Here is a 277,500-nt window from a genome sequence, read left to right on the forward strand (position 1 = left end):
GAACAATGCCGATATTGTTTAAATTGACAGAAACATTTCCAATGTAGCCTATTCGCCTGGGTTTCCTTTGTATTTTTTGGGACTTTGTGACTTTCAAAATAACTAATTCAAATGTTAAATAATGTTAAATAATTTGTAAATAGCCCAGACTATGGATTCGTTAAATTCAAAACCAATAAACTAATCGTTTTTTTTTTATTTAATTTGAAAAAATCAATTAGCATATGTTTTAACCCTTTTCCACACACCTACGTTATATTAAGTATTACTGAATTAATGATTGATGATTTATTGACAAATTAATTAACAAATTAATTAACATGTTTTTTTTTACTCGCTTGCCTGTTGGTTAATTCAAATTGCCTATCTAAAATGTGGCTTTAATTTAAGCCAGAGTTAAAAGGGATTTATTCCGGGAAGTGAAAGGCACTGAAAAGGGAGCTCCTTCTCTCAAAACAAAACACAACTGTTGACATGAGTGAGTTAAATGAAATTGGAGCTGCAATTATCAGCTTAACAGAGTTTCCTGTCATGTTGGAAAATTAGACCTGGTACAAGTGCGCTGGGGTTAGCCCCCATCAAAATCATTACGCATTTCCTCAGAGGGCCACCTCCACAAATATGCAATCATGGCCAGCTTTTACAGTTCTCCATTCGGTAAACACGCCTCAGGCATGTAGATCGAGATATTTGGATTAGGGAAATTATTTTTGAATAAACTCAACAAACCAATAAGCCACCAAACAAACCCATAAACAAACAAAAACAACAATTTAAATAGGCTACTGCGCTACCTGCAGGGAGGGGGCGCCATATTATTATCAACGTCATGACAATATTATATGAGGATACAACTCGACTTAAAATATAAGTCTTGAAATTATCATGTAAGTTGCTATGGGTTTTTAGCAAGTGACAATAAGTGTGTTTGGCTACGCTGCTCACTAGTCATGTTACTGCGTTGCTCCTATTACAAAGTCCTGTTTTTCTCTCTGGGAAATACCATTTGACCACTGTGGTGTGGACATGATGCAGCCTCCCAGCTGGTGCCTCTCTCTCCTATCCCATTTCAACCAACTGTGTTTGTGAGTGTGCGCCCCCCCCTTCTTCCCCCCCATCTCTCTCTCTCTCTCTCTCACACACACACACACACACACACACACACACACACACACACACACACACACACACACACACACACACACACACACACACACACACACACACACACACACAAATGTGGTAAAACCTGTGTGAGGGTCACTCCACCACTACAGGTTTAGCCCACAATATGGCAGATGTTGTCCTTGTTGTCCATCCAACCAGTGAGTCACACCGGGCCGCATCTCCCTCTTCCCCAATTGGATAACGGACTGGACATGTGCACATTATTCCCCCCCCCTGCCAAGCAACAAGTCAATTATTTCAAGTAGAAAAGAAAAAAAATGCACACAAGTTTTGTAGACAGTTATTTGGTGACTGTAGTTTCATGTAAACACCATTGCCCATTTTCCACCCATAGAGCACTGTGTTTATGCAAAAAGACCCAGAATATGGCTCTTGCTCGGGTAGTAGTGGTGGGTCTGTGTGAGCGGGCTGGTACCCTGTGACCCCTGGCCTCTCATTAGTGGGACGTGGAGCAGTGGAGTACCATGCTCCCCAGGTCATGTTACATATGGCTTGCAGTCTGCTGCGCCGCATTAAATGTCAGCTTTGAAACCATCTGAAAGATCAGAGGTCAGCGTTTTTAATAAGGCCTGGGTTGTGGGGGGGTTCCCTCCTTTTACTGCACGCCCAACTATGTTTTACGTCGCACTTTTGAAATTGTGGACAAAATGATACATCTGCTCGTTCTGCTACTTAGATATGGATATGTCCTGTCTGTTTTATTTGCCAAGGAGACACATGTTGATGTGCCATTCCGCATTAGGTAGTCCAGTAGATATACTTTAATTATCGCTAAGTAATGTTGCTCATACAAATGTACTACATAGCCTGCTTCGAGGCAACAATCCTGCTGCTTTCCTGTGTAATTTACAGGCACAATACAAAGGTGGAATTTGGAGTTTTCTGTGGCCCCCTCCCCGTGAGACCCATAGATCATGGGCTCCTGTTGCGAATGGGACATTGTCCTGGGTCTCCAACAAAGCCGTTTTCACCCTCTTCAATATTACAGGAGGAGTTACCTGATACCTAACAATCAGCTAATCCAATGCCCATGGCGACGAGGTCACCTGTGCACAGGTAACTTTATCCCGTTTGCCTGCCTCTCCCTCTCTTTCTCGCCAGTCTCTCCTTTTTTTTGCTCTCTCTCTGTGCCTCAACAGTGAGCACAGACAAACAGCCTCTGTTTATTTAGGTCACCAGTTAGATCATATAAGTCCTCTGAGCAGGGTCCGCTGAGAGGACAACTCCATGCACTACTCCACTAACTAGAGAGATTTTGTGCATAAAATCCACCGCTGTTCATCCAATTGTGCAACTTGCTCTCCATCTTATCTCTCTTTCCTGGTTTTGTTGGGAGCCCACTGAGTGAACAAGTATTGGGTGGAACTTTATGAATTCATGGACAATCCCCCAAAGCCATGAGAGGAGTTCAGACCCTTTCTAGACAGAGACCCAGTATCTGAGTGACAGCACCTCAGATTCAGGGTGTGTGTGTGTGGAGGGGGGGGGGGGGGGGGGGGTTGTTGAGCATTTAGCCCAGGAAAAAAGGCCGTCGGGTTGGACTGGACTGTGGGGAGCTGCAGACCCCCCACCCGAAAGAGCTTTACCTCTGGAAATCTCATTGCTGTTTATTTGAATTACAGGGGCTGAGATGAGAAAAGGAGGGCTAATGAACTCCAGGTTGCTAGGCATGTGCAAACGATCACTGCAGGTTTGCAGAGAGCAGCACTCGGCTCGCCGGATTACTGCATGCCAGTTTTTCCCCATCCTCGCAAAGTTTGGCTACATAGGCCTCTTAAATGTTGGGGAGACATATGCTTTTTGTATGTCATAAATTTAGATGTGTTACAGACATGCTGTGTGCCTGAAACTTCAGACATCATTCCATAATTTTATCACAGTCATCATGTGCATTCAAATGGTAACCTTGTTAGAAAGAATAAAACATGCCAGTTTTATGTTTTTATAAATATAAACTTTTATTGCAGTATGGAGATTTAGAAAAATACATTCACATAATTCCAGATAACAAACATACAATTCAAACTAAGATAAAAAAAACAAAAACAAAAAACAAAACGACCATCAGTTTTACTATTTGCCCATGGCTCATTTTTGGTATATGATGTTCGAGCACTCAGGATACTTTCTCTGTAATGTCCATTCAAATATAGGTGGGATTATGTCATGAAGCCTGACAAAGCAAAATCTTACTAGTCACTCTGTGATGATCCGTGATGCACTGGTGGATGTGCGTGGTGAATGTTGGCCATGAAATGCATTGTTATGGTCATGTATGTATGTCGGCGTGGAATTAGGCTTCTGTGGTGAAAAGCACCAGACACACTTGACAAACGGGCCCTATGTTTCCTTCTGTCCCTCGTCTGTCTGTGAGATATGTTGCGTCTCCGAGGCTGTGATGTCAAGAGTTATGACATAAGGACAGAACTTATATTCAGCGTTATTTGGAAAAACAACAAACATAAAAAGGCACTAGTGTCCAAAACATTGTGATGCCATGCAAAGGGAAATTATTCCCTCTCCATTTTAAAAAGTGGGACCATGAAAATACATGCTGCATGTAGGTCTGTCTCCTCAATCGCTGCTACACTAACGGCCCTTGTTCCTTATACATTTCAAAAGCATACCAGCTGTCGATATGTTTGCATTTGACTTTATAGAAAAATATCCTTTGATTATTGACATTTTGAGAGACACATCAAAATGAAACACGATATAGTATAGCATTGTCATATCTAGTTAACATACTATGAGTTGCAGCATTATAAACAATATGAACGACATGTGACCTTTTGATCATCTCCCATAACTTGGTATCACAAGTTGTTGTGGCTTGAAATGGGATTCATTAGTGAAATAGTGTATGTTTGCTGAGGTGCGTCATCCTGACAAACCCTCCAAAATGAAGGTAACGTACAGTCTCCTGTTGTAATGACATTATGGTAGTGCAAATACCAAAACAGACCGATGCAATCTGATATTTTAGGTAGCAGAAAGGCACATTCATTTCAGCTCCATTAACAACACCCACTCCTAGCTCATTTGGTATGACAGAAAGTGTGAATGCAGAGATTAGCAGTGAATTTCAGCTGCTTACTGAAGGACAAATTTGCCTAAACCAGCAACTTCATGTGCATAACGAGAGACCTATTTGCTGCATGTGTGTGCAGTCCTTCAGTAAAGCCATCGTGGTCTAAGTAACCATTTTCCCAGAGGCACTGTCCCTCTTCCCCCTACCAAATGACCTTTTTGGTTTGACCCACATGACGCATTTAGTTTGGAGGAACATCCTGGTCACATGACTTGGGGCATTCCAACACCTGCTTCTGCAGATCAAATCCACTCAACAGGAAGTAGCAGGTGTTGTCTATAAAAATGCACATTTGAACATGGCTCCAACACATACAGAGGCATCTTCTATTTGCAACTAACAGTTGTAAAGTTCTGTCTTATGTTCGGTGGGTTTTAAAAGATGTCATAGATTTTTTTTTATGATAAATTCATAGCACCCACCAAAGGGGCTCGTATCTGAATAGAGTGCATTGTAAAAGTCAAATGAACACAATGTCTGCAAATAATTTAACATTTAGAGGAAATGAATGGTAAAAAAACACACACACACACACGCACACGCACACACACACACAAGTAAAAAGATTCACCGTATCACTGCTTTGGGCGGACGCGAGTGCTTCTGCAAGGAGACAGGTCTGAGGTTAGAGGTCGGCCATGTCCTCATCCATCCGCACTGTCTGTAGTTTGGCGAGCTCCTTTCCCTCCGCTGCCTCCATCTCCCCGCACATGGCCCGCACCATCTGGTTCACCCCGCTCGGGCCCGAGCCGCCCGCCTTCTCCTCTGACAGGTTCATATAGCTGCTGTTCAGGTGCGCAGAGGGGGCCTGCTGCACCAGGTACTCTGCGGGCTGGAGGTGGTGTCTGCTCGGGTCCGTGTGGGCCATCAGGGGCGTGCTGACGGTGAGGGTGGTGTAGACCTCCGGCTCAGGGCTGGACGAGCTGACCGCTCGGCTGGATGGCACCTCCTCCGAGCTGGGGGCGGTGTAGCTGATGTGGCCACTGGGGTCCAGGTGGAGGTGGTACGAGGAGTAGATGCCTCCCTCCAGTGGCTCCTTCTTGATGGAGGTCTGGCCGCTACTGCCCATGCTGTAGAGCACTGTGCTGTGGTGCAGGGGCACCATGCTCAGCTTGTCCTGCGGCTGGAAGGAGTCCTCACTAGAAGAGCTCGCTGCTACATTGTTCAATGGCATTGTACCTGGAGGAAGGAAACGACAGGTCAACCTAACGCCATTTCAGATAGATGAACATTTGACATCCCCACAGTTCAATCCCATTCCATCCAATTTCTCACAATACTATGTGCTGAGCTCACGGCAGGACTCAGCCTCCAAATGGCTGCTGTGTGTCTCAGACACTTCATGCTCTTTATGCCTGACCCTGTGGCACCCCAGAGACTGCAGGACTAATGCAAAAGCCTGCCAGGAGCCAACTGAAAGCTCTACTTTTCCCTTTTTTCCCTATTCTTCAGTGTGGTGTTGATTCTCTGCTTTCTGTCAAAGTAAGTGGTGTAATGGCTCATTCCCTGTTAGTGCGTTTCATGGCCCTCTGATTGTCTGAAGCATGTTCCCCTCCTCCCTGGTCTGGAGATCAAGAATGTAGTGATGATGAGTGATGGTGATTTCAGAACCTATGTTATATTCATCTCTAGGGTTTTCAAAGGACCACCATTTGTGTGTGTGTGTGTGTGTGTGTGTGTGTGTGTGTGTGTGTGTGTGTGTGTGTGTGTGTGTGTGTGTGTGTGTGTGTGTGTGTGTGTGGCCCTTCTCCATTTCTTCTGCTCTGTGTTATGTGTAGTATCAGCCCATGGGCTCAGGTCCAAACACATACAAGCCAAGAATAAAGCAGCTCAGATGTATTGGATGTAGTAAAGGCCTGTGGACAAACCGCTAGGGAAGTGCAACTTTGCACTGGAACGTTTCACGGAGGGCAAAGGGCATCATCGGCCGAGTGTATTCTAAATGTAACTTCAAGGTAAACAGTGCAGCAACAGAAGAAGTAAGAGAGAAGCTTGGGAGTTTGCAGCGCAGCATTTTGAGAACCCACCGTGTGTGATTGTTGAAGAAGAGGTGGCAGACGAGAGCTGCAGTTGAGGAAGACCCACATTGCTGTTGAGTAACGAGCTGCCATCGCTGTCGGACACCCCGCTCGGGACCTGGACCAGGCTGTAGCCGCCCAGCTGCAGTGCGCCCGACGACGAGCTGAACGTCAACACGGACGAGCCCCCGTTCATGCTGTGGCCCCCCTCCAGCTTCACCTCGGCCCCGTTCACGCAGCCAGCGTAGGAGGCATACTGCAGGGCCGAGTCCTCCGCAGAGCTGCCCAGTCCCTTCTCCTGTCCCTGCATCTGCATGTCCACCCCGGAGCCCCCCAGCAGCACCCCTCCAGAGGGCCTCAGAGGGTTGAAGGCCAAGGGCTGGATGCCCAAATTCAGCCCATTGAAGAGGATGTTACTGGGGGTGTGGAGGTAAGATGAGCCGCCATTGTGAAACACAGTGGAGGAGGTGTTACTGGTCACTAGATTTCCGTTGTAGAGCCCCCCACTGCTGGATCCAGGGGGCATCTTGATGTCCCCAATCTGTTGGATGACCACCCCACTGTCCAGAGGCCCCGTTTGAAGGGAGAGGGTCCCATGGGTGATTGTCCCATCTGAGGAGTTGGAGAGGGGCCGAGGAGACAGCTCCTCCTGTCCTTTGCTAGACTCGTCCTCTGTGCTGTGGTTTCCATCAGATTCACTGTGAAAACCAAATGTAGACAAATGAGAGGCTGTGTGGCACAAAACAAGACAAGGAATAGTTTGTGACATCTTATTTTTTATTTATTTTCTACTTTTCTGTGAAAGCAGAAGCTCCCTAATAAAATATATTCACAACCATGAAGTAGACTAAATAGCCAATAAAATTTGAATTTGGTAAACGGAAATTCAATTTCCTTTGCCATACACTTTGACCATGAAGAGGACATTTGTTAGTGTGTTATTACAGAGCTGTGAAGAGCAGGCTGTCCTGTGAGTGTGTGGATCTGTTACCCCATGGAGAGCTGCACTGACAACAGCCACCATCAACGACCATGCAGCCATTTGTCGCAATAAATTCTGGTGTGACAAGCAGTGGGGGCGTGATGAGACAAATGGCAAAAACGTTTTTATTTGCAGTTGTTTTTTTTACTTTCTTTTGCTATTGTAATTTATAATTCCCATAGGCTATATATTTATGCAAGATGCTATAGTATAAAAAAAACTATATCAACATCGCTATTACAGCTTATTAATTAACCTCGTTTTCAAGAGTGATTCAAACAGCTGCACTCCCCCCTCACACACTCACTCACTCTCTCTCTCTCACACACACACACACACACACACACACACACACACACACACACACACACACACACACACACACACACACACACACACACACACACACACAGACACACACACACACACACACACACACACACACAACTTCGATTAAATATAGACATTAAATATCTAGATTATATACCGCTTAGTTGGCTATTGACTGTCAAGAGTTCCCCCCCAAACAATCCACAAGTTTTGACTAATCTTTATTTTTATAGCATGTTATAGGAAGCTAATGTGTTGCTGCGAGAGAGAGAGAGAGAGAGAGAGAGAGAGAGAGAGAGAGAGAGAGAGAGAGAGAGAGAGAGAGAGAGAGAGAGAGAGAGAGAGAGAGAGAGAGGTCACCTCCACCAGGTGCGCGTCAGCTTTGTTCAGCTTTGTAAGAAAACATGAAAGAAGACAACATTCTGTCTGTCTGTGTGTGGATTATGAAATGAAACGCTGAAGCTTTATATCCTTTTTGGTCTAAAAGGGAAAAAGTAATAATGAAAGTGATTTATGTGCCAAGCTGGGGACACACACAACCACACGCACACACTGCTGCGTTTGTACTTGTGCGTGTGTGCGCGCACACACACACACACACACACGCACGCACGCACGCACGCACACACACGCACGCACGCACGCACGCACGCGCACACACACACACACACACACACACACACGCGCACACACACACACACACACACACGCGCACACACACACACACACACACACACACACACACACACACAAAGAAAATGTTTGATTATTTTTTCTGCTCATCTGGATGTAGCCTATTGTTTAGGCTAATTGAAGTGACACAATTTAGTAGTGAAGGAGTAAGATATGTTGTAAGTTTTTGTTGCTTAGTCTCCATGCACCAACACACTTGAAACCGGATCTGAATGGTAACCGCTTCATATTTCAAAACATTAAAAGCGTGCCCCTAACCCTTTTACGCACACATTTTTGTTTCTAAATTATCAACTGTTAATCATTAACGCTGTCAAGTCCTAAGTAAGCTCGACGGGTGATTATGAAATACTGAGTGTGTCTCTGAGTGTGAATGGTTGTAAACCAAGCACCAAGCCAGCTTCGTCCTTGCACGCAAAAGCTTTCAAATGACTTTGTTAAAATTAGCCCAGGTCTAAATTTCAACGCGCCTTTTACGCACAGCACACTCAGTTGGATATTTTTAATAGTTTTATTCATATGATTGTGTGTCTTATTCCTTGTATTGTCTCTCACCTTTTTGATTGCGCCTCGGACGGATTTCTGTCCCTCTGTCTCCTGTTTTTGAACCAGTTGCTGACCTGGGTCAAGGAGAGTCCTGTAATCTTGGCGAGGTTTCTTTTCTCGGCAGGAGAAGGATACCTATTCTGCTTATACAGATCCTTCAGCGCGTTCCGGGACCTCTCTTTGAAGCAATACACCGTCTCCTCGCCGTCCCAGATAGTCCTGGGGAGAGGGTACTTTCTCCGGAGACGGTACTTGTCCACGGCGCCCAGGGGTCTCCCCCGCGCCTTCTCCGCCTCGGTGTACCTCGCCTTGTACCACAGGTCTTGCAACGAGGGGTGGTTGGACGGACTGAAACTGTGGTTCTCCAAAATACTGTACAGCTCCTGGTAGCGAGCCTGGTGGAAAGCGACGAGGGCTTGGGCTTTCAGGATGCTTTCGTTGCCGCGTAGCAGGTCGCTCTGTGGCAGGGACCACAGGAACCTGGCCAGCCGGTCCACATTGCCTCCCTGCTGTAAAGCCTCGCACACGCAGGCCACTTGCTCCGGAGAGAAAGCCAGAGAGGAAGCGGCGCTCACCAGCAGCTCCGTGCGCACCGCGTCGGTGTTGGGAGTCGTGCGCTCCATGGACAACTCCGCCGCGTCCAGCGCCACAAGCTTGATGCACTCCCGCTTATCCGCCTCCTTCACATTTTCCCTCTTGATGTCATCTGCTGTTGTGACTTCTCCGGCAGAAGAAGAAGACATTTTTTTTGTTCGAGCCTTCCCTGGTAAAGTCACTCCTCCCAGCTCGATCAGGTTACCTCCTCGCCATGCGAATGCGATCGGATATCTGACAGCAGCTGTAAGTAGATATCTTTCTCCCCTTTTCCTTCCAACGTGACTTTTACTCTGCGGGGACTGGGGCTGGAAGGAGACACACTGGGGTCTATCTGCAGGAGAGCCACGCTATTGGCCGCCCAGGGCCCCATAAGGGAGGAGCGAGCGGGATTCAGACACCGATGTTTGGTTTCGAGCTGTCAATCATACAGCTTGCTGTGTATTCCAGCGGCTCACCTGTGCACGGTGAATGCTTTTGGGATCGTGGGAACGGGATATCCTTGTTGTCTCTATATTGTGAGGAGCTGCCTGCAAATGTGCGGTCATTAGGGGCCCTGATATCGAGGTAATCCCGAACAGGACTGGGGTATTAAAAGAAAAGAAAACAAAATCTATCCATGCTTTCCCTGATTTTAAAATGAAGCGGGCAATTTAAAAGATAAAATATCCTTTAAGAATTTCGAAGATTCAATAACTCATATCTTTCATCTGAGCTTGTGGCTGAAAACAGTGTGCTCTCAGTAGAGTCTTATGCACACACACACACACACACACACACACACACACACACACACACACACACACACACACACACACACACACACACACACACACACACACACACACACACACACACACACACACACACACACACACACACACACACACACACTACTGCCTATTTTAGCCTATACTTCCCAAACTTATTAACCACTACTCTTTCTCAGATTTGACCTCCAGGAAAGCAACAATGCAAACAAAAGCAAAAATCCAACTCTGGTTGACAGACAGAGCAAATTCCACTCTAATTTTTTTTACTTTCAATATTCTAGGTAGGCCTGTTGATGGTCATTGAAATAGGCTGTGAATTTTATTTCTCCCATCATGATCCCAAGAATCAGTAGCCTACAAGATCAAATCAGAGACTGCTGGAGTATTTGAGAGACAACATAACAAAAAATATCAACATCCCATCGGGAGCAGGACATTTTCAGCATGTTGAGTGCAAGTTCAGGCAATCTCTTCAGTGAAATGTTTGCTATTGATATTGCAATGCTGCAAAAAAGTAGCTGTAGTGTTATTTTCTGATAGCCAATCTTGCTTGGACCAAAAAGCCACACAATTTTATTTGACACAGTCTGCAATATAATAACTCAGCCTTTCTTGGTGATACACATAACATCTTATTGGCGTTACAGCCTCTTTTACATTAGTCACCACTCACTGGTACAAAACACATTTTTGAAATGGGTAAAATCCTTTGCAATTTGCAAATGATTGTTATAAAATGGCAATCGAGTCTAATTTTGAGTACCACAATTTTGTCTAAACCATGTGTTTTCAAAGTATGAGACTGTGGGCATCCCCCCAGACAAAGCTTGGAAAAGGCGGCAAAGGCGCGTTCCTCACTCAATTCCTGGATGCCTATGGGATTGTTATTTGATCCCATAAATACTCAACAATATTGTGCCAATATAGCCTGATATTGCTGTTTGACATACTTCAGACTACACCAATACAGTACATAAAAAAAGTGTTTGTCTTAAGGCATTTATTAGTTTCTGACTCTGGGAAAGTGGTAAAAACAGTAAAATTCCACAAAACTACTGTATCTCTGATCTATTTAACCAAATCACACACTAGGCTATATTTAGGCTATTCTATGTGATCTTTTGATAACTAATGTAATATTTTTTCACTTCCATTCACAGAGCCTCCCCTGAAACTCCTTGGAGCCCCCCTGGGAGGCCCGCCTCCCACTTTGAAAACCTCTGGTCTAAACAATGCTTTAATTAACAATGTTAACATTGTTACATTGTCAGTAATTCAATGAAATATGTATTAGTGATTGTGGTAGAATTACTGTGGCATAAATAATGCCATTGGCAAATCTATAGAGCAGCCTATAGAAATGGCTGTGGTTGAAATTAAGTAACCTGTCCTAAAGTTAGGATGTGTTATCATAATCATTATATTATTGCCATACATATTTGTCTGTCTTCATCATACCTTCTTCATCATACCCAAATCTCAGGAACCTTTTCCCTGCATGGGGAACATCATGTGGGAAGATTTTGTTTTTTAATTAGGTTTTACATCAATTAGGCTAGGTGTTACATCATAGAATATCATATTACTTTACCTTATTATAGATCCTATAGAGTAGGCTACTGGGGATTGGGAAATGACGCAGACTGTGGAACCTATCAAAACAGCCATTTTTATAGCCTACATTATCTATAAAGAAATATAAATAAATTAGGCTATTATGGAAAATAAATTGGTCCGCATTTTACAGTGGCCCTCCTTGGACTCCCTCAACCCTTGGGTGCGCATGCACCACAGTTACCACTCGCTTCACATGTGTTAATAAACTAGGAACTATTCTCATTAGCCGAGTTTTCCTTCGGACCACATTCTGTGTAACGCAGGCGGTACACCCGCTTGAGAAGCTTGAGAAGTGAGAAGGAATTCCTTGTTGTTGACATTTTTCTCCAGCATATATTTGTGTTTTAGAGACCGAGATGGATGACTTAGGATGTCCGAGGTGCAAAACAACCAAGTACAGGAATCCGTCGTTGAAACTGATGGTGAACGTCTGCGGACACACGCTGTAAGTAACTTGTTTTAAAACACATTTGACAGCTCAAATTATGACAGAGCGGTAACGTCACATGTACCCCCAAACACGACAACGCTTTAACTTAAACGGTGAAATGCTTAAAATCTATCTACCAAAACGATGTATTCCGCGACGACAAACACCGGCTTTATTGATGTGCAGTTAGTTGTTTGTGAGAGATGTCCGTTGTGTTCAGTCAGTTAAACGCCAGAAAGATGTATGTCAGCCTATGACGGAGTAAACAGTTTAGGTGGGTTTACCCTCCACTGCATAACGTTACATGATGATGCTGCTGCTGCTGCATGACAGTAGAGTAAGCTAAACCTGCTTGAGCAGAACAGCACACATAACCTAGTGTACCCTTGGCCATTAACATAACATTAGTAACATTCGTTACATTCACCCAGTTGATAATATTAACACAGTAAACACACCATATTAGCCTTTGTTTACACCACCTGACCAGCCTCCTCAAATGTTTGCCCTTCTTCACAAAATTTAGTAGATAGTAATAGATGGTAATGTTATAGCCTGTGTGTGTGTGTGTGTGTGTGTGTGTGTGTGTGTGTGTGTGTGTGTGTGTACTGTAGTTTGTTCCACTGCATGGCAGAGTTACATGACTACAGAGTAAAACCAGATGTGCAATAATGGCACAGCTTCTAAAGAAACTGGGCAAACCCCGTATTTATATGGTCACAGACGACACACCACACACAGCAGCCAGTACACACACACATGCAATTGGAGGCGTTGTGAAATTTGTCCTCTGCGTTTGACCCATCCTGGCTCGTCCTCCTCCATGGTTCAGGCCCGGAGCGGTGGGCTTCTTCTTCCAACCACCGCTGGTCAGACGACGATCTTCTGCATGTTTTTAGTGGGGGTCCATATTGATGTTATATGGAGGAAACCCCAGGGGAGCACGGGGAGAACATGCAAACTCCACACAGAAAGGCCCGACATAGCCCACCTGGGCACCAGGCACCGAAGGCATGTGCAGACCATTGATAGTACATATAGATCATACCGCCAGTGTCAACAGCGTCCCCGGCGGGAATCAAACCCAGGAACTTCTTGCTGTGAGGCGAGAGTGCGAGCCGAGGCAAGAATGCTACCACTGCGCCACCATGCCCCCTACTTATGATCCAGTCTTCATATTTTCTTAACTTTGTTTTTATGGTTGTGTTAACTACGTTTTTTCTCTCCCCCATGATTTAGGTTTATACAAACACCCCCTTCTTTTAATTATTAGCCTACAATTTTGATTAACATTGTCCCCATGTCACTAACAGAAAGTGCTTGCCACAAATAGTCCATATTTATCCTTGTCAACACTTTAGAAAGCCGATTCAAATCAAAAGGATAGGCTGGTTTTTATGACTGTTGTGCAGTCAGTGATGGAGTGCATATTTTTGACCCTGTCTGTTTATTGACCGCACCATCAGGAAGTGGCTGTGCTTCGTCATCAGGTCAGCGAGCTCATAACTCACTGCCTCTATCTGGATGCAGTGTTACACGCAGAGAAAATTAAAATGATTTTGCAATGAAGCAATTTAAAGAGATGTCCTAGCCTAGGTCACCTTGGCTGTGTTCCTCAGAGCCGGTCTGTGGGTGAATCTATGTACTACTTCAAAACTGCTGCACCCTCATATTGTATTAGTGCTATCATCACTGGAGTCATCCAGCTTTTTGTTTGTAGCTAGGCTACTTCAAGGCTTGATGGAATTGTATAGTTATAACTATTATAACAGTGTCTTTCAAATTCACCGGTGTTGATTTCCCATTTGGTATTAACTCTATGCTAAATAGTGAATAAGTAGTAGTGTTTCTTACACATTGTGTTGTCTATTCATCACATCTAATTGCCTGATCTGCATTGGTTGAATCCCTTGAATTGCTTCTATACTTTGGTCCAATGCCTTCCTGACAGCTGACAACACTGACCACCACCACTAGGCTGACTACTAGGCTTCCTTCCTGGACGATGCAATATGGAACTGCTCCACCTCTAGCCTGCATCTAAATTTAAACCCCACCACAGCACATTTCATATCCCTGTCACCGGGGGTGTTTGCTGTCTGTTATTTATTACCATCGCACAATGACGCAGGGCCTGTGTCCTTTGGCATTTGACACAGGGCAAACGAATTACAGTAGGCCGGTCTCAGGGTGGTAATTAGGGGTTGGACATGGAGAGGCTGACAGGATTCGCACACCTCATTAAGTGGAAGGTAGTTTCCTATACCTGATAGCCACGATTTCCAGTGATATTAACTGCAATCTAAGACATGTTTTTTTAGGTCACACAAGCCTGATGCTAGCTGCCAGTGTAAGTGACCATGCTCTTGGGCCTGAGCATTTCCTGGCTGTGCTGCTGCAGGTACTGGGATGCACGGCAGGACAGAGCATGTTAACATTTGACAGAAGCCAGCACCTGTCTGTGTGGACTTAGTCATGATTCCTTCCTGCGAGAGTCCAGAGCAGCTAGACAGTTTTGTTGCAGAAACGGGTGATTCCAGCCACTGTCTGCATTGTTCCTGCTGTCTATTGCTTAGGAAGAAGCAGGCAAAGAGGAAGGCAATGTCACAAGAGAGTGGGGGTTCTCTTTGCTGAGCCAGGCCCCTGTTTACCCTCCTCTTGCCACCCCCTTCCCTGACCTGCTGACAGCTGCAGATGGGAGAGATATGAGCCAGGAGCTCTGAGCAGGACAGGTGAGAGAGGGAGGAGTCAGGAGTACTCACTCAGCGACAACTGCCCCGGGACACAGAGATGGCAAGCTGGTAGAGCTCAGCCTGCTCGCTTACTCAAGTAAATGTGTGTGCTGTTTGCCAAACAATGTGGTGTAGCCTCAGCAAGCGATTTCTGTGTGACCCGTTTATTGCAAATGGCAACAGGGACTCAGTCAGAAAGCTGTCCCACAGAGAAGGCACACTTCAGAAGAAAGATGGCAAGTAAGTACACTCCCAACAGTCTCCTCCCTCCAATCCTTTTTCGACGTTCACCTCTCTGCTCTAGAATTACACAGGATTTCCCTTATGGAGAGTTCTGTTGTGTGGTCCATTTATGGGGCAGGGGGCAAGCTACGCCCCACTCCTGGCCCTGTAGTGATGAATGGGCTCTTTGTGGGCCTGTGGAAACAAGCCGAATCCCCCATCCACCTCCATATGGCCAGGCCTATACATCTCCTGTAGCCCGGGGCCACAGTGAACATCTGCCCCTTCTAGGATGCACTTGAACGGGGGCTCCTCCTCATGCTCCCTCCAACCAACTGGACATCGCAGATGTTTTTGTCTTTGGTTCAGTTTTCATTTTCATTTAGTTGCGAAATCTAGGCTTAGCTGGACCAAGATGCTTGTAAGGGAGCCCTCTGTAATGCTTTATCCATTTCTATTTGTGCGTGGTGTATTTCTGTCAAAGGTTGTGTGTTCATACTTGGCAGCTTGTGCTTGTTTGACCCATATCGGAGACGCTATGCATAAACAGCCAAACTCCATGGCTCTGCAGTTTCTCCTGTAACTGCTTTTTGTTTTTTGTTTTTTCAATTGAATCCTGCTGATGAGGTGAAACGCCTTGCATGTCTCTTTCATGATTGCTCTAATAAGCTCCCTCCCCAGAGAGCTTTTGACTAGGCACCGATGTCTCAAGCCCAGTCTTTGACTTTGGAAAGAAATGATTCAACCATCCCACCAATGACGTACAGTGAAATATCTGTCTTTTTCCCTCAACATTGCGATATTTTTAGATGAAAAACTGCCGGTGGTGGTGCTCAAACGCAGATAGTGACATTTGGAAACCAGATGTTGTCCGTTTCTGTGAAGGTGGTCGACTGCAGGAAGGTGAATTCCTGTGGAATAAAGCTCCACAGAGACTTAATTAAAAGAGTGGACTGTGCAAACGTTTATCCAGCCCCTCCACCCCTCCAGTTGCCTGCTTGTCTTAGGGGAGACTTAAGACCATTCCCATTGTCTTCAGCGTCCACTCCTCACTGGAGTGACTGATGGGTCAACGCCTACCTGCTTAAAGGTGTGTGATTGATGGCTAAGCTCAGGGTTGTGCCCTCAGGTGGGTCTGGTCGGTTGCCATGGTACCGTCTCATGATGGCCCATGGAGGGAACTTTTCTGTTTGAACCTTGGCTTTGCCGTACATTCCCAAACATTAGTTTGAGACTTTATGTCTTTCTCTCCCAAGTCTGTCACTGACTCACTGATGGTCAGGGGCGCTCTCGCTGAAGAGAAACTGAGATTCCTGGATGCTTATTTCAAGAACCAGAGGTTCTCTGAAAAAGTCATCATGACTGTGAATGATCTACTACTATGCATTTTGTCTTGGGGAAAGTAATATTGTCCATTCGACAGATTTATAGTAGATGTTTTGACTGCCTAGATTTCCACTGTATTTAGAAATGTTCCTTAAACTTCTCCATAACACAGCTTCTCAACTCCCCCCTCCCTCTCCTCCCCCCCTCAAAACAAGAGATTGGTTAGAATGGTATATGGTAATATTATATTGGTGGGTTTTCAACGTGTTTGAGTTAAATTTTCGGATACTGGAAACCTGATAAGTTGTCTTTTTTGTCATGGAAAATCTGCTAAGCAATATCAGGCTAGCTAAGCAATGATCTGAGGAATGAAATAGGAGGCTATTGTTCATCAGCAGCAGCATTTCTTAGGCTTTCCTGAATGAAGGCCTAGCTCACTGCAGGAGGAGAGAAGAGCGCGTGTATTACTGAGCTGGATTTGATCTTCATATGCAACGTGGCACATTGACTGCATGAGATCTATTGAAATAACAAAGAAGCAAGCGTTTTTCCAGTGCGGACAGACACTGCACTGATGGAGTGTCAGACTAATTTCCTCTTGTCTGAGTGTGGGAGTTAGCCTAATCGACGTTCCAATCATAATCCAGCCTTCTTTGAGCACTCAGGAAATATTTATATGCCCCATTATCACCCACTGGGCTCGATGATAACTCGCAGACAAAAAAACTGAAATTTGCCTTCCTGTGAGCGGAAAAATGGGTTTCAGCAGCCACATACGCCTACACACAGCCAGCACACAGGCCACTGACTTTCAGGCTTGCAATTTAAGGAAAGGGGTCACCTGTGGAGGTATAGAGCTCAACAGTCACATGACATGTTTTGCCCCCCGGAAGAGAGTTCCCCATTCATTTTCTCCATAGACATTTAGAAAAATCCTTATATAACGAGTTGTAAGGCTGGAACCAAGCCAACCTGTGACCTACTGAATCGTTTACTGACCATAAAACATTTCAGTTGGAGCAAAAATAAAAAATAACATGGGGGGAAAACACAAACCTTCGATTCCGTCCCCCCCTGTCTTTATTTTGGGTTTTTGCTCCAAGTGAAATGTTTTATGGTCACTCATGATTCAGTAGGTCACGGGGGGGTGACTTGGTTCCAGCCTTAGAACTCATTATATAAGGGTTTTGAATGTCTATGGAGAAAATGAATGGGAAACTCACTACCGGGGGCAAGAAATGTCACGTGACTGTTGAGCTCCATACGACTCAATTTGGCTGTGTTCTGTTTTGTTGTCTTCCCCGGCAGATGTGAGAACTGCGTGGACATGCTGTTTGTGCGCGGCTCAGGCAACTGTGTGCAGTGTGACACGCCCCTGAGGAAGAGCAACTTCCGCGTACAGTTCTTCGAAGACCCCGCCGTGGACAAGGAGGTGGAGATCCGCAAGAAGGTGCTCAAGATGTGAGTGAGGGCAGACCACCGCGAGGCAGAGGGGTGTGTCTCCGTGTGTTTACGCGTGATCCCGGGCCCTCCTCCCACTCCTTAAGCCACCTTTGTCTTTCTCATTACACTGTTTGTTTTGCAGACAATGAGTCTCCCCGGGGAAGGGTGGGGTGGGGGGGGGGGGGGGGGGTCTCAAATGGGAAGGCTCTTTCCCTGCCAGGTTTTTACTTCTCAGCCCCTCCCTGCTATCTCTCCCCCTCTCATCTGTTCTTTAATAGCCCCTTAATTGACATCTAATGTGTGTCTATTAGGCAGTGTATTATAAATGGTTGCTTTAATGGACTATGGCTGTTATTAATGTCAGTGCATATTTGCTTTCATCAGATTTGACTCTTTGTTTCCTCCGTGTTGTTCTCCCACTGCAGCTACAACAAGAGAGACGGTGACTTCCCCAGCCTGAGAGCCTATAATGATTACCTGGAGCAAGTGGAGGACATAGGTAGGAGAATGGGCTTGGAGGAAGGCCTCAGGGCGGGGCGGAGGGATGCTTACTCCTGCTGTATTGATTCCTCCCTGACTCTGGCTGCACAGGGGGGATGTTTTACAGGCATCAGTGCCAGCCGGGGTCGTGGGTCAGGGAGTAGCTCTGCCAACACTAACACGTCTTTCACCCACTCCTTCCCATGGGTTTTGAGCCCTGACAATGGGGCTAGACTGCGGCTGTGGCCAAGGCCATGCCAATGTGTCAGAGCTGGAGTTCTCACTGATAGTATTATGTGTACGCTCAAGGTTGAGTTTGAGTTTTTGAATGCTGGGCTGTGTCTCCTCCTGTGTGCGTGTGTGTGTGTGTGTGTGTGTGTGTGTGTGGTGTGTTTACGTTTGTGTGTGTTGTGTGTGTACAGTGTATAACTTGACCAACAACAACAATGTGGAGAACACCAAGCAGATGATGGAGCAGTACCAGAGGGAGAACAAAGATGTCATCCAGAAGAATAAGGCTAAGCTTGTACGTACTGTGCACATTTACCCACACACTTATCATGTCTTCACTCATAATAATGATTTGACACTAATCTTTCTTTGGCTTGAAAACAGGGCCTGGAGCTGCTGTTCTGTAGCTGACCCTGAGTCAAACATGCTACTGCATGGTGGTTGATGGTCTGGTTCACTGGTTCCCAAGCTTTTTTGTCTTATGTACCCCTTGAGCTGTTTTGCCATGGCTATAGTACCCCCCAGTCACGCGTGATCTTTGCGCCGCAGAGAAAACACTGTGCTTGCGGTGGATCTGCAAACGTACAAGTAAATAGAAAATAGATTTGTCACAGAAGACTGAAGTCACTGAACTGCCGTTTCTTTTCTTCTTCTTTTTTTCCTTTTGTCACTGCGCTCCCCTAAACCTGAATCCGGAGTGACAGCTGTACGTTTGAGCCATCCATGTTTGCTAGCCTGTTGGATGGCACACAATTTTGACATGCGTGAATGTGACCTCTTCACAGAGTAGACTAGAGTAACAGTTGACACCTGCCAATCATGGTGCGCACGTAGCATGTTAACAATCGGCTTATGAAATTAATATAAATGACATTTATAAATTAATAAAGTTGTACATTTTTAATCATTTTGGAAATAAATTGTAATCCCCAAGCTTTCCATGTAGCCCCTTGCAAGCTGCTCAAGCACCCCTAGGGGTACACGACGTACCCCTGTTTTGGAATGACTGTTCTGGTTGAAGGTGTCCCTGCCATCCTCTTGCTTAGCATGTATGTTTTCAACGTCCTTGTTCTCTCGCTCCCCTCTCTCTCTTTCTCTTTCTCTTGTCCCTCAGTCGCGAGAGCAGGAAGACTTGGAGGAGCTGCTGCTCAGGGAGCAGCACGGGAACGAGCAGCGCAGGCTGGACGTGCTGCAGGAGGAGCAGAGACAGCTACAGGCCAAGAGGAAGAACAAGCAGACTCTGCTGGATGAACTGGTGAGAGACACGCATGTGGCATGTGCGCGTACCACCACAGAACGGCAAGTCCAATGGAGCAAAAAGCCCAGTGAAGAACAGTCACCATATAACAGATGTTGCATGTCTGCCGTGAGCGCGACCACACACACACACGCACACACGCACACACACACACGCACACACGCACACACACGCACACACACACACACACGCACACACACGCACACACACACACACACACACACACACACGCTCACGCTCACCGCCTCAGGGTTCATGGCTGTGAGATCATTAAGAGCTTATTACCAGTCATTGTGCTGCGGGCTGTGCTGTCTCGTTGCCACTGCATTGTTGTCACTCTGTGACTCCATAGCCTCTTGGCTCCATTGTGTTGAGCTGTGGGCTTTGGAAGTGATTGTTCCTGCAGAGGGGGCTGCTGAAGGACCATCACAGATAGCGGGCTAAGCTGTGTGTTTGTTTGTTTAAGGCACAGGGCCTGTTGACTGTAGGCAGATCAGATCAACTCTCACCCCCCCCCCCTAGGGGAACTCTCCTGGGTGCTGACATCTGTAGATCCCTGTGGTCCGAAACTCACTGTTCTCACACACACACACACACACACACACACACACACACACACACACACACACACACACACACACACACACACACACACACACACACACCAATTCCAAACACGCATCTCTCGAAAATCAACCTTGTGAAAACCCCTTAGGTCACAATTTGCACTGTGTAATAGTCTAATATAATGTTACAATGAAACAAGACATAGACTGAAGACAGTAGCATCTTGGCTTTACTTTCCCCACTTTATAGCGTCTTTGGAGTCTGTAGAAAGGCTTGAGTGGTCTAGATAATTGCCATTAGATCAGGTTGGTTTTATTTTCCCTATGCATGCTAAGAACACCTCCAGACTGTCCTACCATCGGCATCCACCCCATCAAAAACGTCCTGCCTCCTCCGTGAACGCCGTGTCCAGGCTTGTGTTTTTAGACCTCTGCACGCGGCTTGGCAACACTCCACTGAAGAAATTGAAACGTCCGACCTTGCGTTTAATGGAGGTGAAGGCGGCGCAGTGCACTTGAAGCAGCGTCCCCCGCACTGCCACAGTTTTGTTAACATGGCTTGCATCAGTAATGTGGCAGCTAGCCTGAAAGCACCCCGTGCCGATGTTGATCCAGTTAGACAGACAGAGGTGTCTGAAGCTGCTTCTGTCTCAACTCTTCTCTACATTCCACAGTTACTGTACATAGATCAAGATCCAATTAGGCAGATCAAGTAAGGGCCTCATTATGCAAGTGTCAACTATTTTTGCTGAGCAGAAAAGTTCCAAATTTAGTTCTTTGTTGTGAAAGCATATTAGTCATCATAGTCATGTGTGATGTAAATTCCCATTCACTTAAAATCTCAAATTCTGTCTCTGCAGGAACGCTCTCAACTTCCCGCCACCATCTTGCTTGCCCAACACAAGGACCGCGCAGCCCAGCTGGAGACCCAGATAGAGAAGCAGAAGCAGTCGGTCAAACCTGCCACCCTATTCTCCACCGGCATCCTTATGGTGAGGGCCATGTTGTCCCTGTAAGAGTACTGCATTGTCAGCATTCAATGTCTGAAAAAGCCAGTTGCCAGAGTCATGATGCTGTTCATTTGGCACAGCTGGGCTTGTTTCAGGTGCTAGCAGGATGAGCTCATTGAAACAGGAGAGCTTGCATAACTTGGCTCATCGCTAACACATGGTTAGTTACAGGGAGCCCATGCAGGTTAGGGTCACATGGTTAGTTAGTTACAGGGAGCCCATGCAGGTTAGGGTCACATGGTTAGTTAGTTACAGGGAGCCCATGCAGGTTAGGATCACATGGTTAGTTAGTTACAGGGAGCCCATGCAGGTTAGGGTCACATGGTTAGTTAGTTACAGGGAGCCCATGCAGGTTAGGGTCACATGGTTAGTTAGTTACAGGGAGCCCATGCAGGTTAGGATCACATGGTTAGTTAGTTACAGGGAGCCCATGCAGGTTAGGGTCACATGGTTAGTTAGTTACAGGGAGCCCATGCAGGTTAGGATCACATGGTTAGTTACAGGGAGCCCATGCAGGTTAGGGTCACATGGTTAGTTACAGGGAGCCCATGCAGGTTAGGGTCACATGGTTAGTTAGTTACAGGGAGCCCATGCAGGTTAGGGTCACATGGTTAGTTACAGGGAGCCCATGCAGGTTAGGGTCACATGGTTAGTTAGTTACAGGGAGCCCATGCAGGTTAGGGTCACATGGTTAGTTACAGGGAGCCCATGCAGGTTAGGGTCACATGGTTAGTTACAGGGAGCCCATGCAGGTTAGGGTCACATGGTTAGTTACAGGGAGCCCATGCAGGTTAGGGTCACATGGTTAGTTACAGGGAGCCCATGCAGGTTAGGGTCACATGGTTAGTTACAGGGAGCCCATGCAGGTTAGGGTCACATGGTGAGTTAGTTACAGGGAGCCCATGCAGGTTAGGGCCACATGGTTAGTTAGTTACAGGGAGCCCATGCAGGTTAGGGTCACATGGTTAGTTAGTTACAGGGAGCCCATGCAGGTTAGGATCACATGGTTAGTTACAGGGAGCCCATGCAGGTTAAGGTCACATGGTTAGTTACAGGGAGCCCATGCAGGTTAGGGTCACATGGTTAGTTAGTTACAGGGAGCCCATGCAGGTTAGGGTCACATGGTTAGTTACAGGAAGCCCATGCAGGTTAGGGTCACATGGTTAGTTAGTTACAGGGAGCCCATGCAGGTTAGGGTCACATGGTTAGTTACAGGGAGCCCATGCAGGTTAGGGTCACATGGTTAGTTACAGGGAGCCCATGCAGGTTAGGGTCACATGGTTAGTTACAGGGAGCCCATGCAGGTTAGGGTCACATGGTTAGTTAGTTACAGGGAGCCCATGCAGGTTAGGGCCACATGGTTAGTTACAGGGAGCCCATGCAGGTTAGGGTCACATGGTTAGTTAGTTACAGGGAGCCCATGCAGGTTAGGGTCACATGGTTAGTTACAGGGAGCCCATGCAGGTTAGGGTCACATGGTTAGTTACAGGGAGCCCATGGAGGTTAGGGTCACATGGTTAGTTACAGGGAGCCCATGCAGGTTAGGGTCACATGGTTAGTTACAGGGAGCCCATGCAGGTTAGGGTCACATGGTTAGTTAGTTACAGGGAGCCCATGCAGGTTAGGGTCACATGGTTAGTTACAGGGAGCCCATGCAGGTTAGGGTCACATGGTTAGTTACAGGGAGCCCATGCAGGTTAGGGTCACATGGTTAGTTACAGGGAGCCCATGCAGGTTAGGGTCACATGGTTAGTTACAGGGAGCCCATGGAGGTTAGGGTCACATGGTTAGTTACAGGGAGCCCATGCAGGTTAGGGTCACATGGTTAGTTAGAGGGAGCCCATGCAGGTTAGGGTCACATGGTTAGTTAGTTACAGGGAGCCCATGCAGGTTAGGGTCACATGGTTAGTTACAGGGAGCCCATGCAGGTTAGGGTCACATGGTTAGTTAGTTACAGGGAGACCATGGAGGTTAGGGTCACATGGTTAGTTAGTTACAGGGAGCCCATGCAGGTTAGGATCACATGGTTAGTTACAGGGAGCCCATGCAGGTTAGGGTCACATGGTTAGTTAGTTACAGGGAGCCCATGCAGGTTAGGATCACATGGTTAGTTACAGGGAGCCCATGCAGGTTAGGGTCACATGGTTAGTTAGTTACAGGGAGACCATGGAGGTTAGGGTCACATGGTTAGTTAGTTACAGGGAGCCCATGCAGGTTAGGATCACATGGTTAGTTACAGGGAGCCCATGCAGGTTAGGGTCACATGGTTAGTTAGTTACAGGGAGCCCATGCAGGTTAGGGTCACATGGTTAGTTAGTTACAGGGAGCCCATGCAGGTTAGGATCACATGGTTAGTTACAGGGAGCCCATGCAGGTTAGGATCACATGGTTAGTTACAGGGAGCCCATGCAGGTTAGGGTCACATGGTTAGTTAGTTACAGGGAGCCCATGCAGGTTAGGATCACATGGTTAGTTACAGGGAGCCCATGCAGGTTAGGGTCACATGGTTAGTTAGTTACAGGGAGCCCATGCAGGTTAGGGTCACATGGTTAGTTAGTTACAGGGAGCCCATGCAGGTTAGGATCACATGGTTAGTTACAGGGAGCCCATGCAGGTTAGGGTCACATGGTTAGTTAGTTACAGGGAGCCCATGCAGGTTAGGATCACATGGTTAGTTACAGGGAGCCCATGCAGGTTAGGGTCACATGGTTAGTTAGTTACAGGGAGCCCATGCAGGTTAGGATCACATGGTTAGTTACAGGGAGCCCATGCAGGTTAGGGTCACATGGTTAGTTACAGGGAGCCCATGCAGGTTAGGGTCACATGGTTAGTTACAGGGAGCCCATGCAGGTTAGGGTCACATGGTTAGTTACAGGGAGCCCATGCAGGTTAGGGTCACATGGTTAGTTAGTTACAGGGAGCCCATGCAGGTTAGGGTCACATGGTTAGTTAGTTACAGGGAGCCCATGCAGGTTAGGGTCACATGGTTAGTTAGTTACAGGGAGCCCATGCAGGTTAGGGTCACATGGTTAGTTAGTTACAGGGAGCCCATGCAGGTTAGGGTCACATGGTTAGTTAGTTACAGGGAGCCCATGCAGGTTAGGATCACATGGTTAGTTACAGGGAGCCCATGCAGGTTAGGGTCACATGGTTAGTTACAGGGAGCCCATGCAGGTTAGGGTCACATCGTTAGTTACAGGGAGCCCATGCAGGTTAGGGTCACATGGTTAGTTACAGGGAGCCCATGCAGGTTAGGATCACATGGTTAGTTACAGGGAGCCCATGCAGGTTAGGATCACATGGTTAGTTACAGGGAGCCCATGCAGGTTAGGATCACATGGTTAGTTACAGGGAGCCCATGCAGGTTAGGATCACATGGTTAGTTACAGGGAGCCCATGCAGGTTAGGATCACATGGTTAGTTACAGGGAGCCCATGCAGGTTAGGATCACATGGTTATTCACTTAGTATATCCTCTCGGCGGCTCCCGGCCGGGTGAGTCTGTGCTGGTTTAGGTTATGGGGCAATTTTAGTTCAATGCTAATTTGGATTGAACCTAGACCGCTTGTTGACAGTAGGGTGATGGTAATACTTCAGAGCTTCAAAGGGAAGATGTTCCTCACTGTCTGGGGCTTCCTCCATGTGGGAACAGACCCCCTCACCAGTCCTGTCATCACATTCCTCCAGGCAAGCGGTGGGACCCACAGAGAGAGCATGTGGGCTTGGGGCTCTGGCTGCTCCCTGTGTTGGGCTCACGGTGTCTGGAGAGACCTTCCATTTGGCTGTCGTTCTCCTTTTCACTCGTTTATTTTCATTTTATTGTGATGAGATAAGCTGTGTCACAACCACCCCCCCACACTCCCTCCAACCCTCATGAGGTATGCTTGTCTTCCCACAGTTCAGTGATGCGTGGGAGAGATCTCTGCTTAGCACTCACCTAAGGCTCAACTTGGAGGCAATAGAAGCCAGGTTATTCACTCATGTATAACCCAACTCTCATTTTTACCATCTATATTGTTTTAACCTCTCCACTGAAAGTGATTACTCTAAAAGTTAAAGACTCTCATGCACTGATGATTAGTGTGACTTAAACCAGTGGTTCTCAGCCCAAGGACCCCTAAACGGACACAAATTAAACCACGGACCCCCTTTTTGACCAGATTTTGTCTCGGGGTCCGCCATCTGATAAGATTTTTGCTTTTAGATGTTTTATTACAGAAAGTGTATGAAACCCATGATCGAAATTGTCATACATACAATATGTCATTGTGTTAATTATGGATGGAATTATAGTAAAAATAAATGATTCCACCTATTTGCTGGGAACCCCCTAAAGGACCCCTGGGTGTCCCCGGATTCCACTTGGAGAACCACTGACTTAAACAACCACTAATTACTGTACAGTACTAGCCAGGCTAGTACAGTACTCCTGAATCCCAAAGAAGAGACAGCAGGCCCATCCACCACCAGTGGAAAAGCAATGGTTCCAGCATGGATTGATCCAAGCGGAGGATGTGGTTCTCTGGCTTGATATGCAGCGTGAAGTTAAACTTGCTGATGGAGAATGAAACAGCATGATTATGTTGCTGTTGGCTCCTTGCAGGGCTGTTTTTCCTCACTTCTCCCCACCCGTTCCTCCTCGTCCTCCCGTCCCCCGGCTCCTCAGGGCGGAGTTAGAGCTCTCACCACGTCCCCCAGCTCCTCAGGGCGGAGTTAGAGCTCTCACCACGCATCTACCAGGCTCGACTGAGAAGCTTGAGTCAGGGGAACGTGTGTGGGTTTGGATTTCCCTCCACCTCAGAGTCCATAAGAATCACTTGTGTTTGACTTGGTGGCGTTTCAGCACAGAGCGCTGGATTCTGTTTGACTTGGTGGGGTTTCAGCACAGAGCGCTGGATTCCTGCACATCACTGGAATTCATTTATCTGTTAGTTTGCGGTTCTCCTGTTCCGAGCTGGGCTTCACTTTTTCTTCTGCCGAAATGATGGGAGGCAAAGGTAGAAGCTTATTTGTAAAGCTGGGCCACATATTTCCATGATCTGTTTATTCAAAGTTAAGCTGATTTGTGAACCCCTCTTCAATGAGGGACATTAGATGAATAGTATTGATACTCAACTCTTGGGGCGTCTGGGTAGTGTAGAGGTAAAAGTACTCGCCTACCCCGCAGAGACCCTGGTTCAGTTCCCAGCAGCAGTACTTCTGGCTTGGTCAGATGTTTCTACAGACACAATTGGCCGTGTCTGTGGGTGGGAAGCCAGTTGTGGTATGTGTCCTGGTTGCTGCACTAATGCCGCATTTCCACCGCTGGTATTGGTGCGGCTCTGCCCGGCTTGACTCGCTTTTTTGTAGCTTTCCACCGGTCAAACACCGGGACAACTCGGGTCGAGTCGTACTATTTCTAGTACCACCTCTGTCGAGGTTCCAGGACTGTGGACCCGGTACCACACGGTGATGTGAAAACACTGCAGACAACTGATTGGTCAGGCAGAACCATGTTTACGGTGTCTCTGGATGCTGTCAATGCTGGATACCAGTTTAGTGGTGCTTACCTTCTCTTGTGTGTAACGTTATTTCCCAAACTCTCCTGTTATTTCCAGCAGTCTTTGTCTTGCTGCCTTCAGCTCTGGTGAAATAAAATCCATCTCCTTGCTCAGCCTTAACATGACGGTTGTTTTCAATTGATTTGAGAGAGAAAAGTCCGTGGCTCCACAAGGCCGGAGCCGCGGGTTTTCCTGGCAACTGTAGCGTACCCCCCGTCATGTAAATGACAACAAAGAACGATTCAATCTCCTAGCCGATGGTCTCATCAATAGGTGGCAATATGCACCTAGTTGGCTTGCGATCCGCCAATAAACACAAAAAAGAAGAAGAGTAGGCTAACGTTACATTTCAGTATTTGCCAAGTGGATTATGTGAATAGTATTAGAGTGGACGACCAGTTAATCCTATGGTTTGGACTTTTGTTTCTATGATCTACTACAAAGCTAAATACAAGTTTGTGTATTGTTTGTTTTCTATACAGTGACGAACGTGCGTCAGGTTCCCAGGCTAACAAAAGTCCAACCGATAACTGGTCGTCACAGACACACAGTAAAGAAGTGTTTCAGTGTTTGGATATGCTTGTGTTCACTAGGGATGCAGGGGTTAACCGGTTTGACTATTAACCGCGATTTAAAACGTCACGGTTATATAACCGCAGAGGCTCCGCTACACCGAGTGTTTTGTTTCACAACAGTCCGTCAGTTTAAACTCCCATGCGGCGCAGACGGCGCTGGAAGGAGAGGAACCTGTCTCTCTCGCTTCGTTTCCGCACGGACTATTTAGCGGAGGCACCAAACACAGGCAGCTGCCATGTCTCCCAGTAGTAGCCAGTCTGTAGCCTAGCCAGTAGCCATGGATGCCAGCCCAACATAAATGTTGCAATACATGTCCCGCAAGGTTTCTGAGATTAGGGGAAAGTCTGAGCTGGTGTTACGTTAAACCAAACGTGGGGAAGAGGCAGCGGATTTGTTTAGCGTTAACATACAGTCATTGACGTTAACGTTAGCTGTTGTGGCTAATGTTAGCTAGCTGGCCATAGCCTAGCGTACATAGTTCCTCAAGCTCGTTGTGACCAAACATCCCCGCATTTAAAGCACTTCATGCTCCCAGCGCTGGCCTAAACCATAGAGAACCTCATGCTTTACACGAAAAGAAACATCAAGGGTTTGTGTCAACTCCAAAAGCAACCCGCTAACGTTACATGTAGGCCTAATAACGTGAAGCTAACGTAGCTAGCTGCTTGGCAGTCATGATCTGACTGAGACAAGGAAAACAAATGCGCACATTTACATAACAAACACCAGTCAACACCACAGAGTGTCCTTTCTTTAATCCAGAGGGAGCATTTTCCAGTAAAAAGTGAAACGACACATGATGGCTTATAGTGAGGCTTTCCATGCCTGCCCCATCATCACTTCAATAGAACTGACCCCAATGCAAAATTCATTTCAGACGGCACATTTAGTTGCCAGTAACATGCCAATAAGAGTCTAAGTTACTATGCCTTTTGTGTTTTTTTCTGCAGACTAAGCAGCTATAGGCTTTCGCTTCTATAAAATAATAAAATATTTTTTGTATTATATATATATATATTATATATATTATATCAGAAATGTTGTTTGTTTTATGTTCACAATAGTGATGTCAGTTAGATTTGATTAGGTCAGAGCCATGGAATATTAAATCATCCATCTTTGCTAACTACATCTGCCCTTTCTTCTTTTTTTAATCCCAGGTGTGCATAAAATACAGGTTAAGAACTTATTTTTTTAAATACAAAAATGTGAAAAAAGTAACAATAGTACGGTATGTTTAACGTATCGGTTATTGGCCAGGAGAATATTTATCGGTTAGCGTAGGCCTATACTATCGGCTGTAAAAATCCATATCGTGCATTAGTATTCCGGAAGGCAGCAACTGTTAAGATTGTGGGGGAAATACAATAAAACCTCTATTTAGAGAATGCTCATGTGATTTTTATACGTCCATAACAATAATCGTGAAACCGTGATAATCGTGGTTTTTTCTCAGACTATAATCGTGGATCAAAAAAAATAATCGTTGCATCCCTAGTGTTCACACACATGTGTAACGGGCCCGGGAACGCTTCAAGTGGACCCGAGGCCGAGACCACCATTTAAATTGGACATGGGCACAGTTCACTGTTCCGTCCGTGCCCGAGCACGGAACCCAACGTTCACACTGACCAAACAAACCGGACCTGGGGTCAGTTTGGGGACAGTTTGGGGACAAGTGTGCTGCTCGGTCCCTGCATGGTCCCCAGTGTGAAACCACCCTAAGAGCCTCCTCTGGTCGGTCAGGATGCCTGTTCAGGGGGGCAGGGCAAGTGAGGGGAATAGTGTTATCGTCCCACGCACTACGTCCTGCCGGTGAAACTCCTTGGTGTCAGGTGAAAAGAAGCGGCTGGCGACTGCACATGTATTGGAGGAAGCATGTGCTACTCTACAACACTCCCCAGATCGGCAGAGGAGGTGGAGCAATGACCGGGACCGCATGGGGAATGTGCCTTTTTCACATCATCCATTTTGTGTCTAAAAGGCTGGGTGAACACAGGTGCAACCAAAACATTAATGATGGCCCCAGCACTGGAACACCTACATGGATTGGAAATTGGAAATCCTCATTAATGTTTCGGTTGCACCTGTGTTTACCCTACCTTTTAGACAAAAAATGGGTGCTGTGAAAAAGGTCAATTGGCAAAAAGTACAATTGGGAAGAAAATGGGAGAAGAAGACTTGATAAAAGAAAAGAAAAAAGACTCTGCTCTCTTGTGAAGCACAAACACAAAGGACAGACAGGATGTGACAATGATGAATGGAGGGTGGACTGATTCATCACCTCTTGTCTTTCATCTGGATGAGTTGGTGAAGTGCAAGCTAGCTGGTAGTAGAAATGCCCCCATCCACCCCACCACCCCCACCCACCCACCCCTGGCACTCCAGCCAGCTGCCTCTCCCCAGGCCAAGGTGAGCCGTTACTGGTGGAATGACATATCTGCATATCTGCCCTGTTTTTTTGAGCCGTACGGACGAGCCGAACGTGGGGATGCCAATTCTTCCTGGGCTTTGCGATGGCTTCAGTCTTTATTTAAAGAATGATCTAATGTAGCATCTAGCTGTGTCATGTTGTTTACTGGGAACATGCGGGGGGACATCTCAGCCATGCTGGCGCTTCACTTTAGCCCTGGTGATTTTCCAGCAGTGAGGAGCGACAGGGGATCCCAACATGAGGTCAACATGAGTATCCTGGCCGGCTGTTGAAATGCTGTAGGGATGGATGCTCGAGCAGGTTAGCCCATCCTGAGGGAAAGTAGTCGTGGTCCAGATGGGATGTGAGGCGAGGTGGGATGGGCCTGGTCTTGCCTCAGGAATGGTCTGGAATCACTCACTAATCCTTCACTTTGTAGACACTCTATTGAGCAAAGTCACACGCATTACCCGTGTGCGGGCGCGCACACAGACACAAAGTCGAGTGCACACACACACACACACACACACACACACACACACACACACACACACACAGGTGTGTGTGTGTGTGTGTGTGTGTGTGTGTGTGTGTGTGTGTGTGTGCACCTGGTAAACATCCTTTGAAGACTAAAGTAAAGTGTCTTTTTAAAATAGACGTCCGCTGAAATCAAAAGAGGCACTCTGTGTGGGAGGGAGGTAACTATTCACTGTTGAAACAGGCTGTTTGTTGTCTGACACACTAGACTGAGCCTCAGTGCCAAGCATGATGACAAGACACCTCTTAATTTACTTCCTCAGAGCCAAAAATATGGAGGCGAGTTGACGATTATCGGCATGTAAGCCACATCTGGTTTAAATGTTGCACGAGCAATTGTGTGTTGTTGTTTTTGATTGTAATTGAGCGCGTTGTCTTCGTCTGTGTAAGTAACGTTATTGTGTTTTCCAGTCACAAAGTGTATGTGTGTGAGCCTGGGGATTTCCCACAGCTGCCACAGTGTCCCGTGCCTGAAAGCGGTTGACCGGTGGGGAATCTCTCCACCTTGGGGCAGCTTTCAGCACCATCTTAAATGAAAGGTCCCAGGTTCCAGCGCTGCCGGGAGCCCAATGCGCTCCTCATAGGAGGCAGAGCAGCTGACATACCTGATGAGGCCGACATGGGCAGCTATTGAAAGCAAGAGACACACACACACACACATAAACAAAGCGCAGCTCACACACACGTTGAGCCAAATGCGGGTGGAAAGTTTATCCCTAAACATAGATGCGTAGCTGGCTGAAATAACCCTGGGTTCTCTTTGGCTTGATTCCATTCTACACTTAGGCAATGGAATTTAACTGCCATAGAAAACACACACGCATGCACGCACGCGCACACACACGCATGCACGCACGCTAGCACGCGCACACACACACACACACACACACACACACACACACACACACACACACACACACACACTCTCACACACACACACTCACACACACACACACACACACACACACACACACACACACACACACACACACACACACACACACAGAGGCTGTGAGCATGTTTGCTCAGGCCTGTTTCACTTGGTTGAGCTGTCCTCTACAGTGACCTCTGTTCGGTAGACACTGCAGGCTAGGCTCTGCTCTGCTCTCCAGACTGGCCCAACCTGTTCTTCCTGGGAGGCTGTTCACCACACACAGCACCCCCCCTCCTCTTCTCCCCATTCACTCTTTCTCTTTCACTATCTTCTATTCTCTCTTCTCTTCATTTCTCTCATTCCCACACTCTTGCTTTGACTCCACTTCTGCTCACACATATTTCCTCCAATCATGACATCTATATTCACGAGTGAGTGAGACAACGATTTGGAAAGGTGTGTGTGTTTCCGTTTATTATACCCAAACGTAATTGACATGCACGTCATTCACAGACAGGGCTGTTTTATGTGGGAGAGTGCATAACCCTTGCCCTTTGGCCTTTACTTTTTTATTGGCTTGCTGGCACGCAGGTCGATAGCTGCAGGGGCTTGAGGAGGAGGAGGAGGGGGTGGGTTCAGGGGCCCTGATTGGCACCAGCACATGTGGGCATTCACACCTCTGCCCCTGGCTTTGGCCCCGTTGAGGTTGGCCTCAGCAGCCCCTCTGGCCCGCGGGCCGGCCGGCCGAGCCCGGCCCCGCGGAAAAGGGAGTTGTCAGCTTTAGGGGCTTTGCGCTGGGGCAGCTGCCACCGGTCAGACGGTTATATTTAAACGTGTCAGGGAAAGGGAGGGAGGCGCTGTGTGGACGGCAGCTTTTACACTTGCTACTTGCTGCTCAGCGGGCCAGTCGAGGGGCACAAAGCTCTTTATCCATACAGAAGCACTGGCAGTGCCAGGCAGGAGGTGCAGGGAGGGCCGAGGATGGGATGATGGCACTAGGCTGGCTCCTAACTAGACTCATTAAATGTATCCCCTATACAATGCTGCCCACTGTCCACTCCACTGCTGCAATTATCACTCGCTCCATTAGGGAGGAGAGCCTCACCGCCTCTGTGTGTGTGTGTGTGTGTGTGTGTGTGTGTGTGTGTGTTGTGTGTGTGTGTGTGTGTGTGTGTGATGTGTGTGTTTTGCTGGAGGTGCAGATAGAGAGGATTGTCTCTAGCGACCTTGGTGCGTCCTGCTGAGCTGCAGAGTCAGGGGTGAGACGGGGCCCTCAGGAGTGCCAGTTGTGTGTGTGTGTGTGTGTGTGTGTGTGTGTGTGTGTGTGTGTGTGTGTGTGTGTGTGTGTGTGTGTGTGTGTGTGTGTGTGTGTGTGTGTACTAAATGGAACAGTAGTGAGTGAACTCCCAGCCAATGATCAGAGCTGTTGATCAATGAGATGTTGATCAGGAGTGTCTCTTTGAACACTGGATGAGACATTTCCTTGTTGGACCAGTAGACTCTCCTGTCCAACCCTCAGCATCTCCTTTCTCTAGTCTAGAGGAGCAGGACAGGGCAGTGTAAATACCAGATGCAGGAGTGTTTTTATAGTAATAATATAGTGATAATCATTTGTGTAGCACTTTTCAAAACACAGCTCCAAATGGAAGATTTTTCTTTTACGCAAAGGTACAAACTATTAAAGCCTACAAATCTCAAAAGCAGTGTAAGCAAACCCCAAAAGCATAAAAGTAAAATATAGTAAGGGAGCTCAAGGACAGTTAATCAAAGGTCAGTGCATGAAAACAAGTCAGTAAAAGCGAGTTTAGAAGTGATTTGAAAAGCTCCTCCAACAGGTTGTTCCAAAATCTAGGAAGGAAGGCTCTGCTCAATCACCTCATGTTTTCATCTAGATTGTGGCACAGTCTTGGCACAGCTTTGTGATAAAACGATCTTGTGATAAGCGATTATGCCTTAAAATGATCAGTTAAAGGGGGACTTACCCCCCCAGATTTCTGGCAAAACCGTATTCTACTTGATTTGAAAATTCTGCAGGCAAGATGGCCGCCTATAGTCCCTTGTACCCTGGCAGAATTTCTAGCCCATGAACTAACTAATAACTTGGTCAATAAGTATGTAACATACAAAATAAAACAAACAGTAATGTCTTCATTTGATGTAGAATGCAGAGGACATGTAACTGGTTCGTTAAACTCGCATGACAGGAATATTGTTTTTTCCGCACTGCGCGCGCCTCCGAGAGCCTGGTTGTCCCAGAACCCACTCGCTTAGCGCCAGAACACACTCGATTTGGGGGCGGAACATGCCAGGATTGGCCAACGCCAACTCCAGTGCCCAGAACTGTCAAATCAAATCATCGACAGAGACACTATGGCCCGCCTCCCAATCCCTCTTTCTTTTTTTGTATGACAGGCAGTATTTTCTGCATCAGAGATAGAGTATGTTATAAATATAGCCACGTTATAAACAACTAACCTAAACTGGTGGTCCGTATGGAAACAGTGTTACTCGAAATGGTTAAAAGTTATATCAATTTGGTTATTCAGTGGCATTTTACTGCCATGTAAAGTAACGAACGTTAGCCGCTAGCATTAGCCACAGTAGCCAATTACCCATAATGCCTTATGTTATCCCAGCACCCAGGAGCACCTCGCGCTTCATTTAATGCATAAAATAAAGCTGATAATATACGCTTGATTCACAATGAAGTACACCATGCGCAAACACCACCGTGATGTAACGATGTACCAAATCGGCCATTTATTTGAGGCCCCCCCCCCCCACAAGTTTGGGGTGAAGCCTTTTCTTGGAAGTTGGTGCTTTCCCGCAACTGTAACTTCTTTTTGACTTTTTGGACAAGCACACCTGTCCCATAAAAAACTATATTTCCTGGTCTGCCTTACCACTCTGTTAGATGGACTAATCCCAGAAAGCTCTGTTAAGACAGACAGCAAAGATAAGAGAGAGCGAGAAATGTGAAAGCATGTCATGAGACAAATGAAAATAAACCCCCCCAGCGTAGAGTGCTTAAAGGGCATGGTGCAGGTTGGAGACCACATTGCATGTAGCAATGGGATTTTTCTTGGGGAAACATACGTAGCTGCATCTAGACTCATTTTTGTAAAGCAGCTGGCCACTGTTCCTGAAATGGAACTGCCTCCTGTGATGTCAGAACGTCCAGCAACAAGTGATGTCACAAGAGGAGAACACCCATTTAGAATGCCACCCCCCTTTATTTTTTATTTTATTTATTTGTTTGTTTGTTTATTTTTATTTTATTTTATTTATTTTGTATTTATTTTAGTATTATTTATATTAGTATTTTCATACTAATCATTATCCCAAAATGTAAATTCATTAAAAAATACAACCTGCACCACACCAGCGAGGCACCCCCGTGCACTTTTACTTGACCTTTTGAAGCAGTTGCTCTTCCACTAGGATATTGAGGCTGGTGTCGGTGCTATTCTAACCCTATCTGGAGCTGAGCTGGGTGTGTAAGGAGGATCAAGGAGAGCGGGAGAAGGAGGAGTACTCCCTCCGGCTCAATGTGATTTCCTCAACTTATCCTCCCCTACGGTTTTATTAAGATTGATGGATCCCCAGAGTTTGGTTTTAGTGTCACAGGGGTATTATAAGAGTCTTAAACACCAGTAATATACAAACTCGGAAGCATCATGAGCACACACACAATGTTGTATAGGTAGTGAGATGGGCCTCCGTAATGTTGAAAGCAGATGTTTGTGTTGGCTGTTTTAGTAGTGCCGTTCCAATGGTCCATAATCCCCTAGCTGCTTTCTGCTCTGCTGGACCTAGCTGGGGGTCTCCTCTCTCTCTCTCTCTCTCTCTCACCCCCTCTCTCTTTTTCTGTTGCTCTCTTTCACCGGAGCATTTGGAAAACAACAGCCATATCCAGTAAATCACACAGGCTTTTAATAGGAGGTGATGAGAGTGGTACATGATTGAAGGTTTTAGCAGCGTTGGTTTGAGGGGGGCCGGTTGGGCCAAAGTGGGCACAGTTCCTCTCACAGAAAGCGCAGTAGACGCATAGTCGGCCAACCGGTCTTGTTTCAGAGCAGTTTCTGGGAAAGTTCTCTTCTTTATCTGCGGACTAAGCAGCCTTTGGTTCTAGCCTTTATTTTTGTATTGAGTGATGCTCTTTACTATTAACAACCTGTATTTAATACATTGACATGTCTGATTTGACAGATGCAGTATGTTTGTGAAGTTTTTTGATGGTACTTTACTAGAAAAAAGAAATAAACTTTTGAAGAGTCAAATCATTTGTTATCTTATTATCGGCATCGGCCATGAGAAGCAGGTAATTATCGGTTATCGATTCGGTATCAGCTAAAATAAATCCGTATCGTGCATCGCTATTAAATTCTTTTTAAAATTATAATTATTTTTTCTGATTTCCCCCCATTTTCTCACCAATTGTACTTGGTTAACTTTCCCCGCCTACTCCCCCCGGTCGTTGCTTCACCCTCTGCTGATCTTGGGAGAGCCGTAGACTAGCACCATGCTTCCTCCGACACATGTGCAGTTGCCAGCCGCTTCTTTTCACCTGACAGCGGAGAGCTTCACCGGCAGGACGTAGCACGTGGGAGGATCACGCTATTCCCACCAGTTCCCTTCCACCCCGAACAGGCCCCCCGACCGACCAGAGGAGGTGCTAGTGCAACGACCAGGAACCATACCCCTAATCCAGCTTCCCACCCGCAGACACAGCCAATTGTGCCTGTATGGACGCCCGACCAAGCCGGAGGTAACACGGGGGTGTGAACCCGCGACCCTCATGTTGGTAGGCAGGGAATCTACCGCTACAATACCCGGACGCCCTTGCATCCATATTAAATTCTACGCAAAAAAAACTATTTGTGAGTGTGTGTGTGTGTGTGTGTGTGTGTGTGTGTGTGTGTGTGCATGCATGCGTTTGTGTGTGTGACTGTGCGTGCGTCCGTCCGTGCGTGTCTTAGATTTTATGCCGTGTTTGTTTGCGCTGATGTGTCTCTGCCAGTTTTCAAGGTGCCTTTGGAGTGGAATGCAACAGAAATTTCCCTAGACTGGCTCTGCTCTGCTCTGTCTGTCACTTAAAAATCTGATTTACTGCCCTTTAGCCATGTGTAACTCCCACTCTGGCCCTCTCTCTCTCTCTCTCTCTCTTCACTCTCCCTCTCTCTCTCTCTACCATCTTAGTGTGTCTCTTTGATTGGCGCAGTAGGGGAGTTCTCCAGTGCTGAAAGTCTGAAAGAAGATGGATGGAGAGAGTGAGGGAGTGTGAAAGAGAGGGAGAGTGACTGTGCTGGGGTCGGTCTGGCTTTCATTACCTTGTGGTGGGGCTCCACTGTGTTGGATGAATGGATGGGACAGGAGAAGGGGTCATTGGCACCTCCAGGTTAAAGGTTGAGTGAAAGCAGTAGAGAAGTGTGTGTACTGTTATTTAAAGGGAGAAAAAATCAACCCTCAAACACTTAAACACTGTTTAAAAACCTTTGCAGCTACTGGAGACGTACCCATAGACGGCTATAGTGGAATTTAATAGCGATTTTTTGTAACTATCCAAAACCTCGACGGTGAATGTCAGGATTTCGTGTCAGTACCTCAGAATCAAAGAGCAAGGGCTTCTTTCTAGGCTCAACATTTTGCACCGATGTTCAGAAATCGTACATTTAGAAAGGAAGAGCTGCCATTTCCCACACCGACAGCAGCCTCAATTGACCATAGACTAGGGCTGTGAATCTTCACTGGCCTCACGATTAGATTACGATTCATCTGTCAATGATTCGATTCGATTCCACGATGCATCTCGATACAGCTCAAAGTATTGCAGCTCCAAGTATCAAATCCTCAATTTTCTGTATTATTACTGCACATGGCTACTTTTTCATCAATTAATACAAGCAGTCAGATAAATATCAAGGCCCTTTTTTTACTTAGAAACTGCTTTAAAATATGAATGTCAACAGAAATTTAAACATAAACTATTCAACGATTCATCTGTCAACGATTCGATTCGAGTCGATTCACACGTCCGCATCGCAATGCAGACACACAAGACATGTTGCATTTTGAGTAAGTGGCATAACTTTATCTCAACTGTAAAAGCTTGCTCTGATGCTATTGCTATTGCTCTCTCTACCTAAGCAGAACAACCCACAGCTGAATGCAACTCCTTCAGACACATGCTCTGGTTGTCTGGTTGTCGAAAGTCATTCAGGGAAGTGCAGGAAATCAATATGTGAGGTAGACGAGACAGGCTGAGGGGAAGTGGGTACGCCGAAATGTAAATTACACGCGCCTTCATCAGAAAATAATTCCTGGAATGTACTGAACATCATAGATGCATGAATGCAACAGTGTATGAGTATCTAAGGGTGGAATTTTCCTTGTGCCATTTCTTTGTGTTGTGATTGTGTAATTATCCTACATGTTGGCCTAGTTTTTTTTTAGCATCATGGCTAAAGAAAGCTGCATCCAGCTTTGCTTGATTTACGTGTGTGTGTGTGTGTGTGTGTGTGTGTGTGTGTGTGTGTGTGTGTGTGTGTGTGTGTGTGTGTGTGCGTGCGTGCGCGCGCGCGCGCGCGCTCTCGTACGGACCAGTGGGCAAGCTTAGACCTTCCCACCTGAAGTCCAGGAAGTGTTCCTGAAAGCTGTAGTTCCTTGAATGGCCACTTGGGGCTGAGTGCAGTAGGCATTCACCCCATGTTAAAAATTGACTTTGTAACAGGAGGAAACATGTTTCCAGTATGGGGCAAAACATGGTTTTGGTCTATATGGCTGATTTCACCTTTTCATAACAACTGTAGGTGGGTAATTCTTTATATAACTCGCCCACTTGGAGTAAAATAGTAAACAGACAATAGAAAAGGGGGTGATTGACAGGTTGACTGTCCAGTGATCGCACAGCTTGCCGATCACGGGCCAATAGCAGGCGGAGCTGCAGCTCTGGGAAACCCCCATCTCACGTGAGCTCCGCAAGGACCCCACGATGGCGACAGACAACACTTTGCTGCAAAACACGAGTCCAAAAGATAGTGGGTGGCTTTGTCCATATTATGTAGGTCAGTGGTACGAGCCAAAGCATGCGTGAGGCCGTGGGTGCACATGTTACTCGTTTAGCTTGGTTTTCATCAGCTCCCCTCTGCGTTCTGTTGTTTATACTCTCCTAAGTTCTCTTTCCTTTGCTTTCTCTTCCATCTTTTTAGCTCTCATTTGTCTCTCAATTCCCTTTCTGCTCTCTCAAATAGTCAGTGTTTGTTTAGACATCATCTTTTTTACTACAGCTTTATCTCATTGTCATCTAGACTCTAGGGGTGTCTTCTGAGTCTGATTATTTTAAAGTTTGAGAGAACATGTTCATCTGACCTCGAGTGGAAATTCCCCCTTTGATGGCACGGCCCCAAATTGAACAATTCTGCAATGTCCTAAAGAAGCATCATATTTCTCACTCAATAACCACGGTCAAGGGCACGAGAAACTGGACTCTGTATTTCCACTGATTGGCAGACCGATTGAAACCACAGCCTTCAATAATTATAGATCGGGCTTTTTATAAAAATGTCCGGTTTTATATTTTCAGCATAATTTGTACGGACTTAAAAAAAACTAGAAGTTCAGGTGATGCTCAGTGTAAACCTAATATATATATATTTAGCAGAATAATGCGTGTAGGTTGACCATTATTTGTTAATATATATTAATATATAATATATTAATTATTAATATCAGTGACATTCAGCGAATGTGTTGGCCACCCATGTTGGATTGACAACGTTTTAGGTGCATCAGTGGAAGAGCAGTGTTAGTGAGCAAATGAAAAACAAACCGCTGAAAAACAAAGCACTGTCAAGACGCACACGCACACGCACACACACACGCACACGCACACACACACACACACGCACGTGTATATAGTCTAGTTAGTAGTTACTCTCTGTTCTCCATCTATACATCATTAATTACTCTTGTCTTTTAGTGGATTTATCAAAACGGTTTATAAAAGCATTTTTTGGTTCTCAAGTACAGCAGGGATGCCAGGGATTGTTCTTCCATTGTGTTTGTAGGAATGCAGTGTAATTCACACCACAATTCTCCAATGTGATCTTATGTACTTTTTCTTCATCAGATTGATCACATTTTCATCTGGAATATTGTTGTTGAGTTGTCAACAGTCAACACTCTGTATTAGACCACTAAAAGAATGCTCACTTACTGTCCTAGTTAGGTCTCTCCCCAAAACCAGCAATGCTTGGGCAAAGTGAAAAATGTTGTCAGACTAAACGCCTATTTCCAAACCAGTCAGTCAAGATCTCGCGGTTGTCAACTCGAGGTTTGATTGACATTAAGCCTATTTCTTCCAAATTGTTTTTCCGTTGCTGTGTCATCCTATTGTGCTGTAGCCATAGTTTCCAGTGCTGAAGTGCATGCGAAACTGAGACAATGAAGATGATTGTCCTGTGCTGAATGTTTTCTCTCTCTGCTGTGGTTTCTGCAGGGTCAGACGGTGTCTCTCCAGCCCGTGGCCAGGGTAGAAGAAGCCCTTTACCAATACCGGCCCCTTCAAATCCATACCTATGGACCTCCGGTGCCGGAACTGGACCAGCTGGGCCGACTCGGGTACAGACTCGTTCACACACTTATGTTCACACTTCTGCCATGGCCAGGGATGGGGTCATTTTCAATTCCTTCAATTCATAGACTAACTAGGAGTTTTGGTTCTATTTAGAGACTCACACAGTGGTCAGGTTGAATGATGGAACAATAAACTGAAATCATGGGCTCGATGGATTTTTTTAATGGAGCTGGCTCAAATCAAAGCTGTGCACATAGCGAGTGTATTTCAAAGGCTTCAGTCGTGGAGCAGAGAGCTTCTAGAGTGTTAGGGGAAGCCTGGCTCCTCTCAATTGACTCTCCTCTGATTAACTGGGAGAGTGAAAGCAGAGGAGGAGAGGGAGAGAGGAACAGCCATTGCCCGGCCACAAGCCGCCACAGTGCCTCTGCAGGAGCGTCCATTAACACACACAGGAAGTGCTTTTCCCCGACGGCCCCTTTGGGCCAATCAATCCACGACGCCATTGGTCCAGTCCTCACCCAATACAAGCCCATCCATCAGACAGCCCAGCGCCCAGCCGTCTGCACTGCAACTGGCTGCCACTAAAGCCTGCCCACACATGGAGAAAGTCCTGTTTTTATTGGGTGAGAGAAGCGAAATGGGGTGATTTTCTTTTTGGGCAAGCTGGTTGGTGGAAAGTGACTTTCAGCAATGCTTCACCCTTACAGTAACCTTCATCTAGCTGAGATACCTTACCTTACAGTAACCTTCATCTAGCTGGGATACCTTACCTTACAGTAACCTTAATCTAGCTGAGATACCTTACCTTAAAGTAACCTTCATCTAGCTGAGATACCTTACCTTACAGTAACCTTCATCTAGCTGGGATACCTTACCTTACAGTAACCTTCATCTAGCTGGGATACCTTACCTTACAGTAACCTTAATCTAGCTGAGATACCTTACCTTAAAGTAACCTTCATCTAGCTGAGATACCTTACCTTACAGTAACCTTCATCTAGCTGGGATACCTTACCTTACAGTAACCTTCATCTAGCTGAGATACCTTACCTTACAGTAACCTTCATCTAGCTGGGATACCTTACCTTACAGTAACCTTCATCTAGCTGAGATACCTTACCTTACAGTAACCTTCATCTAGCTGGGATACCTTACCTTACAGTAACCTTCATCTAGCTGAGATACCTTACCTTACAGTAACCTTCATCTAGCTGAGATACCTTACCTTACAGTAACCTTCATCTAGCTGGGATACCTTACCTTACAGTAACCTTCATCTAGCTGGGATACCTTACCTTACAGTAACCTTCATCTAGCTGGGATACCTTACCTTACAGTAACCTTCATCTAGCTGAGATACCTTACCTTACAGTAACCTTCATCTAGCTGAGATACCTTACCTTACAGTAACCTTCATCTAGCTGGGATACCTTACCTTACAGTAACCTTCATCTAGCTGGGATACCTTACCTTACAGTAACCTTCATCTAGCTGAGATACCTTACCTTACAGTAACCTTCATCTAGCTGAGATACCTTACCTTACAGTAACCTTCATCTAGCTGAGATACCTTACCTTACAGTAACCTTCATCTAGCTGAGATACCTTACCTTACAGTAACCTTCATCTAGCTGAGATACCTTACCTTACAGTAACCTTCATCTAGCTGAGATACCTTACCTTACAGTAACCTTCATCTAGCTGGGATACCTTACCTTACAGTAACCTTCATCTAGCTGGGATACCTTACCTTACAGTAACCTTCATCTAGCTGGGATACCTTACCTTACAGTAACCTTCATCTAGCTGGGATACCTTACCTTAAAGTAACCTTCATCTAGCTGGGATACCTTACCTTAAAGTAACCTTCATCTAGCTGGGATACCTTACCTTACAGTAACCTTCATCTAGCTGAGATACCTTACCTTACAGTAACCTTCATCTAGCTGGGATACCTTACCTTACAGTAACCTTCATCTAGCTGAGATACCTTACCTTACAGTAACCTTCATCTAGCTGGGATACCTTACCTTAAAGTAACCTTCATCTAGCTGGGATACCTTACCTTAAAGTAACCTTCATCTAGCTGGGATACCTTACCTTACAGTAACCTTCATCTAGCTGGGATACCTTACCTTAAAGTAACCTTCATCTAGCTGGGATACCTTACCTTAAAGTAACCTTCATCTAGCTGGGATACCTTACCTTACAGTAACCTTCATCTAGCTGAGATACCTTACCTTACAGTAACCTTCATCTAGCTGGGATACCTTACCTTACAGTAACCTTCATCTAGCTGAGATACCTTACCTTACAGTAACCTTCATCTAGCTGGGATACCTTACCTTAAAGTAACCTTCATCTAGCTGGGATACCTTACCTTACAGTAACCTTCATCTAGCTGGGATACCTTACCTTACAGTAACCTTCATCTAGCTGGGATACCTTACCTTACAGTAACCTTCATCTAGCTGGGATACCTTACCTTACAGTAACCTTCATCTAGCTGAGATACCTTACCTTACAGTAACCTTCATCTAGCTGAGATACCTTACCTTACCTTACAGTAACCTTCATCTAGCTGAGATGTGCACATTCAAATATATTTGCAGTGTGTGACCAACCCCCCCATCCCTTCCAGCAGCTTTGTACTTTGACTTTTGTTGCACAATCGCATTTACCTAATTAACTGGAGAAGGACCTAATTAAGGTGAAACTTTTCCCCTTAAAGGATTGCAGGAGAGTTTAAGCAGAATAACTGGCACTTATTTCCATTATGTATTCAGTGAAATGCTGAGGTGCTGCTTCTTTTGGCCAGCCTGATCAATATGCAGATGAAACACATCTCACAATGTTTGCCGCATGCTGGAGCTCAGAGGAGGGAGGGAGGGAGAGGAGGAGGGGGGTCCGGTGTCAGCAGTTCAGAGGTCCTGGAGGACCGGCTCTGGAGAGGAAGGGCTCTGCCACAGAGATAAATGAGGCTCAGTTCAATGAGGAGCGTCGGTCCCTCCGGTGTAGGCCGCAGGCAGCGACAGAGTCAGGCCCCCTCTGACAAACCACAACTCCCAAGATGCAATGTGCTCCGTTAAGTAAACACAAGGAATACTGCTGACACTTCTGCGCAGTTAGCAGTTTGCGATTCAGCTAGGTTTGGGGTTTAGTGCAGGCACGTGACGATGTACACGACGAACACATACTGAAGCAGAGTCCCGTAAAGCGGGTATACATGTCATTATCACTCACACTCACCCCCATTATTTTGATCCCAGCTTTTTGGCCACAATAGAGCTTGTGTGATGTGGTTAAAAATTGGAAAGCGTGTGTGTGGAGAGAGAGAATACCGACAGAGTTGAGAGGGTGACGAGTGAGTCCCCTGTGTGGAGCTGTGAAGGAGCCTCAGTCAGTCCTATGACCTGTGAAGGAGCCTCAGTCAGTCCTGTGACCTGTGAAGGGAATATGCATGAATGTGTGAGGGGATATGGATGTGCCCAGAGTCGTTTATATAGAAGAGTCGCGACATCTCCATTCACTCCAATGGACCAGTTTTTTACTCTCAAGAGTTCCCGGAATTGAGGTTCTGGATTAAGCAACGCTGTCGAGTTGCAGCAAAATGGACAGTTTGTGATGTACTTTGAAATAATCAATTTGATGACATTTAAAGAATCAAATTGTACATGATCAGCTTTATTTTAGCATTCAAAAGCAGCGCGAGACCCCTTCTTGGCTATTCATTGGCTACGGAGTCACACACTTTGGTCCTCCGCTGACGCCACTCTCTTACTAGATTGCTCTGGGTGTGCCAAAGTGTGGCTGAGGTGAAAGGGCTGTGAGGGGCCAGGTACTGATTTGAAACAGGGCTGTTTGTCTTGGTCAGGGCCCACGGTGACAGCAGCACCGCTCGTGATTTGTCTTGGACGCGGCCATCAAGCGATACCGGAGTGGAGCTCAGCTCGCCTCGCACACCCCCTCCCTCCCTGGTGGCCCCGGGGCCTGTGGGGCTGGACTCTTGCACAGGATGTCCAGTCAACACAGGACTGAACTGGAGCCATGCTTTCTTACACCACTCTCGCTTTCCCCCCTCTGTGTCTCGGTGTCTGTGTCTTTTTCGCCTTGTCCCTTTGCCCCCCAAAGAACCGCAGGAGTGCTGCACGGCTGCCAGGAAAAAGAAGGGGCCACGCCTCTTTCACTGTCTCTGCCTCTCTGTCAGCTGTACCTGAATAAATATGGGCTGAGCTGGGCTCTTATTAAAGACAGCTGCCTCAATACTGGAGCAGAGTAAAGGCTGCATGTTCAGGCAACAGGGGCCTCCCAGAGTGCCCGTTCAGCTTCCACCTCAACCCCTAACGCCCCACCACCCCACCCCCCCCACTACCACGCATATCCACGCAGCCTCCCCTCAATGTGCATAGGTGTCTATAGGTGTGAGGTTTCTATGATGGCAGCATCATGCTGTCCATCTCATAATGACTGGCACACACCCAGCAGCGTGCGTGAGTACAGTATGAATAAGTCACTCTGCTTGTCACAGCGCTCTGCCCTGGCTGCTCATGTTGAACAGTCAAAGCCTTTAATAAACAAAATCAAAGTGGAAGTAAATAGTGCTTACGAGACACAAATGGAGACATATGAGGTTTACACTGACATGGCTGTGATGTGAATCTCAGTGGGCAGCAGCCAACAACTGAAGCGGTAGCTGTTGTGAACCCCCCCCCCACCCCACCACCCCCCACCCCCACCCCGCTGTGCCTGGTGATGGACACAACCTGAATGGAAGCACTTGCATTCTTCTGAATACATGGTACTAATTCAAGTCATCATGTTAGCATGCTAGTTAAAAGAGGTCTGTGTTTGTATGAGCTTGAGTATACATATGTTTGAGATCTGAGAGAGACATTTACTTTCTATTTTTGTTTTTGTTTGTGTGCGCAGATGAGCATCTGCGTTTGTTTTCTGCGAGACTCCTTCAGATCTGGCTGTGCTGCGTAGGCGATGAAAGACTTACTGGGATCTTGGACAAGGACAAATCATATGGGGGAGAAAATAGGGGAAAGAGAAATTGGCTGCGGAGCATTCAAAAATTCAACTCAAACCTCAAGTGCTGACAATGAGAGCTCGCCAGAACAGTTGTTTGTGTTGGCACAGGTCGCCCTGAAATTAGTCCATCTCTCTCTGACAGAGGTTGCTCAACGCACTTCGCCAAATGCCAGTGCGGATAATATTTTGAAGTTTTGCCTCCTCCCCCACTCCGCGTGGCTCTCTATAATTGGTGGAAAAAGTGAGGTTTTCTGTTGGGAGCGCTTGTCAAGCATCCGTCTCTTGTCGGTAGGGTGAAGGGGAGCAGCTGAACGAGCCGCGTGTTTAGTCTGGAGCTCCTCTCCCGGGGATGCACTTCTCTGCACCAGGAAGTAGTCCTCGCTGTGCTGCCCCACACTGGAGACTTGCTGAAGGGTTCAAGGTGTAGAGAGGATGGGAAGTTTACTGTGGCCTTCATACCCAAACACAGAACACAACCACTCTTTTACAACCTTTGGCAACTGTCCCCAAGTCTATGACTTCTTAATTAATGGACACATGCCCATCACATACAGTACATATACACATACGCGTGCACACATACAGTACATAAATACATATACACACAAGCACACACACACACACACACACACACACACACACACACACACACACACACACACACACACACACACACGCACATGCACACACACACACACACACACACACACACACACACACACACACACACAGCTATGTCTAAAGTCTACATAAATGAGGCCTGCTTACTGTTCTGGTTGAGAGCCAGGGGTTAATGGGTTTCTGAGTGATGTTCTCCTCCTGCCTGTGTTCAGCAGCTTTCCACTCATCCCTCGGGGCTCCAGCGTGTTGATGTGATTGGTGTGTGTATTTGTTTGTGTGTTTGTCTGCTTGTACAGTATGTTAAGTGCCTAGGAAGGAGGACAGTATCCAGAATAGTTGCTGGTGCTGCTCTCACAGTCTTGGGTTCCTGCTGCTAGCTAGCTTTGCTAGCCTCTCCCTCCCCTGTTGGCCTGACTCCAGGTCGAGCTGTACATTTCTACAGCTCTGGGCCAAGCTGGCCAGGAGAAGTACCAGCAGCCCCGGATTTGAGTCACCAGGCCAACTAAAGATGGTCCTTAGAGAGCTTCTGCCATCACTATATGAGGTTTAAGTTGCATATAAATCATTCCTTTCTTTCCCTGTTTTCCCCACTCAATCTCTGTTGAGGGTGTAAGTCAGCCATTATATGGCGCTTTTTTGTCTCCAGAGAGATTGTTTTCAATGTATTTTTTCTTTAGAAATGACCCTCAATAGCTTTTCCATGTATGCCAGGTTCTCTGATCCCTGCAGGGAGCATATCCATCTGATGGTCCAGGGGCCTGGCAGGGTTAGGGGGTCCAGAGGCCTGGCAGGGTTAGGGGGTCCAGAGGCCTGGCAGGGTTAGGGGCGAGGGCGCAGAGGTCACTGACCGTGGAGGACCAGAAGTGCAGCACTGGGACAGCAGTGTTGGGAAAGGGAGACTGACGGGAGCAGAGTGATGGCACCTTGGAGAGAGGGGTCTCGTACACTGGGCCTCAAATAGTCATGCACTCGGCTCGCACACAGGCTCTCACACAAACACAGCTTTGATGCTTAAGTTATGAGCTGGATGAAGGAGGCTGAGGCGCCAGCTAGCATGACCTCAGATGAACTCCCCCAACAGCAGTGGTCTTTGATCTAGTTTGACTGCTATTAGATAATGTCTCAAGACACTCATTTTGCTTTCACTCAGTCAATTAAAATATTCTATCCCATTGCCAAATACGATTTTTGTTTTATTATGGTTTGGGATAACTCTATGTGGCTTTTGCGTAACGATAGGGCTTTCCCCCAAATACTTTCGGGTTGCCACCATAACCAAGACCTACAGCTGAACTAGGTTTCTTTCTCAGATATCTGATATCCTCCATTCTTCCCCACTTCACACTCATTGCGTGTGCCAGTGTCTTGTGTTACTAGATCAAGCATAACCAGTAACTATAGACATCAAGGCAGCGCTTCTCTGACCATTTAAGTGCTTCCATAGCTTAGATCAAACAGCTTGGCTGCAGCCATGTAGCCTCACAGATTTGAAATTTGCATAGCCAAAAGAGACTGCAGGCACCATCAAAGTGTGGGAGCTTAGAAACTCGGCTATTTGACTTGCAAACCTGTCTGTGTCAACAGCCTGTCTGTGCCCCAGCTTCACTCTCTGCACACGCCAGCGCTGTGCTGTGATACTAGCTTGTTATAGGTGCTTACTCTCCTCATGACTAAGTAGAGCAGAAACAGAGTGGGAGTGTAGCCACCATACAGTACTACACCAGCCCCCACCCAAGCCATTATCCTGTCTGTCTCAGTAAACAGACCATTAACAGACAGAACTGGTGGAGGCCAGATCACTATTGTTTCCCCGCCCATAGATCTGTGCAAATATTGATCTTGTCTTGGAGTATGAGTCATAATAAGCAACATACTGTAGTTGACCGTAGCCCTGACTCTGTCAGGAGGGTTTTTGCTGCTGGATGAGTCATTTCTGACCTAGAGAACAAGCTAAAGACCAAGAGGAAACCAGAGGGAGCAATAGAGGAGGGCAGAAAGGAGCCACAGACCTCTGCTGTGTAGATAGAGGAGGGCAGAGAGGAGCCCCAGACCTCTGCTGTGTAGATAGAGGAGGGTAGAGAGGAGCCACAGACCTCTGCTGTGTAGATAGAGGAGGGCAGAGAGGAGTCACAGACCTCTGCTGTGTAGATAGAGGAGGGTAGAGAGGAGCCACAGACCTCTGCTGTGTAGATAGAGGAGGGCAGAGAGGAGCCACAGACCTCTGCTGTGTAGATAGAGGAGGGCAGAGAGGAGCCACAGACCTCTGCTGTGTAGATAGAGGAGGGCAGAGGAGCCACAGACCTCTGCTGTGTAGATAGAGGAGGGTAGAGAGGAGCCACAGACCTCTGCTGTGTAGAGGAGGACAGAGAGGAGCCTCAGACCTCTGCTGTGTAGATAGAGGAGGGCAGAGAGGAGCCTCAGACCTCTGCTGTGTAGAGGAGGACAGAGAGGAGCCTCAGACCTCTGCTGTGTAGATAGAGGAGGGCAGAGAGGAGCCACAGACCTCTGCTGTGTAGATAGAGGAGGGCAGAGAGGAGCCACAGACCTCTGCTGTGTAGATAGAGGAGGGCAGAGGAGCCACAGACCTCTGCTGTGTAGATAGAGGAGGGCAGAGAGGAGCCACAGACCTCTGCTGTGTAGATAGAGGAGGGCAGAGGAGCCACAGACCTCTGCTGTGTAGATAGAGGAGGGTAGAGAGGAGCCTCAGACCTCTGCTGTGTAGATAGAGGAGGGTAGAGAGGAGCCTCAGACCTCTGCTGTGTAGATAGAGGAGGGTAGAGAGGAGCCACAGACCTCTGCTGTGTAGATAGAGGAGGGTAGAGAGGAGCCTCAGACCTCTGCTGTGTAGATAGAGGAGGGCAGAGAGGAGTCACAGACCTCTGCTGTGTATGCTGGCCATCTAAAGGCGGTCTGCTTTTACTGTTATTGTTGTTCCTCTGTGGGCTGTGTGCCAGACAGGGCCAGCGCTCCCCTCCCAACACGAGGCCAGGCCAAAGCAGGCCAGTGAAGGAGACACCAGTGTGCAGGGAACTCCGGGCATAGCAGCCTGTCCTGCCACCAGGTTTATTTGTGTCACGGCCTACAGGCGACAGGGTCAACACGCAGCGGAGAGTGAGGCGACGTCTCCTGACTATTAATACCTTAACACACACTGACCTACGCAGAGGTTTGTAAAGCGATCACACTCAGGCTAGGGTTGCATGCTTTGATTTGGTGTTCATAACTACGCCGGTGTATGTGCACTGCACACACACTGCGCCTGTGTCTGTGTCACACACACAAACAGCAGCTCACTGCACACACACTGCGCCTGTGTCTCTGTGTCACACACACAAACAGCAGCTCACTGCACACGCACTGCACCTGTGTCTGTGTCACACACACAAACAGCAGCTCACTGCACACGCACTGCACCTGTGTCTGTGTCACACACACAAACAGCAGCTCACTGCATACGCACTGCGCCTGTGTCTCTGTGTCACACACACAAACAGCAGCTCACTGCACACGCACTGCGCCTGTGTCTGTGTCACACACACAACCAGCAGCTCACTGCACACGCACTGCGCCTGTGTCTCTGTGTCACACACACAAACAGCAGCTCACTGCACACGCACTGCGCCTGTGTCTGTGTCACACACACAAACAGCAGCTCACTGCACACGCACTGCGCCTGTGTCTGTGTCACACACACAACCAGCAGCTCACTGCACACGCACTGCGCCTGTGTCTCTGTGTCACACACACAACCAGCAGCTCACTGCACACGCACTGCACCTGTGTCTCTGTGTCACACACACAAACAGCAGCTCACTGCACACGCACTGCGCCTGTGTCTCTGTGTCACACACACAAACAGCAGCTCACTGCACACGCACTGCACCTGTGTCTGTGTCACACACACAACCAGCAGCTCACTGCACACGCACTGCACCTGTGTCTCTGTGTCACACACACAAACAGCAGCTCACTGCACACGCACTGCGCCTGTGTCTGTGTCACACACACAACCAGCAGCTCACTGCACACGCACTGCGCCTGTGTCTGTGTCACACACACAAACAGCAGCTCACTGCACACGCACTGCGCCTGTGTCTCTGTGTCACACACACAACCAGCAGCTCACTGCACACGCACTGCGCCTGTGTCTCTGTGTCACACACACAAACAGCAGCTCACTGGAGCCACTGTCCCCTCCTCCTTGCCCCTGGGGCAGAGGGCTCATTGATGTACAGGGGGATTAGCTGGCTCATTTTCCCCTCTTAAGAGCTGGGGAAAGAAAACAAACTCCCGTCATTTGGGGCTGGGCTGTGGGGCCAGGCACAATTCCTGGTAGGAGGTACCTCATCTCTATGATGTATGAATTATCAACCCCCCCCCCGCCCGCTCTACCTTTCCCTGCCTTTGTGTTTGTTTTTCTTTCTCTCTTTTTCCTTCATCCCCCCTTTCTTTGCTCTCTTCCTAATTGAAATCCTCTTTGCCTCTCCCCAGTGCTTGAGGTGATCTGGTAACTGATACCTGTGGAGGTGAATCCTCCTGGGAAAACTATTCTTCCACAGTGTACTGCTGCTCTATTCGCAGCATGTTACATCTAGCCATCAAGGCTCCCTCGAGGTGTGTGTGTGTGTGTGTGTGTGTGTGTGTGTGTGTGTGTGTTATGGGTGTGCCTTGTGCTCGCAGCCATTCACTGGACAGCATATGTCCTTCCATTGTTTATGGCCCCATTTGGTTAAGGATGACACTGATGTCATGTCACTCCCCCCTCTCCCTCCCTCTCCAGTCCACTTTATTCTCCCCTCTCTCCAGGGGGGCAGAGTCATCAAGTGGCAGCTCCGGAGACAAGAGAGAGATGCTCCCTGTATCAAGTGGCCAGCGGGGTGTGATGGCTCTCCAAGCCTATGGCTGTGGTTAGGTGTTAAGCAGTGGCCCAATCAGTTGACCAGCCTCTACTGCCCCCATCAGGTCAGACAGGGGAGGTGCAGGGCCAAGACGACAGAGCCCTGGATGAGTAGTGACAGGTGATGCTTGCACCAGGAAGTGAAGTTGCATTTGGGGGCATTTAGTACAATAGGCCTTTATCGTAAGCACCTCTACAATGCAGTCTTTCATAGACACAAAACAAGCGTAGCTCTCAGTCATTATCACTGATACCAACAAGCTGGCTTCTTGAGGACAGCTTGCAGATTGTCAATCACTCTAAATGAGTATGCATTTCTATAAGTGTCAATGTCAAGTGTCACCCAATGCTTCTGTTAACACTCTAAACATATTCCCCCTTTAACTAAGTGTTACTCGTACCCTCCTCCCTCTCGTCCTCCTCTCTTTGGGATGTGGGGAAGCAAACCCTGCCTGTCAGCGGTGATGATAAGACACATGATAATGGATAAAGGGTCTATGGGCTCATGAGGATATGATGTCACTGCATTGAGTGCCCCCCTCTGCACACACACACACACACATAACGTACATACACACGCGCACACACACACACACACACACACACACACACACACACACACACACACACACACACACACACAGACAGTACAACTTGAGATAATCTGGTGGACAGTGTGTAGGCTAATGGCTGAGGATCTGTCTCACACACTCTCATGTCCCAGAGGAAGCCGCATTCAATGGAAAACAGTGTGACCTACGACCCCTGGTGCTGAAAGACTGCTGTTGACAGATATAGTATACCTGTGAGAGTCCTCTGTGTTTGGCTTGACTGCGGGGGTTTTGTTTCTGGACCGAGGCCTGGACCAATTCACACATTCTCCGCTGGTAAAATTCGGGCCCATCGTTTTGCTCTTGGTACAGGTACAAACCGCGTTGCCCTTAGATAAACATGTACTCGCATGCATGTGAGTTGTGTAGACACATGCATGTGGGGTGTAAACACACACGCAGATCTCCACACAATACAGTCAGTGTGCCGCGTCTCACAGTTTCCTCTCAGGGCAGAGTGTAGGAAGGAGGGGCAGATGGGGTAGCAGCGCTGCGAATGTAACTGGAGCCGCCTGAGGAATGCAGGGGGTGTTTTTGGAGGAGCGGAGTGGAGTCGGGGGGCGACTCGAGGGGGTGGGATGGGTGATTAGGGGGTGACAGCTGAGTGCTGACCCCTCTATAATGACAAATCATCTGGCAGGTGTGTGGCTCTGCGCCCCCCTCCAGCCCCCTCATTCCCAGGCCAGGAATCCTCAACCGCTGCCGGAGCGGAGCGCTAAAGGAAGACTTCCGGACATTCAGACTCTGCCATCCAGCAGGCTCATGATGACTGGCCTTTCAGAAGAATGGAACAGCCTCTGTGCGGATATAGCTTGCTCTGTGTGTGTCACCTGCCCTTGTTTAGATCAGTGGTTCTCAAACTTTTTCACGTCAAGGACCCCTAAACTGACATAAATTAGACCACAACTTTGCCTCACCATGGTGAGGCAAAGTTGACGTCACTTCCTGCTTCAGCATGCACACCAAGAGATTTCATCTGCCATTTATTTTCCCATAGACATTTTGTAAAATGCTTATAAAAATAGTTTTACTTAGTCAAACCAAACGATTCAGCTATATTTAGAATCAGGAGAGACCAGAACATTTCACTCAGACGGAAAAAAAAAAAGAAAAATCTTTTTTTTAACCCACTATTTAATTATTTTTACGTTTTGGTCTGAATTAAAGGTTCTATGCTCTCTCCTGTTTCATAAATATAGCTGATTAATTTGGTTTGACAAAGTCAAACTATTTTTTATAAGCATTTTATGAAATGTCTATAGAAAATAAATGGCAGATGAAATATCTTGGTGCGTATGCCTAACCCGGAAGTGCAAGCAAGCTGGATTCTCTTGCGAGATCTGGTTTTTGAAAACAATACCGGCCCCTATCTGGCAGTGTCAGGTTAGAAATATACCGGTAGTCTCTTAAAATAGACGCGTTGGCTCCTGCAATTTTCAAATGTCTCCGCCTACCCATCTGTACTTCGTAGAGGAGAAAGTTGGTCAAAACGGAAAGAGAAACTAATGAGCGATGATAGGGGGGGATGTCCCGCCTTTAGCCAAAAGGCAGGACACCTGCTCATATTTCTTCAATCACCTGCATCAGTTTGTTTACATGTGTCGTGATTAGTCGGTCTGAAGCGTTTTCACGCCCAACTTCCTTTGTGGGCGTGAAGTACAGATGGTGCATTCAAAGAATGTAGAGGAGAGAGTCTGACTTGAGAGACTACATGAAATAAGGTCTGTGGTCAACAAAAGTTTATGAAACAGTGAAGCTTGTGTTCAACAAGATCATCTTCATAAACGAGGACCACTTTCATGACTTTTGAAGCGTAAATGCGTTTTTCTTTTTTCTTACACGATTTTCAGAAAGCGCTAAAAAAGTAATACGAACCAGCAGCGCATGGCCTTCCGGGGTAAGCCTACAAAAATATGTCATCCCTGTGGTACTAAGATTTTGTCCCAGGGTCCTCCATCTAATAGGATTTTAGCTTTTAGATCTTTCATTACTCAACGTGTATGGAAACCCATGACCACAATAGTCATACATTCTGTCATTGTGTTACTTATGGATGGTATTATAGTGAAAATAATTATCCTCCTTTTTGCTGGGGACCCCCTGGAGCCCCCTCAAGGACCTCTGGGGGTCCCTGGAGTCCACTTTGAGAACCACTGTTTTAGATGCATTCAACACAACAGTCTAAGCTTCTTTTGGTTGAATAAACATAGCTAATGAGGCTTCAGTCCTTGGAGCAATCTCAGGTAGGGGAGAGTTTATTGATTTATCTATGTAGACATAATTTTTCCTTCCAGCCTGTGTCGATTCAACAGAATACAGAGTTTGCTTCTGCACCAGCCCGAAAGTCAACATACCCTGTTCGAGTTGTGAGTCATGCTCATGATGAGCTGAACTGGGAAAGCCCTCTGATCCTTTGTGCTGTGAAAACAATTGCTGACCCTGGATCAGAGAGGGTGCTGTGAAAGTGGACAGGTGCGGAGCTGAGGCCTGGTCTCAAGTCAGTGCTGAGACATTTGTGGAGTTAGAGGAGTGTAAGAGCAGCTGGCCATCCATTAGACTCCATACTCGCCCATTCATACAGATAGCCCCTTTACAATTCTATCCCGCAATAGAACAGGGGTCTTCAACCTTTTTCGGCCCAAAGACCTCTGGGTTGATAGAGAAACAGAGCAGGGACCACTACGATTATAAAATAAAATTGTGTTGCATTTCAAACGTGGCCTGTAATAACATTTATAATCCAGTGCACATCAGGATATCATGATTGACACTTCTTTTTGGCCAGCGCAAGCAGGCCCTATATCTGGCTTTGTCCAGTCCAATTTGCTCGTGAACGCTTTATCGCGCTGGCCATAATTATGCTATCTTCCAACCTAGCCTTGTTATCAATAGATTACATTTAAAAAGCAAAAAGCGAACAATGTGTTTCACATATTGCTTCATCAGATTCGCTTTATAAAAAAAGAATTTTCATCAAAAGAAGCTTATTATTGCCTATTAATGCTTTACTCAATATTATTATTTTTGTCTAAAATAAAATTTAAAAATGTTCACAAACATTGGCAAACTGCCTGCAGTACCTCTGTGGACCCCATGTTGAAGACCACTGCCATAGAAAGCTATGCGAACCTGCTGTATGGTACAAAAGTCTGTATGTGTGAATGCAGCCAAACCACATCATTGTACAGTGAGCGTTGTTTAATACAGATTCAGATTGCTCCTTTGTCTGCCCTGTGCTTTGTATATTGATGAAGTGTCTGCTCTCTCAAGTAGCCATTGTAACATTAATATGCCTCTTTTATTTTCCATCATCATGGCTGGGCTTCCGCAGCTCTTCTTAATCCAATTCTGGCCAACACATGGAGTCTAGACAAGGGGCCCAGCGCCGCCTTCTGCTATCGGCTACACACCCAGGCTGCTTTCCCTCTGGAGTCCCAAGCTCACAGCTATTTCCCTGAAGAAGCCAGACTCCCCCCGCTGGCCCGCTCCACGGCTGATCCAAACACAACGAGGAGCCACACGTTCTCAGCTGGAAATCACGCGGAACCCGCCGGAACATTTCGCCACTTATCTTTTCACTTTGAATTAGAGACGGGGCTCCACGCTCTTTTCCAGGCAACGGGAGTAGGGAACACTTTGAGGTCCCGTCGGGAAAATCTCTGATGATTATTAGCATTAACAGGAGACATTGCCCAGGTATTCAGAGTTCCAGACCCAAGTGGAAAAATGGTGTCGGCTCTGAGCAGTCATGAGCCTTCTTGGCTATTTGAAAGAGAGGGACGACAGCACAGATATTGGGAGTAGAATTTCAAGAATAACATGATCACTCCATCATCCATTTTGCCATCAAGAATACACAGTATTTTCAATTTTGGAAGAAAACACTGGTGAAACCATGTGACACACAGGATACACACATATTACTCTGCATGTGTGTGTAATAAAGGAAAACCCCTGTAAGGAAGATTATCTTCCATTCTGGCAATTTCAGTGTCTTGACACACACACTGTCACACCGTGTCATTCAGTTTTCTCTCTCACCTGCACTAGTCTATTCCCGCTCCCCCTAAGCGACATAATGGACCAGTCCAAAGTGACCCATATTTACCCAATAATACCAGGCTTTGAAAAGACCCATATCAAGTTGCAGCTAATGCTCCAGTGGGGCCCGGAGAGTGAAAGATGTTACCGGCCGAAACGGCTTGGGTTTCAGGGCCCTGCGAACAAAAGGCAGGCCGGTCCTCCGAGAGAAGGGGAGGACGGGGGATGATGGGGTGGGAGGGTGTGGAGGAGAGAGGCGCACGTCTAACTTAGTGCACCGACAGCACAGCACACACATGAAGCTGAAACAGTAGCAGCAGCGCCAGCCCCCAGCACAGGCCAGTGTTCACTGTCTGTTTCTCTTTCTGAGTTGTGTAGCAGCGTGTGTGTGTGTGTGTGTGTTGCCATTCGTGTCCCTGTGTGTGTGTGTGTGTGTGTGTGTGTGTGTCCTTTTCTGACTGAAGGCGCTGTGAAGAGCCTGCCAGGTTTTCTAAGAGAGAACAGCACATTTAATTGAATGCATTTCAAGCCTTTGCACGTCTAGGTTGTCATCAGGCCACTCTTGATGCGTAGGCATTGTCAAGTGCAGTCATGCGAAAAGACTATCTCTCGGCTTTACAAACATTTAGAGCCAGTTGTGTGTGTGTGTGTGTGTGTGTGCGTACATGCATGCCTTTACGAGAAGATGCACGTACAGCGGCTGTGTAAATGGAGCAGAACTGAAGTAACCTTGAGTGTTAGGGGTGAGCAGAGGGCAGACAGGGTTGGTTTAAGAGAAGAGGATTTGTGATGATGATTTCACCTCATATCCTCCCTGCTCTCTCTACTCCCCCCCCCTCTCCCCCCCACCTGCACTATTCAGCCTCCCCCCACCTTCATGTTCTCTTTGGCTCTCTTGCTCCCTCTCCTTAGGGGCAGGCAGGTATAAAGTTACACAGAGCTCTCAGCTTTCTTGGAAGGAATGACCACATGAGTAGCTTGGGGATTAGATTAGCAGGAAGAGCAGACTTAGCCGGGCCGTAAATAGCCCACTTTTTTCACCATTAAAAAGGCCCAGTACAATATAATCAATAGATAGCACTCATCTGATGCAGGAAGCTATATGAGAAGACCTCCCTCAAGTGCTCTGAAGGACAGGCTCCAGCAGCGTGGGCCTAATGAAGTTATTATTAATCACTGGGCCTCCTGTTTTGAACTTGTGTGTTGTTTCTGTAGTGGCTGATGAGTGGTCTTTGTGTGTTGTTTCTCTAGTGGCTGATGATGAGTGGTCTTTGTGTGTTGTTTCTCTAGTGGCTGATGATGAGTGGTCTTTGTGTGCAAGACGACCTGATTGCCATCTCTTGTTGCTCTGCTCACTTTCACTGTCTATTCTAAAACTCCACGAGGCTGACTTGTGTAAATGACTGTTTTTTTTTAACACTTTAACACAACATTTACACAAGACCGCCTCATGCCTTATGTATGTGGTGTAAACAGTTTATGCCACAGACGTAATGGCAAGCATGTTTCAATACAATTGTCAATTAAGATTGTTTTAAGATTAAAAGACCATAGTACCTCCCAGAATCATCAAATACAAAGGAAAATGTATCTATTCGCCTCAGTGTGCAGTCTCACCAATTTCTTTCTGTCCGTCCAGCTCATTCACATACACACACACACACATACGGTCTCTCTGAGCCTCCCCACAGGTGTTGGGTTACTCTGTAAAGCAGCTTGAATGGGCACAGAAATCACAGAGGGCTGTCTGTGCTCTTGATTCCTATTTCACTTTGAAGTTTCCCTGGCTCTCAGGAACAGGGGCCACAAAGCCAGACTCGTGTGAGGGCTTTAGACCTCTCTGCCGGGGCCGTGGACTCTGCAGAGGAGGGGCGGTGGGGGGTATTGGCAGGCGAGGCTGCGTGTTGTCTCAGTTGCTTTGGATCTTAGTTGCTTGAGGACTTTGCTTTTTTAACTTTGTAGTCCGATGCTACGAGAAGCCAGTCGGGCACATGTGTGTGCAGGTTGCTCCCCCAGTCTTTGACAGCCTAAGATGATGTGTGTATGTGTGTGAGAGGAGGAAGGATTAGAGGGGTGGGGCCACAGGTCAACCTCTGCCCCGCCTCCCTCCCATAAGTAGAGGGGCACCCATCACTGTGAGGATGACAAGTAGAGACTTAATTGACAGCTTGACTGTTTTTCTATCTTTGACTCAGAGTGAAAATAAACAGTGACTCCTGCCATTGCTTGAGAATCTGAAAAGGGGCTTTGGCAGGCTACATCTGTAAGCACTTAAAAAATAAAAAGACACCTATAATACTTTAATAGAGCCATGTTGGGAGAGGCTTTAAGGTGTTTGAGTGTGGGTACTGGGTAGACCTGTCTTGGTCTCAACACAGGGGCAAGGGGTCCTGGAGAGCCAGAAAAAATAACTGGAGTGTGGATTTAACGCAGAATAAACTTGCACTCGAGTTACACTTACAGGAACTGCTTTTGAAACTCGCTAGCTCGCAGGCTGCCGTAGGTGTGCTATACTGCTGGTGCTAAAGCTGCCAGTCAATCACATTGTTTAGAAATAAAGCCTCAGTGCTTTCTCTCTGTTCTCAGGTACCTGAACCACGTGCGGGCTGCCGATCCTCAGGACACCGCTGGAGGATACACCACGGAGTTGGCGTGTCATCGAGCCCTCCAGGACGCCTTCAGTGGGCTGTTGGACGTGCGTGTGAACTTTCACACGCATAATATACCGAACCAACTTGATTTTTGATTCTCTATTGTCTTGATATCTTACATTATTATCCTTTGGACTGTTTTTTTTTTTTTACATTCCTCAGTAATTTATTTTTACTAGGTAATGCAATGTTTTGAGTTTGTGGTATGTTTAAAGTGATGTTATGAAGATCATATAGCCCATCACATGGCCCTTTAAATAAAAGAAGAAGAAAAAAGGGGGGGGGGGAGTGAACTTTCTGCACTACAAGTCCCACACTGCTCTGAAGTGTAGAGGGCCAAAAGCTGTTGTGGTGCAGGCTGGTCTGACTCATAAGGTGTACAGCGCTTTTTATATTTTGTGTTAGTTTTATATTTAAATAAATCAAAAAGAAGAGTCTTTGTCCATTATTTTACAGCTTGAATTGAAACGGAAGAAGAAACAGAACACCCTGTCTTAATACATCAAGCCCTGGATAATGAGTAGGGATGGGAAATTATAAGATTTTATTGAAACCAATGCCATTATTGATTCTGCTTATTGGTCGGATTCGTTTTCGATTCCTGATCAACTTTCTGTGTGGAGAAAAGTAGGTTTTTAAAGGAACACTCCGCCCATTTTCAACCAGCTTTGTATCATTAGAACATCAGTAGTATATCAGAAAACTGTAAACGGTTTTGAAGTCTGTCATTTAATTTGACAGTTATTGAGTGTTAAAGTGTGGACCAGTGACATCACTGGTCCACACTAACTCAAATGAATAACTAACTCAAATCAACTCTCAATAACTGTCAAACTATTCATCATTCATCTAGTTTGACAGTTATTGAGAGTTGATTTGAGTTAATGAGTTATTAACTCATTGAGTGCCAGCCACTTTTGGAGAACGGACGCTCCCAGTGCCAGTTTCAGAGCTTTTTTCAGTGATTTCTCGAGGCCCACAGAATATTGTGTGATATTACTATGTAAACAATGAACACGCAAAAAGAACGATGAGACTCTTTTCTATCATCAGCAAAAACAGGTTTATTGATATCATTTTCCGTTCTTTAGTTATCAGCCGGAGAAGATAGCTTGATTTAACAAAAAAGAGCAGTTTTTTTCTAGAAGCTGAGATAATGGCCCTTTTGTGAAATTAAACATTTCAAACACATCACTGACTCTGAAGCTAATTTTCTGATGTAGTCACACCTCAAAAATAATTTCCTTCAATAAAACAGTGAAGGCCAGGGAATTTTGTTTGGCAGAATAATATTTTTAGCTGCAACCAGCAGCGCTGGCCCCTGCGTGCGCTGCTGGTTGCAGCTTCTTGCTGATCTTGATTTGCTGCTGGTGGGCATCGGATATTCTGGCTTGCGTTTGCCAACCCTGTCCTGCTGCCTGGGTCTGTCTGGGTCAGTGTTGTGTGCTGCTCTGCGTGCCCCCCCCCCGCCCCGCCCCGCCTCGCCCCGCCTCAACTGCACACTCCTCCTGTATGGGAGGTGGCTCTCTGCTAAGTTTGCTCTGCACTGTGAAGGGTGCGCGACATCTAGCTTTTTCCGCGTGTTTGTCACCGGCTACTACTGTATGCTTCCAGTTGAGAATAATAACGGCTGATCATGCGAATGGGCTGTCGCAGCCGACATGGAGGAGCTCAATTGTGGGAGCAGATTGGCTGCTGCCTGCTGCAGGCACATCTAACGTTAAAAGGCTTCATGCATATCGATGCATACGGATGCGATGCGATTTCCGTTTCCCCAACGACTTATTCTGTTTTTCTCTGCCTTTCTGTTAACCTGGAGAGCACTGTCGCCACCTAAGGGTTCTGTAAAATAGGTTATAGACCTCCAATAGCACTGGTCCACACTTTAACACTCAATAACTGTCAAATTAAATGACAGACTTCAAAACAGTTTAGTTTTCTGATATACTACTGATGTTCTAATGATACAAAGCTGGTTGAAAATGGGCAGAGTGTTCCTTTAAGCTTTTAAGCATCGACAACACAGCTGCTTCATTATCTCTTGACTCTGAACACAGTGTAGAATGTCTAGTCTAATATTTGAACATGTTAAAATAAATTACAATGCTCCTTGTCTTCCTCTCCGCCATGAATCCTTGCAAGTTTCCAGCAGCGTCGATGCAGTTTGACGTCATGTGGCATTCGTTTTTGCAATGGGCATGTGCAACAGTCAGAAAAACATGCCGGCATTGATAAAAGGAATTGTTCAACTCTGAGCTATACGATTCAGAATAATTTGGAACTGGTTTTAAATGGTTCTGGTTCTCAATTCCCATCCCTAATAATGAGAAGGCTATTATACATTGTGGTGTGGAGAACAAAGGGATTTAATTTCTTTAAGTAAGATTTATTATGTCAAGATGCAATAACATCTGCAATAAATGCAAAAGTATAACTCGTAGTTTGTTAAAAAAAAAAAAAAAAATCAAAACTCAAATGTTACTCAAACTGAAATGTTTCCTATTCCTATCATTCTTCATGGTGCCAGGTTGAATGATCTAATCTGCAGCCTCCTCACACTTCTGTCTTTTTGGAGACGGTTCATCTGAAGGTTCTGTGGATGAACAACAAACTGGTTAAACATGTTGTATGGTTGTCTAGCTCAATTCATCCCATTGTTTCATAAAGGAATGTTCACCTGTGTGTTCATGGTCACCGCTGAAGAGGACCTCTTTGGGGAGTGTGAATCGAACGCACATCATATCCTTGTTTGGTGCTACGTTACGCACAAAATGCACAGAGCAGTGGTCCTCCAGGGGGAAGCCCAGGCTGATGGAAGCCCTCTCCACCATGTCCTTCTCGGGGTTCTCATCTTTAGAGAAGCCGTAACAGTACACTATGGGCAGGTTCTCGTCACAGGAGAGCTCCTGGGGCAGGACGCCTCTGAAGGCATCCAGGAACTCCAGAGCCAAGGCAGGCAGGTTCATAACCACATGAACGGTGGTTTTACCCTTCAGCAAGGCGGGCAGCTCCTGCTTCATGGGCCCCTGGATGAAGGCTCTGCCATCCAGGTTAAAGGTTCTCACTTTGCTCTCCACTTTGTTGAGTTTGCAGTTGTGTTGCAACCAGCGGTAGGACTCGGGGTTGAGATCATTGGCTAATACGTTCGCACCCAAGCGGGCGGCCGGGACGGCAAAGGGCCCCACTCCAGCAAACACATCCAGCACGGTGTCACCACGCTTGACGAGCTGTACGATGCGCTGGTGCTCCGTGCTCAGCCTTGGGTTCCAGTAGACACGCGAAAAATCAAACTCGTATGTCACGCCATTTTCCTTCACCTGCAGCAGGGACAGAGAATGAAGCAAGCCCTTGTTTAAGAAAAACTTTAATGGTAAAGGTTCAGAATGTATTAGAGAGTGACTGTAAAAATGGCCGCTATGTATATGAATGCCAGTAACATCAAATCGATGCACATTTGCGATTTAACCTACTTTGGCAACCATATTCTCCTCTCCAGCTAGCACCTCCATCTTGAAGTTGCGGTAAGTGGAGTCGATGATGTTTGTCTTATTGACCACACAGGTCACCCCGGGGTTTTTGTCCATTATGACTTGGCCTACAGTGGGAGCAGCAGAGAAGTAGTGGCAATGAGTAGAGCTAAATTGAATCAGCTCTCTCTATATCCACTTACACATTATGTGATTTATCAAAAAGAAATCCATTTGTGTGAGTGCTGTCACATAAAGGTGGCCATCTTGATGCAAACCGTTTCATTCCCAAACCAAGCATCTACCCTTTGAAAAAAAAAAATATATATACATTTTCTGCCTTAGAAATTAGTTGCTGGTATGACAGTAAAACTCATGATGGGTGTTCTCAACTTTTAAGAAAAAGGAAAGTGCCTGCACACTTCTATGGAGCACAAAGGCAAAACTTAAGTCTGGTCATGAGGTCAAACTTTGTCCATCCGCAACATTGTCCATTAAAGTTGTGTGGGAGCATAGATGTGTGTCGGCTCTGGCCATTTTCAAGATTTCCATAGTCCAGCATATATATACAGATCCTTTCCAAAAAATTTGAATATCATGGAAATACCATGGATAACCATGGGCTTCAGCGGATTGTCAAGCAAAGACGATTACAAAATTTGGCTGAGATTCAGAGGGAGTGGACTGAGGCTGGAGTCAGTCATAACTGAGAAGTAACTGCTAATCTATAATCTATGAAAGTTTCACTTTTTGAAAGGATTCATGGAAAAAAACTAACTTTTCCATGATATTCTAATTTTTTGGAAAGGATCTGTCTGTATGTGTATGTATATATATATATATATATATATATATATATATATATACATATACATATATATATAGCTGTACGTATAAGTGCATATGTGTTTTAAGTGCTTTGTTTGGAAAATAGTGACATTCGTGTTTTCTTCTTCTTTACACATTGAAAGAGCTAATATAAGACAGCAACTATTCAGAAATGGATCATTTAGAGATTAAATGCAGCAGTGCCCTCTCACCTATCAGGTTTCTGTATGGAAGCTGGTGGTCCCTCAGGTTCATGTGTGCGATGTGTCCCACCCGGCTGAACCCAGAGGTGATATCCAGGCCCTGGGGCAGTATGGCCTCCAGCACCTCCTCGCTCTTCAGGTTGTGGTAGGTCAGGGTCAGTTCATAGTACTGCAGCTCCTGAGCTACACCAAACGACCGCAACGCCTCAGCCTCAGCTTCACTGAAGGAACCTGGAGAAGACACTCTGTGGGGATCCAACAGTATTAACCTGAAGTCATCTACTTCACTGTTCTCCTTATCTTGCACCACTCTCGGTACATTTGGCCGCTGGATGGTTGACTTCCTCAGGCTTTTCACTACTTTGTTCAGGACTCCCTTGGGCACCCGTAGTGCTGGCACAGTAACTGTCTGGGTGAATGCCTCTCGGTCCAGACAGGTCATGCCACGGACCTCTGCGGGGGCTCTGTACAGCTCGGGCTCCATGTGGCTCTGCTGGGAGAGTCCGAGAGTCAGAGTCAGTTTATTTACCATTTGCAGTAGAAACCACATTGGAATTGGGGTGCAAGAGCTTAAAAACACATAACAAATTACACCGACAACATATAAGGCAGTATAGGTTACAAAAAGGAAAAGAAGACTATGAGACTAAAGAGAAATACACATGCACCTAGCACAAATCTTAAATTTAGAAGTACATAATGCATATATAACGGTATTGCATAGGTAAAAGTATAAGTCAGGGGTTTTCCCAGGGGGGCTCCAATTTCACTGGAGGCCCAGTGAATGGAAGTGAAAAAATATTACATTAGTTATTACATAATTTGTCAAAAGGAGATGATCACATAAAATAAATTAAATGTGTGTGATTTGGTTAAAGAGATAGTTCAGAGATACAGTAGTTTTGGGTAAATTTACTGTTTTCCCACTTTCTCAGAGTCAGAAACAGATAAATGCCTTCAGACAGACTTTGTGTGTGTGTGTGTGTGTGTGTGTGTGTGTGTGTGTGTGTGTGTGTGTGTGTGTGTGTGTGTGTGTGTGTGTGTGTGTGTGTGTGTGTGTGTGTGTGTGTGTGTGTGTGTGGTCTGAAATATGTCAACAGTAATATCAGGCTATTCTTGGCTCAATTGTTGAGTTGCAATGGGATCAAATAACATAATCATGATTGTTAGGGTGGGGGGGGGGCTTTGTCCATCCTTTGAGGGGAAGCCCACAGTCTCAGACTTTGAGAAACCCCTGGTATGAGAGTTTAAGACAACTTGTAAAAATAAAAGGCAAGGTATCCGACCACGGGCTTCAAAACACAGGCGGGACAGGCCGAGGATGGGCGCAGGGCGGCAGAGCACAAGCTGCGGGATACAACGACGCTTCTCACGTTGCTTTGAGCTTGCACAGATGTGAAGATCCTTGTGAGAATCCTGCAATGACAAAACGCTGTCGTTATCTAGCAGACGACTTAAAATAAGAATACACATACATTCTATAGTGTATAAAAAATACATCACGTTGATATACAAAGTGTATAAGTTTAACGTAAACGGAGCAACGGGGTATGTATTACTGTTATTTTCGAGAAAACGCAAAATCTCACCTCACCTCAACATCCTTGGTGTGCTGCTGACATGCGTAAATTGCGTCATCAACAGTGGACTCGGTGGTTTCTGATTGGATGTTCGTTTGACACGTCGAAAATGCGACGGGAAATCTCACGTCATGTGATGATAAGATAAACAACAACAGTCAGCAGCAGCTCCAAAAGTTGCGGAGAGCGGGGTGTATATAAGGACATTTGGAGAAGATGATATCTTAAAACTAATAACGCTTTCCGCGGTGACGTTTAGGTTTGACAGACGGCAGCTGGTCTCGTGTGCTGACTGCCGCTGCAGAGTAACTAGAGACTCACCGGGGCAAAATGAGCATCAACACGGACTATAACAGTGCTGGGGACGCAGAAGGCAACGAAACTACCCCTTTATTATTAGGAAATGTAAGTATCAATACAATCATATAACGTTAAACTGTAGTTACACCAAGTTTACAAGATGACAGTCGAGTCGGCGGTAACAGGCATCACATGCTTTCCCTGCAAATTACTTCCAGTTTCTGCACCAGTCAGCATTTTAAACCAAAAGCTGTAGTGAGCCCTGTACCCGCCTGCTCAGTCATAAACACGAGATAAACCTGCGCAAGTCCAGGGGCAACGAGGTTTAAACCCATGAAATGTGGGATGTTTGTTCATATTGTTGTCGAACAGTGATGTAGAGGATTATGTGTAAGTGATTTCCCCACTGATGTTAGGGGGATGTCTGACCATGAACTACAGGAATCATTCAGTTGTTATATCATTTGGACAGAAACATATGTTTAGGCTCTCACTGATCATTTAGCCCCAGTTTGGACCAGTTTAAATACAGTAGTTTTTTATGATAGACCATATCTTTTAGGTTAGGTTAAGTTTTTTTGATATGGACATCACAGAGCATTGGAGATGTAACATGTATGCAGCACAACAACCAGATACACAGTGTTTAGTGTTTATAGCAGAACGCTAATTTTCAACACCTGTCCACAGGCGACTTTTACATTAAAACACACCCCAGAGGACATACCCAAAAAGAAATATCAAATATAAAACCACATGAGCAAAGCTATACGTACAAATATTCAAGGATGTACATACAATACAGTACACACAATGTACACACGTTGTACACACAATACAGACATTATACACAGTACCAGCAGAGGTCTACAAGGGTATTAAATGTGAGAGAACAGTTGTTTCTCTTTTAACCATGACTTAAAACCCCTGTTAAAAACATTAAAATCGTGTTGTGTTTTCAGCTCAGTAGGTAGACTGTTCCATAGTTTTTCTCCTTTAACAGAGAAAATGGATTGTCCAAATGAGGTTTTACACATCGGGGCATGACAGTCTCCGTTTGTAGAAGCTTGTGTGTTAATTTTACTCGTCTGCTGGTGTTTTACAACGTAATCATTAAAAGAGGAAGGAGCGTGGCCATGCAGACATTTAAAAATAAGCTTTAGGTTTGAATAGCTTATGAAACTTCCAAAGCTGAGCATTTTGTGTTTCCCCAACATGGGACAATGGTGCCACCTCATTGTTTTTTTGTCCATGATTTTTATTGTCTGATTTTATTGTGTGTGTATATGATATGATATGATATGCTTTATTTCAGACTCAAGGTCCATACAAAAATACATCAAATACACATAATACAAAAAAGATTAAAAGAAAACACAAAATAAAAATAGTCTAGTGACTCATTTTAAAAGACACCTATACCAGTGCTCCCAAAACTTAGACGTGCAGCGTGTGGCACTGTACGCAATGTTCACCAGCACCACCACAAGTTGATTTTCAGAATCATTTAACCGACAGATAAACCTATACATTACATTTCTCAAGACAGCCTGCAGTGTGTTCACTCCAGCACTCACAAACATCTCACTCGCACTAGTCCACCTGGGCCTTTTTAGCAGTATTCTCTATACATATTCTATGTATAGAGAAGAAACGATGAAACCAGCCTTTACTCTGTTTTCACAAAAGTTTCCCAAATCTGAAAAGGGCTTTAAAATACTCTTTAGGCTTTCACTGACAATTTAGCCCAGGTTGGACCAGCCTAAAGTAGTAGAGTAGTTTATTTATTTATTCATCTAGACATTGTCTTGTGAAATCCTCTGTTTGTATTTGAATGTCAGACTAATATCAAGTATCATTATGCTATCTTTACTGCGGTCCACTGTCAACCCAGAATTGGGTGATTGTCTATTAGTTGTTTCACTCAGCCTTGTGATGGACTGGCAAGCTGCCCCATGCCTAATGCATGCTGGGACAAGCTCCAGGCTGGGACAGGCTCCATCGTGACCCCCTCCGTCATCACATCATATTCTCTTGCCAGTGTATATTTGTTTTTAAAGCCACATTCTCTTAGTACTCATACTATATCTGTGTAAGTTGATTTAATTTTCATCCTCTCACAGCCAGTCTATATTTTTAGCCATCAGGTGTCGTAGTTTCCTTCCTGTCTTTCAGTACTGTAACCCTGGGTGAATCGGATTCAGTGGCCCGAGGGTCAATCCGAGGCTTGTTGTGACACCGACACCAGAGTTGCAGCTCGTTCTGTCCAGGATATCCCCCATTAGAGAGGTCAAGCAGCGCGGGCAGCTCCCCTCATCCCCAGCTCAGGCAGCTGTCCAGTAGGCAGCCAGGGGATCAGATCCCATCCTGTCCTGTCCATTTCCATTCCTAGATCCTACATTCCACTGCAGTGTTATTTCATGACATCCATCATCACGGTCGGCCAGTTGGTCTTGATGCTGTTATGAAAGAATTAGATTTGTCTTCATTATTTTACCTCTTTATCTTCCATCTGCTCCTTTATTTCTGCTCTCTGTGCAGGCGGCAGTGGAACCCAGGGCCAAAGGAGCCTCCTTCACCTCCTCTGTTTTTAACTTGATGAATGCCATCATGGGCAGTGGCATACTAGGTCTAGCCTATGCTATGGCTAGCACTGGCATAATTGGCTTCTGGTAAGTCGGCTATAATCACATTACACCTTCAACCACAAGGCTGTTTTGAATGTCTGAAACCTAGGCCTGTGAATCTTCACTGGCCTCACGATTCGATTCGATTACGATTCATCTGTCAACGATTCGATTCGATTTCACGATGCATCACGATGCATCTCGATACAGCTCCAACAGTATTGCAGCTCCAAGTATCAAATCCTCAATTTTCTGTACTATTACTGCACATGGCTACTTTTTCATCAATTAATACAAGCAGTCAGATAAATATCAAGTCCCTTTTTTACTTTAAAGTGCTTTAAAATCTGAATGTCAACAGAAATTTAAACATAAACGATTCAACGATTCATCTGGCAACGATTCGATTCCATTCACACATCCGCATCGCGATGCATCGATTATATGATTAATTTTGACACCCCTACTGAAAGCTTTGTTTTATATAAATCAGATATGAACTCGACTACATGTACATTCATGTAACAGGGCTGCAACAACATATCGTCGTTCAGGTCTAAACTGTGTCTCCAAAATGTCAACTTTCCAGGAACTAAGAAAAACAGTTGTAGCTTGTTTTAGCTTGATCACAATGCATTTTTGACTCCATTGCGTGGATTTATTTTGCTTTCATAAGGAGTCAGATAATCCATTTTCTCAACCCTCCAAGGAGCACGTAATCCTTCAACTGAAGTGAAAACATGAAAATTGCCAAAATCTGTGTTGCATGCTTTTCACAGGACAACAGCAATATTGATTTCTGTTCTGTCTACCTTTCTTCTCTAGTATCCTGTTGGTACTAGTGTCTACCCTGGCAGCGTATTCTATACATCTCCTTCTGAAGCTGTGTGACCAAACAGGTCAGAGACTAACTAGCCATGGATCACAATCTCTCTTAATAAGTTTGTCAAGATAATCACATCAGTGCATCCAGTGGGTTTCAACCTAAACCATTGGATGTCCCTCCTGTTTCACTGTATCAGTGTAGCTGGAAGCTAACTGATATTCTATCTGTAAAAATAAATAAAAATATTTGAGGCATTCAAGAGACGGGATGAACCGACTGATTGATGTGAGCCATTTAAGGATAGTGCTATCTTAGATTGATTTTTAATCATCTTTGAGTAGTGGGGAATGTCTGATTGTCGTTTATCTGACTCTGTCTCACAGGTATCAATTCATATGAAGACCTTGGAGGCCGAGCCTTGCAAAAACCAGGAAAAGTGAGTTTCCATTTTCTCTCTTCTTTTTTTTTTATCAGTGTAGGTTTGCCCTGTCAAAAGAAGAACTCAGACACTTTACTTTATGCGTACCACAAAACGGTTAACTCCCCATATTATTCATTGCATTTTAAACATAAACAATAATACATAACAGCCATTTTCGAATTCTTTTTAGGTTCTGGTTGCAGTCACTATTCTCATCCAAAATATTGGAGGTAAGCTGGCTTCTATTTCACAGTACCACCCACATCCATTCTTTCTGACAGCATACTGTACGATAACTGCTTTTGGTAGTTTTTTTGGGGGGGAAACACAGTGGTGAAATGGGTGTACAGGGTCAGTCTGTGTCCGGTTTATTTTAGTGTCAGATAGCGCCTCTTACTGGCGACCAGAGGGCTCTGTGTGGCGGTCCGGCCTCTGTCCTGTGAGGCTATTATCCGGATTCCTTGATAACCCTTGACCCCCTAGTCGCTGTCCTCTCGGCCCCCCTCCCACGGGCCTGAAACCCGACTTCTCCTCTAATTGATCACTGATGGTAAACCCACTCCCACCCTGCGAGTGTTGAGTAAGCTAATGGGACCCCTCCCTCATCCCCCCCCCCCCTCCCCCCACTCCCCTCTTCCTCTGCCATCCCCGTCCATCCCTCGGCTGCAGCGCTCCTCACACGGTTGAGAGCGGAGGTGATGGCTCCTCTGCAGTCATTAGCGGTGGGGCTGAGTGGATTATTGCACTGCCCTCTGGTATGTTTGTGGTTTTCCCAGCATGGGGCAGTATGTGTGGGAGTGTGAGAGCCAGCACTCCAGCATGCGTCTGTCTGCACCCCGGGCCCCTTTTATAAGAGTGCAATTAGCCTGGCTCTGGGTAAACATTCATCTACACTGCCAAAGGCTGATGGGCCAATTGACCTTAATTACTGGGCAGCCCAGGGCCTCGCAGCCTGCCTCTCCCCTCGCTCTTAATGAAATGAAAGTGGCTCTGTCTTACGTTGAGAGCACTCTCCCACTATGCTTACGTTGCTGACCACACACACAGAGTTTACGTCAATTTTATGTACATGATGTTTATTATTGGACTATGTTTTGATACCAATATTGACCATAAAAATCCTTTCTGTTCACTCAAGGGCCTTTTTGTTTAGAGCTGTAAGTATTCTCCCACCAGGAATTTCCATTGCATTTCATGGCTATGGATGTGTTGTTGCACTTACTGTAACCAACTGCATGAAACTAAACCATCATACCATGCTTGTTGTGTGTGCCTGTATTCATCATTTGCGTGGTCAAAACACAAAAGTCTTTGTTTCTTTCCTACATTGACATTGATTAATAGGTGAAGCTTCACAGGCAAGCCTTACTGAGAGTGGAGGAGTACAGACCAAACTTTTCTGAAGCAATACAATGAGGATCTGCCCTCTAAGAATATTCCCTTATCAACAAACATTCAGTTATTCGTGAGGGTCTTAGTGTATAGATGGAGTGAGTGTCTGTGTGGGCAGGAGGGTTGTTGCAGGAATTGTCAAATGAAAACAATCACAGGATCTGAGGCATTAAGTTCTTAGCTGATTTCAAGGAGAGTGCAAGACCTGCCCTGGGGCAATAAGGTCCCAGCTAGCACTGGCCTCTGCCTGGCTTCACAAGTCTAAACCCCTTAACATTATCTATCATTATCTATCCCTTTATCACTGACCACACACACCACCCCAGTCCCTTTATCACTGACCACACACACACCACCCCAGTCCCTTCATCACTGACCACACACACACCACCCCAGTCCCTTTATCACTGACCACACACACACCACCCCAGTCCCTTCATCACTGACCACACACACACCGCCCCATTCCCTTCATCACTGACCACACACACCACTCCATTCCCTTCATCACTGACCACACACACCACTCCATTCCCTTCATCACTGACCACACACACCACTCCATTCCCTTCATCACTGACCACACACACCGCCCCATTCCCTTTATCACTGACCACACACACACCACTCCATTCCCTTCATCACTGACCACACACACCGCCCCATTCCCTTTATCACTGACCACACACACACCACCCCATTCCCTTTATCACTGACCACACACACCACCCCATTCCCTTTATCACTGACCACACACACACCACCCCATTCCCTTTATCACTGACCACACACACCACTCCATTCCCTTCATCACTGACCACACACACCACTCCATTCCCTTCATCACTGACCACACACACCACTCCATTCCCTTCATCACTGACCACACACACCACTCCATTCCCTTCATCACTGACCACACACACCGCCCCATTCCCTTTATCACTGACCACACACACACCACCCCATTCCCTTTATCACTGACCACACACACCACCCCATTCCCTTTATCACTGACCACACACACACCACTCCATTCCCTTTATCACTGACCACACACACCACCCCATTCCCTTCATCACTGACCACACACACACCACCCCATTCCCTTTATCACTGACCACACACACCACCCCATTCCCTTCATCACTGACCACACACACACCACCCCATTCCCTTCATCACTGACCACACACACCACTCCAGTCCCTTCATCACTGACCACACACACACCACCCCATTCCCTTTATCACTGACCACACACACCGCCCCATTCCCTTCATCACTGACCACACACACACCACTCCAGTCCCTTCATCACTGACCACACACACACCACCCCATTCCCTTCATCACTGACCACACACACACCGCCCCAGTCCCTTCATCACTGACCACACACACACCACCCCATTCCCTTCATCACTGACCACACACACACCACTCCAGTCCCTTCATCACTGACCACACACACACCGCCCCATTCCCTTTATCACTGACCACACACACACCACTCCAGTCCCTTCATCACTGACCACACACACACCACCCCATTCCCTTCATCACTGACCACACACACACCACCCCATTCCCTTTATCACTGACCACACACACCACCCCATTCCCTTCATCACTGACCACACACACCCCCCCATTCCCTTTATCACTGACCACACACACCACCCCATTCCCTTTATCACTGACCACACACACACCACCCCATTCCCTTTATCACTGACCACACACACACCACCCCATTCCCTTTATCACTGACCACACACACACCACCCCATTCCCTTCATCACTGACCACACACACACCACCCCAGTCCCTTTATCACTGACCACACACACACCACTCCAGTCCCTTCATCACTGACCACACACACACCACCCCAGTCCCTTCATCACTGACCACACACACACCACCCCAGTCCCTGTTTCCCTCATGCCCCACTCCAAACACTTCCCCCTTCTCCCGGTGCATTCTCCATCTTTCCTTTCCCCCTTTGCCTCCTGATGTTTTTGGGGCCCGCATGACCCGGCGGACGTGACCCAAAGCCCCTCTCTGATTGGCTGTCTGAGCTGAGGAAGGACGGAGGAGCCCTACAATATCCTGTTTCCTAGGAAGGTGGAGGGGGTGGAGAAATACCTGGATTAGCGTCAGGGATCATTATTGTTAGCATTCCTCCCCCTTGCACTTCTTTATCCTGGCTGCTACCACCGGGCTGCAGCAGTCGGAAGATCTGCATAACGTCTGCTCCTCTGCACCGAGGGCTTTGCCGGTGATCCCTTGAGCTGCCTGCCCCACCCCTCTGCATTAACTCAGAGCCACGGTACCCTACCCTCCAAGCCACCCTCCGCTCCCCAAATCCTGGAAAACACATCACCTTCACACAGTGGTGCAGCTTTGGTTGTGATGGCGTACAGTGTTTTGCCGTGTTTACGTTTCCAACATGGTTTTGGCAGTCGGGTGTGATTGTGTGCGAGTCAGAGTGCTTGTATTTATTTATTTATTTGACTTGCAGAACTCATATTTCCTGAACATTTGTTGTGGTCTCTCCCCCAGCCATGTCGTCCTATTTGTTCATCTTGAAGTCGGAGCTTCCCGCAACCATCAGCAGCCTCCTCAGCGCAGACGACCCTGGGTAGGTATACTGTGCTTCTGCCTTTGTTTCCAAACCGTCAAAGCCACAGTCAGAGCCAAACCATTCTTTTAGATTAGCTGGATGGATTTTAAAATCCGCACCAACATAAAGAATGAGTCATTCTTGTCCCCATTATGTTGTAGATTATACCTTTTGGCCTTCTAATAACTCACATTTGACACTTCGGCACCACAAGGCTACACAAACTGGAATTAGCCAGGCAATGAGAAGCGTATGAATAATGTGGTGGAAGAAGATATCTCAGCAAACCACAGCACACTAAGACTCTGTCTGCGAGAGACTGGAGGAAAACTTGTGCTTGGTGTTGTATAACATGGAACAGACCCAGAGGAAATGTATTTATGATAGAGAGTCATTCATCACCCCATCAGCAGCAGCCTGTGTCCTTGACCGGGCCTGTGTGGATGAGCAGAGAAGTCGCAGGCCAAGAATCTAACTTCTCTCACTTTATTATGGGCCACACTGATTTCAGCAGGAGAGTCGTAGCTGCTCTCAGCTCGATCCGTCAACATGTGAATCTTCCCCACACAGCTGCTTTGCATTAGTGCTCTGCTCTCCTTTCACCCCCAAATCTCTCACACATGTTCCCCGGAATCAGACTGATACAAGGGGATATCAGTTTTGCCATTCTAATTACAGCTCACTGCTGAGGGAAACAAAACATTTCTGTTAATGAGTGGCTCTGGGATGTTAACAGACACATACCCAATTGCATCAAAGCCTAAATAAACGAGTTGTTTTATATAAAAAAAAAAAAAGCTTTTCTTTTTTCTGGCTCATTTATCATAATATGGCATGGAGAAAACACAGTTGCGCTCTGTCTTTCAGTCTTCATCTGTACTGACAGAGTGTGTGTGTCCTGTTTTTTTAACTTTCTCCCCCCGTGTTGAAGTCCGGCAACGGGGCCAAGGTCATGGACAGCTGTGGATCTGGGTTTGTGCTGCGTTGGCCAGAATTATGCTAATCGTCAACACTTGGTGGAGATTGACTCATTGGCAGCGGTACCACAACCTTGACTGAGAGCGATCCTGCAGCTTGTTATAGCGTGAAATGCAGCACATTTCATGGGTCTTCTAGGTATCCCCCGCCTTTACAGTAAGCTGAGGCTCCCAGTAAGGGATCCTAATGGTGGTGGTAGAGATTTCTATTTGACATCCCTGTGTCAGCAAGCATAGCAGAATCGAGGTTATAGCCAAACTTTAGTGGAGCATAGCAGTGTGTAGAAGCAGAATCGAGGTTGGTTATAGCCAAGCTTTAGTGGAGCATAGCAGTGTGTAGAAGCAGAATCGAGGTTATAGCCAAGTCAAGTTTATTTGTATAGCCCTAATTCACAAGCATGTCCCAGAGGGCTTCACAGAAAATATGTCTAGCTAATTCTAGCTGACACAACAGTAGCAAATTACAGTAGTAATGATAACACATTGAACAATTGATAGAGAAATATAGAAAATCTAGAAATATAGGAGAGAGCAGAGGAGAGAGCAGGGAGAGGGAGGAGGTGGGGAGGGAATAGGAAATGTGGAGGAGGAGAGAACAGGGAAGGAGAGGTGGGGAAGGAGCAGGGGAAAGAGAAAGAGAACGGGTGCCATGCTTTAGAATAGTGTGGGGGGAGAGTTCAGGAAGGGGAGGAGGTGGGGAGGGAGAGCAGGGGGAGTATGAGAGAGTAAGTGGAGAGAACAGGGAGAGGATGGCTAGCTGACACAACAGTAGCAAATGACAGTAGTAATAATAGCATATTGTCATATGATAGAGAAATATAGAAAATATAGATTTTTTTTTAGGATAGAATGGGTGCTATGCGTTAGGGTAGAATGGGTGCGTTGCTTTAGAATAGTGGGGGAATAGTGGGGAGGAGAGATAAAGAATCAGGAATAGCCGAGCTTTAGTTGAGCATAGCAGTGTGTAGAGGCAGTATCGAGGTTATAGCTGAACTTTAGTGGAGCATAGCAGTGTGTAGAGGCAGTATCGAGGTTATAGCTGAGCTTTAGTAGAGCATAACAGTGTGTAGAGGCAGCATCGAGGTTATAGCCGAGCTTTAGTGGAGCATAACGGTGTGTAGAGGCAGCATCAAGGTTATAGCCGAGCTTTAGTGGAGCATAACAGTGTGTAGAGGCAGCATCGAGGTTATAGCCGAGCTTTAGTGGAGCATAACAGTGTGTAGAGGCAGTATCAAGGTTATAGCTGAGCTTTAGTGGAGCATAACAGTGTGTAGAGGCAGCATCGAGGTTATAGCAGAGCTTTAGTGGAGCATAACAGTGTGTAGAGGCAGCATCAAGGTTATAGCTGAGCTTTAGTGGAGCATAACAGTGTGTAGAGGCAGCATCAAGGTTATAGCTGAGCTTTAGTGGAGCATAACAGTGTGTAGAGGCAGCATCGAGGTTATAGCTGAGCTTTAGTGGAGCATAGCAGTGTGTAGAGGCAGCATTGAGGTTATAGCAGAGCTTTAGTGGAGCATAGCAGTGTGTAGAGGCAGCATCGAGGTTATAGCAGAGCTTTAGTGGAGCATAGCAGTGTGTAGAGGCAGCATCGAGGTTATAGCTGAGCTTTAGTGGAGCATAACAGTGTGTAGAGGCAGCATCGAGGTTATAGCCGAGCTTTAGTGGAGCATAACAGTGTGTAGAGGCAGCATCGAGGTTATAGCCGAGCTTTAGTGGAGCATAACAGTGTGTAGAGGCAGCATCGAGGTTATAGCCGAGCTTTAGTGGAGCATAACAGTGTGTAGAGGCAGCATCGAGGTTATAGCCGAGCTTTAGTGGAGCATAGCAGTGTGTAGAGGCAGCATCGAGGTTATAGCCGAGCTTTAGTGGAGCATAGCAGTGTGTAGAGGCAGCATCGAGGTTATAGCCGAGCTTTAGTGGAGCATAACAGTGTGTAGAGGCAGCATCGAGGTTATAGCCGAGCTTTAGTGGAGCATAGCAGTGTGTAGAGGCAGCATCGAGGTTATAGCCGAGCTTTAGTGGAGCATAGCAGTGTGTAGAGGCAGCATCGAGGTTATAGCTGAGCTTTAGTAGAGCATAGCAGTGTGTAGAGGCAGCATTGAGGTTATAGCCGAGCTTTAGTGGAGCATAGCAGTGTGTAGAGGCAGCATCGAGGTTATAGCTGAGCTTTAGTGGAGCATAACAGTGTGTAGAGGCAGCATCGAGGTTATAGCTGAGCTTTAGTGGAGCATAGCAGTGTGTAGAGGCAGCATCGAGGTTATAGCTGAGCTTTAGTAGAGCATAACAGTGTGTAGAGGCAGCATTGAGGTTATAGCCGAGCTTTAGTGGAGCATAGCAGTGTGTAGAGGCAGCATCGAGGTTATAGCCGAGCTTTAGTGGAGCATAACAGTGTGTAGAGGCAGCATCGAGGTTATAGCCGAGCTTTAGTGGAGCATAACAGTGTGTAGAGGCAGCATCGAGGTTATAGCCGAGCTTTAGTGGAGCATAGCAGTGTGTAGAGGCAGCATCGAGGTTATAGCCGAGCTTTAGTGGAGCATAGCAGTGTGTAGAGGCAGCATCGAGGTTATAGCCGAGCTTTAGTGGAGCATAACAGTGTGTAGAGGCAGCATCGAGGTTATAGCCGAGCTTTAGTGGAGCATAGCAGTGTGTAGAGGCAGCATCGAGGTTATAGCCGAGCTTTAGTGGAGCATAGCAGTGTGTAGAGGCAGCATCGAGGTTATAGCTGAGCTTTAGTAGAGCATAGCAGTGTGTAGAGGCAGCATTGAGGTTATAGCCGAGCTTTAGTGGAGCATAGCAGTGTGTAGAGGCAGCATCGAGGTTATAGCTGAGCTTTAGTGGAGCATAACAGTGTGTAGAGGCAGCATCGAGGTTATAGCTGAGCTTTAGTGGAGCATAGCAGTGTGTAGAGGCAGCATCGAGGTTATAGCTGAGCTTTAGTAGAGCATAACAGTGTGTAGAGGCAGCATTGAGGTTATAGCCGAGCTTTAGTGGAGCATAGCAGTGTGTAGAGGCAGCATCGAGGTTATAGCCGAGCTTTAGTGGAGCATAACAGTGTGTAGAGGCAGCATCGAGGTTATAGCTGAGCTTTAGTAGAGCATAACAGTGTGTAGAGGCAGCATTGAGGTTATAGCTGAGCTTTAGTGGAGCATAACAGTGTGTAGAGGCAGCATTGAGGTTATAGCTGAGCTTTAGTAGAGCATAGCAGTGTGTAGAGGCAGTATCGAGGTTATAGCTGAGCTTTAGTGGAGCATAGCAGTGTGTAGAGGCAGTATCGAGGTCTGAGCTTTAGTAGAGCGTAACAGTGTGTAGAGGCAGCATCGAGGTTATAGCCGAGCTTTAGTGGAGCGTAACAGTGTGTAGAGGCAGCATCGAGGTTATAGCCGAGCTTTAGTAGAGCGTAACAGTGTGTAGAGGCAGTATCGAGGTTATAGCTGAGCTTTAGTGGAGCGTAACAGTGTGTAGAGGCAGTATCGAGGTTATAGCCGAGCTTTAGTGGAGCATAGCAGTGTGTAGAGGCAGCATCGAGGTTATAGCTGAGCTTTAGTGGAGCATAACAGTGTGTAGAGGCAGCATCGAGGTTATAGCTGAGCTTTAGTAGAGCATAGCAGTGTGTAGAGGCAGCATCAAGGTTATAGCTGAGCTTTAGTAGAGCATAGCAGTGTGTAGAGGCAGTATCAAGGTTATAGCCGAGCTTTAGTAGAGCATAGCAGTGTGTAGAGGCAGCATCGAGGTTATAGCCGAGCTTTAGTGGAGCGCCTCTGCTAAACTTAGGCTGGAGTAGAAGCATTAGGAGCAGTGTTAGAGGGAGAGAGTTGTGGTCAGAGCGCCGGGCTCCCTGACATCCAGTTACAGGGCAGAATCTGTGTCGACGGAGAGACGAATCCATCAGCGCCTATGGTAACCCCGCAGCTGTGAAGCTGCCAAACAGGGGTCAATGGGTGTTGATGTGGTCAGAGCAGGTGCTGCTGACTGTGGGAGCCCCATAAAGAGAGCTGGAGCCAGTCCCTCGTGACCCCATGCTGCGGGCCGACACACAGCAGCGCCAGGCAGCACCCTTCCTGCCCGACCCCCCGACCCCAGCGGAGCCAGCATGCCTTCCACATGTGTCACCGCCAACCCTGCCCCCCCCCCCCCCCATCCAGCCTCCCTATCCCCAATAAAACGCCAAGGCTATCCCTCAGCAAAGGAAAATATTATTCCCCCTCTCCAAAAGCCCAGCAAGTGAAATGTGGCCTCATCTGATGGAGCGACACAACGTTTGCATGTGAATTACATAATTGTTATGGTTTGCGAGAGCTAAAGCCCTTAATTTGTACCACATGATGAATCTGTCTCTCTGTATTTGAGCACGATATGGGGACACATTTCCAGAGCCAGTCCGCTTTAAGGCACTGGAGATTCATCCCGACTGTCCTCATCATGTCGGGACCAGGGATCTGCTGCTTTGAAATGTGCTTTGATTCAGCAACATTTGCCTTTGTCATTTCATGTCTATTTCCTTTCCCTCTGTGGCGTTTTCCAGAGATGCCTGGTATGACGATGGCAGGACACTACTGATCCTAGTGACGCTGTGTGTCATTCTGCCTCTGGCTATTTTGCCCAAAATTGGTAAGCAGACATGACCTTGCTCATAATATAGCAGGAGGCGTCTTAATCCGCTACTCGGACTGGGTTTTACTGCGGTGTATCTTACCAGATCTGTCTTTCTTCCCTCTAGGTTTCTTAGGCTACACCAGTAGCATCGCCTTCTTCTTCATGTTGTACTTCACAGTGGTGGTGAGCTCCACTACACCTCCAAGCATTGTTTTCATCTCGTGTCATCTGTTGGTTGTTGACCTGTTGTGTTGCCTCATCCATCCAGGTTGTGGTGAAGAAATGGTCGATCCCCTGCCCGCTCCCTTCCAATGTCACCATGCCACCAGGTGTCTACCAGGTAATAACAAGCCCCATTTCCTTTTGCACGTGTACACACACACACACACACACACACACACACACACACACACACGTGTGCGCGTGCGTACAGGGGACCGTGGGTCACCTCGACCTGGTAGGTTACAGCAGACGGTCATGGCCGCTGGATTAGGGGAAAACCCAGGAGATTGAGTTTACTGATTGAGTCAGCTCCGGCTGATGAGGACCAGAGAGAGCTGGAGAAAGCTCTGCACTGTGAACGGTGCCACGGTCCTGAGGGGAAGGAAGTTCAGGCGACCTTGCCTGAGCCTGGAAATGACCTCTGACCTTTTTGGATATACAGACCTTACTATTACTGCAGCCCTGGCACAGGTTAACTTAGATGGTTGTTTTCCTTCCAGCTCCATAGCCGGCCGAGGGAATTTCTACCCCGCTCCCATTTGTAGCAACACTGCAGTAGTCTTCTCCTCTCGGAAATAACACGCTCCCTCTTCCCACTCTGTTTTTCCAGGTATCAAATTCCTCTGACTCAGAATGTACGCCCAAACTCTTTGTCATCTCCAGTAAGGTATGTATATGAAACCGGCTCTCTCTCTCTCTCTGCTGCACATGCAGAACATATGAGGTGGCAGTAAGACGCTGCTGAAACTAAGAATGCTACAGTTGTTTGACACTAGTGACATTTCCCAGTCGTTAAGTTTGAAGGATTGGGCTGTATATAAGGAACGCTGCATACTTGAGTGCAACATGCAGCTGCCTCTCACATGTACTTGAGTCTGTAAAAGACATACCCTATGTACATGTGTGCTATGCAGAATTACACCCAAGCACATGTTGATTCCAGTTATTGTGGTTGTGCCGTTTTCTGAGAAGGTCCTAGGACAGCGTTTATGAATGCATATTTCCGACCATCTGAATATATTTACTCAGAGAAGGTCACTAAACTTTGCATTATCACACTGCAGCTCAAATGGTAATTACTACTACTACAACACACTAACAACATCCAGTCACCGACCCCACAGTTCTGTGTAACAGTGTAAAGCTGATAAGTGTGTGTGTGTGTGTGTGTCTGTGTGTCTGTGTGTGTCTGTGTCTGTGTGTCTGTGTGTGTGTGTGTGTGTGTGTGTGTGTGTGTGTGTCGCAGAGTGCTTACGCCATCCCCACCATGGCCTTCTCCTTCCTGTGCCACACGTCGGCCCTGCCCATCTACTGCGAGCTGGACCGGTCAGCCCTAAAGCTACAATTCACCTTTACTTACACCGTTTCATTTAAGTTGTTGACTCTGCTAAAAATGATGCAAAGTGTCTCCTCGTGTCTTTCAGACCCACTAAGTCGAGGATGCAGAATGTTACGAATGTCGGTATCGCTCTCAGCTTCCTGGTTTACCTGCTGTCCGCCCTGTTTGGCTACCTCACCTTCTATGGTAAGCCAGCAGGGACACACTTCACTGATGTAACAAAGATGACTTAACACTAGAACAGCCATTTTTGACCTTTTTGAAATTTATATGTGCAACAACTTTGTTGAATTAAAAAATACAATGCTGGTGGTACCTGACTTTTCCTAAAAGTGTCTGTATTTTCATTTTAAGGGTAACTGAAACCTAAAACACATTTTTTCAGCTTTAATCCAATGTATATGGCTTCTAAGTAGTGTTGCTGAAGCATTCTGGTCAAAATATCCACATTTGAGAGTAAACTGTTAGAATTCTACACACTATCATTTTCATGCAGCGAGAGTGCCCTCTAAGGAGTCTAGGGGTTGAAACCCACTTTTGCAGTTGGGTCTGCTGATAGGCTAATAATCTTCGTTCCAATGATATCACCAAGAACCCCTTTCCCACCCAGAGTGATTCTCATCCCCAGTCCCCAGCTGAGTCCCAAGTTGAGACGTTGATTTACATTTTGTAAATTGTAAATCAAGCCAGAATTCTGGGGGCTTAGCTCCCCTTTAAAATAGTTTGTTATATGAATTACACAAAAGGCAAAGAACTTTTTTTTTTAACCTAGAACAGCCATAGGTGGTCATTTTGACCTCACTGAATTTCCCAGGGTTCTAGGCCTATTTTTAGCCTATCTTTTCACATTTTGGTGTTGTTTTGTCTTTTTAAAATATATCAACAATAAATACATTACTCTCTCAATTGGGTATTTATCGTGAGAGATTATAGAGTTTGGAATCTAGTGGTGAAAATGACTGCTTACGGCCACGCTTCTAGTAGTTATGGAATTCTGGCTCTTCTAAATCTTTTTGTTTTGTTGTTGTTATTGTTGTCATACCTGTTTTCATGTCGACCACAGACCGCACTCTCACCCTCACCTGTTCTTGTCTGTTATCGACAGGCCATGTGAGTTCTGAGCTGTTGGAAGGCTACGACACCTACTTGCCGCGTGACGTCATGGTGATGACGGTGCGGCTGGCTATCCTGCAGGCTGTGTTGCTGACTGTGCCTCTCATCCACTTCCCTGTGAGTTGCTCCGCCCCTTCACTGCCACCGACTAGGGTCACATGACTAGGGTGTCAAAATCATTTTAGTTCACAGGCCACATGCGACCCAATTTGTTCTCAAGTAGGCCAGACAAAGAAAATCAATAATAACCTATCAATGACGAAACCTCCATATTGTTCCGTTTCTTTTAGTGTAAAGAATTACAGGTACATTTCAAGAACACATTTTCACATAGGATTATCTCAGCTACCATCAAACAAATTATCAAATCTACTGTCTGCAACTGTGCATTACAATTGACAGCAACTGTGCAATTCTCTATAGTCAAGGGAAATGAAAAAAGTTTACCATTTAGTGATGAATACAGAAAGCATGAATAGGCTACTTAATATTTAACTTGCTCCTGAAACCTGGTACCTCTTAGCCTTCACAAGTGCATCATATTGGATTGAAGGACTTCTAAGCGAAATCTTTACACTTTGCAAAGTCAGGGCCGCATTGTGGACCCTTTGGAGGGCCAGTTCTGGCCCCCGGGCCATATGTTTGACACCCCTGGACTAGCCCTTTCCCCACCATCCACTACTACCTAATGTTCCAGTTGTCACTCACTATCTTCTGAACAGTATCACAGTAGATCTGCTGTGAGTGTGTGTGTGTGCTGACCCAGCTTTGTGTTTGCTGCAGGCTCGTAAAGCTATGATCATGCTGCTGTGTGGAGGACGGCCCTTCTCCTGGCTCATCCACATCATGGTCACTGTGATGATCCTGGGTGTGGTGCTGCTGATGGCCATCTTTGTCCCAGACATCAAAAACATGTTTGGAGTAGTGGGTATGTGGTCATCCATCTTTGGTGTTTCGGAGACTAATCTTCTTTAGTTAACTTATTGGCTAAGTGGGCTCTGTCTGTCTGTCTGTCTGTCCGGGCGACGTCAGTCACGATTTGTGACGGAAGGGATGTCACAGTGATGTCATCAGTGATGTCACTTGAGCAATTGTGATGTCATCAGTGATGTCACTCGAGCAATTGTGATGTCATTAGTGATGTCACTCGAGCAATTGTGAGCCGATGGCGCACAGTTGCACAATGGCACCTAGGTGGGTGGGCGCTGTCTGTCTGTCTGTCTGTCTGTCTGTCCAGAGTCTCCACCCTAGAAATCGAGTACACGTATGTAGTGTATGGGCTTAGAACCGTCTCATATCTATTGAACTCTCGCAGGGTTTTTCACGAATGCACATGCTTTGTTTCGCAGTTGTATTTCGGACTCACTAATGCACACGATCTGTTTTACAAATGCACATTCTCTGGTTCGCAGTTGTATTTCGGACTCACTTATGCACACAATCTGTTTCGCAAATGCACACGCTCTGGTTCACAAATGTAATTTTTATGCAAACTTGTAATATAAATTCGGAAATGCACACGCTCTGCTTCACAAATATTATTTTGAAGCACACTTGTAATATAAATTCACAGATCATGCAAATTGCTCAATGTGCATTTAAAAAATGCTTCTCATTTGTGAACCTCTGTCTACGGTGAATTTTGAGACTCCCCTGACGTGCAGATCAACGAATGTCACCATTGGCTGATAAAGCTGTCAATCAAATGTGATTCTGATTGACAGATTCATCAGCCAATCAGAACCGTCCTCCCCTATTGCCAAGCTCACCAGCCGCCACTGGTATGCACTGTGTCAGACCTACAGTATGCACTGTGTCAGACCTACAGTATGCACTGTGTCAGACCTACAGTATGCACTATTGTCAGACCTACAGTATGCACTATTGTCAGACCTACAGTATGCACTATTGTCAGACCTACAGTATGCACTATTGTCAGACCTACAGTATGCACTATTGTCAGACCTACAGTATGCACTGTGTCAGACCTACAGTATGCACTGTGTCAGACCTACAGTATGCACTGTGTCAGACCTACAGTATGCACTATTGTCAGACCTACAGTATGCACTATTGTCAGACCTACAGTATGCACTATTGTCAGACCTACAGTATGCACTATTGTCAGACCTACAGTATGCACTATTGTCAGACCTACAGTATGCACTATTGTCAGACCTACAGTATGCACTGTGTCAGACCTACAGTATGCACTGTGTCAGACCTACAGTATGCACTATTGTCAGACCTACAGTATGCACTATTGTCAGACCTACAGTATGCACTATTGTCAGACCTACAGTATGCACTATTGTCAGACCTACAGTATGCACTATTGTCAGACCTACAGTATGCACTATTGTCAGACCTACAGTATGCACTGTGTCAGACCTACAGTATGCACTGTGTCAGACCTACAGTATGCACTGTGTCAGACCTACAGTATGCACTATTGTCAGACCTACAGTATGCACTGTGTCAGACCTACAGTATGCACTATTGTCAGACCTACAGTATGCACTGTGTCAGACCTACAGTATGCACTATTGTCAGACCTACAGTATGCACTGTGTACACTCCAACTTTCTATTGTCAGACCTACAGTATGCACTATTGTCAGACCTACAGTATGCACTATTGTCAGACCTACAGTATGCACTATTGTCAGACCTACAGTATGCACTATTGTCAGACCTGCAGTATGCACTATTGTCAGACCTACAGTATGCACTATTGTCAGACCTACAGTATGCACTATTGTCAGACCTACAGTATGCACTATTGTCAGACCTACAGTATGCACTATTGTCAGACCTACAGTATGCACTATTGTCAGACCTACAGTATGCACTATTGTCAGACCTACAGTATGCACTGTGTCAGACCTACAGTATGCACTGTGTACACTCCAACTTTCTATTGTCAGACCTACAGTATGCACTATTGTCAGACCTACAGTATGCACTGTGTCAGACCTACAGTATGCACTGTGTCAGACCTACAGTATGCACTGTGTACACTCCAACTTTCTACTTGCTCTGCAGGATCCACAACGTCCACCTGCCTCTTGTTTATTTACCCTGGTGTCTTCTACCTCATGATCAGCAACCAGCCTCTCCGGTCTGCTGATTCCATTGGAGTAAGTACACACATTTCACATGTATACAGTATATCTTCATTACCCGTTGATTTTGCAGCTCATCTTCTGTCTAGTGAATATGTAAAACAGTGACACTGTCCTTCCAGCTGATGATGCTAACTCTGGTGCCTGTGATGTTTGTGCTTCCAGGCAGTGCTTCTGTTGGTCTTCGGTTGGATTGTGGGAGTGCTCAGTCTCAGTATCATCGTTGTCACATGGGTACAAAACTCCTGAAAATCCACAAAATAAAGTACAACACAGGAGCAAAGAAATGGAAAGGTGTGCCAAAGAAACTGGATAAAGCAAGGGAACAGACAAATGCTAATCAGCATCACCTATAATTATAGTTTTATTTTTCTTCAGAACATAATTTTATACTCTACTTTGCCTTTTTGTGCATCTTCTGACTCACAACCATAGACCAAACTCAGATGTCATCATTGCCAGTAACACATGTAGTCACAGGCTGACACTAAATCAGAACCAGGTTTTATGTTCTGTTCACTCATAAACATTTACAGATCTTTTCTACACACATTGATTTTAGCCTCTAACAGACCTGGGTAATGATTTGCAAAGTGTATTTGCAAATAGTTATTGATGTTTGTTTTCATCTGCATGAAGCACCAGATGGGTGGGGTTTACTACATCAAGACAATACATGGTGTGTCATGCAAATGTATTTCCCCTTTTTTTTTCTGACAATAATTGTATTGTCCTACTATGTGGAAAATGGGGCACCTAAGTAAGATATAATTATGAGAAATATTTGCAAATACCATTGACCCAGATCTGAAGTATAACTGTTCTAACATTGTAAAGGTACAATGTTGTTAACTAACTTTCTCAAAATTTTGTTCAAAGCAAATCACATAATTTTACATAATAGTGACAAATTTTCATTCCATTTGTGTCTTAATATTTTTGTTGGCTCTTGTATCCTTAAGTCCACATATTGAATTGTGTAGCACAGTCACTCACAGACCAAACCTCAGGTGTAACTGTTAACAGAAATCCAGTATTGATATTTCTGCTGCTACTTGTATATATACTTTTTTTTACCTTTACTGTCAATGACAAAAACTATGAACACTCAACTTTTATTGGACAAAGTAATTGCAATTCCATTGCTACATTTATAATGTTCAGATTATTCCTCAAAATGTTGATGTTGAATAAAAGGGAAAAGGTTTGATATGTATTGATATGTCATCTTTCTCATTTGACCAACAAAATGTCTTGGGCAGTGTTGTGGAAAGCTAATCAGTCTAACATGTCACAGTCATGGCCATATGTTTGATTGGCAGGCGCAGTATTGACGTTGGGAGCGGGCTCCTCAGTGCTGGTCTGCGGCTCCAGTCTGTAGCTAACGAAAGCCAAATGCTCGGTACGTTTCTAATCATGATGCTGTTTAGATTGTCTTCATGCTGCCTCTGGAACCTCTGGCCACCCCACTGCTGCTTTTAATCCAAGGAATTAGGCCGAGCAGCCCCTCCATCCCCCCACAAAGCAGCGGCTGCCCGCTCTTCACGCCCCTTTACAGGTTTTGCCTGTCCAGGAAATATCCAAAGACACTCCCATGCAGAACAACACTCTGTGACTTGCTGCACTTCACTATCAACACTGTGTGTGTCTGGGCTGCTCCAGTTTAAGATCATCCGTGTTTGATCATGCAGCGGTGCTGGTTTTCAAAGTGTCTGCACTGCAGTTAGGTAGGCCTATATACTGTAGATGCTCAGCACTAACCGCTACCACCAGCTTACATGTCAGCCTTCTGTCACCGTCATGGTCGTAACACAAGCTCCTCTGAAGTGATAACCAGGAACAAAACGCCATCAGTCCTTCACACTGAAGCTCCTACATGGATTACTATGGGAGCCTCCACGCGGAACACATACACTACACAAGATTACCACCTAGTGTTGGACTGCGTTCATAGCAGTCCTTCCTCCTCACTTTGTTGACATTCCTTGCTCGGTTTATGCAGACCCTAACTAGAGAGAGGTAACCAGATGCGGCGACTTTCTCCCAGCTTTGTCATGTGTTGGAAACCCGCACGTTAACGCAGACCAGGCAGGGTTGTTTTTATGGAGGCCTGGCCGGGGCATTGTGTCCTCAGCCCGGGGTGGGAGTGTTTTTGTTTGGTTAAACTCACTCGCACCCTGGGCCGATGTCCAGCAGAATGACAACACCATCTCCCAGGGTCAGGAGATGGAATGGGGCGGAGGAATGATGGTGGGCTGAAATCAAACCCCTGTTGGCAGCCTCCGAGCTCATATTGTTTTAAGAGGTGTCGGCTGTGTTCTTTGAAAATTATTTTCTATTGTTGAAAATTAGGGTTCAGGCAGGGTATGGCCGGTTCTGCTCCTGTGTCCCCACTTTGACCCTTGTTTTCTTGTATGAATGTGGGTCTTGTGTGTAGATGAAAGGCAAATTTTGACATCTTAAATTTTGAAGGCACAATGTCATATTGCTGCCATGGTGTGTCTTAGGAGTGTGTTACAGCCTGTATTTCTCCCATTAGCAAGAAAATGCCCTGTCTGATGGTCTAAATTAGTTAGTGGGACCTTTGGGGTGACGTAGTCAAAAGGGTGATCAGAAAGCATAACTCTTGCCCCGAGAATTTCACTTCCTCTTCCTGTTTGTGTTTCAAGACAACAGCCTTTCAGAGTCAGTGTGAACATCTGAAACTGTATGGCCTGCTCATGTTCAACATCTGCTCAGCGTTCCCCCCTCGTAATCTCGTTCTACGGGCATTCCACACCGACTGAGAAAGGTGCTTCAAGGATCTTTTCACATGAGCTCTTTAAATACTGGCTGGCATGATGAGTGCTTTTCCTCGTTTAGTCACGGCCGGCAGAACGCAACTCAACAAATGCAGCCGATATGCCAGCATCATCCCACATGAAGTGCTCTCCATCTCTGTTTTTTTGTGTGTTCATTCTTCCCTCCGTCACCGTCACCCCGTGCTGCTTTTCTGCTCTTAATCGATTTCCATGCTCTATCAGTAAACATGCTTTTCATGTCACAGTAAGAGCATTCCTCTCTCTGAAGACTCTTTTTAAGACCACAGATGCCCTTTCATTCAGGCTGCTCCAGTCATAGTCAGATTGACTCCGGTGTGAGGAATTTACTCTCAAATTTCTAAATGCGGTTTATAAAATGGTATTATGGGATGGTGTAAAGATGGGAGTTTCAGCATAGGCTTTTTCTATTAGCACAATATAAGCCCACAAAGCATGAGGCAAGGCGTTATACCAGGAGGACCATTATCTCTCAGCTCGACAGGCTGCAATGTGGTCGTCCATATCTTGTGGGTACATCATGATATTATTGTCTCTGCTGTTATTGGCTGACTCCGGCCTCTCCATCCTTCACCTCACAGGTGTTCTGGATGTTTGGGCATCACACACCGTATAAAGCTCTCTCCACTTCCACCCACTGCAGGGACAACTCTGTTAAAGTGCTTTAACCATTCTGTCTGTGCCACAAACACATCACCGCCTTCAATAGAGACTCTTAAATCGGTGTTCAGGCGAGAATTGGCTGACATGCTCATTATTTGTCAGTTGTCCACAATCGGGGCGAACACAATAGCAGCAACACAATGACATACAATATAGGCTGACTGGAAGACTGCTGTCGCCATAGTGACCAAGACATAATAAGCCATGGGAAGAGAATGAGAGAGATTTTGTATTGTCAGCGCTCCAGAAATCAAGGTCAAGAGTGGAAAATAAAACTTCATCAATAAATAAACAAGAGGCTTTTTTTCCGCTGTGTTTTGAGAACTATTGCAATGCTCAGTCCTTTTGGCAGATGATGAGCAGGGGGTGAGAGGTGAGGGTAATGATGGTGGTCAGCAGCACAGTATGAGGCGTTGAGCAGGGCCAGACTGTGTTTTTTTGGGGGTGGGGGTGAGCTCGTCTCTGCGATCCCCTCGGCCCTGGGCTGAGCTCACACACACACACACACACACACACACACACTCGACCCTGGGCTGAGCTCTTAATGCGGCCCTGACGCCTCGCTGGCGCAGGGGCCACGCCGCTGCCTCACATCTGGAGCCAATTACCCAGGAGGAGCTGTGACAGAGCCCCCCTCCTCTCCTGCTCTGCTCTGCTCTCCTCTCCCCTCCTGTCCTCTGCTCTCCTCTCCTCTGGTCTCTTCTCCTCTCCCCTTCTCTCTTCTCCTCTCCTCTCCTCTGCTCTCTTCTCCTCTCCTCTCCTCTCATCTGCTCTCTTCTCCTCTCCTCTCCTCTGCTCTCTTCTCCTCTTCTCTCCTCTCCTCTGCTCTCTCCTCTGCTCTCTTCTCCTCTCCTCTCCTCTGCTCTCTCCTCTCTGCTCTCTCCTCTCCTCTCTGCTCTCTTCTCCTCTCCTCTCCTCTGCTCTCTCCTCTCCTCTGCTCTCCTCTCCTCTGCTCTCTTCTCCTCTCCTCCTCTCTTCTCTCCTCTCCCCTTCTCTTCTCTTCTCTCCTCTCCTCCTCTCCTCTCCTCTCCTCTCTGTCCAGTAGACACACTTACATTCCTCCACTTTTCACAACGCCACTCTTTTTATTTCTGTCAACCTACCCCTGTCTCCTCTCCACCTCCCCGTCTCTTCCTTGAAAACATCCCCTGAGTGTATTTTAGCAGATAGGATCGTCACATTTCTGTCTCATGAAGAGTAAGTAGCCTATCATGAACTGTGTATGACACAAACTCATGCTGCCTTCTCTCTCTACATCTTGGCACATTTTCTCCATCATATCGTCAACTTTTCCTCTGGCGGAGCACTGGCCATAAACACCACTTGTGAATAAAGGGACGTTTAGCACCAAATCAGCTTTTACAGGTGTGAGTTATGGAGTGGCTCTGCTGCCACAGAGAGCCCCAGAGGGTGTGTGTGTGTATGTGTGTGTGTGTGTGTGTGTGTGTGTGTGTGTGTGTGTGTGTGTGTGTGTGTGTGTGTGTGTGTGTGTGTGTGCGAGTGTGTGTGTGTGTGTGTGTGTGTGTGTGTGTGTGTGTGTGTGTGTGTGTGTGTGTGTGTGTGTGTGTGTATACCTGCAGAGGGGTCGGCGTGCGGTGTGGCAGTAGGTGACTGCAGGGTGGGGGTTGGGTTATGGTGCTCCTACCCAGTGACTGACTGATGGAGGTAATTGGGTTCGGGGCAGTGCGGAAGGCGTGGCAGCCTGGCGGGGGTATATACTAGTCCCACAGGATCTCTTTCACCGGGGTCAGAAGAGCTGGGAACAGGCTACGCCATACCTGGCCCATATTCTCCCTATTCCCCATTGTCCTGTTTGGCACCGATGCTATGGTTCATTAGCTGCAGCTATAGGGTGTACCTGGGCAGGGAGCCAGAGGATTGAGCTGTCCCGGGTTACAGAGACATAAATTGGAGTGTAGACTGTGAAGGGAATGTGAAAACACTACAGGTGGCAGAAATTAAGTCACATGCAGAGAATCACTCAGGTCTGAAATACGGTCTTGCCCATGTGCATTAAAGTGTTGTCATGATATCTGGAGAAGGTGTGTGTGTGTGTGTGTGTGTGTGTGTGTGTGTGTGTGTGTGTGTGTGTGTGTGTGTGTGTGTGTGTGTGTGTGTGTGTGTGTGTGTGTGTGTGTGTGTGTGTGTGTGTGTGTGTGTGTGTGTGTGTGTGTGTGTGTGTGTGTGTGTGTGTGTCTGGGGGTTGGGGGGTGCATGCACGTGTCTGTGTGTCTGTACACGCACACGTGTGCAAGTGTGTGTTTTCAATGATGTACCTAGATGTAGAGTTGCAGACTTCTCCCATGGGAGCATAATTCAAGTTTTGGCCATGACAAGAGGGAGAGAGAGAGAGAGAGAGAGAGAGGGGGGGGGGGGGGCGGTGGTAGAACAAAGACACCAAACAAATCATCCTGGACCGTAAATATGCCAGCTCTGGCTCCGGGGGGAAAGGACGGGAGATAGGACAAAATATACAGCCTCAAACAAAGTAGCTTCATTATGATTGAGAGATAGAGCAGACAGAGAGGAGGAGAGGCGTGGATGGAGATGAAGAAGACATGATGAATTCAGCAGTCTCATTCTGCCCTCTGCTGGATAGTGTGAAACTCCAAAACGTTGTCACAGTGGGCAGAAACACACATTACGAAGGGCATTATGGCATCTTTCTCCTACTATCCAATAAAGCGAAAATACCTTTAAAATATACTTGAATATGAGGTGTTAGCTCACAAATAATGGTTTGTGAAGTGTGGCATGGCACGTCTGATTCTGTTAAAGGTTGTGAAATGAAGCATACAACTAGACAAGATAGATTTAATTTCATTTTTTCAAGTCTTATTTTTATTTTCATTTCCTAGATTTAGTTCTTCCGTGACTGTGTTTTAAACAAACTAGCAGAGGACGCGTCCCTGTGTGACTTGCCATTTAGTCAGGCCTCGCTCACAGAGTTGACATGGAGCCTCTCCTTTCCCCAGAGGGTTTTCATAGTCCTCCTCGTGGCTGATTACAACTCCGCATGGCCGTACCGACCATTGAGGTCACAGAGGTCACTCTGGACCTCTGTATTTTTTCCAACAAAAAAATAAGTTCACAAACATTCATGTTTAAGAAGGAAATGAGAAAGAGGGAGTATGTTAAGCAGATAGACACAGAAAAGGAGGCTGAAGAAAAGATGAAAGAGCACGGGAGACACAGGGAAAAGAGAGAGAGGCCAGACATGCAGAGCTATACTGGAGGAGACCAGGCTGGAAGAATGGATGCTCATTGCCCACAATGCGTAGCAGCAGCATGTAAAGGGTTCTCCCAGACCACCAGCCATACATATGGCTATATGATTGTGTTGTCAACAATCTACATTCATGTAGGCTAATAGAGAGCCAAAGTGAACCTCACTTCCTGCCTTTCTCTGGGTACCAGCGTGTGAAAAAAATATGAACGGGAGTGAACGGCGAGAGACGATACTTTTTTTTTATCCCGTTTGAATTGTACCACGTGGTGCACATGTACAATTTTGTCAATTTAAAAGATAACTATGCATGTCAAGAAAGTCGCAGTTTGTCATCAAACTGAAACGTAAGGTTTAGTTTTGTCAATCGACTACATCCTCGTGTCGCACAATATACGTCACACCATCAACAACATGGACTGGCGGGAGAGTCGCCACTTATGCGAATGGTTGTGCTGCGTAGTCTTTCTGATTTATAACTTTTATCGTGCATTCCTTTATAACTGGGAACTGGTAATCTTACGACTTCAAAGGTCATGAGCTGGGACGGTGACGTCACCAGAGCTGGTATTTCCCATTCCAAACTCGTAGGAGCCTCAGCAGCCCCGACCTCAAAAATCCAAGATGGATGCGCCGCGTGACAACAGTATTTATAATCGTAGTAATGTTGTTTAGCACTTCTGTTTTGTTTGTGTCTCATTAAATCAGCTGTACACACAGCACTGCCTAACTTCTATCTGTGTGGACATGTTGCTGCAGTGTTGTATGCGCAAAATGCCGCGAAATGCCATGTTATCAACTGTTATTGCTAACAATGGCTAGCCTGGCTAGCGACTGGATCTGACCAATGAACAGTGAACTTCCCAGCTCAAGTTTTCTGCAAATGGAACGCTAACAAAACGGATGTGACGTCATTTAGCCTCCACATGCCAGTTATTTTGCGATAAAGGAACGCAGCAATAGTGCCACAGTTTTACCACAAACTGCGACTTTCTTGACATGCATAGTTATCTTTTAAATTGACAAAATGTACCTTTGCACCCCGTGGCACAATTAAAATGGGATCAAAAAAGTATTGCCTCTCGCCGTTCACCCGCATCCATATTTTTTTCACACGCTGGTACCCAGGGAAAGGCAGGAAGTGACTTTCACTTTGGCTCTCTATTAATGTAATTTCACGGTGAGTCTACATGGACAAGGTTACTTAGGATGAACACAGACAAACAGATTAGTTATGCTACTGCCCACTGACATGGTTTTAAAGCTATTGTTATCCGATGTTTGCTCTCCAAACGTCTTAAAATGCACCTATTTAGATCAGGGAAATTTCAGGGGAGCATGCCCCCGAACCCCGCTAGTCAGCGCGGTATTTGGACATTGGTATTTCTAAAACCCTACGCAAGGCCCTGCAACTCAGCTCACCTGTGTGTTGCGCCACTCTGGAGCTCTCCATGGTGCTGAACCTGTGTTGAGGCATTTTGGCCACTAATTAGCCATTTTTGTTATAAAGTTCTTATGGTGTGGCCAATTCATCCTCATCAAATTGTGTTAAAAGTCGTGTCTCGGGGCGTCCCAGTGGCTCACCTGGTATAACGCGTACCTAGTCCTTCGCGCAGCCGACCCTGGTTCAAATCCGACCCGTGGTCCTTTGCCGCATGTCATCCCCTCTCTCTCTCCCCACCTTCCCTATCTGCCTATACTATCCTATCTAATAAAGGCAAAATTCCCCCAAATATAATCATAAAAATAAAAAATAAAGTCTTTGTCTCGGTGGGCAAAAACTCCTGCTAATGTCATCTTTCTCCCACGACCTAATAAAGCAGAAATACATTTAAAATACCTTGAATCTGAGGTGTTGGGTCACAAATAATGAAGGATGTGGCAAGTGGCTGATTCTGTTGAAGGTTGTGAAGTGAGACATTTCAAAAGATTTCACTTTATTCACCTCACTGGACCTGCAACAGAAAATATTAAAATTTCAATTCACATTCATTTCCAAGGTGGCCTCCTCTCCTTTTCTGCTTGCTTTATCATTACAACCCTCTGTGCTCAGTAAGGTCATGTCTAAGAGGTTGTTTACAAGACAGTCTGTATCCTAGGGATGTGTAAGATCTGGAACCCGGCCTCTTTATTTGAAACAGCTGGAGGAGGGAGATGCGGTGCGCTGACATTTGGCAGAGTGGGGTCAGGGGTCAAGTCTAACACCAATAAAATCCAGACTTTGATCGTGGCATTTATGGATGAACCAGACTTCTCCAAAGGCACGACGCCCACAGAGACCGAGGGAGAGAGGAGAGCAGGGCCGGCTCTCGTCATGTTGGTGCCCTATAGGTGAGATTTGATTTGGCCTTAAAAGTTACACACAACAGCTTTACAGCTCTTGACATTTAAGTTAAAAAAAAGAAGAAGAGAGAGATAGAAAACTATAATTTCTGAAATTAAGGATGAAAACTCAGTACCAAACATGTTTTCTGAAATATTACCAAAATATATTATAAAGGAACAGATAAGGGACTGAAATATGTGGATTCGTTAGATTTAAGTGTCATGGGACCAAAACTGCCAACTAATTTGACATTTATTTGAAATGTGCAAAGCATTTGGATTTTATGAAAAGTTCATTGGATGGTCAAAAATAATGTAACATCTAAATGCAAGAATTAGAGAAAAACAGGGACACCCCCCTCCCCTGTTTTCTCCCCAATTCTAGGCTACTTGCCAATTCTCCTGCTGCCCCCAGTCGTTGCTCCACCCCCTTCTGCCAATCTGGGGAGACTAGCATGACGCTGCTTTTTTCACCTGAGAGCGAAGAATTTCACCGGCAGGACATAGCACGTGGGAGGATCAAGCTATTCCCCCCAGTTCCCCTCCCCCCAACCAGGCGCCACCATGACCAACCAGAGGAGGCACTAGTACAGTGACCGGGACACATAGCCCCCCTTTAATCCAGCTTCCCACCTGCAGACACAGCCAATTGTGGCTGTATGGAGGATGCCCGACAAAGCTGGAGGTAACACAGGGCTCTAACCTGTGACCCTTGTGTTGGTAGGCAGGGAATCTATCGCTCCACTACCCGGATGCGGACACCTACAGGACACTTTCTGAAGTATTTAAACTAACAGGAGGAGGCACAATGGGAAGCTTTGTCACCACAGATATGGTAGCTGACAGTGGCGTGCACAGACATTTTGGGGGGCACGTGCTCAGGTGAAAAAAGGGCACCCCTCTCATAATTATTTATAAAAACAATACATACAGTGTGATGTCCCTGGGTGACTGCATTTAAAGTGCCCACCTCCTTCCAATTTACATTAAAAAAAAAGGCAATAAAGACCACAGATGTGCATGAACTTGTTAAAGTAGGTACAGGCGATTTTACGTTGGTTCACCAGGTGCACGTGCACCCCCTTGTGGCCAGATGAAAAATATATATCTTGGGCAAACTTGCATGTAGGTGTCATTCAGCATATTATGACGATATGTTGTTGGTGCTGATTCTGTGGTTTTGTTTGGTGATGCAGAGTGAGAATGTGTTGTCATATCCTACTCATAGGTGGATTATGACATGACGGACCCCTGGGCCTGGATGCATAAAGGGCCCCCTCACAGTGCACATACACACAATTAAGGGCAGAATAATGACTAAAGACATACACTCACTTGCATCTCAACAGGATTTACAGCACAACCACCTGAACACTCAAAGCCAACAGCACAATAACAAGAAATAAACTCACTTGTATCTAACACAGGATTTACAGTGCAGGTACACTCAAGTAAAGCCAAAAGCACAATAACCATCTAATTGTCCATTGGTCCCGCTGGCCAGCCTCCCCTCCCTTCCGTGAGAGGAGTCTGGTGGCGCTGGTCTCCACTGTGGAATTGCGATGGGCGGCGCTTAGCGGCAGTGCCCTTGAAAAATAGTTTCCAACAGTCCAATTTGCCATTTTCAGCATGTAGCAAAGGGAGGGGAGGCTGGCCAGCTGTCCATAAACTTATGGAACATTTTGTCAAAAATATAGGGTTGGCCCTAAAAACTGTAACATCCCCACACATCCCACCACCAGTTGAAAAAATTGGTGCTGGACTAAAAGAGACTCAAAGTAAAGAAATGAATGTCCACGTCAGTATATTGAATAACTAAGTAGCCTATTTAGTGTTTCATAGCATACAGTTTCCATAAAGTGCTCCAAAAAAATATTGTTTCTCAGCAGTAAGGCACTAGTGAGAAATACACGAATGAGTGAAAAGTGTGACCACATGCCCTGCTCTCCCCTACATAAAGCAATATTATTTAACCATTCGCCTTCCTGTGTAATGCCTTGTCACTACTGTATACAAGGTGACTATAGAGAGGCAAAGTGACCGCCTACTTCCTGCTTCAGCACTGTACCAGAGATTTTCATCCGCCATTTATTACACATTTAGTAAAATGCATATAAAAATAGTTTTACTGGTTCAAACCAAACGGTACATATATATTTAGAAACAGGGGAGATCGCATTACATTTCACTGGGACCAAAATGTAAAAAAAAAAATGCGGGTTTAAAGAAAATATTTCTTCAATGTTGTTTTTTAAAGTTTTGGTCCGAGTGAAATGTTCTATGGTCTCTCCCGATTATAGCATTAGCTGAACCGTTTGGTTCAACGAAGTACAACTATTTTATAAGCATTTTACGACATGTCTATGGGAAAATAAATGGCGGATGAAAATCTCTGGTACAGTGCTGAAGCAGGAAGTGACGTTCCACGTTGCCTCTCTATTAAAACACAGTCAGACACAGTTTCTGGTTTGATTTGTCTTACTGCCTGGTTGTGTGCCAGGGTGAGACCTAGCCAACTGAAACTATGATATGGAGACTCTTGAGACTGTGTATGTGTGTGTGTCCATGCGCTATCTTTGCGCGCAGGCAGGCAGTGTGTGTCATAATATCCTGAAGATGATAAGAAGCAGATAGAGGAAGGAGAAGAGGCCCCAAAGTGTCACAACTCATTTCTCAAACGATCTCCTTTCTTTGTTACTTCTCCTCATCACCCTTCCTCTTTTTACTCATGCTTGAAATTCTCCCCCATCCGTTCATACTTGCTTTTGCTACCACCCTCTCCTTCCTACCTCCTCTCACCTTTTATTTTGCACCACAGGTTTAAAAAATGTATTAAACATGGATACTTTACAGCAGGGCAATGTGAGAATTTAGGACTTTTATCATGAAAGAGATGAGATGAGATGATGAGATAAAATGTATTGTCCCCTAGGGGAAATCTTTTCTTGGGCAAAAAGTGCACACAGCATTACCCAACATTACAAACAACATCAAACGACCAACAGACAGAGTTACACAGAGACACTACAGGATTGCACTAAGATCACAGTGATGAATGCACTGCAAGACATGATAATTGCACAAGCCTCATTGGACAATTTGTTCAACTCTGTTTGATAAGAAGATAGACATTTTCGTAGATACAAATATAAGCAAAGTAAAAATAATAAAAGTCACACTCTGCACATACCCAATAGGAAAGATTGCATAATGTTGTTCATGAGGTAGAATAGTAAAGAGAAAACCACAAACGTACTTATTAGAAGTAGAATATAAAAGAATACAATCGTAAAAATCATTAAAAACCATAAAATAATAAAATCAAATACAAGAGCTTATGGGCTTGAGTGACAATACCTCCTTACGTAAAGGACCTCCTCCTATCATCCTTTGCGATGCTACAACCGTGAGGTAGAGCTGGTTGTTTGTTAAGTAGTGCTATAGAAGTTGGAAGGAGAGCTTATATGCGGTTGCTCTTGCATCGACTAGCTCTGTAACATCTGCCAGAAAATAAATCATATTCAGAAAATAAAATATGTGATGGATCCTTCAGAACTCTATGTGCCAGACTGAGCAGAGATAAGAGAGATAATGAGGAAACTAATGGAAGAGAGATACAAAGTATGGAGAAAAGATAGATGGGTTTTATCCTCATCTAGACCTGGATAACTATTTTGAATAACATATCAGTGGTGTAAGCCGGGATCATCAGTTTGTCCCCGGCCTGGGCAAGAGACGCGGTGGTCCTGTGAATTGGCTCTGGGTTATGGCCCCCTTGAGCTCTTGGGCCCCTGGCCAAACCCTCCCACTCACACACACACACACACACACACACACACACACACACACACACACACACACACACACACACACACACACACACACACACACACACACACACACACACACACACACACACACACACACACACACACACACACACACACACACACACACACACACACACACACACACACTATACTGTAGACGTCATTATGGTTATCATTACTCACTAAAAGCCACAAGGAGGCGCTGTTTCCTCACGCAGGACAGGTGAGTCGCAGCTACAAACCTAACCACGTGACTGTCAAGCAAGCCATTATTGACAGGGAGCTGTGCGTGTGTGTGTATGTCGTGTGTGTGTGTGTGTGTGTGTATGTGAAGTTATGCGGAACTTGTGCCCCTCGTCCTCGGCGTGTTTCTGCTCTTACTTCCTACTGAAGCTTCCTTGAAATAGTTCAGTCCGTTGAGTTGAGTCAGTCAGAGGCAGATAGTGTTTTTGACAACGGGCTGAGTCCCATTCAAGATGAGAGGGAGCAAGAGTTGACACAACAAGCGGCGTGCAGGAGGCAGGCACTCTTTCATAGACTACTGTTAGTTTTTTGTTCTTTTTTAAATCTCGCTTTTTCAGTGCTTTGTTTTCCACGATAGCCTTACGAAACTAAACTAAGCATGAAGTTCAACGGGTATCTGAAGCTCCGGATCGGCGAGGCGGTGGACCTGAAGCCCACCACCTTCTCCCTCCGGCACGCTGTCATCTTCAACAAGGCGCCCCCCTCCCTGGACCCCTACATCGTGGTGAAGGTGGATGATCTGAAAATCGGACAGACGCACACCAAACAGAAGACCAACATGCCGACCTACAACGAGGAGTTCGCTATCAATGTCAACAACGGGAAGCAGATCGAGCTGGCTGTTTTCCACGATACTCCCATTGGATATGATGACTTTGTGGCCAACTGTTTAATTCAGTTTGAGGACATGATTAAAACCTCCAACACAGAAGAGACTTTTGAGGGATGGGTGAGTAAAAACACATCTAACTGGAAGCTATAAAGTATTGATGTAAATGAAGAAATATATTACCCTTATAACCAGGCAAGTGTACTGTCCCTTTAAATACGTATTATAATAATCCCCTATTTAAGAAGGATAACTTACTATACAAAACTCAATATAGACTATCTTGTAGCCACTGTAGTTAACAACTTACAACAGAAACCCCAAATGATAATAGCCTACTAATATTTACACAATCTAACTACCAAAAGTTTGATAAAGTCACCATAAGCACTTATGGAGCACTAACTAATGGAGCACTTTTGTACTGTAGAAATATCAGGGGAAAAACATTATTATTTGCAGCAATAGCAACAACACTATGGCCCATTTTCTGTGATCAAACACTTAACACCTGCTGAATGGTATTTATGAGAGAGTGACCAATATCTTCTATGCCCACGATCATCAATTAAGCTCCAGTAAACAAAACATTGCTGTTAACCTTGGTGTGTTCAGTGCACCTGTCACTTGTTGTTAACCTTGGTGTGTTCAGTGCACCTGTCACTTGTTGTTAACCTTGGTGTGTTCAGTGCACCTGTCACTTGTTGTTAACCTTGGTGTGTTCAGTGCACCTGTCACTTGCAGTGCATTTTTTCATTTTCTGAATGATATCAACATCTTTGCTGCCCCCCCCCCCCCCCCCCCCCCCTTCTCCCTGTCAGGCCAGCTCTAGTTGAGAGGTTTAAGATGTTCTTTCAGGCGCTGCCAAGGAACGTGCTTGGATGTTCAGGCTTCTTACCGGCAACATAGTGGACACGAAACCTTCCACCGTCCTTCGGGCTTTGTTCACTTCATAAACAGGGTCTGAACCCAGTTCAATCCACACACGCCTCTGCTGTGCAAAGGTGTTAATTCCGCTTCCTGTACGCCATGCAGGCTTGCTATGTCATGTAAGAGGTGCACAAACTAGCAGCACCCTGGCCTACGCTGCCTGTGACCTGCCACTACGAACAAATGTGTGACGATAACGCCCTGCTTTGCATCCCACCGTACGCCCCCAGCAGTTACCATGGCTGAAAGATCAACCATGCTTGGTAGATTAAGATGCAGTTACAAGTGTTCACCATAAAAACATAAGCACTTTCTTTGCTCAACGTAGACATTGGACGATTCAAAGCAAAACGAAAGCTCATAGCTCATAGAGGCCTCATACAGGACGTCAGCTGGGTGACAACGCTGTGCTCAGGATTCCTCCACACTGCTCACAAATTCAGGGGAGAGTGGCGCTGACAGAAACCTCCATCTCACACTGGAGTTTCCCTCTGACTGACTTTCGGCCCTCTGGGACTGAGCTATTCCAGGTGTCAATGTAACCTGAGCCTGTCGGGCCCTGGAGCAGGTAGAAGTGGTATCGACTGTGTACCATAACACTCACTGCCCTCCTATCTGCATGCTGTGTACAGGTGTAAACAGTAGCAGGATAGTGCAGAATTCTGGTCCAGCCACTGTCAATCAAGGCTGACTCGATGCAAATGTTCTCCAAGATGCCAAGCAGTGAGGGGAAGCGACATGCAAATGGAGCTGCCCTGCTGCTTCAGGAAAAACGAGAAGTAACTCAAGTGCAGTTGGCTTTCTCCCTTCAAGGTGCAAGCTTGAAGTTCTCAGCTAGATCTGAAGTGTGAAAACGGTTTAGTGCCTTGCTTGTTGTTGGCTCTAGAGAAGTGCCAGTGGGCCTGTGTTTCGCTCACGTGAGGGGGCACAGGCGAGGGCACAAGCCTCCACACGCCCACGCACTGCTGTTTTTTGCAGTGTTCCCACCGTCTGATCGGCGCTCAAAGGCTCACCGCTAACAGCGCTCGCTCTCTATTGGCTCATGGCCAGATGCTCTACTTTCTGTCTTGACTCTCATATACCCTCCCCCCCTTTCTGCAGACAGGCCACACCTCCCTTCATATACCCTCCCCCCCTTTCTGCAGACAGGCCACACCTCCCTTCATATACCCTCCCCCCCTTTCTGCAGACAGGCCACACCTCCCTTCATATACCCTCCCCCCCTTTCTGCAGACATGCCACACCTCCCTTCATATAGACGGTTTTCACCAGAGCGCAACCCCACAGCACTTCCTTTTTCTCAGCATTCGGCAAACTGCAGAAATATTCACTCGACATAATTACTTTTGTTTTCGCCGCTCAGCTGTATAGACGGTTTTCACGGAATGGTCAGTCCTGCACTTGAATGTTTTTTTTATTTTTATGTCCATAGCAAACACTGCAACAGGAAGTGAGCGGGGGTTCAATTTAGAATGTTTTCGTTGTCAAGTTAAAACCGTCTATACCCTCCCCCCCTTTCTGCAGACAGGCCACACCTCCCTTCATTTACCCTCACCCTCTTCTGCAGACAAGCCACACCTCCCTTCATATACCCTCACCCCCTTCTGCAGACAGGCCACACCTCCCTTCATATACCCTCACCCCCTTCTGCAGACAGGCCACACCTCCCTTCATATACCCTCACCCCCTTCTGCAGACAGGCCACACCTCCCTTCATATACCCTCACCCCCTTCTGAAGACAGGCCACACCTCCCTTCATATACCATCACCCCCTTCTGCAGACAGGCCACACCTCCCTTCATATACCCTCACCCCCTTCTGAAGACAGGCCACACCTCCCTTCATATACCCTCACCCCCTTCTGCAGACAGGCCACACCTCCCTTCATATACCCTCACCCCCTTCTGAAGACAGGCCACACCTCCCTTCATATACCATCACCCCCTTCTGCAGACAGGCCACACCTCCCTTCATATACCCTCACCCCCTTCTGAAGACAGGTCACACCTCCCTTCATATACCCTCCCCCTCTTCTACAGACAGGCCACACGCCTCACTTCATATACCCTCAAACTCCACAAAACACCGGAGGTACTTGCTGGAGGAACTGGGACATATAGATATTTACATCTCTCATTTTCTTCTTCATAACACAAATCATATTTCAAACTGCATTTTCATAATTGGTTAGAAAAAACATTACATACAAATATATCTCAATAAGTAATATGGGAGCCAGTATATTACTTCAAACTTTTAAACAATGGTCTGTCATAACATGTGATAGACACAAGCAGAGTCCCAAAGAAATCAGCTGAATTGACCAGAACCTCTGAAGAGCACTACCAGTCCAAACTTTAGACACACCAGATTTGTCTTTATTTTGACTATTTCCCACATTTTAGAATAACAGTAAACTATGAAATGACATAAATTGAATAATGCAGTGACAAAGAAAGTGGTAAACAAATCAATCTTATATTTTAGATTATTTTTAAGTAGCCGCCCTTTGCCTTGATACAAAGGCTTTGGAAAGAAATTCATACATAGGCATCAACTCTCTGATTTATACATATTTGTCTAGGAAACACATTTCAAGCATTTATTATGCATAATCATTTAGATTAATATGGCTTTAAGACAATGATAAACTTAGCACATTCCATATGGTTCAAGTTCAAGTTCAAGTTCGTTTTATTGTCTGCTTTCACAGAAATTTGTTGTAATGTGCAACAGTGCCAACATGGATGCAAAAAATACAAATACAAAGATAGAAAAACATGAAAGACACATGTACACAACAGACTTAAACTTACAGTAGAAAAAGGATGTGGGCCAGACATGAAACTAGAAATGTAGGGGGCAATATGTAAAATCATTTCATCCTGGAATCCACCTACGAATTAAAAAATGAATTAAAAATCACAGTGGGGAACAGAGAGTGGGGAACAGAGGTGGAACAGTGGTATTGTTTACTATTTACTCCTTTCCAGCAGTGAGTCTCTCTTTAGAGTGTTGCTGTTGCCATCATTGACATTCTGAGTTGGCAAGCAGTTAATGATAGCTGCTGGAGTGTCATCTCCTGCTGTAGCAGTGTTTCCATTGCTACCCACTCCTACCACAGCCAGCCCACCCATCACCCTGGCCCCTCCCACTGCCAGTCCACCCATCACCCTGGCTCCTCCCACTGCCAGTCCACCCATCACCCTGGCCCCTCCCACAGCCAGCCCACCCATCACCCCGGCTCCTCCCACTGCCAGTCCACCCATCACCCTGGCCTATCCCACTGCCAGTCCACCCATCATCCTGGCTCCTCCCACTGCCAGTCCATCCATCACCCTGGCCCCTCCCACTGCCAGTCCACCCATCATCCTGGCTCCTCCCACTGCCAGTTCATCCATCACCCTGGCCCCTCCCACTGCCAGTCCACCCATCACCCTGGCTCCTCCCTCTGCCCGCCCACTCATCACCCCAGCTGACAACACTATTTATTGTGTCGACTGACGGCTGTAGCCTGTATCTAAGCGTTTGCCAGAGCCCTTCACCGCTTTCTCACACTTGATTGATGAGGTTTTCAAGATTCAAGATATGTATTGTCACTGTTGTACAAGTACGCACGTGTGAAAGTCTTAAGCTAGGGGCAGTGCAAGTTACTACAGGAGGTGCATAATCACCACAACAACAGTATGGAAATAAGGCATAAGACAATCAGTGAAAAACACAATTGAATATAAATAGAATAAAATAAATAAAATAGCACCACTTGTCACTCAGTGGAAGGTGCAGTCAGAGCAAGTGTGCAGCAGCAGTGTGCAAATGGAAATACAATACATAGAACAATACAACCGAATTATTGCACTCAGTCAATGGTATTGTGTGTGTGTGTGTGTGTGTGTGTGTGTGTGTGTGTGTGTGTGTGTGTGTGTGTGTGTGTGTGTGTGTGTGTGTGTGTGTGTGGGTGGGGGGTGTTGTGAGTGTGTGATGTGTGTCTGTTATATATTGTTGAGGAGTCTTCTGGTCTGAGGAATATTCTGCAGTCGGTTGGTGCGTGCTTTGGGTGTCCTGTATCTTCTCCCTGAGGGTAACAGGGAGAACAAAGAATATTAGGAAAGTATTAGAAACTGAAATCTGGTTCAATACTGTATGGCCCCATCAACATTTTCCAACACAATGTAGGCTACTGCTTGCTCGTCTGAAACAGGCCCCTTCCCCGTTACCCACAAAAAGAGATCAACTTCCTCCTCTGTAATGTAGCAGTTGAGTTTCTGCTTTTTAAATACATCGGCCTCTCAAATAGCATCGTCAGCCTCTCAGACAGTTCTGTCACTGTTGACCTTATAGCTGCTTTAGACGGGGGAAGAAAGAGAGCCACTTTCAGAAAGTGACTGATGCGTTGCAATTGTCATGCTTTTTTCTCCCCTCTTCATTGATGCTTAGGCAATGCAAATGATGTTAGGAATGCCAAAGATGGCACACTGAGATCAAGTGGACAGGTCAAACTGGCTGCCTGGTGTTTTGACTGAAATGCAGGGTGGTAATAAGAGCATGGGAACTGATAATGAACTCTTCCTTCAAGTAAGGAAATTCAAAACAAACCTGCTTGTAGTCTTGTCTTGTCTTGTCTTTCAGTGGAATCATAGCGTCATGATATGAAGATATTTTAATATTGTGACACACTGACATTTCTGCTGTCTAAATTGCTGATGACAAGCAAATTACTAATGACTAATACTTAAAAAAAAATCATAAAATGAGGTATCGTAGAAATATTATTTGAATATTTCTGTTTTGTTTGACATCACAGCTAACATTACCATTCGGTTCAATGAGATGAACATTAATTTGATTCACGTGATTTTGCATTTATGAATCATATCGTGATATATATTAAAAAAAATCTGTATGATTATCGTGATACTGTATTGATTTCAACCATATCGCCCAGATCGAAGGTTTCACAACTAATACTGTCTATTAGGGTTGGCACGCTGGACGATGGCATCGACCATCGTCGATGGGCCGACCCCCATCGACCTCTGAGCCTTCTACATCGGACCATCGTGATTAATGATCTGTTTGAATTAAAACTTTTTAACTTTTTAACTTTATAAGATTTAATAATAAAAAAGGCCAACTCCACTCAGCCGTGATACACGGGGGACACGCAGGCGGCATTAAACAAGCGTACCCTGTCCCCAGTACAGAGAAGCAGTAGAGCAGAGAGGAGGGGGATGGGAGGGTAAGCAGAAGTCGGTTGTGTTGTTGTGAAAATGTTAAGACACAGAAGAAACTTCACGTTCTTTCCTGTTTTCAACCCAATGTGAGTAATGTTACCAAGTAAAGTGAAGTAAGTGTTCAACTGTGAATTCAACCCGCCTGTTTCCATGAAGTCGCTCCATTACATACTGTGTAGGCTGCCTGCTGCTGTATGGAAGCCCATAGCTGACTCAATTCAAATGATAATTTAAACTTGAAAATGGTAATGTAATTCCTCAATAACATTATCATTTTCAACACAACTGGGGCAGCCTGAAAGTAGCCAATGAGTGACATCCTCCTAAGTGAAGGCCCGCCTTGACGAGCGGCCTGACAGATTGCCATTTCCATTTGAGTTTTGTCAGTGATAGCGCACGAAGTGAACATGCAACACGGGAAGCGCTGTTTTGCTGTTTTTCATTTGAATAGAGTACATGCAAAGCATGTTCAGTCTTTGATAATGTAACGTCGAATGTCAAACATGTAATGTCAAATACAAATGAATTTTCATTTGAATTGTGACTTAAATAATGCTTGCAGGGATGGAAAATTAGGCTGGATTTTTTGGATTGCATTTACATTTCCACATTTAAATTACAAGTTTGATATAGTCCATTGAAAAGCAATATGACTAAATTAAAATGAAATGTCAAATACTATTTAAATTATCATTTGACATTTTCTACAAAAATGCATTTTAATTTGAATTGTGACTTAAATAATGCTCGCAGAGATGGAAAATTAGGCTGCATTTTTCGGATTGCATTTTCATTACCAAATTTAAATTACCATTTTAATATAGTCCATTGTAGAGCAGGCTATGGACTTTGAAAATTAAATGTCAAACAGCTTGTCATTTTAATTCTTATATAGTCATAGAAAGCCCTTACAAGTATATGAAAATGAAAATGAAAATTGGATTATTCCATTTTAATTTTAATTTTTACTGAAATAACACACACATGTGTTGAAAATGATAATGTTATTGAGGAATTACATTACCATTTTCAAGTTTAAATCATCATTTGAATTGAGTCAGCTATGGGCTTCCTTAGCTGCTGTGTTTCTATCTCTACTTAACATAATGTTAGGTTCAAAACTGAGCACACACAAATCTAACGTTAGCTGCCAGTAATTCTACCTGTTTTCTGCCAGCAGCGAGCCAGTTAAATTCAACACACACACGTTGGTCAGGATCTGTAACGCTAACGGTATTTGTTTTGCGCCTTTCAATATTGCTGGCAGTGATAGCCTACTGCTTTAAGTCGCCTGGCTCTGTGCTGTAGTAGTAGCCTATCCAAGCCCTCTGGTCTCTCATGACATGTAGAGCTCAGCTGTCCTGTTGTACAGTCAACGGCGATGTCATCGTCCATCGCAATGTTTCACTGTGGAGCCATCGCAATGGCCCTACTGTCTATCACCTCTGCTGCAGACTCACACCCAATGTTTTCCACTTGCGTGTATGTTGAGCTTACAGTGACCAAAGTTTCCATTGGGTGGTTAATAGGGTTGGCAACTTCTTGAAATGGAAATAAGGAACGGGGTGGCGGTCCGGGGGGGGGGGGGGGGGGGGGGGGGGTTTGCAAATGGGTCAGCTTCAACCATTTACCCATTATTATTGACACAAGCAAACACACAAACTGCTTACTGGTTACTGGTTTCTGGTTACTGCAGAAAGCACGCTCCTCTGTCCCCGGCTGCCTCTGTCGAGACCCCCTTCTGTATGTAGGCCCTCGTAAAGGCTCAACTTGGACATTTGTAAGTCAGTCTTCTCTCAGCTGAGCATGGTGTCACTGCAACCAGCCCAACCCGCTCGGCCTGCTCTCTTGCCTCTCTGTCATGTTGTCGGAATTCTCTTCACAAATATGCACCGACATACAGTAGCTGCATCCAAAGCATACCGGCACTGAAGGACACACTCAGCCAGACACCACCGCACATCTTTTTCACCCTGTTATTAATATGAGCCAAACCATCTTTCAACTAACGACTCTGCTCATGAATTGATATTTGTGTTGTCTCCAGTGTCTCATGTTTGTGCTCCACTTTATTGTGATGTATGTTTAATATATGTTATCTTCAGGTACATAACTGAAATAGTTGTGATTTTTGAGAATAAATTACTATTGTGGTGGGTCTTAATATCATTGTTGTTTACCTCAGTGTTTTGGTATACACAAATATAATAATTTTGTGTTTGTGTGCGTGTGTGCGCGCGCATGTGTGTGTGTGTGTGTGTGTGTGTGTGTGTGTTTGTGTGCACGCACAGATGGACTTGGAGCCGGAGGGCAAGGTCTACGTCCTTATTACACTCATTGGATCCTTCACTGATGGTAAGACCGCCACACTGTCTGCATCTTAATGCAACCCTATTTTCTTCCTCGCGCATATTAATATCCCCATCCCACTTCCCTTCCTCCATAGCCTGGCTCCAGACCTTTGAAGTCCCGCCCACTCCACAGACTAGTTGTGGAGTTGAGAATTCAGTCTGAATATCAGGCTACTTCCTCCATTCATTTCTTTTTATTTCACACGCTCCCAGAAAAACAGAACCATCCCTTTCCACTGCCTCAGTCAGTCCTCCTGTTTTCTTCCCTAGTCTTTAATACAGCCACCATCTCCTCCTCCTTTTGAATCATATTGATATCTGCCAGCCACAGTGTAATAAAGGAGGCTGCTGTTTGCATTCCATGCGTGTGCGTTGAGTGAGAGAGAGCTGAGAGTGACACAGGCAGGTCGGTATGCGCTCGTCTGGTTCATGTGTTGTGATGGGAAGAATGCTTTCTTTCTGCAGATGTCAATGTCACGCTGCTGTTGGGAGGCTTCACAGACGTCCTGCAGATCTAAGGCGCTTTAGTCTGTCTGACCTTCACATGTCAACAGTCTGAGACGCTCAGCAGCTCCCTCTAGAGGCTTTAACGCTCTCACCACTGCCTGAAACTCAAGTCTCTAGCACAATGGTTCTCAAACGTTATCACGTCAAGGACCCATAAACTGACACAAATTAGACCACGGATCCCTTTGATAATTTGATAATATTTTGTCCCAGGGTTGCCCATCTCAGATTTTCTTTTGTGATGACCCTCCCAGTATCCTGGCCCTGTCTCCCAGGAGCCTGGTGTTGGGACCGTTAGGCTGATTGGGTGCACCTGGGCCCGGCCGGTGCATTCATTGGGCTTAAGAAGACTTTCAGACCATTCACTCTCTCTCCCTCCTCACTGATGCAACTTTTGTTCTGTTTGTTTGTTTAATGTAGTTTGTTTGATAGTTATTTCCCCTTAGTTTTAGTTAAATTATTGTTTTAACTTTTATTTACTTGAGTGTATATACACCCCTCATTTGTTACTTCGGGTTGTAACATATGAGCGGAGTCATACACCAAAGTAAAAGTTAAAACAATAACAACTAAGGGAAAATAACTAAACACAATCTACATTAAGCAAACTAACAGAACAAAAGGTGAGGAGGGAGAGAGGTCTGAAGGTCAGGCTAACAATCCAAACACCAGACTCCTGCAAGACAGGGCAAGGAGAGTGGGAGGGTCATCTCATCACGCTTTTAGATGTTTTATTACAGATTTTTTTTTTTTTTTTTTTTTTGGCATTTGACCTTCATTAGACAGGACAGTAGGCAGACAGGAAAGGTGGGGAGAGAGAGAGGGGATGACATGTGGCAAAGGACCTCGGTCAAACTCGCGTCGGCCGCCCGAAGGACCGAACCTCCGTGATACGCGTTACATTTTTCACAGCAGCTATTTTGTGTCTAAAAGGCAGGGTAAACACAGGTGCAACCAAAACATTAGTGAGGTCCCCCAGCACTGGAACACCTAAATGGATTGGAATTTGGAAACCCTCATCATTTTTGTTGTACCTGTGTTTACCCTGCCTTTTAGACACAAAATGGCTGCTGTGGAAAAGGTCAATGAAACCCATGACCAAAATAGTCATAGGTTCTGTCATTGTGTTACTTACGGTTGGAATTCTAGTGAAAATAAATGATGACCCTTTTTGCTTGGGACCTCCTGGAACCCCCTCACGGAGCCAGTAATGTCATACCTGTTGTTGACGTATCAATAAGACTGCAGGCCATCTCCGATCTTGAGAAGTCCGGTTAGCGCGGGCTTCAGTTTTCTCACATAATCCTTAAAGGTTTAAGTTCCCCTTTTATTTCCTGTCACACGTGAACACATGTCAAACTCTGCCTATACATATAAGGACCTGCTCTAGATGTACATATAAGGACCTGCTCTACATATAAGGACCTGCTCTACATATAAGGACCTGCTATACATATAAGGACCTGCTCTACATGTACATATAAGGACCTGCTCTACATATAAGGACCTGCTCTACATTTGGACTGTTAGAAAAAAGGCTCAGAGAACACCAGAGCTGTACCCACAATTTAATCCCCAGCTCTTGTGTGACTGATGCACTCACGTGTGGACATTGTTTTTACTAATTATTTTGAATGCTACTGTACTGTTTATATTTACTAACTTGTATACAGTTTTATTTTTTCTCACGTGTATTCTTGTTTATTGTAATGATTATGTTCTTGATCTGCCTGTGGACTGCAGATGTAAATTAGCCTCTTGGCTAACTCTGACACATTTACATTGAAGTGTGAACTAAAATCAAATGATGGGATTTCAAGCAATACGACCCAACTTCAACTCACTTCCTGTCATTTTGTCACATGGGTTTTGCCCATGGCTTTCCAGGGACACGACCACTTAGGAGGATTTCGACAGGTCTAAGTCTATTGGAGTCAATGGGAAAAGTCTCAGATTATGACAGATTCTTTCGCCCCGATATTCATTAAAGTAAATATTCGGCCCATTCTCCGAGGCCACATATCTTCTGAATATTCTCACACTAAAATGGCATTTTTCAGACAAAGAGATCAGGAGAAAATTGAACTTGTTCAAGACCTGTCTCTGTCTCAGCAACACTCGTGAGATTTGGCAACAGGAACTCATGTTAGCAGGGAGCAATTAGCTAAAGCTACAGTACATGTGGGGCTCTATCGTTGCATCGGCCTATAAACTGCGCTTAGTGCCAGGCGCAGCCCAGATTAGTGGGTGTGGACCAGCGCACTCGATATCTTGGTGTCGGCGCTACACGCGGCCTTAAGCATTATAACCACGCCTTTTAAGCGTAAAATTATGCACTATCTGCTCATTGGAGAAGTGCAGTAAACCAGTCCCCAGCTTGCCTTTTAAGCTCCAATTCCACGGAGCGATCCAGTCCGGCTTCAGAAAAGCCGAGGGCTCTGATCTCCCCCCCTCCCTTTTATCCCCTCTGTCTGTCTCCATATATAGGCTATTATTCCATATTATTCTCAAACCAATCTAACTGCAGTTTAAATACTGCAAGCATGTAAATACGCTACACTATAACAAGATCAAAGTGAAAAGAATGTTCTAAACGCATCAGCTAGTTTTTCTCTCCCCTGCTGCACAGGTAGGATGATGCACATAAATATAGCCTACTACATTATGTAAAGTCATTGCAGAAATGTGTTTTTATTGTAAAACTAAATGTGAAGTAGGGCCAATTTATTGGAGCAGACATCACAGTATAACACATGACAGTAGAACCGCGTTACGCTGTCACTTATCTAAATCACGTTAAATCTACGAGGGATATATATAGGCCCAGGATGACATATATGTTTCACATAGGGTTGTGTTTGGATTTCGCGATTTCATTTTGTCCAATATTGAAATGTTCTACAATAGCATGTTGTGGTAACATTACACATTATTTAGATCTATTTCGATGTACCTTTCTATCTATTTAGGCTAATTTCGATGCGATTTATTATCGAAATGTATTAGCCCAATGCATGCTGGGAGATTTCACATGTCTGGCTGTTGCAGGGAAGCCAGGCAGTGAATGTTTGTCCAGAATGATCTCGTTTTCTCTCGCCTTCACTGCACAGGTAGGATGATGCAATAGCCTCTGAATGTCACCGGCTCAAAACTATCATGTTAGAAAAAACTGTCATGTTGTTATACTATGTACGGTATAACAACTTATTTTTAGAGGGAGTGACACAGAGAGAAGGGACAGAGGAGAGGCAGAGGAGCGCTCCGCGCAACCAGCGCACTTAATAGGCCTGGTTTTCAAAAGCGCAAAGCGCTAAATTAACGCCAGGTGGGAAGATATCACCCCCCCCCCATTAAAAACATGCAGAAGATCAGATCGTCATCGTCAGCCGACCAGTGACGACAACATCCGAAGTCGGTCCCCGGGCGCTGTACGAGAAAGCGACCACTGCTCCTGGCCTGCCCCCCGGAGGAAAGGACAAAGCCAGGATGGGTTAAATGCAGAGGACAAATTTCGACGGCCACCGTCAGCATGTGTGTGTTGTGGCCCTCCGTGCATGTGTTGATTGTAATCGTGTGACAATAAAGACGGGCTTGTCCGTCTGAAATCGTGTTTTTGAAATCGTGTTTTATATCATTAGGCCGGTATTTAAGGCCGAAACGGCCATTCTCGCCCATTCTGGCACTGCGCCACGCCCATTTCGCCTAAAGCGCATTTCGGTGCCTAAAGCCATGTTGATATCTTCCCGAGGCAGGCGCAAGGCAGGTTTTTTTGCGTTTAAGGCCAGTTTTTGCGCCAAAGGCCTGTGGGAGAATAGGGCCCGTGAAGTTCGTTGATGTAGTAGCTAAATCTGTGGCTAGAATTTCTTTTTACTGAATATCTTAGTTCCAACTATATTGAGCTAACAAGGGGCAGCTTTGTGTTTATATGTGTGGTTTGTGTGGAGTTTGGGAACTCACAATCTCTATTTCAAGTTAGTTTGCTAGGTCAGCACTAACCCTGCGTCACCAGGCACAGTCCTCTCACAACACTTAAGGGGAGAGGTGACCAGGTGACCATTTAAGAGGCTTGCTGCTACCATTTGTTAGAATTGGCCTGCGGTGACCCATCTATAGTATCACTGGTGTATGATAAATATTGAACCAGCGATTGTTATGTTTGTACATGAAGCTATGTTGTGGTCTGGCCGGTACTGCTGTATTTATTCTGTGATCTGTGCTCTTCTGCGTTCTATTTGGTTTTTCCACACTGTTGATATAAAGGCTAATCTGATGTGGGAGAGAGCATAGGGTTAGTCTCAGACTTGGTAGGTCCAATTGACTGCTTTGGTCTTGATTTAAAGCACTGATGAAAGTGCTGAATATTGGTTATGATTTACTATCTGCAACATCTTATGGGCCACTGAATGAAAATGGTGTCGCTCCTTAAATATTGAGTGAGTTTAATATAAACAGTTTGACATGAAACAAGCCACAGCCAGCTGCATCACAGCCAAAGCAATTATTTGAATTGTTCAGAGGCTCTAAGGAAACACTCTATTCAAAATAGAGGATGCTATTAGTGGCTGCTCCTGTACAGTAGTCAAGCCTGCTGTTTGTATAATTTTACTGAGCTGAAATTTAAAGTGTTATGTGGCAACACTTGAAGTGTAATTTGAGTGATTGTTTATTGGCAAATAAACACTCAATTTGTACCGCAAAGATTTGTTTTAACTTCTTTCCCACTGCTCCAAACTGGCAGCAGACCTTACAGCAGAGGATACTGCCGTTTTCCCCAACCAGTCTGTCTTCCACGCCTCGCTTGTTTGATTTATTGGCTGTTTTATTAGCTGCCTGCGACTAGCGAATCTCCCCACCCTTTCCACTGTGTGTGTGTGTGTGTGTGTGTGTGTGTGTGTGTGTGTGTGTGTGTGTGTGTGTGTGTGTGTGTGTGTGTGTGTGTGTGTGTGTGTGTGTGTGTGTGTGTGGGTGTGTGTGTGGCGCGCGTGTGTGTGGTGTGTGTGTGGCGAGTGTGTGTGTGTGTAGCTATTGCGAATTTGTACTCATTTTTTGCTGAAGCAGCTTGGTTTGTTTGCGGTTGTCTTTTTTCTTCTATTGCTGGCTGTGTGGTGCCAATATTTTCTACTTAACATAGTCGTTTTCTGATCCAAAACATAGAACACACTGGAAAGAAGGGTTATGGTTAGGCCCCAAAGTAGACTCTTGTTAATCACCTACGGTTATACTACGGGGGACAGTAGTCACACTCGTGTGAATATTTTACAAATCAATGAAAAGATGTGACCGGGTGAAATTCAAAAAGGATATCCCCAATTTTTTGCTCCCCGAATTTTTATTTCACAAAAATGTTATGAACTTACAAGAGCATTTTTGCCTCAAGCCCCCTTAATAAATGACCAGGCCCACTGCAACTTCTGAAATGACCCCTACTGTGTTTACTCCACTTGGCCCCTGGACGGTCGACGGGAAAATGTGTCTTGTAGCTTCTTGCTCAGTCACACACTGAGAGCTTACAGTCTGTGTTTGTGTTAACGCTATGAGGTTTGGACTGGATTGTACGTCGTTTCTTCACCACAACTATCTCTGTGAGGGTGGGTGGATAGATATGGGGGGCTCTAGATTACAGACAGGTTTCCATTATGCTTGTGTGGTTTTCAACACCTCAAATAGCTTGTGTGTAACAGAACAGCAGATATGCCTGTCACTTGCATAGAATCAACCCACGCGGAAATGCACAGACAAACTGATGCACTGTGAACTGAACTTACACAATGTGATGCTCACACAACTGTTGTCCATCCATATTAGAAATCTCCCTGTTTCTCCACTGCATGCTGCCACAGTCTGTTTCTCCACTGCAAGCTACCACAGTCTGTTTATCCACTGCATGCTACCACAGTCTGTTTCTCCACTGCAAGCTACCACAGTCTGTTTCTCCACTGCAAGCTACCACAGTCTGTTTCTCCACTGCATGCTACCACAGTCTGTTTCTCCACTGCAAGCTACCACAGTCTGTTTCTCCACTGCAAGCTACCACAGTCTGTTTCTCCACTGCATGCTACCACAGTCTGTTTCTCCACTGCATGCTACCACAGTCTGTTTCTCCACTGCATGCTACCACAGTCTGTTTCTCCACTGCATGCTGCCACAGTCTGTTTCTCCACTGCATGCTGCCACAGTCTGTTTCTCCACTGCATGCTACCACAGTCTGTTTCTCCACTGCATGCTACCACAGTCTGTTTCTCCACTGCATGCTGCCACAGTCTGTTTCTCCACTGCATGCTGCCACAGTCTGTTTCTCCACTGCATGCTACCACAGTCTGTTTCTCCACTGCATGCTACCACAGTCTGTTTCTCCACTGCATGCTACCACAGTCTGTTTCTCCACTGCATGCTACCACAGTCTGTTTCTCCACTGCATGCTGCCACAGTCTGTTTCTCCACTGCATGCTACCACAGTCTGTTTCTCCACTGCATGCTACCACAGTCTGTTTCTCCACTGCATGCTACCACAGTCTGTTTCTCCACTGCATGCTGCCACAGTCTGTTTCTCCACTGCATGCTACCACAGTCTGTTTCTCCACTGCATGCTACCACAGTCTGTTTCTCCACTGCATGCTGCCACAGTCTGTTTCTCCACTGCATGCTGCCACAGTCTGTTTCTCCACTGCATGCTGCCACAGTCTGTTTCTCCACTGCATGCTACCACAGTCTGTTTCTCCACTGCATGCTGCCACAGTCTGTTTCTCCACTGCATGCTACCACAGTCTGTTTTTCCACTGCATGCTGCCACAGTCTGTTTCTCCACTGCATGCTGCCACAGTCTGTTTCTCCACTGCATGCTACCACAGTCTGTTTCTCCACTGCATGCTGCCACAGTCTGTTTCTCCACTGCATGCTACCACAGTCTGTTTCTCCACTGCATGCTACCACAGTCTGTTTCTCCACTGCATGCTGCCACAGTCTGTTTCTCCACTGCATGCTACCCCAGTCTGTTTCTCCACTGCATGCTACCACAGTCTGTTTCTCCACTGCATGCTGCCACAGTCTGTTTCTCCACTGCATGCTGCCACAGTCTGTTTCTCCACTGCATGCTGCCACAGTCTGTTTCTCCACTGCATGCTACCACAGTCTGTTTCTCCACTGCATGCTGCCACAGTCTGTTTCTCCACTGCATGCTACCACAGTCTGTTTTTCCACTGCATGCTGCCACAGTCTGTTTCTCCACTGCATGCTGCCACAGTCTGTTTCTCCACTGCATGCTACCACAGTCTGTTTCTCCACTGCATGCTGCCACAGTCTCTCTGTCCACGTTGTCCAATGGCAAAGATGAACAGGCAGGACCAACACTCTACATTTAATAAAAGTTGATCCTTTGTTGTGGCATATAAAAACAGATATGTTGTTTATATCGTTATATATGCCACAGACAACACAGGATACTTTTTTAATTAGGGAGTGTTGTGCCTGTTCATTTGCCTGGGTCCAGACCTTAGAATCCACCCACTCCTCTGAGTTGAGTTTTGGCTGCTTCTGGTCTGGCATCGTGACATGCAACAGCCATTTCCTCGGTTGAAAGAACGATTAGCCAATCAGCGCTGAGGGGCCTAACGATTGCAGCGCGGTGCCGCCCAAGCTTGGGAACAGCTCTGGGCCGTGAAGCAAATTGAACTTGGTGGCCAAGCTCGGTATTGCAAGTCAGATGACGCCATGCGGCCCAGAACAGTTTTTCCCATCCACTTACATGGGGAAAGAGGCAGCAGTAAATCGCTATCGAGACTGTTTTAAATCGATTAAAAGTACCACTTACTTTGAAATCTGAACAGCGCTCTGCTTTGAATTCATTTATTCAATCAGAACTTTTCCTCCCTCTTGTTGTTGTCAGACGAGGCCACAGTGAAAGAGAAGCAGTTCAAGCAGTTCACGAGGAAGCGACAGCGGGCGATGAAACGGAAGATCCACCAGGTCAACGGACACAAGTTCATGTCCACCTTCCTGCGCCAGCCCACCTTCTGCTGTCACTGCAGGGAGTTCATCTGGTGAGAAAGACGCCCGAGCCCCAATCGTGTGTGTGTGTGTGCGTGCGTGCGTGGGTGCGTGCGTGCGTGCGTGCGTGTGTGTGTGTGTGTGTGTGTGTGTAGGTGTGTGTGTGCGTGTGCGTGTGTGCGCGTGCGTGCGTGTGTGTGAGAGAGATGTAAACACTACACAGAGAGCATCTTGACAGTGTGTTTCTCTGCTATAGGGGCGTGTTTGGAAAGCAGGGCTACCAGTGCCAAGGTGAGCAGCCTATATTTGATCTGTTTAAAAATGCACACATAAGTTAAGGATGTGATGCTGAGTGATGTTCTTGTTGTCACCCGCAGTGTGTACCTGTGTGGTTCACAAACGATGCCACCAGCACATTGTCACTGTGTGTCCACGCATGAAGAAGCCCACAAGGGAACCGGTAAGAGCAGTTTAAGTGACAAGTAAAGACTTTTATCAACAGCTCTGTTTGAATTCTGTTCAATAGAGCACACACACGCACACGCACACGCACACACGCACGCACACACACACACACACACACACACACACACACACACACACACACACACACACACACACACACACACACACGCACGCACGCATGCACTTCTGATAAACACCTGCAGTGATCAGGAGCATGTACAGGTTCCTGTTTTGTGTTGAGGCAGTCACTGAACCAGAACACTGGGTAAAATACCAAGAATGCTTGTTCCAGCATGTAAATACTCCATTGTTATATATACATATGTGCTAGTTGCAGCATGGTAACACCTTGGTGTATACATCTATACTTGTTTTAGCGTTTAGCAGTATTTTTGCACGGTGTTGTACTGATTCGGCTGATTGTTACAAGTTCACCCACCATGGGGGAATTCAGAGAACGGCAAATGCAGCACTAAGCAGAAACCAATGACCTCTGTGAGAAAAATAGGAACTAAATATTTTCAGTTTACATTCATGTCATTTTCTGATCTTTGAGACAGTGTACATGTGTGTGCCTGCCCTGCACAACATGATCTTTGAGACAGTGTACATGTGTGCCTGCCCTGCACAACATGATCTTTGAGACAGTGTACATGTGTGCCTGCCCTGCACAACATGCCAGCCTGCAAGCGCTTTAGTTTACAGCAGTGCTTCTCAACGAGGGGTCTGAGGCCCACCAGGGCTCCTTGAGGGAGTTCCAGGGCGTCGCCAGCAGCAAATTGATCAGCGTTATTTAATTGACAGGGTGTTAGGGTTAACACAACACAGAAGTTAACACCATTAGAGAATGTACAAGAACGACTATTTTGATCATAGTTTCACTGCTATCTCTACCTGCAACACAGATAGTCATGGAATTCTGGACAAAATCATATCGGACAATACAATTATTCTCAGATTTGGGTCCGAGAGTCCTTTGAACAAATGCAATATCCCTAGAACACATTTTTACAGGTATCTACAACTACGGAACTACGGAAATCTATTTTTGATACTTTCTCCAAAATTCTAGAAGAGCCAATATACAACTCCCCTTATGTAGCATTATTTGGTGTTGCACCACCGGATGTCCAACTAAACAACTGCAAGTGCAACATGCTGGCGTTTTGCACTCTGTTAGCCAGACAACTAATATTGTCCCCCTCACTTACTCTCAAGGGTGTGTGGGTGTGTGTGTGTGTGGGGGGGGGGGCGGGGTGTGTGTGTGGGGGTGTGGGTGTGTGTGTGTGTGTGTGGGGGTGTGTGTGTGGGGGTGTGGGTGTGTGTGTGTGTGTGTGTGTGCGTGTGTGTGTGTGTGTGTGTGTGTGTGTGTGTGTGTGTGTGTGTGCGTGCATGCGTGCGTGCGTGCGTGTTTGCGCGCGTGCGTGCATGTGTTCTTTATCTTTTTGACTTGAGTATTATTATTGCTCTGTATATGTGTTCTTACAAATTTGGAATATGACCAAATTTGTCTTTCAGGTACAGGTCTGGGTGGTATGGGTGGGTTCAGGGGATTGGTATTGTTTGTACTTTATACACTGTGAAAACTTTTAATAAAAAAAACCTTGGTTAAAAAAAGAAAAGAAAAAAGATTTGGGTCCGAGAGACAAACTCTCATCCAGTGGGGTTCTGTGGCTCTAATGTGGACTAAATAAGGGGTCCCTGATATGATACTGTTGAGAATCACTTCCTGGTTTACAAGACGAGTCGCTTGCTCTATAGAGTTTGATAGACGCTTCTGAAAAAGCTCTTCCAACACAGTGTTTTCTCTCCCTCAGTCCATAAACCAAGGCTTCAGCATCAACGTCCCTCACAAGTTCAGCATCCACAACTACAAGTCGCCCACCTTCTGTGATCACTGTGGCTCTCTGCTGTGGGGAATAGTCCGGCAGGGGCTGCACTGCAAAAGTAAGAACCCAGTTCATCTGGCTCTCCAAATCACACTCGTTCTCTCACTGCTGTTTTAACCTCGGTCTCCCCGTCTGTGCGCTCTCTCTGTCCAGTCTGTAAAATGGATGTGCACATCCGCTGCAAAGGCAATGTAGCTCCCAACTGCGGGGTCAACAGTGCGGAGCTCGCCAGCAAGCTGGCAGAGATGGGTCTGCAGGCCGGGGGACTCTCCAAACGCAACTCACTGGTATGTACAGGCTGTTTAACAGAATCAGTCAAATTAGTGCTTATTCTAAACTCATGTGCCTAACTAGAGAGAGAATAATCAGCTTCTAACTAGAGAGAGAATCATCAGCTTCTAACTAGAGAGAATCATCAGGTTCTAACTAGAGAGAATCATCAGCTTCTAACTAGAGAGAATCATCAGCTTCTAACTAGAGAGAATCATCAGGTTCTAACTAGAGAGAGAATAATCAGCTTCTAACTAGAGAGAATCATCAGCTTCTAACTAGAGAGAGAATCATCAGCTTCTAACTAGAGAGAGAATCATCAGCTTCTAACTAGAGAGAGAATCATCAGCTTCTAACTAGAGAGAGAATCATCAGGTTCTAACTAGAGATAATCATCAGGTTCTAACTAGAGAGAATCATCAGCTTCTAACTAGAGAGAATCATCAGCTTCTAACTAGAGAGAATAATCAGGTTCTAACTAGAGAGAATCATCAGGTTCTAACTAGAGAGAGAATAATCAGCTTCTAACTAGAGAGAATCATCAGCTTCTAACTAGAGAGAGAATCATCAGCTTCTAACTAGAGAGAATCATCAGCTTCTAACTAGAGAGAGAATAATCAGCTTCTAACTAGAGAGAATCATCAGGTTCTAACTAGAGAGAGAATAATCAGCTTCTAACTAGAGAGAATCATCAGCTTCTAACTAGAGAGAGAATCATCAGGTTCTAACTAGAGAGAGAATCATCAGGTTCTAACTAGAGAGAGAATCATCAGGTTCTAACTAGAGACAGAATCATCAGGTTCTAACTAGAGACAGAATCATCAGGTTCTAACTAGAGAGAGAATCATCAGGTTCTAACTAGAGAGAGAATCATCAGGTTCTAACTAGAGAGAGAATCATCAGGTTCTAACTAGAGAGAATCATCAGCTTCTAACTAGAGAGAATCATCAGCTTCTAACTAGAGAGAATCATCAGGTTCTAACTAGAGAGAATCATCAGCTTCTAACTAGACTGCCAGTCAGTCTCACTCTGACAAAATATAATTTTTAGTGTACAGCCAGCAAAACCCAAAGGAACTGATACAGGTACCAACCCCTTAATATGTCTGTGTGGGAACTCGGATTTATTTATATTTAAAAAAAAAAACGAAATTCGGTACAGCTGCGTTTGGTACGGTTTCGGTACGAATACGGTACGATACGATACGGTATGAATACGCGTACTGATATAGAGAGAAAATGTATTGATTAATTCCATTCTACAACATGTACCTTTACACCCCTAGTTCTAAGTGCTGGTTCCTCTGCCCTTTCTAGGCCAACGTTGCAGTCGAAAGCCCGTCCAGAGTGTCCACTGTCAGGAGGGAGAGGAAGGAGCCTCCGCAGCAGACTAGACGACTCGGCATCTCCAACTTCACCTTCCTCCAAGTGCTGGGCAAGGGCAGCTTCGGCAAGGTGGGCATGACACCACAGGACTATGGGGAAATGCTTCATGTGTGTAACAATGAAGTGATTTGTAAAAGATGAGGGGTTTCATCCTGTCCATCTACTTAGGAGAAAATTTGCTAGGTGAAATTTATTAGTCAGTATTCCAAAAAAGATTCCAACTAGGGTTACCAATGTCATGCATTTTCCTTAAGCGAGACTTTGAAAACATTTACAATCAATACTTAATCATGAACAAAAAAGAAAAAAAAAAAAAAAAAGCTTATTCCATCTTGTTAAGGACTCTTTTTGCTTGAGTGGTATCTTAGTCAAATGTAAAAATGCAAGTTCCCTTCAAAAACAATCCAAAACACACTGTAGGCACACTGTAGGTGTGAATAATTCAAATGTCTTGAATGTAATAATCAGATGTGTTAGGCTTACTAAAAGTTTGAGTTTAATTGAACTAATTTAGGAGAATCATCAACAGCATGAGTGAGGGGGTACTATTGGCATGGCAAAACAGCTCAAGGGGTACATAAGACAAAAAAGGTTGGGAACCACTGGCTTACACACCTATATTCTGTTACACTAATGAATAGAATGGGGGGATGGTTCTCCATCAGTGTGCAAGACTATTGGTCAAGAACAAGGAAGTGATAACATCATCAATGGAAAGAAGAAAGAGTGAAGGGGGGCGTGGTTAAAAAAGAGAAGGGGGGGAGGGGAGATGAGAGCAGGGGAAAACTCAAGTCATTAGAAATAACAATAAAAACAGCATAGCTAATATAGCCTAACTACCAAGGCAAGTAGTAACAGAATAGGTGTGTAAGCTGCTGCTGTTAATGACCCTGATGAAGACCTACATATGGTCGCAACGCGGTGGTCATTTTAATATTTTTTCTTTGCCATGTTGAATAAAGACATTTGAATTATTCCAACCTACAGTGTACCTTGGGTTGTTTTTGAAGGAAACTTGCATTTTTACATTTGACCAAGATACCACTCATGCAAAGAGTCCTTCACAAGATGGACTAAACACAATAAAACACCTGAAATATCCAAAGAGCACTTGTAAGTGGTCACTACGAAGACTACACTAAATAAATACACTATATAAATAAAGCATTACTTACTTACTAAAAAGCTTCTTGAGCTCATGAAATCCCTCACTGTCCACCATGTTTATTGGCATCATGTCCTTTTCCACCATAAAACAAATCCTCAGATTTACATTTTGCATTGTCCTCTTACTGTGTATGCTTCCATGTTTTGACCACTTCATCTTGCCTCATCATTTCTTCTGTTGCACCAGTACTTTGGGTGAAGTAACATTGCGCCCTCTGCTGGTATAAATGTTTACATAACAGTATGTGAGCTCCAGAGAAATCATACACTTAAACACATCGGTTAATCAGTTAATATATTTTTAACCGGTTAAATTCTTAACAGCAATTATCTGACAAACGGTTCATCATTAACACTACTAATTCTAACCGGAAAAAGCATAGCTGTTTGTTTTTTAAGGAAAGATGTTACTTAACTTTATTGTATTAAATAAGTACTCTTTTTTTTTTTTTTTTTTTTTTTCAATAATATTTTTATTCAATTTTAAATTTTACAAGACAAGACAACGACAAAGACAAAAAACAAAAACAAAAAGACAGGGCAGCTTAAACACTTCACAAAGACACAGATGTGGACAACAATGAAGAAAAGAATGGACAGATGAATGAGAATACGATAAAATAAATTAAATTAAATTAAATTAAATTAGATGTACAAGGCAAAAGGCAGTACTCAGCTGGCAGTATCACTTCGGTTGAGGTATCCAATAGTCAGTGTCTCTGCTAGGTTAGGGTCGATATATTTCAGGTAGGGCTCCCACACTTTATAAAAGACATCGGTTGTTGAGTGCAGCATACATGTCATGAACTCCAGAGGCATAAGCTGCATGATTATCTGGTGCCAGTTCCTCTTTGTTGGAGGTTTGTCTTTAATCCAAAATAAAAGAATATTTTTTCTAGCAGCAAAAGTTAATAAATTAAATAGCCGTTTGTGATGTTTATAAACGAGTTTCTTATGGGGAAGACCAAGAATAAGGCTGACAGGGTCTGGGTCCAACTCCACACCAAAGATGACACTCAACTGCTGCACTATGTCTGACCAGTATCGTTCTATCTTAGGACATGACCATATGCAGTGAGTGTAATCTCCCACCTCTATCTTACACTTAAGGCAGAGGGGAGACAGGCTAGCATTCATTTTATGACGAAGGCTGGGTGATATTTGCAATCTATGTATAATTCTTAGCTGCATCGACCACAGTCTGTTGCACACAGAAATTCTTTTGGCATTATCAAATATATCACACCAGTCCTCGTCATCAATCTCCACCTCAAGGTCCCTCTCCCATATCTGCTTGGTGGCCAGGGTGTTCAGAGTAGAGGTAGACCTTAATAAGCTATAAAGAAAACCAATAAAACCTTTACTTGGACCAAGTGAAAGTACCCTTTCGACCTCAGAGGCTTCTATATTTGTTGTTAATGTTGTACGCCGGAGTATGAAGTCCCTCACTTGCAGAAACCGAAAGAAATTTTGGTGTGACAAATTATATTTTTGCCGTAACTGGTTAAAGGACATCAGGATAGGGCCATCAAATAAATCCCCTAAAACTAGTAGCCCCCTATCCTTCCAAATGTTAAAACCAAGGTCACTAAGACCTGGAGGGAAGTCAGGGTTCCCCTGAATTGAAGTAAGAGGTGATGTTAGTTTGGTTCGGCCCTCCATCGATCTAACCAATTTCCATGCCTTTAGAGTATTAATAACAATTGGGTTTTTACACAGGCTTTTTACTGAGGCAAGGTTTCTAAGAAATAACAGGTTTCTGAGCGGACAATCACACTGAGCGGCTTCAACATCTAGCCATATAGAGGACTGGTCTCCCCTCAGCCACTCAGCCATAAACCTTAAATGTGCAGCTGCCTGATACCATTTCACATTTGGGAGATCTAAACCACCAGCAGCTTTAGGCAATTGTAGTTTGGCCAAATAAGTACTCTTATGCCAGCAGTTATTTTTTAAGAGAAGGCGGGGATATCTTGTTTTGGAATGAGACTTATTCATCCTGATTAGGAGCTGGGAATGGCATGAAGGCAACAAAACATTTGGGGAAACCGGTGAATTCCTATCTATTGACACATTGTGACACGTGTGTGTGTGTGTGTGTGTGTGTGTGTGTGTGTGTGTGTGTGTGTGTTGCCTCCACGTTGCCTCCACAGGTGATGCTGGCGAGGCTGAACGGTAAAGAGCGTGTCTTTGCGGTCAAGGTGCTGAAGAAGGACATCATTCTGCAGGACGATGATGTGGAGTGTACCATGACGGAGAAGAGGGTGCTGTCACTGGCCCGCTGTCACCCCTACCTCACACAGTTATACTGCTGTTTCCAGACACCAGTCAGTACACACACACACACACACACACACACACACACACACAGTTCCATAGTCACTAAGTTTGCTTTGCCAGGGCAATCTATGCATTTTTTGCACCTCAGTTTCTTGAGCTTAGAGCAGTGTTGTAGTCAAGTCACTATATCTCGAGTCCAAGTCGAGTCTCGAGTCCGAGTCAGCAAAGAAGAGTCAGTCGAGTCCCCATTACCTGAGCCGAGTCTGGAGTTACTGACCATGAACGTGAATTCGCATGTCGATGGAACACACGTACATGCCCTTGCACAAAATGTTATGTGTGCCAAATTATTTGGGCCTATTACTAACAAAAACAAAAATAAGTCTTTATCAATTCACAAGTCCGAGTTCTCGTCTCCAACTTCTGAATCTGAATGCATGAATGCTTGAGTCAGAGTCCAAGTCAGAGTCATCAGTCCTCAAGTCCCAATCGAGTCACGAGTCCTGAAAACGAGTCCAGGACTCTGATCCGAGACCGACTCGACTACAACGCTGGTTGAGTTTTTGTCTTTTTCACTAAGAACTTTACCCACATCAATTTACTTCCAATCAGACAAGTCAGCAAAGATCATCACCATGTAAGCGCTAATTGAATGCTTCAGCTGAAAGCCCTATTCACAAGCCTTGCACGCAATGCCTGGCACCCTTGCACGATAAAACACCCTCTATATTTGGAGCGTTGCGTGATCTGAGCTTGCCTGACTTGCTGGTGACAATGTGCAAAGTCCTTACCTCACCTTTCAATGAATCTTATGTGCTGCACAGGGAGTTGGTGTGGCAATCTCGATTCGCATGGCTTTACCAACAAATACAATTTATTCAATGTGGTCAAATTAATGACATTTACATATAATTTACATGCATAATCATGGCAGGCACAGGTGTTTGTTTTTGGCCAGCACTATTTGGCCAGCACTATGCTTTAAGGGCAGTTTATCATACAGCGATTTATGAGGGTTGATGGCAACCTACCATGATCATATTCCATTGTCAGTGTTGATGTCCATTGGACAATAATAATTGACATAAATTGCTGTACTATAAACTGATTGTGCAGTGTGTGTTAGTGAATATCATGGCATTGTGATTTGGTCATTTTGATTCTGGAGCAGATTTTGTCTTGCTGTTGCAGTACATAAAATGCTCAGCAGGTGGCAGCAGTTTCCCAGTCATGTGTCAGTCTGGTCTGCAGCGAAAGAATGAAGTGAGATGGTCTGAGGGAGCAAAATAACCTCAGCATGCCAGAGATATTATTGCCTGGTCGGCTAATCTGCTTTAGATGTGTGAACCTCCGCTGGCCTACTTCACTGTGCATCAAAATAGAGCAGCGCTGAGTGAAGGATTGACTTGATGCAGCTCCTTGACCCAGACGCACGGTCACATGTACACTGTTAAATGACTAACCTTTGTTCCATCAGTGCAGCTCTTCTTTCCTTTAGAGCAGGGGTTTTCAAAGTGCAGAGTGAGCCTCCCCTGAGAGAACATGTAGACAGCTGCGCCTCCCCCACCCCCAAAGAAAAGAAAAAAATATTATTGTTGTATGTTCACATTCCACTCAGGCATAAAAATGAGTTGCGAAAATGTTGTAAACATCTTTATCGTTACTTTTTAAGATTTTATTTTTCTTGTTTCAAACATCATCACTGTGCACTAGTGATGATGGGCGAGACAGCTGCTTTAAAGTTTTCATAGCTGTCTCACCCATTGTGCTTAAATCCTTATGTGCGCTCTCGACAATATCTGCGCACCATAGCGTTGCTTTTCCTATCAATGTCTCAACACTGTGCATGCATAAATCCTTTACATGTGCTCCCGGCAATAATCTGATCCATTTTGCCTCTTTATTTTGCTCAGTCACCCCCTACTTTAATGGGAACTATGAGTCTGCGTCTTTGATGTGCATATACGAGTGATGTACACTGTACAAAGGAATAAACGCAGATCATCCTCTACCTGCAGTCTTTACTGGTACTTGCTTTTAAACATGGTCAATGTGGAAAACCCGCACTCACACAGGTATGTTGAGCTGAAGGGGATGATGACTTTTATAGCCTTTTTGGAGAGGTCGGGGATACAGCACCTCTTTACAGAGCACACACTATGGGCTGTGGCAGGGGAGTGTCCTCGGGACCAAACAATGTAAATCCAAAACCATAAATAATCAGGGTTATCCTCCGTTTTCTGCTCGCACCAGACGCTGTCTCCTCTCCCATAGGTACTAAATAACATTTGATTTTGCTCCACCACAGCAGGCATAGCCCAAGTTAACTACCAGAGTTCATTTTTTTCCTCCCTCTTCTGTTTTTCCCCCCCATCATGTTGCGCCTCCCCTGAAGCTCTCTCGCGCCCCCCCCCCCCAGGGGAGTTTCTCACAGTTTGAAAACCGCTGTTTTAGAGTCTAGACACCTATGTATCTCTCTACCCTTTTCTTAAGCACACTCAATGACATGTATCTCTCTACCCTTTTCTTAAGCACACTCAATGACATGTATCTCTCTACCCTTTTCTTAAGCACACTCAATGACATGTATCTCTCTACCCTTTTCTTAAGCACACTCAATGACATCTCTCCGACATGTGGCTTGCTATTTTCTGTTTCATTTGGAGGGGATTTTCATTTGGAAAAGTGCTACGAAAACATCAACTTTACAATTATCTGTGGTTTAACATTGAAGTGTAATATTAATATTAGTATCATTGTTGACCTTTTAAATATACACTCAGCTGTATAGCTAGACCACACACAGACATACTGTGCCCTGTTCTGACACTTGTGGAAAACATATTATTATGGACCACAAATGTAATCTCAGCACAGCAGGTAAACAGCGGACCAGTCTAAAGCAGAGCAGCTAAACGGGGTCACTATAGCTTTCCTGCCTGTCCTGATGGCTTCAGGGAGCTTTATGACCAGAACTGTACATCGTGTCCTGCCGCCGCAGTGTTTGTTTTCCCCAGGCTCCCATTATTTCTATCATTAATCTGTTATCTAGAACACATACATCGACCATAGGCTGTAATGAGAAAAAAGAGTTATGGATTTGATCAGCCATGAGCATGTTTTTGCCCTGCTGACCTTCAAAACTGTGGACAGTTGGCAATGAGTCAGTTATATGGAATTGTGAAATTCCTGACAAGTGGATGATGTGTTTGTCATCACTCTTCATTGACGCAGGCAACATCCAATATTGCCCTCATTGTTTATTATATTTTCATCACTGGCAATTCTCTGGTTGCGCACAAACCCTACAGCAGAAGGCCACTCCTGCCAGAGTGCTGACCGTGTGTCTTGGTCACGTTTGCTTGGACTGTAACATGGGAGGTTTTGTGAAGCTGCTGTGGTTTGTGTGCACACGTGTGGGTGTGCCCATGCCTTAATATGACTACTCTTGTGTGTTGCAGGACCGCCTTTTCTTTGTGATGGAGTTTGTGAATGGTGGCGACCTTATGTTCCATATCCAGAAATCCAGGAAGTTTGAAGAGGCCAGAGCGTGTTTCTACACAGCGGAGATCACCTCCGCTCTCATGTTCCTGCACACCAAAGGCATCATCTATAGGTGGGGAACAGTTAGGCACACATACAGCTATAAACCTGCTGTGTCCGCCACAGCTTACAGGAAACAGGAATCCTTTTATTTTATTTTAATTAATTTAATTTTAATGGGATTTTTCACACATAGAAAAGATAATCAAACAAGTGGAAAAAATGTAAAGAAAGGAGAAACACACACAAACAAAAATATATAAATGACAAATGGCAGCAGAAGCGAATCATGACATTCATGATAGTTGGATAGTCTCGTTTTCTAAAAATTCTAAGAAAGGTTTCCATAGCTTGATAAATTGTCCTTTTCCTCTCACAATATACGTACCTCTAGCAAGACAGGCTGCAATCTCCTTCAACCACAAGCTCACATTTGCATATTCTTCCAAAAGAAAGCAATCATTATCCTGGCCTGAAGAAGTCTGAAATGTATCAGCATTGACTGCTTAGAATTAACAGATAAGTTCAATGGATGTCTACCCAAAATACATAGCTTTGCTTGGAGGGGAACCTCCTTACCCACCATCTGGGATATGTTCTGCAGCATAATATCTCCCCAAAATGACTGCACCTTTGAGCACTCCCAAACACAGTGAAATAATGTTCCGTTTTCTTCTAAGCATTTATAACAACTATTTGGAATGTGGGGGGAAATTTTATTCAATTTTACAGGGGTGATATAAGTCTGCAATAACCATTTATATTGCAATAACTTCAGTCTTGTATTGATTGTATTTTGTTGTGCTTTTAAGCATGCCCCTTCCCAATCTATTTAATCTATATGCTAATATAATATATATATAATAAAGTAATAGTTCACCCTAAAATTAAAATGCAGTCCTTATCTACTCATCCCCATGTCAATCGAAGCTACTTTGAAGCTCATGGGACCGTCTCAGCCTTCTCCCAAACTATTGAAATTAATCTTTTTACAGCTCCAAAAAGTAGAAAATGTCCAATATATTTGTCCAATATATTCTTCCAAACTCGTGCATAATTCAAGTGTTTTGCACCATGGGTCCAAACATCCAATATTGCCCTCATTGTTTATTATATTTTCCTCACTGGCAATTCTCTGGTTGTGCACAAACCCTACAGCAGAAGGCAGCGTCTCCTCCCAGAGTGCTGACTACAGCATTGGCAGAATTTTCATTTGGCAGAAAACTGCTCCTTTAATAATAGAATTTCACATGAAACATTCATGGATTAATAATCGTTAATCGTAGTATAGCTCCTATCCCAGCCTCAGATATTTAAGCATGTTCTTTGAGCTGAAGTTGAGGTGATTGAAGCTGGTCCCATGGCTGGTCAAGCCCCCCAACTAGGGATGTCCGATATTATCGGCCTACCGATATTATCGGCCGATATTAGCATTAAAAAATCGATATCGGAAAATATTGGTATCGGTTTTCATGCCGATATTTTTTTTTTTTTTTTTTTTTTTTTTTAATACAGGGGGAGTCTCACTGAGAGCAATGCTCTCTTTTTCAGGAGTGCCCTGTTCACATTCACACACACATTCATACCTGGAAGCTGACCAGTACAACCACAGTCTGATCTGTTGGCCACTGAGCAGCTCCACTGGAACGGTTGGGGTTAAGGGCCTTGCTCAAGGGCACCTCAGTGGTGGTAATGAGGGAGGGGCAAGCGCTGACTTTTCACTTTCCCCACCCAGATTTATCCTGCCGGTCCCGGGGGTTGAACCGACGACCTTCTGGTCACAAGCTCGCTTCTCTAACACTTACAACTTTAACACAACATGCATATTATATATTAAACTCTTCAGCTACATTAAGCTACATTATGTAACTTGTTACGTGAAATTTTGGTGGAAAAAAAGCCCGCTTATATCGGTATCAGTTGATATCGGTTGATATCGGTATCGGAAATTAAGAGTTGGACATTATCGGATATCGGATATCGGTAAAAAGCCGAATATCGAACATCCCTACCCCCAACACCAGTGTACGTGTGGAGCGGTTTAGTCCTTTTTAGGATGCTGTTGTCTGCTTTGAGTGGCGGCACAGAGAGTGAACGGTAAATGCCGAGTTATATTTAGATGCGTGTGTTCCATGTCAGCACCCACCACACAGCATGACTCTTAGCCTGACATGCCAGCCACAGATTGAATGGTAGAACTGAAATAACTGGGCTATTAGCAGCTCTCTGTCTTAAGAAGTGTACAGCTTGTTGGACAAAGCTGTAGCCTCAGTCTGTGACTGTGTTATGTAACATGATTGCTTTCTCATGACTTAACTTATTAGCGGTATCTCTCAGTCTGTGCCCTGGTCTTCAGGTAAAGGGTTGCTTCGATATGGAGAAGCCACAGTCTGTCAGGGTTAATACAACTCCTGTCATTAGTGCTACCGTGTGTCTGTTTCCTACTGGCACTGATCACTTATGGAAGTAGTTTAAAGGTGTTTTTTGATTTCAAAGATACTATGGCTCAGGATACAAATAATGTTCCTCAGGATATTTTGCAAATACATATAGCTTAGTTAAAAATGTATTCATCAAAAGGAGTTTAAATTGAGCTGCTCTAACAAAATCAAATTTGACAATGCCTTCCTTAACCACTTTTTATCATAAATATAAATATAAATAAATATATAAATAAATAATAAATATAGAAATAAATAATAAATAAATAAATGAATGTATAAATATATAAAAGATCCTTTGAATCATGTAACTATAGCCTTGAATGCCATATGACTAGGTTATCATTATATAATATATATCATTATATATAATGTAAAACTCTTTCTGTGTCTTTGCATAGATTTCAAAAGACACGGTAGTTTGTCAGGATGGTAGGTTTATTGTCTAACCACAGTCTCTGTGCGTCACAGTGCTTCAACACTTCCTCCTTCTCTTCTTAGGAAGTTCTGCTTCCCTCTCATTGCAACTGTACCTCTTACTTACAGTACTGAGTCAGTCTTTCTTGCAGAAGTTGCAGTATAGAGGAGAATACTGTCCGTTCTGTTCCCCGTCATAATAAATGTGTTGTTGTTTTCTGTGGTTTTATTCAAAACCACTTAGACCATAACTTTTATACTATCTATATTCCCTCTAAATGTGGCGTGTAGGTCTGCTTGAGATAAATGTACTTTCCTGGTGTGTATTTAGACCCCTGCAAATACAAACCCATAGCTCATTGTGAGCTTTCTAGCCAGTTCAGCATTTCATAATTTGTTATAGCCTACATCACACTGTCCAACTGACCCGCTTCCCATAGAAAGAGGTTCAAAGTCTGTCGAGTGTGAGGACATTGATGATTGAGGAGAGGGTACAGGACTTATTTGGGTGGGGACATTGTGGAGACATAGCACAATGATGAAAGTGTGGCACTAAAGCTGCCGAGGTTAGGGGTGCAGTTCCCACTGAGGCCACCTATGCTAGAAATGTGTACACTACTGCTTTGGAGCATGAAAGCAGTTACTAAATGGCCATGTGACTGACTGGGGTCAGGACAGAGATAGCTACTTAACCAGAAAATCTATTTTAATGTGGTATTATAATACCTGTCAACACGATACAAAAAAATGACTTAGGCCTCCATTGTCAGAAGTTATTTTATATCCAGGTTATTAAGCCCTAGCATGTCTATGGCTGAATGGCCATCACATGTTAGCAGTGGACTTGCCGCTGTTTGGCCCGTTTGTTCGGCCGTGAGGCTCCGGCACTATGAGCATCTGAGTCAGTGTTACACAATCAGCTTACTGCAGGGGAGAGCAAACCAGATTAATCCAACCAGCAATGTTGCTGGCTCGGCTGCCTGTACGCCTCTTTCACTTTCAGTCTTTCTCTGTTCCTGTAACTGTCTCCCTGGGCCATAACACCGTAACAGCTGATTAGATTAGATTAAAGCTGAACTCCAGCACAACACCAGGCTGGTTAAACGCTATGTCAGATGACAAAGGCTCCACCTTGCATGAGTAGAGGGGCGGAGCTTTCACTTCCTTCACACTCAGTGGGAAGGTACTTCCACTGAATATTACCACACATTTTTGGGTGGTAATATTATTATTGAGTTGCTTTCACTATGAGGCCATTTACACCTGGCATTAACATGCGTTTTCTGTCATCAGATTGCAATCAGATAGTGCTTGACCACATTAGCCTCATTTCATTTACACCTGGTAAATTTACCATTTACCATTTACACCTGGCGTTAACATGTGTTTTTGGTGATCAGATTGCAATCTGATCACCCAAAATGGGTTGCAATCTGATTGCAATCTGATCACCCAAAATGGGTGTCCTCTCAATCTGCATACAGTTGCTGTATGCAGTTTGAGAGGACACATTGCATTTACACTTGTGTTCAATGTGTACACAATGCATCCCTGACCACCTCCGGAGGTGGTTTGGCCGATCAGATTGCAATCCGTCTTCAATGTGTGGCGTTTACACCTGTACTTTCAAGTGGTTAAGCACAATCTGATTGCAATCTGATGACAGAAAATGCATGTTACTGCCAGGTGTAAATGGCCTCTAAGATGCATAGATGATTCTTGTCAGTTCGTGTTGGTCATTCATCAATTGGGCAACATAAAGGATACAATTGCCACAATTCCCATCTATGTACTCCCATCATGCAGTAAATTGGATCTGCTTCCACGTAACAACATTAGCTAATAGCGAGTATATTGCCTTTCCCAGTAACGACGGACAGCAAGAGCAATTGTGGCCACATTATTTGTTCTAGTTAATGTCTTGTTGGAAGTCCTCTTCACGTTCCAATCTGACAGGTCAATATTTTGATTCAAGAAAGAAATTAACTGCCGCACACTGGAATGACTTTACTGCGATTTATTGGTGAACAGTGCGTTTCGTGGACGGCTTCATCAGGTTCGCTCAATCGAGCGATTCATTGAGCGAACCTGATGAAGCTTGTTCGCCAATAAATCACAGTAAACTTATTCCAGTGTGCGGTGGTTAATTTTCTATCTTTCTGTCTATTTCTCAACATAGAAATTAACCACCGCACACTGGAATGACTTTACTGATTGAGCGAGCGATTGAGCGATCGAGCTATTGACGTTTCACGGATAGCTTCCTCAGGTTCTCTCAATCGAGCGATTGAGCGAACCTGATGAAGCTATTTGCGAAAGGCGTTGTTCGCCAATAAATCACAGTAAAGTCATTCCAGTGTGCGGTGGTTAAGTTCTATCTTGATTCATGATGTTCCTGCAACCGACCAGCACCTGATCCTTCTACTGGCTGTCTGGGGAATTCTCTTCACTTATAGGTAAATATTGACATTAGAGGGCTTCTCCCTTCTCCCCAGCCCAACTGGACATTTGCATATGTCAGAGTTTTCCTGGCTGCTTTTGGTCAGGCAGGCGTCTGTTTGTCAGTTCAGAAGTGTCTCCTGCTGCCAGAGAAGCTTCGCTGGCCTTTTCTGTGTTTCTCCCACACCACCAATTTCGCCCACCTCCAGATATATTTATAAGCCCCACTGACAGGGTGCGACAGGAGACTTGTGCACAAACTGATTTTAGTGAAGACAGCCTTTGGACAATTGAATTTTAGTGTCTGATTGGCTTCAGGCCTATACTAGGATTCCGAAAATGATGTGTTTCTGTGTGCTGGATTAAACGTTCCTGAATAGAAATATCTCACTGTTTCTGTTTCGCTGTGTTTCTGTCTTGCCTTCTAGGGATCTAAAGTTGGACAATGTTCTTCTTGACAAAGACGGCCATTGTAAGCTGGCAGACTTTGGCATGTGTAAGGAGGGCATGTTTGAGGGCGTGGCCACCGGGACGTTCTGCGGCACCCCTGATTACATCGCTCCCGAGGTCAGTTTCTACCCTCCTACTGAACAACATCACTTATAGTAACACACACACACACACACACACACACACACACACACACACACAGTGTGCACCAAGACTCATAACTATTAATACCAAAGCTGGTGAGATCCTTTATCCACCACGTCTATGATCCAACTAATTTTTCAGTTTTGATACAGTCCCAAATCCCATCCTCTCCCCACATCACTCACCTCACCTCACTCAAATCAAACACTGTGGTCACTGCTCATGACTCGGCACTACAAAGCAGCACACCTGTGTGGATTTGAGCTAAAGCCCAGCTTGAGCCTCTTGCTGTTCTGAAGGGCCGTGTTGACCCGAAAGTCCCTGACCGCCCTCATCTGAATGACCGCCCTCATCTGAATGACCGCCCTCATCTGAATGACCCCCCTCATCTGAATGCATCATGAGAGACGTGCTTTGTTTTCTTAATGAGGGACTGAGATGCTCTGCAGTGTGTGTTAATGTTTGTGTGGAGAGCTTTTCAGAGCTTTATTTATGACTATGTACAGTATGAATGGCTTCTTTGCCATCCTCTACACTTGGTCCACAGTGCGCCCCATTTATAGCACGTTAAACCCCCCCCCCCCCCCACACACACACACACACACACTAACTGAACATCATGCCACGGTTTCCAGTTTGCCATTAAGCTCCCCGAGAAGACTAATTACTCATCACTTTAGTGAGTTTGACAGCGTGAATTATTTGCCAAAGTTGAACAATTTCAACCGGTGAGCATTCGCACCAGGGTGGGAATCATATTAGGGGCAAGGTCGTTTGGCCTTCGGCCTCACACTTTTTTTAGGGCACAAGGCCACATGTCAGGGCACATTGGGAAGAGCGATTTTTATGAAATGAGCCAAATAGACATCCTTTGCTTAGGCTACATTAAACTGAGACCACGGATGCTTTTAAAGCAGCTGACAGTAGGATGGTAGCAGCGCACAGCTGCCAAGGTGGCCGTAGGAATCTCAGGGCATCACGGAGAGTGGGAGGGGCAATGGCAGGCATGGCCTCCGTGAAATTCCCACCCTGATTCGCACTGCGACATTTCGCTTCATTCACGGCACCCGGGGCGAAACCGGTCCTTGTGTATTTGCATTGACTTTGTATGTCATTTCGCAGCATGAAATGAGCAAATTCCCGTTTGGTGTGAACGCATAGTAAGATGGCTAATTTGTTGGTATAATGTGATTTGCTTCCACAGATCCTCCAGGAGATGCTGTATGGACCCTCTGTTGATTGGTGGGCTCTGGGGGTGCTGTTGTACGAGATGCTGTCAGGACACGCCCCCTTTGAGGCGGAGAACGAGGACGATCTGTTTGAATCCATCCTCAACGAGGAGATCGTTTATGCCTCCTGGCTCGGCACTGAAGCTGTGAATATACTCAAAGCTGTGAGTCCACCCTCACTTTTATGTTCAGTCTTGGATTCAGGATATACTAGACGGTCACTCGGTAGAGTGCATACCTCCGCCACGGCGTGTTATGTAGATCAGTTAATCCGTCCGTCCTTGGCCCATGACCAGCCTTTCTACAAAGTTTTGTGGTGTTACGCGAATCTGTTTGGAAGTTAGGCGCCTTTCTGTGATTGGACATGCCCATTGCCACACCCCCTTTTGGCCAGTGGGTGTGGAAAGTTAATCATTTCTAAGTTGGCCCATGATGAACTACTACAAAGTTTCATGGTGTTACGTGAATCTGTGTGGAAGTTGGAAGTTACTGGAAGCGCCTTTTTGTGATTGGCCATGAACATTGCCACGCCCCCTTTTGGCTCGTGGGCATGAAAAGTTAATCATGATTGATTGATTGATTTTCTTTATTTAAGTGTCATGCTTCGAATGAAGCCCAGCCCACATGGGCTTACAGGACACTTTTACTGTTCATCATTTAAACAAACAATGATCAAAACATAAAACCAACAGAAAACACCCAAAATACATACAGTAAAGTTGTACAGCATGAAAACCACTACCTGAACCTACTTAAAGAGCTGTGCTTGCCTTCTATTCCAGGCCCTAGAGATAAAGTTAGCAGTCTTAAATACCTCAGTCTTAAACAACCACTCCAACTTCTGGCCATCATCTGCCCAGAAGAGCTCAGGTCTTTGCTTTTGCATTTCGTCAAATAAGGAAATCCTCAAATCATCATATAAAGTACAATAAAACATGAAATGAAACTCATTTTCAACATCCTTTAGATCACAAACATTGCATATCCTGTTCTCTTCTGGTATAGCTGTGAACCGCCCTACTTCAATGGCAAGAGGCAGAATACCAATTCTCAGCTGAGCACATAAAGACCTCTGGTTTCTGGTTAGAAAGGAAGTGACATAGGGCTCAGGACCAAAACGCTGCTTCATCTGAACATATGATCTAAGCTTAGGTTTAGACCATATGTCGTTTGCCCATCCCTCTCTGTAATTAAGGGATAACTTTTGTTTCAACATATTAACATTACAGCAAATTAATCAGTTCGCCCTTGGCTTATGACCAACCTTTCTGCCAAGTTTTGTGGTGTTAGGTGAATCCGTGTGGAGGTTACGCGCCTTTTTGTGATTGGCCACGCCCCCTTTTGGCCAGTGTCACTTCTAAGTTGGCCCATGACCAACCTTTCTGCTACGTTTCGTGCAAATCCATTCATAACTTTTTGAGATATCCTGCAGACAAACAGGAGTGAAAACATCCTCCAGCCAACTCCGCCGTGGCAGCGTTAATAATAGATTTCAACACATTTTTCAGTTTTTATACAGTTCCCCGTCCACTCCCCACATCACTCCCCCTCACTGAAAACAAATACTGTGGTCACTACGCATGACGCCGCATGTAGCCCAGCTTGAGCGTCTTGTCATTCTGAAGAGCTGTGTTAAGCCTGGCTTGAGCCTCTTGTCATTTTGAAGGGCCGTGATGACCTGAAAGTCCTTGACCCACCGAATGACCACCAACCCCCCTCATCTGAATGTGCCATGAGAGTCGTGCTTTGTTTTCTTAATGAAGGACTGAGATACTCTGAGGACGATCTGAGATACCCTGAGGACGATCTGTTTCAATCCCACCCGATCCCTCCTCAAAAAGGAGATCGTTATCAGTTTTATGCCTTCTATCAGTTTTGGATTGAGGCTTAATTATAGGTTAACTGTAGTAAATGTGACTGCAGGGCGGATGCATTTGTAGTGGTCTTTAGGTGTCATATCCCGTTGGCGGGAGTTTACACTCCTCAGGTTGCCTCTCTCTCAGACAGGACTCCACATTGTTCACATTATACAATTGCAGGAAATGCCTGTGACTTTTTTTTTAACTGTGATCTAATGGCAGAGGAAATCGATTTCTCACCGTGGATGCATTTAGAGCACTGGGGGGAAGGGGGGATGACTGGGGGACCAATAAGCAGTGTACAGTTACTAAAAGTCCACTTCCCTGCATTGTTGGATGCTCTAATGAGAGAAGCTGAGCGATGATAGTGCCGTGATCTGGACGTGTGGAGGGCAAGAGCTGCTGCATACAGTGAGAGAGTGAAGGTGGAAGGTGGTACTGTGTATTTCTGTGATCAGGTTTTGTTATTGTCCTGCAGACCGACTGGCTGCAGAATGAATGGCAGCCAGCCGGCTGTTGGGCCTGACTCTTATGTAATGACATTACGGCGCGGCCCACTGCCCGGGCACAGCACACGCTATAAATACAGCCACCCCTCCTACCGCTGTTCCTCCCTTCTTTGCTCTGTCTGTCCGCTCCCCTTCTCCTAGCGTTGTTCTGCCAACATGCTTGAGGACGCACCGGTGCAAAGCTCCTTCGCCGCTTTGCCCCCGGCGACATGCGTTACGTAAAGACAAGTGTCGGTGGCACGATTGGATTTGAACGCTGGCGCTGCACTATTTATACTGGAGGCTGATCCAAAAGCCTCTGATCTAAGTTTTCCCTAATTGCTGTAAGCTAGCCCACAGAGTTCAGTAAACAGGCCAGGATTTTGAGAGGATGCAACAGTCCAATGTTGTGATTTTGGGTCTGTTGAGAGTGGATGCCATCACATCCCATGAAGCAGAAATTCCTTGTAGTCTTGTAATAAATAAAGATTGTCTGCTCCACAGTGCTTTGTGTAAAGCAAATACGACCAGGTGGACATGAGCCTTATATTTGATAATCAAAATAGGCTATTGTTCTCCTGCCTGCCTGATTGCTTTGCATAGCGTGCAGAATGCCTTTTTCTCTAACCCTGTGCTGCAGTGCCGACATGGCAGGTCTAGTAGAGTGGATGATGGCACCGCTGACGTGGAGGCATGGAAAGATGGCATGAGCTTCAGTGCCCCCCCCCCCCCCCCCCCCCAGTTTTGTGGTTTGTGGAGTTGCAGAGAAATCCAGATGGCTCATGAACTGACTGACCCCTGCTGCTCACCTGACTGTTAGCTTCACTTTACTTAGGTGCATCCCCACCTCTTCATCTTTCCGTCTCTTCTTATGTGACATTTTCCTTTTTCCACATTCACTTTTTTTTTCCTGTCTTCTCTCTCTTGCCCTGTGCGGATAGTTTTGCTGAGACTGCTGTGTTGTTCAAGGCAGGACATGGCTCTACATGGTCTGTGGGTTAATCTGGACATGGCTCTACATGGTCTGTGGGTTAATCTGGACATGGCTCTACATGGTCTGTGGGTTAATCAGGACATGGCTCTACATGGTCTGTGGGTTAATCTGGACATGGCTCTACATGGTCTGTGTAGAGCCATGCGGCCCCGACATGGCTCTACATGGTCTGTGGGTTAATCTGGACATGGCTCTACATCAGGGGTGGGCAATTATTTTTCATGGGGGGCCACATGAGAAACCCAGATTGTTGCTGGGGGCCGAACAAATATTGTCATGCCGTAACCCAGGAACTTTGATGATAGAGAGGACCACAAAAAAATGTCCTCGCTACCAGAGCGCCAGATTTTGCTGAGCGTTGGGGGCCAAACGGCGCCAACGCAAATTTTTTGGGGGCATTTGAAGTCAGGTTTAGAGGAATACCTCATTTTAAATTAACAGTTGTGATGTCATTATTCAGTCTTAAACACCAATATTTGATCCTTTTCTCACTCACTCCTATGTCATTAACTTTTTTGACCACCTGCCAATATGGCTGCTATATTTTAAAGTTACCAGCCAATTAGAATTTCCACTAGCCAAAATGTTTTTCTTTAAATAAACCAGAATATGAGTGTGTTAATTTAAGCATAAGTATCAGTAAGTGGCCCGGGATTCTCAAAGCCTGTGTTGAGGGTCACACGAACAAAAATGCACTCTTGAAGCTAAATAAATCCAAAACCAACAAGTTAATTATTTCCATTTTTACTTCAATGTAGAACAGTCATTTCTTACACATGAGATTACTTTTAGCCTTTTAGTCATAAAGATTATTGAAAGATATTCCATACCAGACTGAAATGTTATAACAGAAGTGGAGTATTGGCCAGAATGACATGAATATTTGGACACTTATTCAGCGGGTACCTTGCATGTTGCATTCAGGTGCACTGTAAAAAAACTTTTGCCCAGGTCTGCTCTACATGGTCTGTGGGTTAATCAGGACATGGCTCTACATGGTCTGTGGGTTAATCAGGACATGGCTCTACATGGTCTGAGGTTTAATCAGGACATGGCTCTACATGGTCTGAGGTTTAATCAGGACATGGCTCTACATGGTCTGAGGTTTAATCAGGACATGGCTCTACATGGTCTGTGGGTTAATCTGGACATGGCTCTACATGGTCTGAGGGTTAATCAGGACATGGCTCTACATGGTCTGAGGTTTAATCAGGACATGGCTCTACATGGTCTGAGGTTTAATCTGGACATGGCTCTACATGGTCTGTGGGTTAATCTGGACATGGCTCTACATGGTCTGTGGGTTAATCTGGACATGGCTCTGGCCCCTGTCACTCCTGAGAGAGAGGCTTGTTACTTTATTTTGGCCCCATCTGAAAGTCACCGGCAGCCTTGAGGTGTTTGCAGGCTCCTCACCCAGGAGAGAGCTGTGTCCCAAACACATTTAATTGTTTCTTCAGTTTCTTCCCCAGAGGCCAGGTTGAAACACTGTTTTTAATTTTGAGTTTGTTTTGTTTTGGCCTCTCCCTCTGGCCTCTCCCACCCTACAAGCATCTGACGTTTGGTTGCAGAGAAATTGTTGTCTGGAGTGAATCACGTGTTGGACTGGAGTCCAACAAGTGATTCACTGTTCTGTCGTTGACTCTGTAAGTGCAGGTGTATAACGCGTGACCAGGAAGTTGAGGCAACATAACTGCAGTTTCCTGGACTTAGTCTGCCTCCAGTGAAGCACAGTGGGAGGTGCTAGACCTCCTCCAGGGTGTGTGTGTGTGTGTGTGTGTGTGTGTGTGTGTGTGTGTGTGTGTGTGTGTGTGTGTGTGTGACGTGTATGTGCGGGCGCGAGGTGGGGACTGACGGGATGTCATCCTGGCTCTAGTCCAGTTTGGCATTGCTCCAGAGTGGCTAGTATGATCCAGCCAAAGCTAAAGACTTGCTCACTCTTGTATTACAGATCTAGATCATTCATTCCCTTGATATTTGATTTCACACCGTTTGATCCTTTTTCTGTTGATGTTGTTTCTGTCGATGTTGTTTCTGTTCATATAACGCAAAATGTTATCTGTTATACATTTTCTTGATATGATGCTGGGTTCTTTTTTTATTCTTTTAATATAAAGTGTTTTTGAGTTCACCCATGTCTCTGTTTCTCCAGTTCCTAACCAAGAACCCAGCGCGGCGTCTGGGCTGTGTGCCCTCAGAGGGTGGGGAGAACGCTGTGACCAGCCACGCCTTCTTCACTGGCATCGACTGGGACAAGCTGAACCGCAGGGAGCTAGAGCCGCCCTTCAAGCCCAGGATCGTAAGTGACGCGCCGCCTGGGCTAATTTATAACAACGTGTGTGTATAGGTAGGTAGGGAGCTACTTGTATTAATCCCCGAGGGGAACTTCCTTTGTTGCAGCAGCAACAAGCAATAAAATAAGAATAGGAATAGGAATAAGAAATACAGTAATGAACATAGTTATACACACCAATATACACAAGTAAATGATATAATACTAATAAGTGACCCAGTCCATGTGGGGTGGTAGGGGAGGTTACCCCAGGGAGGCATTGTAGAGTCTGATGGCTGTGGGCAGGAAGGAAGGACCTCCTGTGCCGCTCTGTGGTGCACCGGGGGCAGAATGAGCCTGTTGCTGAACGTGCTCCTCTGCCTGGCCAGAGTGTCATGGAGTGGATGAGAGGCATTGTCCATGATGGTCAGCAGTTTGGACAACATTCTCCTCTCAGCCACCACACTCACAGGCTCTAGGCAGGTCCCCAGGACAGACCCCGCCCTCCTCAGCAGCTTGTCTATTCTGTTAGTGTCTGCAGCTTTTATGCTGCTGCCTCAGCACACAGCTGCAACGAAGAGGGCGCTTGCCACCACCGACTGATGGAACGCGTAGAGCATGGGTCCACACACGCCAAAGAACCTGAGCCTCTTCAGGAAGTACAATCGGCTGTGGCCCTTCTTGAATATGGCCCCGGTGTTTCCGCTCCAGTCCAGTTTATTGTCCAAGTGCACTCCCAGATACTTGTAGCCAGGACTGCACCACATCCACATCCTCACCCCCAATGGAGACGGGGGAGATTGGTGTTTTGTTCCTTTTGAAGTGCACCACCATCTCCTTGGTTTTTTAATGTTTAGTTGCATGTGGTTCTGGTTGCACCACTCAACAAAATTGTTGACCAGTCCTCTGTACTCGCCCTCCTGCCCCCAAAACATGTGAACACATACAAGATAATGTAGCCAATGTGTAGACACTATGTCATGTTTGCCTTTGTCTTACCTCACGGTTGTAATGAGCAACTTGGCCACAATTATGTTGTAAAAGCAAAGGATCTGACAAATCCTATTGCCATAATGATTGCCAGTTGCTTCAGCATTTTCAGGGATGCGGCCATTTTTTCAAAAGCAGATGAATGTGTAGTGCCTTTAACAATTCTTCATTATCCCCCTCCAGAAAACTGCAGAGGATGTAAACAACTTTGACCCGGACTTTACCCAGGAAGAGCCCACCCTCACGCCCATCGATGACCCCCTCATCCCGTCCATCAATCAGGACGAGTTTGGTAACTTCTCCTTCACCTCGCCTGAACTACTGGAAAGCTAGCAGACTCCTCACTGACTGTTGGCCTGCACCTCTCTGACAGGACCCTCTAACTGTTGCTGTATATTTTGTCTCAGACTGTTCCCACGGGAATGATATGATATGTGACATTACACAGAGACATGAAGGTTGACCGTGCCAAATAAATGCTCCCTCAACAAGAATTGGGGCCGCACTTTAGGAACTCTATAGCAGTTGAAGGCAACCATTATATATAAGCTTTTGAATTGTCATTCAATCTTTGACTATGATATGGCTGTGTTATTGGGACTCATCCATGTATGGGGTACATACTGAAATGGTATAGGTGACATCATGACCTGTTGAACAGCCTTGTGGATCCCACCATAGCTCATCATGTAGAGAGAGAAAATGGCTGCCTTCTGGAGAACAGTGCTGTAGACGCTGGCTAAGGTCATGTCAAGGTCATGTTAACAGACTCGTTACAACTGTATGGCAAAACTTGCCAGAATTTTATTGTGAATTTTTGCTCTCGCACAGAATGAATGAATTTGCTTCCAGTTTCTTAAAATGAAAACGCACTTTTTGAACAAAAGGGTAAAGTCTGTTTGATCTATTTCTGCTCTAGCACAGAAGAAGAGAATCACATGAATCAATTCTTATTTTAAACAACTCTGCCAGAGATTCCCAGAACAGTTGAGCTGCATGCTAAAAGCCTGGAAGGACTGACTGAGCATATGAATATAGTGATGTGACTCTACTGCAGGGGGGAAAGAGTCAAACACACACACACACTGACTGAATGAGAATCAGCCTTTATTCCCTCTTTCAAACAAAGTGTTATATGGAAAGGAGCAGGACTTATTCTAAAAAGTAACAATCTAGCGTTTTGTTTTTTGTTTTTTTGTGAATGATGAAATGTTGAATCAAAGGGATAAGGTTTATCTGGGTCAATTTCAGATGGCATTTGATGTGTAGGAGTTCACCAAACAGCCTTTATCAAGTTGGCACATTCTCTATGACTAATGTCCCGTCCATGTAAATGGAGCAACCAAACGTCAAGCAGATGATACAGTATTTCATCTAAGGTGAAAGCACTGCCGGGATTCATACTGATTGTGACATTCTGAACATTTGGGGATTTCACCATGCAGATGCCTCGACACTGGCACTTGTGTCAGGAGAGTCCTGTATGACACAGGTTAATGGCAAATGCCATAAACAGGAGAGCAAAATAATCCATTGTCAAGTCTACAGTAAATGAGTCTGTCTGAAAAGGTTATCAAGATCAACAACAGTCACAGTTAGTATCTCAAGTTCCAGGTTTGTCGGCAGACAGGTTGGGCGTTGCCAGCTGAGCAAGAGAGGAGTTTTCAAACCTGTAAAACTAACAAGGTTATTGAATATTTCAGCTGCCCTCTTACTTGAACAGGGAAATGTCAATTAGGAAGAGACTGGGGAATCAACCGATTTTATCATCACAAACCAGTAGAGAGTAAACAGGAAACCACACAGCGTCATGACTGTCGCCTTTAATGGCAACAGGAAGACATGAGAAAGGAGACAGAAAACAAAACGCCAACAAAGACGATCTTGCCTTGAGGGGGAATCTCATGCTGCCCGTGCCCAGACGGGACGAGTGACCTGACAGAAGGTAGACTGGTAGACGCTTCCTGTTAAGGAGGAAGTCTTCAGCCTCTGCATCACATCTGCTTATCTCCTCAGCTCTGCTCCCCTGCAGAAGACTTGCACTGCAGAATACGTGGTTAAAACACGACAGTGGTGTTTGTTCTGAATCTGAAAACTGTGTCACCATCCTTTGATGCGACCAAAGGAAGAAGGAAAAAAAAATCTGCGTGATTTTATGTCTGCCCTGCTATCTGTACCTTTTTCAATATCCATGAGTTTGCATCCCTGGGCTATATAGTGTGATGACTCAAAATCACACCTAACACTAGAAAGATACAGTAGCGTACCATATGCATTTGTATCTTAAGGACAGCTATTTAGATTGAGAAATTCTGTTGACCAAAAACTCCATTTGAGCTAATGGAGGCCAATACTAGCCCAAAGGTGCTCTCATCCTGCCTTGATAGCTTTTTAGTCTCTGATTAAACATCCGTTTCACTCAGGATTTAGAGGTGCATTGATCTTAAGGGGCTTTACAACAGCCTGCTAATCTGCTTTAAGCTTTCCTTAACAAGGTCGCTGGCTGTGCACAATGCAAGAATAGGACATTGGGTGAAATGACTTGACTTTTTATTTGTTTACCACTCAGTGTGTGTCTGGCAGCCTTCCTCGGGCAGCGTCTGAATGACAAGATAGACTTATGAGCCTTGTCTCAACTGTCATTACAGAGACTTTACTGATGGCTGCCAGCAGTGTCTGCACTGCTTGATTCAATCAGTGTTTGGCCCTGCTGTCCTTGTTTGATTGATACCCCAGAAGGAGTAACAGAAAACCAAAAAGATTGACATCTCCACACTGACACCATCTATAAACATTTACCTCCAGAAATGTCAAGTCTTTTCGCTTGTTGATTTTTTTCTTTTTTTGCCATCAATGGAAAATAATTGTAATTGAGCTTCATTGCTTTGCAAACCCAAAGCCTTCTTCACGCACTTTTGTAAATCATTACACATTTAGTCCCCCAGAGTCAGACTGTAGTTGCTGAGTTAGATCATGACTCCAGCCCTGTCTAGGATAATTGGCTGCAATGATTGTGACATGCACACTAGAATACAAGCTTAAAAGACAGCAGCCTGGATATACAGAATGACTAGCTTTTCCTACTCAATTCACTCTGTGGACTCCGTCCAGAGTCCACTCAGTCCAGTCACAATGTGGTGTTGTGCCAGCCAGGCAGCATTTGTGGGAAGTGTCAGCCAGAGCTTTCCCGGTCCAAACACTAAAGATTGATCTCAATTCATTCTTACATACACATGTGAAGCCACAGGTCCAGAGTAGGAGAATACAGAATTGTGGGAGAAAAAAGAAATACAGGGACAGGTAGTGAAGAATTATCTTTCCCCAAACTAGAGCTGAAGCACAGGCAAGCATGAGCATGATTCCACACGTCCCCCTGTGGTAAGAGAGGAGGAGCCTGACTGGCCTGGTTGCGGTAAGAGATGAGGAGCCTGACTGGCCTGGCTTCTCCAAATCAGTACAGGAGAATTACCAAAACACTCAACACGGGTGGATTGGAAACTCGCTCTCCCATATGCTCACACATACCGATTAATAGTTTGCAGGGTCAGAAATGGCCCATCTTTGCAGTGCTTCAAAAACCTCTTTATACTGATTAGTACACCACACCACAGTTACACATTAACTTTAGATGTGGTGAAGAATGTGGCCTATCTGGAATGGGAGGAACACACACCGAACCAGAAAAGCTTTTTTGAGAAACATTTGTATGATAGTTAAGCTTACAAAACGAGAGCTGCATGTTTAGGTTTAACTAGGTTATGTCACATCACTAGCGTTTGATAAAGTAAGTGTAAGTTAAGAATTTCAAAAAAAAAATCTCTAAAAAGTATAGGCACATATCACCAATAGTACACAATAAACACCAATTCTGTAATAAACGTGAAGCTGTGATAACCTATTATACAAACATCACTGCACATTTACCGGTATATAAATATGGTGTTGGGTCGAGACCACCTAAACCGAGACCGAGTCAAGACCAAGACCGAGGGGGCAGTGGTGTAGTCTATGTCAGTGGTTCTCAAATGGGGTCCCCGGCCAAAATGGGGGTAATGTATTTTCGCTATATTTCCATTCATAAGTAACACAATGACTATTTTGGTCATGGCTTTTATACACTTTCTGTAATAAAACATCTAAAAGCATCAATCTTATCATGGGGGACCGTGGGACAAAGTCCTATCAAATGGGGGTCCGTGGTCTCATTTTTGTCAGTTTAGGGTTCCTTCATGTGAAAAAATGTGAGAACCACTGGTCTATGTGATACGCAGGTATATTGTGGGTATACCCACTAGGAAAGCTCCAGGATTTAAGTATACCCACTTAAAAATGTGCAAGGATACGTATCAATACAGATTTGTGACAGAACTTTAACTTCGTAACAGCCCGATGTTCACCACAGAAGCACAAATATTAAATGATCAACTTATACCAGGGTCTTCACTGTTGATGAATCCATCTGCACTGATACAGGCTTTACATGCAACACATTTTTTAATTATCACTTGCTTCAAATCAAATTGCATCTGTGTGGTCTGTTATTGAATTGCCACAAAAGTAAACGAGGATACACATGTTGAGGTTTGTGTATTCATAGGCTACTTCATTTATTTAGGCCTATATGCCATTATTTAAAGAGAGAGCTCAAGATTGAGGTTGGCCTAGGCCAATGATTCCCAACACTTTTTATATCAAGGACCCCTAATTTAGTTCACATCAGGGCAACAGACCCCATTTGATATTTTCCCTCTCAAATCTGAGAATTTTTAAGGTAGCTAGAGAGATAATGTGAATCTATGATCAAAACAGTCATTCTTCTGCATTCTCTATTGTGTTAACTTTTTGCAAATTAAATAATAAATGGGGACCCCCTGGAACCCCCTCATAGCCCCAGCACCCCCCCACAAAACAAATGTCACTCCAAGCGGAAACTTACAGTATAGCCATTCCAATAATAGCCTAGACCAGTGGTTCTCAAAGGGGTCCTTAAGGGGGTTCCAGGGGGTCCCCAGCCAAAAGGGGGTACTTTATTTTTGCTATAATTCCATTCATAAGTAACACAATGAGAATTTTGGTCATGGGTTTTATACCCTTTCTGTAATAAAACATCTAAAAGCATCAATCTTATTATCATATGGGGGACCATAGGACAAAATCCTATCAAATGGGGGTCCGTGGTCTCATTTTTGTCAGTTTAGGGGTCCTTCATGTGAAAAGATGTGAGAACCACTGGCCTAGACTACACCACTGCGAGGGGGAGCGAGACTGAGACCAGACCAGACCAAGGCAAGACCATTTTCATGACCATGATTCCAGTGATGGCTTAACCTTTACACCATTGCTCTGCTAACAATGAAATAAATCATTATTTAGGAATTTTAGTCAAATACAAATGTCTGTACAGTACAGTATACGCAGTGACAGATGGTAATCCTTTGATCGGAAACACTGCAATTCCATCACTGACCTGACCTTCGGAAAGGCTCAACACAGTGGGCAGAATGAAGTCTAAAAACGCCTTTACCGCTGCTAAATTATGATTCCCCCAAACTGCAGCCACTGATCGGTAAATAATACAGTATGCAAAAACCTGTACATACAGTATGATCTGTATGTGGGAGTATGCTGTTAATCAACAGAAGCATTAGTCTATGATGTGATGTTTTATTGAATGTAGGCTATGTGTCTTGTAAACCCATGGGGGTTGGGCACCTGGAGTGCATGAATGCATGACACTTGAATAAATCAATCATAAATCGCCTGCACGAAGTGCAGTCCAGTTGATTCAGATGATCAGATGATTCAGTACTCATAAACTACTGAGTATGATGCATCACTTTACAATAGGGTACACAACAAGAGTAACTAATGGACAGGTAATAATTAAGTAATGATTAATTACTATACTCACACAACTGACCATTAACTAACCATTAACTAATGAGTAATTACTCTACTAAGGAACTGACAACTAATCATTAACTAACTAATGGTTAACTAATGATTAACTACTATATTCAGAACTGACTTTAACTAATCATTAATTAATTAATAACTAATGATTAAAGGCCATTAGCTAATCATTAACTTTTAATTAACTAAAAGTTAGTTTCTCATTATTGTAAAGTGTTACCCTCCCATTTATTAGTCCATTTATTAGTCCCTTGAACCCAAATCTGAGATTTCAGAGAAATATTAGCAGAAAAGTCATTCTGCTATATTAACTTCCTGTAAATGAAATAATTATGAAGTTTAACAATTCATCAATGCAGATATTATGGGAAAAGCTATTTATTTGCCTCATTTGCGTGGGTTCGTTCTTCTTGAGGGCGTCCCCGACGAAAAAGCATGTGACTGCTGCCTGCGCGTGTCCGTGAAGGCAGTGGGAGGAGGAGCTTGTGATCTACGATGCAACATTGTAACATCTCTCCAGCGTGGCACTGTCTTGCGTCTTTCAAGGGAATATTGCCATATTTTTCGCAGAGGAAGGCTCGATCTCTTACCGAAATACACACACTATCGACTCTTATGTAACCCCACTAACGGATTTACGGATCGATATCAGTGCAAAGGGGGATTTTTGTTCGTCCTCGACGGGTCGGGAGACAGCTTGATACCGATAGAGAGACTCGACACCGGTTCTTACGTCCTGAAATGGACACAGAAATTGTCCCCGAAAAGAAAAGGTAACGTTAGTTACTTAGCCACCTAGCTTGTTGTTTGCTAGCTGGTAGAACACAACTCTGGTGTCTGTTAGAGTTTGATTTCTGCTGTTACATTACGTTATGGACTTTTATTCGATCGGATCTGCTTGTTTTTATGTGTTTCTTTTTACGTGCGTTTGCTCGCGACGATATCAAGCTAGTTAGCACACTGCTCCTGCTCTGAGTGGAAGCTAACAGAACAGAACCAAGGCTAGCCAACGTTAGCCCGTTGTTGTTATTATTATCGCTCTCATTCTCTCTTGTCGACCCCAGGCTAACGTTAAATAGTTTTGGTTCTGGTGGTGGCTTTTGTTGACCTTGTTCATGTCAGTTGTGTGAAACGAATATGACATGGCCAGACACCCATCTAGCCTATCTGTTTTGTGTGGTCCTTCCTTGTAACACCTAGCGTCAAGTTGGTGGGATACTTTTTACAATAAGGGTTAACGTTGTCACTTCCAGATAACCTAACGTTAGTTAAATGCGTAGTAATGAAATAGATTAAAGTGGCATCACTAACGTTAATTTTATCGATACATTATGTCCAGTCTATTATTGACAGCGATCAGTGAAGCCGTTGACCCTCACGTGAGTGGTGCTGGATTTAGATGGTGTGTGGTGTGCGGTTACTCTTGAAATATTCTGTTGAAGCTGGCATTGGTTTGGTAGTTCTGTATCATTCTTCCGGACTGGTAACAATTTAGGATGGAAAAATAGACAAGTTGTTAACCTAATAATCATCAGCCTCATTACATCGATTGCCAGGTTATCTGGAAAGGTGACATTGGATTTAAAGCGATGTTGACACTTGTGCAAACAATGTCTGCATGGGAATTAACTTAAGCAATCAGCCAAATGCCAGAAAATCTTGTTTGTGGCTGGTGACTTTGCCTATTTGACAGATAACCAAGCAGCATTCAGGGATGCAAACTAGTCACCTTTTTAGGTAACTGTCACCTTTTTCCATCCCAAAATAGTGCACTTAAGTGAATGATTTTGTGTCTGCCCTGGTATCTGTCACCTTTTTCACTATCCATGACTTTGCATCCCTGAGATGTCGCTTATATGAAATTAAAATGCAATTGGTAAAATCATAATATAATCTTTGTTAATATAACAAATCATAATATAATAAATGTTATTATTATGTTCGTCTGCACCATCGGAGGTGCGTCAGGCAGCAATGCCCAGCAGGTATACCCACCTGTGCTTACATTTAACTGATGATTTCTGATGAGAAACATGAGATAAAAATGAGATACACTAAAAAACACATCTCTTTTACAGGACGACAGTGCATGTGTTTAGCTCAATTCAATGTATTGCCACACGCTTATCAATTAAACTGCCTCCCACTAATGTAGTTTAGGTAAACCAGACATATTTCCACACTTTATTTTGGTGCTGTGCCAGCACTAGAGAGAGCCACTAACCGTAACATAATTTAATCTGGTTAACTGCAGGGGTCAGTTTTCCTTGTTTGTTTGTTTGTTTGTTTCAACCCGTTATACCACGTGTCCGCCCAGCCCTTTTTCATACACATAAAACCGATCCGCAACCAGAAAAAAGATTCAGGAATTAAAGCCAGGTATAACATTTCCAAATATAGCCTTTAATGCTGCACTGTGCAGTTAGTGTGTGCAGAATATGGATGGATGGATGGCAGGATAAACCAGCTGGAGATTGAAGAAGTTTACTACCATTAATTCAGTTTAAATTGAATTGGAATTTAGTCTATATACATTAGGGCTGTGAATCTTCACTGGCCTCACGATTCCATTTGATTACGATTCATCTGTCTTCAATTTGATTCCACGATGCATCTCGATACAGCTCAAAGTATTGCAACTCCAAGTATCACATCCTCAATTTTCTATATTATTACTTACTGCACATTGCTACTTTTTCATCAATTAATAGTCAGATAAATATCAACTCCCTTTTTGGCCCCGGTGCTGGTAATGCACCAGGGGCCTTACATTCCCGCATGTCGCCAAGACTATTATGCACCTTTTTAGGCGACTAAATGGCGGCCGGCCACTAGAGGGCGCCGCTGCCCCACTAAGATTTGCCATCATACCTTCCTCACGGTATCAGCTGTTTCCCCAAAACAACATGCCCAGGTCGCTTTGCACAATGCAGCTTATGCGGCCCCTCCCCCTTGCTGCATGCCAGACGCACAGTAGAGAGGAGCTGTGAGGAGCTGTCCCTGTGTGTTTACAACCGTGTGTGTGATAAAGCAGGAGAACGCAAGGACCCCCCTGAACTTTCCCCCATCTAAAAACGTTGGCTGTATGGGAATATTTCGGCGTTTGTAAAAATACAGATGGCCATAGCCTCAACGCAAGACTAATCCGAATGACTGATGAGTCTCGCGTTGAGCCTAGGATGGCCAGGGCTTAGATCTGCGTGAGCACGACCCGTCGTAATTTGTCAAATTCAAGGTACATTAAAACGTTGTCTTGCTTCAACATACATCGCATCGCATAAACCATTTCCACCCGCAGGTTTGAGGAGTAGCTAACATAAACGTCAGATAAATACTCTCTATAGGCTAACGTTACCTACTGAGGCAGCTAACATGGCTAATTAGCTAGCTAACGCGGTCCATCGATATACAGTCTGGTAGACAGATAAAGCAGTGTGTTCCTTCTGTTTTACACAATGTTAGCCAGCCTGCCTGGTCTCTTCTCTGTATATCCAGCTAAGAGAGGAGCTTGTGAAGATTGAACGAACATCCCCACAGTCAAAGCACTTCCCTACCAAAAATAAAACCTCCAGTGTCTGTAAGCTAACGCTAACGCGTTAGCGATTAGCTATTGGCTGGTTGTTGTGTACACTTGTGTAGGCCCCATGTTATGGTTAGACCCGGGAGTTAACATTATAAAACACATTTCCTGGCATATGCAGGTAGTTGGAAAACCTGGTAAGTTCTGAAAATATGTGTCTATTATTGTGTTATTCCAGCTATCGTTATCGGTTGTTAGGTTAGAGCGGCGATCCTCAAAGTCCGGACTCCGGTCCGCATCCGGACCGAGACGCCGTCCTATCCGGACCGAGCCCTATAACCTACAAATCATTGATAACTTACATTTTCACGGAGCGTTTCTATTTTAACCGGCACGTGCTTTTACAGTATTTACGGTACTCCTGGTTTATCTGCCAGGAAGCTCACAGACCAATGAATGCGCTGTAAATCATCACACGTGATGCTACTCGGCCAATCAAATAAGCGAATCGTTTCTCTCTGTTGCTTCGAGTGGTGCTGCGAGAGCACACGGACGGAGGGGAGGTGACGCGAGGCGAGAGATAGTAATTTCACATGGTGTGCTCAAAAGAAACCACTCTTACATGTCCATTCATTGTTCTTACGGGCAGATCAAAACCAGTATGTCTCGTGTGAAGTGCGGTGCGATCCTGACCTGTCTATGGAAGCGCCACACATGAGCACACACACACACGCACACACACACACACACACACACACACACACACACACACACACACACACACACACACACACACACACACACACACCAGGGCACACTCACTGCCCAACGCAACGGCATGCGAGGTTGATCGTCAGACAGACAGACAGACAGACAGACAGACAGACAGACAGACAGACAGATAGACAGATAGATAGATAGATAGATAGATAGATAGATAGATAGGGAGCTCACTTCTCTCAAGAGAAAAGGTTGTTTGTTGGCTGAGAGTGTTAAATGTGAAATGGAGTGAAGAAAAGGGGAAACTTATTTATCTTAAATTAAAGCACTTCATTTTAAGATGCACATTTTTCCAAAGCACTCTGTTGTATGTTATTTTTAAATGCATAATTTTACTTGAAATGAGAAAAGATCATTTATTTATTATAGTAGGGTAGTTATGTATAATTAATCCAGTTAAATATGAAAACTGTAAATAAGCATTATTGATGTTTATTTAGATTTAACAGTCAGTTGTTGACTACATACAGACATTGTACCATTAGGCTACTTCAATCATTGAGTTCAATGGCACTGAAATCATAGCGTAAGCTACGTTACAATGGTCCGGACCTTTGCTTGAGGACATTTTCTCTAACTGGACCTCTTTGAATTTTAATTGAGTGCCCCTGGGTTAGAGTAATATGAAGCCGACAAAAACCGGCAAAACAGACAAGCGGTTAATGCTAGTCTGCTTCCATTAAAACCATTTCTGTTAAAATAAACGATAACGTAGCTGGAGTAACTAATAAAACACATTATTTTCTGAACTTACTTAAGTCCCCAACCAACTTCGCGCAGCTTTCTCCAAACAATGTCCTTTTTATTGCGGTCCATCGATATACAGTCTGGTAGACAGATCAAGCAGTGTCTTCCTTTTGTTTTACCAAGCAGTGTCTTCTCTATCTAAAACAGATCTATAAGGTGAAGAGCCTGTAGCCTGTAGATCAGGGGTGGGCAATTATTTTTCATGGGGGGCCACATGAGAAACCCAGATTGTTGCTGAGGGCCGAACAAATATTGTCATGCCGTAACCCAGGAACTTTGATGATAGAGAGGACCACAAAAAAATGTCCTCGCTACCAGAGCGCCAGATTTTGCTGAGCGTTGGGGGCGGAACGGCACCGGCGCAAATTTTTTTGGGGGCATTTGAAGTCAGGTTTAGAGGAATACCTCATTTTAAATTAACAGTTGTGATTGTTGTCAGTTCAGTTCAGTCTTAAACACCAATATTTGATCCTTTTCTCACTCACTCCTATGTCATTAACTTTTTTGACCACCTGCCAATATGGCTGCTATATTTTAAAGTTACCAGCCAATTAGAATTTCCACTAGCCAAAATGTTTTTCTTTAAATAAACCAGAGTGAGTGTGTTAATTTAAGCATAAGTATCAGTAAGTGGCCCGGGATTCTCAAAGCCTGTGTTGAGGGTCACACGAACAAAAATGCACTCTTGAAGCTAAATAAATCCAAAACCAACAAGTTAATTATTTCCATTTTTACTTCAATGTAGAACAGTCATTTCTTACACATGAGATTACTTTTAGCGTTTTAGTCATAAAGATTATTGAAAGATATTCCTTACCAGACTGAAATGTTATAACAGAAGTGGAGTATTGACCAGAATGACATGAACATTTGGACACTTATTCAGCGGGTACCTTGCATGTTGCATTCAGGTGCACTGTAAAAAAAAAAAAAAAAATTTTTTAGCAATTCCAGCGCGGGCCACACAGGGGGCGCTCGCGGGCCGCCTTTTGCCCAGGTCTGCTGTAGATGATGGCTTGAGACTGGCTGCCACAGCTGTCAATCATCCCTTTTTATATGTCAAATAAGTACTTAAAAACAAACTGATCAGAAAAATGACCACTTGCACAGGCATTAGCATGACAATAACTATCTAAAATGATACAACCCACCTTTGGAAAAAATGCGTGACGATACCATGCACCGGGGCTATGCCAGGTTTCGACCTGGCCTTGTTTACTTAGAAAGTGCTTTAATATCTGAATGTCAACATACATTTAAACATAAATGATTCAGCGATTATATGTCTCCGATTCGATACATCGCGACACATCCACATCGCGATGGATCGATTAAACGATAAATTTTGACACCCCTAATATACATTGTCTGTGTACTCTGTGTGAAGCCCATTTGACCTGCTGATGTGACAGTCCCATTACAGTCATTATAATGGTAAATGGTAAATGGCCTGCATTTATATAGCGCTTTTATCCAAAGCGCTTTTCAGTCAGTAGGTACATTCACCCATTCACACACCGATAGCGGCAGGTTACCACGCAGGGTGCTGGCACACCATCAGGAGCAATTTGAGGTTCAGTGTCTTGCTCAAGGACACTTCGACATGCAGACTGGAGGAGCGGGGAATCGAACCACCGACCTCTTTTATCCAAAGCGATTAGTGGACGACCCGCTCTACCTCCTGAGCTACAGCCGTCCATATGTTGCAGGATTTTGTTGTTGTTGTTGGACTGTATCTAGCAAAAAGAGCGCAGTAAAATGTACGGGTCCAATCTCTACACATATTCTGACAGTGAAATGAGAGTAGATTGGTCACTGACACTCTGTCCTGTGTTTTAACAAAGTGATGGCTGTATCATTTCTTTACTTTCTTTGAAACCTTGCGGGACCTTGACTTGGATCCTCATGTGCTTATACCCATATGCTCATGGACTATACCCATATGCTCATGGACTATAACCATATGCTCATGGACTATAACCATATGCTCATGGACTATAACCATATGCTCATGGACTATACCCATATGCTCATGGACTATACCCATATGCTCATGGACTATAACCATATGCTCATGGACTATAACCATATGCTCATGGACTATACCCATATGCTCATGGACTATACCCATATGCTCATGGACTATACTCATATGCTCATGGACTATACCCATATGCTCATGGACTATAACCATATGCTCATGGACTATAACCATATGCTCATGGATAGGGATGCAGGGGTTAACCGGTTTGACTATTAACCACGATTTAAAACGTCACGGTTATATAACCGCAGAGGCTCCGCTACACCGAGTGTTTTGTTTCACAACAGTTCGTCAGTTTAAAACTCCCGTGAAGAACCTGTCTCTCTCGCTTCGTTTCCCGCACGGACTATTTAGCGGAGGCACCAAACACAGGCAGCTGCCATGTCTCCCAGTAGTAGTCAGTCGGTAGCCTAGCCATGGACGCCAGCACCAAAATAAATGTTGCAATACATGTCCCGCAAGGTTTCTGAGATTAGGGGAAAGTCTGAGCTGGTGTTACGTTAAACCAAACATGGGGAGGAGGCAGCGGATTTGTTTACCGTTAACATACAGTCAATGACGTTAACGTTAGCTGTTGTGGCTAATGTTAGCAAGCTGGCCATGGCCTAGCGTACATAGTTCAATAGGCAGCGGTCCTCGAGCTCGTTGTGACCAAACATCCCCGCATTTAAAGCACTTCATGCTCCCAGAGCTGGCGTAAACCATAGAGAACCTCATGCTTTACACAAAAAGAAACATCAAGGGTTTGTGTCAACTCCAAAAGCAACCCGCTAACGTTACATGTAGGCCTAATAACGTGAAGCTAACGTAGCTAGCTGCTTGGCAGTCATGATCTGACTGAGACAACGAAAACAAATGCGCACATTTACATAACAAACACCAGTCAACACCACAGAGTGTCCTTTCTATAATCTAGAGGGAGCATTTTCCAGTAAAAAGTGAAACGACACATGATGGCTTATAGTGAGGCTTTCCATGCCTGCCCCATCATCACTTCAATAGAACTGACCCCAATGCAACATTCAGACGGCCCATTTAGTTGCCAGTAACATGCCAATAAAGAGTCTAGTTACTATGCCTTTTGTGTTTTTTCTGCAGACTAAGCAGCTATAGACTTTCGCTTCTATAAAATAATAATAAAATATTTTTTGTATTGACTATTGAGTGATACACTTTACTAAAACAATCATATATCAGAAATGTTGTTTGTTTTATGTTCACAATAGTGATGTCAGTTAGATTTGATTAGGTCAGAGCCATGGGATATTAAATCATCCATCTTTGCTGAGTACATCTGCCCTTTCTTTCTTCTTTTTTTAATCCGAAGGCAGCAACTGTTAAGATTGTGGGGGAAATACAATAAAACCTCTATTTAAAGAATGCTCATGTGATTTTTATACGTCCATAACAATAATCGTGAAACCGTGATAATCGTGGTTTTTTCTCAGACTATAATCGTACATCAAAATTTATAATCGATGCATCCCTACTCATGGACTATACCCATATGCTCATGGACTATAACCATATGCTCATGGACTATACCCATATGCTCATGGACTATACCCATATGCTCATGGACTATAACCATATGCTCATGGACTATACCCATATGCTCATGGAGTATACCCATATGCTCATGGACTATAACCATATGCTCATGGACTATAACCATATGCTCATGGACTATAACCATATGCTCATGGACTATACCCATATGCTCATGGACTATACCCATATGCTCATGGAGTATACCCATGCTTGGAAAACTGGTCTGACCGAGAGATCTTGATCCTGTTTGGTTTCAGTAATACAGTTTTTCTACTCAAGTAGATCTTGCGTTGCAAACTGGTTTGATAAAAGTGTGTTCTGTTCACTAGTGTTTGTGTGCTGCTCTGATCTTGGTATTTCTGTCTCATCTCTTAATCACTAGGGCTTGACGTCAACGGGAGTGGCTCAATGTGTGAAGCAATTCTGTGACCGGCAATTTACAGCCCTCCATGAGACACTAGAGCAGTGATTCCCAACCACTCCAAGTCATTTCATAAGCCCATTGCTAAAATGGTACACACACGCCACAACTAGTTCCCCCGCGGCTTGTGTCAACTCTAAAGCTGAGGGTACACTACAAGATAATTCCCCCATTAAACACAGGATTTCCAGTTTGGGACAGTCTGTCTTTGTCTACACTAGTCTGCAGTTGTTGTGCTAGTTGCCACCAAAATCTGTGTAGAATCTGTACTGGTGTCTGACTGTACAGAACCTGTACTGGTGATTAGAATGTGCCAGATTCTAAATGTTGTGTATACTGCCTCCCGATGCCAGTCGGAGCCATGACGATTATATCAAACAAGCCGAATCAGGACACAGTTGCATAATGTAAACTTAGGGCTGCACGATATTGGAAAAAACTGACTTTGCAATATATTTTGTTTTGTTTCTGCTATATTGCAATATGAAAAAGACCGGAATTTTCACCAAATGACTTGGAATGGCTCTATCAAGCGTTATCCCTTTAAGGTGGCTTAGTGGGTAACCTGCGCGGGTGTGGTAGACGTAGTAGGAAGCGAGCGTGTTTTTTGCTGCAGTTGCAGAATGCTAAATGAGTAAAGTTAGCATAGTTAGCAGAAAAAGAGCTTAGCATGTGAGAGGCTGTGCATTATGTTCGCTGCTGTACAAAATAAAGAGCTAGTAAAAAGCTTGTTACCAGCTATGAGCCAGCCTACGCTAAAATAGGCTAGCACAACACCAGAGGCTTCCCAACTACGGTTCGGAGCTGCAAAAGCTGGAAAGGTAGGTACCATACATACGCTACTCTTAACAAATCCTTAAATCGGAGTAAATCAGACAGACTTCTCGTTTATTCTGTACAAAGACAAATGGTCTGTTGACTACTTATGGCATAAACCAAAACTAAGAACCAATCGTCTCATAAAAGACAGTTACTGTGTAGAACCCTATGTGAAGTTTGACTTAAACAGACGAAAAAGATCTCGGTTTGTTCAGTTTACGCTCAGGAACTCTTCCCTTAGCACTAGAAACTGGTAGGCTTAATGCTACCCCTGAAGACTGTCTATTGTGTGAATTACATGAAATTGAAAACAAGACTAATTTCTTGTTCCATTGTACTGCTTATGATGAAGTAAGCGTCATACTTTTTACTAAAATGACTTCTATTTATGTTGAATTTTTTTAGTTGGACGACTATGAGAAACTCGAGTTGTTTAACTCATTGAGTGCCAGCCACTTTTGGAGAACGGACGCTCCCAGTGCCAGAGTTTCAGAGCGTTTTCAGTGATTTCTCGAGGCCCACAGAATATTGTGTGATATTATGATGTAAACACCGAACACGCACAAAGAACGAGGAGACTCTCTTCTATCATCTGCAAAAAAAGTTTATTGATCCCATTTTCCGTTCTTTAGTTATGAGCCGGAGAAGATAGCTTGATTTAGCCAAAAACAGCAATTTTTTTCTAGAAGCTGAGATAATGAGCCTTTTGTGAAATTAAACATTTCAAGCACATCATTGACTCTGAAGCTAATATTTTCTGATATAATGACACCTCAAAAATAATTTCCTTCAATAAAAGAGTGAAAACAAAGGAATTTTGTTTGGCCAAATAATATGTTTTAGCTGCAACCAGCAGCGCTGGCCCCTGCGTGCGCAGACCCTACACCTTCTTGCTGGTCTTGATTTACTGCTGGTGGACATCAGATAGCCTATTCTAGCTTGTTTGCTCTCTATGCATCGAGCCTGCTGCTGCCTGGGTGTGTGTGTACTGTCAATGGTTGTATGCTGTAGTGCCCTGCGTGCCCCACCCCCCTCCTCCTCCTCCGTGGTGGGAGGAGTCGAGTGTCTCTGCTGCGGTTTGCTCTGAGTTTGATCTGCACTGAAAAGTCCGCTGCCTGCATCCCCCCGCTTTTTTACAGCGTGTCCTCGGCTCCCAGCTGAGAATAATGTAACTTTTCAGAAAGACGCTGGTGTCGCCGTGTCGGCAACTAAATCATATGGATGGACTATCGCAGCGGACACGGATGGGGCTCAATTGTGGCAGCAGATGACTGCTGTTCACAGGCACAGCTAACGTTATGCTTCAAGCATATCGATGCGATTTCCGTTTCCTCATGACTTCTTCTCTCTTTTCTCCTGGCCTTTGTCTAATCGGGAGGGCACTGTCGCCACCTAAGGGTTCTGTAAAATAGGTTAGACACATTCAATAGCTCCCATATTGTAAGAGGCGATGTAAGAGGCTTAGATCGACATCCCCCCGTCAAAATATGAATTTGGAGTTATTGACGCCATTTGGCGTCGCTGGCAGCCTACGGTAAATTTCTCCTGACGCCATTTGGCGTCGCTGGCACTCAATGTGTTAAAAAAAGGAACCTTCCTCACAGCAAATGTTATTTGTCAGGCACTGTAGTCGGGTTTCCATCCACCTGTGTTTATGCGAAATTTCAATTTGCGCATAAAAAAACAGAGTGGAAACTAGGGATGTTCATTTTGAAAAATTTCCATAATCGAAAATCGGGAAAATTAACTATCGATGAATCGATTATCGATAGCGTAATAATAATAATAATATATATATATATATATATTTTTTTTTTACTCTGGTCTGGTAATAACGTTGTGCGTTCTCGGCCAGCTATAATGGCGATGCCGCTGTGTAGTAAGAATATCAGACACTAGCGCTGTGGCCAGGTAAACAAACATGTTACACGTCAGGTTATATGATGTAAGGCAATCAGCGTCTTCCAGCTTAGCTGACAGCATGCCGGTGTGAATTCCCCATGTTTAAAACAGTTTTGTTGGCACAAAGGCCCGTGCCCAGCCAGAAAACTAGAGACTATATGAAGCTCCACCTCACGTTAGTCAGCTGTGCAATGGAGTGGGGCGAGGAGGAACGAATTCCACCCAAACCTAGTCCACAAAAAAAAAAAATAATAATAATAATAATAATAACAATAATCGATCCAAATTCCACATGATCGATTCAATTCCTTAATGATCAATTATCGATTTTCGATAATTGATGAACATCCCTAGTGGAAACGCTGTCTAATTTCGCAAAAAAAAAATCACGCTTGAGGGAGGCGGAAAAGTCGGGTGTATCGATAAAAGGAAAATGCGAAACCTGCGGTGGAAACAGACGAAGCGATATTCCGTTGTCTCTCCATTCAAAAACCAGGCAGTTTGCCTTGATCACTGCAAAACATGACATGCCGTGTGTAGCCTCCACACAATAGGGCTACACACGGTAAATATGCAGCACAATACCCACCGTGGTAAACAGAAGAAGACTGGGATATTAACTTTAAGGCGACTCACGTCTAGAATTGAATGAAATTGCATTCATTTACTATCTGCATGCTCCATGGATTATAACTATGCTTGTCGAGTCGCACCTGGTAATCCAGAAATTGCGTTATGGTACCTTTGTCTACTTGTAGATCATCAAGAAACTTTAAATGAATAACGTTAGATGTGTTTAACAGAGCTGTATATCTGGTCTAGCAGCTGATCAGCAGCTCAGACAGCCTCAAACACCAGGTGATTGACAGCTCTATAATTCGCAAAATAGCAGTAGATGGAAACGCGCATTGTTTCGCATTTTATTTTGACGACTTTCTGAAAATTCGATTAAAAGTTGCGATACATTTGGATGGAAACCCAGCTTATGTCCGACGTGAGTCAATCAATCGAGCTCGCTCGCTCGTACTCGGTGCCCAACTGCATTCATTACATTACATGATGTCATTTAGCAGACAGTTTTATCCAAAGCGACGTACAATATCACATTTGTCAACAGTACAGAAAACAACTATGCAACACAATCAATGACAGTTAAGACATTTTGATAGACTAGAGTAGCACCATGTAGGAAGTAGTTTGAGAAAGAATAAGTAACATGTAGCATTAGTAAGTTTGAGAAAGGAATAGATATATTTTTAATAATTAAAAGATGTTAGTTCAAGAAGGGCCCAGGTGTAGCCTGAAAAGGTGAGTTTTTAGTAGAAACAAAGATGGTTGACTTAATAGTAAATTCAACTTGGTGAAGAGTCAGAACCAAAAAACTACCAAGGCACACTGTTTGCAGAATTTTTAAAAAGCCTTTAATTAAGTGGCTTCACGTCTACGCGTTTCGACACATAAGGCTCTTTCACACACAGGTCGCGCAAAAATTGCCGTTTAGGAGTCCCGCAAAGCTCGCACCCTCGCCACAGAAATTGCTTTCACACAGCGCCAAGCAGCACGGCCACTTTCCCGTGCTGTGGTGTACTTTCAGGTGAAATCCCCTGCTCCCGGATTGAAAGGCGAGCGGAGGGATTTCCAGCTCCTCCTAGCCCAAATAAATATTTTCATAGGTTAGTGTAGCCTAGGCTACTGTATGATGAACGAATTAATTCAACAACAATACTTCCCTCCCTCCTTCTCCTAGTCCGCTGAGCTGGGAGAGGATAGGTGCACTCGCATGGTGGGCGGACTCGCCAAAACGGGCTCCGCCGCCGCACTCGCAAGGTGGGCGGGCAGATCGATATGGTGTCCTACTAAAATTGAAACGATACACGACCGCCCGCATATCAAACAGCTGCAGTCTGCATAACGTTCGTCGGGGGAATAGTATGGGCTATAAATGCACATGACTAATAACGTTAGTAGTTTTTGTAAGGGAATGCACAGAGCTGATTTCGAGAGGGAATAACCTGGTCTGAGTCAGACCAACTCGCCACAGACAGCTATAGCCCTCTGAAGCTTATTATTATATCCATTAATTGTAGCCTACCTACTAATGTCAACATCGTTTGAGCATAAAGCCTAACCGCACGGAGCATTCCTCCTGGCGTCCCTGCAGTCATGATTGTATAGGCTACTTTTTTTACTTTCACTCCTGCACTTTTCTTGATCACATGAGGTGATTTCCCCTGTCATTTTTTTATGAATGAGCAGACCATTCCCACCTTTTCCGGCTCGCTGCGACGACCTTTCAAGTGGAGGCGGGTTGCCAGGTAACCCGCCGCTGTTACTACCTCCCGTCGCGGGACAAAAGGCGTAAAACAATTGTCCACCAAAGCGCATTCACGACTTTCACATCGGAGGCGCGAATCCTATTTTCCGTGCATTTTTCGGCTTTCAAGGCCGGTGTGAAAGAGACTATAGTCTTCATCAGGGCATCAAGGACAAAGTGAATCTCATTCACAAAAATACTGTGGCTGGTGGCTACTACAGCCAACCTGAACAAAATAAATGTAGTCCAAATGTTTTAGACGTAATAATTGAAATGTTGTTATTATTAAAAAAATATAGGAAATTGATTATATTTATATTGCTACTGCAATATAAATCTATAGGGAAACCAAACCTAAAACCTCCCCCTGCCAAAATGGATGTTGCATAAATTATGGCTGATGTTCCTGCTAAAGGCTTCTTCTTGCTCTGTTGTCCTCTCCATTTCCTCAGTTTGGGCCGTGGTGTTGTATTATTGAACAGAGTGAGTGCCTGCAATATTTCTGTAGGAAAAGGAGGTCAGCCCCTGTTAATAATGTGCTCAACTAAGGAGCAAGGGTAGGCTAGGCTGTATGACATTGGCAAGACCAGCGTGATTTCATTTTAAGATTGTTGGTTTTTCCTTTGAGCCCTCACTCACTTGTCTATATGATCTAGCAGTTCATATGAAAGAATTCTGATAATAGTGTTCGACATCATTAGAAAAATTAGATGTGTAAGTTAAATAGAACTCTAATTAAAGCTGTGTAAACAAAGGAGGTAATGCAGACTGCAGCAGAGTGCTGCTAGGCATGCATGACCATTGTACATAAGAGTGTTATGTAATGGTGATGGCCTCTGGTAACCTTTGTTTTAAGATGAAAGGATCGGCCTTCTTTTCATCTCATGTTTCATGCAAAAGAATCTGTTTATTCTCCCCATTTCTAAGTTTTAAAAGTGTCCTAACTATCGTGTGGGCCAGGGTTCTCAAACTACCACACTTGGCTATTTACACTAGACCAAGTATCACAATATCAAATAGTAACACAGTAAAACACCCAAATTATTAAAATAGTAAAACAAAATGGCAAGAAATAAATATTTCACAATACGCTGTCCTTGATGGTCTGTAAGTTTCGATAAACTCTGAATGTTTGGTATCACAGGTTTTGCAGGGCCTTGTTGTTGTATGTAGAGTAGACTACAACAACAAAGCGCTGACTACAGCTTGTAGTAACGTGCACAGGAACAAGTCTTGTTTCAGAGCTGGATGGATTGGATGCATCATTAGACTGCCAGCCCAGTGATAGTCCCTCATTCATTCAGTCACAGTGTGTTGAGTTTGCACATGAAATGTCAAACACACCCTTGGCTCCTGCACAGAGGAAATACTGTACCTGTATATGTACAGATTACAAGTTATCTTAGTGTCACTTTGACTTTTGACATGACCCTAACCCTCTCTCTGTAATATTTTTTGATAATTTAACCTTGTTTAATTCCAAGATCATGTTTTTTTCAGCCAACAGCAGTGTGGTGGTTGGTGGTTATTCTTATGTTACACTGGGGGTGGCTGGGGTGGTGCAGTGTGTTGATACTCTCTGACTGGTTGCATAACACAGTGATCAGCTTTCATGGAGCCCGGCTGGGCCTTTTGAAGTCCTGTGGGGCTGGCAGAAGAGAGTGTAAATATTTACTCCCCAGTAAGCCTCTCCATGCTGCATGGCCAGGTTGTCATCAGTACTGACAAATGCACAAACATGTGGATGAATGTGTGTTTGTAGCTGTAACTAACTACAGTCTGTGTTGGTCACTCACTCCCTTTTCCCCCCAATATTTTATGTTCAAATCTTCTTAGAACAATACAAACAATACACGAACAAAACAAACAAACAGGCTCTGACACAGGAAAAGAAAAATAAGCATACATACATAAGCTGCTTTCACACATGTTTGGAATTCAGGAGTTATCTAGAGGCCATCCGTATTGGCTGTCATGTGTGAACAGATTTTCGAGGCTCATGCGCGCTCCCGCGAGCCTCATCCTAGCCGGAGGGAAGTGTAGCCCCTGCCCTACACACAGGGGCGGATTGTCCCCCCCCCCCCCCTCCAGAGCTCCGTGAAGTAGTCAGCTCGTGAGTGCATGAGGACAGACAGAAAGCCAGCGTGACAGATTATTATTATATAAATAGTCGATGTGAATGAGCAGCAAAAAAACATCATGCAGTTTTTCGAATGAAGCGCCTCAAACCTGCTCCGTGTGCGACTGTGCCATGTTGCTGGATTGAAAGGCTCATGGCTCTGATCCGATTTCATGTCTGCATAGCTTCGCACAGCACACACATTTAATAAGCATTTTTGGACGCGAGGGTCGTCCCGCTTCCCAGTATTGGACATCGCTAGGTAGTGTATCTGGATCTGGTTGCGTTCATGTCTTTGATTTAACGTTTACACAGCGTTTGTGAAGATTCAATGGCAGAACCGCAAATTCCAAGTAGCATCAAGTCAGGCAGTATAAAACGAAAACTTCCGGGTATAACCTTCGCAATAAATAAAGTAAATGCACGTGTAATGTTTTTTTGTGTGTGTTTCGAAAGATACAGAACGGAGATAAACTGGAAGAATATCTGCTCCCTTCGAAAAGTCAATTTTAACCCGTAGTGAGTCGACATTCAGATTTTTTGTTACTAAGTAATACAACATTTATTTTATTTTGAAGGTAAAAACGACTAGCTTCCTGTATTCTGTATAATTCTAGTAGGTTTGATGCATTTTAGGACTGAACATAGCAAAGACCTGTTTTGTTTGTAGTGCTTGCGACTCGAGGAAATCGATGCATCTGGGCGTGAGTTGTAGGGTTGTTTAATTAATTACTTACTAACGTTATGCGCAAACGATTATATGCCGTGAACGTTAGGCAGTTAACGCCCATTATGTATTTTTAGTTTTCACAACTCGTGTGGTCATGCCCAAATTCCCCCACCCCCGCCGCCCGCCCCCTCTCTACTTTACAAACTCTGCGGAGGTGCTACTCATGTGTGAAAGCAACATGCCTCATGTGTGAAAGGGTACACTTCACGTATCATCCGGGGCAGGCTCAGTGGGGGGCAACCCTCACCTGATCCGGAGTTCATGTGTGAAAATAGCTATACATACATACATCATCCACATTCAACATTACAACGTGAGGCTACCAGCCACATAAGGTGCTTGTGCATGGGATCCCACACAAGGGGTCCATGAGAAATTTATTATGCCTCCGCCGGCGAAGCCAGGCCGAAGGCATTATGGATCCGGGTTGTCCGTCCGTACGTACGTACGTACGTACGGCCGGCCGTCCGTACGGATGTCCGTCCGTACGGATGTTTGTTAACGCCATATCTGAGGAACGCCTTGACGGAATTTCATCAGATTCGCCTTAAACATTCACTTAGGCTCAAGGATGATCTGATTAGATTTTGGTGGTCCAAGGTCAAAGGTCAAGGTCACTGTGACCTCTCGAACGCCATTTTCAAGCTTGTTAATGCGATATCTGAGGAACAACTTGACGAAATTTCATCAGATTCGCCTTAAACATTCACTTAGGCTCAAGGATGATCTGATTAGATTTTGGTGGTCCAAGGTCAAAGGTCAAGGTCACTGTGACCTCTCGAACGCCATTTTCAAGCTTGTTAACGCGATATCTGAGGAACAACTTGACGAAATTTCATCAGATTCGCCTTAAACATTCACTTAGGCTCAAGGATGATCTGATTAGATTTTGGTGGTCCAAGGTCAAAGGTCAAGGTCACTGTGACCTCTCGAACGCCATTTTCAAGCTTGTTAACGCGATATCTGAGGAACAACTTGACGAAATTTCATCAGATTCGCCTTAAACATTCACTTAGGCTCAAGGATGATCTGATTAGATTTTGGTGGTCAAAGGTCAAGGTCACTGTGACCTCTCGAACGCCATTTTCAAGCTTGTTAACGCAATATCTGAGGAACAACTTGACAAAATTTCATCAGATTCGCCTTAAACATTCACTTAGGCCCAAGGATGATCTGATTACATTTTGGTGGTCCAAGGTCAAAGGTCAAGGTCACTGTGACCTCTCAAACGCCATTTTCCTGCTTGTTAATGCGATATCTCACGAATGCCTTGACGGAATTTCATCAAATTTGCCTCAAACATCGCCTTAGACTCAAGGATGATCTGATTAGAGTTTGGTGGTCAAAGGTCAAAGGTCAAGGTGAGCTCTCAAACGCCATTTTCAAGCTTGTTAACGCGATATCTCAGGAATGCCTTGACGCAATTTAATCTAACTTGTCTCAAACATCGACTTCGACTCAAGGATGAACTGATTACATTTTGGTGGTCAAAGGTCAAGGTCACTGTGACCTCTCACACACCCAATTTCCAAGCTCTGTAACGCAACATCACAGGAGCGCCTTGACGGAATTTCTTCCAATTTGCCTCAAATGGCGATTTGGACTCAAGAATTAACTAATGGCGGAGGCATAAGTCCGCGTTGCGGTCGTTCTAGTTTTATTTCTTGTCTTTATCTTCTTATCTGTATTGTGTTGGACTACTTACTGTGAACCAAATTGCCCCTCGGGGACATTCAAGTTTTTTGAAACTTGAACCTTGAACCTCTCTACCTACAATGCAATTTTTATTGGAATCCTGGATAAAATCATATCTAACAATAAAATATATTTCCAGATTTGGCTCAGAGAGACAAAATATAATCAAATTAGAGTCTGTCTAGCCCGTAATGCATACTAAATTAGAGGCCCTTAATATGGAAAAGTTTGAGAATCACTGTACTAGCGAGCTTAACTACAGGTCTTACATTGTCCTATTCTTACCTATTCTTGTTTTGGTGGCTTTCTTCTAGAGATGCACCGATCGATCGGCACGTGACCGGAAATGGCCGATTTTCAGCTGATCGGCTTCAACCGGTGACCTGCGACGGTCACTCTACATATCGGATTCTGTGTGCCGGTTGGCTCCCCCCCTTTTTCACGCGACGTGCGCGCACCCCAAAGCACCGAGACAGGCAGCCACCACACCACACACACCAGCACCGAGACAGGCAGCCACCACACCACACACACCAGCACCGAGACAGGCAGCCACCACACCACACACACACCAGCATATTCTCCTCGTTGTGGAAGATCTTCACCGTCAGTGAAGAAGACAAAGCTCACAGTTTGTCACACATGCAAGTAGAAAATAAGCCGTGGAGACAGAGGTGTGGCCGAGTCACGCTCGAGTCTGAGCGGCTCGCTCAACCTCACTGGCCCCTCTCTCTCTGCTCCCTCTCTCTCTGCTCCCTCTCCCCGGGAAGCGGTGCTCCAGTAACCGGCCACAGCGCACGGTTACTGGAGGCCGGCGAGGTGAACGTGAGCATTGATGGAGCCCTGTGTCCAGGATGATAACCATTCCCCCCGACCTGCTGCCAGCTGCCTTCTCCATTCCACATCACCGCTGCTGCCTCTCAGTCATGTTGTAACGTGGATACAGGAGAGACTATTTGTTTTGTATTGCAAATAGAACGACAAACATAATAAAACGCATCGGACTGAGTGTGCAAGGTTTTCTGTGCGTAACAATCTTTTTTCGGACGGCAGATTAACACGTTCACTGCCAATGACGAGTTGACTCGTCAAACACAATCCAACCGTTCACTGCCAATGACGAGTTGACTCGTCAACTGACGGTGCTACGTGGATCAATGCCCCCCACGTCTAGCCTGGGTAAACCCATCCCCCACGTGACCTGCTCTCAGACCTGTTCTCAGTCACTATCGCTAGTGACTGGGAACTGAGAGAGCAGGTCACGTGGTGGCTGGGTTTACCTAGGCTACCCCACGTCTCCTATAAAAATATTGGAAGTATTGAATTAGTATAATCTATTTTACCGACCAACTAAGTGGCGACAGTGCTCTCCCGACAGAGAGAAAGCCAACCAAAAACAGCCGCGGGAGAAAGCCATTCTCAAGGAAATGGCTTGGCGATTTTACAGTCATCAGTCACCAGACTCGCCCGAGAGCGGCCGCGCCAGCAGCAGCACACCGAGAGCGGAGAGCGGTGCTGGTGTGGGGGATTGCAAATTTGCATAATAGATTATGGGTGAAACACACTTTGAAACACCCGCAGAAAGGCCAGAATCGCACGCATTCCGAAAACCCAGAAACGAACGAGCCTCATTCTCATACTGTAGGCGAAAACGCTTTCACGCTGCTGCACACGGGCGCACAAGGGTGGGGGGTTCCAAAAATAGACTGGGTGGGCAGCATAAAGCCTAGAATCGAACAAAGCTTCATCAAAGCTCTCAACCGAAAATCCAAGAAACGATTGAGTCCCATCCACAGTCCACACTCGCCACACTCGCCGACGAGGGGCCGCCAGAGAGGGAGGCTGCTCACTGCTCAGACAGGCAGGAGAAACTGGCTTGTGACAAACGCCACCAGACACGCCCACGGAGGGAGGAGTTTAAGGGAGAGGGTGTTCAGAACTATATTGTTCAGATGTCTGATCTCTCACTGATGCCAAAAATAAATGGTTAAAGTGACTGTTCTGCCTGTTTGATTGAATTTCACAAAACTGCGATTATCTCAGCTTCCTGTCTCAGACGCTGAAACCATGCTGTACTCAACGGCTAATATCTACATAACTACTAACTCTACAAACTAACTCTTTTAGACAGAGAAAGCACACATTCTATTAGTACTTTTGTGAACTTCGTGTTCACAAAGTCCAAGCAGAAAATTATCCTCGGCTCTTGTAAAATGAGCCAGAATCCTCAAAAAACGGCTTGGCAGAAGCTACCTACAGTAAAAAAAAAATGGCTGGCAGTGAATGTGTTAAAAAAAAACGCATACGAAATTTCGGACTCCGCCTGATATTCATACTGAATCGTTAACTCATAAACTCATTTCCCCTTCTACTCAAGAGGAGTGGGCGTAGATTCGACGGTCTGGAGGCAGGCTATAAACTCCTTGTCCATGGATCACATTTTGATGTTCTGTTACACCTGTTTTCTTTTGGAAAAGTAAATGCATGATAGCTGTGGGTATACAGTATATGCTACTGGATTTGATTTGATTTTGTATTCATTCTATTTGCACAAAAAAAGCTCTGTCCAGTAACCTGGAACACTTTTATTTTGAGATGTGTTTGAGTGAGATGAATTGTTATATGAATCTTAATTTTCAAACAAAGTTACAAAAATGTTTGTGTAAGCTGTCAATTATTGTTCTTAGAAAGAAAATCGGAATGGGCATAAATCGGTATCGGCAAGTCAGACAATTCAAAAATCGGAAATCGGAACCGGCCAACAAAATTGCAATCAGTCCATCCTTACTTTCTTCTCTATTCTGTCCTCTCTTTCCACCCAACTTTAAAAAAAACTCACAAATGACATCACAGTCTTTGCTGAATCTGCCTCGCCGTTTCTTTTCATGGCTACTGTATGAGAAATGCCATCTAAGTTAACATTTTGTATTTGTAAGTTAACATCGGCTGGTAAAAGGCACAGCACCGTACATTTTACAAAATGAGCAGTTCATTTCATTTTCACTTCAGTTAACGACGTTAAACTCGTGATTTTATTTTATTTGACCAGGAAGTCCCATTGAGATCAGAAATCTCTCTACAAGAGAGACCTGGCCAAGGTAGCATCCGGACAGAAACACATGACACACATTAAAATACAACTTATACAACAATACAGAATCCACAATAAAACAGAAGAGCAGCTATTTAAAGACAACTTATACAACAATACAGAATCCACAATAAAACAGAAGAGCAGCTATTTAAAGACAATGGCCTCATGCATGCCATCACATGCCGGCAGCACCACATCCTTAAATTCATCAATGGAGATAAATGCAGATTATTCAATGCCCACAGTTCAAGGTAGGAGAAAGCAGTTTCCCCCAGATCTGTCAAAACCCATGGTACATTAAAAAGCAACCATTTGGAGGAGCGCAGCTGGTGGATACCAGATCTGAGACAGAGAATGGAACTGGAAGTTTACCCAATCGCTTTATAAATAAAAATATACCAATGCTGACGTCTATGGGTGGTCAATGATGTGATTTTGACTGCTGCTTCACCGTTCCCCTTGCTTGTCTGAAGGATCCCTACGACGTTAATGATAATTATGTTGTTAAAATTGCGCTACAACGCTGACATTTTAGCGAGCTGTCAATATGTTTGCATGCCTTCAAGTTCTGTCTGCTAGTGAGAGAAGCTGCTTCACTTGCTGCAGTCACAGCAGAGACAGGGGACTTGCGTCAGGTTAGTGAGAAGAATGATAAGCCTTCCGGTCTGACTTTTTCTAAAATAAAATAACGATTCTGTAATCTGCACAAGTTGAAAGCACACAGAAGCCATTGAAAAGTGTTTATTTTAATATTGGGAAGAAATATGGGTGGAATTGAAAGCAATATTGGGATACGACGTACCTAACACGTGTGAGGTGCTTTATCTAGGTAACTTAACCAACGAAAATGTCCAGCGGGAGGATCAGTGTCTGGTTAAAGTTTTGTTAGCAGCAACCAAGAAGGCAATCACAAGGAAATGGTGTAAGGAAGAACCACCCACCCAGAATCATTGGACGGATATAGTAGAGGAGATTTTCGAAATGGAAAGACTCACACATCCTGAGAGTTCAACAGACACAATTTGAAATAAAATGGGACAAATGGACAACTTACAAGGAAACCCTTCTTCATGGAGACGCCACCCTAACCCCTGAAAGAAGACCTGAACTTTTATGAACCACAGAATGTACCGGTAATCATGCAACACTGACACACCCAACGCTCGTCTTTTGTTTGTTTATTGTTTATTTTGTATGTACTAAATGTGCAAAAATCAATAAAGATTTAAGTAAAGTGAAAAGAAAGAAAAGTGTTTATTTTGACATTGCTGTACATGTATGCAGGATTTTGCCCGCATTATATTGTTATTTGTTCGTTAACGCGATATCTGAGGAACGCCTTGACGTAATTTCATCACAACCAGAGTTCCAGGTCACTGTGACCTCACGAACGCCATTCCCAAGTTCGTTAACACGATGTCTCAGGAACGGCTTGATGGAATTTCTTCCACTTTGCCTCAAACGTCCATTTCGACTCAAGGATGAACTGAGTAGATTTTGGTGGTCAAACTTCAAGGTTACTGTGACAGCATGACCACTCGTTAACGTGATATCTCAGGAACGCCTTGACGGAATCTAATCTAATTTGCCTCAAATGTCCACTTGGACTGATTACATGTTGGTGGTCAGTCAAGGTCACTGTAACCTCATGAACGCCATTTGCAAGCTCAGTAACGCCATATCTCAGTAACACCTTGACGAAATTTCTTCACATTTGGCTCAAACGTCAAAGTCTGCACAGACATGCATGTCGACTGCTCACTTGTATGGCTATGTATTGCTATGTCAACGCTATGCTAAGGCTGAATCTACGGCCTAAACAAAACCTTTGTTAGAACTGAGTCATAACAGTGCTTCCATGTCCGGAGAACAGCTTGGTGAATAAGGATCCCAATTGTATTTAAGCAGTGTTTACTAGTGATGCTAATGTCAGTAGAAATGGCCCACATTATAGGCTAGTTCCTTTGTTCTAATCATTGTAGTTGCGTTTGTGTGTGTGTGTGTGAGTGTGTGTGTGTGTGTGTGTGCTGTCTGTGTTGGTGTCATCAGTATTACCATTCTCTCCCCAGTAGATCTGTTGAGCCAAGCTGGTAAATGTCAGGATGATTAGTGTTGTAATGTCGCTTGGCTGTGCATCAAGGAGGCAGGTCTGGAGAATCTTCTCACAGCCAATTTATTATTCAACTAAACCCTGTCTTTATTGGTCACAAACACCATTTGGCATCCACACACGTGCACGGCGGGCAGTACACACACACACACATGCTTTTTGGAGGCGCCGTGAAATTTGTCCTCCGCGTTTTACCCATCCTGGCTCATCCTCGTCCATGGTTCAGGTGGGCAGCTGCAGTGAATCACTCTACTGTATATGGGGGTTGACTACTTTAGGTCCAGTAGCCAATAAGACGGTCGTCCGGGTGTGTGTATGAAAATGAGCGTAAATGGTGACTGGACTGTGAGCTTGTTCGTTGCAGACTCCAGCCACTGCAGCTCTCCCGAGTGACAGGCCAGTGGCTGAGGTGACCATGCTCAGAATGCAGTCTCAGTCAGGAAGGAAGGAAGGATGTGAGCATACTGGGGTCAAAACCAGCCTGTGGCCATGGCCAGGCAGTGACTGACCCTACCACCTGTCTCCCACAGGGTGAGCTCAGTCTGTGGCCAGGCAGTGACTGACCCTACCACCTGTCTCCCACAGGGTGAGCTCAGAGGTGCCTGGCAGTGACTGACCTATAGGGATGCAAATTGTAAGCAAATTCCTGAATCGATCATCGGTAACGTTAATACCGTTTACGTATACCATTACGTTATACCGTTATACGCAGAATGACAGTGTTTGCAGGTGGCATTATTTTCTCCTTTCTGTTCACTTCGCCCACTTTATTAGCAAAAGTTGCCGTTCTCATCGTTCTTTTTGCTCTTTTCAGAGCCTGAGATGACTGAGTCAGAGTTATTGTGCTGGCATGCTTATTGAAACATGCTTTGAAAATACACCATTTTACTGACAGCTAGAATGTAATATGAGACTACATGTTGTTTGATAGTAGATAGTCAATTTCACGTTTGAGTAAATCCTTAACGAGCAAGTAATCGATCTTCGATTAATTAGTTTGCATCCCTAGTGACCTACTACCTGTTTCCCACAGGGTGAGCTAGTGACCTCCTACCTGTTTCCCACAGGGTGAGCTAGTGACCTCCTACCTGTTTCCCACATGGTGAGCTCTAGTGACCTACTGCCTGTTTCCCACAGGGTGAGCTCTAGTGACCTCCTACCTGTTTCCCACATGGTGAGCTCTAGTGACCTCCTACCTGTTTCCCACATGGTGAGCTCTAGTGACCTACTACCTGTTTCCCACAGGGTGAGCTCTAGTGACCTCCTACCTGTTTCCCACATGGTGAGCTCTAGTGACCTACTGCCTGTTTCCCACAGGGTGAGCTCTAGTGACCTCCTACCTGTTTCCCACATGGTGAGCTCTAGTGACCTACTACCTGTTTCCCACAGGGTGAGCTCTAGTGACCTCCTACCTGTTTCCCACATGGTGAGCTCTAGTGACCTCCTACCTGTTTCCCACATGGTGAGCTCTAGTGACCTACTGCCTGTTTCCCACAGGGTGAGCTCTAGTGACCTCCTACCTGTTTCCCACATGGTGAGCTCTAGTGACCTACTGCCTGTTTCCCACAGGGTGAGCTCTAGTGACCTCCTACCTGTTTCCCACAGGGTGAGCTCTAGTGACCTCCTACCTGTTTCCCACAGGGTGAGCTAGTGACCTCCTACCTGTTTCCCACATGGTGAGCTCTAGTGACCTACTGCCTGTTTCCCACAGGGTGAGCTCTAGTGACCTACTGCCTGTTTCCCACATGGTGAGCTCTAGTGACCTACTGCCTGTTTCCCACAGGGTGAGCTCTAGTGACCTCCTACCTGTTTCCCACAGGGTGAGCTCTAGTGACCTCCTACCTGTTTCCCACAGGGTGAGCTCTAGTGACCTACTGCCTGTTTCCCACATGGTGAGCTCTAGTGACCTACTGCCTGTTTCCCACATGGTGAGCTCTAGTGACCTCCTACCTGTTTCCCACAGGGTGAGCTCTAGTGACCTACTGCCTGTTTCCCACAGGGTGAGCTCTAGTGACCTCCTACCTGTTTCCCACATGGTGAGCTCTAGTGACCTACTGCCTGTTTCCCACAGGGTGAGCTCTAGTGACCTCCTACCTGTTTCCCACAGGGTGAGCTCTAGTGACCTCCTACCTGTTTCCCACAGGGTGAGCTCTAGTGACCTACTACCTGTTTCCCACAGGGTGAGCTCTAGTGACCTCCTACCTGTTTCCCACAGGGTGAGCTCTAGTGACCTACTACCTGTTTCCCACAGGGTGAGCTCTAGTGACCTACTGCCTGTTTCCCACAGGGTGAGCTCTAGTGACCTCCTACCTGTTTCCCACAGGGTGAGCTCTAGTGACCTCCTACCTGTTTCCCACAGGGTGAGCTAGTGACCTCCTACCTGTTTCCCACAGGGTGAGCTAGTGACCTCCTACCTGTTTCCCACAGGGTGAGCTCTAGTGACCTCCTACCTGTTTCCCACAGGGTGAGCTCTAGTGACCTCCTACCTGTTTCCCACAGGGTGAGCTCGGAGCGGAGGAAGGAGAAGTCACGGGATGCGGCGCGGAGCCGGCGCGGGAAGGAGTCCGAGGTGTTTTACGAGCTGGCCCAGCAGCTGCCCCTCCCCCACAGCGTCAGCTCCAACCTGGACAAGGCCTCCATCATGAGGCTCACCATCAGCTACCTGCGCATGAGGAAGCTACTCAACACTGGTCAGTATCTGCTTCTGAAGCAGGATCATAATGTTGAGTTGTTCTGGGCAGTGGAGATGGTAGTAGCTTGGGTTATTCAGTTCAGTTTAGCTCCAAATATTTTTTTATTGAAATGAGGGGGGAAAGCAGTGTATTATAGAGTTGGGGTTTTGATTCTGAAATCTAGGATCACTCTAGGGCCAAATGTAGAATGCAATAGTTATTGATCCTGCTCTGGGTAATTGATTTACCGGTATATCATGATTAGTGGTGTGCCATATCGTATCATTATCGATATATCGTTAACGTTCATTATCATATCGTGAAAAATTAATCTCGTGATAATGTGATGTGATAATGGCAATATTCAGACTTGGTGATGTAATGACATCACACACTGTTACCATAGACATAAATAATATGGTCGTAGCTATCCCATTAAATTTCTTCTCCCTGGCAGAGTTCAAACGTTGGCCGTCACCATCTTGATTTTTCATCTGCGGAGTGGGAGGGAATGGGTTGAGTCCTTCCGCACCTCACGTGAGATGGGAATTTCTCAGAGCTGCAGCTCCACCTGCTATTGGTCCGTGATCGGCAAGCTGGGCGAGCACTGGACAGGCGATCTGTCAATCACCCCCTTTTCTATCATCTATTTTACTCCAAACGGGCGAGTTATATAAAAAATGACACCCCTACAGTAAAGTTATGAAAAGGTGAAATTAGCTATATAGACCAAAAGCGTGTTTCGGTCCAGGCTATAAAGATGTTTAATTACTGTTACAAAGTGGGGCATTTTAACAGGAACAACGGGACTTCTGAGTCTTGCCTCAAGTGGCCATTCGAGGAATTACAGCTTAAACAAAGACTTCAGCATCTTCAGGGGAAAGGAGGTGGGCTTGCCCACTGACTGTTACACACACTGTTACACACAGCAACAACAAGCATGGCTGAAAGCGGCTCCACAGGGAGGAGTTAATTACAAAAAGGGGAGTGACTTCAGTGCTGTGGAAGTGGTTTGGTTCCAAAAGAGCATGTACAACAAACCACACCTCAGTTTATGCTGACATATACAACTATAACACATTTTGTTGGAATTGTATGTTCTTGAAATTAATAATAAAATATTTTTCAACATTTTGTCATATCGTCAAGAATATCATTATTGCAGAAATACCCTGAAATATTGTGATATATAGAATTGTGTTGCAATTGTAATGTTTTGGGGGTTGGGCATTTAAAGGCGACAATGGAGGAAAGAAAGGAGAAACTAAGGAGAGACAGAAACCTTTAGTGATCGACAGTTTGTTGCACAACAGCTGCTCTGGGAAATCTAAACTTGCAGACATGCACATACTGTATAGATCCCTTTGTACGTGTGGTCATACCCGGGCCTGGGGCTATGCTGTGTTTTCTGTGTGTCACAGTGCCCTGCCCATGCAAACATGTTCTCTGCATCAACAGAGAATTCCAATGACCTGTGCCTGATTTATTATGGGATCCCTTCCACTTTCCCTGCTGTTCCTTATCCCCCCCTCTCCTCTCCCCTTGCTCTCTTGTCTCAGATGAGGCGGTGGCGGTGGAGGAGACAGAGCTGGATGTGCAGCTAAATGGCTCCTACCTGAAGGCTCTGGAGGGCTTTCTCATGGTGCTGTCTGAGGACGGAGATATGATCTATCTCTCGGAGAATGTCAACAAATGCCTGGGGCTGGCACAGGTTTGTTCTGATTTGTCTTATTTCTCACATGGAAAAGAGTGTCAACAAGTGAAGGAGTTCCCACCCAAAGAGGATGAGTCTGAGGGGGGAGGAGACGGAGAATTGAGAAATTGAAGGCAAAGGAATGATAAAAGAATAGAGATAACATGGATAACATGGGACAAAAGGGGAGGTCTTATGTTAAAAAACAAACGGTACAGTAACATGACACATTATACATTACTAGTGCTGTGGCCGTTCTCCTCCCCTCCCCCCCCCATTCACCGACGTCATGGGAAAAGTGGAGTCAACATTGTGTTTTGGATTCATGGAGGCAACTTACATGATTAATATCTGGAGTCTGGCTGGACCAAATTGCACCACATTCGGCATTGCACTCTGTAAGGTTCCCCACGGCGCAGTCACCAAGATATATCAAGGACAGTCAGATATACGGTTCTCTTATTATAGTATAGATTATAGTTTTGCAAGCTACAGTTGGTTAGCTAAAACAGTTTAAAAATACACTATAAAATTGCAAATGTCAGGCATAATCCATATCAAACTGGGTTGTACATGTCCCAAAAAAGTCCTACCTTCAGAAAGGATTTTGGATTTGTGTGGACTTGTGTGAAACTTTAGAGCCAAGGTATGAAGATCCATGGTTTGAGTCATCCACACACAGGCAAACAGCTCCCCATCACAGGTGTGATCACCTGCTCTTCCACTCATGTGCTTTACATGTTGCGTTGTCCTTGTGGTTTATCGTATGTAGGTAAAACCACTAGAAAATTGAAGCAGCGCATCAGTGAAGACAAGAGTGCATGAGAAAGACAGAGAAATGACTGTGATTATCCTGTTGCTATGCACCTTAATGATACAAAGCATGACATATCTTCCTTATGTTTTTTCTTGGATAGAGAAGGTGCCACCTAGAGGTGGTGACCACAACTTGTTACAGTACTAAGAGACAAAGCATTTTGGATCTTCACATTAAAGGTCTTAGTGGCAAAAAGCTTGGAAACCGCGGCACTGTGTTCAACATTGACATTTATGAGACTGTTGTATGTGCTCACTGGTGAAAGGGACTTATGTTCTGTCCTCTCCCCACTCTGTCTGCTGCAGTTTGACCTGACTGGACACAGTGTGTTTGACTACACACATCCCTGTGACCAGGAGGAGCTGAGAGAGATGCTGGTCCACAGAACAGGTGAGGCCGGGGAAACGGCAGTGAGCACTGTCCCCCCCCCCCCCCCCCCATAACACCTCTAATGTAGAGAGACAGGCACACAGAAGTGCTCTGTCAGCACACCAGTCGGCAGCGTGCTCAATTTGGCTCTGAGCTGGCAGATTCCGACTAGGAGGTTGTCAGTTTCGCTCTGAGCTGGCAAATTCAGACTAGGAGGTTCGCTCTGAGCTGGCAGATTCAGACTAGGAGGTTGTCGGAACAAGTTATGATTTTCCCACTCTGGTCCTCAGGTCACGCTGATTATTAGAGTTGGCTGCTGTGTACTCATGACCTTTCACTCGGCATTACTGGCACAGTAGTAGAGTACATCACATCATTGACACATTTCCTTTTTTGCTTAGACAACAGAATTTAACCTTGCCTTTTATGTCAATGGATACTCCTCCTGTTTAGTTTTTTTTATTCCTGGCAGCTAAGGGCTCCATCCGCCGTCGTCGTCGTCTTCTTCTCGTTAATTTAGCTAATAGCTTCCAGTGACTCCCTCTAAAAGTGTGCTCCAAAGATGCCTCTTAAATGCTCCAGAAATGCTGATTTGGAATCAGCTTTGCCATTTCTGCCTAGGTAAAGCATTCGAATAGAAGCTAATACCGACCAGCTGATACTGCAGAAGTTGCTCTAGACATGCAAAATGTTAGATAGAGTTTAGATGCACTTTTGAACTGTATTGAAGTCAGTGGGAGCTACAAGGTGTTAAGCAAAACCTCATTGTAAAACTGGCAGAAATGCAGGCAGTTATGCGGCAGCAGTTAAGTTAATGGTGCTCTGCCATGAGAAAACAACCTTTTTAGGATCTCTGTTTCAACTCTGCCGCTCTTTCTGCTCTTATCATTTCAGCCTCCAAGAAGACCAAGGACCCAAACACAGAGCGCAACTTTTTCCTTCGAATGAAATGTACTCTCACCAGCAGGGGCCGCACCGTCAACGTCAAGTCGGCAACATGGAAGGTAGGGGTGGGAATCACTGATGCTCCACGATACGATTTTATCACGATACTTAAGTCACGATCCGATAGTATTGCGATATGCTAGTTTTGCGATATATTGAGTATTGCGATATATTGTGATTTATTACCTTTTTTCAACTGCAAATGATGTCCCAAAGGTAAAAACATTGTCAACATCTGTTTGATCTAATCAGATAAAGTTTCCAGTCTGTTCAATCATATTTATTGGAGCAAAATGGGATTGTCAAGTAGACAGACTGACCAACACTGTCATAAAAAGCTGTCATAAATGTTGCATGCACTTGACATTTTGTATAATAAAATATCACGATACTTGGCATACGATACGATATATTGCCCACAAAATATCACTATACTACACTGGTGAAAGTGGGCCGGAACCCTCCGGTGCGCAGTTCCTTTAAGACTTTCTGTGCCTGAACGTCGTTGGGGGAAGACATGCAACTGCCTGTCAATCAAAAGCCGATTGCTGCAGAGTGCAGAAGCAATCACGCTCGCATAATTTCCAAAGAAACACATGGCTGACGTTATGTCGCATAAACAACAGTAGTCTGTCTCATAAATTGCTTCTAAATTGTTCCAATGCAGTGTTTTAGACCTGTCAGTGGTTTTAATCGTGCCGTCTATCCACCTTATTTTTGTGAGGCTCCCGCTGTAAAATAATTCTGGGAGCAATATCCGGACTAGAACGTGAGCAGCTGTGTTTACGCTGGCTTGACGCTGCCTGGATAGTACTCTGCACTGCAGCCCATGACTGCAGCGCAGCGCGTGCATCCCCTTCTTTTAATACATCCATGGTGCCTCCTCGCATCGCATTTCCTTGTCGAACTCCGACGTTAAAAGTTTGCTCGTCACAAAATAACACTCGTTTTGGGAATGTAGCCTAATTATGTTATCTATCACATCCGCTAACCTGTTGCTCGTTGAACAAGTCGGCATTTATCAGCTCAGCTGCACCGTTTACAGACGGGTACATTGGACGGGCTGTGTTGTGTCAAGCTAGACATAACGGGGGAAGAGGACAGCAGAAGGAAGCAGAGAGAGGGAGAGAGAGAGCTTTTACGCATGGTTTCATGGCGCCTCCGATGCGTAAAAGTCCTTCATCGTTCATTCAGGAATGTTTTCAAGATGGCATTTGATTGTCTTGTCTGCCCACCCAGTGCCCAATTCGGTGTCTGTTCTTTGATTCCTGGTGGGAATCTTTTGCTTTGGATAAGGATTTCTCTGCTGACTGCATGGATTTCTTCTGTGCACAATCTAACATTTTAGGAATTAATGAGACTTAACTGGGATGTGATTATTATTATTTTTAACCATGTAGACACAACTCCCATTGATTTCTTATTAGTATTCACACCATTCATGGTTTGACACTAAAGAACCACTCGGGACAGTTCATTTGATAGTTCACTGGTCTAATTGGGCCATTCTTGAGGTTGTTCAACCCTGTTTATCCCTTTTTTCTTGTTCAGTTAAGCACAAGTTCATTGAGAGCAGTCAATTACTTTGTCATCACCGAAATTAATAAAATACATGAATTGCTCACTACAGGGTTGTAGGACATATCAGATCTGATTACAGCTTGATTATATTACTTAAAGAGCGTGGTGCAGGTAAAAACCTAAAATAAAAATACAGTGAGGACTCAAGATTCTTATGAAAATACCCCCAAAAAACAAAAACAAAAGTAAAACATGCCCCCAGGTCAGAAATATGGAGAAAAAGGTGGCATTATAATAACCTGATGCTGCCAGATGGGCGGTTTAGCTTCACATTACGTTTCACTAAACCAGTCCATCTGGCAATGCAGTAATCCAACCCGCTGACGGAGGCGGGCACTTTTTCCAAGCTACTTGGCAGGTGATTGGATGACCCATCTGTCTATCACCGCTGGTGCGTGTTAACTTCAACCAATCAGATCGCCATGCCTCTGACGTCACGTTTGCGACCGGAGGAAGGTGCCTGTGCCTGTAAGAGTGATTGAGTCCTCACCGTCCTCATCGTTGTAAAGTCGCCTTCGAAGCATGACGTTCGATTAGTTGTGTGTAGCCTTCCCAAATGTTGAGGGTCGTTTTTTAGAATTTAATACATAGAATTGGGAACGTTACATTCAATTTCATTCAGACTGCCTGTCACTTCCACGGCGGCAGCCATGTTGACAAGTGAAAAGAACTAGAAAGACCATGTGCGTCACACAGAAAGCCCGCCTAAGGCTGCCGCTGATTCATCGAGCCAGTCATGGTTCGGGTTTCTAAGCCAATCATCTTAACTGCCTGTGCATGACAAGATGGATTACGTTGAGAGAATCTCTTTTGATCTCGCGAGGTTATCCATCTTGCAAGCAAGGTTAGCATTATAATGCACATGTAAAAAAAAAAGCCATCTGTGCAGATAACACCTGTGACGACACTTGGGCTACTGTACTTACTGTAATAATAATAATATACAGTCAACGTGATGTCACAATTGCCCGAGTGTAACCAAAAACCACAATTGCTCGAGCGACATCACTGATGTCATAGACGATGAAGTCACTGTGTTATAGACGATGTCACAATGTCTATTACATCATCAGTGATGATGTCACAATGTCTGTGACATCATCAGTGACATCACAATTGCCGAGTGCAACGCAGCAGCCGAGCTGCGGGCGAGGCCGCGCAGCGGCCAACCTGTGTATGCGAGCTGCAGGTGGGCATAGCGAGCCAAGGAATCGATGCCTAGTACGGTATATATATATATAATGTATGTATGTATGTATGTATGTATATGTATTTGTGTATATATACGGTATGAGCTCAATCCATGAAATCCTTCTTGAAATGTGCTTTTACGCACACACTGCAAACTCATCTAGTTTCCTCTCCTATTATTCCTCCAGCCCACAGTTAAAACACACTGGCAGGATTTTTCTGAAGCAGTTCCTTATCATGAGTTTTCTGGGGGGATCTGGTCACACTTTTATGGCTTTCATAGCTTATCCAAGTTTTTACTGCATATATAAAATATTCCACAGAAATACAGGCGTAATGAATGTTACAAACCACTTGTAATCTCATGTACGAAAACTTTATGCTTTGTGCCTTGTGTATAAGTTCTCTGATTTTATGCCTGTTAAGTGTGTAAACCTGTATACTCATCCGTGAATGTACAAGATTGCTCCTCTTGGCCAAGATTGTTTAAATACATTTATTCAAGACAACTTCTTGAACTCCTGGCTCCTGCTTTCATCTCAAGTGGCACTTTTCTTCAGCTTTTTGGCTGTTAATTTCATTTCTGCATCTAATTATGACATTAGGCAAAGTCAAACTAAATTATTGTGGCTGGCTACTATAAATACGATCAAACAATTATGCAATTATTGCTGCAGCCCTCATTACAGCTGTTGTAAAAACATCAAGACATGATATCAAGCCCCAAAATAAATGTTTATTGACAGAATATTGGTGTGTTGTCTATTGGTCCCACACCGCCCTCCAAAGGCCTCTCCTGGCGCTAAGCAGTTTTGTGCCAGTGTCCCGGAGGCAGCATGCGCTGTGTACAGCTGAAGCGTTGTGTTCAGTAAAACAAGGAAGTAACTCGGTGGGGATTTGCTAAGAAAATGACGTTTCACGCAACTATGGATTATTATTTCATCATGTGGCGAGTACCTGATGTCACAACATGTACATAAAGCTTTCGGGCGCTGTGTTTTGTTGACTTTGAACGGCTATTGCGATACTATTGCACCCAGAGGGCGCAGTTTCTCCAATAGCAAAACTTGGAAAAGTTGCTGAATGGGGCTTTAAAGAAGCGTAGCGCTCATCCTTTGCCATTCAATAAACATTTCTCATTTACTTATTAGTGTTATCCAAGAAACACCGCCCATGTTATTTGCTGGCCCTGTTGCATTCTAAAACTATTTGGCATCCTTGGGAGCTGTAAACCAAACTAAGAGAGTTGCATATCATTTTCCTGTCTAGGTTCTCCAGTGCTCAGGACAGGTGCGTGTGTATGAAAGCCCAGCTGAGCTTCCTGAGACTTCTTGTGGGCACATGGAGCCACCTGTCCCATACCTGGTTATGATCTGTGACCCCATCCCACACCCCTCCAACATTGAGGTCCCTCTGGACACCAAGACCTTCCTCAGCCGCCACACATTGGACATGAAGTTCACCTATTGTGACGAGAGGTGTGTTTGCCCACTCAGTGAATGTTCTGTACTTAAGAAGCTTACTCGTGGATCAAGCCCGATCCAGCTTCTTAAGCTGCATGTGTAGTGCTTGTCATTTGCCATTGATCAGGGTTCTGCCAAGGTGCTTGAAGTGCTTGGATTTTGAGGGGGGAAAATCAAGTCCTGGAATACCTTGAAAATAGCAAATGTTTTAAACAAGGTGCTTAAAAGTCCTTGAATTTCAAATGAATCACATACATTTTTGGACCTTATGTTATGGAAAAGCGTGCGTCCAGCTGTTCATCTGTCTCATTTGCATCAGGATTCCCCCCTGCCTGTGTTAGGCTAGTTTGGGTCTCTGTGTCTGTTTTTTTTTGCTTAGTTGTTTACAGTTTATACTGCAGAGGATATGATGTTTCACAAGCTTGTGCAGTATAAGCTCACTCCCCTAAAAGAGCCGATCATGACAGTGATCGATACCCGTCAATCATTCGGTCAGTCATTTGGACAATGTTCTTAAACTCAACCAATTACTGTAATTTAAGATTGTAATTTTTAAACGACAATGTGTTTACTTGGAAAGTAAAAGTTCATTTTGTAATGTCTGTATGAACCCTGATTGATAGATCAAAACAAACCCATGGCCAGAGTAGTCCTGCAGAGCCATCTAGTGTTCAGTACAGATACAGACACTGTCTTCATCTATATTTTGTGACTATTTCAATAAAACAATGTATTTTTTTCTGCAGGATCACTGAGCTTATGGGTTATGACCCAGAGGACCTGTTGAATCGCTCTGTGTATGAATACTATCATGCTCTGGACTCAAAACGTCTTACCAAGACCCACCACAACTGTAAGTATCAACGCTCTTATGAAGATGAAATCTAGATTTTTTCTTTTTTTTCTTTATTCTTATTTTCTTTACAAAACTAACTATATGTCTAACTGAAACGTATCTATTCTTCGTCTTCTCTATGTTTTCTTTCTTTTTCTCTTTGCTCTTAGTGTTTGCAAAGGGCCAGGTCAGCACAGGCCAGTACCGAATGTTGGCCAAGAGAGGAGGCTTTGTGTGGGTGGAGACCCAGGCCACTGTCATCTATAACAACAAGAACTCCCAGCCACAGTGTGTTGTCTGTGTCAACTTTGTGCTCAGGTACATTCAAGCATCCTGGAAGAGAGGCGTGTTCGGGCTCTCTTCAGACCCAAACATGCATCTTGGGTGATCCGACCACAAGTGGACAGCTCTAAGTACGTCTATTCACAACTGGCATTAGAATGCTCGAGTGTTTTCTATAGTATTTGTATAGTAATCAGTAGCGGCACTGCTGCTAAAAATGCACAGATTTCTTTTTTATTAATTTACTATTTCTGCCAAGACATACCAATGTGTCCTGGGTGTGTTCACACCTGTATTGTACTTAGAGCTGTCCACTTGTGCTCGGATCACCCAAGACTTATAAGACCAGAACCTGAATAATACCTGAACAGGGCTTATATTCGACCAATCCGGTTGCTTTCATCCCGTTTAGCCGAGTGAGTTAACTGCATTATCACAGCATGTACACAAAGGTAGATTAATGGATAAGCCTCGTCTTCAGTTCTGATTGAGTCATATTAATCATCATCACACTCAGTAAATGCAAACCTGCGGCTGCATAACTGTATTCTGTCTCTCCTCTGCTGCAGTGGCATCCAGGAGGGGAAAGTGATCCTGTCTCTGGAGCAGACGGAAGATGTGAAGCCGGTGAAGGAGGAGCAGCAGGCAGAGGCAGTGGAGCAGGAGGAAGAAGAGGCAATGGAGCAGGAGGAAGAGGAGGCCGTGGAGGAGAGCTGCCAGACGGACAGTTTTCCAGCCGTGCAGGAGGAGGAGGAGGAGGTCCCACAGCTGGATGTGATCAAGCTCTTCACCCAGACAGCAGCCCAGTCCCTGTATGAGCAGCTGAAGGAGGAGCCCGAAGCCCTCACCCTGCTGGCACCGGCCGCTGGAGACACCATCATCTCCCTGGACTTCAGCTGTCCCGGTTAGTGCCCTCATACACACACTTTCTTACCCTAAAGCTCAACTTATCCTGAGCATTTAGTTAATGAGTGTTAGTTAATGTTTAAGTGAAACGGTAGCCAGCGGGTAGTAGTGCTGTGCAGTAAGTAAACCTCCCAACCCCCCTTCCCCCTAATATATCCTGCATGATGCTGCGGGGGAGGCTACACGTGTTACATATATCCTGCATGATGCTGCGGGGGAGGCTACACGTGTTGCATATATCCTGCATGATGCTGCGGGGGAGGCTACACGTGTTACATATATCCTGCATGATGCTGCGGGGGAGGCTACACGTGTTACATATATCCTGCATGATGCTGCGGGGGAGGCTACACGTGTTACATATATCCTGCATGATGCTGCGGGGGAGGCTACACGTGTTACATATATCCTGCATGATGCTGCGGGGGAGGCTACACGTGTTACATATATCCTGCATGATGCTGCGGGGGAGGCTACACGTGTTACATATATCCTGCATGATGCTGCGGGGGAGGCTACACGTGTTACATATATCCTGCATGATGCTGCGGGGGAGGCTACACGTGTTAAATATATCCTGCATGATGCTGCGGGGGAGGCTACACGTGTTACATATATCCTGCATGATGCTGCGGGGGAGGCTACACGTGTTACATATATCCTGCATGATGCTGCGGGGGAGGCTACACGTGTTACATATATCCTGCATGATGCTGCGGGGGAGGCTACACGTGTTACATATATCCTGCATGATGCTGCGGGGGAGGCTACACGTGTTACATATACCCTGCATGATGCTGCGGGGGAGGCTACACGTGTTACATATATCCTGCATGATGCTGCGGGGGACGCTACACGTGTTACATATATCCTGCATGATGCTGCGGGGGAGGCTACACGTGTTACATATATCCTGCATGATGCTGCGGGGGAGGCTACACGTGTTACATATATCCTGCATGATGCTGCGGGGGAGGCTACACGTGTTAAATATATCCTGCATGATGCTGCGGGGGAGGCTACACGTGTTACATATATCCTGCATGATGCTGCGGGGGAGGCTACACGTGTTACATATATCCTGCATGATGCTGCGGGGGAGGCTACACGTGTTACGTTGTAGCGGAAAAACCCCTAGAGGTGACCTTTCAGGTCGCTTATGGAATATTTTAAAATATCCAAACTATATTAACCCAATAATATAGCTCGATGCGATACCAAAATATTATCTCCTTCAAGCACTTTTGATGCCCGGGGAGAAAAACCCTCATCCGGTATACGAGAGTTCCCTACAAGCCACTATATATTACGTCCCTCGTAGGTCCTGACCTTATAACCCTTTATATTTAGACTCCGGCTTCTCTAATCTAGCTCGAATCGGTCAGACGTGGTTTTTTCCACCTTACTAGCCTACGGAAGCTCCGGAGTTCAGAGTATATAGTTAATCTTTCTATCGATAAATTTTATATTCACAGATAGTAGGGGTTAATCACTCTTCTTTTTATACCCGCTGATTCACACAACAAATATTCTTCGATTAGCAATCACCAGTATTTAGACCAGAGCTCTGTTTTGTCAAGGATTAAAACTCAAACACAAACCCCGGCTACGATAACCACTTCCAGCCGTGTCAGACTTAAAAAGTCTGTCACCAACCGGTCCCAGCTATCCAGGGCACTCTCTCCTGCTTAAGCACAATTGTTACAAAAGCAATCACACGCCTTAGAGAGATGTTCTACCTTAAACCGGGCGGAAAAATGCTACGTCCATTTTTCCACTGCGACTAGTCACCCTCATTACATTCAACACACTCAAGGGAGGGGGTAACCTATCGCCACCCCTTAGCCCCAAGGGGCCAGGTTTTTTAAGCTGTGGTACTTACGCTCCTTTTTGAAGAGGGACAGCTGGAAGCTGAAAAACCTCACAAAATGGATCGAGATGGAGAAATCAGGAGGATGGATGGATTTAAAAAATTATTTATTTAAGTTTCAAAAAATAAAAGTTTACAGAGTTTACAAGATATAAAACAAAGTTTTTCGTTCAAGACAAGAAGTCCTAAAGTATGAAAAAGCTCTGAAGCAGTCTTCCCAGGGAGTGATGTGAAGAGGTGATCTTCCAAAAAGTGATTGATTTTTCTGTGGGGCTTCTCCCATATTTATACAAGATTCACCCCGTCCCAATATGCTAAAACCCTCCCCATACATGAGGCCGGCTTCCCATGAGCTCATTTTGATCAGATGATGGCTGGAGCAGGTGTTCAGCTCTGGCTTTCTGCCTACTAGTTAGCTAGTAAGGGGTTTTTCTGGTTATAATGACTAATTGCCCCCCTCCCAGAGAAATGTGACTGGTTCCATCCAATAGCCAACACGGGATTTATAACTCCACCTATTCTGAGGTTTCTTAAGTTCATCCATCTCTCCGGGGACCTTGGTGTACATAGCTAATATGGCCTTGACCTTAATTGACACACGTCACTCCCCCTGTTATCTGACAAGTCGCATCATTACTCTTCGTGCAGCGGGGGAATACAATGGACTCTCTCACCAACAGCGCAAAACACAGATACATTTTCTTTAAAAAAGTGTGGGCAGGTGTTCGGTAGACCCGTATAAGGGCCTTGTGGACTGCTCTGTTTATCCGCCCCTCCTCTACCTACTTTGAACAACAGAAGATAAGGGTAAACAAAGAAATACAAAGGCTAAACAAACAGGGTAGTTTTCTCAAAAAACATTACCTAAGCAAGCATATATTCTTAAATTGTGTGCTAGGTCGCTCCGCATAGGTGCCCCCCCATCTCACCATCCCCCCTCCTCTGGTTGTACACCTAGAGGTTGGACAGTAGATGAAAAGCACCCCAGCAAAGCGGCCAGGCAGAAAACATGATCCCATTCTTACAGCATCACTTGCATTCACCAACTCTGAAAACGAAAGTGACCTTTAGTACACTTCTTTCCCCTTCCTGCACTTGGCAAGAAGGGGAACCCACTGTCCGTTCTCAGAGCAGAGCAGAGCAGAGCAGAGCAGAGCAGAGCAGCAAAGCAGTTCTAATGCCATTTTTTTTACTTGAAATACATCTCCCCCAGCTGAACAGTAATAGGCCACAGTGTTTGGAGCAGATATAAACCAATACAGCATGATATTCGAAGGTTATTATATAAAAGCCAATGCTATCCTTTTAGCCTAATTTTTATAAGCAAACATAGCACGAATAGCACACCAGAATAAAATAAGTAATTGTATTGGAACAAAAGGATAAACAAGCCCGGTTATATCTCTTCTTCTCATGTACCAAATAAGTGTAGGGCGCATTGATTTAAACTAAACTTTGGACCATAACAAGCGTTTAACGAGTTAGCATATAAAAGCAGTACCAAGGGCCTACTATAGTAACCCCAATATCACAAATCTCTACACCCTCCTTTACTATAGGAGGGCTCTTGGTGCGATCCATTTATCTTCAAGCCTGGCTCCGTGATACTGTTCATTAATGTTCTCTCAAAACGCAAGATAATGTCCTTTCCCCTCTGTATATCAACCCCCGGCCCATCCTTACTCCTTGGGCCAGAAACGGGAGACAGACATACAGAGGGGCTGATCTTCGTAGGTGCTAACAAAGCACCACTCGCCTTCTGCTCCCCTCAGCTTGGTGATTTTCACGGGAATAGCACCGAGGGGTAAGCTGACATGGCGGAAACGAGGGTCGCCAAATGACCCCGTCACCGCTTGGCTTTTGTCCGCTGAGATGCGGACTCTTATGTGTCTTATGTGGACTCTTATGTTCCCCCATTGGCAGGGAACCCCAGATGCTCTGGGTGTATATCCTCTTCAGTTCCTCACTGAGGTTCAGGCCGTAGATTGCCATCGGGATTGGCCTAACCTCCGGGGGAACCTTCATTGGCCCGATGGCCATTAGTCTCTCTGGACATATTCAGTCATGCTCCATATGACTGCATGGCTTTCTCTTTGGATCTTTGGATCCAAAGATCTCTTTGTTTCTTTGTCTTTTTGGATACTTGGCGATCCGCACGCTGTGACGATGGAGGCGGCTGTGCTGACCGATGAAGCGGGCGGGCTCTTTCTCTCGCTGATTTCCCCCTCCATCTTGCTTCATCCTCTCCCCCATTGGGCCGAAGGTGGTGTAGGCCCATTCTGGGAATGCCCTGTGCCGTGCTGACCGGTCGCGTAGTTCTTCCTTGGTCATTAGAAGGAAATGACCCAGGGGAAGTTGTTCGTTGTCTTCGGGAGGGAGGAGGGGATCCGGCAGTGCGTGGTCTTCGGGGAGGAGGGCTGTAGTTGAGAGCCCTTCTCGTAGTTGAGCCTCTTTGCGCCCTGGCTTGTTGAAGGTTTGGAGCCGGGCTAGCATAGCCCCTCCTTTCTGAATCTTTGGCCCCGAACCTCTCCTGGCCCTCTCCGGGCCTTCTGACTCCATAGAATGGTTTTGGCTGGTTGGCTGGTTGCGGTGCCCACCTCGGTAGGGCTTCTCGGGGTACCAGCAGGGGTTGCGGCTCCCACCGGGGGTACTGTATTATGTTTCCTACCCTCCTGAGAGGGTTGTACAGATGTAAGTGGGCTACCTTAAAACGAGAGCGGATGACCCTTCCAGGTTCTGGCCACCTCTCTCCTTCTACCCCCGTTACTTCCCCCGTCATGACATTGATGACGAGGTGGGTAGGGTTTCCCGGTCCTTCAAATATTCCTGTCTAAAACATGTACACAATCTTTTATTATTCATTACTCTTTTTTATAACAGTTCATACCATTTTTACTCATTATGGTCCAAATAAAATCATTTACAAATGCCCATTTGACTTTTAAACCTTAATGAACCTATTCAAAGAAATGTACCCTCAGACACTAGATGTCTGGTGGTTACTGGTAGATTCAACAAATTTTCATAAATACTTCAAATCTACCTTACCTCCGGAGAGGGGTTACACAATGTTAAGCTGAGCGTTCCCATTTGGGTTGTCACCGGCTTGGTGGAATCCAGCTGCTCTGGCCCGTTGTCCATATCCAGATATTGTTATCCCTATATAAACAATCACTATTATTACTATTAACCCAAATAGGTGTTTAAGAGCTCTGAGTTCTTTTGGCAAATCCCTCCTTTCCGCTATTGGTTTTACTCGCCTGCGATATCTTAAACTAGATGGATTTGCCAGCCTCGTAGTAATCCTCTTTCGCGTCATGTAATACCCAGGTTCTGAGGGACGCTTTTTCCAAAATGAAAGCTTGTCTGCAGGCAGTCACTCCTAGGTCTGGGATGACTCTCCGCAGCGCAGCCCTTTCTACCCCTCCCAGGGTCACACCCCTTTAGTGGGAGGGTCTAACTGAATTTAACGCCCCGTTAGTCAGGCTTTGTGCGCGTCATCAACTCGTGACTGCGTCTTTGAGTGGTGTGATACAGACCACTCCCCCAGCGCCATTTTGTGGCACTTAGGTTTCGTTACTTTCGTTTTTACCTTCGTCTGCTATTTCCTCCTAGGGAAACGAATTACTAAAATTTGGTCATCTAAAAACTAACTACTGTTTCCAATGGGTTAGTTGTTAGTTAGTTAGTTAGTTAGTTAGTTAGTTAGGTTAGTTGTTATCATCAACTTGGTATACTTGTTGGCATCAACCTGGTACCATCAAGTTGGTATCATCATCCATACCTCATCCATACCTTTTAAAACAGAAACCCGGTGTTTTTAGCAACACCTAGTTTATGGGTTACTAAGTGTTATCCAACTCCCTGTTAATAGGAGCTGAATACTGTACCCTCCTTTTTAGGGCGCCTATGGTGAACTAAGGGGGTGTTTGATGTTTGGGAGTGGGGTTTTTCTTAAAGAAAGCAACTCCACAGACCCGGGTTCTCTCCCATCCTTCCATCCCCTTCCCTCTGCTCTGCGCCTGTAGGAAGTGGGGTCGCATCCCAATGAATGTGGATGACTTCACCTTCCTCGAGCACTCTCGGCTCTTCTTCCAGGGTCGGGGCCTCTGTACGCCCCCGCATATAAGAATACAATAGGTCATCAAACCGCCCTTCTTCTAAACGATTTAATAACCTTGTGGCTTCGTGAAATATAGTAACTTGGTTTGGTCTCCATTCTTCAAGAGAGTTGTTATCTCTCAAATGACTGTCTTGTAATTTGCTCAGGTCAATCATCGCTTTCTGTGCTATTTCGTTAAAAGCTGGAGTATGTTTTCCTATTTCTATCAATGCCCTGTTGGCCATCCTCCTGACTTTATCCAAGGAGAGATAGACGTTTACCCCCTGTAGGTGGTAAACGGGCCTGTAAGGAGGGACAAACCTCTCCTTTTCAAAATCCAAGTCTTGTCGTCTATCCACCGTCAGATGATAGCCACGTTTACTTTCAATTCTCACCTCCACCTCCAGCCTCGCATCATTATACTTAATCCAGATTTCACAGGGCATTTTAACTCAATTTTATTTATTGAGTTATTAATTTACTTTTGCTATTTCCAGGTCCCCAGCTCGGCTGATGGCTTCTCCCAGAGTACCTGTGGAAAAGCGTGAGGCTATTTTAAGTATGTGCATTCTCCCCTGTATTTTCATAAGGCCTTTTCCCTCCTAGGTTTAACCAAGGGGAGGCCAAAGGCGATCAATTCCCTTTATTCATTTTTTATTGGGTGGTTGCGCTTTCGCTTACACCATTGCGCTATTCCTAGGAAGCCTAATTTTCCCACAATCACTAGGCCAATTATTATCGCGAGTGCAGTGAGGGCGAAGGTTACTATTCCCCAGAGAAGTCCTTCTAGCCAGCCCACAGCTGCCTGATAAGTGTCCTCTGCAAAATTCTTTATGGTTACACCTGCATGAACCATATTTTCCTTTAGCACTTTAGCTGAGGCCGTTAAAAGTAGGCCAGTTAATGCCTTGTGGATCCTTAGATCTATTTTTCCACTTTGAACCTTCCAGCTCTTCTGCATCATCTCTATGTAGATAGGGGGATGACAGCTAGTCATATTTCCTATTCCAAATTCTCCCCCTCCTTGCAGACTTAGGTATCCATAGGCATGGTCCCAAACCCCCTTATATCTAACCCAAGTCGCCATCTCCTTGCGCCCACAGAAGTTCAATAGATTACCTATGTGGATCTGCAGGGTCAATTGGTCAGGACTAAGGCTAGGAAACTCCTCATTGTTTACCAGGTAAGAGGGCAATTTCCATGCTTCGGTTATGTGTAATTCGGTATACCGATTGCCTGCTTCAGGGTTATCGAAAACAAACATTACTTTGCGTACTTCCTTCCAATTTCCTTCACACCCCTTGGAAACGTTATAATGACACATCGCCTGGCGATTTTGACCACACGTGGTGTTCGTGGTCCACACACATGTTCGCAGCATTCTTAACTCAGCCCAGTTATATTTATTTCTATAATAAATATAGTCATCAGGCTTCTGGTAGTATGATTGTGCTTTAAACTTTCCTTCGGGATTTCGATTGTAATAATATAAGTTATCAGCCCCCATTTTCTCTAAATAGGGGAGTATCAACCTATATTCTCCAGCGTCTGGCCTTGCGTAGACATAAGGGAGCACTAGCTGATTGGTCTTTCCATCTGACCTCTCTCCCGCTACTAAGGCGAAGAACTGGTACCACATGAACTTGTCATAACCGGTGCTATCTGCTGAACAAACCCTAGCGGCTTGCAGAAAGTGGCCTGTCCACTTAGTCCCCGCCGGCCAATACGTGGTTCGTAGCCTGCCATGTCCTGGTGCATAGGCCGTCCTATTGCCGTGAGGCCATGACATACCCGGCTTTGTAGAATATATTCCATCCGCGCGCCAAGGTATTTCCCACTCATGTACTGAGGCCCAAACTACATGTTCATATTCCCGTATTGCCGACCAATCTCGAGCATCGCCCCTCTGGGTATGATTAGTCAGGTCTGACCGTCGATTCTTGCCTACCGGAAATGCTCCGGGTATGCAGATATCGCACCGTTTAATCCCCAGGCGGCGCTTTAGACAAGCTAACGTCATAGGCCACCAGCTGGATTGCTTGTGCTCTTTGTACTCTTTCCATTCGCTACTGGTTACATCCGGTACTCGAATGTACCATTCAGTGCGATCTGAGTGGTTATAGCTAAGTAAGTCCTGAATCATCAGGGCTGGTTTACTCCACTTATCCTTCCAGGTAGTGAATAATGTCCACTCAAACCACCCCTCTTTCCCGATTACAGGATGGCGGGGGCAGTATTTACAGGTAGGCGAAATCTGTTGGGACTGTTGTTGCTCCCAGAGCTCTTTGTCAGCCTGTGTTTCTACCGGACTTGGTAGATGTTGCTTAGGCCGTGGATTAACATCCTGCTCATACTGCGTGAGCTGCTCAGAAGGGAGCATCCCTTTACAAACAGTTAACTCCTTTTCCTGTTGATTAGTTCGGTTCTGCATAACCCTAAGCGTGATGAGCAACTGCTGACATTGATCTATATCTAGGTTCAGCTTTCTCATTTCTTTTTCGAAGAGTTTCTTATTCTCCTCGCTGGAGAGGAGCCTCTTTATCTCCCTCCTTCTCCGACGTGAAACCCTTCTCCCTCCTGACTGAGGCGTGGGCATTGGTGCCCCTACTATTGTGGTTTCTCTAACTTCTTCCTGTCGCTGAGGTTCGGCCTCAATTTCCCACAGTTCCTCAAAGAACTCACTGGGTGACCAACCATCTTGTGCCAACCTCTTATCTCCCTGTATCTCGCCTTCAGGGAGAAACAGTGCATACTCCAGTCCGACTGTGTACACTTCTGTGCCATCAAGGAGCATGTGAGCCTTGAGATTAGTTAGGGACCATCCCTGTCTTTCTGTCCCATATAGGGACAGAATCTCTAGTTGACCATACAGGGTGGTCTTGGTCATGTTTAGCTTGGTGCCCCTAGCTCCACAAGCTAGCATAGCCGTTAGCTCGGGCCCTTTCAAAATCCACCTCAGAGTTTTACACTCTGTGTTATTATCTGGGTGGTAGGCCTTAGTTGTCCACCGCTGCCATTCCTTCTCCTCTGGGTTTGGTGACATCCGAACCCCAGAGGTGTCTGAGGATGACTCATCAAACTCATCGGACTTCTCTCCAGTACCAACATGCCAATTAACCCCTTCTGGGGGTGGCACTTCAACTGTTCCGTCCCGTCCGGAGCGGATCATAGTACACTGAGGATTGCCGATGACCACAGAGCAGAAAGTCTGCGTCCAGTTCCCATAGGGACCCGGACCCAAAGGCACTTCCTGCTTTATCACTTTCAGTGATACTAATCTCCCTTCCTGCACAGAGGAGGTACGATTGGTTACATCATACTTTACTCTCACTCCTAGCGCGAAAGGCATCACCAGCAAAGCTATGGTGACGATAATCAACCCCCATTTTAGGGTTTTCCAGCAACATCCCCTTTGCCCCTTCAGAGGTTCAGGTCCCATCTCGGGAGTTGCCTCTGTGTCGTCCTCTGTCTCCATCTGTCAACACAGCAAGGAGGACAGGGATTTATTCATCCCGAATCTGGTTATTCGGGATGAATTATTACTATTTTAATTATAATAATAATAATACCCATTAATAACCGTAAACAACTCTAAGAACGCACATCTCGTATGCGCATCCTCATTTCATGCTCCAAATAGGGTTCTCCCCTTTTGAGCCTAGGTGCCACACCCCCAGACCCTACTCAGGACCTCGGGGATGCAACCTACTACACCATCTTTGCCTCATGGAGCAACACTTAATGTTCTCCATGGGAACCATCATGCGTCCCTCCCATGTGTCCCCCATATGGGGATGGTCCTGTCGTGAAATGGTGCAACTGGATATTACCTCCACCTTGCACTTGTAACAAAAGGTCACTCCATATTGACCTGCCAATTCTACCCCCCCATTACTGACTGGGAGGTTTTTGGCCAGGGCCGGCCTGTTACGCCGGAGATCTTTCCACCTCAGGTCCAAGACCAGCAGGTGGCATTCCACGCAGTGACCCGGACCATACGATTCCCAATCAAACCACACATCCATCCTGCCTATGGTTCTCACCCACAAATACCTCTCCCTTGGTGTTGGCCGAAATAAGGTAGTGTCTTTGGGTCAGTCCTACAGAGCTCCGGCTGGCCATGGAGGTAAGTGCTTTTTTACTTCTGCACAAGTAAAAAACTTCTTAAGAGATATATTGATTTATTTAAGGTTGCCTTCTTGCTTGCTAGCCTGAGCATCGAAACTAGCAAAAACTGTTTATTAATTAATATTAATATAATAATAATTAATTTGAAATTGCTATTTAGTTAGACCTGCTTGTCTTCACCTTGCAATTTAGACCTAAGCTGGTACTGATGTACCACCCTGCAGTCTTTCAGTTTAAACCACGGTGCGTTGTATTTCGGTGACCTCTTTCTCCTTCATCTTTCAGTCCGTTATTTTACTCCCGTCTCCATTCGTTTCTTGTCCTAATATGAGTCTATTTTAGTTTCAATATTTATTAAGTATTTGTTAAATAAAATTGAAACTAATAAAATACAAAAATAAAATAAAATAAAATAAAATAAAATAAAATTAATAATCCAATTAATTTAAATAATTAAATTAAATTAAACTAAACTAATTAAAATTAATTAAAATTAAAAAATTAATTAATATAGTAATTACTATGTTCCACCATGGCTTAACACCCGGTAGTAGGTTTGGATAATGTTTTATCCTTTCATGTTCGGCAATGATGATCATCCCCTCCTTGTCTTTGTGCCCATCTTGTGGCATAAAGATACTTATCATCATCTGCTCCTGGGCTATTTCATCCACTTCTCAGTGGACTGTGTAATTCAATAAACCATTAAATCATTTGATTGTGTTACAAATTATTGTCATAATTTTTGTCATATTGTCCATAGTGTATTGTCATAAACCTGAAATAATCAGACACAAGGATGCAAAATGTTACACATACAGTAATATCAGTAAACTGACAGAGCTGCTTTCATTTTTCAATGAACAGAAAATTATATTATTTCTTCCATTATTAACTATTATTTTCCCTATTTGTGTTTTTTTTCTATTGGTAGTGTGCCACGCATCACATATAAAAGTAAAAGTTTTGTCAGGCAACATAATTTTACTAGATACGATTATGTTAGAATCAGGGATGCCTGATGATTATCGGACCGATTTGGCCATTGTGCGTTATTATTTATTATTCCTATAATGGCCTTTTTTTCGATAAATTATCCGATAATAATCCTGCTTATTTTCTGCATATCTATGATTTTCTGCCTCGGAAGGGGAGCTTTTTTGTTGTCGCACATTCGTGACATCACAGCTGCGACGTAAACATGGCTGCCTCCAGAGTGGAGTGTGTTGCTGTTTTTTCATTTTCACAATGCTCAGAACACTACTGTAATTTGCAATCCAGGTCCCACACGGGTTCCCAGGGGAAGGGAAACCTCTAAACTGGCATTACTTTAAAACTAAAGCGGCGATGATGCAGCGGATATGTTTGTTTTCTAGGTTAGCGAGTGTTACCGTTAGCATTAGCTCACTCGTAGCGGGCCTACCCTGCAGGCTAGTCCGCTTGGCAAACTGACATTTATATTTTGTGGCTTGTAATCAAACAGCCCCACAAAAGCACTTAATACACAGAGCTTCCGTAAACTTATCGAGACTAATGGAATCCCCTTTACCCGAAATGGAACATCCAGGGATTGTGTATTTAACTCCAGAAAAGATCGCTAACGTTAAGCTAACCGTGCTAGTTAGCGTTAGCTGCGGGACAGAGCCCATAATAAAACAAAGGACCAGTCGCGCACATTAGGCTACATGAAAAAACATCCGTCAGTCAACCTTACATAATGCCTTTTATTTGATCTGGTGGCAGCATTCTTCAGTAAAAAGTGAAATGACACCGATGGTTTTATATAGTGCCTGCCCCATTCATTGGGCTCAGGCTACAATTCACTGAGAACTGGTGCCAATGCACAATTTGAACAGATTAGTATGACAATAAGAGTCTAAACTACTATGCCTTTTGTCATTGTGTTTTATCAGCAGACTAAGCAGCTTGGCTTTTCGTTCTATAAAAGCCTTTATTTTTGTATTGACTATAATTGAGTGATATATTTCATTACACAATCATATTATATCATGTCTACAATGGGTTTTAATGTATCGAATACATTATTTTTTACCTATCTTTAAATCCAAATAAACGTAGGTAACATATTCTCTATAAGCCAACAATAAGGTTGCTTTACATAAACCGCTATGTTTTCTAACACATAACACAGCAGCCTCCCAATAACTGTAGCGACTACATTTCCCAGAAAGCTTAGCGCCCTAGGCGCATGCGTTAAGCAGTTCCTAGCCAGTTCAATAGTCCGTGTCTACCCACTACAGCTGGCAAGATACAAACAGCACGAAATACAACATGACACGTTAATGCAACGGATTATACTGCAACGCATTATGGAGTTAAAGTCACCGTTTACCACGCTATCATTCTCGTCGGCCGACAAAGCATTTAATTGACGCTATGTGTCGGCTAATAAATGGACTGAGGATTCTACTAGCTAGCTGAGAGCTAGCCGAGGGGGCTACGTTATTTTCATATTAGAGGCTGAACGCCTATAATCCACAAGTTATTAATGTAACTACTGCACATCGGGATAGTGTGGTAAGCGTTATGGTAAGCGTTTATGGTAAACGTTAACGACTCAGTTATTTATGATTTAACCATCGATATCAGGCTATTTTAGCTATCGATGCTATTTTTAGCAACTAACAGCGGATACATATCAACGGGCTGTGCACTTGTCAAAAGCTTGATCACACATTAGCCGCTGCTGCATAATAACGAGCACCTACAGCAGCCGCATATACCTATAATTAACGTCTTCAAGGATCCCCGAAGTATAAATCAAATGAATTTAGCTACAGAAAGCCTTGACAAAACAATTCAAATGGCATTTGTCTCTGTTCTCAGAGGAAAGTCACTTGAGTCCTTCAGACCTTCCCGAAGGACGCAGTCCAGGGCTGGACACCTTTCCACCGAAGCTGATTCAAGTGTGCTGCCTAGACAACCCACCCAACCAACTTCAGCCTCCTGCTTCCCAGTGCTTTCTTTTCAAAACCACTGATCACAGGAGCACTACTTGCCTACTAGCTCATTCGCTTTTGGCTTGTAGTGGCCTGACTGTACATTGAGCTGAGCGCGGCGGCCACATTGACCTTCAGTCCAAATTGACATTCAGTCCAACATGGTCTTACTGCCATCTGCGACCCAACCGGCAGATGACCCAGTCGATAGCGACCGCCAACCCACCTCTAAGGCGGATCCCGTAGTGGTGATTAGCCACCCGGTTGGAAGCCGACGGTCTGATCCCTACCCCACTTTGCTATGGGTTTTAGAAACTTTGACCGTTTACATCTGCCTTGCCTGTTCACAGAGTGAATAACAGAGAACTTCTTTCCCTGAAGCCCACTCTGCTAGGTGTGGACTGTCATCCACGTACCACGTGTTGCCCACACACCTACATGCGACACACACGCCGACTAGACGGTACCACAGCAGTATGTTCATTCATACTTCAAGACACGGGGGCCCTTCAGTCCTCTCCCCAGCACTATATAGAGATTTAACGTGCCCTCAGACCTTCACAGGCCCGCCGCCGCCTGTTGTAGCCTAGGTTCAGGGGGGCCCAATCCCCCTCCCTAGGCTACAGTAGATCAATAATTATTTACATATTTTATCAGTCAAATTACTTAGACCCAATTATTTTACTAAATGTCCCAAAGGACTTGACACATGTGCTGTGTAAACAAATTATATAGCACACTCATTTTCTCCAAAAGCATAGGTCTTTTTTCATCATACAGAGGACAGAATATCATATATAATAATAATAATATAATAATAACAATAATAATATAATCCTTATATATCACAAAATAAGGATTATATTCTGTGATCCTGTTCTAGATCACAGAACGGGCAAAGTGTTCCAGGCTTATCCTATATTTCCATATTCCATTTTTCTTTATGAAATTGGAAGAAAGCTTTTTAATTTCTCGAATATTACAACGTACTCTATTGTGTAATATAAATGACAAATCAGAATATATTATGAATGACATATCAGATATATATATTATAAACACAATGTCCATAATATACTATTCTTTACACCATACTATATTATGCTCATAATATAACTTGAAATTATTTTTCCATTTGTCGCTGGGTTTTAGGAGACTAAGGTCCCGGACCTAGATTCTAGGTTCTGAGGTCACCGATTCGCAAAACAACTTCATTTTCACTCTTATTTAGAAGCTGCGCTTCTCCCCCTTCCCTATTCTGTGGAGCCAGACATGTTTCCCGTTCTGCTGCAGCAGCTACCTCTGATACTCGCGTCTGAGGAGATTTCAACCTACGGTCTCCTCAGTCGCTTTTGTCTGTTCTCCACCTTATAATACGTCCGACCTGGCTTAACTAGCCTTGACCCAGCCCTTTTAGCCCTTTACGCAGTCCTACGAAGTTATAATTAATTAATATAATTTCTTATATCTTTATTTACCACGGTTAGGTGTACGTAGGTTTCCCCGTAAAACTTTTAGCTTAAGATTTAATTTGGGCGGACAGCTGGGTTTGCTTGTGGTCCCAGTCGGTATTACGTTGGTTCGTGTTTTCAGCTCTTAGCTCAATACTGCAATATCGAGCAAAAGAAAAGATCCCAGCCTGGATCCGTACCTCTACGCGCGTTGGTCCCTCGTTTAGTAACTAACCCCTGGCTTCTCCAGGAGTAAACTAAATCACCATTTGCGCGTCACGTTAGGGCGCCATGTAGCGGAAAAACCCCTAGAGGTGACCTTTCAGGTCGCTTATGGAATATTTTAAAATATCCAAACTATATTAACCCAATAATATAGCTCGATGCGATACCAAAATATTATCTCCTTCAAGCACTTTTGATGCCCGGGGAGAAAAACCCTCATCCGGTATACGAGAGTTCCCTACAAGCCACTATATATTACGTCCCTCGTAGGTCCTGACCTTATAACCCTTTATATTTAGACTCCGGCTTCTCTAATCTAGCTCGAATCGGTCAGACGTGGTTTTTTCCACCTTACTAGCCTACGGAAGCTCCGGAGTTCAGAGTATATAGTTAATCTTTCTATCGATAAATTTTATATTCACAGATAGTAGGGGTTAATCACTCTTCTTTTTATACCCGCTGATTCACACAACAAATATTCTTCGATTAGCAATCACCAGTATTTAGACCAGAGCTCTGTTTTGTCAAGGATTAAAACTCAAACACAAACCCCGGCTACGATAACCACTTCCAGCCGTGTCAGACTTAAAAAGTCTGTCACCAACCGGTCCCAGCTATCCAGGGCACTCTCTCCTGCTTAAGCACAATTGTTACAAAAGCAATCACACGCCTTAGAGAGATGTTCTACCTTAAACCGGGCGGAAAAATGCTACGTCCATTTTTCCACTGCGACTAGTCACCCTCATTACATTCAACACACTCAAGGGAGGGGGTAACCTATCGCCACCCCTTAGCCCCAAGGGGCCAGGTTTTTTAAGCTGTGGTACTTACGCTCCTTTTTGAAGAGGGACAGCTGGAAGCTGAAAAACCTCACAAAATGGATCGAGATGGAGAAATCAGGAGGATGGATGGATTTAAAAAATTATTTATTTAAGTTTCAAAAAATAAAAGTTTACAGAGTTTACAAGATATAAAACAAAGTTTTTCGTTCAAGACAAGAAGTCCTAAAGTATGAAAAAGCTCTGAAGCAGTCTTCCCAGGGAGTGATGTGAAGAGGTGATCTTCCAAAAAGTGATTGATTTTTCTGTGGGGCTTCTCCCATATTTATACAAGATTCACCCCGTCCCAATATGCTAAAACCCTCCCCATACATGAGGCCGGCTTCCCATGAGCTCATTTTGATCAGATGATGGCTGGAGCAGGTGTTCAGCTCTGGCTTTCTGCCTACTAGTTAGCTAGTAAGGGGTTTTTCTGGTTATAATGACTAATTGCCCCCCTCCCAGAGAAATGTGACTGGTTCCATCCAATAGCCAACACGGGATTTATAACTCCACCTATTCTGAGGTTTCTTAAGTTCATCCATCTCTCCGGGGACCTTGGTGTACATAGCTAATATGGCCTTGACCTTAATTGACACACGTCACTCCCCCTGTTATCTGACAAGTCGCATCATTACTCTTCGTGCAGCGGGGGAATACAATGGACTCTCTCACCAACAGCGCAAAACACAGATACATTTTCTTTAAAAAAGTGTGGGCAGGTGTTCGGTAGACCCGTATAAGGGCCTTGTGGACTGCTCTGTTTATCCGCCCCTCCTCTACCTACTTTGAACAACAGAAGATAAGGGTAAACAAAGAAATACAAAGGCTAAACAAACAGGGTAGTTTTCTCAAAAAACATTACCTAAGCAAGCATATATTCTTAAATTGTGTGCTAGGTCGCTCCGCATAGGTGCCCCCCCATCTCACCATCCCCCCTCCTCTGGTTGTACACCTAGAGGTTGGACAGTAGATGAAAAGCACCCCAGCAAAGCGGCCAGGCAGAAAACATGATCCCATTCTTACAGCATCACTTGCATTCACCAACTCTGAAAACGAAAGTGACCTTTAGTACACTTCTTTCCCCTTCCTGCACTTGGCAAGAAGGGGAACCCACTGTCCGTTCTCAGAGCAGAGCAGAGCAGAGCAGAGCAGAGCAGAGCAGCAAAGCAGTTCTAATGCCATTTTTTTTACTTGAAATACATCTCCCCCAGCTGAACAGTAATAGGCCACAGTGTTTGGAGCAGATATAAACCAATACAGCATGATATTCGAAGGTTATTATATAAAAGCCAATGCTATCCTTTTAGCCTAATTTTTATAAGCAAACATAGCACGAATAGCACACCAGAATAAAATAAGTAATTGTATTGGAACAAAAGGATAAACAAGCCCGGTTATATCTCTTCTTCTCATGTACCAAATAAGTGTAGGGCGCATTGATTTAAACTAAACTTTGGACCATAACAAGCGTTTAACGAGTTAGCATATAAAAGCAGTACCAAGGGCCTACTATAGTAACCCCAATATCACAAATCTCTACAACGTATATCCTGCATGATGCTGCGGGGGAGGCTACACGTGTTACGTATATCCTGCATGATGCTGCGGGGGAGGCTACACGTGTTACATATATCCTGCATGATGCTGCGGGGGAGGCTACACGTGTTACGTATATCCTGCATGATGCTGCGGGGGAGTCTACACGTGTTACGTATATCCTGCATGATGCTGCGGGGGAGGCTACACGTGTTACATATATCCTGCATGATGCTGCGGGGGACGCTACACGTGTTACATATATCCTGCATGATGCTGCGGGGGAGTCTACACGTGTTGCATATATCCTGCATGAAGCTGCGGGGGAGGCTACACGTGTTACATATATCCTGCATGATGCTGCGGGGGAGGCTACACGTGTTACATATATCCTGCATGAAGCTGCGGGGGAGGCTACACGTGTTACATATATCCTGCATGATGCTGCGGGGGAGGCTACACGTGTTACATATATCCTGCATGATGCTGCGGGGGAGGCTACACGTGTTACATATATCCTGCATGATGCTGCGGGGGAGGCTACACGTGTTACATATATCCTGCATGATGCTGCGGGGGAGGCTACACGTGTTACATATATCCTGCATGATGCTGCGGGGGAGGCTACACGTGTTACATATATCCTGCATGATGCTGCGGGGGAGGCTACACGTGTTACATATATCCTGCATGATGCTGCGGGGGAGGCTACACGTGTTACATATATCCTGCATGAAGCTGCGGGGGAGGCTACACGTGTTACGTATATCCTGCATGATGCTGCGGGGGAGGCTACACGTGTTACGTATATCCTGCATGATGCTGCGGGGGAGTATACACGTGTTGCATATATCCTGCATGATGCTGCAGGGGAGTCTACACGTGTTACATATATCCTGCATGATGCTGCGGGGGAGGCTACACGTGTTACGTATATCCTGCATGATTCAAAACATTCAACCCTCCCTCTATCCGCTGCAGATTCTGAGATCCACCTGCTGGAGGATGTCCCCCTCTACAATGATGTTATGCTGCCCTCCACCAGTGACAAGCTGGCCCTACCTCGGTCCCCTCTGCTGCCTAGCGAGCCTCCCCATGTCGCTAGCAGCACCTCTGGGGAAGTAAAAGCTGAGCCTTACGTTCCAGTCCCCTCCACCACACTGGCAAGCCACAGTCTGGACCACAGCTCCACAGAGGTAAAGACTGTTCAATGTAAAATGATCATCATCATGTTTACAAATAAAGGGATGACTCTTTGATCTGTGTTTCTCCTCTTTAGGCCAACAGTCCACTGGACTTTTGTTTCCCCTTGGACTCAGATATGGGCTCAGACTTCAAACTAGACTTGGTAGAGAAGCTGTTTGCTATTGACACAGAGCCCAAGACCCCTTTCACCACACAGGTATAAAATATAGATTATACCATTACTAATTTGAGAGCATTCATCTCATATAGCGAAACGTTTCCTGTATTCTGACCTTTATGTAATCTCTTAAGGCCATGGAAGACCTCGATCTGGAGATGTTGGCTCCCTACATCCCCATGGATGATGACTTCCAGCTGCGCACTCTGTCCCCAGAAGCGCTACTCCCATGTGACCCAGTCGAATCCATGGAGAGCTCTCCTCTCCACCTCACACAGGAGGTCCACAGCTATCCCAGCTCCCCCTTCAGCGAACCAGGCAGCTACCCCGCTTCCCCGGCCCCAGCGCCCCCGGACCCAGTAAACACCCCCCATCCTGCCGTCATACTTTCTAAGAGGTGAGGCCTCCAAAATACACCCTCTTTTCTGAGGCAGATCACATTAAGATCACAAGATTTTTGGTGAAGCTAAGTATCACCATTGCTTTGCTGCAGCATCCCACAGTTGGACAAAGAAGTGTCACTCAGGACCCTGGTAGCCCAGAACGCGCAACGCAAAAGAAAACTGGGGGACATCAGGGAGGTTGTTGGACTGGTAAGTCCTTGGCATCCAAACATGGCTCACAGATTAGGCTTTGTGTTTACAGACGGATGGTTTGAGTTCCTGTATTTTGTATTTTTCCAGGGCACATTTCTCCAGGTAGTACCGGAGCAGGGGAAGAAACTGAAGGTGCCTGGGATGGTAACACCTGAGGCTCTCCCCCACAGGACCATACTGCTACTGCCTACAGGTGAATAGACCTACATCTCTGGGCATTGCTTTGGACTCTAGTCTGAAACTATGAAGACAGTTTGATACATAAGTTTACTGAATTTGCCTTGCGACCCTTCCAATCGACGAAGAACAAAGCGAGCCCCTAATGGCGACGCCCACAAAGCCTCCCGCATCAGAAAAAAGTGAAACAATGACTGTAGGCTAAATAACAAACATCTGTCACTTTCTTTTCGTTTTTATTCTAGAATAGTCAATAACGTCAACCTTTACTTAATTTTAGTGCAGTCAGATGTTTGTACAGTGTCAGGAAAGTCACTTTTGAACAATAGTAGGAAGCATCTTACCTGACTGTGTTCTGGACAGCAGCCGGCTAATTAGGTTGCTAATATAACTATCGTTAGAGAACTCGCTTCACCCGCCCCAAAGCAGGACTACACAGCCAGGATGATGGCAGCATTGCAGACCTTCAAGTGTAAGTGGAGTTCGTTTTAACCGTGCTTTATTAAATGATAAGCAATTGTTGATAATGTAACGTTTTCGTTAGCTGGGTTTTACGCTTTTAATTTGAAGGCGGAAAGGGGAAATGGTGTCATAGTAGATTGAATTAACACTGGTCTTTCAATTCTATCAGTTCACATGTACCATTTCCCTTTTTCGCCTTCAAATTAAAAGTGTAAAAACAGCTCACGAAACGTTAGCCTGTGAAGCCTCGACCTGTCTGGATTATAAAAGTAAGTATAACATTAGAGAGAACAGCCATCAGCCATGCCGTTTTATACTAATTTATTTGCCAAATGCTTTGGGATTCAACTTGATCAAGCTTGGTCAGAAAAAATCTGTCTATTCAATGGAAACAGCACCAGTGCGACCTGTCGTGTGCGATGCTACCTTCAAGCATGAGGACGTCTGAAAGGAGTTATTTTTCATCCACCTATATTAAAAAAGTGTCAAGTATCTAGTTAGGTAGCTACTAGCTAGGTGATAGGAGCTCACTTGAGTTACAGACAGACCCTGTGCATCAAAAAAGTAGAGCTCTAATCTGGCTTCTCCTCTTTCTCGCCTAGATTTGGCAAGCCATCTGCTGAGCAGCACCTCAGAGGGCACCAGCTCCCGCGTCACCCTGCCCCATCTCACCCGCTACGACTGTGAGGTCAACGCCCCGGTGCTGGAGCGTCAGCACCTGCTGCAGGGCGAGGAGCTGCTGCGTGCTCTGGACCAAGTCAACTGAAGCAATGCTTAACCTGCTCACTGCTGGACTAGACTGGACACTACATTTTCTCCCTCTCCGACCCCCACTCCACCCCGCTACCCCTTATTTATGTGTCTGTATCAGTTTGATAGTTTGGCTGCCGTTTGTGCACTGCACACCATGTGATCTCTGCAGCATTCCATCGTGAGAAACACCATAGCAGCGTTTAGGTTTTGATGCGAGGGATTCAGGCATCAAGAGACGCCTAATTTTTATTTTCTTCTTCCGGGAGTCTCTCAGCACACAGCACCTCTACAGATGACCACCTTCCAGCAGGTCACCACAGAACCTAGTGCTACTGCCAGCAGTGTATTGTAAGCTTAAGTCGCACAATTTATATTTTCCTAAAATGAAAAATATTACCAGCAATATATATAAGCCTTTTTAAAGTACCGGTAGTTTTAATGGGATTTGAACAATTTTATTTTTCCTCCCATACTTGTATGTTGTAGTACTCGTACCTACATTAACAAAAATGTCTTTAGTCCAGATGTAGGATGTTATTGTTTAAATTTAAGTGGTTTGAATGTTGTCTCCATTTAATAGTTACCAGTCTTTGAGGTAAATGCATTTCATTGTGTAGTACTGTAGTTCAGTACATGTCAGTTTATTACATTACCGTATTACATTACTGTAAGTGTGTTACATAGACCAGGGACATTTTAATTTACACAGTATGGCTTCACAGCCACTACTCTCAAAAATATGAGGGTAACCGGTTCACCTTTTTGTTTGTTTCTAATCATGGACATTTGGCACTTCTGTTCAATCTTGAAATCAATTCGTGTTTTGGTTTTCACTGTGGGTTACATACTCAAAAGTTTGTTTAAATAACGATTCATTTATTTTGCTAGTGTCATGATCATCGTCATAGTGAAATTGTTGAGTAGTCAAGAAACTTTGTTCGCTTATTTAGTTATTGGTAGTCAGTTTTATACCATTGATCCATGCCTCAGTGTTGGGTCTCATGCTTCTTGTTGCCGTCAACATTAAATTGCTTTATTAAAATATATTGTTTGTTTGTATTAACTCAATTTACAGTCTTATGTTGGGCATAGGGGGATGGGGAAGTACAGTGCAGGCCATGGGAAAACTTGTCCAAGTCTGTCTTAAGGCTCTGCGGCTGGGGCATGATCATTTCAAACTAATAAGTCAAATCCTTCAGTTGTTTCTAGTTGGAGATCAGAACACCTACTTTCAAATGTATGCCGACACTGCAGTCTAGTTCTCATTTCCCATGTAACGTTATTGAAATATAGAATAATAAAAACATCTCATCTCAATACTTCAGGAACTCACCACAGTATAACAAATTAAAAACATTTTTATCAATTCCAGTGTCATTTTGGGTTTATTCAACTCCAAACATTTTCACCCAGCCCCTTTCACTATCAGGTTTCCCAGTCTTTCACTTCCTGCCCATCAGGGGCCGGTTGCACAAAGCACCTTAGGATAAGATTTTCCTTAGAGTCCAATTTTTTGGACAACTTAACTTGGACTCTAAGGAAAATCTTAACTTTAAGGTGCCTTGTGCAACCGGCCCCAGGCCAATAGTAGATTAAAGCTAAAGTCACACCCACTTCCGAGTTAGGTATACGCACAAAGAGATTTCATCCACCATTTATTTTCCCATATACATTTTGTAAAATGCTAGTAGCTTTACTTGGTCAAACGAAACGATTCAGCTATATTTAGAAACAGGAGGGACCATAGAACATTTGAGTGAAATGTTGAAAAAAAAAAAAAAAAGATTAAAAAACAAATATATATATATATATAAATATATATATATATATTATATATTGTCCGAGTGTACTGTTTGTTCTATGTCTCTCCTGATTCTAAATATAGCTGAATTGCTTGGTTTGACAAAGGAAAACTTTTTATAAGCATTTTCCTAAATGTCTATGGGAAAAATGGCGGATGAAATCTCTTGGTGCGCATGCTGAAGCAGGAAGTGACGTTGACTTTGGCTCTCTATAGAAGTCCAATGCAGTTGGTGTCACTCTGTAAACTCTGGAGTCATCTCCAGTCGAAGCAGCTCCTGTCCTCTTTGTACCAGCATGGTGATGTTTTTGCTGCTCCGGACTGCCTGGTAGATCTCCTCTGAGGTCTTCACCTGGGCGCCGTTGATCTCCACCACGACGTCTCCTGGCAGCATACCAGCTCTGAGTGAGGGATTATAGTACAGTGGGTTAACAGCTGTAGTTCATCATACATGAGATGCTAAATACCTGTCCTACTGTACAATGTTCATGCAACATAAAAAACAATATTGAGAGAATTTTGATTAAAAACTAGGGTGCTCGATTCCTAGGTCGGAGACTGGAGATGACTGCATCATGGCTGCAGTTAGGGAAATCGCTCCGCGGCTCCCAAAATCATGACAGACAGACAGACCGACACAGACACCGGAGGTAGGCGCCATCGTGCCACTGCACCATCGGCGCATACTATACATCACAGTTGCTCGAGTGACATCACTGATTACATCACAACTGCCTGAGTGACATCACAGTTGGGCAAACAGTTGCTCGAGACTTCCCAATAAAACTCATGTTTTAAATTGCCATGATTTATCCAGGTTTTCCACAACTGTGGGAATGCTCCTTATTGTGTCTATTAACACCACACCGAAACAAGAACTGGCCATTTCTACCATTGGCACAATGGTGTCCTTGTATCAACATGCCCTCCACACTGCATGTACATTTTACAGGAGTCCCCCCAGTGTTGAGTCCACACACTGCATGTACATTTTACAGGCAGTCCACACTCCCTGTACATTTTACAGGCAGTCCACACTCCACACTGCCTGTACGTTTTACAGGCAGTCCACCCCTTCCCAAGAGCCCAAAACCCACATCCCATCCCATACTGTCAAACCATGTTATGCCTCAGAAACTACCAAGGGTCAATAGTAACATCAATTTAATTCAATGGAAAACATTGCCATCAGAATGACCAAAATCAAAAAATGACTTCATTTTGTCCACAAAACAAAATTAAATGTCAGTAGCACTAGTTCCATAGTTTACTGCATTTATTTTACTGCACTTTCATTAAAACACCTTCGAATGTCTTCTCTGGCTCAAATCAGCCAACGTAAACAAGAACAAAAAAATTGTCAATACAGGCAGAACAATTTGTGGCATTAAATTCCAGGATGTCCCAATCACTGTTCCAAACTTATACAGGATCAATATGACCCATATGAACCACTATTTTTGTGCTGGTCAAGACACGCTAATACCGTGGCTCAGGCGTTGTTTTGCACCGTGTGCAGTGAACCAGAGGCAAGACACGCTAATACCTGAGGCTCGTGCATGTTGGATGCCGTGTGAGTATCAGAGCAAATCTGTGCATTTGATCATTTCCTTAAACATCAGTTAAGCGTCTGAATGTGGGTTTAATGGGGAAACTATTTCCAGGGAGGAGTTATTGGCTGGACAGGCTTCAGGAAGCCGGGTATGCAAGTGGCGGTGCTGCACAGGTATTTTAATGTTTGTATTTTGTTGTTTATTTTATTGTTTGTATTTTGGTGTGGATGTTTTATGATGACTGTCATATAACTAAGTGCTGTATTGTAGGGATGCACCGATTGCCATTTTCTTGGCCGATTCCGATTTCCGATTTTTGAATAGTCTGACTTGCCGATACCGATTTTTGCCGATTCCGATTTTTTTTCCTAAAAACAACAATTGACAGCTTACACAAACGTTTTTGTAACTTTGTTTAAAAATTAAGATTCATAGAACAATTCTTACATCTAATGGGGATCCAAATAAACAAATAAACAATTCTTATCATTTGCATGAAGTAGGACCTTCTCACTCAAACACATCTCAAAATAAAAGTGTTCCAGGTTAGGCTACTGGACAGAGCTTTTTTGTGCAAATACAATGAATACAAAAATTTAATTAAATCCAATAGCCTATATCCCACAGCTATCATGCATTTACTTTTCCAAAAGAAAACAGGTGCAACAGAACATCAAAATGATCCATGGACAAGGAGTTTATAGACTGGCTCCAGACCAGTCCTCTTGAGTAGAGGGGAAATGAGTTTATGAGTTACAGTAACGATCTTCAGTCTGAATATCAGGCGGAGTTTACACACAGTCCGAAGTTTGGTATGCGTATTTTTATCTGCCATCCGAAAAAATATCGTCACGCACAGAAAACGTTGCACACTTGTGAGTCCGATGCATTTTTATTATTATGTCCGTCGTTCTCATGTCGTTCTATTTGCAATACGAAACAAATAGTCTCTCCTGTATCCACGTCACGTTACAACATGACTTGACAGGCTGAGGCAGCAGCGCTGATGTGGAATGGAAAAGCAGGTCGGGGACTGGACACAATGCTCGCGTTCACCTCGCCAAGCCGGCTGTGCGCGGTGGCGGGTTGCTGGAGCACCGCTTCCCGGGGAGAGAGAGCAGAGAGAGGGGGGCCAGTGAGGTGAAGCGAGCCGCTCAGACTAGACTCCAGCCGAGCGGGACACGGCCGCACCTCTGTCTCCACGGCTTATTTTCGACTTGCATGTGTGACAAACTGCGAGCTTTGTCTACTTCACTGACGGTGAAAAAAATCCACAACGAGGAAGGTATGCTGGCGTGTGTGGTGTGGTGGCTGGGTGCCTGTCTCGGTGCTTTGGGGTGCGCGCACGTCATGTGAAAATCGGCTCACAGAATCGGCTATTTAGAGTGACCGGAACAGATCACCGATCGAGGCCGATCACGTGAAAATCGGCCATTTCCGGTCACGTGCCGATCGATCGGTGCATCCTTACTGTATTGTGTCGGTGGGTTAATGGGTTGTGGTTCTTCCCAGCGCCAGTTGTCTTAGCGGTGGGTCCGGGGACTTGCAGCTGCAGAGTGGGGCCCATATTTTGCTGTAGTCTGGTGAGCATGACTGCTATGGCTTGGGGAGTGGGCTGGCCATTTATTCGTGTAAATGTATTAATGTGTATGTTGTATGCTATGTCTATGTATGTTAATGTGGTTCATGTTCATGTTGTGTTGCAATTTTAGGTGTGGGTCTGCTGTCTTGGCCCACTGTGACTGGTGTGCTCACCGGTGATACACCTATAGCACTGTTGCACTTAGAACACTTCTATTCTTCAACTTGCCTCTCTTTATATCAGTCGAAATTGTGATGATAATTATTGTGAATAAAATATTATTTTTGATAAACCATTCTAGTGGCTAGTGTTTGACTGCTTGCCTTTTAGAGGTCCAAGACCTGCTCTGCATTTCTTTACAAGGTCTCACACACTACACAGAACAGAACATTAAAAATCAGTAAAACCATTAACATCTCTTATGGAATCCCCAGTGTTCAAGTCCCAGTCACGTGCCTGCCCTTGCACAAAGCACAAAACGGAATAATGTCATGGTATTAATACAGCTATCAATATATTTTATGCCAAATTATTACGCCCCCCCCCCTCGAGTCAGAGTCATCAGTGCTCAAGTCGAAGTCAAGTCATGAGTCCTGAAAATGAGTCCAGGGGCCCTATCTTCGCGCACTGCAAATTGGGGGCATGCACAAGCGCATGCCTGTTATAATTGTACTGGACATAGGCGTGCCACATGCCAAACCAGGCGTTTCAGCACAAAAATGTGGGGATAGATGGCATTATCCTATCGTCAGCAGCGCGCAATTACTTTGCGCTAAGAGCTTTTAAAAGCACCTCTTACGCGATAAATATCCCGCTGCGCTTGAGTGCACCATAATCTCCGTGCTGCGCAGCGCAGTGCAGAGTAAAATTCCTTTTGGCTATGTCATCATTACGCACAGCCTTGCCACACCAGGACATCAAATTCTGCTGCTAAAATTGGGTATTAGCAGATAATTCAGTGAGGCAATCAACTATATCTCACAGAGAAACTTTTATCACATCAGCAAAGAGGGAAATTAATTGAGAAAACTTGTTGGACAATGGACATAGGCTATTCACCTTCACCTATCCCATAACCCGGAGGGTCGTTGGCACCACAGATGATCTGTCAATAAGCTCTCTCCATCTCTCTCTGTCCTTGGCACGAGTGAGTCCACTCTATTACGCATGGAGAGAATTATTGCATGCCTCGCGCAAACAGCGATCGCGAGACGGGAATCTGATTGGTTTTATTGATGTAACGCCGAGGCATTGCCTGGCCATACCTGTAAATAATTCTGGTGCTTAATACCGCCCAAATCCCGTTTGCACTGGCATTTTGGGGGAGCAGATGATTTGGCACGGCCTGCGGCAGGTGCCGTGAACGTTTCCGCATCTCCGCCGAGAATTGCATCCCCAACATATTTCGAGGGTTTTAACTTAGAAAACAGCGAGGTCACATCTACCCAGACAATTATATAACTTTTAAACTGTTACATTTCTGTATAAATCATTACAATATGCTCCCGTGAGGTGGGGATGCGTTTAGCTGCTGCCGGGCGGGGGTGCAAAACTTGGCATAACACCTGGGGCCGGTTGCACCAAGTGGTCTTAACTATGCCTGGTCGTAACTCCTACGTCGGTCTTAGTTAAGACCAGTCTTTAGAGTGGATTTACGCCTGTTGCACCAATAGGGCTTACATCTGGGCTTTACAATGCGCGTCCATGTGAATTGCCGGGGAATGTGCCCCGATTGGCCGAAAAATGTGCCTCGCGCCGTCACCCACTACTGTATGTGCGTCACTACACCCTCCCTCCTCCCACCCCCCTCCTCCTGTGGAAACTCCGGGGGGGAAATGGCAGCGATTAGTGCCAAGCAGTCTGAATGAAATTGAATGTAACGTTCCCAATTCTATGTATTAAATTCTAAAAAACTACCCTCAACATTTGGGAAGGCTAAGCCACACAAATAGTTTGTTATAATCTAACGTCATGCTTCGATGGCGACGTTACGACGATGAGGACGGTAAGGACTCAATTACAGCAGGTCTCCGCTGATAGACATGGAGATCTCTGTTACAGGCAGGCACCCTTACCCTTAGACCCTTACGCCTCCTCCTGACCAGGCGTAATAGTTACGCCTGGGCGTAGTGAAAAGAAGGCTTAAGCCCTCTTGGTGCAACCGGTGTAGCTGTTAGGTCGTAAAGTTACGACCGGTGTAGCTTAAGACCAGTCGTAAGACCACTTGGTGCAACTGGCCCCTGGACACTAGTGCAAGGCGGACTACTATCGTTAAGGAACGCAAACAGATGCGCAAGCGCAAATAGGGGATATCGCATGTACCAAGATAGGGCGCCAGGACTGGACTCGAGTACTACAACACTGGTCAAGTCATGAGTCCTGAAAATGAGTCCAGGGGCCCTATCTTCGCGCACTGCAAATTGTTGTGATGCTTTTAAATGTCCATTTTACTCTCTTCTTTTCTTTTATTTTCCTGTGAACCATTTTATGTGAAGCACTTTGAATTGCCTCTGTGTATGAAATGTGCTATACAAATAAACTTGACTTGACTTGGTCTGAAGTCAATACACTATTGTAGTTGTGTGTACACCGGTTGCACTTTCCCAGCTTGATGGCTGTAAAAGACAAATTCTGTGCAAAGACCAATAACTCCTCTTTGCTCATTCACAGTTTCCTTGACTGTGCCTACCTGTTGGCCGGGGAGCCCATGATGACCTTGTGGATCAGGATGCCATGCGTCACATCTGGGAAGCCTGGGTTTCTCAACTTCAACTCAGTGATGATGCTGAACCAAAGGGACGAAACAACAATTTAAATTACAGCATGAGTGCAGGCAGCACAGCAGTGCCGTAACTAGCTATTCTTTCAATATCTTGTTTGCATTATTTCTTGCCATGTATTGCTTTTCCATTTGTGTGGCTTAGTGCCTTTTTACTATATTTACCGTAATGTCTATCTATGCACATGTAAAGCACTTTGTGACTTTTGTCTGTGAAAAGTGCTGTATAAATAAAATGTACTTACTTACTATTTATTTACTTGGTTTGATTTATTTGTACATTTAAGAAACAGAAAAGGGCAAAATGAAAACAACAAAATACTGAGATTAGAGATTCTAAGCTTGGATTTAAATGAGTTAAGAGAGATGATGTACGTTTGGCAATATTGATATAGGTGTTCGATAGTACGACACCTCTTTAGCGTATCAAAAGTTGGTTATTTGTAGTGTAACAGTATGGAGGGTGAAGGTGATCTGAATGTCTTGTATTATGTGTATCTACAGTAAGCTAGGATTTTGTTGGAAGGATAACCTACAGGGTGCAGGGAGAGAGACAGTTGAGTATATGCATTTAAGCCCCTTTTAGACTGGCCAAAAATCCCACTAATATCCACAAACTAGTGACATTTTCTTCAGTCTAAAAGTTTCCAAGCCGGGCTGTTTAGCCGATAGAGCGACCCTGCAAGTGAGGTGGGTTTTTACGTGGCGGCTCTGCTCCGGCTGGCGATATAAATCTTGGCGGTGGTCCAACCCGTGATTTTCCGACCTTGTTACTCCTCCTCCTGATTTACCGCCCCTTTACCAGCGTGAGTCAGTGAGATCCAGTGATTCCCACAGGTTAAAATTCGACTTTCTTAACAGAACTACTTTACATTGACGGAATATGCCGAGAGAAAGTGTCTCTCGTCATGCATGAGTGTACCCCACACAGACCAGCCCCAGGTGCACAGACTGCGTCAAGTCAGCCAGAATGTAAGTATGTCGTCCGCTTTAGCTCTTTCAAAATAAAGCCCTTGTTGTTTGAGTAATGCTTTACAGCTTCACTATTATGTATTATGTATGTATATTATGTAAGGTACATATGTATCAAAACGAGTATTTTGATATAATGTTTGCTGCTTCGTTTGTTGAAACACCTTTTTCTCCTCCAGCGTGCATCAGTCAGGCTATTTACTTGTTTAAATTACATTAGTTTGACATTTTTACCCGGAAGTTTCCATTTTGTTTTGGCTGGTGGACAGCTGCATCTGGACAGCTGTGAGAGAAGACGGGAAAAGGAAGGGGGAAGAGACAACCCGCAGCAGTGGAGAAACGCGGGTTGAGAGTGCGATCTAAAAGTTTAAAAGGCGATGCTGCTGCTACCCCGGTGTTTCCCTCTCAAACAGCTAAGAACCTTGGCGTGATCCTTGACAATCAGCTGTCCAATTCAGCCTACATCGCAGCAACTGCCCGCTCCTGTAGGTTCTCCCTGTACAACATCCGCAAAATCCGTCCGTTTCTCACAAGGGAAGCAACACAACTCCTGGTCCAGGCACTGGTCATCTCTCGCCAGAGGCCTGTACTACAAAGCAAGATTAGTGGTTTAGCGAGGTAACTTCAGGTTTAAACCTGGTTTAGCCGTACTACAAAGCAAGTTAACTTCTTACCGACATATATTTCCATAGCAACTTATGCTTCACACTTAACCTGGTCCGCAGCAGGTTAAGTTGCAAGGATAAGATTAGACCTTAAATACACCGCCCACGAACCAATCGAATCAGCAGTTTGGAAAAATGGCCAACCCCTTTCTGGATGAGTTTCCCATCTAGGAAGGAGCACGAATTGTAATGTTGAATTAATCAAGGACGAATAATTTAATTAAGCCCTACTTACCACTTTGGAATATGTTTTTATATATTCATTTTAATACTCTCAAGTAGCCTAGATACGTTGTTTGACCCCGCTGATCGATTGCAGCTGAATAGTGAGTGGAGAAATATCACTAAACCGGCATAAAAAGGTTACATAAACGTCTCCAAAGCACACGGTGCCGTGTGCGCAATGGAGCTGAGACTGAAGTTGGGTTGGAATTGAAATGGTCATAGCCTACATGCTAGAATAGCCTACTACATCTAAGCAATTTAATATGGGATCACCTGCACATATCATCATCATGATGATTAATCATCTTAATCATATTAAGATGATTCATATCTAGGCTACTCCTGCATTTTGCAGCTGCTACTGTGTTGCTTTTGGCCTGTATGATGTGATTGAACTTCATATTTCCAGCATCATTATATGAAATATGGAGATATGCGCTCTGCTGACAATAGCCTATATACAGTATGTGACCACAAAATAGGCTATTTTTTATAAATTAAATCTATGCCCGCACGTACCGTGTCGATTCAGTTCAGAAGCATTTTTTAATTTTATTATCATTCTTTTTTTTATTGATTAGCCTATAGGAATTATTCAATCAAATAATAATGATCTCATGATGTGTTTAGTCGCACAGTGCGACTAAACACAAGATCATTATTATTCATTGAGCCTAAATGGTCTATAGCCTACATACGGATTTTGGACTGAGATAGATTACACATTGCTTCCACAAAAGACTGTAGATGGAGAGCTGTAGATAGCCTACGAAACCGCTCTTCAAAGAAATTACTGGTGTGGATAAAAGTGGTCACTTTAGACAGTCATTCGGGTCGGGAACAGTAATAATATCCAACGCAGATTTGTATTTGCGGTTTCATTCAATGAGGAAATAGGCGTGTCTGGCGCTGTCAGAGTTGGAGCAGTCCATATTGCACTGTGATTGGCAGTTGTTAAAAACCACGCCTCTTTTGCTGGCATGAGCTCCAGTGCACGGGCATTTTCATGTGCACGAGCTGTCAGCTAGATTAGAAAAACCTGGTTCGCGTTAACGAGTGGCAATCGACGTTCGTAGTACAAGTTAACTACAATCGAGCTGATCTGGTTTAGACAAACCAGATCAAGGGACAGATCCTGGATCTTCTTATCCAACATTCGTAGTACAGGCCCCTGGACTACTGCAATGTTCTTCTGGCTGGGCTACCTGCTGCAGCCATCCGACCGCTTCAGCTCATTCAGAACGCTGCAGCCCATCTGGTATTCAACCAACCCAAATTCTCTCATGTCACTCCCCTCTTCCGGGACCTTCACTGGCTGCCCATCTCAGCACGCATTCAATTCAAAACACTGGTTCTGGCCTACAGGTACAGGGCAGTACACCAGACAGCCCCCCTGTACTAACAATCTATGGTCACTGTCAGGCTCCAAATCTCTCACCGTTCCCTCCGCTCCTCCACCAGTACAGGACGCCTCACCCCTCCTCCACTACGGGGGCTCAAAAGGCACCTCAATGGTGGAACGAGCTTCCACCTTCGGTCAGGACGGCCGAATCACTGCCGATCTTTCGGAAAAGACTAAAGACACACCTTTTCAGGCTCCATCTGGGCCCTTCTTGAACTAGTCTCGGCTCCCAGACGTTTGGTGAGCTGCGCCACCAAACGTCTGGGAATTTCACTGTCAGAAACTGTCTGTCAGAGCCCGGCGAGAACGGCCGGCAGCAGACACGCCTACATTTATTATTAGAATTTTATTTGGTAGCGGCAATGCCATTTATCATAGTTCCAATATAGAGCAAGACACCGATGTGCTGCAAAGAGAGTTTATACCTGTTGTTTATTTTACAATAATTTTTCCTACCCGGAAGTGGTCCGCTTGCTACTGTGAGTCATCAGCAGGCTCTGTAACGTTAGCCTCGGGAGTCGGGCTTATCGCTGGGGAAAAGACCTCTAGCCACCGGGGCCGGATGAAACACGTCCTATTAACAGGTTATGTTTGTTTCTAAGTGATTAATATGTTTCTCCGCAAATGCGGCGATGTTTTGCGAGACACTGGTTCTGCATGAGCGTCACTGCCCCCAGAAAGCAGGCCCGCCCACAACACTCATGATTGGTTCTCCGATGCAAGGCTTCCAACAGCGCCACCTAACGTTATGCAAAGATTTAAATAGTAATATTCTCAGTCTTACAGGAGTGAAACGGATTAAGACTGAGGGCTGAGTCTATTCTTGAACTAACTTCTTTCTCTCTTAAAAAAAAAAAAAAAACTAACCTGAACTAAACTTGTATCACTGTTCCTTCAGAAGTTGTAGTTGTCATAGACTGTGTTGCATAGTTGATTGCTCTATTGCTGACAAAAATGTGTTATTGTAAGTCGCTTTGGATAAAAGCGTCTGCCAAATGACGTAATGTAAATGTAATGTAATGTACCCCCTGCTGCTTTCTTGGGTAACAAAAACATGTGTACTAGTGGGACTTTTGATGTAAAAAAGCTATTATAGACAACAAAAGTGCATACCTGAAGTGTGTTGATATCATGTATGGAGAGTATGTTGAGTTTTTTAAGAGCAGCTGATGGTTCAAATCTGTTGGAGAGCTAGACTACACAGATTCACTTCAAGCCTCTCTGACTCTTAAGCGTTTTACCTCGGCGTCAAGGTCAGCATCATGACACCGATGTACCGCTGCTTGGTCTCTGACTCACCAAACCAGGACTCTAGGAGAAAAATGACACGAATAGAGTGTGAAAATCATCTCTTTAAAATACGGACTATCTTTGTGTACAGCGGAGATACAGAAAATATGGGAGAGTGGTTTTAGCACTTGAAAGCTCTCATACTTGTCATTCTCAGCCCGTTCTTACTTTTCTTTTCTGCTGATTTGTCAAGGAAGAGTCTCACGCGATCGGACGGGATGGCGAAGGAAATCCCTGCTGTGACCTTCATTGTGTTTATACCGATGACCTCACCATCCTGATGAGATAAGAGATGATAATGAACTTTAGGGAAGTATTTTATAGGACACCAATCCCTTATTTGGCAGACAAAGCAAGTTGTTTTTAAGAGTTATTCTAATCAAATGTCATCCCCTTGTTTTGTATCGGTTGTGGAATTATCTCAGTATCATAAACTAGCACTACCCTAGTATTTATTAACTCATTTATGCCTGCTTTGACCCCGTATTGTACAACTACATTATTAACCTAATACTGTATCAGTGATGTGCTGATACTGCTAGAATGTCAGATTTGTAACAACAACAACAACAACAAACAAGAAGTGTGCTTTCACATCCAAAAGGGGGGCTATGATGTATATACTCTATAACAGACAAAAAAGTTGCTAAATGCAATTTATTTGTCATTTTAAAAAAGCATTAAAAGGAACATGCCAAGATTTGGGGAGATTCGCCTATTTGCCATATTCCCGATAGCAAAACGAGAAGATAGATACCCTTCTCTTCCCTGTGCGTGCATTATAAACTAGCCCCAGGCCCCTCCTGCTAACTACAATGGTAGTGAAAACACTGACATGTAGGCTACATGTTGTGACTTGTGTACTCACCAAGCTATGAAATAATAATCAAAAATTACGAGAAACGGTCATTTTCGAAGTAAATATATTGCTGAAAGTACTGATGACTGCACACAGTGCATGCGCCTCAGACAGTCAACGCGGAAGTAATGTTAGTGCCGCCACGTTAGTTCCGGCTATGTATTTGCTTTGAAAATTACCGTTTTGGATGATTATTTCATGGCGTGGTGAGTACACGAGTCATAACATGTACATGTGAGTGTTTTGGTGCTGTTGGAATGCATATTTTTGGTGACTGAACGCTGGGGGTAGGTACCATTTTAGTTAGCAGGAGGGGCTACTTTCTAATGCACGCACAGGGAAGAGAAAGGTATCTGTATTGTATTGTACTGTATCTTGTCTGACTGCCACAGATGCAAAATGAATTTCTGAAGGGACAAATAAACAAATGAAACTAAAACTAAAACTATCTTCTCGTTTTACTATCGGCAATATGGCAAATAGGCGAATCTCCGAATAATGTGGGCGTATTCCTTTAAGTTTCTGTAATGTACTGTACATAAATGTATTATTGTAATCAGGGCCCGAAAAGACCAGATTTTACGCTTGACCGGTGACACTCAGGGGTCTGCCCGCCACGTCGCGGGTCCCAAAGTAGTCATGTAAAATTAAAACTGTGTGTTTAGGTGTGCAGCCGGCTAACATGAGTGCTTCCTGAGGCTGTTTCATTCTGGCTCTCCCGCATAGGCTACCAAACGTGACTCTGAAATGAAATGCAGTCGTCAATTTAGCGGAGGTAGATTGACAGCCTGTTGCAGACGCTCGTATGATATATGAGGAGATAATAGTCATGTGTGTTTTCGTGCGCAGCTGGCTAACACGAGTGCTTTGTGAGACTGGTAAAAAAAGTGTATTTTAACCTCCGCTAAATTGACAGCCTACGTCAGGCGAATCAATCAATGAATCAATCGCTCGCGCTTGTTGCCGACGCTCGTATGATGAGATGAATCAAAATGCTTACCACAAATAAAGCCAAAGTGGAGCCGAGAGCGAGTGCAGGAGAGCTGACGCAGGTGCCAGGTGTGGAGTGGGAGAGAAAGGTGCGTAGACCAAGTTGTGCGCTGTCTGCACTGACACTGTCGCAGTTATTACTTTTAGCTGCATTGTTTTTTCATCAAGGCAATGTCCAGAAGATATGGGTTCATGTCATGAGTGTCTGCAAATGCAAATAGATAGGCTACAGTAGGAGCATGCATGTTGTCTGTTTCAATAACGAAAGCGCCCTTACCGAGAATGACGTGTCTGTTGAACGCCGACCAATTAAATTTGTTGCTGTAAAATCGGCCTCTTAAGAACACTGGAATAAAGATCGACTATAGAGGCTATAAATAATAGACTATAGAGAAATAAATTGATTCTTAAATAATTATTTTATAACGTCCTTTGTTTAATAGTGGCTGGTAAATATTCGGGAAAGTTACCGGCTGCATTGGCCATCTGAAAGAAATGCCTAGCGGAATCCCTGACGTATATGTGACAAAAATGTGATATATTATTTTGGGGTGGATTTTTTCCATCTACCCGTCACCTGGCCGGTGAGTCAAAAAGTTAATTTCGGGCCCTGATTGTAATCTTACACACACTGGAAACCCTGTTGTTTAAAATGTCACAGATAGCAGTAGTCTGAAGGTCAATGTTTAGTTCAATGGCTTCATTTGAATGTGATAATCAACAAGGAAATAAGGTTTGGGCCTCACCAAGTTAATCAAGGGACCTCCAGAATTCCCAAACTGCAAGACAAAATCAGTCACATGAGATACGTGGCAAGAAGCATAACATAAGACATTTTCCCCGAGTCACAACAAATCCTTTCCAGTGTTTTCTTCTCCCTATACATCACTACAGTTTTTTGGCCTCCGCTTTAGATTTAGAGATATTTTAAGTCCTCAGAATGGGTGATTTGAAAACCATAAGCATAGACATGCACATTTTTACATAAACAAAAGGCACATACACTCAATATATGCCAAAAATACTCACATCGATAGCCGCGTCAGTCTGGATGTAGTCCATGTTGGACTTGGACAAGCCGAGCTCCTTACTGCCTCTCTGCGCTGAGCTGACGATGCCTGACGTTATCGTATTCCGCAGGGCAAACGGGCTTCCCATGGCCACAACAAACTCCCCTTGTCGTACTTCAGAGGACCGACCGAGGGTGAGAGTGGGCAAGGGATGCTAGAGAGAGAGGGGGGGCGGGGCGGTACTGTTGTCAGTTCAGCAGTACATGCTGCCCACACAGCTTATTCATGCATACCATCACTGAAGAGTACAGCCACTAATAATGACATACATGTATTAATTTAAGTACGTTTGTACCTTCAGATTGCTCTATTTTTTTTATCTACATGTATATCCTATTCTTTTCTGTTACAATGGCCATGCAAGGAATCATTTCAGTTTCTTACTGTCCCATCACCCACCATGGAAACAGATGTCAAACCAAGATTTAGGTTTCCCATCAGACCACACAGTAACAAAACATTTCCCAGAAGCAGAGTTTATCAGAGTACATCATTTCTCACCTTGGCAGTGATTTTGATGGTGGCGATGTCTGCCACCTGATCGACATCTTGCACAGTGGCTTGGTACGTCTCTCCATTGGTGAGCTTCACGCGGACGCCTCTCTTGTTGGCCACAACATGGGCGTTGGTGACGATGAGGCCATCACTGCTGATGATGAAACCGGAGCCATTGGATACTGGGATTTCCCTTCCAGAAAATGGGTGTCTGTAACAATAAACCATAAATTAGCCTTTCCCAGTCTTAAAATGTATAATTTGCGTTTCACCCAGAGAGCAAACTATAACCCATTTTGACCTCTGACCTCTAGCTGAAGAAACCAGACAAGGCAACTTGAGGATGGATCAGAAGCCACCACTGATTCTCACAAATGATTTATGCCATTACCAGCTAAATATATGCTATTAAATTATACCCCCCCCCCACCCCACACACATTCAGTCAACTTACCTGCCAACGATTTCAATGTACACGACAGCTGGAGTGGACTTTTCTACCACATCTGCAATAAAGTTGTATTTGTAGCGGGGGCTGTCGGGCTTGTAGGGAGAAGCACATTGGGCTGATGGCAGGAAATGTTCAAGAATCAGCCCGCCGGGAAGCGGTGCTGTCCCGCCGCTCCCCTGCTCGTCTGTTTGACTGTCCAGAAGTGCCACACCGCAAAGTCCCAAACCAACAGCGACTGACCCGGCTACACTCCCCCGGGCCCTGCTGTTGCTACCCGGACCGCTTCCCCCCGTGTTCCACGTCGGAGCTCTTCTGTCCAGGCGTGTGTTTCCACCGCCGCCCGCAAGTTCCTTTTTGTCACAAGTCCAAATAGAGGACACCGCTCGGTCCACGTTCCTCTCGGCCAGAAAGTTCACATTAAGCCCACGTCTCTGCTCTCGAGCGTGTCTCCTGAGCAGGGAGAGAAAACACCGATTGACAGCACGTGAAGCCATGTTGCATCACTTCAGTGACACGGGTTTAGTCGTTTTAACAGCTAAACAACCCTTTGTACTGAAATAAGATGAGCCTTTTGTAATTACGGTCCACTTTAAACCGATGGCAAAAGCATATAAAAGACAACTCGACAGCGCAATACTTCCATGAAACGTGAAGCTCATCGACCGCAGATCATAATAGAGCCATGTAGACAGCTGAGAATCGATCCCGGAAGTACCCGTGTGCTCTGAGCATGCGCACTTTGCGCAGTATATAATTGGGCACGTTCAGTCTATGCGTTCAAGCGCAGCAACGAGAATTTGCAAAAATTGGTAACACTTACAATAAGGTACACAAAATGTACAGTACAGTACAGTCTGTAGCATACAATATTTGAAAATGATCAATCTAATAGGCTACCAATCATATTTTGAGTAATGCTAGAACACTAGTTTCTAAAGTATGCTATAGTATACTATAAGTATTATATACTATAAGTATACTATAAGTAGGACTTATTTGTGTATTAAGTAAACCAAGTATACCTAATACACTGTAATAATTCCTTGAAGTACACTTTTATCTTGTCCATGCAAGCTGCCGTAAAACCTCAATGAAGAAGAAGAAAACCCGGACGTGATGCGTGTATTTTGGGAAGTGACGTAAAATGGGGACAAATTTCAAACTTGCAATCCAACAAGAAGCTATCGGTAGTCGACGCGCCTAGATGGGGTAATATTACAAGTCATCGATTCAGACCATTATTAAAACAAATCTCATGCAGTATTGGCAATATCCCTTTCATGGAGGTACTTGTTAGTATCAGGAACTGTGGAGGAACGAGTTTATTAGCTTATTCATGATAGCCTAGCGTTAGCCCACTAACCTATTTTACTGCTAGCTAGCGTTAGCTAACTACGCTGTAATGTTAGCCTGCTTCCGTACAATGCTGTAACTTATTACAGAAAAGACATTTGACGGCTACATCGTTGTCACTTTTAAGTTACCAGACGAGGGTCGGTAATGAAAGCTAAGTTAAACGGTAACAGTAACGTTAAGTTTGTTTTACTTTATTGCTAGCCTCGTGTACATTAACTTGATAAAAGTAGGGTGCTATGTTCCCCCGATCGAAATATAACGAATCTGCCCAAAGCAGCCAAAGAGCACCAGACAGAGACGCTGTAACGTTACCTTTAAAAATGAACCATAAGGCAGTCACTTTAGGGAAAGACCTACTATGGCAGCTGAAGGCAAACCGGATTTATACCCCACATGAGAGCGGTAGATTAAATTCGACAACTCGAGATGCACTAACTGGCCTCAGTGCGGAGTCCACCGTGATGGATGATGGCTCTGTGGTTTGTGGCGATCCAGGCTTTTTTCCCATCTTGAAAGGCGTGGGATCACCTTACCACCAACTGCAGGACACCAAGGCACAGCTTGAATCTCCTGCCAAGCTGTTTGCTCAAATGAAATCCAGAGCCCACAGAGTGAAGGAGACGAACCAAACAGAGGAGGGCATGCTCTTTAGAGTTAGGGAGCAACATGGTGCTGAATTTAAATCACCCAGTAAGGGGAGGGGAAACGGAGAAAGAGACTGGTTCCCTGACGTAAGCAGCATACCTCTGCGGGAAAAAGATCCTATGAAAGACATAGGAACTTATTTTAAGTCAAGAAATGGATACACACCGACAAAGACACCTGTCTCGGAGCCAACAACGCAGTCCCATCCCCTCACTGTTGGCAATACAAAGCAAAGCCAGAGACCACCTCTTATCAGCGACAAGGATGTCTTTAAGATGCCCAACAGAACTCCAGTAAAGGTGTCCACAAAAGATGACTTTGCATTTGGGGAGTCATGTGTTTCTCTCGACAGACAGCCTCTGATGTCCCCGGCCAAGATATTTGCTTGCATGAAGGAGAGGGAGAGGAAGAGAAAGTGCGAGCAGCAAGAGTTTTACAAGGTCAGCAGCAGGACAAGGGAGCTCCGCAATGGAGGTGAGAAATTAAAATTCCTAATAATGCGTATTTAACTTGTACTGTAAAATTTGTAAATTCATATTCACAGTAAATTCATATTTCATATATTTAAGGCCTACCTAACAGTACACTCCTATCCGTGTATGTATTGTATATTATTGGACTGCACATCACAATGTTGTGATTTTGTCTTTTAGATTTTCTTTTATCTCTGAATATTAATATAACCGCTACGCTGCATACTTACACTAAGACAAATTCCTCGTATGTAATGTAATCTTGCATAATGTGGCCATAAAAGTAATTCAGATTCTGAGAATCTATAAGTGAAGCACTTTGAAATGTGGAGTCAAAATTCCATTATATCTTGTCTTCCTGTTAAATGATTATACTTATGGTTTCATAGGTCACATCTGTCCACCACAAGAAGGGCCAACCTCCACTTCCTTCCATGAGTATGAGACTCAGAACGACACCAGCGTGGTTCCTGTTTTCCCTGCTAACCAATCAAAGATGAACCCGTATGGGCTGGATGCCACTGACAACCGACCAGAGAATGGTCCCAACGATGGCATACCACCACCCATGGTGAAGCGGCATCCTGTCTTGCAACATGACTCACCGCAGACCTCTGTCTTAATGAAACGTGAGACTGCCTTCATTCAGCAAGTGTTTGCTGCTGATTTGTTGTTCTTGAAACTATTTCTCTCCTCCTACTCACCCACCAACACCTCCACCCATTCTTTATTTGCTCGCTCACTTCACTCTGTACAATGGCTGAACAATTAATTGAAAGAAGAAGAAAAACATAATCACATGATCTTCTGCAATTTCCAAATCGGAGGAAATAGATTTCAATCTTTGTTTCATGAAGTTTCTGAGATGAATCACAATTGCAATATTCTGGCAAGTGATCACAATTAGATTTTGTGTCAATATTGTTCAGCCCTGTTACCTCACTGGCGTATGTGGTCTTGCCTTTTGCACAGGGTGTTGGGTCTCTCTGGCTAAACTTCCTCCAATGACCCCTACCAAAATGTTTGCTGCCATGAAGAAGAGGCTTGAGGGGAAGAGACAGCAGCAACAGGTTCACAAAGTCAGCAATAGCACAAGGACAGTGAGGAATCGGGGTGAGTGTGAGAGCGTACATCTGCATTGTGTAATAATACAAAATAATGGTGGTGGTTTACGATTACAATCCAGCAAAGCAATGTGCAGCATAAGTTTTGGTTTTCCCATGTGCTGCGGATCCTCTTGCCTTGTTTCTGAAGTCGCATCACCCTTGTTTTTTTGTTTGTTTTTTGAAGATGCTATTTCTTTGAGCAGTTCTTCTTTATTGGACCGGTTCAGTAAAGAGAGACAGGGCAGAGAGAGGGGATGGCATGCAGAAAAGCTCTACTGGCCGAACCCCCCTTATTTTAATACACCAACCCCCCCCCCCCGTAGATCATACCTATCTGTGCCAAGACACCCCGTCCTCCACAACTGTAGATGCGGGCGAGATGGACGACACTGCTGTGGAATCAGTACATGCTCTGCTAAAGGAACCGCTTTTCTTTATTTCGCCACCAACGATCTCCCTCACAAAAAAACGTGAGGCCGTGTTGGACCAAACGTGCTTCTCTGCTACGGTGAGTAGAGCCTCAGTTGAGAATTAATATGATTAAGGCTTTGTGATTTTGTTCAGCCTTCCATTGTGAGTTGTGTTTATTTTCCTGTTTGGCAGGTGGCCATTCATCTCAAAAAGTGGTTCCTGGGCTCTAGCGCTAAGGGGCTCTATGTTGAAGGAATCCGCGGGTAAGCACATTTGGAAACTGTACCATAACCTTAGGAGTTACCCTTTTGTGAAGGTCTGAGAAGTTTCCACAGGGAATACAAGGAATTGGAAGAATTAGATGTTTATTTTTAATAGGAAAGCTAGCGCTAGTTTTCAAACTGCTTACAACTACCTAGCTGCTGTTCTCTGATACAGTATGCTCAAAAGTCTAATGCAAGATTTTTTTATCGTCTTTATGTTTGATTTGATTCATTTGAAAACTGCTGTTTTTTTTACTTGTCTTTTCCACCTAGGGACAACGATACATTTTGGCACAGTAACATCATTGTGCAGAGGGTGTCGACTTATGAGCTGAAGACGGTCACTGGTAGCGTTTACAAATTGGTTGGCAAGATGGACATGAAAAATGCCTCCGGTAAACCGAGGAATATATTCTACAAATTCAAGACTGCAAGACAGCAAGCTTACTCATGTTAAATATGATATGGACTAATGTCTTCCTTTCTGTCTTTTGTCTTTGTTCTTTTGCAGATAAGTTGCCAAGTTGGCTTTTGGATAAGTTTGTTTATGGTTTCCCACGAAACTGGAAGATGTATTACGAGAAGTTTCTGTCGAAGTCAAGAGAGTAAGATTTTTAATTTCCGTCCATTCATGGCTATCTAAGGCTTAGTTCACACCGACCACCCAAGCCTTGCCTATGCCTTGCCTTTACCCACGCTTTTAAATAGGCGTCCGTTTTAGTCAACGAGGCTGTGTACACCGGGCGCCTGAGCGTGAACCCTGCGTGTACCCACGCCTCGCCTGTGCCTTGCCGATTTTATCGTTTAGGCTTGAGTTCTATTTTCAAGCCGACTAGGCGCGTGAAATGGCAAAGTCAACTGAATTTCAAAATAAAATGGAGTTACTACAACAGTGTTGAGCAGAGAGAGAGAGAGAGATTGATGGGTGGCTATCACGTGGGGCTTTCTCCTCGTCGGTAAACAAATCTTCAAGAGAGAGAATAGCGACCGAAGAAGCAAGATGGACAATGTTGTTGTGCCAGCACATATTCTTGCAAGATTACCTCTCTAAAAAGTCCGACTATAGTCAGACCTGGTTATACATATCCAGCATCATATATCAGATTTATTTTACCTACCCATGATAATTCGGGACCACACGTGAAAAAATACAGCCGGGAGAGAGGAGAGGCGCTTGTGACTCGGCTCCAGGTTCAGCGTGCAAAGGCGTGCGGTGTGATCGGTTCACGCCCAGCTCAAGGTCTGCAGGCGTAGGCGTGGGTTGAGGCAAGGCGTAGGTGTCTGTGTGAACGTAGCGTAAAGTGATGGGGCTGCAGCCATGATGATGTTATTTCAACAATGTTTTTCCTAAACATGTTAAATATTTTATCTGCCAAGTTTATGTCTGAGATGGAATAGCTATTGAGTGGTAAATTGAAAACCATATTATGTACAAATACTTTGTGTGTTGCTTGTCACCAATAAGCAAATGGCGTTTTCTGAAGCACTAAATCTTTGATGTTGTAACTCCAGCATGGAAGCTGGGAAGAACAGTGAAGGGAGAAGCACAAAGGCCCAGCCAGTGTGTGAGAAACCTGCCACCACCCTCTCTGTGAAACGCCATCAGCAAAAGCCTTTAAAGACGTGTAAGTACAGGCAGGACAAACTCAGCTGGAATCACTTACAGTAGTAGCCTAGTACACTAAATGTACAGGAATTTGTAGTGTATTGGAAATATTGGACAAATAAGTGTTTCAGTTCATACTGACACAGTGCAAGGACAACAGGACCTCAAACCGTGCAAAGGGACAGTGCAAGATATGCAGTGCATGGTAGACTGTATGTGTCTTCTTACTCCTACCCCTCTCATTGAGTTTATAGAATATTGCCCACTACTGGGGCAGTATGGGTTTTATATTGAAGACAGGATAATATTTGCCTGGATCCAGACCTTTGAATCAGCCCACTCCACTAAGTTGAATGGAGGTTAACGAGTTGACAAATCAGTGTGATATCACGCTAGGATAATATATATCATATAAATAGTTTGCTACAATAAGCAAACCATCGTTCAGCCATGGCTGCATCACTCTTATTTGAAGACTTGGTTCAAATAACTAAGGGATTTACTGCCACAGAACATGTGCGTTGCCGTTGACACTTCCATTTGCAGGTTGTGCAGTAGGGGCTGCACAATTAATCAAATCGAAATTGCAATATAGCCAAGTGCAATATCCAAATCGCAGAAGCCTGCAATTATGATAACAGTAAAATGTGTCACAACATACCATTAAATGAAGCATTTTGGTACAGGGATGCCCCGACCTACAAATCATATTCCCCAGATGTAAGCGAACATGCTTGTTTGGTATAGACTCCTGCAGTAAAAATCAAATAAATTTTGTGTGTGTGTGAAAATGAAATACAAAAATTATCATTCCCACTAAAATCGTATCGCATATCACAGTCGCAATATCTGTCAATATAATCGCAATATGATCTTTTTGGCATATCAATCAATCAAAGTTTTATTTTGAGTCCAAAATCACACATCTTTCTCAGTACACTTTCCAATAAAAGTGTATAAAAGTAGATTTACTTGGCGGCGGCGGCGACCTAACACGAGTGTCGCAGGTTCATGCCTCCATGTTAGCTCCTGCTTGGTCGGGCGTCCATACATGCACGATTGGCTGTGTCTATGGGTGGGAAGCTGGATATGAGGGTATGTGTCCTGGTTGCTGCACTAGCACCTCCTCTGGTCTGTCTGGGCAGAAGGGAACTGGTGGGAATAGTGTGATCCTCCCATATGCTACGTCCTGCCGGTGAGGCTCCACGCTGTCAGGTGAAAAGAAGCAGCTGGCAACTGTGCATGTGTCGGAGGAAGCATGGTGCTAGTCTATGGCTCTCCCCAGATCGGCAGAGGGTGGAGCAGCGCCCGCCGCCCGGGGGAGCAGGGGGAAATTGGCCAAGTACAATTGGGAGAAAATGGGTGGGCAAATCAGAAAATAATAATAACAAAAGTAAGTACTGTAGTTGTGGAAGTATCAATACGGCGGATGCTGTAAGTATCAACCGGAGTTGAATGCAGAGGGTAGAACAATTTGAAATTTAATGAGAGATAATGATCAGATAATGCTGGTGGATACGGCAGAACTAAGGCCATGTTCAGACTAGGAGGCCAAATCCGATTTGTGAACTTTAGTGACCTATTAATGATTGAGTCTGGACGCTCCAAGTCTGATTTTTGTCACTTGTCCCAAACCACATATGGAGGTAGTTTCCAATCTGCTTTCGACTGATGTGACTTCAGTGTGGACGAGCTGATCACCCAAATCAGATTTGAGAGTGTATTTTGCAGGGGGCGGGGACTTGAAGAGCAGAGAGCAGACATGCAAACACTGCCAGAAACATTGTATGTTGGCTCATTGGCTCATTGTATCTGGACACACAGATCCGACTTGAACACTTGCCCAAATCAGATTTGTGGCAGTGCGGGCACACTCCCAAATCAGATTTGGGAAACCAATCAAGATTATGATGATTAATGACTTTAGCAGCGAATCGGATTTGCCTGTAATGTGAACATGGCCTAATACATCTGAAACGTTAATACCACGGACAAGATCAAGCGTATTACCAGTAGAATGTGTCTGTTCATGAACCAACTGAGCAAAGCCAAAAGTCAATCCCATTATTTCAATATGTTCTTTAATTAAATCATTAATCAAAAGAGCTTTGTTAGCGAGTGATCTGATATTAATCCGAATTGTATGCACTTTATGTTGCTATTAGATTTGAGATGCCCAACATTGCGAATAGGTTTAATCTCAATAATGTTACCACCTGTTGTTCTGGGGGATGGCCGAGGACGATGGGAGGAGAGATGTGCCGATCGGTGCCAATTTGTGAATACGTACAGTTTGTTATCGTGCAGCCCTATAAGTGCAGTGGCTAAATTATGAATTGGAAGCCAATGCTGTTGGAATAATTAGTTATTATATAAGTAAATTAAAAAAAATCCTTTCAATTATACGCTTCTTTCCTCATCTCCAGCTGCTTCCTGTCTTCCTTCCCGCTCCTGTGATGTGCTTGGCACAAGAGTGTCCCGAAGTGGTCGGGTGATTAAGCCACCTCTGGAGTATTGGAGAGGAGGAAGGGTCATCCTGGGTGCAGATATGGATGTCCACATTTACGAGTCTTACAATGCCACCATCAGCGAGTTTAGTGAGCCTGTAAGCATCTAATGACATGCCCATATGGGTTACACAATAATCCCGAATGTACTCTTTTGAACACTGACGATGGGTTATTTCTTCTTCTTTTTAAGCTCTTCAGTCATTTTTGGTACAAATACAAAAATAAACTTGTTTTGTCCATAGTGCAAAGTTTGTACATTTGTTCCCAATAATGGGTTATTTCTACGTCTCCAAGCAGGTCACTACACAAGCCTCCACAAGACCATCTCAACAACCTGCCAGGGTGTTCCTGCCCTGTCGCAAAGGTATGAATGTATTTATTTGTGACAGATGTAAAAAAATACACAATGAACAGATAAACCCCACACACCAGTATTAAAATAGTTGAGGAATTGATACACCGTGAAATCCAGGACTTGTTCCCATTGTGGTTTTCGTTTGTTAAAAATAAACTTTCAATGGTCAGCACAGCACGAGCCATTTAAGACATTAGGAATCTTGTGCGCTACGCGCGCTCAATTCCTAGGGTGGAGACTCTGGAGATGATGCGCCATGACTGCAGTTATGGAAATACTATCCTCAGTTAACAGCACTGAAGGCCAATCCATTTTCTGTCAATATCTCACAAAATGCTCTTTCCTATCATTCTTAGTAGACCTGATTTGTATTGTATTATGCTGATTAAAAACTTTCCTTGAACAGAAAATCATAGTGGTCACTCAAACCAAAATTGACTACCCCACTTTGCGATATTTTAGAACGGTCAGACACCAGAATGCAGACATGGGACCAAGTCACTTCGTTCAAAGTCTCAAGTAAGTCCCAAGTCATTTGGTCCAAGTCTCAAGCAAGTCCCAAGTCATTTTGTTTTGGGCAAGTCAAGTCACAGGTTTTGTCAAGTCAAGTCGAGTCCTTAGTTAAGCCAAGTCAAGGCACTTTTTTCCCCCACGCCCAAGATACTGCAGTCTTACCTTGTTTTATAAAGAAAAAAGACATGCTATTAATACCTGTTTAATAGTGATATTATTGGCCAATTTACAGTATCTAACCTGTTCAAAAAGTATGACAGTGAATTGAATTTGTATTAATCATTGATATTCAGTTAAATAAATCTGATCAAACCAAAGTCAAATAACTTTATGAACGCTTATTTATTTCTTAATTGCTTCTCAGTTTAAAAAATATCCTCCACATCAGTTTTAAACAGTGAAATATTGACAGCCAGACTACAATGTAATCAAATAAATCAATTAAAACGTATTTATCTCTTCATGATAATGAAAGAAAAATCCTCCCCATCAGTTTTAAAGGGATAGTTCGGTTTGTTTGAAGTTGGGTCCTATCAGCTAGTCACATACACTAACGTAATTAGGTACAGTGTTCTAGACGCTGAGCGCAGTGTCTAACGAGATCCGGCACCCAGAGGAGCAGCCTCGCGCAGCCTCACCAGCTTTTTCTCTCTCAGTACTGGGGGTCAACAACTAAAACGTAATTTAGCCACCTAAAACAACTCCCACCTAAACAAATCGATATCTGTGTACATGCACGCTCTATTTTGACAATTTTCAGCGATTTACTTTTCCGCAAAACAGCAGTTTCATTCGGCACTGCTTTTTCTCCCAGCTGTACAACCACCGTATTCCTCCGCTAAAGCCAGCACAGAGCCGCGGTTTACAAAACAGGAAGAAGAGAGATAAAACACTGACTTACTTTAGAGACAACACCTGGCCTCTCTGGTCTGGGTCGTTTTCCACAATTTATCCTGGGAATGGTGAATAAGGTTTGCAGCCAGGGCACCCAGGCATTTAGACAGCAGGCGCATCTCTCTGCCTGTTCACTCTCTGCAAAAGTTCCTCTTCTGTATTCTCTCTGGTTCATAATTGTATCCTCTTGTCACCAAGGTGAATGGCATATCATCCTCGCTATCAAAATCACTCATATTTTCGTCCGTGTATTCTATTTGTTGTGTCTTCAAACCGGGAGAAATAAAATAGCCTACCCATAACTGCGGAGTAATCGAGTGCTGCGGCTCTGACCTCGCTTTTAGCGGAGGAACACGGTAGTTGTACGGTTTGGAGAAAAAGCAGTGCCAAATGAAACTGCTGTTTTGCGGAAAAGTAAAGCGCTGAAAATTGTCAAAATAGAGCGTGCATGTACACGGATATCGATTTGTTTAGGTGGGCGTTGTTTTAGGTGGCTAAATTACAGTTATAGTTTTAGTTGTTGACCCCCAGTACTGAGAGAGAAAAAGCTGGTGAGGCTGCGCGAGGCTGCTCCTCTGGGTGCCGGATCTCGTTAGACACTGCGCTCAGCGTCCAGAACACTGTACCTAATTACGTTAGTGTATGTGACTAGCTGATAGGATCCAACTTCAAACAAACCGAACTATCCCTTTAAGCAGTGAAATACTGACAGCCAGACTTCTCAATCAAAACATATTAATATAAAAAAATATTTCCTCTCAATCACTGTTAATCAATCAAACACTGACAGCCAAACTACAACATCACACTTTGTTAGATTCCGCCCCTGTCCCGTCTGCCTGTTTGCAGAATATCTCAGCCATGTGCAATCCAGTGAGAGGAGCCTGATTGACAGCTAGCCATCCAATCAGGACAATGCCATAAAGAGGAGCATGACTGAATTACTATTTGTCATTGGATGACTCAGTCATGCTCCTCCTTATGGCATTGTCCTGATTGGATGACTGGCTGTCAGTCACGCTCCTCTCAATGGATTGTTTTGTAATGCCGTTCCAGCTTACACTCCGGACAGAGACACTTGATAACGTTACGTTATTATTTCATGTTTAAACTAACGAACACAAACAAGTCATCACCTCTCAAGTCAAGTCTCAAGTCTTTAACCCCCATCCCTTCTCCTGCACTCTCCTCTTTCCCCCTTCCCCACCTCCTCTCCTCCTCAACATTTCCCATTTCCTCCCCACCCCATCACTTTCCTGCTCTTTCCTCTCTCACATTCCCCCTGCTCTCCCTCCCCTGCACCCTCCCCACCTCCTCCCTTTCCTGATCTCTCCTCCCCCACTATTCTAAAGCATCTATTCTATATTTCTATATTTTCTATATTTCTCCATCATATTATTGTTCAATGTGTTATTATTACTACTGTAATTTTCTACTGTTGTGTCAGCTAGAATTAGCTAGGCATATTTTCTGTGAAGCCCTCTGAGCCATGCTTGTGAATTAGGGCTATACAAATAAACTTGACTTGACTTTAACTCCCAAGTCCAAGTAAGTCTCAAGTCATTTATGATTTTGTCAAGTCAAGTCGCAAGTCATCAAAACAGGGACTCGAGTCAACTCGAGACCAAGTCTCAAGTGCCCATCTCTGCCAGTATGAGATCAATAGTACCTTTATGAGTACTGCATATGGGTGGGCTCATTGATCAACTGATGCAATTCAAAATACATACTTCGGCATGCGCTGGGACGCATCATCAGTGATGTTAGCTGGGGTTGTAAGGTGTTTCGGGTCTCTCAACATCATACACCCTCGCCCAGTAGACCCAGCCGAGGCCGATTAAGACCCCAACCCGCGTCCCGGAAGCAGCCGCTACGGATCAGCCTCCCTACTCTGTCTGCAACGTTGCCCGCGGAAGGGCTGATCACACCCAATCCGCTGCAATAGAGCTAGTGCTACACCGCAGTATTGAAAGACCCTTCGGTGCATGGAGGCTCAGGCCCTGTGGTTTTCCCGGCCGTGCTCCTCCTTGGTCTCACCAGACCCTCCCTGGTAAAGAAGGCAATCCTACCATGCTGTACCATCATGGTGTTCCATGGGCAGAGAGGATGCCTCAAGAAGGCCTGTGCGCTGCATGTCATTCGCCTGCGACGAGCACCTCGCTCTAGCCTGAAGGACCCCAGGCCGCGCCGATGTTTACACAGATTTTCGGGAGGCTAATCCATAGCGTTTGTGGATTTCTCCCTCACGAGAGAGCCAGGCTGGGGTGCTAAACCCATCCCGTACCGGGTGCCGTCTCTCCAGCTCGTCACCAAACTATACTTGGTTGTCACCTAGTCTATTCCTAAGTGTCACTGGCCAGGGGAGCCAGAATAATACAATTCAAAATACATACTTCGGCATGCGCTGGGACGCGTCATCAGTGATGTTAGCTGGGGTCGTATGGTGTTTCGGGTCTCTCAACATCATACACCTTCACCCAGTAGACCCAGCCGAGGCCGATTAAGACCCCGACCCGCGTCCCGGAAGCAGCCGCTACGGATCAGCCTCCCTACTCTGTCTGCAACGTTGCCTGCGGAAGGGCTGATCACACCCAATCCGCTGCAATAGAGCTAGTGCTACACCGCAGTATTGAAAGACCCTTCGGTGCATGGAGGCTCAGGCCCTGTGGTTTTCCTGGCCGTGCTCCTCCTTCGTCTCACCAGACCCTCCCTGGTAAAGAAGGCAATCCTACCATGCTGTACCATCATGGTGTTCCATGGGCAGAGAGGATGCCTCAAGAAGGCCTGTGCACTGCATGTCATTCGCCTGCGACGAGCACCTCGCTCTAGCCTGAAGGACCCCAGGCCGCGCCGATGTTTACACAGATTTTCGGGAGGCTAATCCGTAGCGTTTGTGGATTTCTCCCTCACGAGCAAGTCAAACCTGTGACAGAAATTAATAAACATTTTAAACAAAGCATGATCATTATTAGATACATCAGTGTTGAAATCTCTAATAAGAAAAACTTCATCATTGACAAAATAGTTACATTTAGCGCAGGTGTCTTCCAGTCGGTTATATTATAGGTAAAGATGCACATTCCTCTATTCTCTGTGATAAGTTGTTGTGTGCATGCTGACAAAGTGCTCTTTGTATTTCCAGGCCACAGGCAGGATGACTTGCCCAGCAATGAATCTGTCCCACTGAGGAAGGTCAAGAACGCAGACCGCAAACCGAAGCTATGGTTTCCAGCTAAAGAAACAACCTTGTATCCAGACGGTGTCCCTCAGTCTGGAGTTGAGCCCAACCAGTGCTCAGTTCCTCAGTCTGGAGTTGAGCCCAACCAGGGCTCACCACTGAGGTCAAAAAATCAGAATCACTTTCATGACGTTTCTTCAGTGAGAGTCTTGGTGAGCAAACCGACTGTCCCAGCGCCCACAGAGCCCCCTACAGTTAGTGATAAAGCATCACAGTCAGATGACGAGTTCCCCGTTGAGAGAAAGAATCAGGAAAAAGGGGCAGACAGGATAAGGGGCCGGAAGGTTCCTGACGAATCACCAACATCAAGTTCCTCAGAAGACAGTGGGAGCGTGCTGAGGAAGAGAACCGCTGTATCAGCAAAGAGTGGTGCTGCACAGAAATCTAAAGTGCACAAACAAAACAAATGCAGCGAAACATTACCACCTCCAAAGCCTGTGCCTGAGTTGATCCAGTCCAGCAGGAAAAGAACCAAGGGTCACAAAAGTGTGAACCGTAACAAAGTGATTCAACAAGAGGAAGATGAAGACAGGTGGACTGAGGCAGAGCTTCTGAAGCTGCAAGAGTACGTTTCATATTATTCCCACAGGATTGTTTTTTACAGAATTAGAGTAATGTATTGTATCTTAACTATTTCAATAATGTGTATGTGTGTGTTGTGCATGCTTGTGTGCTCTTCTGTGATTTCCAGGGCTGTGAGATCCTGCCCCAAGGAGGCGAAGAATTACTGGGTAAATGTGGCCATGATGGTTGGCACACGCTCTGTGGAAGAGTGCCAGAAACAGCGCACAACAGAGCACAACACAGCACGCAAGAGAACCAAGAAATCCAAAAATGTAGAGAAGACAAAAGATCCAGGTACTTGGTTTTATTATTGGTCTTGGAAGTTGGAATGTGAATCTCACGCCTATAATCGGAGAGGGGGTTGGCGCGGTGCACAATTGCGACCCCGATAATAACCGGGATACTCATGTCCATGTAAACGCAGTCACAGTATTATCCCGAAACTGATAATAATGATGCCGGTTTGTGTTGTAAAGATCACAGGCGCCTGTGAAATAGCATGCAGTAATTAGTAACCGTCCGGGATACTAGTACTTATCGTGTATACATATGAATCACCAGATTTCTCTGTGTTCCATTTAAACGCCATATCCCCAATATGATCAAAACAGGATGTCCATGTAAACACAGTCATTGAGTCATGGCGCTGTTTAATAAGTGATTAATATCTGTTTGCAAATATTATAAAGTTAATTATCAAAGAAATCGCAAACTCAAGTATAGGGGACATCAGATCATGGCATACCATGTTAAAGCTTTAATAACACTATGACCTGGATCTAATTATTGTAGTAAAATTACATGATGGCTGTGCATGATCAATATAAGTGGTATCAGCATAGCAAGCATTCATTGTTTAAATACATAGTTGGTGAAAGAGGATCCCTTAATTTAGAGCAGGGGTGGGCAATTATTTTTCATGGGGGGCCACATGAGAAACCCAGATTGTTGCCGGGGGCCGAACAAATATTGTCATGCCGTAACCCAGGAACTTTGATTAATTAATACACAGGACAAGATGTTACTTTGTGCCAAAATCCGAGGAAAAACACATTTAGAAGCCCAATCCAGAATAAAACAAGCTAACAGGCTAACAACTAATAAACAAGACACAAATCACCAGTTACCTACCCTAGCCAACAGCAGTATGAAGCATGTCATTGGGGTTTTCAAGTGGGCACCTTCCTTCACCGATGTTTCGTTAAGTTAGGCCCACGACACCTCAAGAAGGCTTAACGGTGTAATCCAGCGTCCTGGAAACACCCCCCTCCATGCTACCACTGCGCAACTGCATATTACCTCACTATCTAAGCCTAGCTATCCAGGTCGGTTCGGTATGACATTCGTAACTACACCACCACTGTCAATGATGGTGTAGTGATGATAAAGAGGACCACAGAAAATCTATGCAGCATACATTATATATATACATATATATATATATACACATATCTATACAGCATACATTATATATATATATATATACACACACACACACACAGCGCTCGCATACGCAGCTCAGCCGCTGCACGGCCTCGCCCACAGCCCGGCTGCTGCATGGCCTCGCCTGCTCTATTGGCGCACGCGGGTGTGTGTGTGGGTTGCTCACAAAATGTTATTGCCCTTAAGTTTACATGTGTGTACAGAAGGTGTGTCTATGTGTGTGCCCCTTAAGTTTACATCAGTGCCAATGACATCATCAGTGATGCCATAAGATGATTTTGCTCTTATGATATCACTGATGACATCATCAGTGATGTCCCAAATGCCTATGACATCATCAGTGGGACAAAAATTTAAACCGAGATTGCCCACTTGTCAATTTTATATAAAGATTGTTAAAAATATGTTTATAAAAAAAGAAGTAAAGAGCGCACAGTCGAAAAGGTGCAGGTCATTGGTTTGTATTTGAAAAAGAAGAATGAAGACCGCACACTTCTCCCTTGCACTAAAAACGATTTGATTGGGCTATTTCACCAACATGTGAACTGTCAGAGTAACTTATTCTTTATATTTTTGTAATGTCATTGCTTAAAGGGACAATCCACCGAAAAACAATGCTGATTTATTTTGCACATGCTCTCACAGCACATCGAAAAACTGTAAACAAATTTGCAGGCATTCATGTAGTTTGACAGTTATTGAGAGTTGATTTGAGTAAAGGTGTGGGCCAGTGATTTCATATCGGTCCACTCAACTTAATTAAGTTAAGAGAATTATTTTGTCTGTGTAACTTTTTGAAAGTTGCGCGTTGATTTGCTGAGATTTTTTACACATTATTTGTCTATATACTTACTTCCAGGTCCTCCCATGATAACTGCCCGAGTGGGAACCTTGAAAAGAAAGCAGCAGGTCCGTCAGTTTATGGACGTAATGCCCAAAGAAGACCATGACGACGTCTTCAGCAGTGCATCCATGCAGGGCATGGCATTCCAGGTGTGTCTCTCTCTGTCTGTCTGTGCTCTTTTTCACAAACATCTAAATCTATACGCTGTCATCTCTTTTCCTCAGCCTGACCTCCAACTGGATACGACCTGAAATCACGTTTCAACGATAAGTGTCCTCTATCAGTCGTGTAAATAACAGTCCAGTCTCAGTTTAGTGAAAATATAACCTTGTGTGGGATTTGAACCTGGGGCCGCTGTCTTAACAGCCGCCTGTCGTAACCAGTTCATTGCTGTCCGTACCCCTAAACCTAACCCACACCCTAATCCTAACGTTTTTTAGAAGAAAAGTCGCTTTTTCAACTTGCCTTTGGGGCAATCAACTATAAATAGTCGATGTGAATGAGCGAGCAAAAAAAACATCATGCAGTTTCAGTTTTTTCAAATGAAGCTCAAAGCTGCTCCGTGTGTGTCAGCCAACAGGCTACATGTTGCTGGATTGAACCGCTCATGGCTTTGATCTTATTTCATTTCTGCATAGCTTCGCACAGCACACACTTTTAATGAGCATTTTTGGACGCGAGGGTCATCCTGCTTCCCAGTATTGGACATCGCTAGGTAGGGTATCTGGATGTGGTTGCGTTCATGCCTTTGATTTAACGTTTACACAGGGTTTTGTGAAGATTCACGTGCAGAACCGCAAATTCCAAGTAGCGTCAAGTCAGGCAGTATAAAATGGAAACTTCTGGGTATAACCTTCACAATAATGGCAATTAAATAAAGTAAATGCACATGTAATGTTTTTTTATGTCTGAGATCCGAAAGATACAGAACAGATCAACTGGAAAAATATCTGCTCCCTTCGAAAAGTCAATTTTAACCCATAGTGAGTCGAGCGTTCTGATTTTTTGTTAATAAGCAATACAACATTGATTTTATTTTGAAGGTAAAAACGTCTAGCTTCCTGTATTCTGTATAATTCTAGTAGGATTGATGCATTTTAGGACTGAACATAGCAAAGACCTGTTTTTTCTTTGTAGCGCTTGAGACTCGAGGAAATCGATGCATCTGGGCATGAGTTGTAGTGTTGTTACATTAATTACTAACGTTACGCGCAAACTATTATATGCTGTGAACGTTAGGCAGTTATCGCCCATTATGTATTTTTAGTAACTTGTTTTCAGACTCTGCATGTGGTGATAGTTTGTTGAACATCAATGCGATTCACTAAGTTAAGGCTATGCTCAGACAGTGAAGTACAGCTGTGTGGTCAGTTTTCACAACTCGCCATTGTGTGGTCAAGCCCAAATTCGGGTCAGGCTCAGGGCGTATTGCGGTGATATGCAGTGATACAACGTCGAGTTGGAGGATATGTTGCATTTCCTGTACACAGGTTCATATTCAATTAACTGTCCCTGCATAAATAAAGGTTAGAGAAGAAGTGTGATATATGACATTGATGTCAAGTTGCAGACTCTTTGATATGACCGTCCTTTGCCTTCCTTGTCACGCAAAAAAAACATAGTGGTCTTACTGGTCTAGTGATTATGATGCAATATAACATGAATGACAACTTTTCCCTTGTTTTTGTCTCTCTGTGTAGATCCCAACTTCCAGTCCTAAGGACCAGGTCTCGTTTTCGGACCTGGAACCCATCACCCCCAGGTTGGTAGGCTTCCCCACAGTGAAGACCCCTCAGTGTCTTCATATCACTCCTGGCATGATAGGCTCTCCCAACAGGTGAACAAAGTTAACTTCTGCATGCAAGCTTATCTCACTTTTCAAAATAAGTCTTCAGAAAAGTCCTGTACCCCCTCAAACATTCAATCTCCTGCTGTGTACCCCCTCTATCTCCAAAAGCTACTACAGTTTTGTTTTTTGTTTTTGTTGGGGGGGGGGGGGGGGGTACTAACTGCGCGTACCCCTTGGGGGTACCCCACTTTGGGAATTAGTGCAGTATGGTAACTGAACCTTTATTTGTTCTTCATTTTAAGGAGCCATGATGACCAGTACACCTATCAACTCCAGAAGAGGATGAAAAAAAGTCAGGTCAATGTCTGCAAACCTGGTCCTGCAAAGGTACTAGCTCACGAGAGTTGATTTTTGAGGTTCTTATAAATTATAATAATGTAACAGAAAGTACATGCATGCACGGTTAAAAAGAAAATAACATATTCGATTATTGACCAATACAAAACAATTTTCCTATTTGTTATATACTGTACATTTTGTGGTTCTTCTCTTTCAGAAATACGCATGTACACCATCTGCGAAACAAGCAATGAGTAGATGTGGTAACACAGGTAGGTTTCCTGAAGAAGAGACTGCTCATTAATTTGAGGCTATAGTGGCAGTGTTTTGGATGTGGTCCTGTCTACAGGCATTTCTGCAATCTGACACTGGTTTTCATTAATTGAATGACAATGACTGAAGAGGGTTTGAATTCTGCACATGTTGCACTTGCTTTATTAAACGACTTAACACAATCAATTCCCTTTTCCCTTTCACTAGAAAATGAGACCTTTGTTGTATGGCAGATGTTCCCAGACAATGATGGAGGATTGGCTGAAAGTGGAGAAGAAGAGGATTTTTATTTCTCGGACAATGACTGATTGGGGGCATGGAATAATTGCTTAAATCAATGGTTCCCAACCTTAATTTAAATGGGGTTGCCTGATTTTTATTTTTATTTTATACACGACACACGGTTTGAAACTACCGCAGAGGATGCGGGCCACTTGTGTTTGTTTGTCATTTCAGTTTTGTTCTCTTGAATGACACCTATGGTGATGAGTGGTAATTGCAGGTGAGATCCAAACAGTGTTGCATAATGCAACATTATAATCAGTTTGTTCGGCCATAGGGGCCATAGTAACCACCCGCAATGCTAGCAGAGACTGGAAAAAAGCAGCTTGTTATCCTACTTAATATAAGAGTTGTCAGGGCCCTACAGTAACCTACAGAGTGAGTCTATTATGTTATCTCACCCACCACAGACACCAAGTTCATAAATGTTGCAATGTTGAAAATGCAAAGGCTTATATCAATGGGCCATAGGCTCAATCACCATTGTATTAATTCACTATCAGATAGATAGACTTAACAGACATTTACTTACATGAAAATCTTTTAAATCACTTTAAGTCAGGATTCTGAGAATAAAGTCAGAACTCTGAAAATAAAGTTCAAATTCTGAGTTTAATGTCAGAATTATAGGGAAAAGTCAGAATTCTGAGTTAACTGTCAGATTTTTTAGAAAAAAGTCAAAAAAAGAAATCTGAGAAAAAGTCAGCATTCAGATTTGAATGTCAGAATTCTGACTGAGAAAAAGGCAGCATACATGTGACATCACTGATGATACAACTGATGTACCGGAATTTGAATGTCTGGGGTCCCTAGAATGTTGTGACATCAAAATGGGGTCAGAAGCCAAAAAAGGTTGGAAACCCCTGGCTTAAATCCTCAATTGAAATCTAATTTAAATGAGTTACAATCTGAATCTTTATTGTCCAAAAAAAGGACAGTGATCCCAGTAAGGTTAAGAAAATTCAGTTGAAAATCTGTTCTGACCGCTATCACATTTGATCCTCGTTCTTGTTTTTTGTGATCGTCTTGTTTTTTAATGTGAAATAGTGAGATTAATTAAATGCTGTTGAAAATCTGTTCTGACTGCCATCATATTTTATCGGCCTTGTTTTTTTGTGCCACATCGTTCACTGCCCTGAAAATAAAATCCACACAGAACCGCCAGTCATCAGCATCTTTCTTTGGTACCAGCCATACGTCACAACTCTCCCCCTATTCCCAACCCCGTTCCTATCCGGCCAATACCCGTACGGACCATTGACATGTACGGACACACCTCCCTCCAACCCCCAAGTCCACAGCGTTACAATGTTACAATACGTTTACGGGTATGTAAATTGGTGTTTTCCACTCATTTCTGATTCAATATCAAGTGACCTGGCTGGCTTCTTCATGGCAGTAGGAAGTGAGAGTTTTGTATCAGAAAATGTGGATTATTTTAAGCGAGTCACCCCCGTTGAGTCACCGGGCTGCTGATCACATGACAAGCGATCACGTGACTCTTGCCTTGATAATCGCCTGCCTACTGGACAAAACAGACGAGTTTCGGGAAATGTAATGGCAACACGATGAAGACTCTGTGAGTGTTTTGGCTTTTTAAGAAGAGAAAAGTTGTTTCTTTTCGATTTGTTTAGCAAATCAGATATAGTTAGACAGGCATATTAACATTGTGATCAACCAACATTATGTCGCACAACTCCTGTTTTGTGCTTTTATGAACTAGATATCTGACTACGGCAATTTACTATGTGCCGGTTAACTAGAAGCGCTCACATAAAATAGCCATGTGTCTTTCGTTTACAACTTGTATGGACTGATAGCTAGCCTTTTTTGCCCCAATTTGTGTGCTGAGGACTGAATTTGATTTGACCTACTTAGCAATAAGACTTCCTTTTGTTATGGCGAGAGATTAAACGCTTCCTGTTTTTAAGTCTCGACGGGGCGTTATTTCGAATCGCACATAGGATTGTACGAACGAACCCCTGTAATTATGTTTTGTTTCTTGTCCTGCCAGGCTGACCTTCACCATCCTACTCTTATGCAGCACACTGGTCTGGAGTGGATACCTCGAAGATGATCAAGATGTCTTGTGAGTAAACCGCCGTAGAATTAATTAAAAAGCCCTTCCTACAGTAGCCTATCACTTCACCATATTTGTGTCTCTTTTATCTAAACATTTGATAACATCATGAAGGTCAAGCCTTATAGACGCAGTCTTTACAGCACCAGTCTACATATCAAAGGTGAAATCTCTAATAGAAATTAGGGTAACGCTTTAGAATACAGCCCGCAAATAACCATGTAACTACAGGGTAACAAGACTGTACTTGTAGTGTAACTACAAGACTGTACTTATAGTATAACTACAGGGTAACGAGACTGTACTTATAGTGTAACTACAGGGTAACGAGACTGTACTTATAGTGTAACTACGTGGTACCTGAAGTGAATTTAGCCTGTAACTACAGGCTAAACCGGAGTTGGAGGTCTTTTAAAAGACAAAGTTTGACGAGAATCACGAGTTGCCTGGAAGCAGAGTCCAGGTGCATGCGCAGTTGCGCACTGGCATCATTTCATCTTATACATTCTGCAATGCATTTTAGACAGACCCCGAACACGTGACAGCAAAGATAGTCAGTAAGATGGCAGATGTGACCCATTGCTCAAAAACAACCTTTCAAAACAAATGCCCAAAAGGGTACAATCGGTGGAAACTTTTAACATGCACTAGCCCAGAACCTCAATTTATTTTGCCCAGCGGAATCACCAAATAATGCCAGTGTGCATGCATGTTAAATGTTTCCACCGATTGAGCAATGTGTCACACGTTCAGGGGTTGTATAAAATGCATTGCAGAATGTACTGTATGTAGAAGAGGAAGAACAACCGCACACTTTTTGGCGCAACTAGGCTTCCGATATAATAACGTTGCCCCATGCGACCCTACCTGTAACTTCAAAGTGCAGAAATAAGGTGAGTTTAATGCCCGACACAGATTACCTAACGAAAAATGAATGGTCGGTGTGAGGGCTCTTACTATAGTGAATTCTTGAGACGAACATAGAAAGAGCCTGAGGGCTAAATAGAAATATACTTCAGTGTGTCTTGGAAACTGTCCATCTCCTATGATCTTGTTCTCCTTTGATTGTTGCCACCAACTATAATGTTTCATGCAGAATGTACAAGTGGAGTAACCTTGTAAATCTTGCAAAATAAAATGATGCAATGATGAAGGAGCTGATATTTCAGCACAGGTGTAACCAAGTCTTTCCTTGCGGAACAAAGCAAGTTTTATTTTGATTGAGTTGTCTGGTGTAAAAAATCTCATAACTTTTAATCTAAGTCATTTACACAAACACAATGTGTGTTTTGTCATGGCTTTGCTGGCTTGAAAAGGTTTCTAAAGTCACGTCCAAGTCAAGTCCCAAGTCAGCAGAACCCATGTCAAGTCTAAAGTATCCTCTTCATGCATCAAGTCAATTCTCAACTAATTCAAATTGTGTGTAGTCGTGTGACTCTGGTCCCCACCTGTGTACTATGTAGTAACTGAAACAGTTAGTTGCAGATAGAGGATGGTTTCCAAGTCACAGGTTCTGTTGAATAAGCATCCTAACTCAATGTGTTTGTTGTGATGTGTTGTCAGGGTGCCACAGGACTGGGCTGGTGTGGGTCGGGTCAGGCCGTCAGAGCAGCTGGAGCTGACCTTTGCCCTGAAGCAGCAGAATGTGGACCTGCTGGAGGAAAGGCTCAGACTGGTGTCAGACCCTGACTCAGTACAATATGGTAGGGCTCTGTGTAGTCACTGTTTGCTCTCCCAAAGCCTACCTACAAATCTGCATATTGTTGCTAAGGAATGATGGCCAGATTCTCAATTAACATAATTCAATAAATACATTCGTCAAACAAAGTATAATCAAGAAGTTTTATTTTATTGTATTTTGTATTGTCCCATAATGTGCTAATGAAATGTTCCAGTGTGCGTGATGTCAATCAGGTGCACTGAAACCATGCACTGAAACCAACCATGTGTTAAACACCACGTGTTTGTTTTACAGCCTCATTATCACAGTAGGGACAAAGAAATACATCAACGGGGAAATAAATGGTCTATAGATAATGTTTCTCCTTGCTTTGCTCAATTATTTTTGAATTTCATTTCATCTTTTTATTTATATTTATTTTTGCAGTCATTCCATTTCTTTATCATTCATTTCTAAGTAGGGTAGATTCTGTCCCCCACATATCACAAGGAACATGGGCTTTACTACAGGGTTCGTACAAAGCCTTGAAAGTTTGGAAAATGCTTGATTTTATGCATCATGTTTTCATACAAGGTTAGGAATACAGTATGCTTGAATTTGAATCTACTCATTGAAAAGTACTTGATTTTCAACATTTAATCTGGTGTTTCATTCTACACAATCACTCATGTAAACCAGAAATCATTATACCTGAAATGAGACAATCCCGTTGTCATATTTATTGTCTCCTGGCGTCTCACACAAGACACAGAGCAGACAGTGGAGTGGCCGGAGCTGGATTGACTGACATGGGCTCTGAAATGAAAAGGGGAATTTTTACATTCAGCTCCACTCCGTGTCATGAGGGCGACCATCTGCTCTCAGTGCTAAAAAAAAAGAAGCTGTATGAACCCTGTTACTACTGATTGATTTTGACGGTTTGGAAGTGGTTACAGACTGATGATGGTTACAGACTGATGACACAAACAACTTCTCTCAACTTTGACCTTTTTCTACACAACAAAACAGAAGTGTCTTTCTATATATTCTATATTCAGTCTCCCCTATAGTTTAGTATTGAGAAACGCCTCGTTTGTCCCCAACAGGTAAGCACTGGAGCTTGGCGGAGGTCTCTGCCCTCGTGCGTCCATCTGAGCTGACCCAGAAGGTGGTTGGTCACTGGCTGCAGAGTCACGGGGTTACAGACTGCCTGACTGTTCACACTCAGGACTTCCTACAGTGCACCATGACCACAGAGTGAGCTCCTCTTTTAAGCCATGTTATTCTGCTTACTTGACAATAATGACTGTTAGATTCGCACTTGACACAAGCTGTTTTTCTGCCGAAGTTACTCATCGTGCAAATCATGGAAAGTCACACCGTTGTCTTGTGGGGCAGTTCCTCTTTTTGTGGCTGCTGAAATCAAATTGACTTTGAGCTGGAGACTGACTGCTAAGTGAAATTCAGAGCCACAACAATGGCACTGCAACACAAAAATTACGTAACTCTTTCCCCTCCTCCCTATAACACTGTTTTACTGGCTGGAAATCGGGTATCTGTTTTGCATATTAGCTAATGAGTTTCTTAATTAAACAAATGCACTTGGAACTGCATATGTTTTGTATGTCCATGATCTGTTAATTGATTTGTTGGCATTTAGGCTATGATTACGTTGATCTGTTTTTAAGGGTGGCAGAGATGCTGCTTCCTGGCAGCAAGTTCCACCGTTACGTCAGAGACGGCCATTCTCTTGTGAGGTCATCGTCTCCGTATTCTGTTCATGATGACGTTCACCAGCACCTTGATTTTGGTGAGCATCTGACTGTGTTTGCTCAACATACATGGGTTAGGATCAGTTATTATTGTAAGTGCCAAGATTGGATGGTAAGGACTGGATGGGTTACCGGTTTTCCTCGTCCCACAGTTGGAGGGGTTCACCGCTTCCCTCCCAAGGGACAGGACCTCGGCAAATCCTCAGCCAATAAGAAGCATACGGAGCCTATGCCGTGGCTGCACCTTGGTGTGACTCCTGCCGTCTTGAGGACCCGCTACAACCTGACAGCAGATGATGTGGGATCAGCTCAGAACAACAGCCAGGCTGTAGCTCAGGTATGGATCTCTCACCATAATATATCAATGTATCATTTAAATGGAATCAGGAGTGGCTATTGGCATCATATTTTGACTCAGAGTCTACAAGTTCACTATAACTATCACTATAATAAAGTGTACTCTGTCTCACTTAAATCAACTTCTCCCCGGTTAGTTCTTGGAGCAGTACTACCACCCTGCAGACCTGGCTGAGTTCATGACCCTGTTCGGCAGGAGCTTCCGGCATCGGTCAATGGTGGAGCGAGTTGTTGGCACCCAGGGAGGAGGCAAAGCTGGTGTGGAGGCCAGTCTGGATGTCGAGTACATCATGAGCACAGGGGCAAACATCTCCACATGGGTCTTCACTAACCCAGGTCAGTAGCAGTGGCAGCTGGTAACTAAAAAAATGTGTTTATACTAGGGGTGTGTATCTTCTCTTTCCCTTTCAGACGATCAACCTTATTCCTAGCTGCCATGATGCCTTATGTGAAATATGGGCGCTTCTTCCGGTGTAATCTTCTTTGCCAAACATCTGGCCGATAAATATCCCAACTTTTTCAAAGAGCAACAGGTTAGCGGATGTAATAGATAACATAATTACATTCCCTCAAATAAGTTGTCAAACGAGTGTTATTTCTTTGTGACAGGCAAAAAAATGTCACCGTCAGAGTTTGACGAGGAAGCCGCAGACCCTCTGCCAACATAACGTTAACAACCAGCTGCTATATTGTGGAAGATCAGTCACATTCTAGACCGGACCTTGCACCCATAATGTTTTTACACCGGGGCATTAAAAAATAAGGTGGATACACATCTCGATAAATGGTCTGCAATACTATATAAAAACCATACAGTTGTAACGGTTTGATACAGAACGATATAGCACTAATTCGATACGATTCGATTAATCTCAGATACAATTCAGTTTAATTCAATGTATTATGATGTGAAATGCATTTCCTATTAGACTGGCTTAATGAGGGGCGGCTGTAGCTCAGGAGGTAATGCAGGTCATCTACTAATCACTTTGGATAAAAGAGGTCAGTTGTTGGATCCCCGCCTCTTCCAGTCTGCATGTCGCAAGTGTCCTTGGGCAAGATACCGAACCCCAAATTGCTCCCGACCCTGCGTGATAGGTTGCCATCATCGGTGTATGAATGTGTGTGTGAATGTACCTACTGATTGTAAAGCGCTTTGGATAAAAGCACTACTGGAGATAAATGCAGGCCATTTGCCATTTTAATGCAGCTCATTGGTTGTTGTAATTTAATTAGAATAGCCTTTTATTTTGCCTAACAATATTAATGCTGACGTGGTGAAATACTATGACTTAGGGCTGCAACGATTAATCGTTTAGTCGATCGACAGAAAATTAATCGACAACTATTTTGGTACGATTAATCGTTTTGAGTAACTTTTTTTAAGAAAAAAGTCAAACTTATCTGATTCCAGCGTCTTATTTTTTTAATTAAAAAAAAAATATTATATAAAATCCCCCATCTCTTCTAAAAAATAAGGGAGGCTCATCCTCCCTTGCATACATTAATAACCTCCACTGATTAAACTGAAGTAACGCTCTCCCTTTTCCTCCAGGTCGTCATGAGTCCCAAGAGCCTTTCCTCCAGTGGATGGTTCTGCTCAGCAACATGTCTGACCTTCCCTGGGTCCACACCATCAGCTACGGGGATGACGAGGACAGCCTGTCTGTTGCCTACATGATGCGCATCAGCACTGAGTTCATGAAGGCTGGTGTCAGGGGCATCTCCTTGCTCTTTGCTTCTGGTTAGTAATGGTTGTTGTTTCTTGTTGTTGAATCAGACTAAATCTTTGATTCATATATCTGGGGCTGTTAAATTCCTATTTACAATGGCTCCAGGCAGAAATGGCAATACTTGAATAAAAGGGTAAACTCTTAGCTGTAATTTGGGGATGGCAGATGAGAATTGGAGCTGATGCTATGGTTGTAATAAGAGTCGGCTTTGGTCTCTTTGGCAACATAATCCAAGTTACTTTGGAGTTGCTGTGTTCTTAATGCCAGATTATTCTATCAGCTGAAACATGTGTCCATCACCATGTTTTCCACCCATAATGGCAGGGTGGCCTAGGACAAACTATGTTGACAAGTTACCTTTTGTGGTGTAGCATTTTCCATGATGTACACTAATACTTTAAATACAGCCAGTGGAAAATAGAGTATGCTGATGACCTGGTACATTTGGCCCCCTCCCCCTCTCTCTCTAACCTCGTTTGGTGTTCAGGTGACAGTGGTGCTGGCTGCAGACATTTGACTCAAGCAGAAAACTCCTTCAGGCCCAGTTTCCCTGCCTCCAGGTAAAACATTCACTGCACTGCTGAGGGGAATGTGTTTCTGGACTGTTATAGCACTGGAGTGGGCTGGACTTCTCAAGGCAATTCTCTCTCATGTCTTAAATTTCAAAATGTATGTGTTGCAAAGGTGAAAATGGAAAAATGAACAAAATTTAGCCTGTGGTGTGTTTTGCAAATGTTTTTTTTAATCCAATTCAATCAATACCACCAAGCCCGAGTGTGGTCTATCAGCCCACCCAGATGACCTCTCTAACAGGGTTCTATGCCCCCATAATGTTCTGCTGTATCTCCGTTTCTCTTTCAAACAGCGTCACATAATGTCCCATAAAGAAGTTGGGGGGTCGAGCGGTTAAAACGCTCTCCTACCCGTCTCCGACGTCCGATCGCAGATCCAAAGATATAATAATCTCTCTACGGAAGCCAGTAGTATAGGTGGGGGTGTTAAATGATATTACTGTGTGAAACAACCGTTTAAAAGCAGTCTTTCCACAGCCTGTGGCGAATTTACAGCAGGGTGTGTTTAATCTTACTATCATGGTGCACCGCTTGCACGCGGCGGGCAAACAACATTGCAGTCACCACGGATACGGCGGCACAGTGATCAAATCCAGTGCACCTCGGTAGCAGAACATGTCATGAAATACTCAAACTCCCAATGTTGCTGTCGTTCTCCTCTCCTAAATTCGGCACAGGCTGTGGAAAGACTGCTTTTAAACCATTGTTTCACGCAGGAATATCATTTTAACCACCGGCCGCCCTATACTACTGGCTTCCGTAGGGAGACTATTATATTTTCGGATCTGTGATCGGACGTCGAGTTGGGTAGGAGAGCGTTTTAACTGCTCGACCCCCCAATTTCGTTATTTGGACCTTAGAATGTCTGGAAAATGTAAAAAAAAAAAAAAAAAAAAAATCCTGGTCTCAAAAGGTTTAGAAAATGCCTGAAAAAGTGTTTGAGTTCTGAGACATGTCTTCCTGTTTTTGTTTTCCTTTTTAACACCGCTGCAGAGCTAATTTCATTTGATATGTGATTTATTGTTGTGAAGAATAATCTCCAGCTATAGAGGGATATGCATACATGATAGAAACCTGTCCTGTGCTCCTCTTCTTCCTCCCAGCCCTTATGTGACTACAGTAGGAGGAACCTCATTCAAGAACCCATTTAAGGTGACCTATGAAGTCACAGATTACATCAGTGGTGGAGGTTTCAGCAACGTCTTCAAGATGCCGGACTACCAGGTAACATCTGCTTAGACCTGCTTATCAACTCTTGTGACGTCTGTCAGACGTAGAGGCACTGCATTATCTTGTCACAAGGTTCCCAAACCTAAGCATGCATTCAAAATGACCTGAAGGGTTTGATTTACTTAAGAACAGAATTTGTCCTTTACATTGATTGGATCTTGGACATTTGAGTGGATCTGAACAGCTTTCATAGGTTCACTGTATGCAGAATAGATTGCTGACCCTGCTCTCCACTCTAACCCTCATGCCAGTCCACATTAGAGTTGATATACCAAGAGGATAGTACTATTCAATTAGGAATGTTAAGTGTTTTATGTTTGAGCTGTTATATGTTTGATCTGTTCTGTCTGAAATAAAATAAAGATCAAGTTCTTCTGTTGAATGGAGACTGCATTTTTGATGGTGGTTATTACTTTTGCCAGACTTCTCACAGGACGTGGCAGATGCAGACAAATTGTAATTAATGATGTGTATGCGTACGTATGCATGTGTTCCCATAGGCCAGTGCGGTGGACAGCTATCTGAAGGCCGAGGCAGCAGGCCTGCCTCCGCAGACTTACTTCAACACCAGTGGGAGAGCCTATCCAGACATGGCTGCCCTATCTGATAACTACTGGGTGGTCACCAACAGGGCACCCATCCCCTGGGTCTCGGGGACCTCGGTAAATTACATCGTACTTGATTATACTTGAGATTTGACAGTGTTTTTACAATTCAACACCAGTCATAACAAAGTGCCTTACAAATAAAAACCAAGGATAAAAAGCAATGTAAGCAGAAGATGTTGCATAGAAACAATGGCAATTAACCAGGCAATTAATACAAGATCATCATTACATCCAAGCAAGTCTATACACCTGAGTCTTAAGTCATTTAAAAGATGATGTTGATTTTGGCCAGTCTCTGTTCCTCAGGCAGTTTGTTCCAAAGTCTAGGAGCCCTAGACCTCGGATCAGTCATTGGGGTTCTGCCAGAGGAGGAAGAAGTCTGATGTATTGTAGCTTGGACAGGACTTTGTGTGAGCAGAATCTGAATGCTCACTCTGTTGTGCTTCATCGTGCCTCTTGTCTTCTGATCCGCTCCTCCAGGCGTCGACCCCCGTGGTCGGAGGCATGCTGGCTCTCATCAACGATCAGCGGCTGCTGAAAGGCCTGCCCACTCTGGGCTTCCTCAACCCTCGCCTCTACAAGCTCAAGGGACAGGCCCTATTCGATGTAAGTCAACTAATTACACTTGATAGGAGGCCAGGGGCCAGTTAATAAACAAACAATATACATTTTTCTGTAGCGGATTGTAGGTTTTTGGGGTGTCAGCCGGAGTTTAGTCTGACAATTTTGTGCACACAGGATAGTTAGTTAGGTTGCGTTAAGTTAGTTAAGTTAAATTAATTAGGTTAAGTTAGTTAAGTACATAGAAGTGCCTGGGCACCAAGCAGACGGCGGTATTTGACAATTTAGCTGGAGCTCAGTCAAACTTTATTTCACGTTAGTTTTCATTGTGAATTAGAAAATGGTTGGAGGGCCACTCTGCACCCTATCGCGGGCCGCATCTGGCCCCCGGGCCGCAAGTTGAGTATCACTGCTCTACTGTTTACTCTACTGGAGCGACCAGCCTGAACACCCAAGGCTGGCTCTGTCCGTTTCTTCTTTTGAATTGTTTCTTAAAACTCACCTTGATTGTTTTCCTGACATTGCCTGCGAATTAAATGGTGTTACCACTGCTGAAAGTAGGTGTTTTAATCCGCCTGGCGATAAAAAAAAGTATGCATTTACAGTTTGTTAAACATTTTGTTGTGTGTTTTCCTGTCAATTGCTTATAGAACTAAGTGGCAGTATTAACCAGTCTAAGTTTATTCTGACAAGATCTCATAGCACTAGATAGATACACATGCTGAGATTTTTTTGAGTGTCATGAACTGAAACATTTGACTCTCCGTCTAGCATTAATTGCCTGCAGTGACAGCATTGTGTCCGGTGGAATAATGGTTTATGTCTGTGCATCAGCAAATGACGTGATGCGCACATTAGGCGCATTAGGGGCTGTGTCCACAGGATGCTCTTTTTTTTTTCAGGCTTTGGACTCCATCTCCAGATGCTTCCAAGGCACACACACACATGGATCTCTTATTTGTTGCTGTAGAAAAAGTAACATTGACGAGCGGTGCACTTCTCCAAAAATTTTACTTTTTCTGCTAGAGGCACCCAGACTGCTCTGCCCAAAAACACTAGCCGCCGCGAGCGCTAAACGCCAGGTGTGGTGCTGTGAAGAGGAGCACTCCTAGAGTGTCCTTACCATCGAGAATGAATTGCAGAAAGGCACTGGCATCATAAAAAAACGCTTCTTGTGGACACGGCCATTTAGAGATTGATAAAAAAAAATGTGGTGGCCGTGGCGCTCAGCGGTCCCGCAAAAAAATATATTGTTCATATTGTATTATTATTGTATTATTATATTGTTTTTAGTTATATTGTTACAAGCAGAAACAAGGAACTCTCTAGGACTGCTACACATGTACTTACAGTCATGCACTGTTTCCTACATGCTGTGCCTCGTTCTCCCAGGTGACTGAAGGCTGCCACCTGGGCTGCCTGGATGAGAAGGTTCAGGGGAAGGGTTTCTGTGCTGCACTGTCATGGGACCCTGTTACAGGCTGGGGAACACCCAACTACCCCGCTCTGTTGGCTGCTCTGCTGGAGAAGTGAACACCTCCCACCCATACAGCAGGAGTGCTCCTGAGCGCTCCACCAGGCTAGCTTCTGTCTGTGTACATTCATTTCTCAGACATCCAGGTAATAGAAGTTTTAAAAATAATTTATTTTTAAAAACACTGGACTAAAAAAACAATATAAATCAAGACGTTTCGGTGTTCCAAACACCATCAGTTGTACAGGCTAGCGTCTGCCCTGCAGGGAGGTAGTGCAGACACACCCAGAATCCTGACCAGGTGCTTTATGCCAAAGGCAAGACAATGAAGCAAGGGGAAAAAGATGCCTACACACTAGATTTATGCTTCTTTGTTTTGCTCGCATATGCCAAAATCTAGTTGAGGAAACTTCTATCCATTGAAGTTCAATGAAGGATAGGTGTGATTACGGTATATAGTAGTTGCATCCAATTCACATGTCTGAAATGGCTATAAATTAGTGTATTTTTGGTTTGTTTGTTGTTGTTTTTGCCACATCGCTTAAACCTTTTGATTCATGATTCATGTCGTTAACACAGCAGTGGGAAATGTGGATAAATGGGATACAATGCATTTCCCCTTTTTCCTCTTCATAAATGAACACACAAATTACTGCTAAAGTAAGTATACATACCACCGCCACTTAGATCTACACAATCCACACACATTTGCATAAATCTTATAGAACAAGAAAATATATTCAACATTATTTTGTGCAAAATCTTGGATGCAATCATTTTTCAAATGGTAAAGGAATTTTAGCATGTGATTTTACTCAGGTTGGGTTTGTAAATATAGATATAGATTGCCAAAATAAAACTTTTCTTTGATTATTCCATCATCTTTGGCCACACTAAACCAATCTGCAGGGAAGAGGCACGTACGATTATTCAACGATGAAACGGTAACAATGTGTCGTGTCAATTCTGAAGACCTTACGCTTGTCTTGTAATGTGGACATTGTGCAATGTGGAGGCATGTTCACATAAAATATTTTTGTGAAGATATGAGGGGGACGGGGGGGCTGGTTAAACTTCACTTAAAATTGGTTTTTACTCGCTGTAATTACACACTGTATTCAGGTTCTGCTGCAACTGCAAACAAATCCAATGCAAAGGTTCAGCAATTCTATGCACCAGCATCGTTGCACTTGTTTTTACTTTTTAAACCTGTAAATAGTCTTCCTCAAAGAAATGTATGAAAGAATGCCTGTGCTGTGTTGATTGTGAACATTTAATAAAGCCAAGTTTTTACTTGGAAATGTCATTGATTCTTGAGGATTATCCATAGGAAAATAGGATTTACGAGACAGCACAGTGCTTGTAGAGATGCCAATATTACAAATGCAGTGATTTCAGCTCTTGCTGTAAATCACTGTCCTTGAACCTTATTGAGACTGCATAGAGCTCTGCAGAACAAACATGTTTGAGCGATACACTGTTACAGGAAACGAGTTTCATTGAGATACTGTACTGAGATTTCATAATATGAAAATGACACCTACTTCTAGAAAAAAAGAACTGCAGAAATAAATGGTAGAAAACATTGTAGTTATTGTACTAGCAAAGGCCTGTATGTAAAAACTACCGTAATTTCCACACTATAACCCGCACCGGAGTATAAGCCGCAGCAGCAAAATTGCCTGTTTGTTACATATATAAGCCGCACTGGACTATAAGCCGCAGGTGTTTTAATGTTTTTTTTTTTTTTTTTTTTTTTTTGTGTTTTAATGTTTAATTACCATATGTAAGGGTTCATGCACAGAGGGGATTGTCGGGAAAGAGATGGCTGTTTGAGGAAGCTCCCATTTATTAACATTTCAACAAAACAACATAACACAACACCACCTGTGTTTTTTTTTACAGTGCACACAGTGTCCGCGGTGTGGTGAAAAGAGGGCAAGAGAGGAAATTAAAACAGAAGTGGATTTATAGTTAGAAAGAGTGCTAAAAAAGAGAGATTTTCTTTTTTTTTTTTTTTTTTTTTGAAAAAATCCATAGATAAGCCGCACCGTTATATAAGCCGCAGGGCCAAAAAACGGGGGAAAAGCCGCGGCTTATAGTCCGAAATTTACGGTAGTAATGTTTGAGGCAGGGGCGTTTCTACGGGTGGGCCCGGGTAGGCACAGGCCCACCCACTTCTTGCCCTGGCACACCCAAAAAACAAACAAACAAACAAAAAATTGAATTGGTTGTTTTCTAGAGGCAAACTTGCTGCTGCCTTGCTAGCTAATGGTTTTGTAGCTTAAAAACGCAGGGCACATCTCCAGAGTCTAATGCATGACGACTTCATGACATCTAGGAATTTTGCGCGCTTCCCGCGCAAAATTTCGTCATGCAATTGCCCCACCAATTTTATCCAGGCCCACCCATAATTGAATTTCTGCCTACGCCCCTGGTTTGAGGAAGCCTTCATCTGTCTGTGCTGTACAATAACGGTAGTGTGCAGTGAATAATGGTACAGCTTCTTTCTAAACAGATGGCATTTTTAGAATAAAACCCTTACTCTCAATGCAAATTGATGTTTCCTCTCATCTGCTGTAAACTCATCTCTTCAGGCAGCTGTATTCACAATGTACCAGCTATTAGATGTGTTGTCTCCAAATTGCTGCATCTAAATTATTAGACCTACCACAATTATGTGAAGAATGAATGAACCACAATTTATGACTGGGTTCCTTCCTACGCAGTATGGAATTAGTAAATTCCAGGTCTGGATAAGCAGGGACGGCCCTACACCGGGGCAAGGGGGGGCTATAGCCCCCTCACAAATTGCAAAAAAAAAAAAAAAAAAAAGGCAGAAAAACCTCTCCACCATGTTGACGTTTTCAGACCATGGGGAACAATGTTAAAGTGATGAACATCATAGCGCTTCCCATACGCAGTGCAGCCCCCTCCCCCTCCGCTGCGAGTGGAGCAGCTGGACTGTGTATGCACTATTAGCCTATTGGAAATCCCTGAATATAAATGCTAGAACAGTCTGGTAAGTTCAGAAAATCACATCACTTTACTCTAATGCAGCCTTTAAAACCAGGAAAAAACACTTTTCAAAATCTAAGATGATACTGTATCTAGTCTCATATCACAATATCAATATAAAATTGATATATTGCCCAGCCCTATCCTCTAGTTGTCAGAAAATTAAGAGCTGCCACGTTCAGTCATACTTCATATTGGGATTCAACTAAAACGAGCATGCTTTGATGACTAGTTAGGTTTAGGCAGGAGGAGTGATGATTGGTTAGGTTAATATCAGAGTATGAAAAAGTCCACAATGGAAATAAGCCGATTGATTGATTGATTGATTGATTGATTGACTGACTGACTTTATTCATTAATATAGAGACAATAAAAGATCCAAGGGATAGCATGTAAAAGTGTAAACACTTAATTCCAACATATGGTCCCTGATGTGTTATTGTGTTCTCAACCTCAATGATTTCTTTTTTTATGTATCTATGTATTCCTGCTGGGCAGTTGTATACATATATTTTTTTTTATCAATTATCAAATAAATTCAAACCTGGTTATTAACTTTACACATTTGTTTATTTAAAAATAAAATATACTAAAATGCTTGAGGGGGCTTAACTGGGGCTTGGCAGATTCATGAGGGGGCCATAGGCCCCCGTTGCCCCGGTGTAGCGCCGTCCCTGGAAAGGAATATATACATTTTATTTTACCATTACTGTTGAACCAGAACCCCATTTGACAGGACTGCCCCTTTTTCTTTTGTCCTGATCACTTTGAAGGCACCATAGACCAGTGGTTCTCAAATGGGGGTCTGGGGACCCCCAGGGGTTCCACGGGGTCCCCAACCAAAAGGGGGGTGATTTATTTTTGCTATAATTCCATTCATAAGTAACACAATGACTATTTTGGTCATGGCTTTTACACACTTTCTGTAATAAAACATCTAAAAGCATCAATCTTATCATATGGGGGACCATGGGACAAAATCCTATCAAATGGGGGTCCGTGGACTAATCTTTGTCAGTTATGGGGTCCCTCATGTGAAAAATGAGAACCACAATTTGAGAACCACTGCCATAGACCATAAAGTCAGCCAGGATCCCACTAACTGTACTTCTTGACAAGACACACAGCCTACGCTGCCTCTGATTGGCTTGCCCTGAGATGACCATAACCGTAACCAATCCTAGCGCAAGTCTTTACTGTTTATTATCTGATAAAACAAAACCCAGAAGAACCCAGATTTGTTTACAATAACAAAAATATAACATTGAATGTATTGGGTGTCAATAAACTCAGGCATATTTTTGCTGGCATTGTGCTTTTTTGTAGACTATATTTTATTTCATATACTGTATATATATAAACTACATGTCTCTCAGGGTAGCTAGCTTTGCTGTAGTTTCAGCTTCCCAAGCTATGCTTTCAAAGTAGCTTCCCCAATGCTGGTTATCACCACAGGATGAAGTAGGATTCACAACACGACACGCTTGGATATTGCTTCGATGTCAAAATACAAAATACGTGCCTGCTACAAAAAATGGGTGCAGGTTGGCAGGTCTGAAATTCCAAAACACTGTAAATTCAAAACCTTTTCCAGGTCTGGAAAACTTTTTCAAATTCCATAACTTTTCCAGGAATTTCATGACCATGGGAACCCCGTAAAACACATGTTGCATTATAAACTTATTTTGTCTAAATTCTGAATTTTATTTAGAAAAATTAATACCGGTAGTCAGAATAGACAGTCTGGAAACAAATATTTTCCATAATCTTTTCCTGTTTCCATACTTTTCCAGACCCGGAAAATACTAAAACCACGCCATGCCATGCTAAAAAAATTCCATACTTTTACATACTTGCGTAGGAACCCTGCTCTCATAATCCCGTGCTCACATCTCTGTGGAGGTCAGAGATTTTCAGTCTTGTCTGGGTCTGCTTTCAAAATTCTGCCTGAGGCTTGAACCCACAAGCTCAAATCTTCCATGCTACTGTCAAACACTGAACCACTGAATATCACAAGGTCCACTGAGTCTCAAACCCAAAACCGCCAGAATGTGGTGTCATTTACAATGGGGACATGTCCCCAACCACTTTTCTGCACAAAGTGATGCCCTTGTGTACTCAGAGGTCAAATATGGTCTGAAAAATCTACAGAGAAGTCTGTAAAACTATGGATTTTTAAAATATACAATGTGATAAGAACCCTGTTATGAGTTATTAAAATTGTGCAGTAAATAGGCAATTTGGATAACGGCTTGTCTCCTCAACAAAGCATTGTGAAACTGCTGGAAGCAACCTGATATAGTCTATTTTAATATTCAGCACAAAAGTCAAGGAGAAACATGACAATTTTGTATCTGGTAGTGCAGGGGGGGAAAAATATTTTAATCGATCACTATTGAAATCACATGGCTATTATCTACATGATTCTCTGATATACCTTAACGTTGCAGGATACAAAATGAAAATCTGTAAAGAACGCCCCTATCCACCCCTGAAATCCATATGCAGCGAAAAAAAGGGCAATTACAACATATTGTGAAATCTCCAAGAAGAGCTACAGGGAAAAACATATTACATACATTACCACAAACCTTATGCCAAAGCAAGTGTACAATATGCACACTTGGGGAAAGTACAAAATTGAAAAGTTGTTTCACTGCTGTGGATCTATGCAAATTAGACTTAAATTGTAAAATTCTTTTGGAAATGGCTGTGTTAAGGTATAAATAACTTTTCAGGTGCAGATCCATGAATTAACATCTTCACAAGAAGAAACCGTAAGCTTTTCCTTCTGGGTAACACCAAGGGAGGGGAGGAAGTCTGAGGGGGGCGGGGCTTCTGAAGAGTTCCTTGTTCTTCTCACCTCCATACGCGTATCAAAAAGTTTTGACCTTTTATCCCCAGACGAAACAAAGGGGATTTGATATCTCACAACAGAGCAGCCACAGGATGTTCCTTATCATGAGGGAGTGGAGATAGGGGTCAAATCCTCCGATGTTTGCTCACGTTGTTGGTAGGCTAGTTGCTGATAGTCGATTCACTGATTGTTTTTAGCTTTGGCGTGTGTGAGGATGTGAGACTTCAGGTTGGTAGACTGGGCAAACTTCTTGTTGCAGCCGTCAAAGGGGCACACATAGGGGCGATCTCCAGTGTGAATACGCACGTGTGTGCGCAAGTTAAAGTCCAGAGAGAACCGCTTGCCGCAGCCCTCGAATGTGCACTGGAGACAAAACACAGAAAGCGTTAAAACTGCTGCTTGCCTCAACTCTGCTGACAGATCAAATGTGATATCATGTTGCAAAAGCTTGGCGTTTGGCATGAAAACAGCTTTGTTCTAAATGAAGATGTCTTCCCTTCCCAGCACTGTAGCAACATCACGAATGTGCAAAACAATATTACATTTCATTCTATACAGAGATTTTTTTTTTTTACTTCTGCAACTTCTGAATGAATGGTAAATCATACAGCCGTGTCCAGAGGAATAAAAGTGGGTGTGGTTGGCGGGGAGCGAAGCCACTCACCTGGAAAGGTTTCTCCCCTGTGTGTACGAGTTGATGCCTCTTCAGCTTCGAGCTCTCCACAAAGGCTTTGCCGCACTCGGCACAGACGTGTACGCGAGGCCCGTGGGTGTGCAAGTGCTTTCTCATGGCTGAGTTGTCCCTGAACATCTTGGTACATCCCTGAGGAGAAGGTAAACAAGATGAAATCAATTGCACGGACATTCACTTAACTGTGCAGTCCTCTGTAGAATATTACAGCAACTGAATCCTGACAGATCAGAATGCTTGAACAGTTTTCTTAATACCAATCTAATACCTAAAACATTCAGGCAACTATGTCAACATGATATAAACATACACACAACAGGATGAGCTACTATTCATTGCCATTATCAAATATTATGAAATATATATGACAAGATTTAACATTCCTTTCCATCGAGGACCACTTTGGAAATAAGTGTTTTAAGTTATGCTTTTAAGTGCTATCCTCTGCGATTTTATTGTCATGATATTCCTTTTGAGTTTTTGTGCTTCTGAATTGCTAAAAAAAAATCTAATTTAATCTAACCCAATTCCTATTTTAACCCTCAATCTTAACCCTCAGTCTCAAAAATGCGCACTCCCGCGAAGTGCTAGTGCTGTCCCGATTCTCACTTTGTTAAGTTAAGGGTCGAGTTTGAGGGGTCTACGGCCCTCAGTTTTGAGATTTTCCACGACCACACTTGGCGGTGAGTGCGATCCCAGAATCCCTTGCGTGTCATCAGCTAGATCCATTCAGATGGAAGATGGCGGCGAAAGGAGGAAAAAAGTAGCCCTACAAAGTTAAGTATTTCCTTGTTAATAGAGATGTAAAAATTACGATAACCATTGTATTAGCTTAGTTTAATGTCATTTTATGGATTTCCGTTTTGGAATCCTAACAACAATTGTTGTTGCTAACGAGTGGGGGCTAGAATGACCGTGCTTTCCGACGTGAGGGCTGGCTTGACTGCAGTGTTTAACTGCAGTGTTTAACTGCAGTCAAGCCAGCCCTCACGTCGGAAAGCACGGTCATTCTAGCCCCCACTTGTTTTGTGGTGCGTTGCATTACACGTAGGCTGTATCTTGATCAAAACAACTCAACAACGACATTACCACCGAGAATTATGGCATTTCGTAACAACGTTAACAATGTTATAATATAATAATAATAATATGGCTTGACCAGCACGGCTACTGACTATCGATAGTTAGCAACAACAAATGTGTTAGGCTCCAAAACGGAAATCCATAAAATGACATTTAAACTAAGATACCGGTAATACAATGGTTATCGTAATTTCTACATCTATATTATCAAGGAAATATTTGTAAGGATGCTTTTTTCGTCTCCTTTTGAATTGACAGACTGGACGGAGCTTTGGCATATTGCTGCCCCACACAGTCTGAAGACGTATCTGCCTTTAAGGGCTGTCCCATTTTAAAGTCGCAAGATAGCCCTTAACACTTAGTTTTGAGGGCTACTAAGATTGAGGGTTGAGCTTGAGGGTTAAGAAAAGAATTGGGATTGGGCCTTAGATTCATAAACCATCACATTACATAGGCAGGTCAACGGCTACTATCATCATATACACTTCTTATAACACAAATACTGATGTGATATAGAGAACACCACTCACTTTGTGTGGACACGCTATTGTTCTTGGAGCATCGTCTTCTTTTATCTTCCTTGGCTTCATTCTGCAGTGGAAACACATGAACTGTCACATTCTTACACTTTAAGACAAGAACTCTGCACTCGCAATTTCAGAAAACACCAAGAACGGTTTGGCTACTTTTTAAAACCATATTTGATTAAACTAATTAAGTAATTGATGGTTGGCATAAAAAGTGGCCACTGTCATTTTGATGCCAAATGATCAAAAGTGCAGATAAGGTATTCCAGAGGGTTGCTACTTAATTAAACTTTCAGAATTTTCCCTCTTTCTCCCCATTGCTGTTTTTTTTTTATATACTAGTGTTTATTTTATTTCCGTCTTATTATTGTTATTATGGTCCACTAAATCTGAGTGAACAACATGACTGGACGAAGGGGAATGTGCCAGTTTCCACTCACCGTGCAAACTCTGCCAGCTGTTTGGGATCTGACAGGTCGATGCCTGGGATGCCTCCTGGAGGAAGCTTCTTCCCTGTCATGTATTCAGAGTAATCTGGTGGAGAGTTCTCGCCAATGATCTGCTCCTCATGGTCGATGTCCTTCTTGTCATCTGAATGAGTGTGACACACACAGAGCTTTTATGACGAGAGCATTTGGACAGGACAGGATTCAGCCATTCACTGTGTAATGTAATATCACTTTGACAACTTTGCAACTGGTTGCGATTCATCTCCTTATCAATAAACCATAACTGAGTACATTTCTAGAGTAACGATTAGGTAGTTTAAGTTTAACATGTATTAAGAGCAGACTAGAAGCGTCTTCTGTTTAGCTTGCAAATTATACAAAGCGAATTGGACCCTGACCTCTTTCAGCGTTTACCAGCATAACCAATGCATGCACCGACCGTATCGTGGAGCAAGTATGCAGTTTTAAATGCTGACGAAGCTACAAAATATCACAGACAGCTTTAAGCTATAAAGCAGTCGAACTTGTTCGCTGAGTAAGCTGAAATGTGGTGCCTTCACTGCTTTGCATGTCAAACAGTATACACCCTTTAGGTAAAAGTTAGTGCAAAGATAAAGCTCAAATCTTGTGCCAAGCCAGTGGCCTCTCGGCAATATATTATATTCCTTAGCCTATTGTAATGCTATTGTCATTACAAAAATGTGACATTTTATGGGGAAAGGTTGTGTGTAGTTCTATGTGTTATTGTTTAGCAACCTATATGCATAATTTGTATTGTTGCATAATTATATATATATATAATATATATTATATTCAACTCAAAGGTTAGCATTACTTATTCCATCTTGTGAAGGACTCTGCCTAAGTGGTATCTTGGTCAAATTTAAAAATGCAAGTTGCCTTCAAAAACAATCCAAGGCACACTGTAGGTTGGAATAATTAAAATGCCTTTATTCTACATGGCAAAGAAAAATGTTGAAAATGACCACTGCATTGCGGCCATACCTATATGTTGATGGGCCATACATACTGTAGGTCTTCATCAGGGTCATCAGGGCTTGAATTACTAACTTTATGGCATGGCAAACTCACGCCCTCTTCCGCGTTCAGCATACGGACCAAGGGATTTCATCTGCCAGTCATTTTTCCATCTACATTTCGTAAAATGCTTAGAAAAATAGTTATACTTGGTCAAACCAATCGATTCGGCTATATTTAGAATCAGGGTCAAAAATAAAAACAGTGATTTTTAATCCGTTTTATTTTTGATTTTTGGTCAGAGTGGAAATGTGGAATCATTATGGTCTCTCCTGATTCTTAAATCTAAATATAGCTGAATCGCTTGGTTTGACCAAGTAAAACTACTTGTATAAGCATTTTACGAAATTTAGATGGAAAAATGGATGGCGGATGAAATTCCCTTGGTTCATATGCTGAACGTGGAATAGGGCGTGACTTTGGCACTCTATAGCAACTTTTCACTAATAAATTAATCAAAAGAATAAATTCCATGCCTGAAGGACAACACCAGCATTCAAAAACACGAGCTTATGAGAGCGCTTGAAGGCAGCACCTCTGCTCAGAGCACTTGAAGGCAGCACCTCCCCCTCTGCTCGTGGAAGAGTCTTCTGTCTGTCAGAGCCAGAGCACTTGAAGGCAGCATAGCACCTCCCCCCCCCCCCCCCCCCCCCCGCTCGTGGAAGAGTAAAATACTGCTGAACTGCGCCACAGCGGCCTAGCACGAGCCACCAGTAGCAGAGCACAGCGCTCGCTCCCCCTCTCGCCGCCATCTTCCTCGGCCAAATAAACGCCATTTTTTCGGGCCGCCATACTTCCTAGACCGGGTAAATATGGCGGCGCCCATCGACACATAAAACATGGCTTCCCATAAAAACAAAAACCTTTCAAAAGGACTTCAAGTGGTCTCGGAGTCGGAAATAGTGTAAACTTTTGGTGGAGGACGAGGCCCCCGCAGGGCCCGGTCACAGGCTACACAAACACAGAACAAAGCGAGAGGCCAGAGACTCTGAACTTACCCGATGCCCACATCGTAACAGAAAACTCCCCTTCCAAAGTCTTTATCTGGACCTGCTTCTGTTCCCATTTTCTGCCCATATCTCCGCTCAGGTAGCTCCTTTTGCTCGCTTTCTTTCCGCTTCCACCCTTCTTCATCCGCCCTGCCGACGAGCTTTTCCCCGCGACAGTGACCAGAGTCTGCTCGATGTAGTCCTCCTCCACGGCGGGCACGGGGATGAGGATCTGGTCCTCGTACCCGTCGTCCGTGTGCAGTTCAGAGTCATCCTCACCCACCACCTCTTCCCTGGTTTGCACCAATATCACCTCCTGGTGATGATGGTGAATCCCGTGTGGATCGTCTGTGTCAAGAGGCTGTAAGGCGATCATAGGCTGGTGCTCACAATCGTCTCCAACAACTGTTGTCTCGATTGTCTCTATTTCTATCTCGTGAAGTTCCACGATTTCGGATGGCATGTCCGACCCATCCGTCTGTATGTAGAGGGTGTCACCCGATGCCATGTTAAAAATATATCCCCCTCCCCACTTAAATGTTATTATTTAGTCTCGCTTTCCCTCCTCTCTCTCTCTACTCTGCCTTCCTCCTTCTCCAACAACACAACTCAACACTGTTCTACGCTCGTCGCCACAATGCTCGTGTTGAACTCTCGCGTGATTTGGCCATGGCAAGTCATGTTAAAGGATCGATGCTAGAATGGATCGTAAAGAGGGGCATGCGAAATGATGATTGGTTGAGTTTAAGCATGGGGGTGACGATTGGTTGTGGGTTAGGGTCAGAGGCGGGGTTAGGTCCGTCCGGTCTATCCATTCTAGCATCAACCATGTTGGCCTATGTGAAAGGTTAGGGTAGGGAGTAGGGACTATCAAAAAATGATATGCGTGCAGTACATCAAAACCATTTGTAATTATTTGTTTTGCTAATATGGCTCAGTCATGCTGCAAAAGGATAGAAAAGTAACATGTAGGCATAGGCTATATGGCACTCATTTGTGACGTTTTGGACACTGGAAACAAATGTATCTCTATTAAAATGCAAGTAGCTATAACTCAAAATACATTTTGGCCATTCAAGCTGTAACTAACAATACACAAATTATTTCCAACGTTTCAGCTTGGCTATTCAATTGAGTTTATGTAAGAATGCAAATGTGCACATTTGTAGGTAGGTAGGCCTAGTGTGCGTATTGTGTAATGCATCACAACTGTCTGAGAGTAAAACAGGGAGCGCTCTCTAGAACAGATACGCCTAGATTTAAATAGCCTACATTTGTAAGATTTGTTTTTGCAGTGTTTACACAGTTCCCACTTGTTTGTATTTTTTTTTTAACTGCGATGCCCACATTTTCTATTTTTAGTTATCCACCTGTATATTTCTTTCAACAGCAAATCAATTTTTTCCTCTTTGTATATTTTATGTCAATTTTACATAGGCCTACTATTATTATTATTAGGCTATATTTTTTATTTGATTGCAATGTTACACATCTGTTTACACACTTCTTTAATTGAACGCACATTTTTGTTTTTATGTCACACTTGCTTTGGCAATGTAAACGTAGACCTATGATTCCCATGCCAATAAAACCCATTTGAACAACAAACAAACAAACAAAACACAAAATGAGGATGCTTTTGTTATTTCATGTCAAATGGCGGCCACTGATCCGTAAAACCAGGAAAATGTTCTTATAATATTACTATGGGGACCTATTAGTGTGTATTTAGCCTACTCAATATTGAATTGGTTTATTATCTAAAACATCACCGCAGTACTAAAGGGATGGATAATAGTCGGCCTATCTGTTGTTGCGCAAATTTCAGCAGGTGCACAGTTCCTCCCTCCTCATGGGAGGAGCGTCTGATCACACTTTACACCTTGAGCGGCCTGTGAGAGTGGGTGTGCCCCGAAACTGTGAAGGTTGGATGACACACATAACGCCACAGAGAGAGCCAGCTTGACTCGCGTCTCGCACAGCAAGAAGCACTGCAAGGAGTCATGGAGAAGACAGGTGGAAGAGGAGACTTTGAATGGGTCTACAATGACCAGCCTCACACTTCAAGAAGAAAAGAAATACTGGGTAAGCTCATCTTCGAAATGGAAACACAAATCACCTCAGTCTGCTGAGATACATTTCTTTAGTTTGGCGTTTTCTCTGACCATAGCCTGCTTATAGGCGGCCGGTTAAACCTGTTTACAAAGTGTTGCTTAACGAGTTATCAGTCCACAATGGATGCAGGGAAGGTGTATAATATGCTGCTCGTTTAGACTTAACGTTAGGCTGCTACTACTACTAATGATAAACTAAATTCTGAGTAATTCACTTAGTGATGGAAGTAGGCACATGATTCATTTTTACAATGCAGTACAAATAGAAAAGTAGCATAAATCACGTAGCTAGTTCTCCATTCTGCACCTAATGATGTAGGGTGTGAAAGATAGTACACAGTACACTATATAACCAGTAGGACTTTGACCCATTAACCTGTCAAATGTTGAATTACAGTCCCTCCTATCGCTTCCTCTTACTGCTGGTTCTCACTTTGAAGCTGCATTGTTTTCACTATTTGTTGTTTGGGAAAACCTTTTTCTTCCAAAAATGGAGTGCAGATGTTGGGGGGGGGGGGGGGGGGTGAATAGTCACAGTCACATCTCCACCCCTGGTAGACATTCTTCTCCTGTCATGGTAAAAGGAAGGATATTAGAAAATTCATATCCAGACTTAATGCTATGAAAGGCATGTGTTTACCAGTATTCAATGTCACTATCATGTCTTGTGATCTTGTTTTGTGAATCTTAGAGCATGATGCATTATATTATGTTTGACTATTACACGGATGGGTTGACTGCCTTCTGTGCAAATCATCCGCCATCGTTTTGTGACTTGTAAAACAATGACAACATGCTGATGGCAGGTGCCGTTGACAATGCCTCTGGGCTTGCTAGGTAACAAGACACATTCCCTGCTGATGGCAAACACAGAAACAATGCTATCTATGACAGTAAGAAGAAAGCCATTGTGGGGGTCAGAAGATCAGGGAGGACCCCTGAAGGAAAATTCTCCATTTGCTAGCTAGATCACCTAAAACATCATCCGCTATACACTAGAGAATCTGCTTCACTGCTATCTGTTTAACAAACACCCCCTGATGTTGCACTTATCATTCTTATCATCTTCTCCTAATTTGAAATCAAGCATTTTGTCTATATCAAGGAAAAACACATTTCGTTATCTGATTTATTTAATTTGAATGAAATAGTAATCTTGGCCTAACCAGATCTAATCCAGTTTATTTAATCCTGGCCTTCACCCACTGTCAGAAAATACAACTTTGAAATTCACCTTTTTATTTTTCTTCTCCCAAGTGGCATTGGTGGCAAAGTATCTGATTTACACCAAAACCTGACACTGCTGGATAACTACCCTAACAACTGGGCAATGTCTTATCACCCGGACAAGTAACCAAAATGGCACTTGACTTTGGCCCAGTGCCTGTAGCTGTAGTCCATCACTAAAACACACAAGTGTCTTTGGTGTGTGTGTGTGTGTGTGTGTGTGTGTGTGTGTGTGTGTGTGTGTGTGTGTGTGTGTGTGTGTGTGTGTGTGTGTGTGTGTGTGTGTGTGTGTGTGTGTGTGTGTGTGTGTGTGTGTGTGTGTGTGTGTGTGCGTGCGTGCGTGCGTGCGTGCGTGCGTGCGTGCGTGCGTGCGTGCGTGCGTGTATGTATACCGGTAGCCTATATTTTTGTCTGTGTTTATATGTATACCAGTAGTGTGTGTTTATATGTATACCAGTAGTGTGTGTTTATATGTATACCAGTAGTGTGTGTTTATATGTATACCAGTAGTGTGTGTTTATATGTATACCAGTAGTGTGTGTTTATATGTATACCGGTAGCGTATATTTTTGTCTGTGTTTATATGTATACCAGTAGTGTGTGTTTATATGTATACCAGTAGTGTGTGTTTATATGTATACCGGTAGCCTATATTTTCTTGGGATTTACAATAAGGACTGACCAATTCCCAATCCCCCCCTGACATAACTAAATTTGCACCCATGCCTTGACCAACAGTCACATGTCTGGTCTGTTTTGAAAGAAGTATCTAGAGGCTGATGTGTTCTTTTGCTGTTTGACACCACTGGGCCTTAAATTATTAAAGGCTTTTGTTTTTATTATCAGCTGACCTGGGTTAGATGTGAGCAGAGCAGCAAACTATAGCCTATCATCAGACATGATGGGCATGATGTCAGCAGCCTCTGAGCTTCACTTACATGATCATGTGAGATGTTTGACTTCATTAGTAAATATACCGTATATATATATATATATATATATATATATATATATATATATATATATATATATATATATATATATATTGTTTGACTTGTTTGTCTGCAGTCTATAATTCACGCCAGATGCCATACACTCTATATGGTCTTGTAAGGCCATAGGAAACTTACACAATAGCTTAAGTCACATGCATGATTGATGACTGTACCTGCCGGTCAATCATTGACTTAATTGGAAAATCGTTGCTCTTGAATGCATTATTTGATTGTTGGTTCGACTCATGCATCTGACAACACGGTTACTGATGCACATGATCTGACAACACGGTTACTGATGCACATGATCTGACAACACGGTGACACAAATGAGCTTTTCCTCTGACATTGTGAAGTTCAAGTCCATTGACAGAGCCTCAGAGTACTTTACTTATTGCATCGTCCAAGTGATGAAGGGTGGGACTGCATTTCATAGTCAGCAAGGCGGTTTGTAAAAGGTTGCCTTTTATGATGTCTGGTTACTGATTTAACTATATGCCTCATGGGTGGGATAGAACAGCTATAGCTGAAGACATAATAGCATCTAAACGTGACTATAAATAGAAAGGACAAATAGGTGATTGGATCAGACCTCAAATCACAAGGTTTTTTTGGAAAGATACATGCATACAAAGCTTATTTGGGCCGTTGTTTGTTGTTAACTGATGAATGACACTAGTGGAACAGCAGGGAATTCCTCTTGGCTGAGGCCTGGCTAAACGTTAGCTGAATAAAGAGGGTTTGGCCAGCTGAACAAAGAGGGCTCTGCCTGCAGGGTGCAGACTGACCTGCTGGAGGAAGACCACTCCAGCCAGTCTGTAGTGTCCTCAATCTGTTTTATTGCTCACATGAGCCCGATTTACATAGTGGCATTACACAAATGAGTCCAAAGCACAAAAGCACACCAGATTTGCATGTACCATCTCGTAAACCTCTCTTCACATAAAGTCTCTTTCACTCAGTCTCTCTTATTCAGGCGTTTCATTTGTGATGCATTTGATAGATCACAAAAAGTTAAATCAATAAAAAATACCGGAAATGCTTTGTTGACCTTTTCAAAAAATGATCTATTGAACCTTTTTATATAAAATATTTTAGCCATTTGATTTGTGTAACATTGAAATACAATTTCTTCTTCACACTCGGCCTTTGTTTAAGAGTACAGGAAATAATTACATTCCGGCGCCGCAATTATTCAGTTATCACTAAACGGACCACTTCCACACTTCCACTTCTATTGTAGCTAACTAAATGGCTTGTGCACTAAACCCAGCTGTTTTCGTGATGAGTGTTTGTGGAAAAACTCGCTTTTTGACGTGTCTCTCCTTGTGAGTCACAACAAAACAACACCACTGCTAATTAAAAAAAGAGCAATGTCAAGTAGGGCTTTTCCCATGGGAAGATACCGTACCCCAGTGCCTGGTTGTGTTCTTTGAGATATATCGTCCAATTATGAAGAAAATCCACATCCTAAACTGAATTGAATCAAGCGTGGTAAAACCAGCTTGCTAGTCATCATATCCATTGTAATTCTCATTTCTACATTCAAAGTAATTAAACATAATCGGTCTTCATTCTCTCTCTTTCTCTCTCTCCTCCACTTCTATTACTCCCACCATTTCCTGTTTTGCCCTTTCGTTAATCCCTTCCTACCTGCTGTTTCTCCTTCTGCACCTTTCTTCCTCCTCTGCTCCTCACGCTCCCTGTCTCCTGCCTCTATCCACCTGTCTCTCTCCTCAGCCAAGTATCCAGAGATCAAGTCCCTCATGGGTCCAGACCCCCAGCTGAAGTGGGTGGTATCGGGCATGGTGCTGACCCAGCTGGTGGCCTGCTACATGGTCCACACCCTCTCTTGGAAGTGGATCTTCTTCTGGGCCTACGCCTTCGGTGGCTGCATTAACCACTCGCTGACCCTGGCCATCCATGACATCTCTCACAATGTGGCCTTTGGCAACAAACTGGCCAAGTGGAATCGCTGGTTTGCCATGTGGGCCAACGTTCCCATCGGTCTGCCCTACTCCGCCTCCTTCAAGAAGTACCACATCGACCACCATCGGTACCTGGGAGGCGACAAGCTAGACGTGGACATCCCCACGGACATTGAGGGATGGTTCTTCTGCACGCCGGCCAGGAAGGTCCTCTGGCTCTTCCTGCAGCCCCTTTTCTACGCCCTGCGCCCCTTGGTGGTCAATCCTAAACCCATCGGCCAGCTGGAGATCCAGAACGCAGTGGTTCAGTTCATAGCAGACTTCATTATCTACTATCTGTGGGGGCTCAAGCCTATTGTTTACCTCATCGCAGGCTCTATCCTCTGCATGGGACTGCATCCTATCTCGGGACATTTCATAGCGGAGCATTACATGTTTCTGAAGGGACACGAGACATATTCGTACTATGGACCGCTGAACCAGATCACGTTCAATGTTGGGTATCACATGGAGCATCATGACTTCCCAAGTATACCTGGCAGTAAACTACCTCAGGTGAGACAAGGAGTTCTATTCTGGCAGCTCAAATTTTAACTTCTCAAACTGTGGTTGGTCATGAAAACAAAGCATGCATCCATTTCACAATTTAGGTCCAGATTCCAAGCCCAGATTTCAGGCTTTTATTAGACTTGGGCTGAATCCGAATAGTCACTCCTAACTTCTTTTCCTACCTTTTCCTTGACCTCACCGGAAGTAAAACATGCACAGTTTTTTTTTTTTGCCCCATGTAGGCTACATTATTAAGCTCCTCTGGGGTCAATACGCCACTGGTGACCGAAACATTAATTTGTTAGCAAGTGGGAGGAGCTTAATGTAGCCTACGTTGGGGGGGGGGCACACTGCATGTTTTACTTCCAGCGAGGTCAAGGAAAAGGTAAGAAAAGGAGTTAGGAGGAGTGACTATTCGGATGGAGCCCTGTTGAAAATCAGGGGTGTTGCCATGATGACATCACCTCCAGGTCTGTGCAGATAAGACTCGCTGCTCTTATCTGCACAGAGTTTTAACAAAAGAGTATTGGCAAATGCCAGACGACATTTCTTTTCTATCGACTGCAAATATTTGAGATGAAAGATGAAAGACAGGATTTGTAACTGAGTAACTGCAGCCTCTAGAGCAGTGGTTCTCAACTGGTCTAGCAGCCTCACGACCCACATTTTTCCTAATAGTCATTAAGTCGCCACCCACCAAATTTCAGATTTTTTTTACATTACATTATGTCATTTAGCAAACGCTTTTATCCAAAGCGACTTACAATATCACATTTTGTCAACAGTACAGAAATCAACTATGCAACACAGTCAATGACAGCTATTAGACCTTTTGATGGACTAGAATAGCACTTTGTAGAAAGTAGTTTGAGAAGGATTAAGTAACATTATTTTATTTAAATTTTTATGGCCTTTATGCTTTTTAAACAAGTTTAAACTGGTACTAGCGCCTCCTCTGGTCGGTCGGGGCGCCTGTTCGGGGCAGAAGGTAACTGGTGGGAATAGCGTGATCCTCCCACGTGCTACGTCCTGCCGGTGAAGCTCCCTTGGGTCAGGTGAAAAGTAGCGGCTGGCAACTGCCAACTGCCAACTGCCAACTGCGCATGTGTCAGAGGAAGCATGGTGCTAGTCTACGGCTCTCCCCAGATCAGCAGAGAGCGACCGGGGCAGCAGGGGGGAAAATTGGCCAAGTACAATTGGGGAGAAAATGGGCGGGCGGGGAGTTTAAATTGGTGATGACTGTGCCAGTTTTTCCTTTGAGAAAATTTAGCCAAATGTTGGAGCATTATTTAGCCCCCTTCCTGTTCCTGATGAGCTAGATGAGATTGTACCAATGGAGGCCTTAGGTCTTCTAATTTCAGAGGATACCAGCATCTTCTCTCTGTCTTTAAAAATGAGCCCACTGCAGCCTCTGAAAGACAGTAATGTCAGCTGAGGAGGATGAGTAGAAGAGCTTTTTTTTCCCATGCACACATCCGCGATCCACTCAAAACGGGCCCACAACCCACTTTTGGGTCGCGACCCACCAGTTGAGAACCACTGCTCTAGAGCGCCACTAGAGAATGGCAATTTGATAGCTGCTCCTATGAAATGTTTGCCGACATTAAACTCTTTTTTTTGTTTGAAAATCCTTTATATTATTAGTTATATTAATTTATCTGTAGCGGACTGTAGGTTTTTGGATCGTCAGAGTTTAGTCTGACAATTCTGCGCACACAGGATAGTTAGTTAGGTTAATTTAGTTAAGTACATATAAGTGCCTGGGCAGTGAGCAGGTGGCTATATTTGACAATTTAGCAAGACCCAGTGTAGGAAATTAGAAAAATATTTTGGGGGCAACTTTTGCCCCAGTCTAAAAAATTTCAGGGGCACTTAAAAAAAAAATTACTGCATAAAGTTCAGGGTTGCCACGAGTCTGGAAAGTACTTGAAAGTGCTTGGATTTAAGAAAAAATAATCAAGGACTTAAAAATGCTTGGATTTATAAAGAGGTCCTTGAAAGTACTTGGATTTAGCCTACCATAATCTCTGAGTTTGAGCCTCATGCGCTCTGTCATCTCACAATTCACCTATGACACCATTTTTATATGTCATCAGTAGTGCTGGGCCAAGCTTGATACACATTCTTTCTATCTACAGTATCACTCCCCTCATAAGCTACAAGTATACAGCGATTTGCTGATCGCTGAGCTGTCATTGGCTGTCGTGCTCTCTCGTAGGCGCTCTTAGCTCAAATGTGCGGCTGGTTGCGTAGGTACTCTGCAGTGGATACATTTTTGTTTTCATCTCTTTTCTTCCCAGGCTTTATTGCTTGAAAACTGCTCGAAAGGTCCTTGAAATGTATCATTACAAAACAATTGCAAAACATTTTTGCCCTTGCCCTGGCTAAATTCCTACACTGGCAGGACCTCAGTCAAACTTTAACGTTGGTTTTCATTGTGAATTAGAAAATGGTCAGGGGGGCCACTCTGCACCCTATCGCGGGGCGCATCTGGCCCCCGGGCCGCAAGTTGAGTACCACTGGTACACGTCTCAACCAATCAGAGTGGTGGAGTGTGTGCTTCCATCTTAATTTGTACCTGAATGATTTAAAATGGCAAATGTATATCATTGATTCCCATTCTATAATTGTTCTAAACTCTCACACTAACCTTTGTGTTTCTTGTTACCAGGTCAAGCAAATTGCAGCAGAGTATTATGACTCCCTGCCTCAACACACTTCTTGGACCCGGGTATTATGGGACTTTGTGTTTGATGACAGCATTGGCCCCTATGCCAGAATCAAACGGGAATACAAGCTCAAGCAGGGGTAGATCTGTGACTGATTGGGGATCCCATTAAACCGGAACACGAATTTCACTGATACACATGGACCAATGTTAAACGTCACTATATTCTCTGCTTTAAATATGTTTTTGTTTTTTTATGTAGTGTTTGTCACTGTACGTAAATGTCTAACACTTAAATCTATCTTATACTTGAGTTAATAAATGGGCGAATGAATGTGAAGCTGCATACATATACAGAGGATGACTGCAGGTCATGGAAATGGGCAGAGAATATACATACAACTGGAAAACATACAGATGCTCTGCTTTGTGAGAGGGTGATGACATTTCCTTGTATCAAATGGGCACTGTAAAGGGAAAAATGGTAAAAGCTGGCAATTAGTGTCTGTTTTGATTGTGTAATAAATGTAATTCCGTATCAGTAGCTGACGAAAATAGTGTATATACCGGTATATATTTTTTAGAGAATCTTTACGACCGCACACAAAACCCGTCAGTGTGTGACATGGTGATGCAGGATTGTTACATTGCAGGCCATGACCAAATGTTATCTCACCACTGTCACCGGTACATCCATCATGCAGAGCAGTGCCGAGATGGAAATGAGCATTGAAACTTACCTTTCAGTAAGAAGAGCCTTTTCTTCAGTGACGCATTGTTCTGCCTCGGTTTGCAGCTCCATCCTGTTAAGCTGTAAACCGTTAACCGTAACATTATGCAACTTAATAATCTGTGCTGTTGTGACTGATCAGTATAAGCATTGTTGTTTCTATTTAAAATGATTGAACTGTATAAGAAAAAGTAAAGGATCTTTATATGAACAAACCACTAAGACGACATGATTAATTTGCCTTTTCCTGGTTGTTTTTTGATAACAGGACATCCTCTGATGTACATTTCTCACACTGTTGCCCTACATGATTAAAAAACACCTTGAAGGTGAAATTCGGTTAAATGTTCCACACAAACAAACACGAGGGCATCTCGTCATTTGGGATGGCAAGTGAAAACAAACACAGCAGGACATTGTGTAGATGGTTGACAAGTCTATTGTTTTTGCTTGAATGAATTTACCTCCAGCTTTCAAATCAGAACGTAGTCGAGAGCGGACAGAATGGATAGAACGCAACAACCAATGTTCAAAGAATCCTCCCTGCAAAGAAATATTTAGCTATCACATACCATAGCTTTCCTTTTATCTATGTAAGATTTGCATGTTGCTAGAGCAATCCATTATACTTTCACATAGCTACCACTTTCAAGTTCAACTTCTTCATATATAGAAAGGGGAATCTTCATGGAAACAAACCACTATGATAAATGTACCACCATTTGTTTTTTCCCTTTCTTGTTACCAAATGAAAAACTAATTAATAGAGATAAGGTTTCATGCATAATTGGGAGGTTCACAAAGCATAGGATGACTAACAGTTACTACTACATTGTTTTATATCTAGGCAAAACCAGGTGGCACATTTACACTTATGGGCCTGTTTTGTGAATGATCCCCAAGTTCCAATGGTCTTACACATCTGAACAGGTAGATACCTTTTATATGTTATCAATTGTCTTGAGTAATTGTCAAATTCTAATATGTTATGCCTTGGATGAGGAGGAAAGGGGTAATTTAAATAGCTAATTGTGGTTCAAATTAGCTAAAAGTTGTCCAACATCTCTGGAGAGAGAGTGTGAACAAGACCATAAAAAGCGTTTTTTTCTTCTAACCCAGTTGAGGGCAGGTGAGTCTGCAGCACCACGTTTGCCCATATTGTGCTTATTATCACAAAAATACCTAGGGATAAACTAAACACAAATAACAATAGAAAATAGAAAAGGCTGACATAAATGGTGTGCAAGTTTCCTTTCTCGTTCTATAATATCAATAAAATACTCATTGTCATCAACAGCATCGTCATCATTATCACCACAGTTTTTCTTTTAAATAATAAAACGGTAAAAACTTAGAAAACGAAAATATTTTCTTTTTTAAGACTTGGACTGAACAGAGAACAAAGAGTTGCAACACTGGGCTGACTGAGTCTATAGGTGCACAGAGAGGACTCTTCTCTCATCGTCGGCTTCACTTTTACATCCTCTGCTCAGTTCATCGGACTTTTACTCTGCCTTTCCTTCTTTCCTTTCCTCCTTTTGTCCTCGCTCGCTTCTTCTCTTCCTCTTCTGTTCTTTCTCCACAAATCCCTCGCTTCTCATTTCTGTCTCTTCCCGTCCGGTTTGCTGTCCAGCAGACTCAAAATGTTGGCACAACATCTCTGCAACTTTTCATCATGGCAACGTGAGGTCACAGAAACATTGAGAGAACATTCCCTGGTCCTCGTGTCTGTGCGTCTGCATGTCCATCCTCCAGCTCCTCTCCCCTTGCTCTCCTCCTATTGTTTCTCTGGTGAGATTAGGATGTACTGATTCTGCCCATTTCTTGTCTGATGGCTGCAAGAGAGAAAGACCAGTTTAAAGCCCAGACACACCGGGCTGACGGCAAAGAACCAACGGCAACTTGACTGTTGCTTCGCCTGTGTCAGGGCCACAATGTTGCCCTTGAACACACCACAAAGACTACAGCCGACAGTCAACTAGCACATATGTTCTGCGCCTGCGTGAGACTTAGGACTGCGGATATACAAGCCAGATACATCTTCTTATATAAATTTGACAAGTGGGAAATCTCTGTTTAAATTTTTGTCCCACTGATGATGTCATCAGTGATGTCATAAGAGCAAAAGCATCTTATGACATCACTGATGATGTCATAGGCACTGATGTAAACTTAAAGGAACACTCCGCCCATTTTCAACCAGCTTTGTATCATTAGAACATCAGTAGAATATCAGAAAACTAAACGGTTTTGAAGTCTCTAATTTAATTTGACAGTTATTGAGTGTTAAAGTGTGGACCAGTGACATCACTGGTCCACACTAACTCAAATTAATAACTCATTAACTCAAATCAACTCTCAATAACTGTCAAACTATTCATCATTCATCTAGTTTGACAGTTATTGAGAGTTGATTTGAGTTAATGAGTTATTAATTTGAGTTAGTGTGGACCAGTGATGTCACTGGTCCACACTTTAACACTCAATAACTGTCAAATTAAATGACAGACTTCAAAACAGTTTACAGTTTTCTGATATACTACTGATGTTCTAATGATACAAAGCTGGTTGAAAATGGGCGGAGTGTTCCTTTAAGGGGCACACACACCCACCCACACACACACACACACACACACACACGTGCATGTAAACTTGAGGGCAATAAAAAAAATTAGCAACACAAACACACACACACACACCCGTGTGCGAGGCTACGCAGTGGCTGAGCTGTGTATACAAGCTGCAGGGCCAGCTCAGCGAGCTGCAGGAATCAAGCACGCATAGCGTGCGAGATGCCTAGTGAAACAAAACAGCGTTTGCCTACCATTTTCAGGGCACTCTCACTCACCACTTAAACGGTTTTATAATATAGCTTCTGCTAATCGAGAATGAGTCTGATAAAAAATTGCAAATGGCCCTGGCGTTGTCAGTCATTGGTCGTTTGCTTGGTGAAGAAGAAAGGAAGAGGCGGAGGCAGAAAAATAAGGAGAACCCGCACTAAATGTGTGATATCATACAGCGACAGACTCAAGAGGCTTTCCCGAACGCCATGTCATGAAAATACTTGTGTATTGGAATGATCAGATGAGATCAAATTGAAAAATGAGAACGTTTTGTGCGCCCTCTCTTCTCGTGCACTGCTTCACTTAATCAACTGATCAGCCAATCAGAGTGATTTCTCTCACTGACAGCCCGATGCCAATTGAGCATGTAGAATCTGTCAAAAAAATCCGCCAACAAGGCAGACTAGTGCCAACGGTGCGGGACACAGCGCAAAAACTAGGGTGATAGAATCTCACCGACGGCACAGACACACCAAGCCGATGGCCGACCGTCGGCTTGGAGAATCACCATGAATTAGTGTTGCTGTCAACAAGCGCTATCCTTCTTAATCATGTCATGTGACAGCGCACACTGAAAAGAAGGGTAATAGTTAGCGCTTCATTCCTTACCATTAATGATCTCATCTTTCACCTTATGCAATTCACGTACAACTTCATCCAAAATTTCCTGCAAAACAAGACCTACATATCAGTTTCCTTTTTCAGCATCACTGGTTGTGTTTAAACCTTCGTTATAGAGTACCGCAGGGATGACGTATTTTTGTAGTCGGAAGGTGGAAGTCCCGGACAGGTTGGATCATCAGGGGAAAAGGCTATGGGGTTTTAGTATGGGGATTTCGCTTAAATGCATGACATAACGTCTGTGGTTAACAACAGGTTATGGGAGTGGTAATTTGTGTTCAGCAGGATAATCTTCACAAACGGTGACCACATTTATGACTTTTGAAACATTTTCTGAAAATCACGTTAAAAGCGTTTATACATTTCAAAAGTCATAAAAGTGGACCACGTTTGTGAAGATTATCCTGCTGAGCACAAAATACCACTCCCATAAACTTTTGTTATTCACAGACCTTATTTCATGAATTTAACCTAATTTCCAATTCTAAAACCTCATAGCCTTTACCCCTGAGCATCCAACATGCTACTTCCGGACTCATTCCCACAAGTATCATGTTGTAGTGGTGTGGGAGGCCTACCAACCTGTTTCATCCTGTCAAACTCTGTGTCAGCGTCACTGCTGCTACCGATGGGCCTCACTCTGCAACACAAAACATTAAAAGCGATTGAATGGAAGAACAGCCAAGTCATTTTGCCGCAGATGAGTATAATAAACAGGGTTTTAAAAACTTTTTTTTTACACAGCCATGGTTCAGACTCTTCTCCTTCTTCCTTCATCTATTCCACATTCAGACCACACTCCTTTACTGCTCACTCTCTCCTTTACTCAGTTTACAGACCTGGACACCAGTGAGGACTTTTCTGAAGAGTTAGATCGTTCCCATGGCTTCTTCAGAGCATCTAGGAGGGATAATGAATTAATTAGTTCATATCACACTTCTCAGAAATACAAGAATATAACACGGTGTAGAAGATTTCTTACAACCTCTAGTTTTTTGGACTAAAATAGTGCTACTATACATAATTGTGGACAGAAGGCATCTGTCTACCTGTTGAGTTCGCCCCCCGACCACTAGAGTCGTCCTGTAGGAGAGAGAGGGATGATCACTATTAAAAAAAAAACAATCATCTTTATGGTTCCCACTGTCACAGAAGTCAAATTTTTTAAATTAATTAAATAATTCACTGTTTCATGCTAAACACAAGGGCAAGCAGAGGCAACAGACAAATATGAGCAATAATATTAGTTGCATATTAAGTAAGGCAATACTTACTTCATCAGGTTTCTCTGAAGCTTTCCGTCTGTGAGAGCAGGAATTGAAGACATGAGGAAACAGTGAGATACACATACAGTACAGACAGTTAGATAACTGATGGTGACAGGGATACAACTAGACCAGGGGTTTTCAAAGTCTGAGACATTACCACCTTACTTGCTTTCCCTAGTTTTGCTAAATTCCTGGATACCTATTGGGATCATGATTATGTTATTTGATCCCAACAATTGAGACAAGATAGCTTCAATAGCTTCAGACTATGGAAAAGGTCTGTCTGAAGGCATTTATTTGTTTCTGTCTCTGGGAAAGTGGGGGAAAACAGTGAATTTCCCCAAAACTACTGTATCTCTGAACTATCTGTTTAACCAAATCACACACATTTACAGTAGGCTATTCTATGTGATCTCCTTTTGATAACTTATGTGATATTTTTTCACTTCCATTCACTGAGCCTCCCCTGAAAGCCCCTCTGGGGAGGACCGCCTCCCACTTTGAAAACCTATGAACTAGACTGAGCTAGAACAGCTTATTTCCCTCTTGAGAGCAATGTTTACTACAAGGAAATGATAAACGGGAAGACAAGATGAATGTTATGTTATGGAACAGGCCTATTTGTCTAAAAAAGGAGTTCCACTAGTTTTTCTGCATGACTGATTAGAGGGAAGGGAGAAGGGCTTGCATGTAGCTGTTTTACCTGCGAGCTAGAAGAGCGTTCATCTCCTGCATCAGACCCTCTCCACCACCTCCACTGCCTCCACTGGACCGGTTAGAGTCGCTTTTGCCACTAGACCCGGGCGGACTGCTCTCATCCTGAGGAACACAAAGCACAGTGCATGGAGAGCTTTGTAAGATAGATGTCACATGTAAGTCCTCCTGTGTGAGCTGGGGTTCAATTCCTCGCTGTAGTTCATTCTGGACCGGGACTAGGATCACTTTTTGTCTTCAACCCTTCCTTCAACCCTCCATCCATTAGAAGAATGAATCTCAAATGTGGGCTCTCCTTCTCTAAAGCAGCTTGATTAAAAAAGGAGAGAGGAAAGAACGATCGAAGCTGCACCTCCTGAGCATCAACCAACCAGGGAGGCTCACCCTCTGTACTCTCCGTAGTTTGGCTCCAGCAATCGCAGCAGCCAATCCTGAGGGCTGGATGCCGGGCGGGCCCCCTGGAGGCCCTCCACCGGCAGGCAGCGGAGGGGGCATGGGCGGGGGCACTGCCATAGGGGGTGGGGGTCCCGGCGGAGGCGGCGGGGCCGGAGGGCCAGCCATGGGTGCCGGGACCGGAGCTGGAGGAGGGGCCACCGACAGCAGAGAGGATGGGTGACCTGCAGAGACAGGGGGGCCTGGGGTTGGGCACAGTTTAGATGAGATGAGGTTAATGGCTCTTTTTACTGACCTTTGGCTCAGGGGAGGGTGACTGAGCACCTTCTCAGCAAGGCGATGCTCCACACTCATACATTTAAACAACATACCTAGGAACTGCCTAGTAAATGAACAGAAGCTATGTGGCTTTGATAGGGCACATCAGTGGTTTTTACAGGGACAGAGCGACATTGGTTAATTGGCTAATAATGAATGGTTGGTTAATTGGTTAAATGAGTTCATGGTAACTGGGCAGGGTTTGTTATTGCTTTGTAGGGTTGACGTACTGTATGCATATGAGCTAAGTGCTGTTTTTCATGTTCTTGCATAACATGATGGGTAAGGTGTCCGTACTAGATGCAGTCAAAATACACTCATGCCCGTGTGTGCATGTGTGGGCATGCTTTCACACATGCAGGCACACGCACACGCACATACATACATTATTTACATATACAAATAACAACCTTTTGCTGAGAGACTCCCTCCTCCTCTCTCCTCCTCATACTCACTGCTGCTGGCCATGGGGGCCTGCTGGGGAGCGGGGGAGGGGCTCTTCTTGGGCGAGCCCCCGTCAGACACGGCAGTGTAAGAGGGGGGCGAGGAGGAGGGGGGCTGGGCCTGCTGGTGGTACACGTGCTGCTGCTGATGCTGTTGTTGTTGTTGCTGAGGGTGGAAGGTGGACTGGTACTGGGGCTGGCTGGGGGCGGGACCTGGGGCCGTTTGGCCTATCAGAGGAGACAGGGGCACGGCCTCGCAGTACTGTGGGGTGACAGGCGGGTGCTGAGAGTGTGGGGAATAGTAGTCTTCGGGCTGGCCGTTGGAGTGGGGGTGGGACTGGTATTGTTGGGGGTACTGGTGAGGGACCGTCACCGGGTCCGGGGGAGGGGGCTTCACCCTGGAGCTCAGGGGCGGCAGGGGCAGAGCCACCGGGAGGACGGGCTGCGGGTGCGGGCCCTGCTTCACTGGCACCGCCATCATAACGGGAGGGGAGGAGGAAGAGGGCGGCACCTGGCCGTACATGTGAGCCATGTGGGACATATGGGAGGCCGACCAGGTGCCGTGTTTAGGGGGGAGCACCATGTCGTGTTGCTGCTGCTGTGGATAGTGGAGCTGGATGTGGCGGGCGGCTGTGGGAGGAGACAGGGGGATCTGACGGACCTGTCGGCCCTGTGTGGGCACTCCTGTCTGGACCGGGGAGAAGGCCGAAGCCAGGGAGGTGGAGAGCTGGGAGGAGAGCTGAGAATTGGCCCTAACGACCTCTCTCTCCTGACAAGGAGAGGAGGAGGCGGACGAGGGAGGAGAAGACGCGGCCACGCGGACGTAGGAGGGCGGCAGTGTGCTAGCTCTGTACTGTCTGTACTCAGGAGGGGTGTCTGGGTGGGTGGGAGGGGTGCAGACTTTATATTGGAGAGTGGAAACGACTGTGACGGGCAGAGAGAGAGGACAGAGAGAGAGAGAGAGAGAGAGAGAGAGAGAGAAGACAGAGGAGAGTGTAGACAGAGAGAGGA

At 44.4% G+C, this 277,500-nt stretch overlaps 12 protein-coding genes across 14 annotated transcripts in view; 7 read left to right on the forward strand and 5 right to left on the reverse strand.

The window, feature by feature from the left end:
* Positions 1–3,193: 3,193 nt before the first annotated feature.
* six4a (SIX homeobox 4a) lies at positions 3,194–9,710 on the reverse strand. Its single transcript, XM_083634066.1, has 3 exons — positions 8,858–9,710; positions 6,307–6,995; positions 3,194–5,458 (listed from the first exon to the last, which is right to left on the reverse strand). The coding sequence occupies exons 1-3, from the start codon at positions 9,589–9,591 to the stop codon at positions 4,905–4,907; spliced, it is 1,977 nt and encodes a 658-aa protein (XP_083490192.1). The 5' UTR covers positions 9,592–9,710; the 3' UTR covers positions 3,194–4,904.
* A 2,414-nt stretch (positions 9,711–12,124) lies between these two features.
* Positions 12,125–58,233, forward strand: mnat1 (MNAT1 component of CDK activating kinase). Of its 2 annotated transcripts, none has more exons than XM_083632846.1 (8): positions 12,125–12,277; positions 17,851–18,003; positions 18,411–18,484; positions 18,888–18,991; positions 19,811–19,951; positions 21,381–21,512; positions 39,967–40,088; positions 57,835–58,233. In XM_083632846.1, the coding sequence occupies exons 1-8, from the start codon at positions 12,189–12,191 to the stop codon at positions 57,992–57,994; spliced, it is 975 nt and encodes a 324-aa protein (XP_083488972.1). In that variant the 5' UTR covers positions 12,125–12,188; the 3' UTR covers positions 57,995–58,233. The 2 variants fall into 2 exon arrangements, with proteins under 2 accessions (XP_083488972.1, XP_083488971.1); XM_083632845.1 differs by lacking the exon at positions 12,125–12,277 and adding an exon at positions 15,108–15,234.
* A 2,037-nt stretch (positions 58,234–60,270) lies between these two features.
* Positions 60,271–63,799, reverse strand: trmt5 (tRNA methyltransferase 5). Its single transcript, XM_083632530.1, has 5 exons — positions 63,684–63,799; positions 62,407–62,887; positions 61,370–61,494; positions 60,577–61,216; positions 60,271–60,492 (listed from the first exon to the last, which is right to left on the reverse strand). The coding sequence occupies exons 2-5, from the start codon at positions 62,879–62,881 to the stop codon at positions 60,437–60,439; spliced, it is 1,296 nt and encodes a 431-aa protein (XP_083488656.1). The 5' UTR covers positions 62,882–62,887; positions 63,684–63,799; the 3' UTR covers positions 60,271–60,436.
* Positions 63,800–64,154: 355 nt separating this feature from the next.
* On the forward strand, positions 64,155–84,706 carry slc38a6 (solute carrier family 38 member 6). The gene is made up of 16 exons (XM_083633554.1): positions 64,155–64,382; positions 66,819–66,949; positions 67,730–67,803; positions 68,114–68,166; positions 68,342–68,381; positions 72,112–72,190; positions 77,672–77,757; positions 77,867–77,925; positions 78,011–78,082; positions 78,575–78,631; positions 79,211–79,290; positions 79,389–79,489; positions 80,409–80,533; positions 81,200–81,344; positions 83,461–83,555; positions 83,706–84,706. Exons 1-16 carry the CDS (start codon positions 64,308–64,310, stop codon positions 83,787–83,789), a joined length of 1,356 nt encoding a protein of 451 aa, XP_083489680.1. The 5' UTR covers positions 64,155–64,307; the 3' UTR covers positions 83,790–84,706.
* An 11,989-nt stretch (positions 84,707–96,695) lies between these two features.
* Positions 96,696–139,870, forward strand: prkcha (protein kinase C, eta, a). Of its 2 annotated transcripts, none has more exons than XM_083632735.1 (14): positions 96,696–97,376; positions 105,713–105,776; positions 114,162–114,315; positions 114,519–114,553; positions 114,640–114,722; positions 116,545–116,674; positions 116,770–116,903; positions 118,203–118,340; positions 121,592–121,765; positions 125,180–125,334; positions 130,987–131,125; positions 132,357–132,545; positions 137,875–138,021; positions 139,168–139,870. In XM_083632735.1, the coding sequence occupies exons 1-14, from the start codon at positions 97,026–97,028 to the stop codon at positions 139,315–139,317; spliced, it is 2,043 nt and encodes a 680-aa protein (XP_083488861.1). In that variant the 5' UTR covers positions 96,696–97,025; the 3' UTR covers positions 139,318–139,870. The 2 variants fall into 2 exon arrangements, with proteins under 2 accessions (XP_083488861.1, XP_083488862.1); XM_083632736.1 differs by having other exon boundaries at positions 125,240–125,334.
* Positions 139,871–145,412: 5,542 nt separating this feature from the next.
* On the forward strand, positions 145,413–202,985 carry hif1aa (hypoxia inducible factor 1 subunit alpha a). The gene is made up of 15 exons (XM_083633610.1): positions 145,413–145,670; positions 171,243–171,433; positions 172,975–173,126; positions 174,231–174,315; positions 175,189–175,298; positions 179,281–179,489; positions 180,221–180,327; positions 180,480–180,627; positions 181,161–181,495; positions 199,572–199,786; positions 199,870–199,992; positions 200,088–200,350; positions 200,447–200,546; positions 200,637–200,742; positions 201,791–202,985. Exons 1-15 carry the CDS (start codon positions 145,639–145,641, stop codon positions 201,952–201,954), a joined length of 2,340 nt encoding a protein of 779 aa, XP_083489736.1. The 5' UTR covers positions 145,413–145,638; the 3' UTR covers positions 201,955–202,985.
* An 801-nt stretch (positions 202,986–203,786) lies between these two features.
* LOC310773757 (serine protease HTRA2, mitochondrial-like) lies at positions 203,787–218,766 on the reverse strand. The gene is made up of 8 exons (XM_083633702.1): positions 218,079–218,766; positions 217,631–217,835; positions 217,089–217,283; positions 216,806–216,838; positions 214,379–214,487; positions 214,162–214,231; positions 209,567–209,662; positions 203,787–204,143 (listed from the first exon to the last, which is right to left on the reverse strand). Exons 1-8 carry the CDS (start codon positions 218,567–218,569, stop codon positions 203,978–203,980), a joined length of 1,365 nt encoding a protein of 454 aa, XP_083489828.1. The 5' UTR covers positions 218,570–218,766; the 3' UTR covers positions 203,787–203,977.
* A 1,585-nt stretch (positions 218,767–220,351) lies between these two features.
* On the forward strand, positions 220,352–238,078 carry mis18bp1 (MIS18 binding protein 1; the record flags this gene model as incomplete). Its single annotated transcript, XM_083632982.1, has 17 exons — positions 220,352–220,550; positions 220,939–221,178; positions 221,522–221,662; positions 221,979–222,163; positions 222,259–222,329; positions 222,603–222,724; positions 222,841–222,934; positions 223,842–223,954; positions 226,362–226,540; positions 226,743–226,809; positions 231,350–232,010; positions 232,137–232,303; positions 234,312–234,445; positions 235,997–236,133; positions 236,388–236,472; positions 236,642–236,696; positions 236,905–238,078. 17 exons carry the CDS (start codon positions 220,352–220,354, stop codon positions 237,003–237,005), a joined length of 2,751 nt encoding a protein of 916 aa, XP_083489108.1. The 3' UTR covers positions 237,006–238,078.
* A 408-nt stretch (positions 238,079–238,486) lies between these two features.
* On the forward strand, positions 238,487–251,871 carry tpp1 (tripeptidyl peptidase I). The gene is made up of 13 exons (XM_083634072.1): positions 238,487–238,558; positions 238,994–239,068; positions 240,623–240,762; positions 241,826–241,976; positions 242,408–242,529; positions 242,644–242,828; positions 242,986–243,184; positions 244,404–244,592; positions 245,069–245,141; positions 246,257–246,377; positions 246,884–247,045; positions 247,472–247,597; positions 248,945–251,871. The coding sequence occupies exons 1-13, from the start codon at positions 238,548–238,550 to the stop codon at positions 249,083–249,085; spliced, it is 1,695 nt and encodes a 564-aa protein (XP_083490198.1). The 5' UTR covers positions 238,487–238,547; the 3' UTR covers positions 249,086–251,871.
* A 2,528-nt stretch (positions 251,872–254,399) lies between these two features.
* On the reverse strand, positions 254,400–260,271 carry yy1a (YY1 transcription factor a). The gene is made up of 5 exons (XM_083633871.1): positions 259,688–260,271; positions 257,643–257,793; positions 257,206–257,266; positions 255,566–255,724; positions 254,400–255,264 (listed from the first exon to the last, which is right to left on the reverse strand). The coding sequence occupies exons 1-5, from the start codon at positions 260,184–260,186 to the stop codon at positions 255,082–255,084; spliced, it is 1,053 nt and encodes a 350-aa protein (XP_083489997.1). The 5' UTR covers positions 260,187–260,271; the 3' UTR covers positions 254,400–255,081.
* Positions 260,272–261,640: 1,369 nt separating this feature from the next.
* degs2 (delta(4)-desaturase, sphingolipid 2) lies at positions 261,641–270,545 on the forward strand. The gene is made up of 3 exons (XM_083632638.1): positions 261,641–261,763; positions 265,755–266,497; positions 269,163–270,545. Exons 1-3 carry the CDS (start codon positions 261,682–261,684, stop codon positions 269,301–269,303), a joined length of 966 nt encoding a protein of 321 aa, XP_083488764.1. The 5' UTR covers positions 261,641–261,681; the 3' UTR covers positions 269,304–270,545.
* A 139-nt stretch (positions 270,546–270,684) lies between these two features.
* The window catches only part of evla (Enah/Vasp-like a), a 49,579-nt gene continuing 42,763 nt past the window's right edge, over positions 270,685–277,500 (reverse strand). The window contains exons 6-14 of the mRNA XM_083632636.1: positions 276,502–277,413; positions 275,720–275,970; positions 275,325–275,440; positions 274,628–274,655; positions 274,403–274,436; positions 274,193–274,253; positions 273,936–273,993; positions 273,342–273,399; positions 270,685–271,724 (exon numbers count right to left, since the gene is read on the reverse strand). Coding sequence (XP_083488762.1) covers positions 271,687–271,724; positions 273,342–273,399; positions 273,936–273,993; positions 274,193–274,253; positions 274,403–274,436; positions 274,628–274,655; positions 275,325–275,440; positions 275,720–275,970; positions 276,502–277,413 — 1,556 coding nt within the window. The 3' untranslated portion in view covers positions 270,685–271,686. The remainder of the gene's footprint in view (positions 271,725–273,341; positions 273,400–273,935; positions 273,994–274,192; positions 274,254–274,402; positions 274,437–274,627; positions 274,656–275,324; positions 275,441–275,719; positions 275,971–276,501; positions 277,414–277,500) is intronic.

Source organism: Poromitra crassiceps, assembly GCF_964638095.1.
Source record: "Poromitra crassiceps genome assembly, chromosome: 3".
In the NCBI taxonomy this organism is placed as follows: Eukaryota; Metazoa; Chordata; class Actinopteri; order Beryciformes; family Melamphaidae; genus Poromitra; species Poromitra crassiceps.

Bases quoted from the DNA above. Each gene is read 5' to 3' on its own strand.
- six4a (XM_083634066.1), bottom strand. From the start codon at position 9,591: ATGTCTTCTTCTTCTGCCGGAGAAGTCACAACAGCAGATGACATCAAG. The intron at 6,996-8,857 runs GTGAGAGACAAT...TGGTTTTCACAG, and splicing joins TCCGAGGCGCAATCAAAAAG to TGAATCTGATGGAAACCACA. The intron at 5,459-6,306 runs GTGGGTTCTCAA...TCCTTCCTCCAG, and splicing joins TTCTTCAACAATCACACACG to GTACAATGCCATTGAACAAT.
- mnat1 (XM_083632845.1), top strand. From the start codon at position 15,119: ATGTGGTGTAGCCTCAGCAAGCGATTTCTGTGTGACCCGTTTATTGCA. The intron at 18,004-18,410 runs GTGAGTGAGGGC...CTCCCACTGCAG, and splicing joins CGCAAGAAGGTGCTCAAGAT to CTACAACAAGAGAGACGGTG. The intron at 19,952-21,380 runs GTGAGAGACACG...CTGTCTCTGCAG, and splicing joins AGACTCTGCTGGATGAACTG to GAACGCTCTCAACTTCCCGC.
- trmt5 (XM_083632530.1), bottom strand. From the start codon at position 62,881: ATGGAGCCCGAGCTGTACAGAGCCCCCGCAGAGGTCCGTGGCATGACC. The intron at 61,217-61,369 runs GTAGGTTAAATC...TCCCTGCTGCAG, and splicing joins AGGAGAATATGGTTGCCAAA to GTGAAGGAAAATGGCGTGAC. The intron at 60,493-60,576 runs GTGAACATTCCT...GTTCATCCACAG, and splicing joins CGGTGACCATGAACACACAG to AACCTTCAGATGAACCGTCT.
- slc38a6 (XM_083633554.1), top strand. From the start codon at position 64,308: ATGAGCATCAACACGGACTATAACAGTGCTGGGGACGCAGAAGGCAAC. The intron at 77,758-77,866 runs GTAAGCAGACAT...TCTTCCCTCTAG, and splicing joins GGCTATTTTGCCCAAAATTG to GTTTCTTAGGCTACACCAGT. The intron at 83,556-83,705 runs GTAAGTACACAC...TTGTGCTTCCAG, and splicing joins GGTCTGCTGATTCCATTGGA to GCAGTGCTTCTGTTGGTCTT.
- prkcha (XM_083632735.1), top strand. From the start codon at position 97,026: ATGAAGTTCAACGGGTATCTGAAGCTCCGGATCGGCGAGGCGGTGGAC. The intron at 116,904-118,202 runs GTATGTACAGGC...TGCCCTTTCTAG, and splicing joins TCTCCAAACGCAACTCACTG to GCCAACGTTGCAGTCGAAAG. The intron at 121,766-125,179 runs GTCAGTACACAC...TGTGTGTTGCAG, and splicing joins ACTGCTGTTTCCAGACACCA to GACCGCCTTTTCTTTGTGAT.
- hif1aa (XM_083633610.1), top strand. From the start codon at position 145,639: ATGGACACAGAAATTGTCCCCGAAAAGAAAAG. The intron at 180,628-181,160 runs GTACATTCAAGC...CCTCTGCTGCAG, and splicing joins TGTGTCAACTTTGTGCTCAG to TGGCATCCAGGAGGGGAAAG. The intron at 200,743-201,790 runs GTGAATAGACCT...TTTCTCGCCTAG, and splicing joins CATACTGCTACTGCCTACAG to ATTTGGCAAGCCATCTGCTG.
- LOC310773757 (XM_083633702.1), bottom strand. From the start codon at position 218,569: ATGGCTTCACGTGCTGTCAATCGGTGTTTTCTCTCCCTGCTCAGGAGA. The intron at 216,839-217,088 runs GTGAGTATTTTT...TTTGTCTTGCAG, and splicing joins AGACTGACGCGGCTATCGAT to TTTGGGAATTCTGGAGGTCC. The intron at 214,488-216,805 runs GTGAGGCCCAAA...TTATCTCATCAG, and splicing joins GAGGTCCCTTGATTAACTTG to GATGGTGAGGTCATCGGTAT.
- tpp1 (XM_083634072.1), top strand. The intron at 241,977-242,407 runs GTGAGCTCCTCT...TCTGTTTTTAAG, and splicing joins CAGTGCACCATGACCACAGA to GGTGGCAGAGATGCTGCTTC. The intron at 246,378-246,883 runs GTAACATCTGCT...GTGTTCCCATAG, and splicing joins TCAAGATGCCGGACTACCAG to GCCAGTGCGGTGGACAGCTA.
- yy1a (XM_083633871.1), bottom strand. From the start codon at position 260,186: ATGGCATCGGGTGACACCCTCTACATACAGACGGATGGGTCGGACATG. The intron at 255,725-257,205 runs GTGAGTGGTGTT...CCTTCTCCTCAG, and splicing joins CAATAGCGTGTCCACACAAA to GGATGTACCAAGATGTTCAG. The intron at 255,265-255,565 runs GTGAGTGGCTTC...TTTTGTCTCCAG, and splicing joins CAGGGGAGAAACCTTTCCAG to TGCACATTCGAGGGCTGCGG.
- degs2 (XM_083632638.1), top strand. From the start codon at position 261,682: ATGGAGAAGACAGGTGGAAGAGGAGACTTTGAATGGGTCTACAATGAC. The intron at 261,764-265,754 runs GTAAGCTCATCT...CTCTCTCCTCAG, and splicing joins AAGAAGAAAAGAAATACTGG to CCAAGTATCCAGAGATCAAG. The intron at 266,498-269,162 runs GTGAGACAAGGA...TCTTGTTACCAG, and splicing joins CTGGCAGTAAACTACCTCAG to GTCAAGCAAATTGCAGCAGA.